Genomic DNA, 249,836 nt, shown 5'->3' on the forward strand with positions numbered 1-249,836 from the left:
GAAGGAGTATTCCCTTTTTTATATCCTTCTAGGTCTTTGTGTAAGTTATTTTTGCAGACAGCTTGTAACGAGTATATCATATCTAACACCTGTCATAACTATACAGACAACTTGAAACCTTGAGTACATATCATATCTATACAGACACCTGTAACCTTGGATGCATAATGAACGAACACTTGGCATAAGAATATGGGAGTTCTTATCAGTATTAGCATATCAGCCCCTTTAGATGGCTAGCTTGCAAGGTCAGACAGTTAAGTTTATCTTTTCTATTATTCAAGCTAAAAAACAAAGTTATTTTTACAGAATAAGAGACCGTCTAAAAATAAAAGAGTTGACTTATGGAACAAAGGACTAGCAAGAAATAGCAGAGAACTTCAAAACAGCGGTTTCAAACAGCAGTTTTCCCAAAGGAGGGATCATTACTATGCTTCAGTAGCTAGAGGAACATACCAGACAGTCTGACTGCAGAGTACATGTTCTTAACTCTCTGTCTACTTACAGCATTGAGCATCTAAAAAATAATAATAATGTTAACAACATTTAGAGCCTATCTGATTAGCCATAGGTGGGGCTCACATCTTGGCCTCATCCCAACTATATATAGACCTGAGGCAGAGAAAGAGACTACTGAACAATGGAGAAAGAATTCTTAACACCTGACTCTATCAGCATTCCTCCTGGTCTAGGCTGAATTTAAAAAGAAATCTATGCAAACATTTTTGACAAAATGATGTCTGTTTAAAAAACATACCAGTTAATTACTACATATTTCAAATATGTAATCCTGTGGAGAAATTAGAACCAAAAAAATTTAAAGCAGGAACTTGAAGAGACATTTAGACACCCATGCTCACTGCAGCTTTATTCTCAATAGCCAAGAAGTGGAAGCAGCGCAAATGTCCATGGATGGATGAATAAACAAAATGTGGTATGTACATACAATAGAAAATGATTCAGCCGTAAGAAAAGAAATGAAGTCACCTGCTAAAATATAAATGAATCTTGAAGCTTTTCCACTAAGATCATGATCAAAGATGTACCCTCTCATTACTCCTTTTCAATATCATACTGGAAGTCCTAGCCAACGCAATAACACAAGAAAAGGAAATAAAAGTTATAAAGATTGGGAAGGAAAAAATAAAACTGTGTTCATAGATGACATAATTGTCTCTGTAGAAAATCTGAAACAATTGACAAAAAATCCTCCTGGAACTAATAAGTGATTATAGCAAAGTGGTAGGATACAAGGTTAACCTGTTGCACTCGGATGTCGAGTGTGACTCAACACGGTTAGCATCGGTAGCAGGAATCGAGAAAAAAGCAAGCGAGTGCAAAGGGTTAATATACAAAAGTCAAATCACTTTCCTATATACCAGCAATGAACAAGTGAAATGTGAAATTTAGGACACATTACCATTTACAGTATCAGCCAAAAAATGAAATACTTAAATACAAGTCTAACAAAATATGCACATGTCCTATACAAAAGAAACCTACGAAGTTCAAATGAAAGATCAAAGAACAACTTAATAAATGAAGAGATATTTCACGTTAATGGATATGAAGACTCAATATTGTCAAGACATCTATTTGTCCCAAACTGTTATACAGGTTCAGTACAATGCCAATAAAAATCTAAGCAAGTTATTTTGTGTGGATCAACAAAATGATTCTAAAGTTTATATGAAGAGGCAAAAGACCCAAAATAGCTAACTCAGTATTGAAGGAAAAGAACAAAGTTGGAGGACTGGCACTGCCTGACTTCAAGACTTCCTATAAAGCTATACTAACCCATTAATGTGGTATTGGTGAACGAATAAACAACAGACCAACGAGGCAGACCAGAGAGCCCAGACGTAGACTGATATAGTCAACTCATCTTTGAAAAAGGAACAAAGATACAGTCTTTTCAACAGATGATACTGGAAAACTAGGTAACTACATTAAAAAAAAAAAAAGAATCTAAGCAAAGACTTGACTCCTTTCACAAGAATTAATTTACTCAAAATGAGTCACAGATCTAAATGTAAAATGAAAAACTATAAAACGCCTACAAAATAAGATAAGATAAAAGCTAGATGGCCTTGGGTATGGCAATGACTTTTTAGATACAAAACAAGGCATGATTCATGAAAGAAATGATTGATAAGCTGAACATAATTACAGTGAAAAACTTCTGCTCTGCAAAAGACAATGTCAAAAGAATGAGAAAACAAGTCATGGACTAGGAGATAAATATTTGCAAAAGGTATATATCTATATCTGACAAACGACTGTTTTACAAAATATACAAAGAACTCTTAAAACACAAAAAAATCAACCTGATTTTTAAAAATGGGCCAAATACCTGAACAGATACTTCACCAAAGAATATGGAAAGGCAAGTAATCATATGAAAAGATGTTCAACATCTTATGTCATTAGGAAATTACAAATTAAAACGAGATACCACTACACACCTGTTAAGGTGGCCAAAATCCACAACACTGACAATGCCAAATGCTGACAAGGATGTGGAATAACAGGAACACTCATTCATTGGTGGTGGGAATGCAAAATGGTACAGCCGCTTTGGAGGACAGTTTGGCAATTTCTTACAAAACTGAACATGCTATTACTATACAGTGTATATATTTTCCTTCACACAATTTGCCACATTAGAAACTCAAAGTCCTTTTTCTTTGTGTTACTTCTCTAAATATTTATTTTTAAAAATTTATTTTGTTAAGATGATATGTAAGCTCAAGTTCTAATCATCCCTTTGACTCATGTCTGGATGCACCCGTGTGTGTGTGTGTGTGTGTGTGTGTGTGTGTGTGTGTGTGTGTATGCAATTCATATGTTAATAAATTCTATGTGTTTTTCTCTTGTTTATCTTTTGTTAGTCTAAGAACTTAAGTAGGGTCCTAGCCAGTTTGGCTCAGTGGATAGAGCATCGGCCTGCGGACTGAAGGGTCCCGGGTTGGATTCTGGTCAAGGGCATGTACCTTGGTTGCGGACACATCCCCGGTGGGGGGCATGCAGGAGGCAGCTAATGGCTGTTTCTCTCTCATTGATGTTTCTAACTCTCTGTCCCTCTCCCTTCCTCTCTGTAAAAAATCAATAAAATATATATATATTTTTTAAAAAAACTTAAATAAAGGGGAAAAACTTTATTTTCCTTCTACTTAAGGGGATTACATGGTATTATATAAGAGGATTTGTTGAAATATAGGATTACTAGCAACAAACTACCTTGAAAATAATGTCTAAATAATAAAGAATGGTATGGAGGGAAATCATGATTTCCCTCCATACCATTCTTTATTATTATTATATATTTTAAAAATATTTTTATTGATTTTAGAGAGGGAGAGGGAAAGAAACATTAATGTGAGAGAGAAACATTGATCAGCTGCCTCCTACACACCCCCTACTAGGGATGGGCCCACAACCCGGGTATGTGCCCTGACGAGGAATTGAACCGATGACCTTTTGGTTCATGGGATGATGCTCAACCAACTGAGCCACACCAGCCAGCGATCCCTCCATACCATTGTTTCAGAAACAGGGCTCAATTAGCTATTGGACAACACACAAAATAGCCATTCAAAGCTTCTGGAAGGATCTACAACTTCAACATAGTTAATGGACAGATCCAAATAAGGGGAATGAATACATATGAACTCATTAAGTCAGCTGAGGGATGTGGCAAGAGGGAAGGCTTCAGGAATGTAGGTGTCACTACCTTGACTTCTGATAGAATAGCGCAGATTGATTAGTACTTCCTAATAATGAGCACAAAGGGGCTATAGATGACCCTCATCCAACTCCCTCAATTACTAAGGTGAAAACTAGGGTCCTGTGGAAAGATTTTTTCCCCCAAGTTCATGTGTTTTAGCCACCAGAACCCAGACGTTTTTACCTCACAATATTTTACTTTTATAAAAAAAATATTTTCTACTTTTTATTTCCCAAAGCTTTGAGACCATTTGGAGAATGCAGAGAAAGGGGAGATGTCTTTAGAAAACGAGCCAGTTGGCAACATCACATGACCAGGATCCTCATGTGGCTAGATATGACTGGGAGATGTCAATGGTGTTGTAAGGCTACTACTCAAAGTCAATCCATCTGGGCTTCATGGAGGGGGAGGGGGAGCCTTCAAGTTCCATTCAAGGCCAATGCACTGGAAGTTTTTGTTGGATAGGGCTTGTTAATTTTGGCGTTGGGCCAGTCCTTTCCCATTTCTGATCCTGTTTCCTCATTTATAAAATACACATTAAATCCCTTACCATTATGATTCTATATGAGATGTCAGAATTAGCTAAGTTGCTTAATAGCACAATGATATTAGAGAGCTGAATATGAGAAAGTAAAAGTATTACACTCAGCAAGTATTTTTAACTGATTAAAATGAAAGGTAAGGGCTTTTTTTAAAGTTTAGCTTTAAAAAAAAAAAAAGACAAACCAACTATTGTATTAGTTTGCTAGGGCTGCCAGGATAAAATACCACAGACTGGGTGGCTAACCCAACAAAAATTTCTTACAGTTCTGGAGAAGTCTAAGATTAAGGTGTCAGTAGATTTGGTTTCTTCTGAGGCCTCTCTCCTTGACTTGCAGATGACCACCTTGTCGCTATGTTCTCACGTGGTCTTTCCTCTCTGTGTGCATCCCTGGTCTCTCTTTTGTGCCCAAATTTCCCCTCTTATAAGGACATCAGTCAGATTGGTTTAGGACCCACCCTAAAAGCCTAATTTCTATTTAATCACCTTTGAAAGGTGTTATCTCAAAAAACAGTCATATGCTGAGATACTAGAAGTTAGTACCTCAACATAAAGATTTTGGGGGCAGACATTTAAGCCTGTAACAACCATCTATTCTAATGTTCTCATTTCAAAACATTGTTACCAAGTGCATACTGCTGGGGAGAAATTATTTTATTTTAGCTCACTTTTACATAATTTAAAATAGGATATATATTAGTTGAATTACATTAAACATTAGTAATATTTTCCTATAGATGACTTATACCTGGAAAGTTATGTAACAAAATGAAAAACTCCGTTTTTGTTTCATTAGTCTTCAAAATAATATTTATTAAGTAGTTTATTATGTGATTCCTATGAAAATGTATTATAGACTATCTTCCTTAAAGTAAGCATATAAAAATCTAAAATATCATTATGATTTTCATTGGTATACAACAACCCCCAATTAAAAATTTTAGAATTGACTGACCATATTTTCCATGGGAAAAAGCTTTGAAAAGAGCTAATGTTACTTTACTGCTTGACCTTGATTGGTTGCTCATAATACTTTTCCTAGAAGAAGATGGTAAATGGTTTATAGCTCAGAGGGCAAAACTTAGAAAATATAAAAAAAGAATGTCTTAGAATTTACTTAATGAAGCTTATGTTTTTGCTAACTGTTTTAATTATAATTTCAAGTCTTATAGATACAGAAATTATATTTCTTCCAGGACAGACACGCATATCCTTATAATACAATAGGGAAGAAAACAAACATTAGATTTTAACTATTGAGCCCGTTTACTTTTCTGAACTTAGACATCGACATATTTTTTTCTTCTCCTTCACAGCTTGGCTTGCATCTGACTCATTAGCTTCTCCAATTTGATTGCTAGTGCCATGTTTCCTTTAATCTTCAATTTTCCTGACATGAAGGCCATTGTTGGTTTCAGTTTCCCTAAAACGAGAAATTGAGAAAGGGAAAAGCATCCATTAGTACCCTTAGGAAATACTGCTTCAAGAACATGCATTATGAAAAGAATATTCTGGAGTTCTATAAGTCTGTGAAACAGAAATTTCTATTACAGCATTTTTAAAATCGGTATCCTGGGAATCCCAATCCATAGAGTTAGATGTTAACAATATCTTATAATATGAGATAATGAAAGACAACAATCAGTAAGATTATAGCAAAAAGCTGAAGATGCAACATTTATAAACTTGTTACAGTACTCTCAAGGATACATGGCCCGCAAATGAATTGAGGCAAACAAATATTACCTATTTTATGTTCCAATCTATTATTTTGGAACTTCTTTTAAAAAAATCTAAATGCATATAATATTCTTAAGAAATGATCATTAGCCGAAACCGGTTTGGCTCAGTGGATAGAGCGTCGGTCTGCGGACTCAAGGGTCCCGGGTTCGATTCCGGTCAAGGGCATGTGCATTGGTTGCGGGCACATCCCCAGTGGGGGATGTGCAGGAGGCAGCTGGTTGATGTTTCTCTCTCATCGATGTTTCTAGCTCTCTATCCTTCTCCCTTCCTCTCTGTGAGAAATCAATAAAATATATTTAAAAAAAAAAAAAAAGAAATGATCATTAAAAGTATAGGTATGGCCACAAGTGTATGTTAGCATGATTTTAACTACAGAAATGCCAGGATATAAAGTGTGAGCTTTAAAACATAATTATAGCCAATAACAACATATAATAAACAGAAGCTCACCAAGGGAGGAAACTTTGTTTTTATTTGCGACTCTCATTGCATGCTAGTATAGAGTCTGACACAGAGGAATTCATGAGGAAACTGAGGCTGAAAGAGGATTTGGACTTTCTGTACATCACTGCTTATATATGACTAGAGGCCCGGTGTACGAAATTCGTGCACGGGGCTGCAGGGTGGGGGGTGGTCCCTCAGCCTGGTCTTGGCCTGCAAAGATGCCAGCATCCCTCACCTGGCCTCTGGACAGAGGTTCCTCCCCTCCTTCCACACAGCCTCTGGGAAGATGCTTGTCCTGGGGCCTCCTCAGAACCCCAGCCCACAAAGCCCTGCAGCTCAGGTACTCGGGTGCTTGGGCTTTCAGGTCTGGCTTCCTCACCTGGCATGGTGTGCATCAGCTGCCATGGGAGCCTTGCCTTAGGAGTCGCCCCCTTGGATCATACTACTTGTGTGTGTGTGTGGGGGGGGGGGGGGGGCGGCCTCGGCAGCAGTGATTTGATGTCTGCAGCGTGCCTGCCGGACACCCCCCTCGCCCCCGCCGTGGCGCAATTCTGGTCCCATCTGGACTGCTGGCAGGGGGCTTCCAGTCTGCGACTGGGGCTGCTGGGATGCGACTTGGGGCTGCAGGTGGAGGACGCCGGCACCCATAGGGCTCTGTCAGCATCAGGAACTGGAAAGATCCATTTTTCTGGTTCCTCCCCTGCCACGGGGACACTGAGCTCGGGGCCCCACAGGCCTCTTCCCTCCCACGGCAAGGCAGGCCCGGGGCGTGGACTCTGGGCGCGCGGACTCTGGGCACGCGGCCCCAGAGGCCTCTTCCCTCCAGCCGCACAGCCGTGGCACGAACTCTGGGCTCATGGCCCCAGAGGCTCCTTTCCTCCTGCCGCACGGCCGGCCGGGGCGCGAACACTGAGCTCACGGCCCCACAGGCCTCTTCCTTCCCGCAGCATGGCAGGCCGGGGCGCGGACTCTGGGCTCGCGGCCCCACAGGCTCCTTCCCTCCTGCTGCACAGCTGGCCAGGGCGCAGACGCTGGGCTGGGCTCACGGCCCCACAGGCCCCTTCCCTCCCGCCACACAGCCATTGCTCAGATGCTGAGCTCGCGCCGCCAAGCTCAGTGTCCTGCTCCCAGTCCTCTGGCCAGAGACCCCTCTCCTCCCTCCAAGGCCTAGGAGCAGATGCTGGGCTCCCGTTGCTGGGGCGATGCCGCCAGCGTCTGCTATGAGCGCCGCGATTTTTCGTGGAGTGATGGCTAATTTACATATTACTCTTTTATTTTTATAGGATGATACTGCAATTCAAAGTCCTATGTGACTTATTCTCATTTATAGTTTCTGGGCTATATTATGCCAATTTATATGTAGGTCATATCTCTAGAGGGCACAATATGTATCTGGTGCATAAGTCAGCTTTCACTGGGCCATGTACAGGCTACTTGTAGAAAAAATGTGTGGGTTAATATTGTATACATATTGAGTTACTAGATACCTTTAAATTATTCTATATAGGAGTTGTAGCAAAGCATTTATAGATTGGTTATGGATAGAAAGGATCAAGTCTAATTCTTTCATTTTAATGAATAAACTGAGCTGTGCACTAGTCCAAGGAAATGTGATGCTAAAATACCTACATTCACAAATAATAGATTAAGGGATAATTTTTAATATACATGGAAGATACTGGAAGATCTTTATTCTTTGAAGGAACAGAACAAACCCTCCAAGAATTTACAAACACTAATATTCGGATACCCTTCAGCCACAAACTGGCTCCCTGCTCTTGTCACTCTACAGTGAAAGCCACCAGTCCACAAGCCCACCAGTCTACTCATACATACAGAGGTTCCAATCAGCTCTATAGAGCATTGCCCATAAAGATGAATGGACATCAAAAGGAGACAACAAAAAAAATACCCCCAAAACAAAAAACAAATAACAGCAATTTGGAGGAAACAGAGAATATAGCACAGAAGAAAACTGAAAAAAAGTAAATGAATAAGAAACAAGTAAATTCTATAATTCATGTCCTCATTGATAAGAGAAGATATAACACCAGTGTAGCAAGAACAGGAGCTGGAAGAGAAAGGGGGAAGAGGAGAAGCATAGGAAAGAGGGAGAAGAAAAGGACAGGATGAAAAGGGGTGGGGAGGGAGAGGAAAGAGAGGAACGGAGAGAAGCTAAAGAAAAAGAGGAATGGAATTGGATAGAGTGAAGAGGAAGAAGGGGGAAGTAAGAGAAGAAAGAGAAAACAAGAGTGAGCTCTTAGAAATTAAAAATTTGATAGGCAATATTAAAATACAGCCCTGCTGATGTGGCTCCATTGATTGGGCATCATCCTGTGCATTGAAAGTTGCCCATTCCATTCTAGGTCAGGGCACAGGCCCGGGTTGTGGGCTCAAACCCTGGTAGGGGGCATGCAGGAGGCAGCCAACTGATGTTTTGCGCTCTCTCTCTCTCTCTCTCTCTCTCTCTCTCTCTCTCTCTCTCTCAAAATCAATAAAATATATATTTTTAAAAATACAATAGAAAGGAGACACTTGCACATCTCTGGTCACAGAACTTACAAACACTAATGTTTGTCTTTCTATTATAACAGTCTCAAGACCCACTATTGGAAAAGCCTCTCTCTGGCCCTCGCCCCAATAATCTTTTCAAATAAAGTCTCTCCTTACTATTAAAAAGAAGTAATAGAAGAAAAAATAAAGAAAGAAATACAATTAAAAAAAAAAGAATAAGACCCTGGCTGGTTTGGCTCAGTGGATAAGAGTGGACCAAAGGGACCTAGGTTCAATTCCGGTCAAAGGCACTTACCTTGGTTGCAGGATCCTCCCCGGCCTGGGCCCTGGTTAGGGCTCCTGTGGAGGCAACCAATTGATGTGTTTCTCTTACATCGATGTTTCTCCCTGTCTTTCCCTCTCTCTTCTACTCTCCCTAAAAACCATTGGGAAAATATCCCTGGGTGAAGATTAGCAAAACAAAACAAAACAAAAGAATAAGGTGAACCAATCTCTTAAAAATAAGGTGATTAAATCAGAGAGCTAATGTTTTCTCCAAAATGTGAGAACTGAGAAAGCCAAGAGAACTATCAAAGAAATAACGTAAAATACATTCCCAAGAGGCCCATCAAATACCCAGGAAAATGGAAGAAAAAAAGACCACACCATCTTATATAATTGTGACATTTCAGAACACTACAGAGAAATAGATCATTTTGATTCTGAAGCTTTCAGAAAGGGAGGAGTAGAAATAAAAGATTAAAAAGAAGAATAGTATCAAATTCTCAATGGTAATCTAATCAGATGAAGCAATGCTTTCAAAATTCTGAGAGAAATTTAATTTCAACCCAGAAATCTCTACCCAGCCAAATAATGAATTGGTAGAATACAAGTAGTTTTAGACACTTACTAAAATTACTCTTTTGTATCCTTTCTCATGAAGCTATTGGAGAATCTGTGCCACCAAAATGAGGATGCAAACCAAGAGAGAAGGCATGGGATACAGAAATAGGAGATTTAATGCAGGAGAGAGTTAAAGAAATTTATAGGATCACAGCTGTGTAGCAGGCTATTATAATGAGTTACCTGTTCAGAATTTAACAAGAAGACAAAGGGTTCCAGGAAAAAAAGTAGACTGACAGGTAATTTGACACATTTGGCAGAGTAGAAATTCTATCAAGAGGTTGTAAGAAAAGTATAGGAGAATTTTGCTTAGTTTCTTTATCAGTATTTTAATGGGAAAAAAATAGGGCAATTATTTATGTCCAGGAAAAATAAAAGTTCTTTCTTATGGGGAAACATAATAATAATATACTATTTGACTCAGCAGCAAACTATGCCAGAATTATCATTATTTAAACAGAGTATTAATTTAAGCAAAAATTATAAAATAATTAAATTGGGAGGATAAGAGGGAGGTGAAGCAGAATCAAGGTACTATAAAAGAATTTAAATCTTACCTATCAGTCTTTAGATTAGAGAATACTATAAATATAACATTGAGAAATATGAAAACATTGAAAAATGTAGTTACATATAGAAAGGAATACCAAAAAGACCTGAAGACAAATTACCTCTCAGGAGTGGAAGGGGAAAAGGCCAAAACCACTTTTAAAATTGAGGTGATATTTGCATGACATAAAATTAACCATTTTACTTATTTTTTATAAAATTAACCATTTTAAAATGAACAATTCAGTATCATTTAAGTATACCTACAATGTTGTGTCACCACCACCTCTATCTAATCCCCAAGCACTTTATTACTCCAAAAGGAAACCCTGTACCCTTTATGCATTAACAGTTCCCCCTCCCTCTAGGCCCTGGCAACCACCAATCAGCTTTCTATGGATTTATATATTCTAGTTTTTCATATAAATGGATTCATACAATATATGATCTTTTGTGTCTGGCTTCTTTCACTTAACATGTTTTTAAGGTTCACCTAAATTGTACCATGAAACAGTACTTCATTTATTTTTATGGCTGAATATTTCATCTATATATATAAAAGCCTAAGTGACCGAAAAACCGAATGACCGAACAACCGGTTGACTGGTCGCTATGATGAGCACTGACCACCAGGGGGCAGATGCTCAATGCAGGAGCTGCCCCTTGGTGGTCAGTGCGCTTCCACAGAGGGAGCGCTGCTCAGCTGACCAACGGTTGCCAGATGCCAGGCTCACGGCTGGCGAGTGCAGCTGTGGTGGCGCAAGCCTCTCCTACCTCTGCAGCAGCGCTACTGAGTGGCCGACAGCAGCAGCAGCAGGCGCAGTGGGGCCAGGATGAGCTGGAGTGGCACTGCATCCGGACTGGGCTCCAGCTCCTCCTCGACCACTTTGCACACTACTACATCCCTCAGGGGATATCGGACTGTCAGTTTTGGCCAATCCCCTCAGGCCAGGCTGGGGATCGGGCCAAAACCAGCAGTCCAACATCCCCCAAGGGGTCCCGGATTGTGAGAGGGCGCAGGCAAGGCTGAGGGACCCCACCAGTGCACAAATTCGTGCACTAGGCCTCTAGTTTTATATAATAATTCATTTATATATAATAATTCATTTATCCATTCATCTGTTGATGGGCACATGAGTTCTTTTCACCTTTTGGCTATTGTGCAATGCTGCTATGAACATGTGTATACGTGTATTTGTTTGAGTATCTGTTTTCATTTCTTCTGAGTATATATCTAGGAGTGGAAATGCTGGATCCTATGGTAATTTTATGTTTAACTATACCCATATATATGGGTTTAATTAAACCCATACACCTATGGTCAAGTGCTCTTTAACACAGTTGCCAAGACCATTCAATGCAAACAAATGAAGGTGGACTCCTACCTTACACCATATACAAAATTAACTCAAAATGGGTCAAAGGCTAATTATAAGAGCTAAAGTTAAATATTCGTAGGTGGAAACATAAGGGTAAATTATCAAAACTTGGATTTGATAAACGATTCTTAGATCTGATAGCAGAAGCACAAGTATCAAAAGAAAGAAAACAGATAAAGTGGTCTTCATCATAATGAAAAACTTTTGTGTTTCAAAATATACCATCAAAAAAGTGAAAAGAGCCCTAGACAGTTTGGCTCAGTTTATGGAGCATCCTGGATTAGAATTGGAAGGCAAGACCTACAGGATACAGAATACACTATGATCTTTAATTTATGAAGATTAAAACAGAAGGATGAATAATAATTTATTAAATGAAAGAATCTTTAGATTAGACTGTTATAATGTTAATGCTGCTTCTAATAAATACAGAAATAAATGAACTTACCATTTGGAGTAGTGTTCTAAGAGTAGAAAAAAATTAAAAAATTACCCTAAAAATGTTTCTGGCACATGGGCAGAACAGAAAATTATGCAAAAGGTTTTCCTGGTTAGGGATGCCACAGAAAGCACGGTCCCTGGGTCACAGGAGAGGGTGACTATTTTCTACATTAATATCTGGCAAGACTTTATTTTCAATAAATAAGCTGCAGCCCACCCGGTGTGGCTCAGTGGTTGAGTGTTGACCTATGAACTAGGAATTCCTGGTTCGATTCCCGGTAGGGGCACATGCTCAGGTTGTGGGCTTAATCCCCAGTGTGGGGCATGTAGGAGGCAGCCAATCAATGATTCTCTCTGATCATTGATGTTTCTATCTCTCTCTCCCTCTCCCTTCCTCTCTGAAATCAATAAAAATATATTTAATAAATAAATAAATAAATAAACAAAACAAAACAAACAAAACAAAACAAAACAAACAAACAAACAAACAAACTGCAGCTGAGTCCTGGGGCAGTAGAAGTAACAGTAATTATTTCCCAAGATGTGCTCTTTTTTGTTTTTAAATTACAGCTGACCTTCAATATTATTTTATATTAGTTTCAGATATACAGCATAGTAGTTAGATACTTATATAATTTATTAGAGGCCTGGTGCACGAATTCGAGCACCAGTGGGGTCCCTCGGCCTGGCCTGTGGGATAGGGCTGAAACCAGCTTTCCAACATCCCCTGAGGGGTCCCGGATTGCGAGAGGGCGTAAGCCAGGCCGAGGGACCCCCACCGGTGCACGATTGGGGCTGGGGAGGGATGCAGACCCCAGCAGTAAGCTAACCTACCAGTTGGAGTGTCTGCCCCCTGGTGGTCAGTGCATGTCATAGCGACTGGTCGACCAGTCAACTGTCTGCCCCCTGGTGGTCAGTGCATGTTATAGCGAGTGGGTGAGCGGCCTTAACATATCATTAGCATATTATGCTTTGATTGGTTGAACGGCCTACCAGTTGACCAGACACTTAGCATATTAGGCTTTTATTATATAGGATGAAGTGGTCCCCTCAATAAGTCTAGTACCCACCTGGAACCATACATAGTTATTACAATACTAGAGGCCCAGTGCATGATTGAATCATGCACGTGTAGGGTCCCCTACATGCTTTTGCTTTTGATCACGGGGAGCTGGGTACCTGTCCGCTAGTGCACCAGGCCTTTCAGAAGCCTCCAGCGTGGCGGAGGCTTCTGAAAGGCCTGGTGTCTGAGCAGAAAGGCATCCAGCTGCCACGCTTTTGCTTTTGATCGCGGGGAGTTGGGTGCCTGTCTGCTGGTGCACCAGGCCTTTCAGAAGCCTCCAGCGCGGCGGAGGCTTCTGAAAGGCCTGGTGTCTGAGCGGACAGGCATCCAGCTGCCACGCTATCACTTTCGATCGCTGGTGCACCGGCGTGGCGGAGGCTTCTGAAAGGCCTGGTGCTTGAGCGAAAAGGCATCCAGCTGCCACACTTTTGCTTTTGATCGCGGGGAGCTGGGTGCCTGAGCGGACAGGCACCCAGCTCCCACGCTTTTGATGGTCCGTGGCCGCTGAGGGGGGCTACCCTGCTGTTGAGAGGCGCAGGGGGCGGGACTCCCACCCCCTGCGCCTCTCAACGGCCGCTGAGGGGGGCTGCCGCGGACACCTGGCTACCCTGCCGTTGAGAGGCGCAGCTGAGTGTCCGCGCAGGCTCCCTCAGCGGCCGCGGATCTGGCCTTGATCTGGCCGTTGAGAGTCGCAGGGGGCGGGAGTCCCGCCCCCCTCAGTGGCAGCGGATCCGTGCCTCTCAATGGCCGGATAGGCCACCCCGAGTCCCGCTCCCCCAGCCTCCCACCGCCCAATCGTGGGCGTAGCGGAGTGATGATAATTTACATTTTACTCTATTATTAGATAGGATTATTATCTTCCCTATGCTGTGTTTTACACCCCCATGACTATTTTGTAACTATGCAATTTGTATTTCTTAATCCCTCCACCTTTTTCACCCACCCCAGTCTGGCAACCAACAGTTTTTTTCTCTGTATCTATGAGTCGGTTTCTGTTTTGTTTGTTCATTTATTTTGTTCTTTAGATCCCACATATAAGTGAAATAATACAGTATTTGTCTTTCTCTGACTTATTTCACTTAGCACAGTGGTCGGCAAACCGCGGCTCACGAGCCACATGCAGCTCTTTGGCCCCTAGAGTGTGGCTCTTCCACAAAATACCACGGTCTGGGCGAGTTTATTTTGAAGAAGTGGCATTAGAATAAGCTTAAGTTTAAAAAATTTGGCTCTCAAAAGAAATTTCAATCGTTGTACTGTTGATATTTGGCTCTGTTGACTAATGAGTTTGCCGACCACTGACTTAGCATAATACTCTAGTTCCATCCATGTTGTTGCAAATGTTAAAATTTCATTCCTTCTGGCCAAGTAATATTCCATCATATATATGTAACATATCTTCTTTATCTACTCGTGATGGACACTCAGGTTGCTTTCATATCTTGATTATTGTAAATAATGCCGCAATGAACATAGGGGTGCATATATCTTTTCAAATGTGTGTTTTGGATTTCTTCTGATAAATACCCAGAAATAAAATTGCTAGGTCATAGGTAGTTCTATTTTTAATTTTTTTAGGAACCTCTGTACTGTTTTCCATAGTGGCTGCACCAATCTGCAATCCCACTAACAATGTACTTGTTGTTTGTTGATTTATTGATGAATTTATTGATAAATTGAGGAAATTGAAAACTCACCTGAAAACATTTTTACAAAATCATCAGTAGACATATTCATCACCACATCTGCCTGGTCAGATGGCTCTCCATATCCGGCATTCCCACCCTTGTTTTTAAGATCAAGAAACCATGTTCCACCATCTTCACCTACATTGAAGGTAAAGATATAGAAATAAATGCCAAAGAAGCCCTGTTCTTCTTCAACATAATAACCATTACAATTACAATAATCTTATATACTGCTGTTTCCGAGGCTAAAATCCCAAGGACTATCATTTTTAGCAAATATTTATTAAATACTTATTTTGTACCTGGCACTAGGCTAGGCTTTGAAGACTCTGCATAAGCTAGTTCTTACAAAAGAGGAATTGGATGGTGATGTGGAGCCAGGAAATCCCAACTAAAACTGAGATTTTAAAGTTAATAAGAACTAGCTAGATAAGAAACTAAAAAAAATAATAATAAAAAAAAATAGCAAGATCAGAAGATAGAAAGAGAGTGGATATTGGCATTGGGAATGGTGAGTTGCTTTGGACATTTTCAAACTGAGGCATCTTTGTGCTAGCCAAGTGAATATGTCAAATGAAGTCTTACTAGATTGGAAATATAGATATATAAGTAATCTGTTCATATGGTCATTGAAGTCTTGTGAGTGGTTGGAGTTTCCTAGTGAAAGTCTGTGGAGTGCTAAGACAGTGATCTGAAGAACATCCTTAAAGGACAAAGGAGAAGCATCTGACACAGGATACTGAGAGGGCATGATTACAGATAGAGAAGGAAAGCTCTTGTCAAAGAAGCCAAGAAAAGGGAGGATTTCCAGAAGGAAACCTTGGTCAACACCATCAAATACTCCAGAGTTGTAACAAGGTAAGAATGACAAATGCCCACTGGTGACACAAAAGCCACCAAGGACCTTAGTGAAAACAAATTCAGGGAATGAAGAAAAATGATACCACAGCAGAGTGAATCGCAGATGAAAATAAGTTTTACTTATTGTGTTTGTTTAAAATTATTGAACAGACTGAGAACGTTAAAATACATTTGGGAAGGAATAGGTGGAAGAGAGGGCACAATTAATAGCACAAAGTCCCTGAGGAAGCCAGAGGAAACGGAATCTAGATCTTTGCTACTCAAAGTGGGATCCATGGACTGAATACTGTCATCAACTATCAGAAATGCAGAATTCAGATCCCACCTCAGACCTGCCTACTGAATAAAATTCTGCATTTTAGCCTGAAACCAAGGTAATTAGCATAAATTTTAAAGTTTGAGATGCACTGATCTGGAGTTGAGCTCTATTCTTTTGGGAGGAGAAGAGAGGATGATGCCTATAATGGTTAATTTAATATCAGATGAAAGGAAGCTAAAGCAATTTATCTGTAGGCTTATATTATCTCTGTAAAAGAGGAGATGGGATTATCCACTGAAACTAGCAGTGAAGTGGTGAAGGGAGAGATGGAAGATTTGAGGAACACTGAGGTTAAAATAGTCACTGGAAAATGAGGTAGTAAGCTATCACAGAAACACAGAATTCTGAGGTGCTGCTTAGACCCCAGTAGAGGAGGGACGATGATGAATTTCTACTGATACAGATCCACTGGGTGGTGTGATTTTTTATTTTTATTTTTTGTTTCTCCAGCAGATTTAGCAGTCTAGATGCAACTGTGGGGCAGCCAGATAGTTTGATTTAGTCAGGACTAGGTTTTTGGCAGATTGTGACATAAGCACAAAAGGTCCAGAAGTTTAGGATATAGGCAAGAGAGTGATTGAATCAATGTACGTGGATTCTAAGGACAGAAAAAGAAGGAAAGCTCGGCCATTGTGGCTCAGTGGTTGAATGTCGACCTATGAACCAGTAGGTCACAGTTCAATTCCCAGTCAGGGCACATGCCCAGGTTGCGGGCTCAATCAGTCAATGATTCTCTCTCATCGTTGATGTTTCTATCTCTCTCTCTCCCTCTCCCTTCCTTTCTGAAATCAATAGAAATATATTTCAAAAAACAAAGAAAAGCAAGTAAAAACAGGAAGGTACAGATGAATTAAGATAAAATAGAGGAGAAAAAAATAAAAGAACTGATAATGTCAAAGCTTCCATACAGTAGGAATGAAGTAGCTATTCTTAAAACTTTCATTAACATGTTAGTACTATATTGAGAAGAAAAATATTGAGAGGTTTTAAAAAGCTGACTACATTCAGACTGACTTGAATCATCTCAAAAATAAAAATGGCAAGTGCCCACGGTGGATGATAAATTATTATATATCACCTGTCTTGATGATAAATTACTATATTATATCGCATGTCCTTCTAAGTAGGATTCCTCTCAATTACTTAACAGTGAAAGTATTTGTAACAAAATTTTATTTTATATATGTCCATATACACTGATATTAACTTAAAAGTACATATCAGTAGCTATTGGTTATTCTGAAATGGCTACATTCTAGGGTAAGGGTTCTCCATACAGTCAACTAGATAGGTGATTCCTGGAGGCTGATTTCTGTCCAAGGGAAATAGCCTCCTTTGTTTCCTGAAACACTCAGATAACCAGCTGTAATCCTTACCCGAGAGTTCAAACTGATAAACTGCCTGAGTGGCTTTAACAAGGTCATCACTGAGAGAGGCCTTAACAATTCTGAATGTTTCTTTCACAGCTCCAGAAGGTGGTTTTGATGGTGGCTGCAGCTCTTCTTTCAACTTTGTACCAGCACCTGCAAAATATTGTTGATGAAAATGGCTTTAAAGGCTAGGCAATATAAGGCCACACACAAAATTAATTAACAGAATAAACTTGCTACCAATTATACCTGTTTGACCAAAGTGACCTTAAATAAATTCAATGGCATCTGAAAGCATAAATCAAATTAATGAAATAACAGCCAAACACATCAATTTTTACTCTCCAAGTAAAAGGCTGATTCTCATGTTAGATTTAATAAAAGCAAACCACTACTAAAGTATACAGTGCTTATAATCAATGGACCTAAACAAACTATTGGAATTTTAGGGGATATTAATTAATCACTCCTTTATTACCCACTCTGAATTCTAAAACCAAATGAAAAAAGAACACACCAGAGTCAGAAAGATGGAGATATCAGCTGTGTACTTGGTGGAGCTGAATTGGAGATCATAGTCAGTAAAGTCAGTAGACTACAACTATGTAAGCTTTAATGGAAAGATACATTTAGAGCATCTCAATTACTTAAAAAAACAAAAACACAGCTAGCAGCCCAAAGATAGCTTCTCCTAACTTCACACTAAATAAATATAAAAATGTACAAGCTAGGCTGCGGCAGCTCAGTGGTTGAGCATCAACCTATGAACCAGCGGGTCACAGTTAGGATTCCGGTTAGGGCATATGCCCAGGTATTGCAGGCTCCATCCCAGATCGTGCAGGAGGCAGTCGATTGATGATTCTCTTTCATCACTGCTGTTTCTATCTCTCTCTCCCTCTCCCTTCCTCTCTGAAATAAAATATATATATACATATATATATAATTTTTTTTAATGTACCAAAAAAAAAAAAAAGACAAATACTAAACATCCTAGACTGACACACCATTTACTGTCAGGATCTAGGAAAAAAGATCAATAACTCTAAGGTAGATGAAGTCAGCCTCAGAAACACAGGACTATCTGTGCTTCACACCTCATAAAAGATCTCAATGGAAGAATAGCTCTGCTTATCTGAACAAAGAAGAAAGGTTCTCACATCTTTAAACCACTGGATCAGACTCTGATCTTAGACTAAAATCTATCCGTCTGTTTTATGATACTGATTTCAAGAAATCCCCACATTTCTTCTTCTTTTTAAAGTAGCTATCTTTTTTTTTAATTTTTAAAATTTACTTATTGAGTTTGAGAGGGAAAGAAAGAGTGAGAGAGAGAGAGAAACATCTATTGGTTGCCTCCCACACACGCCTCAACTGGGGATGGAACCTGAAACCTGGAGATGTGCCCTGACCAGGAATCAAACACACCACCTTTTGGTGTATGAGACTACGCTCCAACCAACTGAACCACACCGGCCAGGGTGCCCCTATATTTCAATCCAATTTCACAGCTCCCAAATACCAGAGAAGCAGACAGAAGGCGAGTCCTAGTGGTGGTTCATCCTGGGGAGAACACGCCACCCAAAACATGACTGATAAAGACGGGAAAGGGAAGAACCTTGGCATCTCAGCATGCTGAAGAGAGTAGTTTTTAAGCAGAGGAGGTAACAGAAGGTCCCATGTCAGCCCTGCACACAGCACTAGCAGAAGACAGAAATGTCCAATTCTCTATTTTGGAAAAAATATGTAAGTATCTTTATTTTCTTACATAAAATATGGTCTATATCTTACCATGTGATTCCATTTTCTTGGTAATTGTATCCGGGTATTCATCTAAGAAGAAATCTGGTAACAAAGGATGGCCTGAAAATATGACCCCAAAATAATCAGGTTACTGTAAGAACTTCAATATATTAAGATTTTAACACCTGTTTAATAAACATTATATCTGTTTTTATTTAAATGGTACAATGCAAAGACCCCCATGAGAACTGTTAAACTACCTGACCACTAAGGTAAAATACTTTCCCCTAACCCAGTTATCCTCCTTTCCTATGGCAAATTCCATCCCTAAGATCTAACCGAAGAGTCACATATTAAGCCCTTAACTGATCTCCCAGGAGCCTTTGCCCCCTTCTCATCTATCCATGAAACCTTTCTGCCTACATCCCTCCAAGGTGCTTAGGAATCATTTCCTACACTGGCCCCCTAAGATAAGTGAGTTCCTCATTAAAAAAGGACTTGTCCCTATCTTTGTCTCTGTATGTTTGCTCCCCACTCTCAGATTAAAAACAAAACAAAACTGGAGGGCAGGAATGCATTGGGTTTGTTATATCCTAACACTTACCACAGTACCTAATCATATTAAGTTCTCAACATTCTCAAATCTAAAATAGGGTTTTTAATTTAAATCAAATTTAAAATTTTGTGTATAAAGACACTATATCTTTAATACCTGAAGTGATAATTACACTATACCAGGCCCCAGAAGACCTGGATCTGATTCAGGTTCTGCCACTTACTAGCTGTTACTCCTAGACAATGGCTTAATAATCTCTTTGGACCTGTTTTTCTACTGTAAATATTAACTACTGAATACAGTGATTGCAGCATATGCCAGGCACTGTGCCAAGAACATTATATATATTATTGCATTTTGTTCTTACCAAAACCCAGTGTGGAAGGTATCATTACAGTATTTTACCAGTAAGGAAAGTGAAGCTCAGAGAAAGTGGGTGACTCACCTAAAGTGCAGCTGAACTGGGATCTGAACCTGAGTTGTCTTTTCCCAAACTCCATGTTCTTACTCACTAAACAATATTGCTTCCTTCACAGGATTACTATGAGATTAGCTAGACAATGTATATAAAAGTGCTTTGTAAAACTGTGAAGAGCTATTTAATTCGATTCAGTTCAAACTGAAGAAACAGAGATGATACAAATATAAACATTCAACCTAATGAATAATATTTAAAATATACTTTAGCACAAATAAGCTAAATATAACATACACTGAGTGGCCAGATTATTGATCTCTGAACGCATAATAATCTGGCCACTCAGTGTATATCCTATATAATAAAAGGCTAATATGCAAATTGTCCCCTCAACCAGGAGTTCGACCAGCAGGCAGGCCGGCCAACCGCCCATGTCCCCTCCCCCTGGCCAGGCTGGCCAGACCCCACCCATCCACCCATTCACAAATTCATGCACCGGGCCTCTAATACACACACACACACACACACACACAAACACACTGAGTGGCCAGATTATTATGCGTTCAGAGATCATAATAATCTGGCCACTCAGTGTATATTAAATATGTCTATTATTTAGTACATGTTAATTTTATACATAAAGTAAAATGCATTATCATTACGATCATCATCTGCAATTTCAGAGAGGAAGAATGATTTGTGAACAAGGGGAGTGCTGAGAACTTTTCACATCACACCCTTGTACATGGGACAGACTCTGCTCACTCACCTTCACCATTTACCATTAAGCTACTCTAAGATATTGCACCTCAGAGATAAACTTTTAGAAAAAGCCCATAATTTTAAAAAGTTTTTGTGAAAAAAACCACTACTATATCTTCTGTTACCGTATCCTTGAATAAAAGCTTTACTCTGTGATTTTAAGACCAACTTTAAAAATAATTTTCATATTTGGTTTCAAGATTTGGAAATGGTTAATAGTTGATGTGACCTTTTGCATCTATATATCCCTTAACTCACTTCTATTTTTCCTTTCTTCTTTAAGATGTGTTGGTATGGGGTTTTCCCTTTATTGGGAAGACACCTTTTAAAAGAGCATATTAATTTTATAATCACAAAACCACACACACAAAAGAGATGTGTATTCCTTGCAGAAAATGTGGGTAAATGCATCACTATATTTAACAATAAGCATTACCTGGTTTAATTGCATAGACATCAAAATCTTTTATTCCTTCTTCTTTTAAGATATTTTCATCAATAATAAAGTTACCAGTAAAACTTTTAGGCTTTTTTAAAATGGAATACGCAGCATCTGCAATGATGTCAACTTTTCTACATTGGCTTTCAATACCGGATCCTCCCAGCATATCCATAGCAGCCGTGTGTATGGCTGTAGAGAAAACATACGCATCCATAACTCCAAATCAAACAGTATGACTATGGAAGCAACATCAAGATAGTTAATTTCTCAGGTGATGAAAATAAGGTACAGAGAGCTTGAAGCATTTGCTAAATGTTTTATTGGCATTAACTGGATAGAAAACCTATGTTCCTTGCTCTACACAACACTGCCTTATACACTGAGTGGCCAGATTATTATGATCTCTGGACGCATAATAATCTGGCCACTCAGTGTATATCCTATATAATAAAAGGCTAATATGCAAATTGTCCCCTCGTCCAGGAGTTCGACCAGCAGGCAGGCTGGCCGGCCAACCACCCATATCCATATCCCCTCCCCCTGGCCAGGCTGGCCGGATCCCACCCATGCATGAATTCATGCACCGAGCCTCTAATACACACACACACACACACACACACACACACACACACACACACACACACTGAGTGGCCAGATTATTATGCGTTCAGAGATCATAATAATCTGGCCACTCAGTGTATAGAACTTCATCATGAGACTCACAGCAAAATTCAATTAGACTTTTCTGATCCAGAATACTTAAGAATTTGCATACTATTCTTGAGAGTTAAGAAGCCAGTAAGGTATAACAGCAAGAGCACTGAGCTGTAAGGTGAGATTTTTATGCCAACTATGCTATTTTTGGCAAGCCACTACCATCTTTGGGCCTCAGTTTGTTGTTTCTAAATATGGAGCTCCTTTCTTAAGTCTATTGTCTCTCTTTTCTCTACTAGAATATGGAGACTTTGTTTTTTATTTTTCATCACTGTATGCCCAATGCCTAAAACAATGACAAACACACCATAAGCACTTAAGTACAAGTTAACAATAAGATCCACCACATAAAATTCAGTGATGATTTTTGGAAAGGAAAATAAGCAATATCTGTAATGAAAGCTGATAAACCTTGGGTCACAAGATTCCTAAAGGTGACCCTACAATTTGAATCTAATTAAGGAATAACTGGGAAAGCTTCAGATTGATTCTTCTGGTTACAGCTTGCTCAAAACAGACAGTAACAAGAGTCTTAAAATCAATGGAAGATTTCCTTTCACATAAATATATGCAGTACGTATCAGGTTTAAAACATCAGCATTGCCTTTGAGTCCTCCTTCTCTGGGAAAAGAGCTTATCTCACTTCTTTAACACCTGCTGGCCCCTACCAAGCACACACATATATTCTTTGGTGTATTCAATGAACCAAAGATATGACTTACAAAGTGTACCACTAAGGGAAAAAAACCTCCCAATTAAACTATGATATATCATCAATTGTAAGAGCATTCTAATATCAAAGATGTAAAAATGTAAAAGCCTGGGCATCTCAGAATGAATGAAATATGGTAAAAACTGCCATGAGAACAAGTTGGAAAGTAGGTCCTTTGGAAAAAACTAGTTTTTGTTTCTAGCACCAGAGAAGCCAGTTGCCACCTTGTCACATTGGCCTCCCTGGTTAGCTGAGTTCCCAAGTCCATCTGCAATGTGGTCCAGGTGATAAGAGGACTGCAGCTGCTGTGATACTTTTATCTTCCTCTCTGTGGTCAGCACCAAGATCAGTAGCTGCATTCCCAGACTCCTCACCCCAACCCACATGAAATCTATCCCAAGTGGACCTTCTTCTTCTACCACCGTTGTTCTGACCAGTCAAGAGGTAAGAAGCAGTAGACATTTTGAATAGCAGCCCTCATACCTCCTCTCCGCCCGCCCTTCATTTCAGCAGAAATTATGAAGTGGATTTTATAAAAAGAAAAAAATTGTATTTTTAAAAGTGACCTTGTTGTGGGCCTGAGATCCTCATGCTGTGAAACTAATAGAGGCCTGCTCACTGATCTCCTCTGGATGTGTTGAATTTGGTGTGGTCAAAGATCTAGACCCAGAAGGGCTCATGCAGCTGGTGTAGAGAAGGCACACCGAGCCAGAGAGGACAAACAGCGAGTGGACCAGGACACTGCTTTGGTTATCCTATCTAATAATAGAGTAACATGTAAATTACCATCACTCCGCTACGCCCACGATTGGGCGGCGGGAGGCTGGGGGGCGGGACTCAGGGTGGCCTATCCGGCCATTGAGAGGCACGGATCCGCTGCCACTGAGGGGGGCTACCCTGCTGTTGAGAGGCGCAGGGGGCGTGACTCCCGCCCCCTGTGCCTCTCAACAGCCAGATACGCGGCCGCTGAGGGGGCCTGCCGCGGACACCCAGCTGCGCCTCTCAACGGCAGGGTAGCCAGGTGTCCGCGGCAGCCCCCCTCAGCGGCCGTGGACCATCAAAAGCGTGGGAGCTGGGTGCCTGTCTGCTCCGGCACCAGCGGACAGGCACCCAGCTCCACCGCGAAAAGCGAAAGCGTGTAGGGGACCCTACACGTGCATGATTCAATCATGCACTGGGCCTCTAATTGATAATAAATGTTACGCTATATCCATTCCATTAAGTGCAGTAAATCTCCTTTTCCTTAAAGGGCAGTAATGTTGGGATATTATTCAGCTTCTAGCAGACATAGAAAGAGAGCCACTCTATACAGTCTAGGATGAGGAATCATATTTTTTTTAATCCTCACCCAAGGATATTTTTTCCATTGATTTTTACAGAGTGTGGAAGGGAGATGGAGAGACAGAGAGAAACACTGATGTGAGAGAGACACATTGATTGGTTGCCTCCTGCATGCCCCTGACCAGGGCCAGAAGCTTGCAACTGAGATACGTGCCCTTGACCATAATCAAACCTGGGACCCTTCAGTCCCCAGGCCGACACTATCCACTGAGCCAAACTGGCTAGGGCTATTTTTTTTTTTAATAGAGACCTAAAAAGTAGCCAGCACCTTGGACACACTCTAAAATCCATTTTCATTGCCTCAATTATAAACAACTAGTGGCCCAGTGCACAAAATTGGTGCACGAGGGATGGGGGTGAGGGTGTCCCTCAGCCCGGCCTGCACCCTCTCCAATCTGGGACCCCTCGGGATAACCGGCAGTCGGACATCCCTCTCACAATCCAGAACTGCTGGCTCCTAACCACTTGCCTACCTGCCTGATTGACCCTAACTTCTTCTGCCTTCCAGCATGATTGTCCCTAACTGCTCCGCTGCTGGCTTGATTGCCCCTAACCACCTCTGCCTAGGCCCCCCATCCGGGACCCAGGACTCCCTCCTCCAGCCAACCACAGGCACCCGGGATCCGGGCTTCCCTCTCTCTGGTCAGCCATAGGTGCCCAGGCTGGCTGCAGCCACAGGGGATGGTGGGCAGGTGGCTTCGCCTGGACTGTAGCCGCAAGTGCTGGCTCCTGGGACTGCGGGGTGGGCTGCTTCTCCATCTACCAGGCTATAGCCAGCCGCAGGTGCTGGTGCCTGGTTTCTCTGTCTCCCCCAGGACGTGGAGCAGGCGAACGAGAGGCTTCTCCATCTTCCCTGGGATGCAGTGTGGGCGACTTCTCCAGCTGGCTGTGGCCTGGGATCATGGGGCAGGCGGCTTCGTCTCCCGGGCCGCACCCAGTCTCAGGTGCTGGGGCCCGGTTTCTCCGTCTCCCCCAGGACGTGGGGCCGGTGGACGTGAGGCTTCTGCTGCTGTCTGCAGCCTGGGATCAGGGGGCAGGGGACTTCTTCGTCTCCCGGGCTGCAGCCAGCCTCAGGCGCTGGGGCCTGGTTTCTGTCCCCCGCAGGACGTGGGGCCGGTGGACGTGAGGCTTCTGCTGCTGTCTGCGGCCTGGGATCAGGGGGCAGGGGACTTCTTCGTCTCCCGGGCTGCAGCCAGCCTCAGGCGCTGGGGCCGGGTTTCTCTGTCTCCCCCAGGACATGGGGCAGGCGGACGTGAGGCTTCTGCTGCTGGCTGTGGCCTGGGATCACAGGGCAGGCAGCTTCTTCGTCTCCCAGGTTACAGCCAGCCTCAGGCGCTGGCACCCGACTTCTCCGACCCCCCCAGGCCCGGAGCGGTGGGGGGTGGGGGTAGCAGGGCTGCTGCCATGGTTTCAGGTTAATTTGCATACTCACTCTGATTGGCTGGTAGTGTAGTGGAGTGACAGTAATTTGCATGTTTCTCTTTTATTAGTGTAGATGCTGTATTCTAGCTAGCTTTCCTGGCTCCTCTCTCCAATCTTACAAGCCATCCTATATTCGGATGCCAAATTATACTTCTTAAACCTCATCAACAACCATATCACTCCACTGCTCCTGTTTTCCCACTGCTTATTATATCTCTCCTGCTTCTAAGATTCTAAAGTGGTTCTCTACTGAATATAGATTAAAATTCAAGCTCCTAAACTTGGCAATCAAGACCTGGGACCTAGTTCATCCATCTTCCCCCACCACCTCATACCCACTCAACATTCCATCTGAGCATTACAGTTGCTCAAGGTCTGTGGGAAATAAAAAGCCTACACCCTATCACACAGACACCAGATCAAACTCCTTGTAGTTCCACCAACACAGTATTTTCCCATACTACAGCCTTTCTTGTTCCCTCCTGGAACGGGTTCCCTCTGCCAGGAACACCTTGCCTCGTTCTCCTTACTAACTCCAACAGATTCTTGTCTGTTTTGTCCTATAATGTATGTTAAGCAACTAGAATAGATGCTCAATCAATATATGCTGGATAAATAAAATATAAAATTTTTACAGTTAGACAAGGCCTTTTCTAACTTTGTTACCCCTGGATCCCAAAAAACTAAAGATTCGGAGGGTAGAAGCAGGGAAGGAAGAACAAAGTGCGATGGCAACCAATTCTTTCATCTTTCACAATAAATAGTAAAACTAATTGAAGGTAAGGACTGCATCACATTCATCTTAGTACCTCCTAATACCTTGTACAGAGAAGACACTTAATAAATTATATGAATAATGAGTAAATAGTACAGAGCACTGTGCCTGGAATATAAAAATGTTTGGAAGATAAATGAATAGAAAGTTACATACCAGGAGTACAAAGAGGGAAAATATTATGTTAGGACTTTTGTCATCGTGGAGACCTTCCTTTCTAACGAACTACCTGAATCTCACTATCTTTTAACTTTAGTAATAGCAATGTTTGATGTGGGAGGAGGAGATTGAGAAGAAAAGGAAGTAGAAAGAGTCACAGTAAAGTGTAAACTTTTAAAGTCTTTGACTGTGATCCACAATAAGTAACACTTTTTACTGACATGACTAAGAATGTATAATATATACACATACAACTCACTAACGTATTTTATTCATATATAACATTTATATAGGAAACAAAAGTTTATGAAATAATACTGACCCTTACTATGTGCAGTACTGTCTAATATTTTCTATTTTATTCCATTAGAAATAAAACAAAACAAAAAATTCTGGCTGCTGCTTACTAAATCAATTTCACAATCCACTAAATTGATTTTATGCCTCACTAAGTAGATTTCATGATTCACCAATGAGTCTTGACATGTAGTTTGAAAAATGTTGTAGAAGCACTTTTTTTCACGCTCACCTTATACCCCATTGCAAAGAATATTACTTTCTAGAAAATCTTAAAAGGACTGTGTCTGACACAGAAACATAAGAGATACAAAGAAACAATAAAACATGATTCTGATCCCACAATGAGCTAGTAAGTAAAGGAGTCTTGGTCAAATTACAAAAGAAAGAAATTTTTAACAATTGATTCTTGGAGTCCTTAGAATAAAGATGGCGACTAGAGAGCTGGCTGAGAAAGCTTTATTTTCCTAAGTTACATCAGCAACGTGCCCCTGTGTTCCATAAATTCTTACCCATAGCACCTTGTTTCCTCAGCTTCAACACCATGGGCCATCAGACCCCTCCCAACTGGTTGGAGCTGAGGAAATCCCTTCACCCACTGCACAGCAGATGGGAAGCAAAGATGAAAAGAAATCCTTCATCTGTTCCTAAACTAGAATTCTGGGTATATTTTACACTGCCATATGTGGCAGTTCAGTTCAAGAGTACCTGTAAGGCTACAGTACTTCATAAAAATACTAGATTAAATGTGCTTTTAACAGTCAATTCCTACTGACCTAGTCATCTACTAGGTGAAAAGGCCAAAAAAGTATTCCAGTACCCTACAGTGTTCACCCCATGGTAACTGTCCAATAGATATTTGTGGAGTGATGGAAATAAATAAAACAATGCTGTACATAAATTCTAAAGCTGCATACAAAGTCCAGCCATATGTAGGTTCTTGTCACCTCAAGGTGGTCTAGGCACTCTGTGAGCTCAGAATTCATGTGAAAGTAACAGATAAATCGGTTTTTTATAGTGGAAAAAGACAAAGGTAGTAAGAATATAAGAAACTAAAGAAATATTTGTTGGGATGTATGAGGATAAAACAACAGCATGAGAATCTGCAGAATTTAGTAAGGTATCAAACATGAGGATGGAGAAAAGGTTAGGGAAGCACAGCTGGCTTCCTGTTGGCTGTAAATGAAACTCTTCAAGTGTCCCAATGTTCAATGTTTCCAGTATAGCGATCTGCTTCAGAGTCAGTCATATAGTCCAAGTGAAAGCTGGAAAATGTCTTATATGTACAATAAAGAGTTTAACTGGTTTCCCAACAGACAGACTGAGGTTACCTTTGACAATCTACTCACTCCTACCCCACCCTGCTCACCCAAGATGCATCTCAAGAGTGTCAAGAACAATAAATGGGTAGCTCAGTTGGTTAAAGCATTGTCCCAATATACCAAAGTTATGGGTTCAATCCCCAGTCAGGGCACAGACAAGAAGCAACTAATGAATGCATAACTAAGTGGAACAACAAATCAATGTTTCTTTTGCTCTCTCTCCCCCTTCCTCTCTTTCTCTGAAATCAATAAATAATTTTTTAAAAGAACAATAAATCCAGAACTGAAATATCATTGCTGTTATGAACACATAAACAACTGTTGGACATAGAAACCGGGACTCAAAAGAACTGTTGGCCCAGAAAGAAATTCACTATAGACTGATTCATTTGCCTCTCAGCATAACTATTATTGCTTGTCTCATTTTCGGTTCCTATAAGTGTATTCCTAGTATCACATGAGCTCACTCATCTAGGGGAAAAGATGAACAACATAGACTGAAGAACAAGAACAGCATTGATCAGACTGTCAGACCTCAGAGGGAAGGTAGGGGAGGGTGGGGACAAGGGAGATAGATCAACCAAAGGACTTGTGTGCTTGCATATGAGCCTAACCAGTGATCACGGACAACAGGGGGAGGGGGGCATGCGTATGGGGGGGTTTAGGAAGGGAATGGGGGGGGGAGGTTGATGACAAATATGTGATACCTTAATAAAGTAATTTTTTAAAAAAAGAACAATAAATGAGAATTAAGAAAATATTTTTTAAGTACAATACCTGTTTTAGGCCATAATGCGTTGACTGCAATTTCACCTTTAAATTCTTCTGCCATTCCAAGCACACACATAGACATACCATACTTAGCAATGGTATAAGCTGAAAGGAACCACGAGAAGTAATAGTTAATTAATAAATAAATTAATTCCTTTCTATTACTATATTTTCCTGATACATTTTTTAGAATTCTTTAATAATATAATAAATACAAAACATAGTTTTTAAAACATAACTCTTTAAAAAAAGTTTTTATGGAGGTATCTGAACAGGGAAGAGCTTCTTTATATGTTTCCATCCTAATAATTTATTAAAAGAAAAGACACAGTAATAAACTTTAATTTCCCTTAATATTATTGGAGTAAGTAACATTACTGTTTCTTAATCTGTTTTTTTTTTTGTAAAGAATGAAAGTGTTCATTTAAAGGGAAACTACTGCTAGTAAAATAATAACAACTAAAGGCTACAAACTTGTTTATTAACCTTGTCAATGAAAATAGAACTTCTTTTAGTTTGCTTTGTGAAATAAGGACTAAGTCTCTGATACAACTATTTTAAAGGAGGTACTTACACATAAATCTTGTTATTTAACACACCTTGAATCATTAGTTTGCTGTGGAAGGTAAAGTATTTCATGGATATTTTTAACTAACTTTATTGAAGAACTAGAGGCCTGATGCACAAAATTTGTGCAAGGGGCTTGGCCCCTGCCTGCCACAGCAGCCGCCTCTGCGGCTTCGTCCAGAAGATCATCCGGAAGGACATCTGGTCGAATTAGCATATTATGCTTTTATTATTATAGATAAGTTACATTCAATAAAACACAGTCATTGGGACTTGAGGGAGCTTTCTGGGATGATGGAAATGCATATCTTAATTTGGATGTTGGCTTTACAGGTGTATACATTTGTCAAAACTCATCAAACTGAACCATTAAGATCTGCGCATTTTAATGAATATATTTTATACCTAAATTCTATAATTACAGACAAAAGTTTAAGAATCTACTTTCCAAAATGCTACTGATTCTGCATAGAAAATGTAATGCTGAATGTATATGTAAATTGTGATTACATAATAGATGCACTGATTTAATGCAAAACAAATAAACAAACCATCCCCTCATCCTACCACCTACCACAGTGCTGTTTGAACCACAGTGGATTTAGGTTCAGTGGTGGGCTGAGATTGAGGATATGAGCAATTTTACTCTTTTTCAAATGAGGAATACATGCTTTAGACCTGAAAGCGAAAGAAAACACAAGCCAAATGAATAATTTTCTAACAACCATCCCACTTTTAAAAGTTTTATTTTAATCTACTTCTACAGAGAAACTGAATTTGTTCAGTAATCTATAGAGTACTTTTTAAAATATATATATATATATATATATATATATATATATATATATATATTATTGATTTTTTACAGAGAGGAAAAGAGAGGGAAAGAGTTAGAAACATTGATGAGAGATAAACATCAATCAGCTGCCTCCTGCAAACCCCCTACTGGGGATGTGCCCGCAACCAAGGTACATGCCCTTGACCAGACTCGAACCTGGGACCCTTGAGTCCACAGGTCGACGCTCTATCCACTGAGCCAAACCGGTTAGGGCTATAGAGCACTTTTGTTGTTTATTTTTACTCTTCTAGAATGAACATGGGAAAAGCAACTAATTTTTCAACCTTGAAACTTTGCTTAATGGCCTGACAAAATAATCTACTTGATGATGATAATAAAATCCTTGGGCACATTAGCCTTAAATCCAACTGAGGTTATCCTCAACTACATCCTTCAAAATTCTCCCTCCCCAACACACACTTCTCCCTCCCCAACACACACACACACACACACACACACACACACACACACACACACTTTTCAGTAACAGTCAATGTAATTGTCAGCAAGCACAGCTTGTACTGTGCAAAGAACATGGGTATTCCAGTCAGACACACCTCGGTTCAAATCCTCCTTCTGCCCCTTCCTTGTGTGATCCTGGGGAAAATATATAGCATTCTACTTCTCAGTTTTCTCATTGGTAAATGTTGGTAATGCCTGCTACCATCTAGGGTTGACCAAGGGATTAAAATGAGATGATATATATGAGATATTTAAAACAGTACATATGCTAAACCCATGAAATAAACTACTGCTATTATTACTATTATATAGGTTGACTTATTTCATCTTTAGTAGATGTGATATTCCTACTATGCTGGAATTGTAATTTAATAACATAACTCCCAATATATTTCCAAAGTTAATTTGCACCAGTATGCAATGCAATATGCCTTTGGGAGCAATATTAAGTTTTCGGGTTTTTTAAATACTGTTTATAAAGGTAGGCAATTTATTTTACAGGAACTCAAGTCCAATATTTTAAAAATTTTCATTATTAAGCTATAACATGTTAAATATTGTAGCTTAATAATTTTATAGCTTTTCATTTTATTTCACATTCAATAACTTCTAGAACTTTGAACTTGTCCACTCTTCTTTCAAGTCAGTTTTCTTACTACAATACTAGAGGACCGATGCACAAAATTTGTGCAAGGGGCTCAGCCCTCGCAGCCTCGGGGGCTTGCCTCAGCCCTTGCAGCCCTGGCTTCATCCAGAAGAGCTTGGCTGTTTGGCTGTCTGGTCTAATTAGCATATTACGCTTTTATTATTATAGATTCTTGGAACCATCATCAATGTCTTTTCAAGTTTATAAACCAATTACAATCAATATCACTAATGGATTTTTATATATATTATTCCTTTCCAAAGGTGCTTCACTTTTATGGGGGTGAGGTGGGGAGGGGCAACCAATATTAGAGCTGACAGTGATTAAAACAGTGAACTGCACCTCAAAACATCAATAGGAAACAAACTAAACCTAATCCAGGCATAAGACCATATTTCACATTCAAAGGAATGTAGTTTAGGCCATCATTTTCATTTTTAGAAAATGACCTCAGAATAGATAAGGGTCCAAATTGTTCTTGCCAAATGGGTTTCCAAAGACATAATTTCACAAGGAATGAACAATGAGAACCATGCATTTGTGTTTACATAAGTCATAATGTCAACTAAAAAAGCCAAGCCTTTGACCCATTCTTTGTTTGGGAACTGAACTGGGAATTCTCTCTTAAGTGGCAAAGAGAGTCAATTTCCTCAACAATACACTAGCCACACAATCTTGCCATACAGTAGATGATCATGTTTGTATTCAACATGAGTAAAGCACTGATCTGTCTGTGTTTCAAATCATAGAGGTGTATTTAGTACTTAGACTTCATGACATAGTCCATTTTTACTTTTTAGCAAGACACTTTTGTGTCTTTGTATCTAGTGAACAATACAATGAACAAACTTAATTTCTGCACCTCTGTGGAACATTTCTACAGTAAGTAAGTTTTTTTAAAATATATATTTTTATTGATTTCAGAGAGGAAGGGAGAGGGAGAGAGAGATAGAAACATCAATGATGAGAGAGAATCATCAATTGGCTGCCTCTTGCATGCCCCACACTGGGGATCAAGCCCTGGGCATGTGCCCTGACCGGGACTCGAAACATGACCTCCTCTGGTTCACAGGTCTACGCTCAATCACTGAACCACACCAGCTGGGCATCATTGATGTTTTTCTCTCTCTCTTCCTCTCTGAAATCAATAAAAATATATTTGAAAATAAATAAATAAATAATGTGATTCATAATGAGCTTCCTGTTATTTATATAACTAAAACCCAAGTGTTTTTCAAAGGAAGGAGAGACTCTTGCTGGCTTGAGTAATTAGAAGACTTGGTATGCACATATATGGTGTTCCCATAAAATATATTCACACACTTTGAATAATTATAAAGGCAGTGTTTATTAAAATATATTTCATTTTCAAAATTAAGCTAACAGCTACTAAAGTGTGTATATATATTTGGGGGATACCCTGTATGTCTTTCTTCATACAAATGTTTGAAAATACATGAGCTATACTTTAGTATTTATTAGATTTACAGAAAAAAAAAAAGGATCTCTGAATAAAACAATTTATTTAAAATACTATCTACTAACTTAGAGCACTTTTAGGCCTTTTGACTGGATTTTAAACTGTATTGCCAATCTGTTTCAAATCTGTTTACTACTATCTTTTGAGAAAACATTACAACATTTTCCCCAACAATTCTTTTTTTTTTCTTTCTAAACAAAGTATTTTTGTAAATTGAGATGAGTTGTTTTTTTTAAACATATTTTTATTGATTTCAGAGAGGAAGGGAGAGGTAGAGAGAGAGAGAAACATCAATGATGAGAAAGAATCATTGATTGGCCGAAACCGGTTTGGCTCAGTGGATAGAGCGTCGGCCTACGGACTGAAAGGTCCCAGGTTCGATTCCGGTCAAGGGCATGTACCTTGGTTGCGGGCACATCCCCAGTTGGGGGTGTGCAAGAGGCAGCTGATCGATGTTTCTCTCTCATCGATGTTTCTAACGCTCTATCCCTCTCTCTTCCTCTCTGTAAAAAATCAATAAAATATATTTTTAAAAAAATAAAAAAAGAATCATTGATTGGCTGCCTTCTGCACACCCCCTATTGGGGATCAAGCCCACAACCCAAGCATGTGCCCTTGACCGGAATCGAACCGAGGACCCTTCAGTCCGCAGGCTGACGCTCTATCCACTGAGCCAAATCGGCTAGGGCTCTCCCTGACAATTCTTTAACTTACGTAAGGTAGGTGCCTCTGGTGTTGACATTCATCATCAAATCCACTCTCTTCGTAGGTGTTTCCAATGTGTTGGTCAAGCTAATAGCACTGGCATTATTCACCAAGACATCAATTCCTGTTTTCAAATAATCAACTTCCTATTAATGAAATTTAAACTTAATAACAAAAAGAAATAAAAACATTTACTCTGTGTAGTTGAACCTAAGTTGGTTCACAAATACTTCTTTTAGATAAACTGACTAATCAATACACCAATATAAAACTAAGTAGCTGTGTCAAAATACCCAAATGATTTTCTCTAGCACAATGGAGACAGACCATCACCAGAGCTCCATGTGAAACTACAAGGAGGCTTAGTCCTTGGTGGTTTGTAGCTTCCATTTTTATCTGTCCTCTTATGTCCTGGGCATCCCTCCTTGCCTCCAAGAACTTAAGATTAACGTGTTTAAAATTTTCCCTCTTCTCTAGCATCTTTCCAAAGGCTGTCCTCCTTCCAAGCACACAGATCTCCCTCCCTTCTAAGGCCCTTTCTGGTCCTGGGGACTGGGACCAGAGTTTGGGTTCCAGGCAAATCATCCAAGATCAAGTGTGTTTTGGTAACTCATTTATAAAATAAAATGAATCTAGAATAATGATTATTGCTGCACCTTGTATCCAGTCTTCCATGCCCAGCCACTGCATATGTAACATATGGTTATAGTAATTGAAGAGAGGCAAGAGGATGGAATGGGATCTAAGGAACTACGTTTGGTTAGATGTATGTTATTGTCAAGATCCTAACCTTATATTGGATGGTAAATGTGTTATATTATCAAAATAATTCTTGCCAAATAAAAAAAAACCCTCATTAGAAGGTTTTAAGCTACATTTCTATATAAACAATACTCATTTTTGGTTATACTCCAAAGACTCAAAAATTTTTTTAATTGAAGTTATAGTTACACCTATACTTTATCAATATTCAGTAATTATATCAGAATTACGGCACTACCTCCAAATTTCTCAACTGCTTTCTCCACTGCATTACTGATTTGCTGTTCGTCTCTCACATCAACAATACATGGCAAGGCCTTTCCTCCAGCGGCTTCAACTATGAAGAATAAAGAAACAAAAAGAGCATTAAAGCATGTAAATATTAAACCTTTCATCCTGATATGAGTCAAAAGAAATAAGTACCCCATTTTCAGAAGATCAATATAAATAACTATGTCTTATAACCACTACAGTAGGACAGATTGTCTAACCCATATCCAGCCTCAAACTAGATAGACTAGTTCCATTAAAAAACAAAGAGGAATTTTAAAATTCTATTAAAAAGCTAAAAAAGGAAGGTAATCTTAAAAAACTATTATGAGCCCTGGCCAGTTTGGCTCAATGGTTGAGCATCAGCCTGAGGACTAAATGGTCGTGGGCTCAATTCCCAGTCAAGGCACCAAGGGCATGTACCTCAGCTGTGAGTCTGATCCCCATCTCTGGTCGGGGCTCATGCGGGAGGCAACCAGTCGATGTGTCTCTCACAATGTTTCTCTTTCTCTCCCTCCCTTCCACTCTCTCTCTAGGGATCAATGGAGAAAATATCCTTGAGTGAGGATTTAAAAAAAAAAAAACCATTATGAAAATTTTCAAAAAATATAAAGAACAGTATAATAAACTACCATGGATCTATCACCTATCTATCTATATAAAAGCCTAAGTGACCGTCCAACCATCCGACCAGTAGCTATGACACACACTGACCACCAAGGGGCAGACACTCAACGCAGGAGCTGCTGAGCTGTGGGGACTTGGCAGCTGTGGTTCTCAGGTGATGCACCTGGAACCAGAGAGGAGGGAGCCCCATTCCAGAGTGTGTCACCCGAGAACTGTCATCTCGCAATCCGGGACCCCTTGGGGGATGCCGGAGAGCCAGTTTCAGCCTGATCCCCACAGGCCAGGCTGAGGGACCCCACCGGTGCACGAACCCGTGCACTGCGCCTCTAGTCTTCAATGATTGTTAATATTTAGCCAGTACAATTTATCTACATCCAAACTCATTTTGTTTTTTGCTGGTGTATTTTTTTTTTTTCTCCTCACTCAAAGATATTTTTCCATTGATTTTTAGGGAGGGTGGGAGAGAGAGGGAAAGACATAGAGAAACATCAATGTGAGAGAAACACATTAATTGGTTGCCTTCTGCACATGCCCTGACCAGGGCCTAGGCCAGGGAGGAGCCTGCAACTGAGGTACGTGCCCTTGACCTTGATTGAACCCGGGAACTTTCAGGTCCATAGGCCGACACTTTATGCACTGAGCCAAACCAGCTAGGGCTGCTGGTATATTTTAAAACAAATCCCAGACATCACTTCATTCATCAATATTTGATACGTATTCTCTTAACATAACCACAGTGCTATTAAAATAACTAACAAAACCAACAACCTCAGGTGAAGTTGAATTTTTAAGCTCTCCCTCCTGGCACTGTGCCTGGCACAATGCCTTGAATATAAGCACTCGGTAATTATTTGTGGACTGAAAGTGTCATAATAATGACCTGAAAATGGTGCAGAAAATAAATAACATGGAGAGTTTTTTCAAAGTGTTCACATCATCCACCTCTCAAATTCTCTGTTTCCACTCTCCCATTCTCCACTCAGATCCAAGAACAACTGCCCTCATGAGACACAATTTTTAGTGGGAGTCTCTCATATCACTCAAAGTGTTAGAGGAGAAAAACAGTTCCCAACCACTGCTCTAAGGTGACAAAATACTTTTAAGCAGATAAACTTATTTTTAGGGTAGCTTTCAAAGAGCTATAATTAAATGCTCCAGTAAATTATCTATATATTGCAACCATGATGAGGATATTTCATGAAATGGCACTGTCACACTCACTTTCTTCAGCAGCAGTATAGATTGTGCCTGGAAGTTTGGGGTGTGCTTGAGTGGTCTTCGCAGCAATAACAATATTTGCTCCGTCCTTTGCTGCTTTCAATGCAATAGCTTTGCCAATACCACGGCTTGCACCTGTGATAAAAACTGTACATCCTGCCAGCTTCCTACAACAGAACAAATGTGACTTTATTAGAAACCTCAATGCTTTATTTACTTACCAGTATGAAGAACGTATATCCTCTCTAATAAAATGGTAATATGCAAATTAACCATCACTCCGCTACATAAGCCACACCCACCAGCCAAAGCCACGCCCACCAGCCAATCAGGGCGAGTATGCAAATTAACCCCAATCCAAGATGGCTACAGCCACAGAGAGCAAGGTTTCCCAGGTAACAGAGCAAGCCAAGCTTTCCATAGCTGTTGCAGGCCTAAGCCTCCACTCAAGCTACAAAGTTTCAGTTATAGAAGGTAAACAAATTGAAACAAATGGCGGCAGAATGGAGCTTGAGAGAGCAGGCCAGGGTTGCCGGCGGCAACAGGGGAAGCAAAGCTTTCCGCACACCCTGGCCGGGCCCACCCGCTTAAGGCTACAAAGTTTCAATTGTAGAAGGTGAATTAACTGCCACAGAAATGGCTGCCGCCCCGGAGGGAGCAGCAGGCTTGGCTCCGCTCCAGGCTACAAAGTTTCAATTGTAGAAGGAAAATAAATTCCAGATACCAGGGTCTCCGCTTGGGTAGCCAGGGGGCGTGACCGGCCTGCAAACCACCACAGGCCCCTCGCTCAGGCCGCCACACGCCCCAAGGGAACCCCACCCTGATCTAGGACACCCTTCAGGGCAAACCAGCTGGCCCACACCTGTGCACCAGGCCTCTATCCTATCTAATAAAAGAGTAATATACAGATTGATCATCACTGCAACACACAATATAGCTGCCCCCATGTGGTAAAAGATCCTGCCCTCATGTGGACACAAGATGGCCAGCAGGAGAGGGCAGTTAGGAGGCACCCGGCCTGAAAGGGAGGGCAGTTGGAGGTGATCAACCCTGCAGGAGAGGGCAGTTAGGGGTGACCAGGCGGCAGAGGAGAGAAGCTGGGGGCAAACAGGCTGGCAGGGGAGCAGTTAAGCATCAACCAGGCTGGCAGCGGAGTGGTTAGGGGGTGATCAGGCTGGCAGGCAGAAGCGGTTAGGCGCAATCAGGAAGGCAGGCAGGCAAGCAGTTGGGAGCCAGCAGTCCTGGACTGTGAGAGGGATGTCCGACTGCCCGTTTAGGCCCGATCCTGTTGGGATCGGGCCTAAACGGGCAGTCGGACATCCCTCCAGGAGTCCCAGATTGGAGAGGGTACAGGCTGGGCTGAGGGACAACCCCCTGCCGTGCACGAATTTCGTGCACCGGGCTTCTAGTATATATATATATATATATATATATATATTAGTAGCCCATTTGCAGGAAGAATCATGCAAGCAGCCGCTGCGGCCAATGCCACCGCCACCGCCGTTGCAGCCGCCGCCATTGCGGCCGCCGCGCCTGCACCCTCGGGCCTCTGCCGCCCACCCTGCTCAGCCCTGCTCCGCCCTGCTCCGCCCCGCTCTACCCCTCCCGGGCTTTCCCTCTGGCAGCCACCTTGCTTTCCGCTTTTCCTCCCTCTTCCTTCTAAGTTGTCTTCAGTCTTCACTCCTCCCTCCCTCAGCATACGCAAATTAACCGCCATCTTTGTTGGGTAATTTGCATACTCGCCCTGATTGGCTGGTGGGCGTGGCTTGGGCTGGTGGGCATGGCTTGGGCATAGCAAAGGTGCAGTCAATTTGCATATTACTATTTTATTAGGTAGGATATATATATATATATATATATATATATATATATATATATATATATATATATATCCTATAAAATAAAAGGCTAATATGCAAATTGACCCTAATGGCAGAATGACTGGAAACAACTGGTCGCTATGATGTGCACTGACCACCAGGGGGCAGAAGCTTAATGCAGGAGCTGCCCCCTCGTGGTCAGTGCGCTCCCACAGGGGAGGCTCCACTCAGCCACAAGCCGGGCTAACAGCAGTGGCAGGATCCTCTTCCACCTCCTCAGCAGCACTAAGGATGTCCGACTGCAGCTTAGGCCCGCTGAGGGCTCCCAGGCTGTCAGAGGGATGTCTGACTGCCAGGTTAGGCCCGTTTCCCCAGGGAGCAGCCTAAGCCGCCAGGTGGACATCCCCCAAGGGGTCCGGATTGCAAGAGGGTGCAGGCTGGGCTGAGGAACCCCCCCCCCTCCGCCGCCCGAGTGCACGAATTTTCGTGCACCAGGCCTCTAGTATATATATATATATATTTATAATGTTTCCTCCTCTGTGAAACTTTCTCTAAACCCTCCTCCCTCGCCATCTGATTAGCTAATAACTACTGTACTCGCATTGCACAGCAATTTATAAATTATTTATTACAACTTTAGTTGGCCAGTCTTGCAGTGATTTGGCAAACAAAATCTGCTCAAATGAAAAATAAGTCTTAAAGAGAAACAACGAGTTAAAAAAATACATAAATATGTATTTTTCTCCCACAGAGAAGTGTTAACAAAGCTTATAAATGAGTGGTGGGGTTATGAATAAATTTTATTATATTCTTTGGGATTTTTCATATTGCCTACATACCACTTAAAAGAAATGACCTAAAAGCAAATAATTGTTCAATGGATGCCCATCTTTGTTCATAATAGCCAGAATGGAAACACTGTAAATGTCCATCAACAAATGAATGGATAAATAAAATATGGTATATCCATACAGTGGAATATATTCAGCAATAAAAATGAATGAGGTACTGATCCAAGCTGTAACATGGAAGAACTTTGAAAATATTATGCTAACTGAAAAAAAGCCAGTTATGAAGGACCATGTGTTGGGTGATTCCATTTATATGACACTAGAGGCCCAGTGCACAAAATTGTGCACTCAGGGGACGGGGAGGAAGGGGTGGCCTCAGCCTGCCCTGCGCCCTCTTGCAGCCCGGGAGCCCTTGGGTGATGACAGACTGACGGCTTAAGCCCGCTCCCCCGCTCATCCTTAGTGCTGCCACGGAGGCGGGAGAGGCTCCACCACCGCCGCTGCACTCGCCAGCTGTGAGCCTGGCTCGGGGCTTCTGGTTGAGTGGTGCTCCCCCTGTGGGAGCGCACTGACCACCAGGGGGCAGCTCCTGCATTGAGCATCTGCCCCCTGGTGGTTAGTGCGTGTCATAGCGACCAGTCGTTCCACCATTTGGTCAATTTGCATATTAGCCTTTTATTATATAGGATATCCAGAATCGACAAATCTACAGAGAAACAAAAATTAGTGGTTGCCTAGAGCTGGGGGGTGGGGAAGTTGGGGATTGATAGCTGAGAGGTGTGGGTTTTCTTTTAGGGGTGATAAAAAAGATTTTAAAATTGATTGTGGTGATGGCTACACAACTCGGTGAATATACTAAGTCATCAAATTGTGTATTTTTAAAAAATACTTTTATTGATTTCAGAGAGGAAGGGAGAGGAGAGAAACAGCAATGATGAGAGAGAATCATTGATTGTCTGCCTCCTGCATTCCCCACACTGGGGATCAAGCCAGCAAGCCTGACGTGCCCTGACCAGGAATCAAATCATGACCTCCTGATTCATGGGTCAATGCTCAACCATTGAGTCACACTGGCTGGGCTGAATTGTATATTTTAAGTGAGTGAATTGTGTGGTATGTGAATTACATCTCAATAAAGCTGTTAAACATACAAACTTAGAAAACTGGCAAAGAGCTCAAGGTATTGATCAAAAGATTCTCTAATCCAAATGTACTGAGGAAAGTTATCTGAGCCTATTCACTTTTTACATTCATCCACCCTAACTTTAAACATTGTACTTACTCAGTTATTAGGTGAGAAGAAAAATAAAGTCAGATAACAGGGAAGGAAACCCACTTTCTCATTTACTTTCTAAAGGTAAATAAGGATTTTTAAGAAAAATAAAGAGAGGACAGCAAAAGCGACAACAATGACAAAGAAAAGGGGACAGTAACCAGAGAGAGGAGTAATATATAAGCAGGCATGTTAACAAAAGAACATAAGGATCTTGCCAAGATCTGGAGGAGTGACCAGAGATGGTGTGAGAAGGGTTTAACCAGGAAGGGGAGTGGAGCAGTGAGGAAGAAACAGAGAGGTGGCAAACTATTTTTAGTGAAGTATAGAAACATACAAAAAAGCATATAAACCAAAGTATATAGTTTAAAGAACAAAATAAAATGAATACCAAGAAACAAAAACAGAACATTACTAATACCCCAGAAACTGCCTGTCTATTCCTAACTCTATCCTTCTCCTTCCTCCCCCACCTATTAAAATAGTAACAACTATTTTACTTTTTACATTTTAAAAGAACAGTTGACATACAATATTATATTAGTTTCAGGTGTACAATATAATGATTTGACATTTATATAGCTTACTAGAGGCCCAGTGCATGAAAATTCATGCACTGGACGGGAGGGTCCCTCAGCCTGGCCTGCCCCCTCTCACAGTCTGGGAGACCTCAGGGGTAGGAGGCGACCCGGCAATCAGGGGAAGGCAACGCCCCCATCACACCTCTGCTGCTGCCACTGCCAGCAGCGCAAGCCTCAGCCAGCCCTGGTTACCTGAGCCTCGGGTGGCTCTGGGCAGCTGGGCAGCCGACATCCGAGGCTTGCCTGCACCTCGGGCCGGCCCTGGGCAGCTGGGGGGCTGAGGGGACTGGGGGACTCTGGAGGCAGGACCTTCCTGGTGGTGGGCCCAGCCGTGGGGACTGGGCGCCACCATCTTGTGGCTGGGGGCACTGCCATCTTTGAGGGCGTGGCAGTCAATTAGCATATTCCCTCCTTATTGGCTCTGGGTGCCACCATCTTTGTGAGGGTGTGACAGTGATTAGCATATTCCCTCTTTATTAGATAGGATGACCATGGTAAGTCTGGTAACCATCTGTCATCATATAAAGTAATATTATTGACTACATCCCCTATGCTGTACATTATATCCCTATGATTTACTTACAAGTTTGTACTTTTTAATCCCCTTCATCTTTTTTGCCCATTCCCCCATACTCCTCCTCTCTGGCAACCTCAGTTTGTTCTATGTATCTATAAGTCTGTTTCTTTTTTGTTGTGTTTGTTTCTTGCATTCCACATATAAATTAAATCAGGCAGCATTTTTCTTTCTCTGGGTTACTGCACTTAGCACACTTAGCATAATACTCCCTAGGCCCAGCCATGCTGTCACAAATGTTAAGATTTCATTATTTTTAAAAATATATATTTTATTAATTTTTTTTACAGAGAGGAAGGGAGAGGGATAGAGAGTTAGAAACACTGATGAGAGAGAAACATCAATCAGCTGCCTCCTGCACACCTCCTACTGGGGATGTGCCCGCAACCAAGTACATGGCCTTGACCAGAATTGAACCTGAGACCTTTCAGTCCACAGGCTGACGCTCTATCCACTGAGCCAAACCGGTTAGGGCAAGATTTCATTATTTTTGTGGCTGAATAATATTCCATTGTATATTTTCTTTATCTATTTATCTTTTGATGGACACCTAGGGTGTTTCCATATCTTACCTATTGTAAAAAATGCTGCAATAAACACAGGGGTGCATATATCTTTTTAAATTAGTGTTTTCATTTTCTTTGAATATATACCCAGAAGTGGTATTGCTGGATCCTATGGTAATTCTATTTTCAATTTTTTGAGGAACCTCCATACTGTTTTTCATAGAGACTGCACCAACTTACAACCCCACCAACAGTGCACAAGGGTTCTCTTTTCTCTACATGCCTGCCAATACTTGGTATATGTTGCTTTTTGGATAACAGCCATTCTGACAGGTGTGAGATGATATTTCATTGTGGTTTTGATTTGCATTTCCATTTGCATGTCTTCTTTGAAGAAATATTTATTCAGTTTCTCTGCCCATTTTTTAATTGAGTTTTTGGTGTGTGTTTTTTTATGTTTGTTGAGTTGTATGAGTTCTTTATATTTTGGATATTAACCCCTTATCGAGTATATCATTTGCAAATATCTTCTCCCATTTGGTAGGATACCTTTTTGGTTTTTTTTATTGGTTTCAAAGCAAAAATAAACAAATGGGACATCAAATTAAAAAGGTTTTGCACACAAAGTAACAACTACTTTAAATATTACTCATTCCCATAAGGCCGGTGTGGATCAGTGGTTGAGCATTGACCTATGAACCAGGAGGTCATGGTTCAATTCTCGGTCAGGGCACATGCCTGGGTTGTGGGCTCAATCTCCAGTAGGAGGCGTGCAGGAGGCAGATGATCAATGATTCTCTGTCATCATTGATGTTTCTATCTCTCCCTCCCTCTCCCTTCCTTTCTCTAAAAATAATAAAATATAATTTAAAAAATAAATATTACTCATTTCCTTGGTTTCTTTATTATTCCCAATACCCTACATATCCACGTCTAAGCCAGGGCCAAATCTGTCCATTCATCTGTTAGTGTTTTTACTGATGAACATTTATGCTCAATTTGATTCTAGAGAACACTTAATTTGAACTCCAATTAGGTGAAATAGTACCTCTCTGTTATGGATTGAATTATATCTATCAAAAGGATATGTTCAAGTTCTAACCTCCAATATGTCAGAATGTGACCTTATTTGGAAAGAGTTATTACAGATGTAATTATTATACATGCAGATGTAATCAGATTAGATGAGATCATATTAAAATAGGGTAGTCCCTTCATCCAATATGACTGGTGCCTTTTTAAAAAAATCCTCACCTGAGGATATTTTTTTAGAGACAGTGAAAGGGACAGAGGGTGGAGGGAGGCAGGAAGAGAGAGGGAGAGAGAGAGAGAGAGACATATTGATTGCCTCCCACATGTGCCTCAACTGGGGCTGGGGACTGAGCCTGCAACCCAGGTATGTGCCCTTGACTGGAAATCAAATTCATGACCCTTCTATGTGCGGACCGACATTGTAACCACTTAGCCACACCAGCCATGGCATGACTGGTATCTTTAAAAGAGGAAGGAAAATTATGCGGACAGACACAGGAAGAGTATCATGTGATTACAGCTGCAAGCTAAGAATGCCAAGGATTGCCAGCAGCTAGGAAGAGGCAAGGAAGGGTTCTATCCAAAATTTCAGAGGATTTAGGGCCCTGCTGATTATTTGATTTCAGACTTCTGGCCTCCAGAATTGTGAATTCATTTCTATTTTAAGCCACTCAGAGTACTTTGTGGTACTTTGTTATGGCAGTCCTATGAACCTACTACACTCTCTCCTTCTCTCCAAAAAGTTTCATTCCTCTTATTAGTAGAATCTGTATTACCAAAAAAAAAAAAAGTACTCAATTATTTTGAATTTTACCAATAAAAATATTATGGAAATTGTTTTTCTTGTGATATATATACATTTTATACCCCCTCCCATGCATGAATTTCGTGTACCGGGCCTCTAGTTACTAAATAATAGAGACCGTTTGAGAAAGGATCTGCAGGGTGAGGCCATTTAGGACATTTCAGCCTCAGCCAAGGACCCAGCTAAATGCAGCCTTATGAATGATCTCAACTTGTAGTATGGAGAGCAGAAACCACTCAACCCAAAGATCTATGAATAATAATAAATCATTGGTTTATCTTTTAAATGTGCTCTTTAATCTACCCAGAATTTTTGTATACAAATTGAGGTAGGGATCCAATTATACTTCTTCCCATATGAATAACCAACTGCCAAAGTCTGAAAAGCCCATCTTTCCTACAGATATTTGATGCCAGCCTTGTTCAAGCCTGAGTCTCCTACTCTAGCCAGTTTGGGTAAGTGGATAGAGCATCTGCCCTTGGACTGAAGGGTCCTGGGTTTGATTCCAGTCAAGGGCATGTACCTCAGTTGGGGTTGCAGGCTCGATCTGGGCACTGGTCAGGGCAAGTGTGAGACGCAAGGAACTAATGTGTCTCTCTCACATAGATGTTTCTTTCTCTCCCCCTCCCTTCCACTCTCTCTAAAAATAAGTCAATGGAAAAATATCCTCACATGAGGCTTAACAACAACAACAAAATAAAGATCGAGTCTCCAGAAATAAATAGATCTCTTTCTAGGTGTTCTTTTATGTTCCACTGGCCTACAAAAATTGCAGTGTCTTCACTATAATAGCTTTATCAGTCCTGATAACTGATAATGCTAATACTTCCAATTTGTTGTTCTTCAAGAGTTTCTTGGCTATACTTGAACCTTCGGCTTTTTCACATATATTTCAGAATCAGCTTAGCTAACTGCATAAATAAAATCAGTTGGAATTTTGATAGAAATTATACTAAGTCTATAATTAAATTTGGAAAGAACAGACATCTTTATGATACTCAGTGCTCCAATCCATGAACATGGTATCACGCTCTATCTATTTAAGACTTCTTTAGTATCTTTCAATAAGTTGCATCATTTTCTACAAAAAGGTATTACAAATCTTCCGTTGGCTTTATTCCCAGGTACATCATTGTTTTTAACTTTTTATTTGTAAATAATTTACAAGAAAAATTGCAAGAATAAGAACAGTACAAAGAATACACATATATCCTTTGCCCAGATTCATATATTATTAACATTTTGCCCTACGGCTTTAGCATTTATGCTCATTCTCTCTTTCCCTTTCTCTTTCCGTGTATCCTTTTTTTTTTTAACTAGTTAAATGCAAGTTGAATATGTCATGGCCTATTATTTTATATAACCACTGTAGAGTTATCAACTTCAGTAAATATTACACTGATACAATAACTACTTTTATCTAATATACTGCCAATATTTAATTTTGTCAATTGATGCAATAATATCCTTTTTTAAAAAATATATTTTTTTATTGATTTCAGAAAGAGGAAGGGAGAGGGAGAGAGATAGAAACATCAATGATGATGAGAATCATCGATCAGCTGCCTCCTGCAGCCCTCTACTGGGTATCAAGCCCACAACCCAGGCAGGCATGTGCCCTGATCAGGAATCGAACCGTGACCTCCTGGTTCATAGGTCGACATTCAGCCACTGAGCCATGCTGGTCGGACCAATAATTCCCTTTAGAGCAGTGGTCACAAACCTTTTGGACCTCAAGGACCACTGTTTGGCAACCGCTGCTTTAGAGTAACTTTTGCCCTCCAGTACATAATCCAGTTTAAGATCAGATAGTGCATTTAGATGTCATATCTCTTTAGTCTTCTTTAAACTAGAACGTTTTTGCAACCTCTCTTGTGTTTTATGATATTGACTTTTTGAAGAATACAGTGCCACTTATTTTTAAAAATAAATGCTGCCCTAACCAGTTGGGCTCAGTGGATAGAGCGTCGGCCTGTGGACTCAAGGCTTCCAGGTTCGATTCCAGTCAAGGGCATGTACCTTGGTTGCGGGCACATCCCCGGTAGGGGGTGTGCAGGAGGCAGCTGATGGATGTTTCTCTCTCATCGATGTTTCTAATTCTCTATCCCTCTCCCTTCCTCTCTGTAAAAAATCAATAAAATATATTTTAAAAAATAAAAATAAACACTTCTTATGAAAAGAAGGAAGAAAGGAAGGACCCCAAATTCCTCACTACATAGTTGGCTAAAACTTACTAATGTGGAGATAACCTATACTAAAATTTACCAAAATTCTCTGGTACCTGAAAATCAGAATAAAGGTGATAAATTTTTAAACTATTTTATTATGTTTTTAAAACATATTTTTATTGATTTGAGAGAGGAAGGGGGAGGGAGAGAGAGAAACATCAATGATGAGAGAGAAGCATCAATTGGCTGCTCCCTGCATGCCTCACACTGGAGATCGAGCCTGCAACCTGGGCATGTGCTATGTCTGGGAATCGAACCCTGACCTCCTGGTTTATAGGTCGAGACTCAACCACTTAGCCACACCGGCCAGGCTATTTTAAAAAATAAAATCACTTTAAAAAACTATACAAGCTATTTTAAAGTTCGTTTGGAAAAATAAGCATTCAAGAATAACCAGGAAAATTCTTAAAAAAGAATCCAAATGAAGCAGGAGCTGGCCTTCCCAATATTAAAACGTTTTAGAAAACTAGAGTATTTAAAATAGCTTGGTACTGGTAATTGAAAAGACAGACCAAGTAATAGAATCCAAAAGTCAAGAATCAACCCCTCTACATACAAGAATTTAATATATGATAGATGTGGGATTTCTAACAGGAAGGAAAAGATCACTAGTCAGTCAACGGTGCTGGAACAACTATAAAGCCAACCAACTGAACCAAAATGAAGTGGGTTTCCTAATTCAATTCCTATGCCAAAATAGTATGTAAAACAGTATTTCATCTCAAAAGGTTGAAAAAACCTGAGATTCAAAGAAAATCCCAAAACAAAAATACTAGGTGAATACTTACCAATGAAAAAAATCTTTTTTAAACGATGTTTTTATTGATTTGAGAGACAGAGAAGGGAGAGAGAGAAAGAAGGGAGAGAAGAAGAGAGAAACATTGATAAGAAGAGAAACATCAATTGGCTGCCTCCTGCACAAGCCCCACTGGGGACCAAGCCCCATCCTGGGCGTGTGCCCTTACCAGAATTGAACGGGCAACCTCTCGGGTGTATGGGACAATACTCAACCAACGGAGCCACACTGGCCAGGGCCCAATTTTTAAAAATCTTGGCCCTGGCAGGTTTTGCTTAGTGGTAAGAGTGAGGACCGAAGGGTCTCGGGTTCGATTCCTGGTCAAGGGCACACCTCAGTTGCCGTTTTGGGGCGTGTGTGGGAGGCAACCAGTTGATGTGTCTCTCTCACATAGATGTTTCTCTCTGTCTCTCTTTCTCTCTTACTCCACCTCCTCCCTCCCTTCCACTCTTGCTCTAAAGATCAATGGGAAAAATATCCTTGGGTGGGGATTAAAAAAATAAAAATACAAATCTTGGTTTAAGATGGCCTTATAGGTTTGCACAAAAACACAAACACCTTAAAAGAAAAGACTGATAACTATGACACAATAAAAACACATTCTACATGATAAAATTACATAATCAAAGTCAAGATAAAGTTTAAAAACTGAAAAAAAAAACAATTTTTTTTAAAAATAGAGCTCTCAGAGATCAATCAAAAACTTTATTGTGTAAGCCAGGCAAAGAAAAAGATACAAAGATGGCTTTAAATCAGAATTTCTCAATTTCTGTACTATTTTGAACTAGATAATTCTTTGTTATAGGGGGTTACCTTGCCCATTATAGGGTATTTACCAGCTTCCTGGACTCCAACTATTAGATACCAGCCTCTTAATTGTGGCAATCAAAAATGTTCCCAGCCCTGGCCAGTGTGGCTCCGTTGGTTGGGCATTGTCCCTTGCACCTGGAGGTAACCGGATTGGTTCCTGATCAGGGTACATGCCCAGGTTGTGGGCTCAATCCCCAGGGAGGGGGACATACAGGAGGCAGCCAATCAGTATTTCTTTCTCTCCCTTCTTCTCTCTCTAAAATAAACAAACAAACAAACAAACAAATAAATGTTCCCAGATATTTTCAAACATCCTATGGGGTCAAAAGTGCTCTTTTGAGGACCACTGCTTTAAACATACCAAAGATCCTCATGATTCAAATTTTTACTATAATGAGGTTCCATTTTTCCCTCTAGATTTTTATGATCAAAACAAACATTTTTATTATCAAGCTGTTTGCCAGTGTGTTGGATTAGGAAATCTCATTCATCCTTTTGGGCGTGCAACCTTTTGAGAGGGCTGTTAGTATTAGCTATCAAAATTTAAAGTGCATATATTTTTTGATCCAGCAACCTCACTTCCAGGAACTTCTCATGTGGATATACTCAAATATGTGCAAAGAGGTGAATATGTGGATAATCATTGTAGCAAAGATGGTGTAACAAAAAACTAGAAATGATCCGATGATATCCAATGATGGATCTGGTTAAATCAATTATGGTACATCAATAGAATACTATGTAACCATGAAAAGGAGAAAAGAGTCTGGCTGGTGTGGCTCAGTGGTTGAGCATCGGCCTATAAACCAGATCATGGTTTGATTCCCAATCAGGACACATGCCCAGGTTGTGGGCTCAGTCCCCAGTGGGGGGCGTGCAGGAGGCAACCAATTGATGATTCCCTCTCATCATTGATATTTCTATCTCTCTCTCCTCCATTCTTCTCTCTAAAATCAATAAAAATATACTAAAAAAAAAAGGAAAGAAGAGTTATATGTATTGAAAATGTGTGTCCTTAGACATATAGGTACAGAGAGAGTTTGCTACCATTAAAAGTGGTGTATGCAATGCAATCTACAGAGGATGTATTATAGAACAGTACACTTGAAACTTATATAATCTTATTAGCCAATGTCAACCCAATAAATTTAATAATTTTAAAAAATGTGGTGTGTGTGTGTTTAGGGTGATATACAAAATCCTATCCTAGCCTATATAATAAAAGGGTAATATGCAAATCGACCAAACGACGGAACAACCGGTCGCTATGACGTGCACTGACCACCAGGGTGTAGATGTTCAAAGCAGGAGCTGCCCAGCCAGAAGCTGGGCTGACGGCTGGTGAGCACAATGGTGGTGGTGGGAGCTTCTCCCACCTCCACGGCAGCACTAAGGATGTCCAACTGCCAGCTTAGGCACGGGGAGCGGGCCTGAGCTGTCAGTGAGACATCCCCCGAGGGTTCCCTGACCGGAAAGGGTGCAGGCCGGGCTGAGGGACCGCCCCCTCCAGTGCACGAATGCTGTGCACCAGGACTCTAGTATATTTATAAATGCACAGAATATTTTTGGAAAAATACCAGAGAGTAACAGAATTGTTAGTTAGGGATGACAAAAACTCACTTTTGAGCTGTTTAAATCTTTTGGCCATGTGTTTGCATGTTTCAAGCAAATTACATAATGCCCATGCTACTTAGCTCAATATACCCATACTTTATAGAAACAAAGCAGAACGGTGGGTTGCCAGGAGCTGGGGAAGGAGGGAAGTTGTTTAAATGGGTATTGAGTTTTCTAAGTTGAAAAAGTTCCAAAGATTGGTTGCACAACCATGTGAATATTCTTTCTGCATATGATGTTGTTAATCCTCACCCGAGATATTTTTCCATTGATTTTTAGAGAGTGGAAGGGAGTAGAGACAGAGAGAAAGCAGCAGATGGATTGCCTCCTCTAGGAGCTCCTACAAGGCCATGGGTTCCAACTTGCAACCCAGTACAAGCCCTTAACTGAAATAGAAAATGGGATACTTGAGTCCACGGTGGGACGATCAATCCACTGAGCTAAACCGGCTAGGGCTGAATATACTTACTACTGAACTATACACTTAAAAATGGTTAAGATGGCAATTTTTATTGTGTATTTTACCACAATTAAAAGTATTTTAAAGCGAAAAAAATCCCGTCAAAAATATCTATAAGATTAGTTTTATTAGTTACTCACTTGAAAGTCACTTTTTAAATAGTCCATTATTTTATTTTTCCAGAATTGAGCGTTCTGCCCAAGAGAACAACGCATTAGGTGCACGAGTGTTCCAGTGACCTTTCACCTAGAACTTTCATGCCTTCAGCTATGGCTCAAGCCAAGATGGGGCCGGCCCTACGGGCGGCGGGGCAGCCCACTCAGGGCCCTTTACCTGCGGAAGAAGATTATATATGGCTGCCACCCTGAAGTATACAACTTTGGGTTACTTTTCATGCGTTATAGCAATTCTAGGAACACTGCGTCCAGCGCGATCCAGCATTCCGGAGCGCGACGGGCAGCTTCCTAAGCCCTCCCACCGCCGCCGCCGCCGCCGCCGGGCCCCTCGGGCCATCCACTCAGGCGCACTCCGCGCGGCCCGGCCTTTCCCCGCGGCTCCCCGGTCCCCTTACCCGGTATTGGGTAACATGACTTTCGCAGTTCGGAATCGGGGGCGACAGCAACGGCAGCGAGTGTACAGTGACAGGCTGTCCTTTCCTCCGCATTTAGTCCCGCCCCAGACCCCGCCCCGAGGCCCCGCCCCGAGGTCTGCGAGGACGGGGTGCTGGAAGCCGGACGTTGCTGAGTGCGCGTGCGCACGCGGGGGCCCTCCCCGGCGCTCGGCGCTAGTTACTACTTCCCCTTACCCGACCGTGGAAACCGGCTCTCTGCGCAAGCGCCGTGGGAGACAACTCTGCCCCGCCCCTCTCGCGGGCTCTACAGTGACAATCGGTCTCCCGCCCGCGCGTAGAATACTGGGCGCGTCACCTGCTGCGTGCGCCTTTGCACGGCCCATTAAGAATTCCAGGTCACAGGGCTGCGTTCCGTTGTCAGCGGGGTCTCCGTTTGAGTCGTGCTTTAGGACCTGGACTCTGCCCTGGGAATGCTTTGACTCTCGGACTTATCTCCTGCCACGCGCAAACCTGGGCGTCTGTCCGGCTGCACGCCCTCCCTCGGAGGCTGCCCTCAGGAACGATTTTCCTCGCAGATACTTTAGGTCCGAAGCCCAGCGAGTGTCGCATTTCCACTCCCACGGAATCTGGACTAAAGCCGGTCTGACCTCGCGGGGCTGTAGATGGCACTGGTGAGGGGGAGCTTCTGGATCCGAGCTCTTTGCAATAGTCACACCAAAGAATTCAGTTAACTCTGATTTTTTTACTCTTAGCCGATATCTCAACGAGGCAATCTCCAAACTCAGTGACGGAATAAGGCTAATTCCGTGATCCAATATTGCTTTTGGTAGTACATCTTGGGCATGACTCAGCTACCCTAATGAACTAAAGACTGGCATATATTTAGGTAGACATGAAGACATTGCTTTGTATTGTGAAGTGGTAGAACAGGATGATAAAGTTCTTTCTGGGACTAGTTAGAGAAACCAGCTTGGCGACTCCTAAAGAGCTCTATTTACTCATGTATGCCACTTGCCAGTCCCCTATAGACATTTGAATTTACGATCCATGATATGATGTTTAGATACTCGGGAGGAATTTTCTTATTCAACTGATATTAGCTCCTGCTATGGGCTGGTCACTGGAGCTACAGGCAGGGCAAAAAAGACAAAGGTCTCTGTCTATGAGGGAGGAATGAGGAGTAGCCAATGTGTACTTTAGACTATCCTATATCCTATATAATAAAAGCCTAATATGCAAATTGACCAAACAGTGGAACAACTGGTGAACAACCGGTCGCTATGATGCTCATTGACCACCAGGGGGCAGATGCTCAATGCAGGAGCTGCCCACAGGCCCCAGGCCAGTCAAGGTGGGTGTGAGTGGCCCCCCCATCACTCCATCGATCACCCCACAGAGGGAGGCGACCAGAGGCCAAGGTGAGTGCCAGCGGGGGAGCCCCCCCCCCATCACCCGCCGGTCTCCCCACAGATCGGCCCTGATCGCCGGCCAGGCCTAGGGAACCCTACCCGTGCATGAATTTCATGCACCAGGCCTATAGTTGTAAATATGAAGTGTTTTAGAAAGATTATTGATAGAGACTGTCATTAAAAAAAAAAAACTATACTCAAGAAAGTGAAAGGCAACTATAGAATGGAGAAAATATTTTCAAATCAAATATCTGATAAAGTCTAGTATCCAGAATATATAAAGAACTCTTAACTCAGCAACAAAAAGATGAACCCAATTGAAAAATGAACAAAGGATCTGAGTAGACCTTTCTCCAAAGAAGTCATACAAATGGCCAGCAAGTACATTAAAAGATGCTCAACATCATTAATTATTAGGGAAATTCAAATCAAATCCAAAATGAGATTTCACTTTACCGACTAGGATGGTTATAATAGAAAAAAAAAAAAAAAAGGAAGTAAGTGTTGGCCAGGATGTAGAGAAATTGGAACCTCCTTACATGGCTGATAGGGATGTAAAATGGCATAGCCACTTTGGAAAACAGCTTTGCAATTCCTCAAAAGTTAAACATCTGTTACCAGCTACTGGATATTCACATGCAATTACATTTTTAAATGCACACCCGAGAAATGAAAACATTCAGAATAACCACCAGATGGCACTGTTAAATATTCAAAATAAAATACCACAAAATGTTAATTTATTAACAAAATTGTGATCAATTATAACCTGATTTGGATTAAGGCAAAAATAGCATGAGGTTCTCTGTAGGACTCCCATAAAGGGGAAATAAAAAGAGGTATACATTTGAAATTCCTTAAAACTGCATCATTAAAATAGTACGATACTCTAATTCATTTTTATATTATTTAAATTATCATAAAATAGTCAAGCTTGTCTTCACTTTATGACTTATAAAGTCTATTAAGTTTAATTCTCCAATATTAAAAAGTAATTCTCAGATATATAGGAAATTGAAAAAGCCAACTTAAATTGAAATATCAAAAGATAAAACACTGAAAACTTTAATATTAAATTATCAAAAAAGGACTCTTGTAGAAGAAAAAGGACTCTTCTAACCCTGGCTCCTTGTATAAAAATATACTTTTAAGTGTATAATGAAGTAACATTCACATTTGTTGACCATAACCCGCATAAGGAAATAAATTTTATCCAGACCCAAAATCCAGTTTTCTATTCTATTTTAATCTATTATATCTTATCCTGTTCTTTTAAAATTGATCATAACCTAGTAAATTATTTTGATGACTCATTAATGGATCATAACCTACCCTTTGGAAAGTATTGCTTTAGCCCAGCTGGCTTGGCTCAGTAGTTGAGCATCCACCTATGAACCAGGAGGGGGCATGCAGGAGGCAGCCAATCAGTGATTCTCATCATTGATGTTTCTCTCCTTTCTGAAATCAATAAAATTATATTTCAAACAAAGAAACATTGCTTTAGTGTGTTGTAATTTTTGAACTTGCCTTTTAAGATATCCTAGGTCTCTCCAGTCAAATACAAATTACTAATTAATGGTCAGAGGCCAACAGGATGTGACTAAGAGCAGGTGGAGGCTTTCAACGGCTTTGAATGTCAGGGATCTCAAAACTTTCCATTTCTTTCATCCACAAAACAGCACACCTAGTTCAGAAGCTTAAATGGGGAAATCCTCAGGATTTTGAGGGTATGGCAGTTGTTTCTGATAATGAACCAAATCTTTCTCATAGGACTCCTAGCTTTGCCTTTTGTTGCTCAATGAATTATTGCCAATAATTATTTAATAACTATTGGATATTAACCTCACTGCTGTATTTTAATCTCTATATATATCTGGTAATACATGATTCCAACAATCTAGACAAAGTGGAAGTTTCTAATACTACCCTTCAGAGGTAATCATTGTTAACAGTTTGGCATATATCCTTTAAGATTTTAACATTTTTATATAGATTTTGATCATTTTTAAAGTATAGGGGAGATATCTATAATAATAAAAGCATAATATGCTAATTAGACCAGACGTCCTTCTGGACAACCTTTCAGATGAAGCCAGGGCTGCAAGGGAAGTCCAGCTCCTGCGTGCCAGAGGGAAGAGGGTGCCGGCAACCTGGGGAAGGAAGGCCTACTCCTGCACGAATTTCGTGCATCAGGTCTCTAGTCTATATAATAAAAGCCTAAGGAACCTGTACAGCAGAACGACCAGAACGACTGGTTGCTATGATGTGCACTGACCACCAGGGGGCAGACGCTCAATGCAGGAGCTGCCCTCTGGTCATCGATGCACTCCCACAGGGGGAGTGCCGCTCAGCCAGAAGCCGGGCTCATGGCTGGCAAGCGCAGCAGCAGTGGCAGGAGCCTCTCCTGCTTCCGTGGCAGCACTAAGGAGCAGCGAGCCAAGTGGTAAGGAGCAAGGGGTCCCGGACTGCGAGAGGGCGCAGGCCGGGCTGGAGGAACTAGTATACTATGTTGTTTTGGAACTGCTTTTGTTTTACTCAATGCTTCATAGACATCTTCCCAAGTTTACACCTATAAGTTTATCTTAATAATAGGTGCATAATTTTCTTTTATAGTAATGTACTCCATATTAATTTTACCATTGTCATTTTTGATGGACATTAAAGATATTTTAAAATTATCTTTATGATAAACAACATTGCAATAAAAGTCTTTGTGCATGTATCACTCTTCACTAACCATATTACATTTCCTTAGAATTTCCTGGTTTGCTCAGTAGATATACACATTTAATACCCTTCAGCTAAAGATTGTGCTAATAATTTACACCAAGATTTCTCAACCTTGCCATTATTGACCTTTTGGGTTGGATAATCCTTTGTTGTAGGAGTCTACAGTGTACTGTAATGTGTTTAGTAGCATTCCTGGCCTGTATCCACTATATGCTATTATTTTATTTATTAATTTATCTTGTTAATCCTCATCCGAGGATATTTTTTCGTTGATTTTTAGGGAGAGTGGAAGAGAGAGGGAACGACAGATAGAAACATTGATGTGAGAGAAACACATGGATGGTTGCCTCCTGCACGTGCCCTGACCAGGGCTGGGGCTGGGGAGGAGCCTGCAACCAAGGTATGTGCCCTTGACTGGAACTGAACCCTTTGGTCTGCAGGTCGACACTCTATCCACCGACCCAAACCATCTAGGGCTCCACTATATGATATTATTCCCCTCTCCTAGTTTTCTTTGTTCAATGTGGTAAAATATACATAAAATTTACCATTTTAACTATTTGTAAGGGTATATTTCAGTAGCACTGAGTACATTCACATTGTTGTGTAACCAACGCTAACATCCATCTCCATGCCTTCCAGTTTTAACAACTAAAAATGTCTCCAAAAATATTAAATGTTCCCTGGAGGGCAAAATTGTCCTGGTTGTTTACACCATCACAGAGTTGAATGAGAAAGCCAAAATGTCAATATCATTAGAAGGAGGAGGAGGAGGAGGAGGAGGAGGAGGAGGAGGAGGAGGAGGAGGAGGAGGAGGAGAGAAAGAAAGAAAGAAAGAAAGAAAGAAAGAAAGAAAGAAAGAAAGAAAGAAAGAAAGAAAGAAAGAAGGAAGGAAGGAAGGAAGGAAGGAAGGAAGGAAGGAAGGAAGGAAGGAAGGAAGGAAGGAAGGAAGGAAGGAAGAGAAAGAAAGGAAGGAAGGAAGGAAGGAAGGAAGGAAGGAAGGAAGGAAGGAAGGAAGGAAGGAAGGAAGGAAGGCGAAGGATCTGCAATAGATTAAAGAAGACTTAAAAGACATTACAACTAAATGCAACACATGATCTTGTACTGGATCCTGTATAGAAAAAAAATTGCTATGTTAACACAACCAATTGGAATATGTACTAAATTAAAATATTGTGTCAATGATAAATTTCCTGAATTTGATAACTGTAATGTGGTTATGTAAAAGAATGTCTGGGTTCTTAGTATGAATATTAAGGGGTAAAAGGAAGTGAATATGTACCAACCCTCAAAAGTGTGTGTGTATGTGTGTGTATATAGAGGAAGAGAGGGTGCTAAAACAGGTGATTTGGGATAAAGATACACGAATTCTTTAATTATTACAATTCTTCTGTAAACTTGAATTCAAACTAAAAAGTTTTGTTGTAAGTGAATGAGAATGCTTATTGCTGAGACTATTGTCTGCTCATGCTTTTCAACTCTGGTTCCCTGCTAGTTTTGTTCATCAATGCTTCAGAAAAGGTAACCATAACTACTGCTCCGGATAACATATTAATTAGTCTAGGTCAGTGGATTTCAAACTTCAGTGTATACCAGAATCATCTGAAGAGCTTTGCAAAAAATGCATTAATGGGCCCGACCTCTGGAGTTCCTGATTCACTAGGTCCTGGACAATAGAGTTGAAGAATTTGTATTTCCAACAAGTTTCCAGGTATTGTGAACGCTGTTGGTTGGGGCACAAAAATGTGTTGGCCAGAAGTGCCCAGCCTTGCTTGCAAATTGGAATCACTTAGGGATCTTTAAAAAATTCTAATGCCTGGATCTTACTATCAGGCATTCTAATTAAATAGGAAGTAAACTCTCAGGTAGTTCTAATACTCAGCCAAGATTGAGAATCACTGATCTTGGTCAATGTAATTTCATTCCCCTTGTCAATGCCTTGTTCAGAGTGGGCATATTATCCAGTGTGACAAATGCTGGGGAAAGTTTTCTTACTTTTAAGAAAGACCTTCTAGATGTTATTTCTGGATATGATGCTTGGAACTGCTGCATCTATTCTGCGACCAGAAGAGGAAGTAGCTTTCCCCTTTCCTATAGCTCCTTCAAAGGTAAACTTTCTCCTATAATATACATGAAGGAAAGGTTGGGGGTGGGGGAAGTTGTCTCAGAACCCTCCTGCTAGTTTCCTAATACACTCACTGCTCCAAGGCACACTGTGGGTTTTCCTCACTTTGAGGCTGGCCATCTCTTAGAATTCCGGGAAACATTTCCCTCAGTAGACAAACCAATCCCTTGCATGAGGGCTCGCAGTGGACTGGGTGTGTGGATCATGCCACGTTTCCCTTTTTTGCTCTGTTGGTTTATTTACTACACCATTCCCACACAACTCTTTGCCAATGAGTTGAGTTGAGGCTTACAAAAGTGAATTAGTATACATCACTGATTTTTAATCATTGTGCTGCAAGAACTTTTAAAACATACAATACCTGACTATTTAGTTAGGGGCACTAACCTCTTTTCCCTTAGATTGTCAAATAAAAAAATGACAATAGTCAACACAACTATAGCTGCCCGGTGTGAACTAATCAAAATTATACCTCTTTTGGTTGTTGGGTGGACAAAAATATATTTTTGTTGTGCCGCAGAATTTTAATTATTAGTTTATGTGTGCCATGGGATGAAAAAGGTTGAAAATCGCTGCTATAGATATAAAAAATTAACTTTATATGACAACTGCTATGTGAGAGACTACTATTTGCCTACCCATTACACATTCTTCACTTCTTACCAACGTCTATTATTAGAGGTGGCACTATGCCCAGGAAAAACACTGCATCTCCCAGCCTTTCTTGCAACTAGGAGTGACCATGTGACCAAGTTATGGCTCTTGAGACATAAGTGGAAGATTCTGGACTTCTAGGGAAGCTTCTTTAAAAAAGCTTCTAACCATTTTGTGAGCTTAAGAATGAAAGCCATTCAACAACAATATTGTCATATGCTCACATAATGGAACAAAAAGAGATTGGCATCTTTGATGAACATGAAATGTCATAACAACCCTGAAACCACTACCTCTAGAATTTTGCATGAGAAATAAAATTTCACCTAATTTAACCCTTTGCACTCGCTTGCTTTTTTCTCGATTCCTTTATTCTAATGCTAACCGTGTTGAGTCACACTCGACATCCGAGTGCAAAAGGTTAAGGCACTATTATTTTTAGTTTTCTGTTATATGTATCACAATCTAACTCTTAATGATCCTCAAGGCAAAAGTATAAAAAATTATATAAACCATTGCAGGGGTCGCTCCTGAACACACCCAAATCCCTACTTTGCTCTGGCTTCATATCTGCTTTCATGCCTGAGAGCATGAATTTTGTTCAAATTTCCTTCTTTAAAATGCTTTTTAATATCTCAACCCCTTTCAGGAGATCCCATGCCCCACTCACACATCTATTGGTTGCCTCCTGCACGAGTTCCAACCGGGGCCCAAGCCGGGGAGGAGCCTGCAATGAAGGTAAGTGCCCTTGATTCAAATCGAACCTGGGACGCTTTGGTCCGCAGGCCCGATGCTCCATTCACTGAGCCAAATCGCTAAGGGTGAATTATTCATTCTATTTAGACTATGACTTTAGCAACACAGTCCAAGGTGGGTGTGGTTTCTAAGCCCAGTTCCCTTGGAGATATTTCCACCTAATTCTTCCTGGGGTCCTCACTTAATAGTAACTATTATGTCAAATACACCCACATCGCCCAAAGTCGGGCATTAATTCTGAGACACAGTACTCCACTTAGAGTACATGAACTCTTTCCATGCTGAGAAAGAAACATTTGACTCTTCTATCATCAATATAGCTTCACCTCTGCTCACTATAAAAATAGCATTTTAGCCCTAGCTGGTTTGGCTCAGTGGATAGAGCATTGGCCTGTGGACTGAAGGATCCCGGGTTCGATTCCAGTCAAGGGCATATGCTGGGTGTGAGCTCGATCCTCAGTAGGGGGCGTACAGAAGACCAGCCAATCAATGATTCTCTCTCATTGATGTTTCTATCTCTCTCTGTTCCTTTCCCTTCCCTTCTGAAATCAATAAAAATATATTTAAATAAATAAATAAATAAATAAATAAATAAAATACAAAAATAAAAAATAAAAGTAGCATTTTATTTTGCAGGACAATGTCAGTCCTCTTTTATCTTCTAGCTTTCAAACTGTTCCTACTACCAGGCATTTAAAAAAAAAGAATTTAAAAAAGGGCATTCAAAGTTAGCTTAAGAATCAGGTCCATGATTGAGCCATCTCTTAATGGCCACTACTTTGCTATACAAAGATCAAGCTTTGGAAATACCCCATGTCTTTACTCTGTGCCAACTTATTCTTGAAGGTGTCATCCTCCTACTAACCTTTCCTAAATTAAATTTTATTGTTGAAAGTATTACAGATGTCCCCTTTTTTCCCCACTAAATTAAATTTTTGATTAAGGCTTCAGACTCCCACTGCTCCCGTTGGAGACGCTACATGAAGACTTAGGATCCTCTGACACAGTAATCCTCTACCTCCATGAGTGGGGGTAGGATTGGGGAGGAGATGTGCTTTTCTAGTTACATTAATAACATATTCTCATAGAGAAATGTTCCAGATTGTTCTTTAGTTTTGTTTTTCTGTGACTGACCTTTTGCTTATTTGCCTGTTCAAGGTTAGATATTTGCCTTCCCTGTGGGCTCCTCAGTTACGGTAAACATTTTTTAGAACCATATTCGGGAGGGATAACAACTCTACCCAGTTGTCTGGCATCCCCGGAACCTTTCCACTGACTTTGTAGACTATGATCTGCTTTTTGCATAAGGCTATTGTTTCAATGAAGGACAAATAAGGAAAAAGAAAATAAATATACTCTAACCAATATATTTGGTTCCTTGTTAAGTACTTATGTCAAAAAATTTAGAGGGAAGGTTTGAATTAATGATCACAGTGAAGGCCTTGTTCTAATTGTAAAAAAAAATTATAAAAATTAAAAAATATATATTTTTAAAAAATCCCCACTTAGAGAAATGAGTTACAATCTCTTCCAATCTAGTTTTTAAATGCTGTAGAGGAATAGTGCTATAGCTACAGAATTTTCTGGGGAAAGATTAATTCATTGAAGTTTCATTTAGAAAAATAACAGAATATATAAAGACCCAGGAAACAGTTAACCCATTATCTTTTCTAAAAAGAAAATATTGAGGATGTAATTTTGCCTACTGAAAGATGAATTTTAAAAACAATATTGTCAATGAGAACTCCCCTAAACCAGTGGTGAGTAAACCGCGGCTCTTTGGCCCCTTGAGTGTTCTAATGCCACTTCTTCAAAATAGACTCACCCAGGCCGAAAACCGACTTCTGCGCATGGGCCACAAAGTTTCAATCACACTTCGTGCGCACCTGCACGTGGTATTTTGTGCAAGAGCCACACTCAGGGGCCAAAGAGCCGCATGTGGCTCGCGACATATTTATAAAATTTAATGTGATAGTTACAATTTTTGATAGAAAATTTACATAATGTGAAACTAATATTCTGACAAAATTGACAATAAAGGTAAAGGAGAGAGTCATCAGAGTTGGTGTGAGGGCTAATTTTTTATTTCTCAGAGTGGAGTCAATAAATACCTTGTACATTTTTGCTCCTGAAGTTGATGATTTATGTATGTTATTTAACACTTAAAGATAATTATTAGTGGAACCAACACTAGATCTTCTAATTTATCAGAGAAAGTTGTTATAATGCTGATACTAAACTTTAAAAAGTAGAAAGGAGCTCTGTTGAGCTATAAAAAAAGGAAAAGTTTTAAAGGAGGAAAAGGGGCAAAAGAAGGAAATTATTAGTAAAAGAAGCATTGTCTCAGGCTGGGTCACTCTCCTAAGGGGAATGGAAAGATTTTATCTGGTAAATAGAGGCCCAGTGCACGAAATTCGTGCAGGGGTAGGGCCCCTAGGCCTGGCCAGTGATCAAAGCCGATTGGTGCCTTCCGGCTGCCGGCCGTGGCCTTCCTTCGTTCCGCGCCACCCCCTAGTGGTCAATGCACGTCACAGCGAGCGATCAAACTCCCGGTCTCCCGGTCAAACTCGCCAGGGGACACTTTGCATGTTAGCTTTTTATATATATAGATTACCTCACCAGTGCTGACTAGGTAATTCCAGGTTAACTGCTTAAAGGTTAAATTCCTAGGAGTGGTTGAAACTGCAGTTAGATTAGGATTAAGTCTTGGTTTGCTAATGTGGGGCTTAGCACAAGTGAGTCCATTTTAGGCCTGCTGTCTCTTTTTTAACACTGGAAATAGAAGAAAAGTTTCCCTTTGGTGTTAGTATGCCTTTTACACCCATACTTGGTAATCTCCCTTTTTATAAAAAGGAGAAATAGGTCTCTGGCCCAGAGTCTTCAAGAGATAATAGTATCTGGTTAGAATTTAATATTGCTTACATTGTATTTAGTGACAGCTCTTATGGCAAATGATACTGGTTTTCCATTTATGATAGTGGTATAAAATTTCCTTTTAAAATAATTGCTCTGGCCAGGCAGCTCGGTTAATTAGAGCATTGTCCTGATATGCCAAGTTTTCAGTTTTGACCTCTAGTCAGGGCAAATACAAGATTCAACCAATGAATACATAAATAAGTGGAACAACAAATCGATGTTTCTCTCTAAAATCAATTTTAAAAAGTGAAAGTGATGTTATAAAAAATATTTGAAGACTCGGGGGAGCCGCGAAGGGCAGGGGTCTGGAGGCACGCGCGCAAGTGTGCGCAGAGAGGACTGACTGCTGAGGTTGCCACTGGCTTTCCCTAGCGGGAGGGAGTCGGAAAGTCCCGACTGCACTGAACCCCAGTTCCGACTGCACTGAACCCCAGTTCTGGGCGAGCCCCTGGGGACCCAGGCTCTTACAGGGGGAATCTGGATCGTCAGGTGGAAACTCAGGGGAGCCGCAAAAGGCAGAGGTCTGGAGGCGTGCGTGCAAGTGCGTGCAGAGAGGACTGACTGCTGAGTGTGCCGCTGGTTTTCTCTAGCTGGAGGGAACCGGAAGCTCCCGACTGCGCTGAACTCCTGTTCCGGGCGAGTTTCTGGGAATCCAGATTCATCAGGGGAGAAACTGGACTGTCTGGCAGCGGGCGAAACTCAAGGGCAGTTTTCTCTCAGAGGTGCTTGCAGCGATTACCAAGGGACACTGAGACCCAGGGGCCTCATAGGGCAGGGATGACGGGAAGCCAAGACTGTCTGCTCAGCCCTGAGACTCCGCCCCATCCAAGCTGAGCACAGAGGCTTTTGCAATTTTGCAAGTCTTGTCTCATAAGGCTGTCTCCAGCACAAAAGTTCTCCCGGCATAGACACAGCTGATCCTAACAGCCAACTGGCCTGGAGGTGAATTCCTCCCCGTGATACCAACAACAATCAAGACTTAACTACAACAAGACTATACACACAGTCCACAAAGGGGTGTATCAAGAGTGTCCAACTCAGGTAACTGGGGAGGCCAACCCACTGGGCCATATAGGACACTTAGCACACAAAGCTACCCTACCAACTCAGGGAAACAGCAAAAATGCAGAGACAAAGAAACAGATCACAAACAAAAGAAATGGAGAAAAACAAATGACTGGATATAGAGTTCAAAACCACAGTTATAAGGTTTTTCAAGAATTTCCTAGAAAAGGCCAATAAATTTAGTGAGACCCTTGAGGATATGAAAAAGGACCAACTAGAAATTAAACATACACTACTGAAATAAAAAATATTATACAGAGACCCAACAGCAGAGTAGAGGAATGCAAGAATCAAGTCAAAGATGTGAAATACAAAGAAGCAAAAAACACTCAACCGGAAAAGCAAAAAGAAAAAATCCAAAAATTTGAAGATAGTGTAAGGAGCCTCTGGGACAACTTCAAGCGTACCAACATCAGAATTATGGGGGTGCCAGAGGAGAGAAAGAGCAAGATACTGAAAACCTATTTGAAGAAATAATGACTGAAAACTTCCCCCACCTGGTGAAAGAAATAGACTTACAAGTCCAGGAAGCGCACAGAACCCCAAACAAAAGGAATCCAAAGAGGACCACACCAAGACACATCATAATTAAAATGCCAAGGCAGGCAAAAGACAAAGAGAGAATATTAAAAAAAGCAAGAGAAAAATAGTTAATTACCTACAAGGGAGCACCCATATGATTGTCAGCTGATTTCTCAACAGAAACTATGCAGGCCAGACAGGAGTGGCAAGAAATATTCAAAGTGATGAATAGCAAGAACCTACAACCAAGATTACTCTACCCAGCAAAGTTATCATTTAGAATTGAAGGTCAGGTAAAGAGCTTCACAGATAAGAAAAAGCTAAAGGAGTTCATCACCACCAAACCAGTATTATATGAAATGCTGAAAGGTATTCTTTAAGAAGAGTAAGAAGAAGGAAAGAGTAAAGATAAAAATTATGAACAATAAATACATATCTTATCAACAAGTGAATCTAAAAATCAAGTGAATAAAAAATCTGATGAACAGAATAAACTGGTGAATATAATAGAATCAGGGGCATAGAAAGGGAGTGGACTGATAATTCTCAGGGGGAAAGGGGTTTGGGGGGTGCAGAAAGAGACTGGACAAAAATCGTGAATGAGGACAGTGGGGGGGCAAAGGGTGGGGTGGGAACCGAGTGGAGGGGAGCTATGGGGGGAAAGGAGAAACAATTGTAATAATCTGAACAATAAAGATTTATTAAATTAAAAAAATATATATCAGCCATCTAAAAAAAAGAGTACAGATGATACATGGATAGAACAAGAATCATGGAAATGGTACTGGGATGACCCAAATTGAAGAAACTGCTCCAGGCAAGTGGGCCTGTGAATACATTCATGGCAATCTGAGGGTTTTCTGCAAGAATGTTTCAATTTTTCACATTTGTGTTTATAATGTTACATAATTATATTCTAGATCATGTGGATAACTATCTTACAATAAAGTGAGGCCTACCTTTGTATATACATTTGCTTCCTCACACATTAGTGTCACTTTGTCATGGGCTAATGAGAAAAAAAAGAGAGCTTGATAGGTAAATGATGCATTTGATTCACATAGAAGGCAAGTGATAAAACATTCTAAGAAATGCAGGTATAGAGAAAGTTTTTAATACAATTGAGTTATTGTCCCCACTATAATGAAGTTATATCCATGCAGATATTCAGCTAATATACAAAGGTTGGCCCTACTAATTATAGACAACATCTATTTTGAATGGTTGGTCTTGATTTAGTACCAGTTATTAAAAATGTTGAGTATCACCTGTATCATTGGTCAAAGAACCTTTGCTGTAGGAGTCAGCACTATATTCATGTTGTGAGCAAGGATTTTTTGTTTTAGCCAGATAATTTTACCTTTTAAAATTAACTGTTAATTTAGATTTCTATTGATTTAAAAATTTTACCTTTATAACAAGGAGACAGAACTGAAACTCACATCACCCTGCTTTGCCCCAGAGGATGGCTGGTTAGCCAGAGATGGGTAAGATTCCTCAGGGAAGGAACAACCTAAGACAGGCACAGTCGTAGAGGGGCCATCAGGAAAGAACTTGGGGGTCAACAGAGGTGGGACACAGACCCTCACCCCCCTAACTTTTCAGGGGCCTGGACCCTCACCCCTTCTGAAGGAAGTCTCCTTCCCCCATGGCTGCTTAACTTCCCATGCCCAGCTCAAATCAGGACCCGGGTAACAGACAGAGACTTGGCCGACAGCAGCTGCCCTCTGACTGCAACAAGAATTGTTTGAGTTGTCTTGAACCCATGGTGTGGGGAAGTGGGTTTTTGATATCTAAATCCAGCCTACCACCAGGAATGCTCAGGACCTACTCAGGAAGGCAAAGAATCCTTTCCACTAATATTTACAGGGTAAAATAAGATTGTTGTTAGAGTAATAAATTTGACAGTAAAATAGTAGTCAAGTTTTCAGGCTAATTTAAATTAGCTCATTGAAACAAGCAAATATTCTAGAAAAATTAATAGTACTGGAAAAAAAGCAGTTCCTAAAGTGTTAACTAAAATTTTTATTGGTAGTTCATCTCATGATAAAATTGCATATGTAATGAACCTAAAGCAGTTATATTATAGTGCAAAAAATTAAAAATTTAAAGCTATCAAGACTACATTTAAAAATTTTCAAAAGCCTCCTAATATTTAAATTAAAAAAAGGGGGGGGATAGTAGAATATCATGTAAGGAAAAATATCCTGTAAGTAAATTACATCTAGAAAACTTGTACTTTAGGAAATTAATTGTAATGCTAACAGCAAGACACCCATGAAAAACACACATGGTGTCAAAACAAGCCAGAGGAAAATCATCTGGGCAAAAAATGAAAAAGGATCCCAAGTCACATTTGTAGAAAATATTCCTTTATTAACTTTTGGTCAAGAATATGTTTGTATATTTTCAGAAAACAACTCTGAGACCATGTGGATTCTGGCAACAGAGAGGAATCGACAGGACTACTCCAGCCATGAAGACAGAAGAGAAGCAGTCCAGAGATGGAAGACGCTGACGTCACCTTGCCAAACTAGCAGTCAGCAGCTGTGCGTCACTGCAGGTTGCCCATGACCAAACCAGAGAGGGTCGGACCTGCATTACCACCATTTGTCCACCATCCAGAACTGAAATATCATTGCTGACATGTGCACATAAGGAACTGTTTGACATTGAAATTGGGTCTCAAAAGAACTGTTGGCCAAGAAAGAAACTCACTGCAGACTGATTCATTTGCCTTTCAGCATAACCATTATTGCTTGTCTCATTTTCGGTTCTTATAAGTGTATTTCTAGTAGCACATGATCTCACTCATCTAGGGGAAATGATGAACAACATAGACTGATGAACAAGAACAGACCCAGAAACAAGGAGGCATGGATCAGACTGTCAGGCCTCAGAGGGAGGGTAAGGGAGGGTGGGGATATAGGGGAGAGATCAACCAAAGGTCTTGTGTGCATGCTTATGAGCCTAACCAGTGGTTAAGGACAACAGGGGGGAAGAGGCATGCATGGGGAGGGGTGTGGGATGGGAATGGGGGGATGAGGACAAATATGTGATACCTTAATCAATAAAGAAATTAAAAAAAATTTACCTTTAAGTTAAAAATCTATTTTAGTTTATTGTTTATAAAATCTAGTCTTGTTTCTAAATATTTAACTGCCATTATAAAAAATCTATTTAAGTCAATGCTGAAGAGTATCTTCTTTTTATTGAAAGTTGAAGTGTAGAGGTTACATGGGGTATATTCTTTTTTTTTTTTTTTTTAATCCTCATCCTAGGGTATGTTTAGAGAGAGAGAAACATAGATGTGAAAGAGAAACATCGATGGGTTGCCTCCCTTAAGTGCCCCAACTGAGATGGAATCCGCAACCTAGGTATTTGCTCTGACCAGGAATTGAACCCACAACCTTTTAGTATATGGGATGACGCTCCAGCCAACCCAGCCACCTGGCCAGGGCTGGGTGTATTCTTTAAAAACACACACACAAAACTATAGTTAAAATCTGTAGGAGTAGGGCTACAGCTTAAGTTTGTTTTGTGTGTTTTTTAAAAATATATTTTTATTGATTTCACAGAGGAAGGGAGAGCAAGACAGATAGAAACATCAATGATGAGAGAGAATCATGGATCAGCTGCCTCCTGCACGCCCCACACTGGGACGGAGCCACAACCCCCGCATGTGCCCTGACCAGGAATTGAACTGTGACCTCCTGGTTCATAGGTCGACGCTCAACCACTTGAATAGCTTGAGTTTTTATTCTATATAAGTTTCAACATGTGCATTTCAACATATGTAATTTTACCTAAAAAAAAGTAGAAAACAAAAATGAGTAGAGTGGTAGAGAAGGGTAAAGTTATAGATGAAACAAGAATGTCAAAATATTGATGTAGACAGTCCTGAAGTTAAGACTATCAGAAAACAAGTGAGAAGAAAGAAATTGTTGTACATACTAAGGTTGCCATGAGAAAAAGTAAAAACAAACAAACAAAACAACAAGAATGTGTAGGGGCAAAGCAAAAATTCTGTTATCAGTTCTCAAGAAGTAGATGGCCTAAAGATAAATCTGGAAAAGTACATTCTGTGGGCTTAGGTGGCGAAAGAAAAAAAAGAAAAGAAAAGAAAAGAAAAGAAAAGAAAAGAAAAGAAAAGAAAAGAAAAGAAAAGAAAAGAAAAGAAAAGAAAAGAAAAGAAAAGAAAAGAAAAGAAAAGAAAAGAAAAGAAAAGAAAAGAAAAGAAAAGAAAAGAAAAGAAAAGAAAAGAAAAGAAAAGAAAAGAAAAGAAAAGAAAAGAAAAGAAAAGAAAAGAAAGAAAAGAAAAGAAAAGAAAAGAAAAGAAAAGAAAAGAAAAGAAAAGAAAAGAAAAGAAAAGAAAAGAAAAGAAAAGAAAAGAAAAGAAAGAAAAGAAAAGAAAGAGCTAATGGGAATATATTCTACCTTGGATTTAGCAATAAACATATACTAAGGGTCCAACTCTTAGTGCAGGGGCTGCAAAAAGTGACCGATTCTGTTATTTTTACATTGCTTTTTTGTCTCAAGAAGTCCTAACTGTAAATATAAATAGGGTAATGTTAGTTAAATATTAACTACCACTGCATACTGGAATACCTTAAGGTAAATGTTCAAAGGTTGTATTTTGTCCAAACATCATAAATGTGGGGGGTATCTTTTATCAGATAAAGGTGTTTCAGAGGAATTTCTTAAGACAAATTAGAATAAAAACACAAGGAAGGCAAAATGTTAGACAATTTATAAACTAAATTATTATGGCTGTCTTATATTTCTTTTTTAAAAAATATGTTTTTATTGATTTTAGAGAGGAAGGGAGTTGGGGAGAGATAGAAATATCAATGATGAGAGAGAATCATTGATCGGCTGTCTCCTGCACGCCCCATACTGGGAGTCGATGGAGCCTGAAACTTGGGCATGTGCCTTGACCGGGAATTGAACCAGGGGCCTCTTGGTTCCTGGATCGATGCTCAACTGCTGAGCTACACCCACTGGCCAGGCTGTCTTACATTTAAAAATTATAGAGCAATTAGCAATACAGAATGCTACCTTTTTCACCATTAAGAAACCAGTAGTATACAGAACATAAAGCTTTCATGCCACGTCAGGTCATGTGAGTGATATTTGATCATTCAGAAACTCAGAAACTTTTACTGAGGACATGGTTTTTCCATGCCTTCTGAATTCTGGGAATAGCCAGGATTCTAAAAGTAGTCTTAGAAGACCTAAATTCCATTCTTCCCCCCGTTTTTGAATCAGACGGACTCACAAACCTATGGAGCTCAGTCCATGAGAAGTCTTGAATTTATGACCAAGAATTAGGGGAGAGAAAGGTTTCACCTTTTTGTTTTCTTTGTGAACTGTTTTCTTGTATCTAGCCTTCTATTGTTAAAATTACGTGCTAAGTGGTTAGGAAATGTCGTACAGTTTTGTTCATTTTAGTCAGGTACATTGTCTTTACATTGGAGACTTTTCAGAGTTATTGTTGTTGTTGTTTTTTCAGAGTTATTGTTAATAATAAGGACAATGAATTACAGACAGACTCACATTTATTTTTTTACTTTTATTTTTGTTAATCCTCATTCGAGGATATTTTTCCATAGATTCTTCAAGAGAGTGGAAGGGAGGGGGAGAGACAGAGAGAAAGAGAGAAACATCAATGTGAGGCACATCAATTGATTGCCTCCTGCTCGTGCCCCAAGCAGGCTGGGGATTGAGCCTGCAACCAAGGTATGTCCTTGACAGGAATTGAACATGGGACCATTCAGTCAGTGGGTGGACACTTGATCCACTGAGCCAAACCAGCTAGGGCAACATTTATTTTTTAATATTGAAATTTGTTAGCTATCTTAAGGAGTAGAGCTAAGAGAAAGACAAATTTTGTTTTTTAAGTATAGTGTAAATTGACACAGCCTTTTGGGAATCATTTTGGCAATATTTATCATATTTGAAAATGCTTATACTCTGATCTGCAATTCTACTTCTAGGAATCTATTTTTCAAATATAATCATATGCATGCAAAGATGTTCATACATATGTGATATTCTTTGCAATATTGTTAGTTGTTTTAAATAATTAGAAGCAATGAAAATTTTCACTGTTTTGTAAAATGTTAAATCATGGTACATGAAACTATGAAATACCATGCAAGATTAAAAAAGAATGAAGTGGATGAAAAATACTGATGTGAAAAAAAAAAATCTCCAAAATTATCAAGTGAAAAGAGCAAATGAAAAATGGTGAGGGTTTGGAATGATGAATAGAGAATTGTTATATGGTTATCATGGGCAAGGGGTGGCCTGTGAAGAAAAATAGTTATAACTTTTTAATATTTAATACTTGGAATTTTTCAAAATGAGCATGGATAATTATATATATACACTAGAGGCCCGGATCGTGCAGGGGGGGGGGGGGGGAGGGGGGGGGAGGAGGAGACGGGTCCCCTCAGCACAGCCTGCATCCCTCTCACAATCCTGGACCGCTGGCTCCTAATTGCTCACCTGCCTGCCTGCCTGGTCACCCCTAAATGCCCCCCGCTACCGGCCAGGTCGCCCCCAACTGCCCCCCCCCCGCTGGCCTGGTCACCCCTTACTGCCCCCCCTGCCAGCCAGGTCGCCCCCAACTGACTCCCTCTGCTGGCCTAGTTGCCCCCAACTGCCCCCCCACTGGCCTAGTCATCCCTCACTGTACCCCCCCTCCAGCCTAATTGCCCCCAACTGCCCCCCCCCTGCCGGCCTGGTCGTCCTATGCAACCTGCATGTTCAGTCGTTTGGTCGTCCCTCACTAACCCCCCTGCTGTCCTGGTCGTAGGCAGCCATCTTGTGAGGGTGTGAGGATCAATTTGCACATTACCTCTTTATTATATAGGATTAAATATATTATTATTGCCTTTAGAGAGAGGAGAAGAGAGAAATATTGATGTGAGAGATAAACATCACTCAGTTGCCCCCTACAGGGATGAAGTCGGAGACCTGGGCATATGCCCTGACCTGAATGGAATCTGGGATATTTTTGTGTACAGGAGGATGCTCAAACAACTGAGCCACACCAACCAGGGTTCTCATCATGTTTCTTGTGTAATCAACAGACAACAACAGCAACACTGTATCAGCTACTTATCTTGCTGATATTTTTAATATCCATCTGGCAATTTACAAGCTGCAACTTAATATTTGGATTTAACATACAAAACAAAATATATTTGACCTTTTGGAATGAGGGACTGAGATCAGATACAGTACTTTAAAGGTACCTGAGATATTTGAAAATTGTTTTTGGCCAATGAGTAAATAAATAAACTGAACCACAGAATCCATTCAACCATGAAGGCTGGAACCTGATTTTCTGGGTACCCCTGCAGTGCTTGACACATAGTAAATAATAAATATTGGCTGAATGATGGGTAGACAGCTTAAATCTTTTTAGTAGCACCCACTTATTTAAAAGCATACCTGTGCGACACTTCTCTCTCATCTTTATAGCTCAATCTGTATTTCTATCTCCCTTCTTCTCTCTCTAAAATCAATTTTAAAAATTTAAATAAATAAATAAAAGCATACCTGTTACTTGAGCTCCTTGTCACTTGCTTTTCAAATGAGGAAGCAGAGAGGGAGCAAGCCCTTCTTTCCGCTTAGGAGGCTAGGAATTCGGTCCAGGACAGAGTTTAGTGGCTCACGTTTTGGTGACCTGTGACTTGAAAACATCATTCAATTTCAGAACTAGATAAAATATAAGAGGGAAAGTTATATATATAATATATTACATAAAATTACATATAATATACATAAAATTATAGATACACATAATTTTGCTCAAACTAGAGGAAAAGGCTCTAGTGGCTCTGAATATGGGCAGATCACCGTATTCGTGTCTAAACCTTTATCTGCAAAACGGAAATCACTCTCGCATAGATTTTTGTTGCTTGTTTTTTTTTACATGGAGAAAAAAGGAAAACTTTTATAAAATGCTGGCATTAGGGTGGTCATTCCATATTGTGCAATGAGTGTTTCCGATAAATTAAATCTCAGACTGTGGGGTCGAAAAGCCCCCGGAGACTAAAACTACAAAAAAAAAATCAAATGTTCCCCAATTCGGTGGTCCCTTCAAACTCATTCACCTTAAGTCGCAACCACACCTAGCGGCCCGGTGCGGGTCCCACAGTCGACTCCCAGCGGGCAACCGGCGGGTCCCCGCACTGGCTTGAGCCCCCGCTGGGGTCCCCAGCCCGGGCTTCCTCGAACTGCAGCGCCCGGGACTCCGAGGACCACAGCCCACGCCTGGCCTCCGTGCTTTGGCCAGGGCCGACCCACCGACAGTCTCGCCCACCCGGGACAATTACACCGCGGCTCGGAGGTTCTCGCGGGACAGCCTCACCTACGCTCCGGAGTCGGGTTCCAAGGTTTCCCCAGCCGGTAGAGGGAGGTAGCCAAGCCAGACGGCCGAACGCGGAGAAGCCGGCGGGAGGGCGGGGTGGCAAGCGGGAGGCACAAGGCGCGCGCTCCCGCGGACACGGGAGGGAGACGGCGGGCGGGGCGCACGCGCGCGCCGGGACCAGGGGCGGGGGGCGGGGTCTTCGGAAGCCCGCAGGCAGAGGGCGCCCTGGAGCCGGGCTGGAGGCCGGCAGGGGGCGTGGCCAGGGGAGGGCGTCAACGCCAGGGGGGCGGGGCGGGGCGAGGCGGGGACGCGCTTGCGGGGTGGGGAAGGCGGGGGCGCGGCGGTGGCGGGAGCGTCCCTGGTTTCCGCCCCTGTTTCCCACTCTCCTTCCACCTCCGACCGCCGGGGCTGTGGACAGGCTCCGCTGGCCCGTCCCCCGGAGCCGCCCTGCTGCTGCCGCTTCCTCCCTCCGCTCGCGGTGAGCCCGGCAGTCTCCGCACGGTGCGCGCCCCCCGTCTGGGCCATGGATGGGTAAGTGCTCCGCGGCGGTGCGGCGGTCGTGCGGGGCTGCGCTTGTCCCGCTTCCTTTCGGCTCCGGTCCGGACGCGCCGAGGCCGGAGAGCTGGGTGCGGCACCGGCGGTCGGAGGAGCGGCCCCGGCCGAGCCCGACGGCCGGGCTTCCGGGCGCCTCCTAGGGGAGCTCGAATTGCGGAGGGGCGGTCCGCCGCAGCCTCGCCTTCCCCCTGGGGGGCGCCCCCGTAATATCCGCCCCTCACACCGGGAAGTGGAGGAAAGCCCGGGGGGGAGCCGCCGGGGCTTGGGGGCCGGCCTCCGCGCCCGAGGGTCGGGGAGCCCTGCCCGGCCTCTCGACACTTCCTCTCGGAAAATGGTGCGCGGCGCTGGGGGAGGCGGAGGCGGCGCTCGGGGCGGGCGCCCTCCCGCTTGGGGAGTTGCTGTTTACCGGCGAGGTGGGGCGAGCGCTGGAGCTTCCCCTGGCGGGGAGGCGAGTGGCCGCGGGGAGGCGGACGGCGAGTGCACGCGTCGGTACACGTCTGGGCGGCGACCCGGTCCCGAAGCCAGGGCCCCTCGCGGGGGGTTCGGCCTGCCGGGGAGCCGGCCGAGGTCCCCGGACTCGTGCTGTGAGCTGTGTTAACGATTGCTGTACACCAGGCGTTTGGAGAACCACGGACGCCGCCTCCCACCCCACCCCCGAGAAACTTCGTGAATTCCCTGCCATGTATGCAAAATATTGTCTGAGTGCAATTTCCGGGGAGCCTTCAAACGCTAAGTGAATGAGGTCTGTGGTCAAAGTAAAAAGATGTAGAATTACCGATGTAAATGTTTCTCCTGGGGATTCAGTGATATGGGGTGGGACCTGACAGATATTTTAATATTTTAAGGAAACAACTGGATTAGGATCTTGGTGAATGGAAGGTCGTAGTACGTGTACAGCAAGAATTTTTAAAAATTTTCCAGCTCGATCAGCACCTGCAGATCACTTATGTAGGCATTCGAAGCTTTGTTTGGACGTTGACGTGCTTGTGATGATACGATTGCTGTAAACCCCTCGGTTGTAGACTATGTAGAACTTGTTTGAAACAGTAAAAGCCGTGTACATGTGGCCATATATATAGTCGATGATGGTTGTCATGCTGTGTAAAGACGGTGGGATCTTACAATAATTTTTGCCTTCATTAGATTTCATTTATCCTAGTTTCCTAATATTAAGTCTAAATGATATGTTGGGTTAACTCATTTGAATGCATATTGTACACTGTACAGACATTAGACAAAGTTCAGTTTTACATTTCATTTATGGTTGGATGTCCTTTCAAGTATTTTTTTATTTGATTGAAACTTTATTGTTTAATTGAAGCTTCTCTGGGAGATTTGTTGAAAATTCATTTCACATCACCTTATTCAATTACACTTTGTATGTGGGCAAAATTGTGCTATTTTGTGTAATTATGCCACTGGTTTTAGTTAGGAAGGCTGTGAAATTAGTATTTCATTATGTATAGTGAATTGTAAAAACGGTTTGACTTGAGATATGAAAGTAGGTTAGCTTTTTGTATTGGAAAATTTAAAATAGAGGACTGTTGGGTTATGCATTTTGGCTGTTAAATTCTTGGACAACATGAAGTGCAAGCTTACTATTTTGGACAGTGTTTTAAGTTCTGTTCACTCTATATGTGGTTTTAGAGCTAAGAATGAGTTTAATGATTTAAATAAGGGCAATAAGGTACTGAAAGGTAAGTTCATTTGGGAGATCAAGTAGGTGCATGATTTACTTTGTAACAGGACCAATACCATAGTATATTACATAGTCTTTTTTTCTTTATGCACAAACATCAGTTATTTATCACATTTAAAATTTAGACAAATGAATTTCAAGTTTCAAAAGTCTATAAGGAAAAATAAGTCTACATGGTTATTGTTTAAAACTATTGAATTTGCATCATTAAACAGTCCAGAGTCATAAATTTGTTTACTTTTATTAAGTAATGATGATATTATGGGCTATTAACAACATATAGAACTTACAGTTTTCTTTTAAGGGATATGTAGACAAACTTACGTGAAGACAGTTTCTTTGGAGTTAGAAGAGATGGATTTTTGTTCAGCAGAACTTTATAGGGGTTTTTACACCTTGGTGTTAAGGAATGTGGTTTTGACACAGTGAATTTTGGCTTTCAGGAGGGTAATTACATTTCTACATTTTCCCACAGCCTGAAAAAGATCCTTTTTTCATTATTTTGAGTAGTTAGAAAACAACAAACCACCAGTCAACATCTTTCTAGTTCCTCCTCAAATCCCACTGTCTTGTGTGTGTGTCTACGTGTGTGTGTTCATTTCCTCTTGAGGTAATTTATATTTAAAGTTTTTTTCTAGTTAACTTTTATTTAAATATACAATTTATTTTAAGTTAAATTAACTTACTATTCTTAAAATTTTATATTTGTTTCAGATGTATATCATAGTGGTTAGACAATTATATAATTTACAAAGTGATCCTCCAACACAGATTTGATGTGGTAGATTTTATTTAAAAGCCAGTCTTTGAAAAATTTGGTATCTGAAATTTGATGTGTTCTGAGAGACTATCTTAGCTGAATTTTGGTGAGCTCTTTGGGTGGTATATGCAAATTTGCAAAATAGCTACTATTTCTGTAAGTCCACTCACTGGTTTTGTTTCATTTAAAATTTTAGGCTGGTCATTTATACCAGTGATTTAAGAGAATGAACTTGGGTGATTTTAAGTTTTGGTTTGGATTTATTAAAAAGAGGTAAATGGATAAACATAATCATTTTATAAAGCACAACTATACTCTCCTACATACTAAAAGAGAATTTGATTTATTAGTTGTTTCTTCCATTTCTGTTGAAGCTTTGCTTTTACATCATGCCTTTGCTAGGCGGTCCCATCACTTTTCTTTGTATTAACATTTCACAACTCATCGCATTCTTATTTTTGTTATTTTTATTATAATGCCTTTTCTTTTTTTTTTTTCTTTAATCTTATTATCTGTCTTTTAAAAACTTGTTCTCTAACTTTGTTTTCCATTTTCTCTTTTACTTTTTCCATACAGTGTTGTTACAGATCTTATAGCAGTCGGTTTAAAGGTAGGAATCTTTTACTATCCTTTAATAAGCATTTTTAAATTTTAGTTTTGGCATTTTTTTTCCCAATGGTGAAATCATCTCACCTATTCATAAAATGATATGTTTTACTGTGTGATAATAATCTCTTATTTTCACGTAGCTCCATACTAAGTGCTCTTATAGCTATTTTTGGAATTTACATATTTATTAAGAGAGGCCACAATATTATCTTGTGTATCTAAAATGTGAAAAAAAGTTTAGCCCAAAGTTTCACTTGAACCATCATAGTGGGTGTTTATTTTGTTTTGTTTTAGCAGTTAAATATAACCTAGGTTCAGATTTATTTTGCTGTCGTGTCCTTTTTTATATCTTCTCTTGGGTATGCTTATAAGTAATACAATTATAACAGCAGCTGAAGTTTCTTCAATTTATACTATGTGCCAGCTGCTTTACATGTATTTTCACTAATTATTATAACCGTTCTTCAAGGTAGGTATTAATATTCCCATTTTAGAGATGAAAAAATAGGTTCAGAAAATTTGTATTCAAGGCATAGTGCACCAGAGTTTAAATGCATGTCCTCCTGGCTCCAGAGCCTGGCTCTCACCTCCCCCCCCCCGCCCCCCGCCCCCCATTATATCAGCTGCCAATAATGAGGATTGAGGATTCTGTCTTAAAGGTGAAGAGCATGAGAGCTGGATAATTAATATTTCACAGTAACGCTTCTTCTAAGTTATAAGTCATTTTAGTTTTATCAAAGTCTTCCCATTTATTTGATTCTCAAGTATAAATCAAGTAAGCAGTGTTCAACAACATGAGGCTTTTACAATATAAATGGGCGTTTTAAGGTAACCTTTAGCAGTTTGGTGTTTGGTATAGCTGAGAACTTGGTTCTAGAATCCACTTACAGTTCAGATCAGTGTAGAAAATAGAAAGAATTCATAGTTTTATTATATGTATTTTATATAACATTGTTACACTACTTTTTACGATCAACTCTCTCTAGCAGTTTCCACACTCCCCCCATTTGCATTTATTGGGTCTGTTGGTGGCATTTATATTCTTAAAACCTTAAAAAATAAGCGTAAGTACAGCATACAGCATTTGAGATTAACAGTAGTATGTCCAAGATTACATAATTTGGAACTATTGCTTATATTATCTTTCGAAGTTGGTGGAGTTACTTTCTTTGGCAGATTTTGAACATATTTTATAACTTGAAAATAAGTGGAGGAGCCTCTCTTGGGGGGATGTTTCCCCCAGCCCCCCTTGTTTTTTTCTGATATACTTAGTCATTTTCTCCTTTGGGGATGATAGAGATTAGAAACTGCAGGAAGGAATATTTAAAGTGAATGTTGTTTTGGTCTTATCAGAAATGTAACTTACGATTCTAGAGTTTGGTAAAAAATGAATACATGAGGCTATTTAAAAACTTAATCATTTTGGATTGAGGAATTATGCTTGAAGGATTGTTATGCCTATTTTCTTGTGGAAAAAAATATATTTTGATGATAACTAGAAGAAAAATTTGAATGTTAGGCACAGGAACTGGATTTGAATACATGATTTGGATTTCTGACTACCTTTTTTGCAGCAAGCACTTTAAAAACAAAGATCAGATCCTACTCTGAAGAAAAGATAAGTTGATTAATTGATTCACTAGGCAGTCTATGCTTTTGTAGCCTTAATACTATAAAATAGGTTCAGAAAATTGGTGTTTAAGGCATGGTGCTTTGAATACAAGAGATTTCATATATAGAGAGATTTCTCATAAGATGTCCTGCTTCCTTGGTTCCCATCTAAGAAAGTTTAGTTACCAAGTAATAGGCCAATAAGACTCATATTTTATCTAGGTTACTAGAGGCCCGGTACACAAAATTAGTGCACTGGGGGGGGGTGTCCCCTCAGCCCAGCCTGTGCCCTCTTGCAGGCCAGAAGCCCTCAGGGAGTGCCCGACTGCCATGAGGTGGGAGAGGCTCCCGCCACTGCCTCTGCACTTGCCAGCTGTGAGCCCAGCTCAGGGCTTCTGGCTGAGTGGCGCTCTCCCTGTGGGAGCGCACTGACCACCAGGGGGCAGCACCTGCATTGAGCATCTTCCCCCTGGTGGTCGGTGCGCATCATAGCAACCAGTTGTTCTGTTCAATCTGCATATTAACCTTTTATTATATAGGACTAGAAGCCCGGTGCACGAAATTCGTGCACGACGGGGGGTTGTCCCTCAGCCCAGCCTGTACCCTCTCCAATCTGGGACTCCTGGAGGGATGTCCGACTGCCCGTTTAGGCCCGATCCTGGTGGGATCGGGCCTAAACGGGCAATCGGACATCCCTCTCACAATCCAGGACTGCTGGCTCCCAACTGCTTGCCTGCCTGCCTTCCTGATTGCCCCTAACCGCTTCTGTCTGCCAGCCAGATCACCCCCTAACCACTCCGCTTCCAGCCTGGTTGATGCTTAACTGCTCCCCTGCCAGCCTGTTTGCCCCCAACTTCCCTCCTCTGCCAGCCTGGTCACCCCTAACTGCCCTCTCCTGCAGGGTTGATCACCTCCAACTGCCCTCCCTTGTAAGCCTGGTCCCTCACAACTGCCCTCCCTTGCAGGCCGGGTGCCTCCCAACTGCCCTCTCCTGCTGGCCATCTTGTAGTGGCCATCTTGTATCCACATGGGGGCAGGATTTTTGACCACATGGGGGCAGCTATAATGTGTGTTGCAGTGATGATCAATCTGTATATTACTCTTTTATTAGATAGGATAGAGGCCTGGTACACGGGTGGGGGCCAGCTGGTTTGCCCTGAAGGGTGTCACAGATAAGGGTGGGGGTTCCCTTGGGGTGTGGGGCGGCCTGAGCGAGGGGCCTGTGGTGGTTTGCAGGCTGGCCACGCCCCCTGGCAACCCAAGGGGAGGCCCTGGTATCTGGAATTTATTTTCCTTCTACAATTGAAACTTTGTAGCCTGGAGCGGAGCCAAGCCTGGGGCTCCGGCAGCCATTTCTGTGGCAGTTAATTCACCTTCTACAATTGAAACTTTGTAGCCTTAAGTGGGTGAGCCCGGCCAGGGTGTGCGGAAAGCTTTGCTTCCCCTGTTGCCGCCGGCAACCCTGGCCTGCTCTCTCAAGCTCCATTCTGCCGCCATTTGTTTGAATTTGTTTACCTTCTATAATTGAAACTTTGTAGCTTGAGTGGAGGCTTAGGCCTGCAACGGCTATGGAAAGCTTGGCTTCCTCTGTTACCTGGGAAACCTTGCTCTCTGTGGCTGTAGCCATCTTGGATTGGGGTTAATTTGCATACTGGCCCTGATTGGCTGGTGGGCGTGGCTTGGTTGGTGGGCGTGGCCTATGTAGCAGAGTGATGGTTAATTTGCATATTACCATTTTATTAGAGAGGATTATTAATAGGATATAAACCAAAATTAGTGAATTTAAATAGATCTTTAAAATGTCAGTTATTTATCTTCCTCTATTTGCTGTCTGAATATAATGACTAAACAAACAGTTTTAGCTAGTGCCAAGAGAGGATTCCATATGTTGTTTCATAGGGGTCAAGAGTTTGGGATCCTTGCTCATACTTGATATTGCCAGTCTTTACATTAGCCATTCTAGTGGGTTTAACTAGAATTTGCGTTGACCTTTCGTGCTTGTACCCTTTCATGTGATCATTAACCATTCACTTATCATTTTTCTGTGAATGTTAAGTCTTTTGCCTATTCTTTTCAAGTAGGTTTCTTGTAGATAACATATAGGTAGGTCTTTTTTAAGTCACTCTGACAATCTCTTTTAGTTGGTATATGTAGATCATGCTTCAGGGTATGATTAATTTAGTTGGATTAATATTTACCTTTTACATAACTGTTTCTATTTATTGACTTGTTTTTATTTTCTTCCTTTTATTAATTTTTTTGCCTTCTGGTTTTTATTGAGTATTTTATATGATTTTTTATCCTCTCTTAGCTTATTAATTATACTTCCTTTAAGCATTGTTTAGTGGTGGTGCTTTACATTTTAGTGGTTGCAATATACATTTATAACTCATTTAAGTCCACTTTCAAGAAATAACACTATATTGCTTTGTGTGTAGTGTAGGTACAATACTTTAGAGTATTTCCAATGTCTTCTTCTTATCCTTTATGATATTGTTATTTGTCATTTCACTTAATCATATGCAATAATCACCTAATACATTGTTAATATTATTGCATTAAATGAAGTTATCTTTTAGATTATTTAGGAATAAGTATAAAATAATTTATTTTACTTTCATTTATTTCTTCTCCAACAGTCTTTCTTTCCTCATGTAGATCCAAGTTTTTTATTTATATACTTTTGCTTCTCTCCAAAGAATTTTTTAAAACGTGTCTTGCAGAATCTACTGACAATAAATTCTCTTGGTTTTTTGTCTGAGAAAGGCTTTATTCCTCCTTTACTTTTTTTTTTCATTTTAATTACTTTATTGATTGAGGTATTACATATTTGTCCTCATCCCCCATTACCTTCCCACAACCCCCCCTCCGCCGCCCCACTCATGCCCCCACCCCCCTGTTGTCTGTGTCCATTGGTTAGGCTTATATGCATGCATACAAGTCCTTTGGTTGATCTCTTCCCCTTACCCCCACCCTCCCCTACCTTCCCTCTGAGGTTTGACAGTCTAATAGATGCTTCCCTGTCTCTGGATCTGCTTTTGTTTGAAGGATACTTTTTATATAGATTCTAGGTTGGTGGGTGTTTTTGTTTTGTTCTCCCTTAAGATTAACTTGAAATATTTCACTCCACTTTCTTCCTGCTTGTATGGTTTCTGATGAGAGAGAAACATTTATAATTCTTATCTATATTCCTCTATAGATATGGTGGTTTTTCCCCCCAAGACTTTTCTCTTTGTTTTTAGTTTCCTGAAATTTGAATATGCTTTAAATAAATTTAAAATTTATTGGGGTGACATTGGTTAATAGGATCATATATGTTTCAAGTTTACATCTCAATACAAGATCTGTATATTGCACTCTGTGCCCACCACCGAAAGTTAACCTTTGGGTGGTGGGCACACAAAAATGTATCCCATTTTTCTTCACTAATGTAACTGGTATTTTATTGTCAATATGTAAAATACATTGCATATTGACTTTGTAACTTATGATATAGCTATGTCATTGGTTTTCTTTTTTTTTAAAATACATTTTATTGATTTTTTACAGAGAGGAAGAGAGAGGGATAGAGAGTTAGAAACATCGATGATATCAATCTGAATGAGTTATTTTATTTCTTGCCTTAATGTACTATTTAGGACCTCCAGTATAATGCTGATAGAGATGATAACATCCTTAATCTCATTCCTGCTTTGAAGGGAAAGTAGTCTTTGTTAGTTGTACATTTTTCTTAGATGCCTTTTTTCAGGTTCAGAAAATTCTTTTCTATATCTCATTTGTTATTTTTGGGTATCATGAATGGATGTTGAATTTGGATCTTTCAAGATTTGTATATTTTAGTTAAGTTGTTATGGGCATAAAGTTGTTCACAATATTTCCTTATTTTTAATTTCCCTTTGATCTGGAATGATTCTATATTTTTAGTCCTGACATTGGTAATGTGTGTAGTTCCCTCCCCCCGCCCCCCCCACCCATTGGTTCTAGCTAGAGGCTTTTCAGTATTACTGATCTCTTTAAAAGCCAATTTTTGGTTTTACTTCTGTATTGGTTGATTCTTCTATTTAATCAGTTTCACTCTTTATTATTTCCTTCCTATTTATGTTGGGTTTAATTTGTTTTTCTTTTTTTTCTTTTTTAAAAATATATATTTTATTGATTTTTTTACAGAGAGGGAGGGAGAGGGATAGAGAGTTAGAAACATCAATGAGAGAGAAACATCTATCGGCTGCCTCCTGCACATCCCCCATTGGGGATGTGCCCGCAACCAAGGTACATGCCCTTGACTGGAATCGAACCTGGGACCCCTCAGTCCGACGCTCTATCCACTGAGCTAAACCGGTCAGGGCATTAATTTGTTTTTCTTGACTTGAATTTTTGTTGTTGTTGTTTTGTTTTACAGCCTAAAACAACATTTATTATTGTTAAGATTTAGCTAATGTTTTCTGTGAGTCAGGAATATGGGCCTGCCATCGGTGGGTCCTCTGGCTCTGGGGCTAAGGCTGCTATCAAGGTATTAGTAGATGTTGCTGTCATCTTCTGGGGACGAAATCTACTTCCAAGCTCACTCAGATGGTTATGGCAGAATTATTTACTAAGTGAAATGATTAATTATGAAGGTAATTTATGAAGATAGAATTTTTAGACATGCATAGCCCTAGAACGTTTACTTTCTGTTTACCATCATTTAGGTAGTTGTTTTAAGGATGTACTAAGAACAAGACAGACAGAACTATAATACCTAAATAAAAAAAAGTGGGGGGAAAAAAAAAGACAGACAGAACTTCAAGAAAAAAAAAATTGAGCCAATCCCAGAATAATAATGAAAAGATGACTCAACAGCTGTTCTGAAGGCCTAGAAAGCATTCTAGATTGACATAGGAGGAAAGAGGGTTTTAGGAAGGAGATCTTGGGAAGAAAAATAGGGACTAGATAGAATGAATGGTGTCATGAAGATTTTGGGTAAAATTTGATGTCATAATAAAGGACAATAGTGTGAGGAAAGTAACGGCCGTTAGAAATCTCATGGAAAGCAAAACTGAAAAAAGAAAATCATGGTCTAACTAGGAACGAAATTAGAATGTGTCACGATGTTAAGGAATCATTGATATAGTACAGCCCTGGCCAGGGTGGCTCTGTTTGTTGAGCCTCATCTCATTCACCCAAAAGGTCACTCGTTGGTTTGATTTTATATCCAGGCATAAGCCCAGGTGACAGGTTCAGTCCCCAATTGGGGTGTGTGCAAGAGGCAACTGATTAGTGTTTCCCTCTCCCTCTCTAAAAATCAATATAAACATTAAATAAAAGAAATTGAAAGAATTCATTTGATCTTGATTCTAGGAACAATCTTTTTCAAGTGGGCCTAAGGCTGTGACAGACCATAGAGTAAAAAATGAAGTATGTCGGGGTTGCATTTCCTTACATAGTGATAACAATGTAAATGTTTATTAGTTTTCCACTTTGAGTCAACCTTTGGACAGGACACAAATGGACAAAGCCCAGAATACTGTTGTTGCAGGGCAGAATGTAATAACCATAAAAAAATAAAATCACAGAGGGAGGAGAGACAAAAGCAGAGAACAGATTACTAGCACTAATAGCTTTGTCGTTCAAAATGGAGAATCAAGAAATAATTTTATATTGACAAAATAAGCAATAAACTGTAAGTATAGTATTTAAAGTTCAAAGGTCTATAATAAATAAAAGCATAATATGCAAATTGACCGAACAGCAGAACGATTGTCCCACGACCTTCTGGATGACCATGCTGTGACATGCACTGGTGCCAGGCAAGCCAAGGCGGGTGCGATGCGATTGGTCAGGGGGCCCTGCCATCACCCCATGATTGCCTCTGCGAGGTGATCCATGCGGGGGCTCTGTGATCGATTGCCCCAAAGAGGGAGGCCCAGGCCACCCTCTGCGTGGTGATCGATCGTGGAACCCTGGCCAGCTGGTCAGGGCCTCCCTCTACTGGGTGATTGATCGCGGAGTTCCCCCAATTGATTGCCCCAAAGAGGGAGGCCCAGGCTACCTAGCCTGCAGCACTGCGGCGGGTGGCCAGGGACTCCTGGCTGGTGGCCACGGAGGGAGGCCCAGGCCACCTGGCTGGTGGTGCTGTGGCAGGTGGGTGGGGCCTCCCTCTGCTGGGTGATCAGTCTGGGGCCCCACAATCAATTGCCCCACAGAGGGAGGCCCAGGCCACCGGCCAGTGACACTGGCCGGTGTGCAGGGCCACCAATGATTGCCCCTCAGAGGGAGGCCCAGGCCAGCCAAGCAATTGCACTCCAAGCCTGTCATCCCTCTGTGGGTGACCGGTGATGGGGGGAGTGGGGCGAGGGGGTAGCACCACACAGATGGCAAGCAGTGACAGCGGCAGGGGTAGGGCCAGCTGCCAGCAGCCTGGGGAAGGAAAGCCCTGATAGGCCCTGATCCCCAGCCAGGCCTAGGGACCCTACCCGAGAGGGTGCAGGCTGGGCTGAGGACAACCCCCCCCACACCATGAATTTCATGCACCAGGACTCTAGTACTTACAGAAGAATTAAAATTACTAGCACATATTTCAAACAGAGAGGACAGAAAAAAGGAAGTGTAAGATAAGTTTTAAAGTTTTCACACTAGAGATTAGTTTATTTTTAAAGTTGATAACCCAGAAGTAGTGTTATACGCATATATTTGGGTTATGGAGATAACCATTGGATAATTAAGATTGTGTAAAGATTTGGATATGAGTGGAGAGACTTGCTTTTATCATATAAACTCCTTTGTAACATTTGATGTGTTATAGTATGTGTATTTGATAAAAATAAAAATTAAATTAATAAGTAAGTTAAAAGAACAGAAGTAATTCAACAAAAAGTAAGTTTAACTGTGTGTATATAGAGAACTTTTGTTTCTAGTGTTATTCCCCACAGGTAGCAATTTTAATCAGTTTTTTTGCTTACCTTTACTTTTTTGTTTACCTGTCTAGTACCTTTTTAAGGCAAATGTACATATTTTTTCTTCCAATTCTAATACAAAAGGCAGCATATTTATACTGGTCTACATTTGGATTTTTTTCACTAACACATAAGGAATCTTCCTCAAAATCCCCCCATTCTAATTTTTAACAGCTGCAAAATATTTTGTGGTTAACAAAGTTATTTATTAGTTCCTCTATTGATGGGCTCTTAAATTAATTTCCAGTATTCTAATAAAGTTTCTTATGAATGATTGTGTTCATCTGTCATTTTACATATATGTTGGTGTATTTGGGAAGTAGAGTCCCAGCATGGGATTGCTATATCAAAGATTAAAGGTGTTTCTAGGTAAACAATGACAGATATACCTCCACTAGGTTAGTACTATTTTGCGCAGCACAGTTTTTGTCAAGATTGTCCTGTTGAACTTTTGTTTTTCTTCCAGGCTTATTGGTGAGAAATGCTATCTCATTTTAGTTGCTTTTTTTTTTTTATGGGTGATATAGAGCATATTTTTATATCTTTAAAGGATATTTTTAATTTCTTGTCTTTGGGATGTAGGTTCTTATTTTTTATTTTTCTGTTGGCTGTCTTTTTCTTTTCAGCTTTTAGAAGCTTTTTATAAATTAGGGAGGGAAAGTTTGCCTCTATAATGAATTGCAGATATTTTCCCCAGTATGTCATTTGACTTGCTTATGAAATGTTCTGCCATGTAGGTGTTTGATTTTTGGATAATTGAGTTTAGTAGTAGTAGTATAGCTCTAGATGTAGAGTCATATGCTCTCCCATTCAAGGTTATGAAGGAACTCACTGATGTTTTCTTAATACTTGTATGATTATTTTTCGCATATAGATCTTTTGTTTTTAATCTTTATTGTTGAAAGTATTACATAGGTCCCTTTTTCTCCCACTGGCCCCTTATTGCCCGCTGCTATCTTCCACCCCCCCACCCCCCCGCCCCCTAGCCCCCCCCTTCCACCACCCTATTGTCTTGTATCCATGGGTTATGCATATATGCATACAAGTTCTTTGGTTTTTCTGTTCCCACCCACCCCCGCCTTCCCTCTAAGATTTCAGTCTCATTTAGATCTTGATTTATTTGGGTTTTATCCTAGTGTGTGGTGTGAGAAATGGAGTCAACTGTATATTTTTCCAAATGGCTACCCAGTTGTCCAAATAACAGTTAATTATAAAGTTTATTTTCTCCACTTGTTAATTGATGATATACTCTGGTACTTTAGCTGTTGCTAATGTAGCATCATGACCTTGGGTATAAAACTGGTTATTCTGTCAGTTCACCTGAGATAGAACACTAGACAGAGAAGGGAAACTTCCTTTTAAATAATAATCTATGTTAAGTCCTTTATGTATATCGTTGCCTGGAATCCTCACAACAACACTATGAGAAGATGTTTGTATTTTTCCCATTTCAGATGTGGAAACTGCGAGACAAAGATAGCAAGTGACTTATCCATCACATAGTAAGAAATAGAGCCACGATTTAAATCCTGAAGGTGTGACTCCTTAAGCTGTGCCATTTAACCTTGCAACACTGTGTCCTATCTCTGATCTTATGGAGGCAGCAGGGAGCCTCCAGTGTTTCACTCTTTCGAATTCTTTGCTAATACAGCAGCACCAGCAACAGCATGGCTGTGGAAATGGAATCTTAACTAAAGAAGTGTGTCTAGGTTCCAATCTTACCAGAGAGCTGCAAAAAAATAAATAAGTAAGTAAATAAAGACTAGCTTAGCCATTTGAGCTTGGCAAGTGCAGAAAATAGTTAATGTATCAGGCTGGAGACTCTCCTTAGAAAAACTGCTTTTAACTTTGCAAGGTTGGCCCTTGGTTGGAATACAGTTTCTTACAATGATAAGTAAGAGTGGCTCATTGTGCCTAGACTGTGTAAATAGTGTGGTTTATACTTTCTTTCTAGGAGTCTGGAAATTTGGTACATGCTTGGCAGGGAGTGTCTATGTGACCAGCCCCCAATAAAAACCCTGGGCAGTGAGTCTCCAATGACCTTTTCTAGTAGATACCATTTCCACATGTGTTATCACAAGTCATTGCTGGAGGAATTAAGTGTATCCCATGTTCACTGGGAGAGAACTCTTAGAAGCTTATACCTGGTTTCCTCTGACTTCCCCCATATGCCTTTCTCTTTTTACTGATTTAGCTTTGTATCCTTCCACTGTAATAAGTCTTAGAACACAACTATATGCTAGGTTCCGAGAGTGCTTTTTAGAATATTATTGAACCTGGTGGTGGTCTTTAGACTAATTCTAGTCACTGACACTAACATGTTTGTTAGGATTTGGGCAGTCGGGGATGTGTCTGTGCATGTGAAGCGGTGGAGAGAGGGAGAGAATGAATGAATGTATACAGAATATGAGAGCTCTATAACTTTGGGAGGTTAGGAGCCACAGTAGCTGGGACTAACAGGAGAGGAGAGTTTTCTTCTTTACATGCAGAGGAAATACTGGCAGATTAACTGGTTTCTACTCAGTCACTATTGCAGATCGGAACTTCATTCAGCAGCTATACTGCTAGTGATGACATGTTGGAGCAATAGCATCAACAGCCAAGGAGCAGTAGTAGCTGAAGAGAATCAACCTTTTAGACTAAGTTAGCACTCCTGAGATTTCAGAATTTGTCATTCAAGAAAGGGCTTTTGCTTAAGAAAATAAGACATTCTTTCTTGGGTGAAAGAAGAAATAGCCAAATAAATAATTAGTCATAGGTTTCAACACCTTTCTCAGTTATTCATAGAATAAGTAGACAGAACATCAACATTCTGTTCACCAGCTCCCCTCCAGATTTTAAAAAAAGGGGTGGGGCGGATTTTATCCATATCCTGCTAGGTATCAGTATACAAGAAGTTATTTTAAAAGGAAACTGAATATCTATAATAATAAAAGCGTAATATGCTAATTAGACTGGACATCCTTTCGGATGTCCTTCTGGATGACCTTCTGAACGAAGCTGGGGCTGCGAGGGAAGCCTGGGTCCCAGGTGCCTGCCAGCAGCTGGAGGAAAGCCCAGGTTCTGGGTGCCTGCCGGTGGCCGGAGGGAAGCCCGGGTCCCTGGTGCCAGAGGGAATCCGGTGCTGGCAGCCAGGGGAAGGAAGGCCTACTCTTGCATGATTTTCGTGCATCGGGCCTCTGGTCTATTATAACATTAGGCCAATTTTGTAGGATATCTAATCTAATTCCCTAGGTCAAGCAGGTAATAAGTGATGGGGCTAGATTGAAATAAATGTTTGTTTCCAAAGCCTATGCTCTATTTTTTTGCACCCTGGTTTATTCCCTTAGCTTTATAGTTATTTTTTTTTAAAATTTTTATTGATTTCAGAGAGTAGGGGGAGGGAGAGAGAGATAGAAACATCAATGATGAGAGAATCATTGACTTGTTGCCTCCTGCCCTGCAATCTGGGAATGTACCCTGATGGGGAATTGAACCGCAACCTCCTGGTTCATATGTCAATGCTTCACCAGTGAGGCATGCTGGTTGGGCTATAGTTATTTATTTTTTAAGCAAAAGAACCCTTTGAACATTGATTACATGGAAAACATTGTAGTAGGTTCTGTAGAGGAGGATATAAAGGTGAATAATTAGGAGACCATAATCAACAAGTGTATATAGTATGGTGAAACTGTGTAGTATCATTTTTATTTCTGTTTATGGAAAAACATAGTTAACAGCAGGATGAACATGTTTTCTGTTCTGGAAGTGTTCACAAAGGTTCACTAGACTATCTGCTAGAATTATAAAGGGGGCAAACTATCTTGGTTTAAATTTCAGTATTTAAGATACTTTTCTTTTAAAAAATGATAGTTATAGGATCATGGAAAACGAGGCCCAGTGCATGAGATTCATGCACTCGGGAGGGTTCCTCAGCCCGACCTGCACCCTCTAGCAGTCCAGGAGCCCTAGGGGGATGTCCGACTGACGGCTTAGGCCTGTTCCCCGTAGGAGTGGGCCTAAGCCGTCAGTCGGACATCCTTAGTGCTATGTCGGAGGCAGGAGAGGCTCCCACCACTGCCACTGTGCTCGCCAGCTGTGAGTCCGGCTTCTGGCTAAGCAGTGCTTCCCCTGTAGGAGCGCACTGACCACCAGGGGGCAGCTCCTGTGTTGAGTGTCTGCCCCCTGGTCGTCAGTACACATCATAGCGACCGGTCATTCCACCATTCGGTCTATTTGCATATTAGCCTTTTATTATATAGGATTGTGAAGTATTGCCCTAGCTGGTTTTGCTCAGTGGCTAGAGCGTCGGCCTGTGGACTGAAGGGTCCCTGGTTCGATTCCAGTCAAAGGCACATGCCCGGGTTGCAGGCTTGACCCCTGGTAGGGGGCATGCAGGAGGTAGCTGATCAGTGATTCTCTCTCATCATTGATATTTCTCTCTCTCTGTCCCTCTACCTTCCTCTCTGAACTCAATAAAAATCTATTTGGAAAAAAAATTGTGAAGTATTTTTGATAATCTCTTTTTTATACTTACAGTATCTTGATAGACTAAGACAAATGATCGTATTCTTGAGTTTTATGTCCATTTTAGGTATGATCTGAAATTTAACCATGAGTTAATGGTTTATTTTCAGAATCTTTCTTACATGTTATTTTAGTGGCTATTTCTCAGTTGTGTGGATTGCCTTTTATCATATTAATAATCTCACTTTAATGTTAAATAAAACCACTTCCCATCAAATTTGATAATGAAACGCTTTATTTGTGCTGCTTAATTACAGTATTCCTTTGCTTTGTTGGCCCTGTATATTTAATTATTCTTCAGCAGGAGAGAGCTTCAATAATTGATACTTTAGGCAGTGAAGCTGATTGGTGTGTTGATTTAGTCAGAGAGCTAACATGTCCACAGAACAACTGCTGTACTTGTGTAAATTTACGACATGTTTCTAAGGAGACTGTTGACCTAGCATTGTTCATGCACTTTCCCTCTCACCCCCACCCCCATGATGTCTTCATTATTTGGCTTGTTAAAGCCTTTTATATAATGGTAATTTGTTGACCTGTGGTACAGGTTTTTTTTCTCTCTCTTTTTAGCAATTTCCTTCTCTTGGTCATCTACAGTCACTCATCCAACAAGATTTTCATTTTTTTTTTTTTAATGCTTTCATTCTGCTTATCTTCCATCTCTTAAACCATGATCTCTTACAGCAGACTTAGGAGAGAGGTACTTAACTTTACCTAGGTCTGCATTGCTCTTCCTGTACTATAATGGAAAATTATCTTTCAGACACTTTTTGCTTATCTATGAAGGGATGCCTTCTGGACCACCATTGTATAGAAGGACAGTGAGAGGTGATAGTGTAAGATAGGGATGAGCTCTGAGAATGAACTTTGGTATTTGACAGCTTGATCAATCTTTTCTGCTCTTGAGGGTTGAACATAGGTGATGGTAATGACTGTTCTAGGTTAGCAAGAAATCTCTCAAGGAATCCTCTGGCTCAGAATCATCTATCCCATCATAGTTGTGTGTGTGTGTGTGTGTGTGTGTGTGTGTGTGTGTTTACTTTTATTTTGAAAAAATAAGAGTTTCAGAGCAAGTTGTAAAGATACTATATAGGGAAGTATTGTGTACTCTTCACCCTTTCCCCCAATTAAAATGGTTACATCCTAATATATAAAAACCCAGGGTCCATAACGTGCAAAACGACGGAAGGCTCGACCGACTGGAAGTCAGTCCTGGAGTCAATGCTGGATTGCCGTGGTGACCCAGCACTGACGGCCGCCGGTGCGGGCACGGCGACCCAGCACTGACTGCCGAGGGGGCTGCGGATCAGGCCCGGAGAGAGGCCCGGAGAGAGGCCCGAAGAGAGGCCCGAAGAGAGAGGCAGGGTCTGATCCGCAGTCTCCATGGCAGCTGTTGATCAGCCGTTGCCTCTCTCTTTCTCTCCGTGCTTCGTCAGCAGCCACACCTCTTTTTCTCTCCGGGCTTCCGCGGGGGCTGCTAATCAGCCCCACCCCTCTGATCAGGCCCGGAGATAGGCCCGGAGATGCTGACTGGCATAGAAACTGACCAATCAGAACCAAATTGGCTGACAGAGGAGGGCAGTTGGGGGTGATCAGGCAGGCAGAGGCAGTTAGGGGCGATCAGGCCAGCAGAGGAGAGCAGTTGGGGGTGAGATCAGGCTGGCAGGGGAGGGCAATTGGGGACAAGATTAGGCCGGCAGGAGAGGGCAGTTAGGGGTGATCAGGCAGGCAGAGGCAGTTAGGGGCGATAAGGCCGGCAGGGGAGAGTAGTTGGGGGCAACCAGGCTGGCATGGGAGGGCAGTTGGAGGCGAGATCAGGCTGGCACGGGAGGGCAGTTGGGGGCGAGATCAGGCCAGCAAGGGAAGAGCAGTTAGGGGTGATCAGGCAGGCAGAGGCAGTTGGGAGCAAGATCAGGCTGGCGGGGGAGAGCAGTTGGGAGCTAGATCAGGCTGGCAGGGGAGGGCAGTTAGGGGCAAGCAGGCAGGCAGAGAGGTTAGGGACAATCAGGCAGATAGGCAGAGAGGTTAGGGCAATCAGGCAGGCAGGCAGAGGCAGTTAGGGGCAATCAGGCAGGCAGGCAGGTGAGCGGGTAGGAGCCAGTGGTCCCAGATTGTGAGAGGGATCCCCCCTGTGGGATCGGGCCTAAACTGGCAGTCGGACATCCCCCAAGGGGTCCCCGATTGGAGAGGGTACAGGCTGGGCTGAGGGAACCCCCCGCCATGCACGAATTTCATGCACCGGGCCACTAGTCTTAATTATAATACACTATCAAAACAATCATATTGACATTGATTCAGTGCCTTTGCATAATTCTGTTTCATCTCATTGCTTGTGTAGATTCATGTAACTGTCACCACAATTAAGATATAGAACTAATTCATTACCACAAATATCTCCCTAATGGTACCCTTTTATAATCATATACCCATTCTCCCCACAACCATCTCTGCCCTCTGGCAACCATTGGTCTGTTTATTATCTATAATTTATCATTTTGAGAATGTTATATAAATGCAGTCATAGAACATGTTTTTGTTTTGAGCATATGATCTTTTGATATTGATATGTACGATTAGGTTTTGTTTTTGTTTTTTTAAATTTCAGTTGCAGTTTACATTTAATATTATTTTGTATTAGTTTCAGGTGTACAGCATACTGTAGTTTAGTTTTTTTTAAAAACCATGAAACTGTTTCCAGTGTTATTTTCCATTCCTATCAGTAATACATGAGAGATCCAGTTTCTTGCACATCCTTACCTACATTTGATAGTCATTTTTAATTTTAATTGATTAAGTATGTGGTGATATGGTGCTATCATGATCTTAATTTTCATTTGAAGTGATCTTTTTGTGGTTTTAATTTGCATATCCTTTAATGACTAATGATGCTGAGCATCTTTTAATATGCTTATCGGCCATTTGTACATCTTGTTTTGGAGAAATATCTGTTCAAATCGTTGCCTTTTTAAAAATTGGGTTGTCTTAATTATTGAGTTTCAAGAATTTATATGTTCTGAATACTAGTCCCTTGTAAGTTACAAGATTTGCAAATATCTTCTCTAATTCTCTGGCTTATCTTTTAATTTTCTTGATGGTATCCTTTGCAGTACAATAGATTTTATTTTTTATGAAGTATAATTTATCTGTTTATCTTTTTTTCCTTTGTCACTTGTGCTTTTGGTGTTAAAAAACCATTTCTGCAACCCAAATCCATGAACATTTACCCCTCTGTGTCTACTTCTGAGAGTTTTATAGTTTTACATTTAGGTATAAACTCTTTTGAGTTAATTTTGTATATGGTGTGAGGAAGGTGTACAACTTCCATCTTTTGCATTTAGATATATAGTTTAGATGTATAATTTAGTTTTGACTATATTTTTGAACTCTGTTTAAATGCAATAATAGCATGCATTCCTTTTTTAAAAAATATATTTTTAATCATTTCAGGGAGGGAGAAAGAGAGAGAGAGAGAGAGAGAGAGAGAGAGAAACATCAGTGATGAGAGCGAATCATTGATTGGCTGCCTCCTGCATGCCCCCCACTGGGGATCGAGCCTGCAACTTGGGCATGTGCCCTGACCTCCTGGTTCATACATAGGTCGATGCTCAATCACTGAGCCATGCCGGCTGGGCATTCTTTTGTGACTTTTTATGTTTGTTAGATGCATTTATGTTATTGTGTAGAGCAACAGTAGTTCATTCTAATTGCTATAAATTGTTGAATACATTTACAAAAATTTATTCACCTATTTTATACTTAATGCCATTAGGTTGTTTCCAGTTGGCTAGTAGAAATAATGCTGCTGAGAACATTGTCAGATGTTTAGGTGCACGTAAGCAGGCAATCTCTTGTGTATATCCATAGGAGTACAATAAATGCATAGGGATCCTAGGATATTCATATAATAAAATTTAGTAGATTGGATCATTTTTCCAAAGTTGTCCCAGTTTACACTCCCGCTAGCAATATGCAATAGTTCTGTCGCTTTACATTTTTATCAACACTTGATATTTCAGTCTTTTAATATCCTAGTATTTCATTGTGGTTTAAACTTGCATTTCCCTGATGACCAAAGAGGTTAGGCATTTTTTTGGTATACGTTTTTGGATGGTATTAGTCATTTCAATGTGGCTGAGAAAAATACATTTATTTACTTACCATGTTGGTGGTCCTTACGTAGCTATACATGTTTTTGTTCTAGGAATCATGCTGAAAGAGCAGCCCCTGTTTAGGATATATTCTTGTTTCAGAGGGAAAGGGGAAAAACTAGTAGAAAACTACTAATATCTTTAGAAGATTCTGTTTGGATTTAGTGTAGGTTATGTACATTCATATTCCATAGGCCAAGGCATATCTTAAAACCATACTCAGTGTCAGTAGACCAGGGAGGTGTCCTCCTTTCGCAGGAGGCATTAAAAGTCATATGGCTATGGTTGGGGATGAATAGTTTTTTCACAGAAAAAGCAGAGGGCACAAATACTCTGGAATAGTAATAAAGTCTACCATCTTATTTCTGAGGTGCTTGTTCAATTTTCTTGTCATGTTCTGTTATTCTTGACTGTTTCTTATTAATTCCTTGTGGGGAGTTTTTCCTCCTTTTTTCTTTTTCTTAGTAAGTTGTGGATATAAATCTTTTGTTGGTTATATATAGTGAAGATATTTATTCTCTATGACTTGCCTTTTTAATCTGCTAATGATGTCTTTTGTTAAATAAAATTTTTTAAAGTTGAGATGTATTTGACATTTTAGTTTCAGATTAGGTATACAATATAATGATTCAATATTTGTATATTATTGTAAATGAAATTCTGAATTTCATTGTTGTCTAGTTTACTGATATTTTCCTTTATAATTGTGTTTTTGTTTCTTGTTTAATAAATCTTTCCCTACTCTAATATTATGAAGATAGCTATTTTCATTATTTTTTAGAGTCTTTATTATTTTGCTTTTTACACTTCAATTTGTAAACCACCTAGAATTACTGTTTAGTTGACATTTTAACATACTCCTTTAAGTCTAGAAAAGAGCTAAAATGATCTCTAAGTGGTTTCTAAGATCAAATTAACTCAATTTACATATAGAAACATTGATACTAAATTCACATATGTATAGAAGGTATATCTGTTTCCTAATATAAAAACATGTTAGGCATGTTTAAAATTTTTACTACATTTAAAACTGCAAAAATTCACCTTTTCATATCTGTAGGTAGTCAGTAAACATCTATCTTTGGCTACCAATATCACTATTTCTCCGATGTTATCAGGAATACCTATGCTTTAAGTGAGGCTATAATTTCCATCTTTCTGAAATTTAAGAGTTTCAGTTTTATTTCATCTTACAAGCTTACTTAATTTCTTTCTCTTGACCCAAGCTGTCTCTATAAACTTCTGGTGAAAGAACCAAAGGGAATAATTTCTAGATGTGTAGTACAGAAATTGTTTAAATAATTGTATTTCTATTAAACAAACACATTAGTAGTTTGCCTTTCTTCAGCAAAGACTGAAGTTGTTCCTTGCAGAAGAGGTACCTACATCTAAACATTAAATATCTGTTGTGGCACTATTGCTACTCTAATATTTGTAGGATAGTTTGGGGATTAAGTTTTATCATCTAATAGACCAAAATATTTGTTATTAAAAATTGACCAAGTTAAGCAAATAGTAATATTTTAAATAGGTTAATTTTAACACTGTGCACACTATTTCTGTTGTTGTTAATCCTGACCTAAGGATATTTTTCCATTGATTTTTAGAGAGAAGGGAAGGGAGGTGGAAAGAGAGAGAAACATCAATGTGAGAGAAACACATCGATTGGTTGCCACCTACAGCTGAGGTACATGCCCTTGACCGAAATCAAACCCTGGACCTTTCAGTCTGTGGACCAACGTTCTGTCCACTGAGCGAAACTGGCTAGGGCTGTGCATAGTATTTATTATCGTTCTTAAATGGAAACTTAAATCTTGGTAATAGAACTTAGGGTTATAATGAAAAGTCTGTCTGAATTTTCCTTTGGCATTGACCATTTAGGTTTGGAATTGGTCAAAACTCTGACCTGAAAAATAGAGTATTTATTTAGATAGAAGTTTAAGAAATAGTACACATTAAAGATAATTTTAAAGATTAATGGATGGAAAAAATAAGCAGTGAATAAAAGGACTTGGCCAATATAGAAAGAAATTACATCTTCATGTTCAATCTAAAAAAGAAGGTATCGAAAAACCAGAATTCATAGGGAGTACTGCACAAAATATTTGCATGCACATATATTACAAAAACTTAACATACTTAATATACTAAATATGCTTAATGTACTAAGTGTAATTAAAAATATACTACAGAAGCAGTGTCAGGATGCAAATCCTAAATATGGTTTCTGGTACTTCAAATGTAGCATGTCAGAGGATTGGGTTTAATCAAAAAAGGTTCAGGATTATGCCTCCAGTTATGTGATGGCCATTCTGTTTTTTAATAACTGTCATGTAGATATTCAGTAATTTTTCTTTTCTATAAAGTTCACTTCCAACCTTTAGTTTTTGTGATTCTTGAGTACTTCCCCTTAAATGCCTTGATATTCTGGTGAAGTAATATACTGACTTTTATGTTTTTAGTAGTAAATATGGATCGTTATTTGAGATTTGTTTTATTAACAGAATATTACTCTTGCTTTTCAGCGGGGATCTGATGAGCTTCTTTCTTCTGGCATCATTAACGGACCTTTTACCATGAACAATTCTAGTCCTTCTATAGGTGTGTATGGTGAGTTTTCTTTCTTTCTCTTTTTTTCGAAATCTGAAATGTTTTTTTCTCCATGGGTTTCCTCCCCAATTTTTTACAGTGTTCTTATTTTGCTCATTTTATAAACATGTTGAAGTAGTACTTTCTATATATATAAAAGACTAATATGCAAAGTACCCCCTTGGGAGTTCGACCAGGAGACCAGGAGTTTGATCGTTCGCTATGATGTGCACTGAAAACCAGGGGGCGGCACAGAACAAAGGAAGGCCCCAATCGGCCCTGGTTGCCGGCCAGGTCTAGGGACCCTACCCGTCCACAAATTTCGTGCACTGAGCCTCTACTTTATGTATAACAAAAACTAAAATTTATTGCAGTAAAGTTCATACACATGAAATTAAGAGTTATAGTTCTTGTAAATATTAAGGATTAATTTGGGTTTAATTTGATAATTCCTTTTTAGTTTGATGTTCTGTGTGCTACACAGTTGTGATAAAACTATCAATAAGTTGGTGGCCCTTCACAATTGAGTAAAAGAACTAGGTTCAAACTCTTGTAGTATTGAATAATGATGGATTTAGAATAGAAGTGTTAAAATTTTAATATGACAACATGATTTTTAAATATTGAAACATACCTTGTGGGGAGGGGAGGGGAGGGGAGGGGAGGGGAGGGGAGGGGAGGGGAGGAACTGGGAAGGGGGGTGAAGGGAAGAAAAATGGGAGATATCTATAATATTATCAATAAAAAATATATATATTTTTTTAAAAATTGAAACATAATTCACATCCCTTAAGATACCACTTGATTTAAAAATATTTTTGAAATTTGGAGACTGGAGACTGTAAAACAAGTTGGGAAAGTGTAACACTAGAGGGAGAGTGAGCCATTAAGAGGCTGTTTATACAGTAGCAGTAACAGTTGTAACGGAGAGAATTAGAGAACTTACAGAAGGGGAAATTGATAGTTATTGGTGATTACTGTTGGTGATTACTGTTTGAATAAGAGATTCCATTGATGATTTCCAGGTTTTGGACTTGGAAAATTGAATAGATGGTGATGCCACTCTTTATATTAGAAAATGTAGGAAGAACAGAATTGGACAACATAGCAGGTTCTGATTTTTATATATTGAGTTTGAGTTTGAGTTTCTCTGGAACATCCAGATGGAAGTGTCAGGTAGATAGTGGGTTCTTCTGGTCTCAGCATTGTGAGAGACATTTGGAAGTGAATATCATACACATTGGCAGCTGAAGCCATGAGAATGGAGTCTCAGAAAAGGTGAGATTTTTATCTAGATGTTTTTGGAGTTATAGGGAGTTAGGGAATGAGTGGACCTCAATTTCCAGACCCTGAGATACATGGGATTTGGGAAAGTGAACAGCCTTTATGTGAGGACACACTGAGAACGGTGGACCAGGTTTACTTAAGGCAAAAGATGAAAAAATTGAATGAAGAAATTAAAAATGAATGGAAATTGGTCAGCCATGATACATTGCTCTGGAGGAAGCACGTCAAACTCGTAATGCTTGCTCTAGAGCAGTGGTCGGCAAACTACGGCTTGTGAGCCACATGCGGCTCTTTGGCCCCTTGAGTTTTTAGCAAAGGCCAGCTTAGGAGTACCCTAATTAAGTTAATAACAATGTACCTACCTATGTAGTTTAAGTTTAAAAAATTTGGCTCTCAAAAGAAATTTTAATTGTTGTACTGTTGATATTTGGCTCTGTTGACGAATGAGTTTGCCGACCACTACTCTAGAGGACTAAATGGAAAGATTTTGTAGCAAGAGCAACAGCATAGGATTTGTTCATGTACAAGTATGGACCACGTAATACGGGCATGAGACTAAAGCAGCTTTCTCAAACTTGAGCTGGCATCCGAATCACCTCGAGGGCTAGTTCAATAAAGCCTGATTGCTGAGTTCATCCTAGAATTTCTAATTCGTTACATCAAGGATGGGTCCTGATAATTTGAATTTCTGCAAGTTCCCAGGTAAAGGTGATACTGCCATTTGAGGAACCATACTCTGAGAACTACTGGATAAAGGAAAAGCTAGAATATGAAGTTCTTAAACTGTTTTGATCTGGTGGGCTTTAAAAAATATTCTGCCCTTACTCCCCAGAGTTATAGTATATAGAAGGTAGGGCCCTTATATTTGTTCTTATTTTAAAAATTGAGGTCAGGTCGTTTGTTTGGTCTTGGTTGATTGATTACTTAGGAAAAGAAAGAAGTAGGAGATCTGACTTTAGCAGGCGGCAGCAGTTTTTGTTTTTATATTTTGAATTTCTTTTTGTATCCCATTTCCTAAGTTCATTGTTTCTTTTCCTGAAGCGCATCCTCTTTAGTAGCTGTTTCAGCAAAGCTCTGTAAATGGTAACCTCTGACACTGACTAAAAATGTCCACTTCACTATTGCTATTGAATGATAGCTATTTAGAATTCCAAGTTGATAGTTATTTTCTCTCAGCACTTTGAATGTACTATTTTACTCTTTTGGCTTCTGTTGTTGAAAAGTCAATTGTCAGTCTATGTTATTACTTTGAAGATAGTATTCTCTGTAGTTATTCTTAATATTTTCTCTTTATTTTTGTTCTGTGGTTTCACTATGCCTAGGTATGCATCACAGGTTCTCAACCCTGGATGCTCAATAAAATAGCTTAAGAAGCTTTGAAGAAAATACAGATGCCTTGACTTACCCCACACCAATTCTAAAATCTCTGTGGGGGCAGGGGATAGAGTGGGTCTAGATACTGTTTTTTATTTGTTTTTAAAGCTTCTTAGGTGATGTATATATAGTGTGTGAAGCTGGAGTTGAGGACCATTGCTGGAGACTAATTGCCTCCTGGATTTCCGTTTTATGAAATGGTAAAGAAATCCTTCAGACTTGAGGAAAATGATACCAGGTGGAAACTTGTGTCTAAAGCGGTAATTATGTGGACACATGACTTTCTCTCCCCCCCCCCCCTTTTTTTAAGTTAATTTAAAAGATAATTGAGGGAGGATTCTGGGAAGATGGCATAATAAGAAGCATCAGGAATCTTAACTGCCTACCTAGACAACAATTGCACTGCCTGAATCTGTAACTAATTTGAAACCCTTGAGTCTGTTGAAGGCTTGCAAGTTTCAGGGGAGACTTGGAAGGTAAATTACGGTTAATTTTCAGATCTTAGCACAGTAGCTGCTACCTGTCCCCCACCCGCAGTCACATGGAGGCAGCTGTACCCCTGTTTCAGGAGTAGCTTACTACAGCTTGTGGGAGCTAGGATGGTCAAAAAAAGACCTTTAACTTTTGGGGATCTGTGCTCTGATAGGTCATTGCTTCATCTGATCACACACTTGCAAACAAAGAGGCAGGCAACCATTGTTCTTGCCTCTCCTGCTTTGTTGCAAGCCAGGCCCTACTCCCCCCAAGTGACTACCATGAGATTTAAAGGACCAGTGCTCTTCTCCTTCCCTCACTTCATTTTCCTGTTTATTTCCTTTTGGGGACCAAACATTAAAAAAAACAACTGTATCTACAGGGAACATTAGAAAGTGGTCATACAGGAAAAGGCTCTGGTGAAACCTGAAAAGACCTTAGTTTACACAGCAGGCTCATTGTTGGCCCAGAGACAGCCTATAATAATAATAAAAAAAGAAAGACAATAAATAAAAATAATCCAGAACCCGGAAAGCCTCGTGGAAGGGGAAGAATCTGATTTCCAGAGTTATCACATTCCCAAATTTGATGAAAAACGTGAATATAAATATCCAAGAAGTTTAATGAGCTCCAGGTAATATTAACTCAGTGAGACCCACACTGAGACACATTATAATCAGACTTTCAAAAGACAAAGAATCTTGAAAGCAGCAAGAAAGAATCAACTCGTCACATACAAGGGATCCTCAGTAAGAATAAGAGCAGATTTCTCATGAGCTTTGGAGGCCATGAGGCAGTGAGCCAATGTATTCAAAGTGTTAAAATAATAAAACTGTCAACCTGTCAAAGAATCCTATATTTGGCATAACTGTCAGTCAAAAGTGTTCTTTGTTTTTTATGTTTGTGTTTTAGTTTAAATAAATTTTTTTCTGCTACCAAAAGAAAAAATTATAGATTAATATCCCTCATGAATGTGGACACAAACATATTCAGCAAGATAGTAAGTCTAATAAAAGCCTAATATGCTAAGTGTCCGGTTGTCCATTTGGCAGTTCAACCAATCAAAGCATAATATGCTAATGATATGCTAAGGCCACTCAACTGCTCGCTGTGACGTGCACTGACCACCAAGGGGCAGACAGTTGACTGGTTGACCAGTCACTGTGACGTGCACTGACCACCAGGGGTCAGCCACTCAATTCAGGAGCTGCCAGAAGCTGGGCTTACGGCTGGCAAGCGCAGTGGTGGTGGCGGGAGCCTCTTCCGCCTCCGCAACAGCACTAAGGATGTCCAACTGATGGCTTCGGGGAGGGGCCTAAGCTGTCAGTTGGACATACCCCCAGGGCTCCTGGACTGAGAGAGGGTGCAGGCTGGGCTGAGGGAGCCCCCCCCCCCCCCGCCAAGTGCATGAATTCCATGCACCGGGCCTCTAGTATACATATGAAAAAAAAGAGGGGAGATAATATATCATGATCAAGGAGGGTTTATATCTGGAGAAGGCATTTTAAAAAATTCAGTTTCCATTTATGATAACAAAAGCATTAGCTAACGAGGAGTAGAAGGGAACATTTTCAACCTGGTAAAGGTATGAAACTACAACAAACATTATACTTAGTGGTGTAAGACAGTGCTTTCCCTCTGAAATTAGGAATGATGCAAGGATGTCCAATACAAGGTCAACATACCAAAATTATATTTCTGCATACTATCAATGATTAATTGGTACATAATTTTAAACTGTTACTTACAAGTCCATTAAAAATTATGAAGTACGTAGGGCTAAATGCATCAAAATATGTGCATGACCATTCCACTAAATACCATAGAACGTTGCTGAGAGAAAGTAAAGAAGGCTTAAATAAATGCAGAGATATGATGTATGGTTTGGATGACTCAATTATTAAGATGAGAACTCTTCTTAATAAGTACCTGATTTCAAGAATTCCTGTAAAGCTATAGTAATCAAGACAGTGTAGTAATGGCACCCTATGGCTTAATTGAGGAGCTGGGGATTTTGGAAGGAGGACTGACTACAAGGGGCACTAGGGACCTTGTGGGGATGGTGAAATTGTCCTATGTCTTGATGATTATGTTCATATGGGTATATATATGCGAGAAGTTGTCAAACTGTGTAAAATGTGGGTAGATTTTATTTTATCTAAAGCATACCCTAATGAAGTTGAATTTTTAAAAAAATCCATATTTACAGGGTAGTTTGCCTCATACCTAGTAGATTCCTACGATTTTGAGATGGCAATATATAATTTTAAAAAAGTTTCTTCCACTTATCTCTTTGGAACATGACTAGTAGGCATTCAGTAGTATTCAGTATATTGTTCACTAAAATATAAGATTGATATAAGCTAAGTATTTTGAATATTTTCATAATAAAAATTTTTGAAAGTGTGATATATCCTTTTATATAAAAAATGAGAGGCCAAGTGCAGCAATTCGTGCATGGGTGGGGTCCAGCCGCCCTGCCCCAATCAGGGCCTATCTGGCCAGGCCAGCCAGGGGGAGGGGCTGTGGGCGGTTGGTGGGCTGGGCTGCTCCTGATCAGGGTTAGGGGGCCAGCTGGCCCCGTCCCCTGGTCGAACTCCCAGTAGAGGGGACAATTTGTATATTAGTCTTTTATTATATAGGATAATTCTTCAAAGTTATGTGTTCAGTGTAGTAGGATTTCCTCATTTCCTATTGACTTTTATTGAATTATGGCTGTATAGTTGCTATTATATATTTTCCACTTTCAGATTATTATACTTATCAAATATTTAGATACAGCCATTTTTGGGTAATCTAGATGAGTAGTTCTTAGATTTTTTGATTTCATAAAGTAACTTGCCCAGACAGGATATCTGGGCATAGCCTTTTCTCATAATATAGCTATAGTACTTTTATAATAATATAGAACAATTAACAACCTAAAGTGGTGATTTATAATTGCACATTTTTAAAAATAAAAATGTGTTACCACGGGTCTTTATTTGATAGTGTAGCACAAGCTCAAATAGTTGTAGTATTCATCTTTTTTCTCACACATAGTTTTACAGAGATTATGTATACCTCTTAATGTTCTTCCATTTATTTTGGAATAGTCTGGGTAAACTGATAAAAACCTCTTGCTTTTAGAATGTTTTTTCTAGTATTTAACAATATTTTCTGGTTAAGAAAACACAAGGTGGTGGTGTTTTAGTCTAGCCTTTTAGATCTATAGGGAGAGTGCAAAAGGCACCCTGGCTTTTACTCCTACCCAGGATGTGATGTTTGATATTCTTACCTAGTGACAAAATTATAATCCACATAAATTTTCACACACCTTGAACATTTATAATGTAAATTTGCTTGCTTATTTCTAGGAATGATAAGACAAATGCATTGAGATTTAGCCCTAGTTCTGTGGCTCAGTATACACCAAAAGGTGGCAGGTTCGATTTCCTGTAAGGACACAAACTAGGTTGTGAGTTTGACCCTGGTTGTAGTGCATACGGGAGGCAACTGATGGATGTTTCTCCCTTCCTCTCTAAGGAAAAAAACACACAACTTGATTAAAAAGCCACACATATATCCTTTGGTGAAGATTTTTAAAAGGTTACATTTAAATTTTAGTTTGAATAATGCATTTTTCACCTGTTAGACATTTACAAAAATAAATCATCTCTGAACCTCCATCTCTTCATGTGTTAAAATTAATAAGATTTAACTAAGTATATTTCTCTATGTCAACTCAAATAGCAGTGTAAATGAAAACAGTGTGAAAACTAGAAATGAATGGACAGAGTCTTTAGAGCAGGAAAATGACATGATACACTATTTTAGTTAGATTGATAATGTAGGGTCTGAGACTGGGCACGAGGGGAGTGAGACTAGAGAAGTAGAAGGGAACAAGATCGAAGGTGAGGTTGGTGACATTGAGAGTGGAGATGAAAAATGTAATTAGTCATTTTGGAGGGAAAATTTGTTTCATGGTGATTGATGAGAAAGAAGAGGGAAAAGAAAGAATCTCTTGCCTACCAGATTATCAATATCTGACTGCCAATTATTTTTCACAATCTGGCCTAAGCAGTTGCTATACACAGACAAGAATTGTAAGGACTTCTAAGAATTGCTAGTCTTTTGGCTCTGTGTAGAATGCTGCCTGCATTCATGAACATAGAGAATTTGGGAGAAAATGCTGGTTTGGTTAATAAGTCAACTTATTCACCTGTAAGCAAGTAGAGTTCCATGCCACAGATATGGGTATAAAATATTACCATAATTTTTATGTGATACTCATGAAATTTATTTATTTAGGAGCACAGACATCTGATTGTAAAGTTCCATTAGTATTTGGGAAAATGGTCATTTTAGGCCTTTTGAAAGATGATATTTTCTTCCTAATAGTGCTAAGTATGGTATTTAGTATTTAAGAAAAAACACAGAAAATTGTAGTGAAACGTTTGGCTTTCAGATAATTTGCATTCAGTTTTATACAGTGCTATATTTGGGGGCGGGGGGGACATTTCTGGATCTTACGTACATAAATTTGAGTATTTGTTACAGACTTGTCAGTCTAGTTATTGTCAATGTTAAAATAGTAGGATTTAAATGAAATTTGTCTGTGAACTGGGATAATTTCTTTATTTTACAGCAGTGGTTTTCAAACTTTAAGGTTGCATCAGAATCATCTGGAGAACTTGTTAAAGCACAGGTTGCTGGGTCCTGCCTGTAGTAGATCTAGGGTAGAGCTGAAAATTTGCATTTTTAGCAAGGTGATCATGCCTATGTTAAGAACTGTTATATAATAAGGACTAAGATTATCCTCAGAAACCACAATTTAGCCTAAAAAAAAAAAAACTTTAAAAAATATATAACCTCTAAGAAATAGACTTAATTTTCATAAACATATAACTCAAATCCAAGTCCCTGTAGGGTGTAATAAATATAAAATTTTTGTTATAGTGTTCCCTAAAAGCTATTGTTCTTACTTATTTAGCAACAGAACAAATTAGAAAAATATATTTTAAAATACTGTAAGAACATTATAAATGTTCTCTATTCACAACAAATAGTTGACTATTTAGAGGTATTTCGTGTTTCTAAATATGTAGTTAACTTACCCAGTAATTTCCTTGAGGTTAAATATGCTTACATTTTTAATGATTTTAATACCTGTGTGAAAAACCCAAAAACCTCTTCACTAAAAGATTAATGGTCCTTCTCTCCTCTTACCCCATCTATCCCATTACCCCCAAAATTTCAAAACCTGAAACTCTTGGAGGATTAGTATTGTCACAATACATGTGATTAATATAGTCTGTCAACCCAAATTAGTTTCAGTAATTTTTTTAAAATCTTATTTTTTTAGCTAATGGGAATGACAACAAGAAATTTAAAGGAGATAGACCTCCCTGTTCGCCTTCCCGTGTTCTCCATCTTCGCAAAATTCCAAGTGATGTCACCGAAGCAGAGGTCATATCATTAGGTCTACCATTTGGCAAAGTGACTAATCTTTTGATGTTGAAAGGAAAAAGCCAGGTATGTAATATTTAAAGATTGACCCATCGTTATATCTCTGGGTATTAGTGTTAAAGATGATTTTTATATTTTTGAACTTTTCTAAATTGTATTTTCTAAATTTCATCCTATTTACATAAAGTAGTTTTTAAATTATAATTTTGTGTGTGTGACAAGAAACAACAAACAAAAATGTTAACATTGACTGTTTTTTTCCCCTTAATAAAAAAATTATATTTTTAATTACAAAATGGCTTATGAAAATATCCTGATTACCAAAAGACCCCAACAGAAAAAGAGAGAAGATATAAATTATACCTCATTTGGCAAATTACATATAAGATTTCCAAAATCTGTATAGAAATATTTATACTATTTTAGTTATAGAATTAATAGGTAGCTTCTTTGATAATTTCAGAAGTTAATAGGTTTTTCTTAAGATGAATATGCTTTTTGTGGTGATCATGACAAAAATATAATACATGTCATATTGATTGAATAATTGCATGCTTTCTTGTTCCATGTCAGACGGCACTGGGATGAATTTTTTAGTTCTCTCCTAGTTTTCTTTTACATTGAACATTGTTGCAAAGAGGACAACAAATTGAGCTAGGCCCTAGATATTGTGTAGTACATTGGGATATGTCCCTATGTTTCTTACACTTCTCATGAATAAGTTTTAGAAGCACATTTTATTTATTTGTTTGTTTTTAAATATATTTTATTGATTTTTTTACAGAGAGGAAGGGAGAGGGATAGAGTTAGAAACATCAATGAGAGAGAAACATCCATCAGCTGCCTCCTACACACTCCCTACTGGGGATGTGCCTGCAACCAAGGTACATGCCCTTGACCAGAATCGAACCTGGGACCCTTGAGTCCGCAAGCCAACGCTCTATCCACTTAGCCAAACCAGTTAGGGCTAAGAAGCACATTTTAAATGTATTTATAAATAAAGGGTCCCAGGTTCGATTCCGGTCAAGGGCATGTACCTTGGTTGCGGGCACATCCCCGGTGGGGGGCGTGCAGGAGGCGGCTGATCGATGTTTCTAACTCTCTATCTCTCTCCCTTCCTCTCTGTGAAAAATCAATAAAATATATTTAAAAAAATAAATAAATAAATGTATTTATAAATAAGTAACTTGATTAGCAGTAGACTTGCTGGAGGCTGGATGATGATGTCTAAATTATGCCCATACCTTTAGTAAGCTATAAACTAACATGCCTGTTTAATTCGGATGAGATTATTAAGATCTGTAGAAGTTAAATAAGGTGGTAGTCCTTGTTTTGTCTACATACTTATCTTAGATCTCTTGGAGATAGTACATGTACTTAGATCTTTATTTTAACAGTTGCCTTTGTTGAGAATACTAGGTTTGCATGGTTTGAAAAGAGCCAACATGGCCATGTCTAATGGTTGTGAGATGTCTAACAGCCATGTATCATGTATATTATCATATTTCAGTAGTATATCCTATATATTATGTCAAATGGCTGCGAGAGGCAGCAGGCAACACCATACTTTTCCTCTGTCACTAATGTTGGTACTGGGGTTAGTAGTGCTAATTGACTTATGTTGATTGCTTGTCTTTTGTTTATAAATACTATTTGAAAAATATCTTGTCGGTGGTATACTTTAACAGGAGATTCAGATGTGAGTCACTAGAACTACTTTTAGGCGTAATCTTTCCCATGGTACTTGGAAGTAGAGTGTTGAGGGCATAATGGGGATTATTTTCCCCAGTCTTTCTGTGGGTAGTAACTTGATTTTCTTTCCACCCATATTATGAAAATTGATCCTTTTGACTGGATACTTTAGAAAAACAAATAAAACCTTTACTGGACAACCATGTGGAAAAATTATTTTTAAATATGAATTCTTAGGTTTTATATGCTTTCAGGAAAAACTTCTTATGACAAGAATCATGTTCTATTCCAAATACATTGTTTAGTTTTTCCTTTGTGTGACTGATGTTAAACATTGGGTTAATTCTTAATATGTAGTAAAGAGTTGGTAGAAAAAGACCTTCTCCCCATATAGTGAATATTATTAAAATACTACAGTTGTACAATTTTTTTTGTGTGGAAAAGATGATTACAAACAAGATAGGAGATACTGCCATAGCTATTTTTACCTTGATAATTTTTATCATTTTTTTAGAAATACTAGAAAAAGTATATTAGTGATACAACTGGATAGTGGATTTAAAATGTATTGTGGATTTTTATACCTTTTAGATGGTATAAATGACTCAAAGTCTATTTTATTTCTTGAAGATGGAGGAATTTTATTTGTTTATTGTGGATCAGTTAATTAATGGTATTTGATCCACTGTTGTGTGGCTAGCATTACTATTTAATAGAATGTTTTTAGTTCATTTACTTAATTCAGTTGTAACATTTGATTAATTCAGTTAAGCATCATATTTAACATTTATTAAGTTAATAGCCTGGAATATTTGCCAAATGGAAACACTTGCCAACTAAGTAACAAAGTTAAATCTATAGATACTTGCCATTTTCTGTGTTCAATAAATTTTGTTGTTAAATACGTATTTTATAAATAAATTATAACTGTTTTATACATAATTTGAATTGCTAATTAAATGCTTTATTGTAAAAAATGAATTGAGTTGTCTAACTAGAAATTTGCGTTGATTTAAAATGCATTTTAAGTTTAAGATGTTCGTAAGGTGGTTCTGAGGGTTCAGAGTGATTAGTATATGTCTATATTTTATCTTCCTAATGAACCATTAAGATAGGTGGCAATACCTGCCACCTTAAGCTTTATAAGTATCCTATTTCTGTCATACAAGTTACAGGGGTCCTGATAGCCAGAAGAAGCCATATATAGAATAAGATATAAATACCAAGGTGTGCCTTCCATCTTAACTCATCCTATGTTACACTGCAAGTATTTGTTAGTACAATGATTACAGATAAAAAAAAATTGTGCTTGAATGACTTGACTTATTATGGGAAGTCCTTCTATTTCCCTAATTTGAACAGTTGAGCCTATGCACCTGAATGCTCTGTTTAATTGTATTCATAAACTGTTTAATAAAAGGGTAAAGAAGAATAGATTGTCATGCCCCATCTCTGAGAATGTTTTAGGAAAGAACTGTTAAATCTCAACTCCTGAAAGCATCCATTCATAGTGGTGATGTGCACATTAAAAATATATATTGATTTCAGAAAGGAAGAGAGAGGGAGAGAACAGTAGAAACTTCAACGATGAGAGTGAATCATTGATCACCTGCCTCCTGCATGCCCCCTACTGGGGAATGAGCCACCCTGGGCATGTTCCCTGACCAGGAATCAAACCATGACCTCCTGGTACAGAGGCCAATGTTCAACCACTGAGCCACACTCACCAGGCCACACATTTACTTTTACCTTTTTAATTACTTCTAGATTTAGGAGAAACAAAAATAAGAGAAAAGCAAAAAAACTACATAAATCATCTAATCAACTGTTAATTTCTCAATCCCAAATCCTTTTCAGAACTTAGCTTTTCAAATATGTTCCCAATTTATATCAGCAATACACATTGAATCAAAAGTCTTTTCATTCTCTTCATCACATTAAAGCAAAAAAATCTTTCCATCCCCTTCTTTCATGAGAATAAATATACAATTACTATATATATATGCACAGATATATATATATATATATGAGTTATTTATTTACTTTTGTTTTTTGGCCTGGTCCTTGCCTTGGGGTGAGTGGCTTGGGTTGATACAAAGTGGGACTGCATATGTGTGAGGGGCAGAGATGGATTGGTAACCACAGGATACCTAGTCTGTGTGTAGGACACTAGTTACCCAGAGATAACTAACGAACATTTTGCTAAAACATTTTGGTGTGTGCCCCTTCTTTATTCAGATGTATTATTGTCTATGTATATAATTTTATTTAGGTTGACAATGCATGAGTTTAGAGCAAGCTAGAATGACAAAATAGTTCTTAGCTATCTTTCAAAAGCCATGAGCTTTCACTTTATCTTCTTGTGTTCATTGCAGGCTTTCTTAGAAATGGCTTCTGAGGAAGCTGCTATTACTATGGTGAATTATTACACTCCTGTTACTCCTCACCTTCGAAGCCAGCCTATCTTTATTCAGTATTCCAATCACAGAGAACTTAAGACTGACAATCTACCTAATCAAGCTGTAAGTATTAACGGCATTTTTAAAAATAGCTATAAGCACATATGGTATAATAGCTTAAGATTAATTTTCTGTTTCAGAGGAAAAACAAAAACGTGTTTTTTTTAATCCATCTTAGCATGATTTATTAGTAAAGATTATGTATGTAAATTTCTTACCCGAAAGCTTAAACATAAGAAAGTGAAGCCATGTTTGAAGTTTAAAGTTACAGTGTTAAAAATGGCAGATATTTAGTTTTCTCATGAAACTGTTTTCACGAGAGAAAAAAGGAAAAAATTAAATTGTTATGTATCTCTTAAAGTCTCATATCTAATGGAATTTTAGAAGTCAATCCTTTTACAGAATATATAACAAAGGCATTGAGAAGTTGAGTGATGTTTCTATTGTGATGTTATGTAACTGAATTTAAGATGTTAATAAGAATTTGTATAGATACGTTTAGTAAATGATTTATGACTTCAAGATGAATGTGCATTGTAGAATATCAACATTTTCCAGTTTTTATTTTGTTGTAGTTAATGTTGAATCTTTTGTGTCTCTCCAGGTTGATTTTTAAGTAATTAAAATAGTAATTTCAAGATTTTTTATTATGTTAAGTGCATAATGTTTGGCCCCTATGCTCTTGCTCTAGGCAAAAAGAACTCCTCCAGCTCTTGATTCTTTGTTGAAAGTTATTTATAATGTAAGCTGTTGTGTTTAAATTATAGTTTTCCACATTATTAAAAACTGACATTTCCTGTATACAATCCTTAATTTGTTCTAAGAGATACTAATCTATATATATATAAAAGCCTAAGCGACCGTTATGACCAAATGACCAGAACGACCGGTCGCTATGATGTGCACTGACCACCAGGGGGCAGACGCTCGATGCAGGAGCTGCCCCCTGATGGTCAGTGCGCTCCCACAGCCAACCTCCCCCAGCTGGCCAACCTCCCACGGTCCCTCCCCTGGGCAGGCCCCGGGCTGGGATGGGGAACCAGGGGTGCGTGGCTGCAGACACGGCCCCTTTCCCAGGGGGGCCGAGGGCCGGCTCCCTCCTTGGGGCCAGCAGCCAACCTCCCATGCCCCGTTCCTCCCCCAGGCCAGCAGGCCCCGATCAGCCCACTACCCACCTGCTGCAGTGGCGGCGTGGCGGCAAGGGAAGGAGGAGCGGGGGAGGCAGGGAACCACGCGGTGGCGGGGTGCCGACATCTGTTCCTTCTGCACCCGGCCCGGCGACCGTCGCCTCCTCTCCTAACCCAGCCAGGGCCTTTGGGACCTGATCGGCCTGGCCCTGATTGGCCCTGATCGCCGGCGAGGCCTAGGGACCCCACCCATGCATGAATTGTGTGCACTGGGCCTCTAGTGTCATATAATAAACTATATAAGCTTAATAGTAAATTAAATATTAGATATTTTTAAATAGTGTAGACTTTTTAAAATGAAAAATTGCCTTATAAATTATAAATAAGATACATGGTCATAGTAAGACATTAAAAGAACATAGAAAAGTTTTTTTTTAAAAAAAGCAATTTAGTTACTCAGAGATAACTAGCATTTTTCTAACATATTTGTGTGTGCCCCATCTTTATTCAGGTATGTTATTGTCTCTGTATGTAATTTTACAAAAATGGGACTCTAATGTTTTGAAAGCTATTATTTTCTATAATATGTCAGACATTCTTTCATGGGAACAATTATAGAATTGCTTTATAATTTTTTAAATGACTGCATAGTATTCCTTTCTATAGGACAACTATAATTTATTCTGCTCTTTTTCCCCCAAATGTGTTTTTATTGATTTTTACAGAGAGAGGAAGGGAAGGGAAAGGGAGAGAGAGAAACATCAATTGATCGGCTGCTTTCTGCATGCCCCTACTGGGGATCGAGCCCTCAACCCGGAGAGTGTCCTGAACAGGAATTGCTTCCTGGGTCTACCATTGAGCCCTACTGACTGGGCTATCCAATTTCTTTATTACAGACATTGAGATTGTTTCTAATTTTATGCTTTTACAAATAATACTATAGTAACATTCTTACAATATATATCTTAGCACACTTGCAACATTATCTTATTAGTTTGCATTTCTGGCAACGAAATTGCTGGGACTGAGCATATGCATATTTTATATTTTGATATATGTTGTATTATTGCTTTCTGTAAAGATTATGTCCCCACTTTGGATGTGACTGATAATGTATGAGCAATTTTCTTGTCTTTGTTAATATGATAGATGAGAAATTATATCTTATTGTTTACTGATTTTTATTTGGTTACTCATAAAGTATTTATAGCAATTTCTGTTAATGTGGGTTTCCAAAACCCCCATTTTAAAAATTGTGGTAAAATGTAGATAATATAAAATTTACCATTTTAACCATTTTAAAGTATGCAGTTTAGTGGATAGTAAGTACATTCACATCTTGCAACCTATCACCAACATCCATCTCCAGAAGATGTTCATCTTCCCAAACTGAAACTCTGCACATTAAACACTAACTCCCATTTCCCTCTCCCCTTACACCCTGGCAACTGCCGTTTTACTCTCTGTCTCTTATAAGTTTTGTCTGCTTTAGTAATAATAGTTTTTTAAATATTTTCATACAACAGTCCTATCTCTTAAGATTGTATTAAAGTTTCTGATTTTGATACCTTACTCATAAAGACCTAGCTAAGCAAAATTTTAAAAAATTTCCTACTTTTACATTTTAGTTGTTTGTATTTTAATATGTAAATCTTTATTTTATTAAATATTTTTGGAGTGGGGAGTAAGGGTTAGGTTTTAATCTTTATTTTACTCCCAGTGACCAGTTTCACCTTTGTTATTTAACTTAATATATTTTATATCTCCAAATACAGTAGAATTATTTTGGTAACTTATACCCCCAAAGACACAATTGGAATTGAATTTATTTTATAGATTAATTTAAAGGTAATTAGCGTATTTCTATTGCTCACTGATCCTTTAAAGAGGAAATTATATTTTGTTTCCTGGCTTTGAGTAGATCTTTTAATTTTCCTTTATATAAGTTTTCTCATTAGTGTGATTCCTAAATATATTAGTATGTCTTGAAGAAGAAATAAACAATTTAATAAGACTCTTAAAGATGGATTATTCTAAAGGGAAACAGTGAGAAATCTCCGTTGCTTGGCAACCAAAGCCAGCCCAAATGACCTAGTTTATTCTTCGATAGCCTTGATTTCTTCCCAATACCCTTTCTATTTTGCTACTTTTGTGCAGTTTTTATGCTTTGATATTTCATAAAGTACAATAATTTTTCTTTTATTCAAAGTTCTACACCAAAGCTAAATTCAAAATTCAAGGTACCTGTTTGCATATATAAAATGTATTAGATAACTTTTATTTTGACAGTTCTGGGAAGCTGATAAATTAACTGTTTCATTCTCTTTTGTTCTCTGAATCAAGATATCCCAAAACATGCACATAACTTCTTTTCCAGCTTATGAACATACTTGCCAAAGGGTCAGGTGAATATCAAGTATTTTTGTCCCTTGACTTAAATTAAAATTATAGCTAAAAAATTTATCATATTTTAAGGTACAGCATTTGAGAAATGGTTGTGTAATAGCAGTCAATTATTGTATAGACAGTTTTTCTTTACCTTGTGTGTGGAAGTTTATAAATCCACAAAGAGATGACCATGGGAAGATTTTTCTCTAAAAAGTCATCAAACTGAACACTTAAAACCTCTGTTGTTGTTTTTTAAATCTCTGCATTTTTATGTATACTCATTTCCATCTCAGTTTTAGAAATGCCTTCACAGAATCTAGGCATGTTTAAATTTTACATGAACTACATTTCTCTCCCATGCCTCAATAAAAATTTGTTGGTTTCATACTGCTGCTATTTCCTTTATTTATAGTTAGTGTAACCATTCCAGAGGGTTTGTTGCGGAACATTTAAATAGGATCTCTTATAATAGGAATTCTGTGTCATAATTTTTTATCATCAGATTCACAGAATCGCTTCATATTAAGAAGACATTTCTCATTTTCCCCCTGACTTTTCAGTAGTTGTCAGTAAAGAGTATGCCTCAGTTTTGTTTTTTTTTACTTAAATGTTTGTGTGGTGGTATCTTTTTTCAGGTGTTATTTTCTTAGATATTTGTTGTCAAAAGCATTTCTTGCATGCCTACTACTCAGAGACCTTTGCACTCAGTGCTCAATAATACAGTATATATTGAAAACTCCAGAATGATTAGGACAATTTATACCATGGTTTTTTATATTTCTCCACTATGATAATATCAAGTAAAGTCAGTGAGGTTAAGTTTACTTTTGTTTATACAGGCTTAATTTTGATAAGATTTAATCATCTTAATCTAAGAAGAAAAGGAACCATTATTCCACTTAGAACCTCACTGTGATGATATCTTCCTAGACAAATTAAAAAAAAAATTTAGTTCTTCAGTTACACTAGGCACATTTCAAGTGCTCATTAACCATATGTGGCTAGTGGCTATCATATTGGACAGTGTAGATCAGGCGTCCTCAAACTATGGCCCGCGGGCCACATGTGGGTGTTTTTGCCGTTGGTTTTTTTACTTCAAAATAAGATATGTGCAGTGTGCATAAGAATTTGTTCATAGTTTTTTTTTTAAACTATAGTCCGGCCCTCCAATGGTCTGAGGGACAGTGAACTGGCCCCCTGTTTAAAAAGTTTGAGGACCCCTGGTGTAGATAGTGAACATTTTCATCATCACAGGAAATTCTGTTGGATAGCACTGTATTTTATCTTTCATGTCTCTACTTTTGTATGTGTGTGTGTATGATACAATTATAGTAACTGCTTTAATCCCTTGTGTGCTAATTCTAGCCCTGTGTCAGTTCTGGGTCTTTTTGATTGATTGACACCACCACCACCCCCTTTAATTACTAGAGGCCCGGTGCACGAAATTCGTGCACGGGTGTGTGTGTGTGTCCCTCAGCCCAGCCTGAACCCTCTCCAATCTGGGATTCCTCTCACAATCCAGGACTGCTGGCTCCCAACCGCTCTCCTGCCTGATTGCCCCGACCGCTTCTGCCTGCCAGCCTGATCACCCCCTAACCACTCCCCTGTCAGCCTGATCGACACCTAACTGTTCCCCTGCCGGCCTGATTGCCCCTAACTGCCCTCCCCTGCAGGCCTTGTTCTCCCCAACTGCCCTCCCCTGCAGGCCTGGTCACCCCAACTGCCCTCCCCTGCAGGCCTGGTTCCCCCCAACTGCCCTCTCCTGCAGGGCTGGTCCCCCCGCAACTGCCCTCCCCTGCAGGCCTGGGTCCCCCCAACTGCCCTCCCCTGCAGGCCTGATTGCCCCAATTGCCCTCCCTTGCAGGCCTGGTTCCTCCCAACTGCCCTCCCTTGCTGGCCTGATCGCCCACAACTGCCCTTCCCTGCTGGCCATCTTGTGGCGGCCATCTTGTGTGTTGGAGTGACAGTCAATTTGCATATTACCTCTTTATTATATAGGATGGGCTCAAAATGGTGGAGGTCTGAATCAGTTTTCAAAGTTGAAAGAAGTAGAACCCTGTTTTCCAATAAAATCTTACTGCAGAGCCCAGTGTAAATAGATGGCATAAACCGCCATGTTGAAATGGGATTGTGGTACTCAGTGTCCACATGTAATTGCTTTTCCAAGAGCATAGTTTTGAAAACCAATGTCATAAAATATTCGAATAATAATTTATATATTATTCTCAAAGATGATGATGCTTTGGAAATTGAATGTTTGACAGTTGTTTTAACTGATACATAAAAATTTGTATATGGCATAAAAATGCTATTAAAAGGTATAAATAAAAGGCTTATACAGTCATGTGCCACTTAATGGCAGGGATATGTTGTGAGAAATGCTCATTAGGTGATTTTGTCATTGTGCTAATATTATAGGGTACACTTACACAAACCTGGATGGTATAGCCTATTACACACATAGACTATATGGTAAAGCCAGTCGTTCCTAAGTTACAAGCCTGTTTAGCATATTAATGTACTGAATACTATAAGTAATGGTAATACAGTGGTAAGTATTTGTGCATGTACTAGTAAACATAACTAAAAATAGAAAAGATACATTAAAAATACTATATAAAAGCTCTAGCTGGTTTTGCTTAGTGGTTAGAGTGTTTCTCCAGTGGACCAAAGGGTCACAGGTTTGATTCCTGGTCAGGGGCATGTATCTGGGTTACAGGTTTGAGCCCCGGCTCCAGTTGGGGCACATGTGGAAGGCAACCAGTTGATGTCTTTCTCACATCAATGTCTCTCTTTATCTCCCCTTCCACTCTCTCTAGGAATCAATGGGGGAAATATCCTCAGGTGAGGATTAACACACACAAAAAAAACTAAGTAAATAAATAAAATCCTATATAATAAGGGGTAATATGCAAATTGACTGTCACACCCTCACAAGATGGCTTCCTACAACCATGCCTACAGCGGGGTTAGTGAGGGACGACCAAATGACTGAACAGCAGGCTGCGTGGGGCAACCAGGTTGGCAGGGGGGGCAGTTAGGGGCGATCAGGCCGGTGGGGGGGGGGCAGTTAAGGGCAACCAGGCAGGCAGGCAGGTGAGCGATTAGGAGCCAGCAGTCCAGGATTGTGATAGGGGTCCCAGATTGGAGAGGGTGCAGAGGCTGGGCTGAGGGGACCTCCTCTCCCCCCCCCCCCCCCCCCCAAACACACACACACGAATTTCGTGCACCGGGCCGCTAGTATACTATATAAAAGGTTAAAAAAATGCTACACCTGTTTAGGGCACTTATCATGAATGGAACTCACAGGACTGGAAGTTGTTCTGGATGAGTGAGGGAGTGGTGAGTGAATGTGAAGTCCTAGGCCATTATTGTATGCCACTGTAGGCTTTATAACACTATACACTTAGGCTACACTAAATTCATAAAGTAACATAAAGTACAAGAGAACATGCTGCAGTAAACATGAGGTATGTGAGACTGTTGCCAGCATTATATGGCATACTGGGTTTTTTTGTTTGTTTTTTAAAATATATTTTATTGATTTTTTACAGAGAGGAAGAGAGAGGGATAGAGAGTCAGAAACATCAACCAGCTGCCTCCTGCACAACCCCCACTGGGGATGTGCCCGCAACCAAGGCACATGCCCTTGACCGGAATCGAACCCGGGACCTCTCAGTCCGCAGGCCGACGCTCTATCCACTGAGCCAAACCGGTCAGGGCAATATGGCATACTGTTTTTATAGCAAGCTTCTTTTTAAATAAGTAGAGTACCCTCTAAAATAATAAAAATTGTAATACATAGATAAACCAGTAACATAGTCTTTTATTATCATTACCCAGTATTATATACTGGTACTTAATTGCATGTGCTATAGTTTTATACTACTGACAGCACAGTATATTTGTTTAGCATCTCCACAGACACAAGAGTAACATGTTGTGCTACGACATTATGACATTCAAGATGTCACTAGGCAATAGGAATTTTTCAGCTTCATTAACCTTTTGCACTTGGATGTCGAGTGTGACTCGACACGGTTAGCATTAGAATAAAGGAATCGAGAAAACAAGCGAGTGCAAAGGGTTAAAATCTTATGTAACCACCATCACATATGCAATATTTGTTTAATGTTGTTATGCAGAGCAAAATAGAAGTCCAACTATTAAGCATACAGAAAGTAAAAGATGGCCAATTTTCAAAAAGGTACTCATTTTAAATTTTAATGTTATTTATCACTAGAGGCCCGTTGCACGAAGAGATTCGTGCAATAGGCCTTCCTTCCTTTGGCTTCCAGCACTGGTTTTCCTCCGGCACCCGGGACTCAGGCCTTTGCTCTGGCTGGAGTCTGCTGCCTTTGCTGCAGACTCTGGCCAGAGTCTGCCTTCTTTGTCTTCGCTGCAGAATCCGGCCAGAGTCTGCCTTCTTTGTCTTCGCTGCAGACTCAGGCCAGAGTCTGCCATCTTCGTCTTCGCTGCACAGCCGGAGTGCCGCTCCTGTAGATCCCCTCACCCCTGCCTCCCTCTCATAGCAGGCGTCCTGCCCCGCCCAGCCACTCCGCACCTGGAGCAGCTGGGCGGCCGCCATCTTTGTCCTTTAATTTGCATATTCCCTCCTGATTGGCTGGTGGGTGTAGTGGAGGTACAGTTAATTTACATGTTTGTCTATTATTAGGTAAGATAGCAAAATGTTGGAAAGCTACTTACCTCACAAAGTGATAGTATAGTAAATAGTAAACATTAAAATCATGAAAACAAAACAGAAGTGCTAATATTACTTATTTTTAATTCTTACCTGAGGATATGTTTTTATTGCTTTTTTTTAGGGAGAGAGAGAGAGAGAGAGAGAGAGAGAGAGAGAAATCTTAATGTGGAAGAAACATCGATAGGTTACCTCCCATATGTGCCCAACCAGGGATTGAATCCACAACCTGTTGGTGTATAGGATGTTGCTCCAACCAACTGAACCAGCTGGCCAGGGCAAGAAATGTTAATTTAAAACAACATACAACGTACTGTGAACTTTAAAATTTCAAGTAACACTGTGAAAATGAAAGTAGCTGGGGGTTTTCATTTGGTTACACAAACATTTTATCTTAAGCAGTAATAAGTATGGAACAAAAGATTGATGAAAACTTGGATTAAATTTCAATAATCAGTAACTGCCTTTTTTCTTTCAATTTTCCCTTCACCTACTTCATTTTTTAAAATAATGATTTTAAAATTTGAGACAATAACAAAATTAGAAAAGTGTTGAACTTTTGATTTCTTGAGGCATTTGGAAATAAATTGCTAATCTGGTCTGTCTTCATTGTCTAACACTTTTATCATGTTTTGCCTACAAACGGGTATCTACACAACCAGAATTCAATCGTTAAAATTAGGAAATTAGTCTCCTTTAATCTGAAACAGTTCCTCAGTTTTTCTTTGACTGTCATGATCTTGATACTTGAAAATTAACGGGCAATTTATCTTTTAGGATGTCCCTCAAGTTGAGTTTGTCTGATGTTTCCTTGTGATTAGATTTAGTGTATATTATATATCTTTGATAGGAATATCACAGAAGTTATGTTCTTTTTTCCTCATTGCTTCGTATCAGGTGGGACATAATTTAAATTTGCTGCATTACTGATGATGTGCTCTTTGATCACTTGATTAGACTGGTATTTATTTACCTGACTTCTCCATTGTAAAGTTAGTATTTACAGAGGTGGGGGGAGGAGAGTATTTGGAAAAAGGTATTTTAAGGCAATGTACTAGTAAATATATTCTTCCTTATCACCTGTCAGTTTACATCAGTATGGACTAATGGTTTCCTGTTTTATGTGATGAGCTATTATTTGTTATAATCAATATTATTTCATTTTCTATGTCCTTTTGGCATCTCTCTATAATTTGTATGTATATATTTTTTTCTTTTTAATTAATTTATTTTTTTATTGATTTCAGAGAGGAAAGGTGAGAGAGATAGAAACATCAATGATGAGCGAAAATCATTGATTGGCTGCCTCCTGCACACCCCAACTGGGGATCAAGCCCACAACCCAGGCATGTGCCCTGACCGGGAATAAAAAAACAACAACACACCAAACAATAAAAACAAAAAGCCATGCATTCATTTTTTTGCTTTCCTTGCTCCACATTGGGAACTTGACTTGGTTTCTTTTAGTGGAGCATGATATTTAGAAACTTATCTGCCTATATCTGCTAGGGCTCTAACATCCCATGCCAGGTTGTCTCTCCATTGTTACCTTCTTTTGCCATTGAGGCCTTCATAAACCTCTTGTTCACCATACTCAGACTGTCTTTACCACGTTGGCTACTCACCCCATGTGGACCCCTGCCTGGCTCTCCTTGGGCTCTGACATTCCTGGCCAGTTTACTCTCTTCTGGATGCCTTTCTTACCTTTTTCAGGTTCTGATATCCCCCAGTGAGCCACCCCCACATAGAGAAACCTTCCTTACCTTGTTTGGGCTCAGGTTCCCCTTGCTAGGCAACCCTACCACATGATGCTCTCCTAATATTGCTCAGGTTCTGATGCTACGTGCCAGGATGCCTTCCTATAGGGATGCCCTCCTTACCTCACTGAACCACAGCTCCTTTCCTCCTCCATATTTACATTTATTATATGCCACCCTAAGGCTTTAGAATTTAATTGTTCAGGAAGAGATAAGGCTATTTGAATGGTTTTTAAGTGGTCTTTAATAGTAATATTATTTTCACATTGTCTTTTTTTTCCTGTTGTCATTTAAATATTTTGAATAAAAGTCATTCAAATATGTTACTTTAAATTAACTAATTTTTTAGGATTCATATATTGCTTTTATGTAATTAAAGTTCTCATTTTGGATTATTTTATAGCGAGCCCAAGCTGCACTGCAGGCTGTCAGTGCTGTCCAGTCGGGAAGTCTGGCCCTTCCCGGAGCTCCCCCCAATGAAGGCACAATGCTACCTGGGCAGAGCCCTGTGCTCCGGATAATTATTGAAAACCTCTTTTACCCTGTTACTCTGGAAGTTCTTCATCAGGTAAGGAGGCGCCTTCTTAAGAAAGCAGAGTCAAATGTGACCTCTGTAACTTTAGATGTTTTATATCTTTAGTTTTTTGGGTTGCTGATTTTGTTTGATGTATTTCTTTAAATTTTTAAAAAATTTACCCTGTTTCATGCAAGAAGTAATATCAATTAGAGATAATTTTGATACCCCCTGTTTTCTAACTTAAATACTTGATTTTAAAAGATGTGTAAGACATTCTTTTTTTTTTATATATCTAAACATAAAAATGAATAAAGTATAGAATCTATAAAAAGCACTGGTAGTAGTTATTCCTGAGAAAGTAAGATTGGTCTAGAAAATAACTAATTTATTCCTGTTGACTCTTTACATTTGAGTATTTTTCTTTTAAAAATTCTGAAAGGAAGGTATACAACAACTCTTTACATTTAACATGGAAGTATCGTGTTAGTGCTGACTGATGCCCAATGTAGCTTTCATTGACTACCCAGTAATATGCCTAACCTGTCTTGATAAAAGACATTCTACCATATTTTGGCCTACTATGCATATATAGAATTTAAAGATTGGGAGGTCACCTTGTTGTGTAATTTTATAGTGAATAAAACTAAAACTCAGATAATTGATGCATTGTAGAGAGTAATTGAAGAGCCAATTAGAACTCAAGCCTCCTAATGTGAAGTCCAGAGTATTTTGCATACTTAGTATATTTTTAATACTCCATATGTACATACCTTCAGAATTTAACATGTAGTTATTTGGTAATCTGTATACATAAATATTTGGCATCTAGTCCAACAACTTCAGTTAGTTTTGTCCCTTTTAGCTGCATATTGATTTCATTATACTTGTCAATCCATGTATTAAAATACTAAAACATATTATTTGCTTATTTTCATATTTATATCTCAATATATATTACCAGTATAGAACCAGGTCAGTCCAGGATTATTTAACTGCTTTTCTGATCTTTGTATTTGTACTAAAAGTGAAGAGTCATAGAGGTATGTATGTGCATGTGTATTTACGAATTGAAATGCTCTTATTCTCTTCTCACATTTTACAAATAAGGAAACAGAGGCCTTCTTTAGAAGTTACGCTAGGTTTCCACAGTCACTGTGCTAACTGGTGATAGAGCTTGGATACGTTCCTAATGCAGTTCCTGTGCCATGCATATAAATATCAAAGCATACCATTTATTAGGCCCACTGTGATCCCTGTGATAGTTTTCTGAGTACCATTTTCTTAAATATGCATTTGTAAAGCATGTCCTAGGGAGGGCTTTAACAGAGGTATCCATAGCCACTTTTGTTCCCTGAAAGGGTTCAGGAATTGCTCAGGTGATTGCTTTTTTTGTTCTGTTGGATTTTCTTCTCTTCTGTTTATCCCACAAAATGGTACTGAGCACGCTGTGATCCATCAGCAGTGTGTGTTTGTTTTTGGTACTGTAACACTGTAGCTACTGCTAATGTACACTGTGTTACAAAGGATATTCTTGGTCCTGTGGCTCAACATTGCCATCTGTCACGGTGAGTTTAGCCAGGGTCATGTGGTTCAGTCCTGTCGTTCCATTTATCATCTTCATGACAGCAGTAACAAACCTTGTTTCTCTCCCAAAAGATCATGGGGTCCTTCCAGTGAAGAGTGGTAATTCTGAGAATCCTCAGTAGTAACTTTCGAGGTCGGACTCTCAGCCTGCAGATATAGCACTCCCTTGTTTCATGCTCCTTCCCATTGTTGTTGAAATCAAACCAAACTCTTTACCGAGCCCTTAAGGCCCCCACATGCAGACCTCTCCCCATCTCTGTAACCCCATTTGAACACTTCTCTGCTTATTTAGCACCCTGACTTTTTTGGTCCATTGATCTTCTCCCCTCCCCTCCAGCTTATTCCTGTCTTAGTCCATTTCTATTTTCTATTATTTAAGCTTGGAACACTCTTCACTGAGATAGTCACTGAACTGGATTTTACATAATTGGGTTTTCACCTTATTCACCTCCTCAGAGAGTCTTTCTCTAATTACATTAACTAAGCCCTCTCCGTCTGGTATCCTGTCTCATTAACCAACCAAAGTGTAGTGTAGCCTAAGGATTAAGGATACAGGGTTTGGAGCTGGTTTTAATCCTGGCTCTACCACTTACTACCTCTGTAATTCTGGGCAAGTAACTTAACTCATCTATGCCTTTTACTTATTTACTAGTATATAATGGAGATGAATTAAGATGGTTTCTCATACCTTCATTGTGAGGTTTATATGAGTTAATGCACTTAAAGCACTTAGAACAGTGCCTGCTACATATTAAGTGCTCAAGAAATTTTATCTGTAATTATCAAATGCTACTAAATTTCACTATAAAGAAGTGATCCTTGCTTTTGCAGTCTTGTGGGTAAGATGTAATTTTATAAGTAATCGCATAAAATGCAATGAATATTGAGATGGGATCATACATGGAAGTGTGGAGTTGCTTGCACCTGTTATATTAGAGGATTGTTTTATATTCTTTGCTGAAGAGTTGGCATTAGCTAAACTCTCTAACATCGGTAGAAGCTTGTGGTTGTTCCTTTAGCTCATAGTAAAGGGATTAAGATGGGAATGGTGCTATTTCAGATGATGGACGTTAAGAGAGATGTTACCAATATGACATTTGAGCAGAAGCTTGAAGGATGTTAGGGTGTAAGTTGTGTGTACGTGGTAGGATGATGGTCCTGTCAGAAAAAGCAGCAAGTGCAAAGTCTTGAACATGAAGGTGTGCTTAATGTGTTCAAATATCAGAAATAAGGCTATGTCAGTGGAATATAATAAAGTAGGAACGTAGTAACTTAAGAGGGTCAGAGAAGCAGTTAGGAGCTAGATTATGTAAATAAACCCTTTATTATCTTACATGTAAGTAAGATGGAAAGCCATTGGAGGATTTGGGGGCACATTTATGTTTTAACAGAATCAGTCTCATTGCTGTTATAAGACTATAGACAATAATACAGTGAAGGCCTGGGGATGGGGTGGGAGCTGGGTGAAAGGGGTCAATGAAAAAAAAAAAAGGGACATATGTAATACTTTCAACAGTAAAGATAAAAAAAAAAGATTAAGCTGTAGGCGTAAGGGAAGGCTCTTGTCATAATCATGTAAGAGAGGGTGGAGACTGGGATAAGGACGTGGGCACTGGAAGTAGTGATTATGGATATATTTGGAAGGATTTGCTGATGGGTTGAGTAGGTGTAGGTTTTAAAGAGAATATCAAGAATGTCTTTCAGATTTTATCTGTGAAATGGTAAAATAGAGCTATCTTATACTAAAATAGTAAAGACTGAGGGGAATAAAGATTTGGGGCAGGGGTGGAAGGTAGGGCAGGAATCAAGAGTATGTTTTGGACATGTTAAGTTTGATAGATCTATTAAACACTGAAGCAGGAGATGTTGAATAGACATTTGGCAAATAAACCTACATTGGCATAAGAACTCTGGGCTGGAGATTTGGTAATCATCAGCATATGGGTGGTAATTTAAGGCCATTGGATTGTATGGCATCACCTAGGACAATGGTCGGCAAACTGCGGCTCACAAGCCACATGCGGTTCTTTGGCCCCTTGAGTTTTTAGCAAAGGCCAGCTTAGGAGTACCCTAATTAAGTTAATAACAATGTACCTACCTATATAGTTTAAGTTAAAAAAATTTGGCTCTCAAAAGAAATTTCAATCGTTGTACTGTTGATATTTGGCTCTGTTGACTAATGAGTTTGCCGACCAATGACCTAGGATAAAGGACTGATCTTTTTGAATTGCAGAATAAAGATAAATAACTTGCAAAATCAATTATTACGGCATTAAATAAAAAATTAATACTAGTAATATAAAATTTTGGTTCTTAAGTCTTACTATTTTGTTGGCTACAAAAACTATTACAAACAAGTTGTGTTCGCTGTGCCTGATATTTTTTAAAGTTCTAAGATGAATATACATTTTACAAGTGAATACTAGTGAACATTTTTAGTTTCTGGCAAGTTTTACCTATATAAATATCATCCTAAAGATTAATTTTACCAGAATTTTAGCTTCAGTATTTCTTTAGTCCCATTTTAAAGTCCAAAAGAATACAACGTACAGGAGACATCAAGAGTTGAGTCTATGCGTTTATATTTATGACATCAAAATAAATATATTACCTTATAATCAATACTAGAGGCCCAGTGCACAAAATTCGTGCACGGGGGTGTGTGTCCCTCAGCCCAGCCTGCAACCTTTCCAATCTGGGACATCCCTCTCCCAATCCAAGACTGCTGGCTCCCAACTGCTCGCCTGCCTGCCTGCCTTTCTGATTGCCCCTAACCGCTTCTGCCTGCCAGCCTGATCACCACCCCCTAGTCACTCCCCTGCCAGCCTGATTGATGCCTAACTGCTCCCCTGCCAGGCTGATTGCCCCTAACTGCCCTCCCCTGCTGGCCTGGTCACCCCTAACTGCCCTCCCCTGCCGACCCAGTCACCCCTAACTGTTCTCCCCTGCCAGCCTCATAGCCCCTAACTGCTCTCCCCTGCTGGTCTGGTCCCCACCCCAACTGCCCTCCTCTGCCGGCCGGGTCTCCCCCCAACTGCCCTCCCCTGCAGGTCTGGTCGCCCCCAACTGCCCTCCCTTGCAGGCCTGGTCCCTCCCAACTGCCTTTCCCTGCTGGCCTTTTTGTGGCAGCCATCTTATGTCCACATGGGGGCAGCCATCTTGTGTGTTGGAGTGACAGTCAATTTGCATATTACCCTTTTATTAGATAGGCTATTAGGGAAATAAAGTCAGAGACCTTATAATCACTATATTAGGGAAATAAAGCCAGAAACCTTATAATCAATAAAAATAAATCTGAATATATTGAACTTCCCTGAATGTTAATTTTTGAAACCAAATCGTTTAAAATTTAGTATTTTGGTAATTATGAAATAATGTTAAAAATCACACTTTAGACATTCCTAGATTCTTAGATATTGGTGCTCATTTAATTTACTTTATTCAAAAGTACCAGATTGATTTTTGTAGCTATTCGCTCAGTACGTAAATACAATCCAAGGGACTCTAGAAAGCTATCTATAGTTAACCAGTTAAGTCAATTTATATCCTCTTACTATTTTCAGATAAAAATCACATACCTGTCAGTGAGGATACCTGTACATTAGGTTCTTATCCAAGTTAAATGAAAGAATGAATCTAATTAGCATATTATGCTTTTATTATTATAGATTTAAAATTCTATTGCTACTCATTTATTTGGTGAAAAAAACACATAGTTGACACACTTATACAGATTGATGTGCGTGGTGTGTGTGTGCACGCAACTTCACAGTATTACCAAGGATGAAAATTAAGAGAATATAAGTAAGACCTTTTACCAAGAATGCTTATACCTATATCTACCTATATCTTAAAGAAAGATACAAAATAAAATTCAAACTGAGAAGGTAAATTTGATGTTCTTTTATGAATTTCAAGAGTATTATCTAGGTTGGTGGATGGGGGTCAGTGAGGTTTAAAAAGGGGAACATCTGTAATACTTTCAACAATAGAGATCAATTCAAAATATAATAAAGTAATGACATTTAGGGGGGGTCTGGGGAGCACAGAATATTAACTAAGACACAGGTTGTACTGAGAAGATACCTGTGACAGGACCAAAATTTTCATTAAAAGAAAAAAAGCAAAATAATTTCCTAATGTTTTACAAAACACAATTAAATGAGGAATTAAAGTACCAAAGTTCTAAACCCTGAAATATGACCATAATGAAATTAACTACAGTTTTTTAAAAGTTTCTAATTTCAATAAAGAGCTCTCAGACTATCTAATTTTAAGGAATGGCATTTTCTGGTGAGCCCCTTCTAAGACATTGGTTTCAAAAATCTTGAATGATGTTATTTCCTATAAGAAGTGTTTGACTCTAAGCTAATGATATGTTAAGAATGTCTTGTCACAAATGACCATTTGGACTTTAGAATACTTTATTTTAGGGGTGGTAAAATAAACATAAATAAATTTTACCATTTTAAGACATTTTTCATCTTTCCATACTACAATTCCTGTATCCATCCTATGTAATAAAAGGCTAATATGCAAATCGACAGAACAGTGGAACAACCGCTTGCTATGGCATGCACTGACCACCAGGGGGCAGACGCTCAACACTGGAGCTGCCCCCTGGTGGTCAGTGCATTCCCACAGGGGCTCAGAGCGCTGCTCAGCCAGAAGCTGGGCTCATGGCTGGCAAGTGCAGCGGCAGTGGTGGGAGCCTCTCCTGCCTCCACAGCACCACTAAGGATGTCCGACTGCTGGCTTAGGCCCGCTCTTTGAGTTCCTGCCTTTAAACTTTTTGGGTAACTTCCCAGAAGTGGAATTGTTGGTTCATATGGTAATTCTGTTTTTAAGTTTTTGGGTTTTTTTGAAGAACCATCATAAATATTTTCCATAGTGCACAGGGTTCCATATCTCCACATCATCTCCAACACTCAGTATTTTCCATTTCTTTGTTTGTTTTGCTAATAGCTATCATATTGGGTTTGAAGTGGTATCTCATAGTTTTATTTGCATTGCTCTAATGATTAGTGATGCTAAGAATTTTTTCATGTTTTTATTGGCTATACAGTCATTTTTTTCTTTTTTTTAGAAATGCCCATTCACGGTTTTTGTTCATTTTTAAATTGGGTTTTTGTTGTTGAATTGTAGTTTTTTATTTATATTCTGGATATTAACCCCTTATCAGATATATGATTTGTAAATATTGTCTTTCATTTTGTGGGTTGCCTTTTCACTCTGTTCATAGTATTTTTAATGTACTAACGTTTTTAATTGTGATGTAGTCGAATTTATCTATTTTTTCTTATGTTGCCTCTGCTTTAGAATATTCTTTCTGATAATTAGAAAGCAGAGCCATTTGCCCTATTAACAATACTCAAGACATAATATTTGATAATAGGAAATTTTTACCAGCTTAGGGAATACTTACGTTTTTATTCTTAGAAGCAGAAGACAAGTTTCTGGGTCATTAAGATCCACATTTAAAATGGGATGTCAGAGGAAAACAAAATGCATTGTAGTAACCCTGGCCATGAACCTTTGTTTTGGTGAAGTAGAAGAGTATTGTAAGACCATTGATAACCAGAGATCTGTTAGGAAACCTTCCCCGCACTCTTGTTTATTCACTCTTCTCCAATACCACTTAAGAGGGGCCTTCCTTGACCACTCTTGGATGTCTCCAACTTTAATTCTCGTTTTCTCTCATCTTTTTTTTTTTAAATTCATAACCTTTTTTACAACTGGACATTGTTATTTATTTGCTTAGTTAACATATGTCTTTTGTCATAAGGGCAGAGACTCTTGTCTCTGTTTTGTTCACTGCTGACTTTCAGTGCTTAGAACAGTACTCTGTGAGTCTTTGAATTAATAGAGCAGTCTCTATTGAACATCTTGTAGTTTGTTTGTCTCTAAAATCTCAAAAAGTTAGAGGCTGATTCTCAGAGTGAAATAATTGATCAATGTGACTCTTTCACTTCCATACATATACTTTTCACCCCATTATCTTATAATATTAATTAATTTCTATTGTAGACTACCGTTTTAGTATTGTGCCATTTATGACATACTATAAAGTAGGTTAAATATTTGAGTGCCTATTGGGTTAGGCACTGTTATAAGCCATGCATGGGTGTTGAAACTTTAACATCTTAGGTTTGATTTAAGTTATTTTGGTACCAACAATTTTAACAGAGGAAATTATTTTCATTTAAAAATGGTATTCATGAATCAAGCTGTATTTATAAAGATGTTAGTTTAATTTTTTCCTTAGATTTAACCTAATGTGAACTTTTTTTCAGATATTTTCTAAATTTGGCACAGTCTTGAAAATTATCACCTTTACAAAGAATAATCAGTTTCAAGCCTTGCTTCAGTATGCTGACCCATTGAATGCACAGTATGCCAAAATGGTAATTATTAACTTTTTTTCATTTTTCAGTAGTTAATCAGTCACTTCAGTGATACCAAAGGAAGCCTTCATGTCTTCTCTCTTGCTCCCATTTACTATGTGTTTTTTAATTGTAGTAAGATAAACATAATATAAAAATTATCATTTTCAAATATACTGTTTCATATGCTCTTTTTTTATAACAAGCTAAAAATTACTTTGTTCATATGAAATGGTTTCAAAGCACCTATTATATCTCAAGACCTCTGGGACTCATTTCTGTTTGTCATATTTGAAGTCTAACATTGAGCACAGTGCTCCTGATATAATCTAACTAATAAAGTAAAATTATCTTTGCCCTTGTGCCTTCATTTATTCTATCAAATTCTCCAAAGATTGATTTCACTATTTTTACAACCATACTCCTTGTTGAATCTTATGAGCTCTGAATTGGTGAATACATTAAATCTTAAGAAACCTGTGTCAACTTAAAGTCTTTTTTTTTTTTTTTAAGTTCATGAGTGCTTGATTGTTGACAAGATATAACATTTTACAGTTTGGTTATATTTGACCCATCTCCTATTGAGATCTATCTCTAACCAGAATTCTTACATCAGTGTCTGAATTGTTTCTGAATTCTTTTCAAAGATAGGGATAAAATTAGTTGTACTATTGTGTACCACACAGTGTCTACCTCTTGATTAGGAATATAGCCTTTATATTTATTGTACTCTCTACCTCCACATATATGTAATTTTGTGCCTTTATGGTAGCATACTCATCAATAAACTATTATTATGAAGGGGGAGGGATTACTGATTTATAGGCTTGTTCCAGAACTGACTTCAAATTTCCCTCAGCTTATTATTTATTTATTTTTATTTATTTACTTATTTTGTTAATCCTCACCCAGGGATATTTTTTCCCATTGATTTTTATTTTATTTATTTTTAATATATATTTTTATTGATTTCAGAGAGGAAGGGAGAGGGAGAGAGAGATAGAAACATCAGTGATGAGAGAGAATCATTGACTGGCTGCCTCCTGCACACACGCTACTGGGGATCGAGCCCACAACCCAGGCATGTGCCCTTGACCAGAATCAAACCTAGGCCCCTTCAGTCTGCAGGCCGACGCTCTATCCACTGAGTAAAACCGGCTAGGGCCCATTGATTTTTAGTGGAGTGGAAGGGAGGGGGAGAGACAGAGAGAGAGAAGCATCTCTGTGAGAGAGACACACCCATTGGTTGCCTTGCTCCTTGCCTGGGGCCAGGGGTCTAGCCTGCAACTGAGGTACATATCCTTAACCTGGAATGGAACCCGAGACCCTTCAGTCCTTGGGTGGATGCTCTAACCTCTGAGCCAAACCATCTAGGGCCCTCAGCTCATTACTCAAAGTTCTAAAAAATAAATTTATAAGAGAAGAAAAAATGGTAGATAATATTTCATGTATTGCTTTTCTAGTAAGTACCATTTAGAAAGGCTTTATTTCATCTTAACCTGTATAAACTATACTAAACTATACTCATTCTTTAAAAAGAATTAAAATGAAGTGTAAAAATATCTGTAAACATTTTTGTGGACAAAATAATCATAACAACAGCTAATACAATGTACAGTAATGCATAATAGTTTTCCAAGCCTTTACATTCTCCTCTCTAATTTGATCTTTACCAGAGACAAGATAGGGATTATTATCCTTATTTTACAGATGAAAAAAACTACAGTTAGACATTTTCTTTTTCTCTCTTAGGTGCACATAGTGACAGAGGTAAAAGTAAATAAAGGTCTTTGGCTTCTAATCCAGTGCTCTCTGCTTTATACCTGATAGCCATTCTGTGTCAAAGTAGAGACTACTTGATTTATCAGTGTTGTTGTCTTGCAAAACATCAGTCCCTTTCTTACATGCTTTAGGCACTGGATGGCCAGAATATCTATAATGCATGCTGCACTCTGCATATTGACTTCTCCAAGCTTACCAGCCTTAATGTGAAATATAATAATGACAAAAGCAGAGACTTCACTCGCTTAGACCTTCCTACTGGTGATGGCCATCCATCCCTTGAATCCCCTATGGCTGCTGCTTTTGGTGAGTAGTTCTGTTTTGGGTCACAAAGCAAGTTTTCTGAAATTACACATTTCATTTATTAATCCATGTTATGTCAGTTAGCCTTTTTCTTCTTAGGTGTTCTAAAGGATAGCAAGGATCATAGAACAAAATTCTCCCAGGTGTTCTAAAGGATAGCAAGGATCATAGAACAAAATTTGTCCTTAAATTAAATTTTAATATTTGTAGATTCTATTAGTTGGCAAAATAAGTAAATATCTGACATTGAGAATTACAGATTTATTTTCTAACATTAATATTATTCATTATCAGCCACATAGTAATTTGCTTCAAATTAATAGTCTTTTACATATTAACATTATTTTAAATATGTTGGTTTATAGCCAACAGAATATTGGCTTAAGTGCTCCTGAGAGAAATCCTTTTTTAAGTAGTGATATATTAAAACAAGGATCTAAATTAGTGGTATGTTTTTCCTTTATTCAAACAAGAGTATTTATTTTATTTTGTTTTTTAAACATCAGAACTTCCATCTTTACCTTAAGTTTGTGGGAAGTTGCATTTTTACATTAATAAAAGTAGTCTTCTGAATTGTCTCTGTAAATGTTGCTCTGAAGGGCTTCCTTCTTTTATTTAAAACTAGTTCTCAATACATTTATACATACTTTTTAAATAAAACTTTATGTTAAGGAAAAAGCAGTAGATGGCCCAGTTGGATATATCACTAGGTTAATGTGTGCTACTTTTTGGTTTTGCAACTCTTGAAAGTGTGATTTATATTTAGATAAAGTAATAATTGTATTACCCTTTGTGATTCATTATTTTCCCAAATGACACCATAAAATATTGTTTATTGAGACCTTAAGTGATATTTAGTCTCTCTTCATTTCACAGACGAGAAAAAAACAAACAATCCTTAGCCAAATGGTTGTCTAAAATTCTCAAGAAAATACTTTGTAACTTTATTTTTCAAGTATAAAAGCGTTTTGTTCTTTATAACTGAAAAAGTCGAGTGAACTGTTAAGTTCACGTTCCTAAAGTTGTTAAAGGTTCTGTTTTGGTCTGACCAATTTTTGTGTTTTATTTGTTACCAGCCTTTACTTACATGTCTGATTCTGTAGAGCCTAAGGTCTTTGTAATTACTGTTTCAAAAACACATGATAGAAATTGAGGCTGTCATTCAAGTTTGCCAAAATTGGCTGTCAAATGCAGAACTACACTTACTCCAATAACTGAATATATACTGTTGGTATAATTAATGTTCTGCATTGTGTAAAGAGGACATTTAAAAAATACAGTTAAGAATTTTGGTTTCTGAATATAAAGTGTCAGAATGTTAACATCCTTTTTCATTGTGTTAATAAATTAATTCATAGTTGTTGCAAAGTGATGCCTATATCCTAAGATAAGTGATTCATCAGAGAACAATGCTTTTTTATGTATGTGTGAAAGTTTACTATTCTCTTTTTTCTCTTGGCTTCTGAAACACCACACTCTTGACCTTTTTCCTACCTCAGTGTGTTCTTTCTCTTTTTTAAAGGTTGACATTTAAAATTTCTAGGGTTACGTTTTAAGCACTTTGTCCCAGTTTTTAGTGATACATACAGGATGGTGCAAAGGTGGGTTTACAGTTGCTCATATGGAAAATAATTCAATAATTAATAAATAGTAATACAAGAATAAACTCTGTTTTGTGTACTCACAACTCTAAACCTACTTTTGCCCCACCCTGTATTATATCAATAGAAAAGCTTATGAAACATGTAAATATATTTTAATACCTATGTAATTGTTACCTAGGTTAAAAAAACAAATATTTATACATACCGAAGAAGTACTTTTTGTACCCTTCTCATTAATTGTGCTCCCACTCTAAAGATAATCAGTCTCAAATTTGATGATAATCATTCTTTTGCTTTTTAGCTTTTTATTTTTACTTGGTTGTTGTTTTTACCATTTATTATGCAGCCCTAAGTGCTAATTTAAAAAACGTTTTTTCCTATCTTTAAAACCTACATAAATGGAATTATGCTATTTGTTTTTGTGTGTGACTTGTGAGACATTCATATTTATATATGTGACTGTTGCTTATTCATTCTCAATACTGTCAGTGTATAGATCCCCATTGTGTGAATATACCACAGTTGTGTTTATCCATTCTATTGTGGATAGACATGTGGGTTATTTTAGTTTGAGGCCATTATGACCAGTGCTGCTCCTGATTAAGAAGGTTGAACATATTTTTATTTGTTTATTGGTCATTCTCCCTTATGAATTTGTCTATCTCTTTTGCCTAATTTTGTGTTTGGTTTATTGCTTTTTCTTGTTTATTTGTAGGATTTTTTTTTTTAATCTCTCAAAACACTTTTTTTGTTATATGTGTTAGTAATATGCATTTCTTTCATTTTTGGCTTCATAGTATTTTTATGTAGTCAGATTTATTTGCCATTTTCTTTATGTTTGTGTTTTTTGTATGTTAAGAAATCTTTTTGTTGCCCTGACATCCTAAAGCTATATATATACTTCTACTCTAAAATTTATAGTATTTTAGTAACTTTGTTTTGAAATAATTTAAGTTGCAAGAATAGTACAAAGAATTGCCTTATATCATTCATCCAGATTCCTCAATTATTAACATCATGCCACATGTACTTTATCATCTCTCTGAGTGTGTGAGTGTGTGTAAGTAGGTAGGTTAAGTTTTTTATCCCCCTGAGTCACTGGAGCGTAAGTTGCAGGCATGATGCCCCTTTACTTCTAAATACTCATTGTGTATTTTCTAAGAACAAGGTCATTCTTACCTAAATACAATTATCAAAACCAGGAAATTAACATTCATACACTACTATTATCTAATCCATAAACCTTTTAAAATTTTGACAGTTGTGAAAACAATGTTCTTTTATAAGAGATTTTTTTCTGGTAAAGATCCAAACCAGTATCAGGCCTAATTTATTTGTCATATCTTTTTAGAGTCCTTTAATTTGGAACACTTCTTTATTCTTTGTCTTGCATGACCTTTTCATTTTTTAAGAGTTCAAGTCAGGTATTGTGTAGAATGTCTCTCAATATGAGTTTGTGGGGTTTTTTTGCTGAAATAATGTGTCTTTCTCAATTTATTATGTCAAGAGACACACGATGCCAGTTTTTTCTATTCTTGGTGATAGTAACTTTGGTCATATGGGGGAGGAAGAAACTTCCCTTTTCCCTCAAGATCCTTCCAGCTGGTCTAATAATCAAATGTACGTGAGGCAAATTAGCAAGAAAAAAATAGCCAGATGTAAGTACATACGTACACAGGGGAGCCCCACATTTGTGAGAGAGTGAGAGACCCCACATACATGAGAGGTTCAAAGACAGAAAGAGGAAATGAGGTATATATGAACAAATGAGGCAATATGACATTCTGCATTGGGGCTTCAGAAGGGAGGAAGGTCATCACAGGGCGATAAGAGCGGATATGAATTCAGTAACAAGTAGTTTGCCCCGCCATATAGATCATAAAATGTTATTTCTGATGATAATTCTTATTATATGCAAGGCCTCTAATTTAAATTTTTCTAGGGAGTTCAATGGTGGCAGAAGTTTCTCTTGAGTCTGCAGGGTCTCTGTTGCCTTGATCTCAAAATAATCTGCATACCATAGAGGCATGTCTTGAGGTGACTCATTCTAAACCCCTACAAGCACTTATTAAAGTGGTTTCTGACAGGTTATTTTGGGTTTTGTTATTATAAATAACAATGATAAACTGATTTCAATGCTGTCTATTAATTTATCTGGCATTAATTGCTATTTTGGTTCTACATTTTCCAAATGCAAAATATCTATTCTTAATCATTCAAATCTTAGACCTTTTCCTTAAAGGTTTGTATAATCTTTTCATAAAGATACTAACCTATTGCTTAACAGGTTACTTTGCTAAAATGTTTTTTGTTTCTGCTTATTTGAGGAGCACAGATTTATGGAAACTTAATAAATAATTCTTTTTTCAAATTTTAACAGATAATCCTTATTAATCATTATATCCTACTGGGAAACAATTATTTAAAATTTGACCCTGGTGATTGGTTGCCAGTTCTTGTATTTATCACTATTTTATGTCTGTGATAGTTATCTCAAAATTTTCCTCATTTTTCTAAAACCTACTGCTGATCTGACTTATACCCCTCTCAGTAGACACCTGTACTGGTCACTTTGTTGTGTTTAAAGAGAATCTCTCTTATCCCCCCAAATCTCTGGATTTACAGCAATTAACATTTATTTCTCTCATAGCATCAACACTTAGGCAGCTGTGAATCTGCTTTTGCAACCTTCATTCATATACCTTTGTGATCCAGCGCTTGGGCTGAAGATGTCACTCCATTGGAGACATGCATTCTTATGGCAGAAAGCAAAAATAAGAGAGCTGATTTACACTATCATGCCTCTTAAAACTTCTGTACAGAGGCAGCATGTCTGTCTGTGTGTTCCTATGACATGATCATATGCTGTGGGAATTGCATAGAAATGCACGCTCCTCCCACAGGAGTCACTGCAAGTCACATAAAAGGGGCAAGTGAATATTTGACAACAGTAATAAAATGTACCATATTTCTTCTTATGTTTAACTTTGTATTGTACATTTTTATAATTACTCATATCCATATTGAAGTTCATTTGTTGTCTTTCTTTATGCCTTGACTATAGTTATTCTGTTGTAAAAATGAGTCATTTTACCTATGATCTTCGGTTGACTGGAATGTAAGTTTAGCAAGGACAGAGATTCTTGTCTGCTTTGTTTAGTACTTCCTTAGCGCTATATAGGCTTGGCTCATAATATGCTTCCCTTCTAATTACATCAGTTATCCTGTCATTTATTTTGTGTTTCCAGTTCTCTCTGCTTAGCTCTACCTCTGAAGTTTCCATGACTATATTTTCTTGAATTATTTAATAAATCACAGACCCTGCAGACTTAATTAATTTATTTATAATATATTCAACTAATTCTGTTAAATCTCTTTCATGAGGAGAATAAACTTACATAAGCTTTTAACTCCTCTGGAAAATACAGCCTATATTCTTCTTCTATAAATATATTCATCCCCCTATTATTAAAAAACAAAACCATCCCTTTGACTCTTACAATCTAACTTTTCTCTGCTGCTCTAAAATACTGTTTTTTATCTTTCACATTTCTCATTCTTTTGAACCTCTGTTGAACCTCTTCTCCAAAATAACTTTGATTCTCTAGATCCTGAAGAACTAGAATTATTTTTTTTTCCTATTTCTAAGGCTGTTTTTTTTTTTTCTCTTAGAATGCTCCTCTTCTTTCCTCTACTATTTTAAGTATACCAATATTTGATATTCCCAGGTTTTGTTTTTAGCTCTTTTAGTTTCTTGTCGCGTGCCCTTTCCAGTGGTGCTCTCTTTCATTCGGCTTCATTTATTTGTACATAGATGATTTATAAATCTCTGTCTTACCATTGTTATTCTGAGTTTGCCCCCTCGTTTCCACTCTTGGGCATTTCCATTTGAAGGTCTTTACCTCCTCCTTGACATGTCCAAAACCAAATTGTTTTCCTATTAATACTGACTCCTCTATTGGAACTAAGTCCTGTTTTTGTTGATGATGCATAGTCACCAGGTTTCTGAGAGGAAAGGAAGAGTACCAGCATTAGTTTAGCATCTAGTGCACACTAACCACTGTGCTTTTCAATGCGTAATGCCTAGCTGCTCAAGTTTTACCCCCTGAGAAACCTACTCCAAAAAATCACAGTGAGTCCTCTGTGATCTCTTCTTCTTAGACCACTTGTAGTGCGTTTGTACGTAAACCACTAGATCCTCAGCATGTGAATCTCCTCTAATTATGTGTTTAGTTTGTTTGTAAACCTCTCAGAGGCAAGGATTTTTATTTCATATTTCCTTTTTATCAATGCAGTGCCCCATAGGTATACAACCTAATAAGTATTTAATGACTTTTACATAGAAACAATCCTTTAAATAAGGGCAAGAATTTCAACCTAAATAACAAACTAATAACTCAAAACTAAATACCAGCTACGCTGTACTCTACACCTTGAACTCAGGTGGAAGGGGTTAGCCTCTGAAAGTGGCAGAGACTGTACATTAGAGATCACCTATTGAATAAATTTTTACTTCACAACAGAATTCTTTATCAGTAATATGCCCTTACAGCCATTTTATATTGCTTTGATAACCATATTTATAGAAGGTAATATATTTATTTTAGCTTCTCTTTTCCATTAGGTGCACCAGGTATAATTTCCTCACCATATGCAGGGGCTGCTGGATTTGCTCCAGCCATTGGATTTCCTCAAGCTACAGGTGATTTTTTTCAAAGTTCAGTTTGAAATGATTTTTTCTGATGTTCTGTATTTTTGATAGAGTGGAAGGGAACAGGGGGAGGAGGGTATCAAAGGAGGGGGAAGAGGGTGTCAAAGGGGAGGGAGAGGGAGAGAAACATTGATAGGTTGCCTTCTGCACACGCCCTGACACATTTTCGTCTTTATTTTTGCTTTTGTCTTAATTAATTTATTTATCAAGTGTTGTAATCTTCAGATAACTAAAATACGAAATGCTCTTGATGTTTTAAAAAGGTCTGTCAGTCCCAGGTATTCCTGGAGCTCTTGGTCCTCTCGCACTCACCTCCTCTGCTGTCACTGGAAGAATGGCCATTCCTGGGGCTGGTGGTATACCAGGAAATTCTGTTCTGCTTGTCACCAATCTCAATCCTGATGTGAGTCGGAAAGCATTGTAACATAGTCTTTCAGAAGGAGGTCTGTAGTAGCTTCTGATCTAGAGTTGTATTCAAATAAAAAATTTTAAATTTATTTTAAGAATTTTTATTAAAATTCATCACTAGTATATATAGAAATATATAAAATAAATGCTTTAAACAAAGTCAACTGTTATTATTACAAGTAAACTTATTTTAAATTTTTACTTATATTAGTCAGACACCTGTATTTTGTATTATCCTTTTTCAGCTTATCACACCACATGGGCTGTTTATCCTATTTGGTAAGTTTCTTTTTTTTCTATTTTTAATATTATCTATGATATGAATTGAATACATTTCATCATTCAGTAGTATTTATTGACTGTCTCTATGTGCCAAGTAGTGTTTGACACTGAGGGTAGAGTATTAGTAAGTAATTACAATAAAATTTCATTTAAAAAGGGAATGTATAGCTGGGAGTCCTAACTTAGCTGAGGGAATCAGAGATGGTATGCCAAGAGAAATTATAGTTAAAACTGACTTGTGAAAAATCAGTAAGCATTAACCAGGCAGAAAAAGGAGGGCAAATATCTTTCACAGGCATTAGCAGTGAGAGAGCTTCTGGAGCTGGGAAGTGAAGGAAGTCCAATGGAGAGTATAAGGGACAGACATGTTGAAGCTGTACATGTGGGTGGGACAACATCATGAAGAGCTTGTAAGCTAAATTATGGAGCTTGGTTTTTTAACCTAAGAACCGTGGGAATTGAATAGTTTTAAGCAGGAGAGAGGCATTATGAGCTACAGGTTTTACCAATTTCCAAACTTTCTAATAGTGTTTTTCTCAGTTAAAAAAATCTAGCACAGCCCTAGCCAGTTTGCCTCAGTGGATAGAGCCTCGGCCTGAGGAGTGAAGGGTTTCAGGTTCGATTCCCGTCAAGGGAACATGCCCGGGTTGCAGGCTCAGTTCCCAGTGAGGGGGGCATGAAGGAGGAGCTGATCAATGATTCTCTCTCATCACTGATGTTTCTATCTCTCTCTTTCTCTCCCTCTTCCTTCCTCTCTGAAATCAATAAAAATACATTTTTTAAAAAATTTAGCACATACTCCTAATTTATATATGATTAATTATTCATACACTTCATCCGTATTCACTGTATTCATTATGTATAGTTTAATATGTACAAATATATGAGCAATTACATAAGCAGTATTTAACCCTTTGCACTCGCTTGCTTTTTTCGATTCCTTTATTCTACTGCTAACCGTGTCGAGTCACACTTGACATCCGAGTGCAAAGGGTTAATATCTTAAAGATTTTTATTAATGATGAAACTTTCATAAAAACCATTAACATTTAGTGAGCAATCTTAGCTAATAAAAGTAATATGCAAATTAACCATTACTCTGCTACACCCACCAGCCACGCCCACCAGCCAATCAGGAGAGATTATGCAAATTAACCCAACCAAGATGGCTGAGGCCACGGAGAGAGCAGGAGGCTTGGCTCCACTCAAGGCTACAAAGTTTCAATTATAGAAGATAAATAAATCCCAACAAAAATGGCTGTGGCCATGGAGCAAGCAGGAGGCTTGGCTCTGCTCAAGGCTACAAAGTTTCAATTATAGAAGATAAATAAATCCCAGATCCCAGGGTCTCCGCTTGGGTCGCCGGGGGACGTGGCCTGCCTGCAAACCACCAGAGGCCCCTCGCCCAGGCCACCCCACACCCCAAGGGAACCCCCACCCTGATCCGGGACACCCTTCAGGGAAAACCAGCCAGCCCCCACCCGTGCACCAGGCCTCTATCCTATCTAATAAAAGAATAATATGCAAATTGATCATCACTCCAACACACAAGATGGCTGCCCCTATGTGGTCAAAGATCCTGCCCCCATGTGGACACAAGATGGCCTCCACAACATGGCCAGCAGGGGAGGGAAGTTGGGAGGGACCAGGTCTGCAAGGGAGGGCAGTTGTGGACGATCAAGCCTGCAGGGGAGGGCATTTGGGGGGAACCAGGCCTGCAGGGGAGGGCAGTTAGGGGCAATCAGACTGGCAGGGGAGTGGTTAGGGGCAATCAGGAAGGCAGGCAGGCAAGCAGATGGGAGCCAGCCGTCCTGGATTGTGAGAGGGATCCCATATTGGAGAGGGTGCAGGCTGGGTTGAGGGACACACACCCCGTGCATGAATTTTGTGCACCGGGCCTCTAGTATGATATAATATGCTTCATTATTTTCAGCAATCTTTATTATTTTCATTCAGTATTCTAAGGTCTGATTCTAAATTCACTTTATTTTAGTACTTGATCTTAATGGTTGTCAAACTGAAAAAGAAACCTCATAAATATAAGCGGTATAAATGGTGGTGTTTCATTGTTGCTACACCTAATTAATTATGATACTAATTTTTTCAGTTTAATTCACTAATTTTTGTTGTACTTTGAAAAATTAAATTTTTCCTCTTGTTAAATTAGTTGATCTTGAAACTATTGCATGAGAATATTTTTAACAAATGGAGTTAAAACTCACTTCATTTAGAAGAATTTTTAATACGATAAAAATTTGTTTTAAATTTTTTGAGTGGATAATAGGTGTTTTAAGCTGTGTTTTTGAGGTGTCATTTATAGGTACACAACAATACGGAATTGTGCAGCCATTATTATCAAAGCCAAGTTTTAGAACATTTTGATCATCCCACAGAGATCTTCCATGCTCGTTTGCAATAAAAGTTTTTATTGCCGAAACCGGTTTGGCTCAATGGATAGAGCGTCGGTCTGCAGACTGAAAGGTCCCAGGTTCGATTCCGGTCAAGGGCATGTACATTGGCTGCGGGCACATCCCTGGTAGGGGGTGTGCAGGAGGCAGCTGGTCGATGATTCTCTCTCATCGATGTTTCTAGCTCTCTATCCCTCTCCCTTCCTCTCTGTAAAAAATCAATAAAATATATATTTTTTTAAAAAGTTTTTATTGATGACACATTTCTGTTAGTTTTCAGTAATGAAATATTGTATTATTGGTAAATTTTTATATCTCTTTAATAGTCCAAGCACATTTCTTTCTAAAAGTAGTTAATTTCTCATTTAAAAAAATAACACCCTCAGCTTGAAGAACAAATTGTGTGTGGGGGTTTGTTTTTAAAAAAATAATGTCTATTTCAGCCACTTGTCATTTCTGAAAAGAACAGAAAATTTGGAATACTTGCCTTTTTGTTTTAAACTTTAAAAGTACCATTCATTGCTAAGTTCAGTTGCTCTTAGGTGCTTGCCCACAAGATAATCAGCACTCCTTTGTGTGCCTTGAAAATTTTCATCACATTACAAAGTATGGTAATGATGCAACTACTTAAGGGTCTTATTTTTTTAACATTGGTGATACCTATTAGCACATAAACTGCAGTATATTTTAATATGCGGAATGACAAAAAGGAGAGAATGCCCTTATATTATAGAAACTTCTGCCTATAATTTTATATATATATGTTAAAAATTAGTAAAATGTAGTGTTTCACATTGGTTTTATATATAAACAAACCAGTGTTTAAAAAAGTTTAATTACTTTCCTCCCACACCCCAATGAATCATTTTGCCTGTCCTTTGGGCTATGGGGAACACCAGTGTAGAAAACTTGGATGTAAAAGATCAATTAGGAGGCTGTTGTGATGATAGCTTTGATGGTAATGAGGATGGGAGGAAGTAGGCACATGTGAGAGATATTTAGGCCATAAAATCAATCAATGCTGAAGATGGATTGGCTGTAAGAATCTAAGGAAAGGCCTGGCCGGCATGGGTCAGTGGTTGAGCATCAACCTATGAACCAGGAGACCACGGTTCAATTCCCGGTCAGGGCACACACCCCGGTTGTGGGCTTGGGGCACAGGCCCCGGTTGTGGGCTTAATCCCTAGTGTGGGGCATGCAAGAGGCAGCCGATCAATGATTCTCTCTCATCATTGATGTTTCTCTCTCTCTCTCCCCCTCTCCCTCCCTCCCTCCCTCCCTCCCTCTTCCTTCCTCTCTGAAATCAATAAAAATATATTTATAAAAAAAAAGAATTTAAGAAAAGGAAGTCAAAAACTGAATCCCAAGTGTCTGACTAGAGCAAGTATTTGGATGATGATAATAACTATGAACAGAGTTTGTGAACACTGAAGTAGGAAGAGGAAAGGGGAGATCCAGAACATAGAAGGGATACAAATTTGGGAGCATGTGTATGGAATAGCTCAGGGAATATATACAGGGTCGGGCATAAGTAGGTTTATAGTTGTTCATATGAAAAATAATACAGTAACTAATAATAATACAAGAATAAACTGTGTTTCATGTACTCAAAACTGTGAACCTACTTTTGCCCCACCCTGTATAATATGGGAAAAGAAACCTTTAAATGTATTAGTAAATACAACACAGACATTAAAAATTGTTTTGTTTTGTCTTTCTAATTAGGAGTATATGGTGATGTACATCGAGTGAAGATTATGTTTAATAAGAAAGAAAATGCTTTGGTTCAGATGGCAGATGCAAATCAAGCTCAGCTAGGTACTGATGATTAATAGTGATAACAGTGGTGACCACCCCTTTTTATGTGACTTTTCCTATAAAATGAGCAAACTTATAGCTAGTAGGAATATACTTTACCAAAAAGTACTTCTTTGTGGTACTATCTTCATTATTTGGACCTGCTTATATTTTATAAAGATTAAAAATATTTATTACTCTTTGAAGTTTGTTTTCTACTTGTTGCTATTTAGAACTTTGATTCTAGGCTTTTTCTCTAAGTTTAAATTATTAAACATCACTTGCTTTGTTTAATTTTATTATATTTGATTATTTATTTGCTTTTGTTCCTAATTAAGTTTTCTAGAACTGTTGCATGGCATAAAAGTTTGGGCAAACTTCATAATGATGGTACATGACAGTGTCATTCTATGGCCTCTTTATTCATTACTGTATAAAATGTTACTACTCGGAACTTTTGTAAAAAAATACTTTGCTTGAGATTAAACTAATTTATTCAATAACAGTTTCCTGAACACTTGTTATGTTCCAGGCACTCTGGAACTTCCTAGGAAGATAGTTGTTTTTTTGTTTGACTGCTTTTCTTTTGTTATTGTAAAATAAATCATCTAATACATTTCTATATGTAAGAGTTTTAAAATTTAAAACCATTCTAACCCACAAACTGACAATATAATTGTAAATGACTAAATAAAAAGATTTTATGATAATTTAGACAAATTTTATAAAGGCTCTATCTTAATACCCAAACTTTCCTTATTTTCTTCCTATGCACCAGCAATGAACCATCTGAACGGTCAGAGACTTTATGGAAAAGTGCTCCGTGCTACACTGTCCAAACATCAGGCAGTTCAGCTTCCTCGAGAGGGACAAGAAGACCAAGGTCTGACTAAGGATTTTAGTAATAGTCCTTTGCATCGCTTTAAAAAGCCTGGCTCTAAAAACTTCCAGAATATTTTTCCACCGTCAGCCACTCTGCATCTTTCCAACATCCCGTATGTACCTAATTAGTTATTATCCTACTGTTGGTTAATAATTAATGTAATTATTATTATAAACAATATGTTTTAGGAGAGGTAAAACTCTGAAATTAGCCCTAGCTGGTTTAGCTCAGTAGATAGAACATCAGCCTGGGGACTGAAGGGTCCCAGGTTCGATTCCGGTCAAGGGCACATGCCCAGGTTGTGGGCTCGGTCCCCAGTGGGGGGCGTGCAGGAAGCAGCTGATCAATGATTCTCTGTCATCATTGATGTTTCTCTCTCTCTCTCTCTTTCTCTTTCTCTCTCTCTCTCTCTCTTTCTCTCTCTCTTTCCCTTCCTCTCTGAAATCAATAAAAATATTTTTTTAAAAATTCTGAAATTATTCTAATGCAGTAGTTGTCCTACTAATTTCTTGTGAGAGGATTCACTTATTATTATGTCTTAAGAAGGTTATATCTTCAATCATACACTGCAAAAGTAAAGGATAACAGTGCTTAAAATTTTTTTTGCAAGTAGAAAATTAGTAACTAGTTACTTTTCAGTTATAAAAGGACATACAAATAAGTTCATGCAGAAATATTTCATTAGCACATATTTGTTTCTTCCTTTGCATAGCTATAAAGACTTAAGTAACCACCATAGCAAAGTTAAATAATTTATGTTGTTCTTTTTTTTTTTTTAATCCTCCCAAGGGTATGTTTAGAGACAGGAAAAGAGAGACAAACAGACAGAAAGTCAGAGAGACATTGGTCAGTTGCTCTGGTACCTGTACTGAGGGGTTAGAACTCAAAATTTAGGTATGTACTTTGACTGGGAATTGAACCCCAACCAACTGAACCCCCCAACCAGGGCAAATAATTTATGTATTTAAGAATTTGAAGAAGAATTTTTAATTTTTTTATCTATAAGCCGCAAAGCCATATATAATTATTAATTGTTATTAATTATTATTTTTGTGTGTGACCACTCTATATTAACTGGCATTGTAGCAGACTTGTTCTTTTAAAAAAAAAATACATTTTTATTGATTTCAGAGTGAAAGGGAGAGGGAGAGAGAGATAGAAACATCAATGATGAGAGAGAATTATTGGTCAGGGCACATGTCCGAGTTGCCGGCTCGATCTCCGGGGGGGGGGGGGGGGGCGTACAGGAAGCAACCAATCAATGATTCTCTCTTATCATTGATGTTTCTATCTCTCCCTCTTCCTTCTGCTCTGAAATCATATCCTGATTTTAAAAACAACAACAAACAAACCTGTTTTGTTTGTTTAAATGATAGCAACTCCTGTTCTAATTCTTGAATACAAAGATGGCCGTTTTGTGTAATTTAATCAAATACATGAAGGGGGATAAGCTTTGGAAAGAGAGAGGTAAAAGCTGTGGGAAATGGTTATGTGTGTGTGTGTGTGTGTGTGGAAATTTAAAGACTGAGGGAATGAAGAATGGTGATATTTTGGACTGTTATTAAGAATGAGAATAGGAGATGAATAAGTATAGAAAATAATTACTCAAAATAGTATTGAATACTCAGGCTCCAAAGCTAGTCTCCAGTTAGCCTACTTAGAGAAACCTTGAATCTGAATTGGGCAGGGCTCAAACCTCATGCCCACTAGGAAGCTAGCGGAGCCACTTAAGAAAAAAAATATCTAGATTTGTGGATCTAGAAATTTAGCAGCTCATCACTATAAAGTCTGTAGAGTGGCAACATATTTAGATACTGAGGCAGGCTCCTGTCGTTGTTACCTTTGCCGTTACCTTCAAGCTGGTCTCAAGTTGCAGTATCAGAGGACATGTGGGTGGAAAGAGGGAAAGGACATTAATATTTTTTGAACCATCTACCAAGTTCTGGGCACTATGATGGTGTTTTACGTGTATTACTTCATTTAATCTCCACATTAAACTTTTAAAAAATTGTGATAAAACATATATAACATAAAACTTAACCACTTTAACCATTTTTAAGTGTGAAGGTCAGTGTACATTCACATTAAATACATTTATATTGCCCTGACCAATTTGGATCAGTGGATAGAGCGTTGGCCTGCGGACTGAAGGGTCCCAGGTTCGATTCTGGTCAAGGGCATGTACTTGGTTGCGGGCACATACCCAGTAGGGGGTGTGCAGGAGGCAGCTGATCGATGTTTCTCTCTCATTGATGTTTCTAACTCTCTATCCCTCTCCCTTCCTCTCTGTAAAAAAATCAATAAAATATATATTAAAAATAAATAAATAAATACATTTATATTATGTAACCATCACCTTTATCCATCTGTGGATCTTTGTCATGGTCCCAAATTGAAACTCTATATCTATTAAACAATAGCCCCATTTTCCTCTACCACCCAGTGCCTAGTAAGCACTACAGTATTTCTCCCCGCCCCCCCCTTATTTGCAGGGGTTATGTTTCAAGACCCCCAGTGAATGCCTGAAACTGTGGATAGTACCAAACCCTATGTATAGTATATTTTTTCTGTACATACATAATACCTATGATAAAGTTTAATTTATAAATTAGGCATAGTAGGAGATTAACAACAATAACATAAAAAATAACATAATTATAACAAAATACTGTAATAAAAGTTATGTGAATGTAGTCTCTTATTAAGTCAAGAACTTTCACCTTTTCCCTTAAAAGAAGCACTTTATGGCTTCTCTTTGGCATATCTGAATTGCCAGCATCACTACTTTTGCAATTTGGGGCCATTAATAAGTAAAACAAGGGTGACTTGAACACAAGCACTGGAATACTGTGATCAGTGATCTGAACACCGAGAGGGGGGACTAGTGACTAACAGGCCTGTACCGTATACTGTTTGGAAACACTGGACGAAGGGATGATTCATGTCTTAGGCACAGTGGAGCAGGATGGCAGATTTCATCACACCACTCAGAATGGCACCCAATTTAAAACTTATGAATTGTTTATTTCTGGGATTTTCCATTTAATGTTTTTAAACTGCTGGTAGCTGAAACTGTAGAAAGTGAAACTGTGAGTAAGGGAGGACTACTGTATTCTACTTTTTGTCTATCAATTTATCCATAAATAACCTTTGAAATAAGGTCATGGGTTTCATTTTATCCATGAAACTGAGAGGCTCGGGTTAAGTAACTTACTCCAAGTGACATACCAAGTGAATAAGACATAGAATGTGAAGACAGACCTGTCTCCCTGCAGAGCCAGTTATTTTTCTGCTATACCAGCCTTGCTGGCAGTTGTGAAGTGAGTCTACTTTTAGTCAGTTGACTCTGGAGTGATAGGCCACTCACTGTATTGGTCATCTGCTTCGTAACAGATCACCCCAAAACGGAACACAATAATAAACGTTCATTATCTTATACTGTAGCTGTGAGTCAAGAATCCAGAAGTTGCTTATCTGGATGGTTTTGGCTGAGAGTCTATCATAGGGTTGCATCTGAAGATTTAACTGGGGCTAGAGGACCGACTTCCAAAGTGGCTCATTCGTGTGCCTAGTTATTGACAGGAGACCCTCAGTTGCTTTTCACAAGGACCTCTCCATGTGGCTGCTTTAGTGTCCTCATGAAATAGCAGCTGGTTTCCTCCAAAGCTAATGATTCAACAGAAGGTGAGGTGGGAACTGCAGTTACATGTGTAATTTCTACAGTACCTTTAAAGGTTACAGAGGGCATCCCTATTCAGTGTGGCAAGGGTATATTTGAGGGCGTGAATTCTAAGAAGTGAGAGTAACTGGGGGCCACCCAAGAGCCTGGCTATTACACATATTCATAATTACCCTGAAAGCAGTTTAAAATGTAGAACGCTGGCCAGCTGGAGTGGCTCGGTGGAGTGTTGTCTGGTGCACTGAAAGGTTGCCAGTTCGATTTCCAGTCAGGGCACCTCTGGGGTGCAGATTTGATCCCCATTTGGCAGCCCATCTCTCTCTCACCTCCCCCACACACAACACCCCCCAAGCATGTCCTCGGGTGTGAATTAAAAAAAATAAAGTGCAGAATTCTGGACTACAGTTGATAAGTCAGAACTAGCTTTGGAAGTACTAGAGTTAATTACTGAAGTCTGTGGTATGAGTACTAATTCCTTTGGAAGAATAAATACAGAGGTGGGCAAAAGTAGGTTTATAGTTATAATACAAATAAATAATACAATAGTTAATAAATAATAAAACAAGAATAAACTTTCTAGCCCTTTGTACGCCATAAGCATCTAAAGTCGCAAGGATGGATTCCGTTTTGGACGTGTGGCAGTTAACTGGCTGCTACTCACAACTGTAAACCTACTTTTGCCCACCCCTGTATAGAAAGATTTTCTTGGTCTTCATGTATTTGTCCACATTGTTGCAAAAGATTTGAGACAAAATTCTGTTGTCTGAGGACATGAATGTGGTATGTGTCAACCTCGAACATCTTCGGGGCAGTTCCAAATCATGTTTTCATTGCGTGGCTTTAGTCTCTATGAAATGTGAGCTACTCTGGAGATTTAACGATTGCAAGTTAATCTTTGCGTCATTTGAGAATTAGGGCGCTGAGATATTTGATTGACTCTGATGTTTTCACAGACCTTCCGTTACAATGGATGATCTGAAGAACCTTTTCACAGAAGCTGGATGTTCAGTGAAGGCTTTTAAATTCTTTCAGTAAGTCCTTGCTTTTAAGAAACACATTAACCTTATTTAATATGGTGTGCAAATGTTAGGGTCATTTCAAGAAGTCTTCTAGGGTTGGAGAGAAAGTTTATAGACAAAATTAATTCTATACCCTTTTTATATTTTTTATCCCATTTTTAGGAAAGATCGCAAAATGGCCCTTATCCAGTTGGGATCTGTGGAAGAAGCGATCCAGGCCCTCATTGAGCTTCATAACCATGACCTTGGAGAAAATCACCACCTCAGAGTTTCCTTCTCAAAATCTACAATCTGATTTTCTGTGAATTTTTCTTCTAAGACTGGACCATAATAGCAGTAAAATGTTCAGACATAGACTGAAGCAACTCAAGACCAATTCTGCCTCTTTTACAAAAATGATTTTTTTCTGAGTTTGCTGTTTAAGTATATTCAAAAAATTAAGGAATGTTTTTCCCCCTGCCAATCTGTGATCAAAGGGGTGTTTTTCCTTTATATCATAGTTTCTATGAAAATAATCTTCAGGAAAAAAAATTTTTTTCCAGTAATTTAATTCCCCATATTAAATTGGATTTCAAAAGGACAGACTCTTTTAGTTTGGGACCAGATCAGCCTTATACATTTCTAAACTCCTTTGTACTTTAAAAAATTAAATATAACAACTTTTAAAATTACTTGATATAAGTAATTTCAATTTCTTACAACCAAGTTTTTAACTTAATGATTCAGAATTTGTTCATGTATAAATTACATCAATTATTTGGCATATATTGATGGTTATACATAAACAAACTGGTTTGTGTTGAAAGCAGATTTATAAACTTTATGGTTTTCTTTCAGTTCCCCCGCCCCCCCCACTGGTAAGACACTCCTATGAATATTGCATATCTTTAATTTTTTAAGAGTATTTGGAGAAATGAAGCATCTCAACTATCCCAAGAAAATTAAGTGGAATCCAACCAGGATCAATTAAAGTGTCAGAATAATCAGTAATTTTCTTAGGAAAAATCATGTTTTAAATTTCAAAATGATACATTTGCTGAGTAATATGATCTTAGAAAACTAAAAAAAAAAATTCTACTTATAAACTACTTTTTTATAATTGTTTTCAGAAAAAAAGTTTACAGTCTTAAGGAAAATATTCAGGTCTATCATATGGTTTGACAGATTTTTAAAAGTTATTTTTGGTAAGGTCTTCTTTTAGAAAAAAATTAATCTCAAGGGTTTTTTGTACCACTATAATCTGTAATACTTATTCAGAATTACTGTGTATTTACTTAATTTCTAATTATGTGCCTTATTATGTGCTTATGATACAATAGGTTAGAGTTTTATCTATGTATCTTGAAAGCTATATTGTGGGCTTGGTGGGTGTTTGCCTTTTTTTCCCTGTTTTGGTAAGGATTCTAAAGGTTTTTTTCATTGCTATTTTAAGTGATTTTCAATAAGTAATCATTTTTATCCAAATTTATGGTGCTTTGGTGCAGAGATGGAGTGGGGAAGGGTAAATGGTTTGGATTATAATTCAGTATCCACCTGTAGGCCTCTTCACATTGTGACCAATAGCAGTCATTGCCGTTACAGCATACTGATTTGGAGCTATGAAATCAATCTCAGTTTCTAGATCTTGTCAAATCTTTATCATTCATTAGATTTTGTCTCAGGATTACTTGATTTCTGTCAGTACTCAAGCAGAACTTGCTTTTCTTTGTTAATGTAGCTTCATTACTGAGTGCCCACATATGTGGAGTATGGCAGAGTGGGTTCCTTCTCATTCTCAGTCCCATTCCCTTTTTTGGTTGAATGTAAGAGTGCATTTTAATGTGGCTTCAGTGATTGTATAATGTAAAATTGTTTCTTTTTAATGAGAAACTTTGCTTTTGTTAATTACTCCTTCAATGCTTGATCAGATTTTTTAAAAGCGGGATTTGTCAAAGGGGACATTTTTGACCACTTTTACACTTCTCAGATTCTCAGAGTGGCTCATCTCACCTTTAAGAGGAATATCTCAATCTCTTTGTTATATTCCAGCCATTTATTTGAACACAGGAAGGGTTCTACAAAAGAAATTTTACAAAAAATTGGAGACACAGGAGATGTTATAGGTTGTTAAAAAGCAGAATTCACTCAACACTGAGCAACAGAAGGTAGGTAGAATTGGAAGGAGAACACTAAATTGAGACCGTTTGGGTGCATCAATTTAGCATTGGCTGAATAGATAGGTATAATCACTTATCAGATTTTTTATTTTTTTCACTTATGAGATGTATTTTTAGCTAAACACTGAGCAAAGGGGAAGGGGAAAATGTCTTTGAGACATCTCCCAAAATTTACTTCCTTTTTCCCTCCATATAGGCACTATTAAAGTTTTCAGTGACATGTTAAATTGGATTCTTTCATTTGCTTTGAGTTAAGAATTTCTGTGTAGTTTAAAGTCATGATTCTCATAATATTCAGCGTGTAAGTGTAGCAAAAGTGTAGCAGAAGGGAGATCATAAGGGTGTTGAATGTAATTTTGAAATAGAGCATGGCCTTTAAATCTGAGAGAACGTTTGAATCCTTTTCAGGGATTTGTGTATGGGTGTGTATGGGTGTGTGTATGTGTGTATATATATATACACACACACACACACACACATACTCTTCTGATGTTGTACATACATATACACATTACATACCTTTTAATTTATTGACAGAAAATCAAATTAAGATTTGGAAAAGTGAGATATTCTTATTTAAAGTAGTGTGTTTGAAACCATCGATTTGTGTCTAAAATTAGCTGTAGCACATGGATGTTATCCATACTGGGCTATTTGCTGTTTGACTTCTAGAAGTCTACAGTGTTTGTGTTGGCATAGTTTATGTAAAAAGATTTTAAAATGTCAGGGTAGTGGAAAAATTAGATCTTTGTATTTTTGTTTTTGGCATGCATTTATTAGATATCTTCTAAGTCATGTTTTCACTGTTCAGCTGACATAATATTCTATTTTTAAGCTTATTTACTTTATTTTAAGGAGTATGTCTTATCACTTTTGGAAGTATCTTCACTTTTACACAAAATATATATATTCAGGACTCTAAAAAAAAATAGCAGTACATGTTTAACAGTAGCAATTTATGCCAAAAAGTTTTTCTTTGAGATTTAAGTAAGTTGCAGAGCAGTAAAATGTGTTTTGTGTGAAATACAAATAGAAAAATGACCCAGTAATTTAATTGATAACTTACCAATTAAGAATATCAGCATTTTACCCAATAGCTCCTACAGAATGCCATAAATCCTTTCAGACTAAATATTGTGATCTTTATTTGTAGTAGTAATATTTCTGATATTTTTTTGGTCAAAAGATGTAGATATCACCATTTTTAGAGACGTATTTCTTTCTGCTTGCCTAATTCCTTATGGTAGCAGAGCAGTGCCTTCTTTGGCTCTGCCTACAATAGTAATCAGGTTCTGCCTCAGTTGGTTAGAAGTAACTCTCATGAATGCCTCTGTTCAGTTTCATGTAAACGTTTCAAAACTTCCATGTCCTTAGGCAGGGAAGTTTATATATACATTGAGTAAATTATCATGTAATTTCTCTTCTGTTCCCACTAAATATTATAGGATAAAAGATAACAAGCTCAAAAGTATGTGCCCCCCATCCCCAATGAGTCACTTAAAAAACCTGAAGTTTGCCAAACTATTAGCCTATCTCTTAGAAAGCTTAATGTGTACTGCTATTTTTAAAACCAAAAAGACAGCATGACTATGCGTAAAAGCATTTTTCTTAGCCTTTCCTTTGTCTTGATCTGTTGTTAACAAGAATACTGCCAGACTTAAAATATTCTACTATTGTCCTCAAAGAAATACAGTTTAGATCACACAAAACTTTTCCTTTAAAGACAATATAACTCAGCTGTCTTTTAAAAGAGCTGTGTTGTTATCTAACTATTTGCAGTCTTTTTTCAGAGCAAATTCTAACAGTTGTGAATTGTTTAAAAAAAATAGAAAATTACTAAAATATTAGTTTTAGGGGTTTTATAGAGGGAGAAAAACTAAATGGGACCAAAGTTTATGTGCCTTCTTCAGTAGTCTTAATTGACCTTTTCTTCCTATTCAAGACTGAGGTAGTATCAGTATTCTGGTTTTCAGGAAGTATGTACTATATAGTTTTAAAAGAATGTTATCCCACAGACTATTCATACAAGCGAAGAATTGTAACTGTGTAAATGAAGCCTCAGTTACACTTTTGCCTTTGTTGCATAATATTTATTATATAGCATTGTGCAGGTTCAAGAACAGAACTGCTCGCTCTAGATCTTTGTGGTAGTCATCTTAGTTTCTGTAACCTGAGGCCTGTGTTCCAGAGAACAGGGATATTTGTCTGGTCCAGTGACCTTGGTGATACTAGTCACAATTGAAAGCTGCTTATGGCAAGCTCGATTCAGCACTGTAAACAGATTTTTGTTCTTGTGTTATTTTCAATTTTTGAATCTATATAGTAGTTGTAATAACAAATATTTAAATAGCTATTTTTGATGTCAGACTCTGGCCTTTTTCCCCCTTTCCATTGTTACCCGGGTATTTAAGAAATTCATCCCACATCCAGAAAGTACTCATTGTAAAGATCGCTGACCAAGCAAAGTTTTGCATCAAAATGTCACCTCATTGCTCTGACCAAAGACTGACTTCTGGTTGTAACTCCTTTCTATTAAGCATTTTCCCCAAGCTCCTTCCTGAAAGAAGACCCAGCGCAGAGCGGCCTTTACTTTCTATCTCCTATTGGTGAATAGACTACTTGATATTACTTAGAGAAAATGGGAGTTTAAATGTGAACAGAGTGGGTTAGGATGACAAGGGTTTGATGGGCATTTTCAGTACTGTACTTAAGAAAAAAAAATAGCACAGCTAGGAGCCTATGACATTGTCTCGTGTTTTGCGTGGTCTGTTCATAAGATTCCCTTTTTCAGTTTATAAGAATGTTCATCTAACAGAAGAAGATGCTGTAAATATTTGTAACAACATTTTTTTTAACCAGGCCAAAAAAGAAAAAAAAGGGGGGTTTGGGGAACAAGTTAACATATAAAGTGGTTTTATATAAAACATCGATTATCTTGTATATTTTGATAAGCAGCAGTACCAGCTTCATTTGTAACAGTTTGTGGCATTGGGAAAAAAGGATTCTGTTATTGTTGACGTGAACTATGTTATAAATGCAAAGAGAAGATAAAATATTAAAAAAAACATATTTTCTAAATGTGTTGTGCATGGTTAATTCAAGCTTCTGTACACTACAGTTTATTCCATTCTCGTTCAGTTTGTATGTTTGCCAACTATTACTTGATATCTCTAATCTCTTTTCCTAACAAGTATAGCATTGTAGCATGCCTTTTAATAAATGTCATGACATCTGTACGCTCTTAAAGTTTTTTCTGTGTTCTTGTCTGTACTTTGGGTTTCCCCTTGTCTTACCTGTAATTCTAATGATGTTACATTCTTTAAAAATTTTCATAGCCATCCATCTAAACTTGTCATATTTAGAGAATAGCAAGCACATATCTATATAACTTCAAAAACTGAAAAACCTTAAGTCTGCTAACCACCTTTTAAAATTAAGGAACAATGCCCTAGCCAGTTTGGCTCAGTAGATAGTGCGTTGGCCTGCGGGATCAAAGGGTCCCAGGTTCGATTCCAGTCAAGGGCACGTACCTCTGTTGCAGGCTCCTTCCTGGCCCAGGCCCTGGTCGGGGCTCTCGTGCAGGAGGCAACCAATCAATGTGTTTCTCACATTGATGTTTCTCTCTGTGTTTCCCTCTTCCACTCTCTCTCAAAAAAAGGCAGTGGAAAAATATCCTCGGGTGAGGATAAAAAATAAATAAAATTAAGGAACAATTCTCATTTGAGGAGCAAACTGCTTTTCTAATTGCCCTGTAGTGCAACATTCTCTATGGCTTCCCCCTTTAGTAAGGTGCACGTTGGCACACTTGCATGAGTTTCTCTCCATCTCTCCTTCTCTCTCTCTCTCTCTCACACACACACGTTTTTATGTGCAATGTCAAATAAAGAGTTGGAACACTTTTTCTAGTCTAGTTCAGTTTTTGGCTTCCCTATGGGATTAGTATCCATAAATTTTGAGACAGGAGTGTGATCTCAAACCATGTTAGTGTCCTTTTTAATTAAAGAATAACACGGTTAGTTATCAGCTGCCTACATATTGCTTGTCCTTAGATAAATGTTTTATGTCTGGGTTCTTTAAAGAAATATTGGATTGTAGGAGTCTAGAATCTTTTGGAAGAAAATTTATTTTTAATGGGTTGGAAAATTAGGTAAACCTTAGTGATCTTTGCTGGCTCACCTGTAAGCTCTATTATCTCCATAAATGTAACTAGATCAAAAAAATTTTTAAAGCATAAGACGTTTTTATCAGGAAAAGATAAAGTGACCCTATGGCCAAGTGAGGTTTTATAAACTCGATGAATGCTATTTACACAGCACATTGCTTATAACCATCACTTAAGAATCATGCATTTTTTAGGATAAATGGGTCTAAACTCACCTAGTTCAGTTTCCACTTTTTACAGGTAAGTGGCACAGAGAAGGAGGTGACTTGCCCAAGGCCACGTGCCAGTTCATTGCCAAGTCTGGACTAGAAACCAGATCTCCTTGAGATTATCCACTACACTCCATCACACCCAGGTATTGTGCTGTAAGGGTTACGACCTTAAAGGTCTGTACATGGAATTGGGAGGTTTATACTACCATAACCAATCGAAAGACTGCATAAGTGTTGGTGGTGGTGTTTCTAATGAAGGGTAAAAATGCCTACCTACTTCTGATCATTTTAAATGAAAATGTAATTTCAAGTTGTACATTTGAGAAAACTGACTTTAAAAAGTTACTATTTGTCTGATTTTGCTAGGGCTGATGTAACAAAATATTCCAGACTAGGCAGTTTAAATACCGGAATTTATTAACAGTTCTAGAGACTAGAAGTTTAAAATCAAGGTGCCAACAGGGTTGGTTTCTTCTGAGGCCTCTTTCCTTGGCTTATGAGATGGCCCTCTTCTCCCGGTGTCTGCACATGGCCTTTTCTTCTCTTTGTATCTGTGTCCTAATAAGATACACCACTCATATTGGATTAGGGCCCACCCATCTGACCTCACTTTATCATAATTACCTCTTTAAAGACACTATCCCCAAATATAGTCACATTCTGAGATACAGGAGTTTCGGACTTCAATAAGAATTTGGGGGGGGGGGGGGACACGATTTAGCCCATAACACTAATAGAAATTATTCACTCAGCTCCCCTAGTACTGATTGTACCAGCAATTGAGCTAGGTGCTGGGAAAGATATAAAGAGTTAAGAATATGTTGACTTACCTCTTAGAAATATGTTATATAGTGGAAATGTCAATCTAAATCCATAAATCAAATAGTCTTGAACTCTTGCCTTTGATAGGAAGCCCCCAAAATGTTATCACGAGGTCTCTAGGCAATTCGAGTCAGAATATACTAGTATATGGCTAGCGCTATCATACAGCTAATTAATGTAGGAATACACAGTGTTCAATAATTTTCTACTCCACTCTTAGAAATAAGCTATTTCAACAATGATCACTTCTAAGACATATTCCATAACTTGGAACAGTGCAGGAATAATCAAGAAGACACCATCAAGCGAGCTGTACCCAATTTTTAATGCTCAACATTTGTTGATAAGTGAACTGGGGTGCTGGGTCAGGAATATTTAAGTGTTAAATCCACTGTGCTTACAATTTGTATGATGGTTCCTACATCAATGATTTTTTTCCTGTTGTCCTATTTCAACTTATAATGAAAATTTGTCACTGTGTGTTTCTATCAAAACAATTTATGCTGAACTGATAGGATTCTAATAACAATTTTGTCGGAATCACTGCATTCATAAACTATTGGGTTTGGATGCAGACCTTCCAACTTTGCTAGTATAAAGAAAGTATAGTTAACCAGGAAAAGTTAATGATACTAATGTTTCATGAAGATTTGTATATTTTCTTTTATTCCTATATTCCAAAGATATAGTCAGGGTAATGGGGAAAATTCAATGGTTCTGTTGGAATAAATTGCCCTTGGATTAAATAAACTATGCCCCAGGTTAATTATCTGCTAAATCCTTGATCCTAGAGAATACATATATCAGATTCTGACCTGTTAATTATCTTTAACCAAATGAAAACTGGTATTAATATTAGACAAAGTACATTTTTAGACAACAGGTACTGGTAGAGATAAAGAGATTTTATAATGATATTTATATAGTAAAATACTTTATAATTATGCAAGTGAAGACAATAAAGCTACATGGAAGAATCTCACAGATGTGATGTGATACGATTCTAATAACAATTTTGTCGGAATCGCATTCATAAGACAAAGGAAGCTAAACACAAAAGTATACATAATGTATAATTCTATTTGCATCAAATTCAAAAATAGGATAGTGGTTACCTTGGGGCAGGAAGTAGTAGTTTGAGGGTATGAGGATAGGTTTTTACTGTGTGGTTAATGTTTTATTTCTTAACCTTTGTACCAGTTACCCAGGACTGTTTACTTTCTGGTAATTCATTGAGCTTGTACATTAAGAATTTGTGCATTTATCTGTGTGCTCTACTTCATTTATGTTTCATTTTGAAAACTGGTTGTAATTGAACGAGGTGCAATAATTCTTTTTTTCATTTTTATTAAATGTTTTGGGGTGACATTGGTTAACAAAATTATACAAGTTTCTGGTGCACAATTGTACAGCACATCATCTGTACACTGAATTGTGTGTTCACTATCCCAAGTCAAGTCTCCTTTTATCATCGTTTATCTCCCCTATACCCTCCCCCATCTCCCCCACTACCCCTCCCCCTGGCAGTCACCACACTGTTGTCCACGCTTGGCAAATCAGATGATTATTCTACTTAGTCCTTGTTACAAAGTACTGAAGATACCATGGACTGAGCTTCACCGTGAAACTCTGACACATGTATGTGGTATTGCATTTCTCTGACCACAGCATACCTACAGGGAGCATGTTTCCCTAGCAAAACAAAACAAAACAAAAACTATTTTCCAGTAAATTCTATATTTTTAAACAGTTTTAAATCCAACTAAATTAAAAAAATAATCCTATATAATAAAGAGCTAATATGCTAATTAGACTGGACAGCAGAATGACCTTCCGGAACAACCAGTGGGCGGGGCCGTGGGGCCATGAGGCAGCCAGGCTGTGAGGGCCAAGCCCCTTGCACGAATTTCGTGCATTGGGCCTCTAGTTTATTAATATAGGTGACCCTTGAACAACATTGGTTTTAACTGTGCGGATCCACTTACGTGTGGATGCAGATTCAATCAGCTGCAAATTGGGAACAGTGTTTTTGATCTGCGGTTGGTAATCCATGGATATGGAGAGCCAACTACTCATTGTTGTACGCCATTTGTTTACATAGGGGCTTGAGCATCCAAGATTGTGTTATCTGCAAGGGGTCCTGGAGCCAATCCCCTCCTCTACTCCATCCTCCCCCCCCCCCCCCCCCCCCAGACACCAAGGGATGACTGCAGATAAGCTTTGGGGGAATAAAAGCTATACTCTGGTTTTTGTGCAGAAGGTTGGTGCCCCTAACCCTGCATTGTTCAAGGGTCAAATGTACATACTCGTTTTGTGTTTGCAGCTATCAGCCTCATCTGGTGGGCTATTTGATATCTGATCCCTTATATATTTTCATCAAGAAAAGCCAGAAAGCCTGGCTAGTATGGCTTAGTGGTTGAGCGTCAAACTATGAATCAGGAAGTCACGGTTCGATTCCCGGCCAGGGCACATGGCTATGTCCCCAGTGAGGGGTGTGCAGGAGGCAGCTGATCAATGATTCTCTGTCATTGATGTTTCTATCTCCCTTCCTCTCTCTCTGAAATCAATAAAAACATATTTAAAAAGAAAAGCCAGAAAGACCTACTTAGATCTCTAGCATCTTAAGAGGAGACTTTTAAACAAAAGGCATAGTGAAACTTCTTGTCATTAAGATTCTTAAACATATACTAATTAGTATAGTGTAATGAATTTCCAGGTACCCAATACCCAACTGCAACGAGGGGCCAATCTTGTTTAATCTGTTCTTCCTCTGTTCCCTGGATTATTTAGAAACAAATCCTAGTCATAAATTCATCTACAAACATTTCAGTATGTTTAAGTTCATAACTGCAATTGTTGATAAAGCCTTTTCATATATAGCTTCCCTTTGCATCTTCCCCCGCCACCCCTTGCAGAAACTGAGCTATTTGCTCTGTAAAAATTCCCAACAGCCTGGATGTCACTGATTATGCCTCCATGATGTTATTTATTTAATGTTTTCCCCACCTCAAATTTTAAGAACCCTTTATAGATGGCATTAGGCACTTACATTATGTATCTTTTCTTGTGATGGTAGTAGCCATTGATGATCATTGTTTAGATCAGTGGTTCTCAACCTTTTTAATGCTGCGACCCTTTAATACAGTTCCTCATGTTGTGGTGACCCCCAACCATAAAATTATTTTCGTTGCTACTTCATAACTGTAATTTTGCTACTGTTATGAATCATAATGTAAATATCTGTTTTCCGATAGTCTTAGGCGACCCTGCTAGCGGTTCTCAACCTGCTGTAGAGCCATGTATTATTTGGATTACTTATATAATAAGAGAAACGTTTTTATTGAACTTGTTGAGGTGACATTGGTTAGTAAAGTTATATAGGTTTCAAATATACAATTCTATAATTCATCTGTATGTTGTATTGTGTGTTTACCACCCCAACTCAAGTCTCCTTCCATCGCTATTGATTCCGTTACCCTCTTCCACCTCCTCCACCCCTTTTCCCTCTGGTAATCACCATACTGTTGTCTGTGTCTATGAGGGTTTTTTCCTTTGCTTAATGTCTTTACCTTGTTCACCCACCCCTTTTCCCCCGACAGCTGTCAGGCTTCTTCTCTGTACCCATGAGTCTTGCTGTTTTGTTTGTTAGCTTATTGTGTGCACTAGATTCCACGTATTAGTGAAATCATGTGGCACTTGTCTTTCTCTGACTGGCTCACTATTTGGTTACTCCGAGGTACAGGCATGTGCTCTAACTGGGAGAACCATGACCTGGTTCATCAGGCGACACTTAATCACCGAGCCACACTGGCTGGGCTGCGTAGTATCTTTTAAGATTCTGCTTCTAGTTTTATTTTTTCAAAAGATATTTACTGTATTTATTTAAAGATATAGTTTTTTTTAGAGCTACAGAATAACCTATTAGCTTTTGTGCTTGGTGAATGACAACTTTAGACTAATCTAAAGTCTCACAAATAAAGGCCTAAAGACTAGAGATCCCGGGGTTCTAATGAATACGTTCTAATGTTCACTGAGCAGCGGTCTTTCCTTAGGAAATAAAGCACTCGTGCAGAGACCAGCATACAGTACGTTATCTGTTAAAGAAATGAAGATTTGCCATTTCCTTGCAGCTGGTAGGAGCTTCTGGTGGAACCAGGCCCGGTTGTTTGACTCGGTCGTCCCCCTCCTCCACCCTGGGAGTAAAACTGCTGAGACATTAAAGATAGAACCCTGTTGCTTCCAGTGACTGTGGGCAGCAAACTGGTTATTACAGAGCAACTCCTGGTCTAAACCAAGCTGCAAGCTGATCCGAGAAATACCCAGAAAGCTGAGTGAGTACTCACAGAAGTAAATAGAGGCTCTGTCTTAACCTACAAAAACAACCTACTTTCTGCTGTACTTTAGGGCTTTGGGAATTTGGTGACCAATTCCAATGGCACTGCTATCTTATATTTATTTTTTTAAATATATTTTCATTGATTTCAGAGGGGAAGGGAGAGGGAGAGAGAGGTAGAAACATCAATGATAAGAGAGAACCATTTGATCGGCTGCGTCCTGCAAGCCCCCTACTGGGGATCAAGCCCGCAAACCGGGCAATGTGCCCCGAGCAGAAATCAAACTATGACCTCCTGGTTCATAGGTCAACACTCAACCACTGAGCCATGCCGGCCTGGCCGGGCCCATTGGCACAGCTATCTTTTAGAGTGTATTCGAGATCTCTACCCTTCCTGAAACTATTGCCTCTGACCTATACATTTTGAGAGTAACTTCTTCCATGATGTCCCCAAAAGCATAGATTTCCCGGATATGGTCAATCCCAAAGAAGCCAAAATATTCCTTTGTACAATGTATTAGTTTGCTAGAACTGCATAGCAAAGGACCACCAGCTGGGTGGCTTACACAGCAGAAATTTATATCCTCCAAGTTCTGGAAGCTGAATGTCCAAAATCAAGGTGTTGGCAGGTTTGGTTTGTGTTTTCTTCTCCCCTTGACTTGTAGATAGAGGCCTTCTGTCTCCTCACAGTCGTGTGTGTGTGTGTGTGTGTGTGTCCTAATCTCCTCTTCTTCTTTTTTTTTTTAATATATCTTTATTGATTTCAGAGAGGAAGGGAGAGGGAAAGATAGAAACATCAGTGATGAGAGAGAATAATTGATTGGCTGCCTCCTGCACGTCCCCTACTGGGGATCAAGCCCGCAACCCAGGCACGTGCCCTTGACCAGAATCAAACCTGAGACCCTTCAGTCCGCAGGCTGACGCTCTGTCCACTGAGCCAAACCAGTTAGGGCTCCTAACCTCTTCTTATAAGGACACCAGACACCAGTCATGTGGATTGGGGCCCACCCATCTGGCCTCATTTTACCTTGATTACCTTTTTTTAAAAAATATTTTTTAATTGATTTCAGAGAGGAAGGGAGAGAGAGAGAGAGAGAGAGAGAGAAATATCATCAATGATGAAAGAGAATCATTGATCGGTTGCCTCCTGTACGCCCCCTACTGGGGATCGAGCCCGTAACCCCAGACATGTGCCCTTGGCCGGAATCGAACCTGGGACCCTTCAGTCTGCAGGCCGACGCTCTATCCACTGAGCCAAACCGGCAAAGGCTTGATTACCTTTTTAAAGGTCCTCTTCCATATACAGAAAGTGAGTTATCCCTCCCACTAAAGCAGGAATGTGAATTAAATAGGGTGTTGCCAGCATGATGGAGCCTCTATGCCCAGACAGCTCTTCTTCATCTCTTTACCAGCGTCTTCATTCTCAGCACTATTATTTTTCCATCTAAAGCAGTTTTTCTTAACCCTTCTTGACTCTCCTTTAATAAACTTACAAACCTCATTGTCCCCCTTTGTGAGGGCCCGGAGAAGATTTCTAATAATGTAAACAGTCGTGGCTGAAAACAAAGCAATGGCAATTTTTGTGAACAAATGTATTTTCATCTTTTAAAAATCCATGGTTTTCGCCTTCTTCAGGCATTATCCGTGTGACACTGAGTATACTTGTTGCCACAGTGAGCCGTGTGTCTTATGCCGTGTGCATGGCACAGCAGTTTCAAAGTCAGGGCTGCCACTGATCAGCTTACGAGCCGGAGGTGCAGACAGATCAGCTTGACAGTGGACATCGATGAATGATAGGGCTGCGTACAAAATCGGGTCTCTTCTTCGACTCACGGGGAACTGCTCCCTCCCTAAATTCTCCAGTGTGCTTTTCTCTAGAAAAATGTTTCCTTATGCAACTGACTCAAAATTGTGTCACTTCAACCCTTTTTGAGGCTTTTTTTTTTTTTTCCTGGCAAAGACTGAATATCAGGAAGGAAGAAGTTTCCCCCCAGAGTTTCACAGCGGAAATTGGGGTCTCCCCCCGTGACATAGGAAAAGTTAGCCTGAATTCATCCTGCAGCTGGACTAGACTGGAATTGGTTTTTCTTGGAAACCAATCTCAAGATCCGTCCTTTAGAGCATCATCAAGATGAGCAAATGGAATGACATTGTAATATCGGCGTGAAGGATCTAGAAATGGATTTTTGTTACAGATGCTTAAAGAAGCAAATAAGGTTGGTATTTGCGCCAAGTGAATGTCTCTTTGGCCACCCACAAACTTCAGGATGGAACTGAAGGAACTTGTACAAATTTGGTATCAGTGTTCAGATATTCACAAAAATGGGCAAATAAACCCGGTTTCCTAGCCAGGCCCTAATCGACTTGGCGGCCTGCACTTCTCAACCTGCCAGGGACTCTAAACTTAGTGCAGCCACACGGACTATGTCTCCTTTTCCCCTCCTTCCCTCCGGGGTTCAGGTTCTCAGCCCCTCCAGAGATCTCACTCTGTCCACCAGCCATTATCTCTCTTGTCCGTCCTCTCCTGCTGCTTCCGCCTTGTCTGTTCTACTGCGTTTTCCTATCAGCCTTTTAAACATGCCCAAGTCTCTCCAATCTTAAAACAAGGAATACAATCCCCAAGGCTTCTTTGCCTACCTTTCTATTTATCTTCCCCGCTCACAGCCAAACTGCCAAACAGAATTTGTCTCTGCTGCCTCATCTTCTACACTCTTCAAAGAACTCAAAATCAGCCCTAGCTGGTTTGCTCAGTGGATAGAGCATCAGCCTTCGGACTGAAAGGTCCTGGGTTTGATTCCCAGTCAGGGCACATGTCCGGGTTGCTGGCTTGATCCCCAGTGTGGGGCATACAGGAGGCAGCCAATCAATGCTCCTCTCTCATCATTGATGTTTCTATCTCTCCTACCTTCCTTTCTGAAATCAATAAAAAGATATAAGAATAAAATAAAAGAACTCAAAATCAGAACTTACTTTTCAACAAAAACCTGCACTCCCCTTAAGACAAAGAACACTTGCTTTGTGTTTGCAGTGGGAACGGTGGCACAGATGGTGCCAAGCATGCAACACAAATAACACTCTGGCGAATGTGTGCTGAGTGCCACGTTGGTTCGGCAGCTTGTTCTGGATACTTTCTTGTCCCATGTTCTCCACAAGCCCATCAGCCCGGCATGTCACGCTTGAATCTCTGTACCTTGTATTAGGAAAATGAGGTTTTAAAATAAAAAAAAATACAGATGTTCTATGCTTCCCCCCATTCTGAGGTTCGATATGTGCCCTTCCCACCTTCGGTTGGGAACCACTGGTCTAGAGGAAACACTTCGGGACGTGGTCATTCCTTCTTTCTCCTAAGTGGACTGGGGACCCAGACGCTCTGCATCAGGGCAAGACTTTGGGGAAGTACAGTCGATTAGAAGGCAAACGCAGCCTTGCGATGAGGGCCGGTGCTGCCAGGCGACCTTTTCTCTCCCCGTGGAAATGCCATTGTCCTGTTTCCCTTTGGATTTGTGACTAAGAATGAGTGTCAGCACCCACAGTCTCTTGCTCTTCTGATTACCAGCCAGTACGTAAATAACACAGCTACATGGAATTGAATTTCCCGAGATTGCAGGCCTATTGAAAGGGAGGCTATCCTGTATTTAAGGAATAGCAGACATAAAACCTGGAGCGTTGGCATCCTTGGGGAGACCAAGGCGAATTTGTCTTGTGGCTTTTTGTTTTTGTTTTCATCACCATGTATCCCCTCTAGGCCCTCTTCTACCCCCTCTCCCTTGCAATCACCACAGTGTTGTCCATGTCCATATGTTTTCTCTCCCCCCCCTTTTTTTTATCTTCTTTGCTCAATCACAGCACCACCCCCACCACCCCCCCTCCAGAGCTATCTGCCTGCTCTCTATGAGTCTCTATTTTGCTTGGTAGTTAAGGCAAATTTGAAGCTAATTCCTGGCTCTAAACTTGGTTAGAGAGAGAAAGAGAAATGAATAAGCGTTTATAAAGCATTGTAAGGGGGGGGGGGGGGGGTTTCTGAAAATACCAGAGGAGCACAGCAGAAGGAAGGAGCCAGAGTGAAGTCTAGGCAGGTCTTGGATGACGTAAGAGGAGAGTCTAGGTGATGCTGTGGCAACAGATAAACCCTAACTATCCACAGCTTCCAACAAGGAATAAAATTTCATGTCTATGGGTGGGGCAACTACCTCGCATCTTTTAGTTGTATCATCTGAAACACATGGCCTCCAAGCCTCCTCAGCAGGGAAAGAGCAATGATTCTTAAATGTCCCTGTTATTAAACGCCTCGTCTGAGATGTGACACATGGGGCATATTATGCAATGTAATTGCATGATTAGTTATAGTGAAACAGCAGTTGTTGTGCATCTGAAATTCAAATTTAATAGGGCATCTGTAATTTTATTCACCAAATCTGGCAACAGTTAAGGAGAGCTTATCTGACATCCTGTGAGCGGTTGCCACCGCCAACAGCCGAGACGGATGGGACCTGAGGTTTCGAGCTGCACGGCCACAGGCACTTGCTGGCATGTGGGTCCCACCGGGCGGGCCGAGCAGAGCCCAGGCAGGGGCCGGAGGCCACAGCTGCTGGAGGGAACGCAGGGCAGCTGGGGCGGCCAGGAGAGCCGTCTCTGGCGGACAGTCCCTCGGGAGCTCTTCCCAAGGCCAGAGCCTCCCCACGCCTTGGCCTTCACATGGCCTTCTGGGGCCAAAGCCAGGCCCACTGGCCCGTTCCAGAAGAGGACAGGAGTCCTTCCCGGCACTGCGTCTGCCCAGCTGTCCTCGTGGCCACCCGGCCTGAAGCAGGGCACGGGGACCATCTCTCCAGCCCTCACCCTGGCAGGACATTGGCCCATTTCAGGGCACACGCTGGCAGGCCTGCCCCCGTATTTGCAGAGCCTGGGACAAGAGTAAACATACCTCCTATATAAAAAAAAAAAAAAATACACCTTCCTAAATACAAAAATAAAAACTATGTGAAGAGCTCTGAGTTTTATATGGCTGAAAGTTGACAGGCTACTAAAGGTGAATGAATTTAATTATTATGCACGTGTCTGGTGGTGGGCCAGATTTGATTGTGCATGATTAAAAATAAAATGTCATTGTGTCCACAGGGCACAACACTTGAACATATTTTATCAAAAACAGTAAATCAAAAACCAAAAATTTAATTATGTAGGTACATTTTCAAGATGTCTTCTAAAATATTCAAAACCCTCCGCTGAAATTATGAGTAGAATGCACATTATACTTAGTTAACATTAACATTTTAAGTCAAAATCATTTCAACAAAGCTGACTTCTAATTGAATTTTGTCAAGAGTAAATCTTATTGAATATTTTAATAAAAATAAATCTGTTCACAATTTTAGCCGTGAGGACTCATTCTTTTGCCAACATCAAGAACTGGTATTCTGCCGAAACCGGTTTGGCTCAGTGGATAGAGCGTCGGCCTGCGGACTCAAGGGTCCCAGGTTCGATTCCGGTCAAGGGCATGTACCTTGGTTGTGGGCACATCCCCAGTGGGGGGTGTGCAAGAGGCAGCTGATCGATGTTTCTCTCTCATCAATGTTTCTAACTCTCTATCCCCTCTCTTCCTCTCTGTAAAAAAATCAATAAAATATATTTTTTTAAAAAAAGAACTGGTATTCTGCTTCCTCTGCATTCGATCTAGACCTATGTATTCACAAATTCAAGAGTCACATGAATTGTTAATGTTGTCGATGTTCCTCAGCTGTCGTAATGATTGCAAAAACCATTCAAGTTGTAAAAACCTAGAGCTACGAGTTAGATAGAACATGAAGAAAAACAGAAAGTGGACACACTGCACTGCTGGGAAATGTACTTCATCGTCCAAGAATCTGCTGCATTCGTACTATCACAGAGAAGGGATTTCATCAACCAACCCGTCTTCTCTCTGTTTATGGGCTTTCACTTCTCAGGCCTCCCTACGTTTTGAAGCACCCACCTCTGCTGGGAGCAGTGACACAATGAGACACTTGCCGGGCATTTGGAAGCAGCCACCTCTCATTTCAAGAATATGGGTCAGACACGCCTCCTGAGCCTGGATGGGGTTAACCCTGGCAGTAGCTGTAGAGTGACAGGTTGCTATGCCAATGCTAAGGATATAATTCTGAGTGACAGGGCACTTGTGTGGTTTTTAATTGTTGAATTTTTATGTTTATGCCGTCTTTTCTTCTTTACAGTGTTTCTGTATTAGAACATTCCACTTTCCCAGCCAATGCTGGAGAGGGGCGGTTCCCGGTGCTCAGTGGCCCAGCCATCTATCTCCCTGCCCCTGGCAGCCCGTCACGGCCAAGCAGCTACTGCTGGGCCTGCAGATGGTGGTTGTGCTACTTTGTGCACAAATAAAATTTATTTTTAAGAATATATTTGTAGCCCTGGCCTTTGTGGCTCAGTTGGTTGGGCGTCATCTTGTGCACTGAAAGGCTGTGGGTTCGATTCCAGTCAGGGCACATGCCTAGGTTGCAGGCTGAATCCCTGATAGGGGTTGTACAGGAGGCAGCCTATCAATGTCTCACTCTCACATTGATGTTTCTCTCTCTCTCCCTCCCTTCCTTTCTCCCTTAAACACACACACACACACACACACACAAAACAATTAAAAATATTTTTTTATTATTAAAAAGAAAAAAGAATACTCTAATATGCAGGGCCCCCTGAAAAGTGGGGTTCGGGGAAGGGGCTCCTCTTGCTACAATTAAAGAGCATTCTGTCTTAGAGACATTTCCTGGGCACAAGCAGGATTTTCCTTTTAACTTCATTTCTGACTTTCTTCTCTGAGTGCCCTCCGCAAATTAAACACCTCCGTCCGTTAGCAAATTAATGTATGCACCATTTTTATTTTTTTTCAGAGAGAAGACCTTTTCTAGCTATCTTGTGTTCCCTGTTGGGTCCCCATTTTCACCTTTTGAAAACCTATCCATCTTTTAGGCTCTAGCTTGAAGGCCTCTTCCTTAATGATAACTGTCCTTATCGTGGCAGCTGGAAGGCCCTTTTCTGAGGCCTCCTTGGCCTCTGTTTAAGCCAGACAGAAATGCTTCTGAAAAACCAGGTTTATCTAGATGCATAGTCCTGCCTACATCTCTGCAGAGGCTACCATGTACTGTGTGGTATACGGAAGCCATGGAGTCTCCTTGCCCGGTACTTACTTCCCGTTTCAGACCACCCTAGAGGGGTCCTGGGAGCTAGCCCAAGGTGACTTCAAGCTCATTGTTCCTGGGGCGGGGGCGGGGGGGGAGGGGGCGGGGAGGGTGTAGAGGAGGAGAGTTGCTATCCAGAAAGCCACTTATAGTGCATTCTGGAGTCATCATATTCTAAAAGACCAGCGGGCACATGCAGTAGACTGCATTAACAGTGTAAAATGTAGTGGGTATGCATTAAGGTCCTACGCTTGAGTTAGACCAAAGTTGAGTATATTGCAAGGGTTTACTATCAAGACCTGCAGGAAAAGATCCACTTGATCCTACACTGGTCAGACTGTTTCCAGAGTATTGTGTTTCGTTTGGAGTATAAATAAGTTCTTCGGAAAAAAGAAGTCTGAAACAACAGCACAAAAAGGAGTCACCCAGAATGATGAGAGAGACTCAGAGCCTCGTCCAAGAATGCCACGTGGAGAGCAGGTCCAGCCCAAATGAGGTGGGATTTGTGCAAAGGCATGCCAGTTACACTGAGGAGGGAGGGACTCTGCACAGCCAGCGTGTGCACCAGCTATCGCCACAGCTGCTGGTCTGGCTGCCTCGCACCCTTTACCCTTCTGAGAAAACAGTACCCTGTCTTTCCTTCAGGAACCTCTCCTCCCCAGCTCAGTCCCTGGATTTTGGGTGAGGCTGACCCCACACTGAAGGTGGGCCCTGTGGCTCTAGGCTAGCGATGTTCAACCTTTTTCATCGCATGGCCCACATAAACTAAGTACGAAACTCTGCAGCACACCAAAAGACACACTTTTTGCTGATCTGACAAAAAAAATGTCTAATTTTGATTCATTCACACTGGACGGCTATTGTTATTTTGGCTGCTGTCATTTTTTTAATTTGACAATCTAAGGGGAAAGAGGTCAGTGCCCCTGACTAAAGAGTCAAGTATTGCATGTTTTAAAAGTTCTTGCCCTAGTCCCTAGTCGGTAGCTCAGTTGGTTAGAGGATCGTCCTGGAATGCCAAGGTTGTGGGTTCGATTCCCAGTCAGGGCATAAACAAGAAGCAACCAATGAATGCATGAATAAGTGGAACAACAAATCGATGTTTCTCTTTCTCTCTCTCTCTCAAATCAACTTTTAAAAAAATCCTGCAGCAAACCAGTGTGCCTGCCACAGCACAGGCTATTATGGATTCGAGTGCAGTGGTTTAGCAGTGGGCATTTGTCCCCAGGGACAAATAGGCTCGAGGCTTTTGTGTCACTCTTGGGGAAGAGAAGCTTTCTCTGTCCTCTGAGTTTGAAGCTGAGAGGACACTGCAGCCTCTCTTCTCACCGTGAGGAAGTCAGACGGGAGCGAGCAGAGCTAAGAGAAGAAGCTGGAACTCGCGCGCACTCTTTGTCTTAGGTCACGTCACACCGTAAGTTGCATCTGTTGTGGAACCTTCTCGTTTATAGGAGCCAATACATTCCAGTTTTGCTTTCAACATTTTGGATCATTTTAAGTCACTTAGAACCCAAAGTCTCCTAAGTAGTACACAGCAGGGTTATGAAGGAGAGGGATTTTGAGAGCAGCTGGTGAGTTGGTAAGATGGAGAGCTAGTCTGTCTGGCAGGGGCAAGTGGCTTGTTTTAGGTGACGTGTGACAATCTGTGTTTTATGAGCATCTAAGGTTTGTGGCCTGTCAGTCTGGTATTGTGGCTAACATTGGTAAATTGTATTTAAGAAGTAGCTACCGCCCAGTCAGTGTATCTCAATGGTTGAGCGTAGACCCAAGAACCAAGAGGTCACAGGCTCAGTTCCCAGTCAGGGCACATGTCCAGGTTTCAGGCCCCATCCTTAGTAGGGGACGTGTAGGAAGCAGCCATTGGACGATGTCTCTCTCTCTCTCTCTCTCTCTCTCTCTCAACAATGTTTCTGTCTCTCTATCTCTCTCCCTTCTTCTCTCTCTAAAATCAATAAAAACATTTTTTTTAAAAAAAGTAGCTATGATGATGGGAAAGAATACTTTGATTTAAAAATTACCTGTGAGTGCTGAAGGTTTATTCTACAAACCTGCCAGAGAAAATCAAAGCATAAGAAAGCTTTTGAACTGGCTAATAATACGTGCGTGCTCCCTTTTCTATTACCCTTTGGCTCAGAGTCAAAGTCTCTCATATTCATTTTAAAACAACTGCGTGAGCAAGTCAGGACACTGTGGCGCATCATCAGAGTCCCGGAGGCAGTGTGGGAGACAGTCATCTGGGGCCATAGCATCTGGTAGCCACCAAGCCCTTAAATGAACAGGAAATAAGACAAGTAGGGAGATGACTAATCTGAAGCTTTTCTACATCAGCTTGCTCCAAGGATGTGCAGCTGAACTGAATATTAACACCCACTGGTAACCTAGGATTGACAGTGACTGACTCCGTTCCTTTCTTCCTTCCCCAAATAGGCGGAACACTTACTAGGTACCTGGAGTTTTGCCAGGTCTTAGTGATGGGTTGGTTAATGTGGCACTGACCATGACCTTGAGCAACTAACAGTCTAATGGGAAAGACAGACCAGTAAGCGCTAAAAGGGACATGTGGGGGGACTTTGGAAGGAGAAAGGTACACTTAATGTTTATGTACTTCACTGTATGTAAATTATACCTCGATTTTTCAAAATGGGAAGAAAAAAAAGAATCACTTGAAGGCAGTACTGGAAATTCAGGCAGGGTGTTCTTTTCAGAGCACTGAAATAGAGATGATCTGTGGGAGATACAAAGCAAATGTGATCAGATTTCATGAAAGAGCTTAAGCACCTACAACCCCACAAAAGCAGAGAGTATCTCCAAAAAAAAGTGAACTTTCTAACTAGAACTCCAGAATAACCTCAAGTTCAGAGACAGCAGAAACAGGGAGAAGGTACTGGTATGATAGTGAACTGGTAATTAGTTCATGAGGGGCAAACTTGTTCTCTGCACACATGTTCTGCTTTAGAAGTGGCTAGCTATGAATTTCCCCCCAACTGAAAATTTTAAGTAAGGCTTGCTGCTTACCAATTAAATGAGAATCATGATACAAGAAGCTCCCAGGGAAGGCATTGAAGTGGAGAAAGTAGCCACTACCCAGTTCCCCCCTCCCAGCCCCAAAGTGATTGGAGCTAGGACCAGTGTCACCAAATTTACTCCTAAGAAAATAGGGATTTTCATCTGGGCTGAGGACATGTATCCAAACTACAAATTCTAAACATACAGGACTTCCATGTAAAAAAATAAGAACAGGCAGTCAACAATCATGAAACACCCAAGGAAAACCAGCAGAAGACTCATCAAATTCTATAAATAAATGATCAACCTCCTGATGAGCAGGAGAGGAAAGAACTTTGAAATGCAATAGTTGGCATACTCAGAGGAATTCAAGAATTTATCACATCTACAGAAATAAAAAGCATACTATAAAAGAAACAGAATTCTTGGAAATTAAAAGCATGATTGCCCAACAGATGGAAGAGCAGAGTGGGTACAGATCACATTAGTGAACAGGAAGATCAAGTTAGGGTAGTCTTCCCACATCCAGTGAATAAAGGCAAAGAAGGGAATAAGATAAGTATTGAATCAGGAAGACTAGAGGCAAATTTTTAGGATCTGCCACTCATAAGTTCCAGAAGTAATAAATGGAAAGAATTGAGAGAATGAGATTATCAAAGAGCCAAAAGGGAAAAACGTCTCTGCTGAAGAAAAGCTCAAATCTGCAAACTGAAAGGGACCAATGAGTGCTGGGCAAGAATAATGACAAACTATATTCTCATGAAATTTCTGAATTCCAAGGAGAAAGAGAAAATCCCCAAAGCTTGGTGTGGGAAGCACGGGACACACATCACTGGAAAGGAATTTATAACCAAATGAGCCTGTGATCCGCATCTGTAACACTAGTGCTGGACCACAACATCCAGAAGGAAAATTATTTTGGACCCAGAAATCTAGACTCCATTAATCTATCCTTTAATTATTTTAAATTTAGAATTCTATCCTTAATTAATCTATAACTAAATTATGAGAGCAAATTCAAGATATATTTGGACATGCAAAATTTGGAAGTTTATCATCCAGACATACTTTCTGAAAGAGATAGTCAACGATGTACCAGAAAAAGATGAAGAAAGAAGAAGAGGGGAAAGAGGAGAATACACACACACACACACACACACACACACACACACACACACACACACAAAACCACCAGCAGCAAGCAAAGAAACCAATACAACCTATAGCTAAGTTCCATTGTAAAATAACTGAATAAAGTATATTTTGAAGATTGCATGGTTTGCCAAGGTCAATAATATGGGTCTTCGCTGTCAGCTAGTATTTACCAAGGAAAGTCTAGGTCAATCAGCCTTCACAGCTGTTGTGGGATTCCTCAGCAATTGTGTTGGTCATTGCTGGGTGTGCCCCATTTCTCCTCGGGCCTGTGGGTGGCTGCAAGGGTCCTTGAGTTGTTTGTGGGTCCGGAAATGGGCTGTCAGCAAGGCTTCCTTTTACAGTTTGTGGAACAAACAGACCAACAGCTGAGGTTTCCTCAAGTGAGTCAAGCGTGTGTGTGTGTGACAAATTGGGTGACAGAGCCTTAGTCTCACTTGGTGTTCCCACCTCCTGAGGTAAGGGGGCGGACTGGTGAGTGCTATGCCAGCTGCTCCCTGAACCTGAGTCTGTTGGAGTGTCTGAAATGTGCTCCCAAATCCGAATCTGTTCTTCCAGCTTCTGCTGGTAGGAGCAGAGGGTGTCTGTGAGAAAGTGGGGAGGGCTAGGGGTCCCTCCTGCTCTACTGAGCTGCCACTTCCCATCCACGTCTGTTTTACTTAGCGGAGAACACTGGTGTTTTGGGTGGGCTAGATGTTGATAGCACTGTTCGTAGCACAGCCATGTGCAGGGGCCAAGAATGTATCTGCTACCCAAGTTCTGCAAGCGAACTCCAGGCAGGGCGTTTGGTTTGTGCCTTTGGGAGAGGCATGTTAGAAAAGGCTGAGGAATCCTCCTGTTTCTCACATCAGGGAGTCACGGAGCATCTAAGAGTGAGAAGCGTACCTTCACCTGACCGAGAGGCGGTCTTCAGTGGGGCCTTCTCTGTGGAGACGGGTCCTCAGGTCAGTGTGGACAAATCGGCTCGAGAGGAAGACTCCATTGTGGGAGGGTCAACGTGGCCCTTTCATGTCAACCAGGGGACAGATGTGTGAGCATGGAGTGGGATATTACACAGAGAGACTCACGTTTGTCTATCAAACCCACAGTTTTTCAACCAACATGACTCAAAGGCTTCAAACAGTTTTTTCCCCCGACTTTAAAACATTTTTTATTATTTTTTCAAGGGTTTCAAACATTGACATCATTCCTCTTAATGCAAACTTCAAGCCATGCGTTCACTACCAGAGCATTATCAAACTCATTACAATGAGATATGCAAGCCATTCCTGAAACACCCACATATAAGCAATTTGTTTACAATTGGTAAGCCTGCTCGTAGTATTCTCCAGCCGTCCTCTGGGAAAAGCTGTCCATCATTTCTGGTCAGGAGTGCAATGACCTGCTAGGGATTTTGCCAGGAAAGTTCCAGGGCATTTGGTATCCAGATCTCTCGTTCCCTTTTTCTTCTTCCGGCCTTATGTCCACGTGGGAACCCACCGGGCAAACCCCACACTTTACATTGTAAGCAGACACAGAAGGGCAGCCTGGGGGGAAAGCCTGGAGATACCAGGCTAGTGTTTACCTTCCTTTTGCCTGTCCTCTCCCTCCCCACCCCCGGTTGCCTCACAGCCCACCAAGGACTCTCTTAGAATCTCATCCACTTAGTCTCAGGGGTTGGGGGATGGGGCTTTCCAAGGGAACTTTCCTTGTAATTCTGATTGGCCAGGATCCAACATTGAGTTGGAAAGTCCTATATATTAGTGCCAGTGTGGTAAAATATAAATAAAAATTGGCACCTAACTTTTTTTTTTTGTCATTGATTATTTTTTTTTTATTTTTTTTACCATTTAACTATTTTTAAGTGTACAGTTTAGTGGCATTAAGTAAATTCACATTATTTTGTAGCCATCAACACTATCCATCCACAGAATTTTTTTCATCTGGCAAAACTGAAACTCTTGCCCTAACTGGTCTGGCTCAGTGGATAGAGTGTCGGCCTGCAGACTGAAGGGTCCCAGGTTCGATTCTGGTCAAGGGCATGTACCTTGGTTTCGGGCACATCCCCAGTAGGGGGTGTGCAGGAGGCAGCTGATCAATGTTTCTCTCTCATCGATGTTTCTAACTCTCTATCCTTCTCCCTTCCTCCCTGTTAAAAATAAATAAAGAAATATATATATATATATATATATATATATATATATATATATATATATTAAAAAAAACTGAAACTCTCTACTCATTTCCCTCTCTCCCCAGGCCCTGGTAACCACCCCTCTACTTTCTGTCTATGAATTTGACTACTCTAAATACCCCAAATGAGTATAATTATATATATATATATATATATATATATATATATATATATATATATATTCACTAAGGAATGATAAAGTAAATTAGCTAATAGATGCAAAATTGATTAACTGGTATATAGGACAAAATCTAATTATTAGGTTCATCTTATTTTTACCTGGCAGAAATCATTTATATCTCTATTTGAAAAGATGAATTTGCATGGCTATGGACAAGAATCTTTTGCATTATCATCAACTTTCCGCATGTTAACTTCTACCCCTACAGAGTTATCAAATAGCCTCATCCACAGAAAGCCCATCAAAGGCACACAGCCCTATAGAATCAGCTAATCTCCAGAAAGGCTTCTAGACAACACCCAGCACCCCACTGAAAAGACATGCAAATAATCTCATTTGTCCACGGCCTATTCTAAGTTTTGGACAATTTTTCCGAACATCACCAATTAATACACACACTCACAAATACATTCAAATTTATTTACTCTGCAGGAGGGCATGGCAGAAGAGATATAGGTTGGCTTACAAATTTATTAAATGAAAGTAATTTTTTTGTTGTTGAAATAAATTACATGATTTCAAGTTCATGGAGAACTGAGTTTAACAAAAAATGTGTCTAAATAACAGGGGACAGGCTACCATACCCGCACTGTCCGTCTCTTACTCCTCCAAGCAGGCTCTTATCTTCGCTGAACAAAAAGAAATAATGAATAAGAAAGCCTGCTACAAAGGAGGCCAGGAAGTTTATTTTTAACTACCTCTTTTTAAGGCTGCACAACAAGTTTAGCCCTTATATGGGTGTGTTCACGGGTGGTTAGATTTAGATCAGGCTCATGGTAGAGAGAGAAAGCAAGTGAGGATATGGGTGAAGTAGTGGGGTGTACAATTCTATAATACACCATCTACATATTGTATTTTGTGTTCACCACTCCATCCGTCACCATTGCTCTTGGAGAGACCCACAGACATCACAAGTTCAAAGCCTTCAAAATGGAACTTATTTCTTCTCCCCCTGTGGCCTCTCCCCACCCCAACTCCCAACAATGCCTTTTGGATCTGTCTCAGTGACTCCCACCACCATCAACGCAGGTGCCCAAACCAGAAATCGAGGTGACATCTGCTATTCCTCTTTCCTTCTCCTCCACTCTACTGCTCGTAAAATCCAGTGCACCCCACTCACTACCACTCTCAATTGCCACTCCTCTCCATACGTGGCCAGTGCCTGCTCCTGGACATGCCCTCTCCTGCCTGGATTCCTGCGGCCCAGCCAGGCTGGACTCCCTGCCTCCCCATCCCCAATCCCCACCCTGCAGAGCAGACTCTGGGAGACTTTCCTGAAGAAGTCACTCCGCTTAAAATCGAGTTACAGCTTCTTGGCAACCCCCTTCACTTGGCTTATGAGGTCTTCTTTATTTGCATCATGATGCCTCTCTCCAAGCATCTAGAAGAACATTCTGTCGCCATCTCGGCCTATGCCTTTCTCACCGGCTTACTTTCCGCTCCCACGTTTCTCTCACCCTCAGGGGTTTAGCTGACTTCCTGGAGCAAAAGGATCCCCTGCCAGCCCCTCTCCCACCCCAACTCTGTCGCCCTTTAAGGCCTTGCCACCTGGTCGGCGCTGCTGTCGCCGCTAAGCCGCCTGGGCCAGCGGCTTCTCGCCCTTTGTTGTGCGTTTGCACAACAAACTCTTGCCCTTGAGCTCCAGCCACTCACCCGGGTCTCCCACTTCCCACAAGATTCCTGCTCCTTCCGGCCCTCAAACCCCCTTTGCCATCCCGGGGTGCCTCCCTGAGCCCCCGACCGGCTTGGAGGCCACGTCCGATCCCCACGCTCAGGGCGCGATGGCCGTTCCCTCCGGCACAGGCGGGACCCTCCGCTCAGCTGGGTCGCTCTCTGCCGGGTGGCTGCTCCCACTTTGGGAACCTACGCGCCCCGAGGGCCGGCCCCTGTCTCTGCCCCGGTGTGTGCCCCGGGCCACCGCGCGCCGGGCAGGTGCACGAAGGCGAGAAGGAGCGAGTGAATGAATGAGCGTCTGCGGAGGGCGCGGGCCGGGCCCCTGCCGCCGCCGCCCCAGGACCCCGCGGCGCTCTCCGCTCCGCCGCGCCGCGCCGGAAGCGGCCGGGCCGGCCCCCTCCCCGCGGCGCCCGCCGCCTTATCTCGGCGCCTCGGGCCCCAGGAGGAGACGCGGGCGCCTGGAGGGACGCGGCGGCGGCGGCGGCATGGGCCCAGGGCCCCGGGGCGCGGGCCACCCGCCTCGCCGCCTGCTGTCGCTGCTGCTGCTGCTGCTGCTCGGCCTGGCCCGCGGCGCGACCGGAGCGCGGGGCGCCGACGGTGAGTGCGGACGGGCGCGGGCGCCGCTCGGAGCCCCCGGGGCGCCGGCTGGGCCTCCACGAGGCTGGGCGCGCCCGAGGCGCGCTTCCCCGCCCCTGGGCCGGACCCGCGCAGGCTCGGGCGCAGGGCGCAGGTGGGGCTGCCCTGGCCGTTGGGGATCGGGAAGGCGGGGCTCAAAGAAGCAGGAGGGGCTCCCCGCCCGGGCCTTCCCGCCCCGTCCCGGAGCCGCTGGAGAGACCTGTTCGGAGCCGGCCTGGCCCGCGCCCCCGAGGGACTGAGGGGCGCTGGGGGCTGGGCGGTGGCGGCGCCCCAGGGTGAGCCGCCCGGCCTGGGAGGGCGTTCCGGCTTCGCTGTCACGCTGCTGGCTCTGCAGTAGCTTTTGCACAACAAATCCTGGAAGCAATTTTCTTTCTACCTTTTAATTTTTTCACCTTGATGATGAGGTAGGGTGCTCATATGGTGAGAATAAAGTATAAAGTTTACAGGAAGAAAGTATTCATGAATTCATTCAACAGAAGGCCTTTGTTTCCCTGTAGACAGAGCGTGTGATGAGGGCTTTATGCTGGACCTCAACGAGTTCATCTCCTGCAGGTGACAGACAAACAAATAGTCCATTTCCAGGCAAATGGAATAGTTCACCCTCCACCAGCACCTTCAAACGCAGTGAGGAGTTCAGACCTGTAGGGGAGGGGGCATTTACCCAAACAACTGTACGAGAAGGCAGATGCCACAGGTGCTTGGAGAAGGTGGGGGTGGTCAGAGGAGGGAGGGATTACTTCCTGCTGAGGAATCGTGGCGTCCTGGGTGAGGTGACCCGTTAACCAGGCCTTCAAGGATTGGTGATATTTGGGTAAGGGAAGATGAGAGAAAGGCATCCCAGCTCATGGCAGAGGGCACAGTGAGCACTCCGCAAATATGTGCAGAAAGATGAATTCCAGACGGAGGGGCAGGGACAGGAAGCAAAAGCAGGGGCCTGCAGTTCCGAGTGGTTTGTAGGAGATGGCTGGGAAGTGGGGTGGAAAGGCAGATTGGATTGAGCCAGAAGGCAGAGTGCCTTAACCGGCAGGCCACGGCATTTCGACCCAGTTACTTCTGGGCAGTGGGCAGCCATTGGAAGTCATTGCAGGTGTCTGGACAGAGCGATCTAAAAAGTGGCTCTAAGGAAACCCTCTAGCTTCCTTAATGAAACCAAACACTGATCCTGACGTGGAAGGAAAAAGGGGGGTGCTTTGCAGCTCAGACTCTTGTCCCTTCCAAATTTTCTTTATTTGGGACTTTTACCATCACTGGTGGCTATTTCTCTTGGTGGCTCAACCTTCTGAAGTGGCCATTTTTGTACATCAGGTGCTCTGGTAGGCTTGCTAACTTCCTTCCCTAACATGGTCTCCCGTGGCAGTGTGCATAAAAGCTTGTAGACCCTTGGAGCCTATTTCAGAATAATCTCTCTTTTTTGGGGTATAATTTTTAATTGAATTTATTGGAGTGACATTAGTTAAAATTAGGTGTCAGGTGTACAGTTCTATAATACATCATCTACATATTGTATTGTGTGTTCACCACTCCAGCCATCACCATTTACCTCTCCTTTACCCTCTTCTACGTCCTCCCGTTTCCCCCCTCCTCCTGTTAGAATCTTTGTATTAAGACTCTCCAGACTAGCAAACTGTCCAATGTAGTCTCATCGAATTGTTGGGCTAAGATGGTTGAACAAAATAACTTTCTCAGGTCATCCATTTGCAAGTACTTAAAGGCTGTGGGATGAATTTTGGGAAATAGAAGTCAGGGTTGCCTGACTGAACCTTCTCTCCTTATGTAGGCATTCTCCCTTCATTTACAACCTTGGGGAATCTGATTTTATTAAGAGCAGGTTTCTTTATAATGGACAAAGTGGGGAATGACGGGAGCCATAGAGCCATTGAGGAAGTTGTTGCAGTGGCTGGCCTAGAAATTCTAAGGACTGGCTTCCCGGTGTGACAGCAGAAGAGGACTGAATGTGGATGGTAAGGGGGAAGTGGATCCAGAAGGACTTACTAACAGACATGAAGGTACAAGGGAACAGAAGATGAAAGATGACAGTAAGGGGTGGGGACTGGGTGATTTGGATCTATGGTTCTCTAGGAAGAGCAAAAAGATTTGGGAAGAAAGATGACTAGTTGTTTTATTATATATGTATTTTTAAAAATATATTTGAAGCCGAAACCGGTTTGGCTCAGTGGATAGAGCGTCGGCCTGCGGACTCAAGGGTCCCAGGTTCGATTCCGGTCAAGGGCATGTACCTTGGTTGCGGGCACATCCCCAGTAGGGGGTGTGCAGGAGGCAGCTGATCGATGTTTCTCTCTCATCGATGTTTCTAACTCTCTATCCCTCTCTCTTCCTCTCAGTAAAAACTCAATAAAAAATAAAATAAAATAAAAATAATATATTTGAAGAGAGAAGGATAGAGAGTTAGAAACATCGGTGAGAGAGAAACATCTATCAGCTGCCTCCTGCACACCCCCTACTGGGGATGTGCTGGAAACCAAGGTACATGCCCTTGACCAGAATCGAACCTGGGACTCTTTAGTCCACAGGCTGACGCTCTATCCACTGAGCCAAACTGGTTAGGGCTGTATTTTTTAATATGACAGTTTATTATCTCACTTAAGTTTGGAAGCTGTGTAGTTCCTGGCTTGATTAAGTTAAACGATTAATGCCCTCATCAGGTTCCTCCAGTTTTCATGTCTGGCTGACTAGTTGTTTTAGATAACCTGGATTGGAGGTGATGTTAGGGCTCTCGGATTAAATCAGTAGGGAGTTAAGACTGACAGGAGATGTCTGCAAATGATGTAGACTTGATGGTCACTTGGAGCCTGTGGTTAATAAGACTTAGAGGACCAAGGACAGATTTTGGGGGGAGATCAAATGTAGGTGGTAGATGACCGTAGAGGAGAAAGAGCAGCAGCTACAGAGGTAGGAGGAAGACTGGGTTAGCAGAGCATCAGGGAAACCAGGGGAGGAAATTCCAAGGAGGTGGAGATGGAGAAGAAGAAGGCTTTGGATTTGGTGACTCAGGTCCGAGGTGAGCCAGCTCCAGCAGAGCCGTGAGGGTGCGAGTCAGATACAAAGGGCTCTCGAGCAGTGCTTTCAACCCGTGTGCCACAGACTTTTTAAAACATGCAATACCTGACTATTTAGTCAGGGCCACTGACCTCTTTTCCCTTAAATTGTCCAATAAAAAAAAAAATGACAACGGCCAACACAACAGTAGCCATCTGGTGGGAGTGAATCAAAATGACGCCTAATTTTTTGGGGTCAGATTGGCCAAAAATATATTTTTTGGTGTGCTGCAGAATTTTAGTAATTAGTTTATCTGTGCCATAAGATGAAAAAGGTTGAAAATCCTGCTGTAGAGGGTACAGAGACTTTGCTGCAGAGTGAATGCTCTTTAAAGAAGGGAAGGAAACGGAAGGTAGCATTTAGTGGGGCTGGCCAGGTCAGTTCAACAATGTTTTTGGTGGGGGTTGAAGGCCAGGTCAGCTCAACAATGTTTTTGGTGGGGGTTGAAGGCGGTAAAGCGGACCCAGAACATTTTAGACTCAGGGGCATTCTTTAGTAGACAGGAAGAAAATAAAGATGCGAAAATAAATGAGATATTCTCTGGAGCAGGTCAGTAGGCAACGTGGGTCTACAAGTGAGAAAGCTTAGTTTCAGGAAGGGGACCGAAGGAGGAGAATGGAGAACCGCTCGTCCCTCCCCCCACAGCTGTCTCCTCCGTGAGTCTATTCCTATTTCCAAACCAGCCCCGCTGTCCTGACTCCCGGGAAGCCCCCTGGCGTTCTGTGGTCCCTTTCGCAGTACCAGCAACACCATGCCCATGCCTCCGTACCGTATTTGTATGGGGCACACACTATTCACATACACATTTCTGTGGTCCTCTCTGTACACTTACACCGGGGTCATTGTTAACTGGGCTGAGAGCTCCTTGTGAGTAGGGACTGTGGCTTGTGTTAGGAACCTGGTATGGAAATAACTGAAGACCACCCAAATAAGAAAAGGCACGGCGATTTAGTCAGAGCTTACTATATATAGCAAGAGAATCTGCCGCCATCACCTTTGTCAGAGACTCAAAGGCAGGCCGGGGAGTGTAAAGCTTTCTAGTGGAACAAAGGGGAGGTCTTCAGGTGTGCCCTCGTTGGATGCTGACAGGGGGAAGCTGGAGGCAGCTTATTGCTGAGACAGGCTGGTCAGCCAGAATAGGGAAGCGGAGACAGGTGGTTAAACAGCAGTTTGCATCCGTCTAGTAAATCCCACCTTCCCTAACTTAAGGACACTTAAGAGTAAATGGTTTGCACTTCTCCCCAACCACAGGGTAAATAGCTTAAGTCACCCTGCTCAGGGAGGGAGAGAGCAGAAATCCAGTTATTGCCATTTGTCAGTCCCACCCAATGAAGTTAAGAGAATAAATCTCATTTCGGCACATCAGCATAAAACTGATGAATGTTCTATTGAGATCCTCCCCTAAAACTTCCCGTCAACGCCCAGCCTTTAAAACCCTCAAAACCAAGGTCCCAGCACATGCTCTCCCTCCCACATCTCCTAAACACTAAAGGGCCCCATGAGGCTTGCAACCAGGGCAGCAACGGATGGGGCCGTTTGTCACAAGCAAGCCCCCTGACCCTGTCACAAGGCCCCCTTTTTCTCTGACTTCTTCGTCTGACTTCTCATTTCCCCGCCTAGTCCCTCCTGTGATCCTAGCCCTTCCTTGATTCACTGTCCCCAGCTTTAATAAACACCCTCTAAAACCCACCTGGACTTGTGAAAATTTCCCTGCACAAAATCAAGAATCCACACGCTACCTGCTGGCCCCCAGGCAGACCAGCTGAGGGCCAGGTCCCCTTTCCAGTAACACTACCAACAGGAGTCCTTATATGATTGGTTAGGGAGCATATTTGGCGTTCCCTGATTAGTCCTAAGTGGAAATGCTGGGGCGGGGGGGAGCAAAAATTAGGGAAGTTGGCTGTTACTAAGTCCTGGCCATTTGGGACTGATTGCTAAAGAGGCCGTGGTTTAACTTCCTGGGCTGATTGCTATAGATTGTGGGTCAGAGTTCTGTTTTTATAGATGGCTTGGCCGTTGTCCATTTGTGTGTTCCGTCTCTCGCTGAATTACATTTAATAGTTATTAAAGATGTTTTGGCGAGAAGATCAGCGAAAAGAGACGGAGGGAGCCAGTCAGATGGCCTGTGTGAGCAAAGTGTGAGAGCATAGCTGGTGGAGCAGGAGGGTGTTGGTTGGTGGGTGGGTGGGGTGTCAAGCCTGAGGGGAATAGAGAGGTTAGGCATGGGTGGAACCAGTCAGTCCTGTTTCTTAACCTTTTTTCTGGCATTGCTCTGAGTGTGGGAGTGGCTGGGGGACTTGTTGGCTCAGGCCTGGCTGGGGTTTGGAAGGCCAGAGGAGGATGGGCAGAGGCCTTGAAAATCTTGGGGAAGCAATAGTGGAGAGAGTTGGGGAAGATGTTCTGTAAAAAGTGCACCTGACTTTACTACTCATGTATTTCATCGGCTTGGCCTTCCCTCTGTTATCATGAATCACAGCAGCATATTCACTCTTTAGAGGGGGGAAGCAGAGGAAAGAGTTGTTTTGGAGTGACTTACAGTTGCTCCAAGTAAGGGAGCAGGATTAGAGCCCAGGAAGATCGCCACCATGGCCTGTCATCCACCTCCAGCGACTTGGTTCTGGGCAGTCTTCTGGTCAAATTCTAAAATGGGCTCCTGAGGTCTCTGCAGCCTGAGGTAGCAAGTGGCCTGTTGGCCTCAGCTCTGCAGGGACAGTGACTGAATTGCCAGATTAAAAAAAAAAAAAAAGTATTTAGCCCAGCAGGTTTGGCTCAGTGGTTGAGCGTTGACCTATGAACCAGGAGATCACAGTTTGATTCCCCATCAGGGCACATGCCTGGGCTGTGGACTCGATCCCCAGTGAGGGGTGTACAGGAGGCAGCCAATCAATGATTCTCTCTCATCATTGATGTTTCTCTCATTCTCTCTCCCTTCCTCTCTGAAATCAATAAAAGTATATACTTTTTAAAAAAGTATATAGCCTGCTCAAGAATGAGATAGCCTGGTGACACCAGGACAGGGACCTGAAATGTGGCCTAAATATAGGGCTCCTCAAAACTCAGAAGCATTGAAATGGGGCACTTAATAGGGGTTGGTTCCTGGTCTGGAGGTCAGGGGTGGGGCCCTGTTACTGTACTAAAGAGGTCTGTTTGCTTTCGTGCATCAAAGCCCAGTCAAACTCAAACAGTAATTTGCAGCCAAGAGAGTAAGGGTTTATTAGTTGAGGAAATGGCACTAAGCCTGGAGTCACAGGTAAGCTAGTGCTCAAAGACCTGGCTCCCTGATGACTTCCGGGGGATGGGTTATGTAGGGGAGAAATCATTACTCATGGCGGGTAAAGGAGTTGGGGTCCTGGGCTCTCCTGATTGGTTGGGGCCAGTGTAGTTAGTAGTTAGTTTTCATTGTGTCAGGTCTTGATGTCAGCCATGGCATTGTTCTGTCTGGTCTCATGAAGATGTGGTCTGCCTTCATGGGGCCGGGGGCTGAAGCACAACTGAAGTCAAGATGTTATCTTTAGCTTCAAGGAAACTGTTTCTGCGGTTAACAGACCTGAGGCTTCCTTATGGAGACATTTTGACACTGACCTGAATCTGATGTCCTAAGGGATTAATGGTTGAGGAGAGGAGTGGACGGACAAAGAGGAGAAAGGGTCATGTTAAACAAGTTTCTGCTCCCTCAGAGCCCCACTGCAAGTTGTCCTTGGTCAAAGGGGAAAGGTCACAGAAAGGAAGCTGAGGGCCCTCTAGCCATTTTATGGGAGGAAAGGTTATGGGTTCTTGTAGGCAACGTCAGTCATGGGTTGGGTTGAGAAGGGAAATGCCACCTGGTTCACATTGCCCTGCAAGTATTCCATTGCTTGGAAGAGTAGAGTGCTCTCTGTTTTGGAGGATTTTAAAGCAGAGGCTATGCTTTTACTTGTTTCTGTTAGGGATGCTGGAGAGGAGAGTATATGAGGTTCCTTGGGTTCCTTCGCTTTCTGGAATCTGATGCAGTCTCTGAAGAGCAATGCCATTTTACGCCATGTTGTAGGAGATGGGAGATGCTTTCTCTAACTGAGTTTGGTGCCTCCTTTGCTTATTTCCTCCGGTCATTTCATTGGTTTCCACATGTCTCCATAAGTTGGAGATTCGGGATCTCAGGAGGTGGTGCTGTGCATTTGTTGGTCTACCTGTGAATGGCTGGGGATTAGATGAAGATTTGAATGCAAACACTCCATTTGTGCTTTTAAACTGCCTCCTTCCCTTTGTATTGTCAAAGTCCACCTGCTGTTATTTCAGAAGTACCTTTAAATTCTTGCTTGGTATTGAAATCGGGAGCAGGGGAGCTTGCTTAGGCTGGCAGCCACCATTCTGGCCAGGTGTGGGTTTACTTGGTGTTCGGTGGAGAGGAGGGAGGGGTGAGCAGCGCAGAAAACCCGAGGAAGCTGAACTTCCAACTTCTGAGTCAGGTGTTACCCAGGAGATTGGGGGGATGTGGGGAAGGCAGGGCGTTATTTAAAATAAGATGTTATGGTTCCTAGAATATCAGCCCCATGAACAGGTAGGCATCTGTTCACACAAAAAGGTTGCTTTTTTGGGGTTTTTGCATCAATGCAGTTATTTATCACTCTCTTCATTAGTAAAATTGGCTAGCTGTCATTTATTCATTAACAAAGAGTTGTTGAGTGGTTGTTATAATAGTGTTAACATCTTCTATTTGCTTTTCATGTATTAACTCATTTGCTCTAATTCTCACAACAACCAGGTCTGTTATTATCCTTATCTTACAGATTTATAGGAAACTGAGGCACAGGGATTATTAAGGATTCCACGACTAGCAAGTGGCAGCATTAGTACTGTAGCCCAGCTAATCTCTCTCTTAACCCTGCTCTTAATGACTATGACCAATACCAGGCACTGCATCTTGTGTGACTTGTTTCTGACAATAATAACAATATCTACAGAAAGCGACATAAATCTTTATGTAAATGACCTCAGTCTAGTGCTTTAGAGCTCATATAGCATTTATATTTCTCATTTAATCCTCACAACACGATCTCCATCTCAGACTAAACTGGAGGACTGACAGTGTGCGGTCACTAGGGAGCAAGAGAGAAGATGCCAACCGAGGTGCCAGCCTCTCTTTGTTGGATGTGGCTAAAACTGGCTTGGTCCCTGCCTCGTGGAGCAGTGAAGTGAATCAGGTTATAGCAAACTCGTAGTGCTCTTTCTGTCGGCCTGGAGAGTTCCTCTTCCTGGGGTTCTTCTCTCTGTCACATGGCTCCAGTGCTATGCTTTGCATCAGTTGAGACTTGGTGAAAGACTTCTTCAGTATTACTTTTACCTTCCCCAGGATTCTCACCCACATCCTGAGGTTGAGCTAGACTTGCAGCACAACTCCTAGTGTGGTCCACCTGGGAGCTTGTCGGAAATGCACATTCTCAGACCCCACCCCACCCTTACTGAATCCGAATCTCTGGGGATTGATTCTGTTTTAATGAGCTCTCCAGGCAGGGTGACCCACTGTCTTGATTTGTACCGAACTGAGGGGTTTCCCAGGACTTTTAGTATTAAAACCAAGACAGTTTCATCACCCTAATTCCAGGTGATTCTTTAAAAAAAAATTTTTTTTTTTTATTTAGAGAGGAATGCAGAGGGAGAGAGAGATAGAAAGAAACACTAATGATGATAGAGAATCATCGATCGATCAGCTGCCTCCTGCACGCCCCACACCGGAGATCTAGCCCACAATCCAGGCATGTGCTCTGACCAGGAATCGAACCGTGACCTTCCGATTCATAGGTTGACACTCAACCACTGAGCCACGATGGCTGGGGTTGCCCTTTTCTTTAGGACAAGTCCCCCTCCCTCCCCCCCCCCCCCCCCCCGCCCAAAAAAAGGTACTTGGTCCTTCAAGCATTTGAACTCAGAAGGCCACCATACAAGGCTGTGCAGACTATGCTAATTGTGGCCAAGAAGTCCCTGGTAACCTAGCATACAGTTTGCCTTTTTTGCCAGTATGGGGAACAAACATTTATTGAGCCAAACAAACCAGGTCCTGTCCTTGGAGTTACACTTATGCTAAATTATTCTGAGTGGGTCTTTAAAGCAGGCATCCTGAGGATGAAGTGTCAGAACATTAGAGGGAAAGGACTTCAGGGGCCATTTAACCCAACTACTCAAATGGGAGCTTGGGAGAAATGCAATATATAGGGCCCCACCCCAGACCAACTGAATCAGAGCCTGCAGTTTAACAAGATCCGCAGGTAATTTGAATGCATTTTAAAATCTGAGAAGCCCCAAGCCCTTGTTTTACAGATGAAGAAACTGAGACTCGGGGAGATTAAGTGATTTGCTAAAGGTCACACATGAATTGGACTCAGGATCCAGTTCCAACTCAAGTCCAGCGCTTTCCTCTATACCTGGCTGCCTTCCTACAGGGCCATATTTTGTTTGTCTGGTTCTATCTATTGAATGAACTTGAACTTAATTGAATTTATTTAAAAATACTTTAGATTCTGTCCTTCACTAATTCAGATGGGACTGCCTTTAATTTATCTGAATTGGTGGTACTTATTTGTTTCTTAATTTCTTGTGTGTGTTTATTCGGTTCACTCCACAGTTATACGAAGCAATCGTTTTCCACATGATAGAAGTTTCTGGCCCTGCTGGCGCGACTCAGTGGTTAGAGCATCAACCTATACAACGGAGGGTCATGGGTTCGATTTCCGGTTAAGGGCACATATCTGGGTTGCAGGTTCGATCCCTGCTCTGGTGAGGGCGCATGTAGGAGGCAACCAATCAACGTGTCTCTCACGTTGATGTTTCTCTCTCTCTCCCATTCTCTAAAACTCAATGGAAAAAATATTCTCAGGTGAGGATTAACAAATGGAACTGGATGTATATAAATGCTGCCATCTTTATAATGACAAGCATACTATATAAGAAAAAAATCAAACATTTTCCCACTATTTTGGTTGGTTTTATTAGGTGGTGTTTATATCTATTATTGTACTGTACACACACACTGGGGAGAATGTTGGTCATTTTTTGGTAGATCACAACTGGGACCGTGGACTTGACCCAGCATCCATTTTATTTATTTATTTATTTATTTTTAAATATTTTTATTGATTTCAGAGAGGAAGGGAGAGGGAGAGAGAGATAGAAATATCAATGACGAGAGAGAATCATTGATTGGCTGCCTCCTGCATACCCCCACAGTGGAGACAAAGCCCGCAACCTGGGCATGTGCCCTTGACCAGAATCGAACCCGGGACCTTTCAGTCCGCAGGCCAGTGCTCCATCCACTGAGCCAAACCAGCCAGGTCAGGATCCACTATTTTAAAAGTACTTCCAGAATTTTGGTTGCATGTGATGATGAATTGATGGTGTCCCTATGGAACTGTTTTAAAATATTATGTGTCAAAATGTCCAATGTTTACATATATTTAACCCATAGTGACGTGCATTTAGGTAGGAGGCTCATTCTCACTTTGGCTTTGTCTGTTATCCCTGTTTTCAGGAGCTTTTCTGGTCCATTTTCTCCTCGTTGTAAAACTCCATCCGATGCCCGGGTTAGTGAGAGGAATCTGGGTATCTAGCTACTCCTTAGACATATTTTCACGCACTTCCTTGAACTTTCAGGCCTCTCCCTTTTGAGGTACTCAGTGACCCTGATTCCTGAGTTTTTCGGGAGTGGCTTTTAGTTCTTCCTCTCTCAGGCAATTCCCATAAGTCCACTTCTTCCATCTTTTGAAATATTGTTAACATCCTCCGTCTGCTATCATCTTTCCTCCTAGGGTCCACACCTTCCTAGTCCTTGTTGTCATTTCGTGGGGGTGGGGTTGAGAGTGTATTAAATCTGTGGTATTGAACTGGAAGTCTTTCATTTGTAATTTTAAAAAATGTTTTATGGGCCAGGGGGTGTGGCTCAGTAGTTGAGTGTCAACCTATGAACCAGGAGGTCATGGTTCATTCGATTCCCAGTTGGAGCATGTGCCCAGGTTGTGGGCTTGGGGGCATGATTCCCAGTAGGAGCATGCCCGAGGCAGCTGATCAATAATTCTCATCGTTGATGTTTCTTTCTCTCTCCCTCCCTCTCCCTTCCTCTCTCTGAAATCAATAAAAACATATTTTAAAGAAATGTTTATGTATTTTTGTTATAAGCTCTTCCTGATTCCTAAGTTTGTGCACGCTCTTTTTTACTCCCTCCCCAGTCTTACTTGAGTTTTGACTACTTTATTGGTCTTTATGATGCACTGACTTTGGGGAAAGATTTTTTTTTTAATGAATTTGAATATGTTTTCTAATTTTTAACATCTTTTTTATTTTCACTAAATCCTAACCATCCCCCCATAAACCTCTATTTTGTTTTTTTCATCTTTTTTAAGCTTCCTGCATTAAAATTCTGGGGTGTGTGTTTTCCCTGGCTATCTGCTTTGCTTTCTCTCTTTTAAAGCATAAAGACATGTAAAACTCAAATTTTCTAGAGTAGACAACTTTTTATATCTGGTAGTAAACATTTCAATTTTTATATCCTCTTTGTCCCAAGAATTATTTGGGAGAGTGTTCTGTAGTTGCCAGTACGTTTTCTTATGGGGACACTAGTCTTAAGTTTTATTTTGTAGTTTTATGACATTATTACCTGGTAGTCAGATAGTAGGACTTCTGCAATTTCTACTTTTTACAAATTTGTTGTATTTTTCTTTATGGTCTGGGTCTGATAAATTTTTTTTTTTAAATTCCATGGTTAACTTGGTATTAGTAATAAGTAGTGGTTTGTCTCGTTTCCGTGTTACCTTTTGTTTAAAAAGCAAGCAAGCATGGTTAAGAGTATTGAGAAATCTCCCTGTCTCAGTTGGTTTCCTGCCTGGAGCGGCCCGAGGGCTAAGTCTTTATTACCAGGGGAGTAATGGGGCCAAGACTGAGATGAAATTCCATGCGAAAGGTTCTCCTTACCGGGCCACTCCTGAAATTACAGACACTGATTGTGCAACACGATAGCTCAGCAGCTTCGGGTAGAAATTCTTGTTTTATCTTGGGCCATATATCACCATCTGATAGATTTGGATGTTTCAGGAGTTTTAGCCCCAAACCTTTTTGCTGCTTATCTAAGTAACTGGGATCTGGTCATCCTGCTGGGACCCTGCTGTTATCTCACTGGACTGTAAGCACATTCACTTTTTCCCCAAAGGAAAATGGATAGGGTAATAGAGAAGTTTTTCTACCCTCCATTTGCTTTTTGAAGTATAGCAAGTAGGATTATAGGTTCCTCCCTTCAGTTGGTCAATGCAAAGAGAATGTTTACACTGTATAAATAAAGACATATGGGCAAATGACGTAGTCATTTCATAATTCCAAGCTGGGAAGACAGCTGGAACAGAGTATAATGACAAGTTAACGTGGTTGATGGGAGAATATACAGGTGTTAGGGAAACACAAAGGAAGATACATTCAATTTTCTTTAAGAATGAGGGAATGGGGAAGATGTCAGGGAGAATATGATGTTGAAGTTGGGTCTTGAAATAGGAATAGGTGCTAGGCTGGACAGAAATGGAGGGATAGGCATTTTTTTTTTTTGTATATATGTGTACAAGTGATGAGAAAGAATCATTGATCGGCTGCCTCTTACATGCCCCACACTGGGGATCGAGCCCGCAACCCCGAATGTGCCCCGAACTCCTAGTTTATAGGTCGATGCTCAACCACTGAGCCACGCCAGCTGGGTGGGATAGGTATTCTAATAGAAGTATGAGTGGATAGCATGTATGGGAAAGACGAGTTGGTCTTCTCCCCAGAGAATACCGTGAATGGTTTGGGTTTGGGAAGGGTGAAGCTGGAGGAGCTAGCCTAGAATCAGGCCAATAAGAGCCTTGATAGCCAGGTAGGGGAATTTGCACTTTACTCTGTGGGCAATGAGTAGTCAATGTAGGTTTTTAAAGAAGGGGACAGTTCCTTTTTAATTTTGGTATTTAAATTTTGGTTCTCCATCATAAATGTTTACTACCCAAAATATGATTAGTCGAGAGTAGGTAATTGAATTTTTGTTTTTCTGAAGTATACAATTTATGATTCAGGTTTAGACATCTGTGCCACGTGCCACGAACATGCCACCTGCAAGGAAAGAGAAGGGAAGAAGATGTGTATTTGCAAATACGGATTTGTGGGCAATGGGAGGACTCAGTGTATTGGTAAGTTCTGAATCCTGTGGTAAGTTGAAAAGTTGAAGGAACCAAGAAACAAGGTTCTTTAGTGTTAAAGAGTTGATGTCCTTGGGAAGAAAACATTGTTATTTTTTTTTCACTGTTTTTAGTACAAGAAGTTTTTGTCAATTATAATAACTCTTTGTTTTAGTGTTTGGATATATCCTGTCTCTAGGGTTTCCAAGGAAGTATCCCTCATGTTAGAGGTCAATGAACTTGAATTTCTGGAAACTCTCTGGCCTACTACAAATTTTAAATGTGTTTCAGGTCTTGAATTTAACTTAGCAACTTAAGTCAATATTGAGTTTCCTTAATTTCTCTGGTTGTTTTGATATAAAACTACTTATATTAGTATCATGAGAAAAAAACAAAACACAATTGCCTATTAGACTTTTTGGCTAATTGATGAAATACTGTTGCTTTGAGTCTTATGTCGAGCAGAATCCATCCTCCATATTGTGTGTGGTTATGACCTTTTGGAGTCTTGGGTGACTTAAAAGAAACGTAAAGACCTTTAAGCTAGAAGCATTTGAGATTATTTTTTTGCCTCACGGTATCTACCATGCCACGACAGTGAGACAACATCCAGGTTCAAGTCCAATTCAGAGAGGGAGCGTTTCACAGCAACTTACAATAGCGAGTGCTACTAGAGTCACAGTTTCCTCCCAGCAATCTTGTTACATGCAGTAAAAACATTAATCATTTTGCCTTGAGGTTGTGGACTGGCAGTGTACACAACTTTGTTGTGTTATCTTTGTATTTTTTCTCTCCCTAAAGTTCAAAAAGTCATGTTCGACTGCCCAGAGACGAGCTTTCACAATCACATTGCTTATTTTTTTGAACCTATTGTCTATGGGTGCGTTCAGGCTCCAAAGGCATGGCCGAGCGGTGTTAACCAGAGGCCGGTGACTGGCCCTTTACTGCAAGGTTGCCGACTCCCGGGCCTGAGGACAGACGGGCGGGAGGGTTACTTTCATTTTGCATTGGTGTAAAATTATTGAATTCAAAGTACTCAGGGCAGCTGCTGTGGACTCATCAAGCGTCCCACACTCCAGCTCCGCCTCACTGGGCAACGAACATCCTTCCCACGGGCCACTGACCATTCGCAGGAGCTGCTCCTGCCACACTAGTAGCCCTGCTCCAGGACGAGGCTGGCGTGGTCATACCTTTGTGTTTCCCGGTAACTCCGAAGTAACCATTTCCCACTTAGTCACTGCACATAAAATTGTCCCCCTTTGGCTTTCATGAAAAAAGCAAGAAGAATGGCTCAGCTGGGAACCTGGGATTCTGCTGGATATATTTCCCCAGGACTAAGACAAGATCTTTTAAAGTGTAAAAAAGTTCAAAAAAAAGAACCCCCTCCTCCCAATCTTCAAATAAGACAGATTTCAGGATGGGGATGTTGGCTTTCTCTCGTGGTTTCCTACACACCTGGCAAGTGGCTCCGAGGGGCCCACGTCCTATAGTCTGAGAAGCACAGTGCCGGGGAAAGAGGCTGGGGAATACGTCCCAGAACAGTGGTCGGCAAACTCATTAGCCAACAGAGCCAAATACCCACAGTACAACGGGGGAAATTTCTTTTGAGAGCCAAATTTTTTAAACTTAAACTTCTCCTAACGCCACTTCTTCAAAATAGACTCGCCCAGGCCGTGGTATTTTGTGGAAGAGCCACACTCAAGGGGCCAAAGAGCCGCATGTGGCTCGCGAGCCGCAGTTTGCCGACCACGGTCCCAGAATATTGATTCCCGAGTCCGCCGCACAGGACAGTGGGGTGTTGAACATGGCATGGACTGATGGCCTTTCCTGGCTGTTGTCTCAATGTATCAACAGATAAAAACGAGTGCCAGTTTGGGGCCGCTGTGGTCTGTGGGAACCACACGTCTTGCCACAACACGCTCGGAGGCTTTTATTGCATCTGCCTACAAGGATATCGAGCCACAAACAACAACAAGACATTCATTCCCAACGACGGCACCTTTTGCACAGGTATTCAGAAGGGGGCTGTGGCGATGGCAACTGGGTGGTGGCAGGACAGTGTCCAGGATGCAGCGGAGGGAGAGGGCAGGGCCAGGACTGGTGTGATTTATGGAGGGACTTTCCTGTAAGAAAATTTGTTTTTGTTTTGTTAATCCTCACCCAAGGATATTTTTTTTTTCCATTGATTTTTAGAGAGAGTAGAAGGGAGGGAGGAATAAGGAGAAAGACATCGATGGGTTGCTTCCCGCACGTGGCCCAACTGGGGCCAGGGATTGAACCTGCAGCCCAGGTACATGACCTTGACTGGGAATCAAACCTGAGACCCTTCAATGTGCAGGCTGACCACTGAGCAATACCAGCCAGGGCATATGAGTGAGATTTGGACGTGGCCTGAGTATTAGTTAGTATTAGAGAATTATTGTTAATTTTATTAGATAGGATAACAGTGGCATTTAGGATAATGTTCTTATTTGGGGAGACGCATGCTGAAGTATCTGGGGTATTATTATAAAGTACCTAGTGTTATTAGATCTGTAAGGTACCTTAAATGTAAATAATTGTTCATTCTTGGGGGTGTGGGTCTATGGGAATTCAGTGTAATGTTCCTTTTACTTTTATTTTATTTATTTTTTATTTTTTATTTTATTGTTTTTTATTGAGGTATTATATGTGTACATATCTTACCATCCCCCCCCACCCCACACCCATACATGCCCTCACCCCCCAGAGTTTTGCGTCCATTGTTTATGCTTATATGCATGCATACAAGTCCTTTTACTTTTTAAAATATATTTTTATTGATTTCATAGAGGAAGGGAGATGGAGAGAGCAATAGAAACATCAGTGATGAGAGAGAATCATTGATTGGCTGCCTCCTGCACACCCCACACTGGGGATCAAGACTGCAACCCAGGCGTGTGCCTTGACTGGGAATCGAACCGTGACTTCTTGGTTCATAGGTTGATGCTCAACCACTGAGCCATGCCTCCAGGCAGTAATGTTCCTTTTCTTGTTCTGTGTGTTTGAACATTTTCATAATAAATAACAAGGAGGGGCCCTCAGAGATGGTGTGTCACCTGCAGGTTCCTATAACCCCAGATGGGCTGTTTATTCTTGGGGTGACTCTGGCATGCACCAGCTTGTGCACATTGTCCCCTAAGGTCCCAGGGGGTGGGCACCGTGATGCTGGCTCCCGGGAGGTCAGAGCGCTGCTCCTATTAGAGCTGTGGATGCACCTCCCACAGGAATAAGTGAGGAGTGTAACTTTTGGAACCTCAGGAGCTTAGAGGGTCAGATTTCAGGGCATATGTTGGTCGAATACAATGGAGTGGGCAAAACCCTCTTAATTTTCAGTGGCCCCTGTATTATCTGACCTCTACTTACATCCTGCCATGATAGTGTAGCTCTTCGGTTTTCTTAGAAAATCTCTGAATAGTAATGAAGAGAAAAGGCAGGAAGAGACTGCTGATTCTAAGATGGGTTTGTACAGACCTAATGACTGCTTAATAGCTTTATTATTTAAAGGTTTCCAGGGAAAAGAAAGGGAGAGGAGAACATGGCTTCTTACTCACCAAGAACCACAGGTTCTGATGCTCTGATTCAGTCTCCCTCTTGCCCTCTACCAAGGTACAGATCCCTACAAGGGTCCATTTGATCTGTTCTTGACACAAATGAGCACATTCCTTCAGAAAAGACATCTGATAATATCCTGTTGTTTTAGGTAGCAAATTCCCTGCCACACGATTGCAGAAGCCCAGTGTTGCAGGATTAAACTAGGTGGGGTTAGAAAAACAGGTACCAATTGCCTTAGCCGATTTGGCTCAGTGGATAGAGCATTGGCCTGCAGACTGAAAGGTCCCGGGTTCAATTCCGGTGAAGGGCACATGCCCGGGTTGTGGGCTCGATTCCCAGTGTGGGGCGTGCTGGAGGCAGCCGATCGGTGGTTCTCTCTCATCATTGATGTTTTTATCTCTCTCTCCCTCTCCCTTTCTCTCTGAAATCAGTGGAGGGGGGAAAAAGAGGCAGCAATTAAAAACAATAAAGTGCCAATTTAAAACAACCTTACAAGGTGATGAAGATCTGGCGTTCAGTTCATTCGATACGCATTTCTCATGCTCTTCTGTGTGCTAAGGCGATGCTAGTGGGAGGAGATGCAGGCAGCTAATTTCAGGGTAAAGTATCAATGATAGGTAAGCAAAGGGTGCTCACTGGAAGCCATAATCCACAGGGGCACTTACCTTGGAAGTGGGAAAGGGAATGGGGAACTTACTGGAGGACAATGACACCTGAAATTATGTTTTCAAGGTTGTGGAATTTGCCAGGAAAATTTTTTTTTTTTAAAAAATATGTTTTATTGATTTTAGAGAGAAAGGAAGGGAGAGGGAGAGAGAGAGAGAGAGAAACATGAGTGAGATACATTAATGGAGCCCACAGCCCTGCCTGACCGGAAATTGAACCGGTGACCTTTCGGTGCATGGTTGATGCTCAACCACTGAGCCACACAAACTGGGCACCAGGAAAAACTTTTATAACTACATCACTATAGATCTCAAGGAAATATTCTACTTTTAAAAAGTAGAAAAAAGAAGAAACATTCATGCAAGGGTTAAATAGTTGTCAGCCTAATAAGAACCAATCCTCCTGGAATAATAAATCTGATCTGGGCCCTGCTTCTATTTATTCTACTTCTTGTAATTATTTAGTGACCTTTCCTTTAAAAAAATTGAGACATAATTCACATACCATAAAATTCACTCTTTTGAAGTATACAGATCAGTGGTTTTTAGTATATTCACAAAGTTGTGCAACAATCACCACTGTTAAATTTTATAACATCATCTCCCCTCAAAGAAGCCCATGTCCATTGGCAATCATTCATTCACATGACCTTTCCTCTTGAGGTCTCCATTTATCGCTTGGCATAAGCTAATGGATTACTTCTCTTGATGATACTGAGTGTCTTTCAGAATCACAGTTGCCACAGGCTGTGGATATTAGCTGGGGCAGAGGCTTAGCAAGTTTTGGGGTATCAGCAGTTAGCCAGCGTTTGCCTGGAACCACAGGATGTGAGTCATAGCTCTTGCATTAGGAGGAATCCTGTGACCAGATGTTTCTCATACTTTGCAGAGTTCAGGTCAAATTCAGGAGCTGGTTGCAGGTAGCCCCTGTGGATGTCACCAAGGATGGATGACGAATGAGTGCACGGGTTCTAGTTCAGGGGTCCTAGTTGTGGAGAACATGCAGATGTTCTGACCCTCAGGGCTGCCCCCTGAATGACTCCTGGGGATCATGGAACCTTTGCCATGTGCCACACCCTGGAGGAAGAAGCTCTGGGGCACTTCAGGGTAAGGGTGCTTTGACTTGGGTGGGACGAGGATAAGTAGAGAGAAGTGAGACTGCTGTGGAAATAAGGCCTGGGGCTGGCATCTCCCAGCCATCGGGGCCTTGGGAAAGAACATGGGGTATCTGTATCCTGAGGCTTGAGCAAGAAGCAAGAATGAAGTGTGGGGAATGTTAACCTGCAAGCGAGAACTCAGGGATGCCCCCCCCTCACTCCCAAAGAGGGGGCAATGGTGCTAACTTAGTCAAGGCCTCTGACGTTTTGAGGTGCAGCTTTGGTGTAACTATCTTTTGATCTAAAATTCACGACCTGAACACTTAAGGCCAGTGCATTTATTGTATGTAAATTCTAAATCTCTTAAGAAATAATAGAGGTAGATATACAACACCTTTTAAATTAATTGCACAGAATTTATTATATGGCTGTACTATGCTACTTCACTGATTTTCCCCTCCTCTACTGGGGTTGTTGGGTTTTTTCTATTGTGAGAAATGCTCTAATGTTCATCCGTGTACTTACATCCTTACAAATAATTATCTCCTTATTATACATTCTGAAAGATGGTTTCTGTGTCAAAGGTACACATTTTACATTTCGATACATAGTGCCAGACCGCCTTCCAGAACGTTCATAGCAGTATGCTCTCTGACGGCTACTCACTTCATGAAGGTGTTCCAATTCTTCATATCCTCGCCAACACTGGACAATATTAGTAAATGGTGTGCATTTAACGGTCCTGATTTTAAATGGGTGTGTGTTTTCCTCTTAACGTGGCTTCCTACGTAAGATACAGGCTTCCTAGCTGAATTTGGCATTTGAGCAGGGAAGGTGGCAGGAAAGAAAATAAATACATTTACTTTCCAAGTTGTGAGGGAATAATTTTTGTCTCGTCTTACTTCGTGGAGTTAGGAGGATCGAGTTCTTAGGTGTCGATATGGAGAAAAGTTGGCTTTGAGACCATTTCCATGAACCTGAAAGTTGTGGAATGCAATTTTCTCGTTGGGTCCATTCTAAGTCATCATATTTCAAAGGCTGCTCAAGACAAGGGCTTGTGCTGGAGGGGCAGTCACAGGCTCGCTTCTTCTTAAACTTTTGCCTCTTTGGCCCTCTTGTTCCGGCTAAGGGCCCTCCAGGTGGATTTTCTGCTCTGTCTTGGAGCAGTCAAGTTCAGTGGAACAAGCCATGTGGCCACTCCCCAGACCCCTCTAGCATTGCTCATGCATGGTCATGCTCAGGCCCAGGTATGAAGGAGTGGCATGTGCCCCAGGCAGATCTGAGTCAGTAGAGAGGCAAGGCTCATTCGTGTATTAACTAACATGTCTTGAGGACCTACGGGCTGCCAGGTACTGTGCTAAGTGCTTTCCACACGTTTTATTTAATCTCCACAAAAAACCTACTATAATTAGCTTCATTTTGCAGAAGTGGTTTAGGAAGGTTAAGGAACAGACATTAGTACATCTCGTAAGTAGCATGAGGAGTTCTCAAACCTGGGTCTTTCTGACTTTCAAACCCATGCTATTAGTTGAAAGGGCTAAATATAGAACTCCAGGGCCCTGGGACCAGGTCAGAGTGTCCTGTTCAGTTTTGCTACTTTCTAGCAAGAAATTGTTCTGCTGCGGATAAAGTTAAATAATCCAATATGTAGAATAGGAACGAGGGAATTTCCCCCATTGATTAGTTAAGTATGTTAATAAGGTTGCTTAGAACTCTTTTCCTTCACAAGCAAACATGTATAGCCTTGGAGACCCCATGGAATTTACCAGTATGTGGAGAAGTTGTTCTGATAAGCTTAACTGGTTCATCCAGCCAAGATTCTAGAATGGGTTAGAAAAGGGATGGTTTGTGAGCATAAGAGGTAACGGGATTAAAAGTCAAAATCATGCATACTCATCTCAGTGATACATAGTGGATATATCTAGGCTTCATTAAAGCACTTGATGATATCTTTGACAGTGTCTCTGCACGGGGAATTATTGATTGGATGGTCATATACAATTAGATTGTAATGGGAGAGACAGTGTTGCATAGTGGTTAAGAATATGGTCTCTGGCCCTAGCTGGTTTGGCTCAGTGGATAATCGGCCTGTGGACTGAAGGGTCCTGGGTTCGATTCTGGTCACGGGCACATGCCTGGGTTGAGAGCTCGATCCCCAGTGGGGGTCATGCAGGAGGCAGCCAATCAATGATTCTCTCTCATCATTGATGCTTCTTTCTCTCTCTCCCTCTCCCTTCTTCTCTGAAATCAATAAAAATATATATTTTAAAAAAATGGTCTCTGGAGCCAGATACCTGGCTTCTTGCTACTTACCTTCCGGACTTAAGTCCAATTATTCAACTTCAGGTGCTTCATCTGTAAAATGGGGGTAACAATAGCATCTGCCTCACCAGGTTATTTTGAAGAGTAAATAAGATGGAAATAATCAGTAATAAATAATGAGAGTTTAGAACAATGCCTGGTATGTGTAAGATGACATGCAGGAATAGTTATTAACAATCATAATGATTATTTTTTAATATGTCTTTATTGACTTCAGAGAGAAGAAGGAAGAGGGAGAGAGAGAGAGAGAGAAACATCAGTGATGAGAGAGAACCATCGATCGACTGACTCCTGCATGCTCCCTTCTGGGGATCAAGCTCACAACCCGGGCATGTGCCCTGACTGGGAATCAAACCATGACCTCCTGGTTCATGGGTCAATGCTCAACCACTGAGCCACACCAGCTGGGCATAATGATTATTGTTATGAGGTTGTTGAATGACTGTATACAAAGCAAACTAATTAATGACTGTCGTGACTTATATTCAGCACTGATCAGTACCTAGGAACTCCAAGTCTTTTCCATACCACTGCTGCTTAGCCACATTTTTGCCCTGTAGTTATTTATAGTGTTTATTTTTAGAACTCTACTTTTGAGGAGTCTGGAGCAGATGGGCAGGCTGGAAAATGATTTCTGTGACAAAGCCATACATACACACTACAAATTCCTCAATGGGATAAAAAAAAACCTTGATAAGCTAAAATGATGGATCAAATCTAGAAACATGTTGTATTCTGCAGTGTTGAAATCATCTCTAAAATTTGTCTTAGATAGAGATTGAACTTACGTTATTTATTTTAAAAAAATATGTTCTTATTGATTTTAGAGAGAGAAAAGAAGGGAGTGGGAAAGAGAAAGCAACATTGATGTGAGAGAGACACATCGATCCATTGCCTCCCGTATGCACCTCATCTGGGGACCAAACCTAAACATGGCATATGCCCTAACTGGGCATCAAACCGGCGACCTTTTGGTGCACGGATGACACCCAACCAACTGAGGCCAGGGCTATTTTATGGTATTTTTATTTTAAGAATCCTTTCTTAACAATTGCCAAAAGTATCATGATTTTGTTATCAACAGTTGTTGAACCCTAAGTTTTACTCGTTTCATTTCTCAGCACTCCTTGTTGTGTTTTATTATGTATTTCTCTTTCTTGACACTGTGTATTCTGATGTTTTTCGCTGGCTCCAATATTTTCTCAAAATCTTTTCCAGGAAAGAAATGTCAGTGCTATGATACCTGGTATCACTCATGGTCTGAAAGGTCATTCCTTTGTTTAAATATAGCATGATGTTCTGCTCCATTTTCCTTAGAACTCTGTAAACATTACTCCTTTGCTATCTAGCATTTAGTGTTTCAGACAGGAAGTACTAGGTCAGATGGGTTCTCTTTCCCTCATATATTACTGTTCCTTTCCCTCAGGGGGTTATACATTCTTCCCTTATTCTATGAAATTCAGAATTACTTTCATTTTTTTAACATTCAAACTTGCTCATTGTAAAAGCTATTTGGATTTGAATACATAAACTGAGGGTTTTTAAAAATATTAATTCTTATACATTTACTCCATTCTCTTCTGCAATTCCTCTTAAATGAATACTGATGGTTGCCAAGTGGAATGGGGGGTGGGGTGGGGAGATGGTAAAAAGGAATACAGAATAGTATAAAAAGTATAATCTAAGAAAAAATTAAACTTATATTAAGTATTTTGGATTCATCTTCATATTTTTTTTGTTCTATACTCTGTCTCACATAATTTATTTTTCTATGTGTTTTTGGAGAATTCCTCAAGTTGGAATTTGCACATTTATTTTTCAGCATTGACTGAGCTATTATTCAATGCCTCCATTGATTGAGTGTTTATTTTTGGCATTCATATTTTGTTTTTAATTTTCAGAACCTCATTGTGTTTTTATTGACACAGTTTCTTCTTAATCTTGTTTGGACTTCTGCATCTCTTAATTATCTATTACTACATTAATTCCAGTCTCCTGACTCCCAAATTTAGTGGCTTTAAAACAGCAATTTATTATTTCTCACAATTCCATGGCTAGGTAGTTTCATCATGTGTGTAGATACATTCAGCTGGTGGCTGGCCTGGGCTGGTAGGTAAGAGAAGGCCTCTCACAGTCTAGGGCCTTCGTGCTGATGGTCAGTTCTCCTCTATGTGGCCCTCTCTTCATATGGTGTCTCATCCTAGGGCCTCTCTGAGTGGGCTCTCTCCCAAGTAGAATAGCCTGGATTTCCTAACAGCACGGCCACTGGACTCTAAGGGAGAGAAAGAGAAGCTGCCAGGTGTCTTCAGAGTTAGGTCCAGAGCAGGCACAGGGTTACGTCTGCCCTGTCCTATTGGCCGCAGCAAGTCCCAAGGCCAGCCCCAGGGAGCCACACACTCTTGATGGGAGGAGTGGCGTGCGAGAAAGGGAGAAGAAGAATTGTTGCCAGCCATCTTTGAAGACAGTCTCCCACAAAGCGTTCCCTGAAGTCGGAAGCACGAAATGTGTAGGTTGATCAGCATTGGTAGTTTTTCCCTGAAATCGATATAATTTTATTAACCAGTGTCACCCCAGTAAATTCAATAATAATAATAAAAAACCTTGGTAGCTTGAATGGGCTCCTTCAGCAATTGAGTGAATGACTGGTTCCCCAACAATGACCAATGAGTGATGAGGTATTCATTGGTCTGAGACCCAAGAACAAACAAAGAAAAAAGGAGGATATAGTGAATTTCAGTCAAATCCCAAACAAATTTAAAAGGATTTTGAGATTATTTTCTTCCTTCTTTGATGAAATTATGCCGTTCATAGTTTTTCTTGGAAAAAATGTACTTCTGTCAAAATAGAATATTGGCTGCCCTATACTCGTATCAGTCCTCCCGAAATGACGGGTCTCTGAAATCCCAGACTTCCCCCAGTCGTGCTGCGCCCTGTCCGCTGCCCCCCTGATGGTTCTTGCACAGGTCCTGGGAAACGTGCCGCCTCCTTTAAGGCACTTTGTTTCTCCGAGTAAAATTGATATATGTGGCTCTGAGGGAATTCCTTAAGTCTGTAGTTTTGTTCTCTAAGCCAGATCAGGGTGGGGCCAGGGGCTGCTGATGGGCAGAGAGGAATCTTTTTCAGACTCTGGATTACTGTGTGTTTTTCTTACCCCTGTACTTGCTACTTCCCATAATCCTTAGTCAGGGGGAGTCTGCCAAGAAGCCCGGCTTACCTTTCTCGAAGCCCGTTTTAAGGTCCCGTTATCTTGGTAAAATTAGTGAGATCCTTCTGAAGTATCCCCTTGCTATCTTAGTATCCTATGTTCATTTTTGAAAGCATTTTTTTCACTCTTGTCTAAATTATTCTGTATTTGGAGTTCTTTAGATATTTTTAGTATGAGGTTGAGGCCATTCTTATTTTATAGTAACTGAATTTTTAAATCCTCACCTGAGGATATGTTTTTATTGATTTGAGAGAGAGGAAGGAAGAGAGAGAAAGAGAGAAACACCTATGTGAGAAACATTGATTGGTTGCCTCCCCTACTTGCCCTGACCGGGAATCAAACACACCACCTTTTGATGTACAGGAGGATGCTCCAACCAACTGAGCCACCCAGCCAGGGCTGAATTTTATTAACATACTCTTATTTTGTTCATTTGATTTGGTGTCAGAAAGTTGGTGATGGCTGTTGGTTTTTCTAAATCCCCAGAACAAGGTCACAAGTACTTCTGAGCACCTCTTAGTGAAGGATATCTGAGAAGACCCCTTAAAAAAGTAAAATAAAATTCATGATACTGTTGCACACAAATGCACCATTTGTAAGCGTAGACTGAGAATGTGAAAAATGGTTGTCACAATGTCATCCCTCCTCCCTCATTTTTTCTTTTTTCTGTTTTTCTCTCTCTCTTCTATTTGGGATGGGTCTCAAGACATAGATGAGTGTGAGGTGTCCGGCCTGTGTGGGCAGGGAGGACGGTGTGTGAACACTCATGGGAGCTTTGAATGCTACTGTATGGATGGATACTTGCCAGAGAGTGGCCCCGAGCCTTTCCACCCGACCAGAGATGCCACGTCATGCACAGGTGGGTTTCTGCTGGAGAACGCGAGATCGGAAAGGGAGTTCCCGTTGGTGGTGATTTTCTGCAGCCCTCACCTCTGTCTGTGGGTCTCTGTTGGGGAAGTAGGTGGAGATTATTAGTTCCTTTGCACATTTATACAACCTACGAGATAAGCAAATAACAACCTAATCAAGATAGAAGGGGCTATGTTAAAAAGCTAAAAATTAGTAAACTTTGGGGATTTTTAGCAGTTAATCGATATTTTGATGGTATCCATTAGGTTAGCTTGTAAAATGTTAGGCTGATCTGGTAAGGACCAGCATCTCAAAAGTGACCCTGAAAATGATAAAGGCATACATGTCTTAAGGTGTTTTGCAATCTAAAATTTTCACTTCACTGGACTAGAATTCTCTTTAGTTAGTATGAGTTAGTGAAGGTTGATTGCCGAATTCATTCAGCTTTGTGCAAGTATAGATGCTATTACCTATGGCAGGTCAGAAGATTGAAGAGAGATAATCATTGGAAACATGCGCAAAAGTCATGTGGAAATGAACCAGCCTATTTAACACGTGGCTGGGGTCCGTGTGTGTAGGGAGGGGGAATGGGGTAGCGGTAGAGATTATGAATTTTGAAAATTCACATAGTAATGCATTTGACATTAATTTATTTGCAGAAATAGACTGTGGCACTCCTCCTGAGGTCCCAGAGGCCTTTATTATAGGAAATTATACCTCTGGGCCTGGCAGCCAGGTTCATTATGCTTGCAAAGAAGGGTTTTTCAGTGGCCCGGAAGATATAGTTTCAAGCTGCACAGCCTTGGGCACATGGGAGTCCCCCAAATTAAATTGCCAAGGTGAGTTTTCAAAAGGTTCAGGTTCACGGCTTATACCATATTGAGATTTTCATAGTTCTCTCTTAAATTTCTCCTTGGGGTGGTGAATGAATTGAATAAACCCAATAATTCCTTTTTTCCCCTAATAGGTTTTCAGTTAATTCTCTTGGGTTTTCCAGGAATAGTATCCTCTATCATCTGCAAACAATGATAATACCATCTTTTATTTTTCAACTTTTAAAAAAGTTATGTTTTTCTCTTGATTGGTCACTTGGCTAGTGTTTTCAGAACAAAAATTTAAATATTTGTGTTGACTTTGAATATTCTTGTCTTATTCCTGACTTTCATGAGTGGTTTTAGTGTTTCATCATTCACTGATGCTCTTGGCTTTTGATGTTATGTATATCTTTGTTGTTGTTGTTAATCTTCACCCAAGGATATTTTTTTCCATTGATTTTTAGAGGGAGTAGAAGGGAAGGGGAGAGACAGAGAAAGAGACACATGGATTGGTTGCCTCCCACGCACCCTCCCACGCTCCTGACCAGGGTGGGGAATTGAGCCTGCAACCTAGGTATGTGCCCTTGACCAGAATTGAACCCGAGATCCTTCAGTCCGTGGGCCAATGCTCTATCCACTGAGCCAGACTGGCTAGGACTATGTACACTGAGTGGCCAGATTATTATGATCTCTGAACGCATAATAATCTGGCCACTCATTGTGTGAGTGTGTGAGTGTGTGTGTGTGTGTGTGTGTGTGTGTGTGTGTGTGTGTGTGTGTGTGTGTATTAGAGGCCTGGTGCATGAATTCATGCATTGGTGAGGTCCGGCCAGCCTGGCCAGGGGGAGGGGACATGGGCGGTTGGCTGGCCTGCCTGCTGGTCAAACTCCTGGTCGAGGGGACAATTTGCATATTAGCCTTTTATTATATAGGATATACACTGAGTGGCCAGATTATTATGCGTTCAGAGATCATAATAATCTGGCCACTCAGTATATACCTACTTATGTTCTTATGTATAATAAAATAACACGGTGTGCCTGGTTACTGTTCTAAGCACTTTATCTACATATTGACTCATTCAGTCCTTCCAGTATCCCCATGAGTATGTACTATTATCACATTTTTACAGATGAGAAAACAGGCATGCAGAAGTTAATTTGTTCAAGGTCATACAAAAACAGGTAAAATTTGAACCCAGGAATCGGAGTTTCAGAGGTTGTGTTTTTAATCACACTGGTAATACTACTCCAGTTTTTATGATGATGTTAACTTTTGATTTGTTTTCTACTTTTGTTTTTTTCTCCATCTATTACCATATTTACTAGTTTTTGGCTATATATACATAAAATTAAGGAAGCATTCATTTGTTTCTATTTTACTAGGATTTTTAAAAATAAAAAGTGAGTTATTTTTTACGTCTTTTAGGCATGTATTAAGGTGATCATATATTTTTTTCTCTCTTTTTTTTTTGTTCTTCTTTTTTTTTTTTAAATATATATTTTATTGATTTTTTACAGAGAGGAAGAGAGAGGGATAGAGAGTTAGAAACATCGATGAGAGAGAAACATCGATCAGCTGCCTCTTGCACACCCCCTACTGGGGATGTGCCCGCAACCAAGGTACATGCCCTTGACCGGAATCGAACCTGGGACCCTTGAGTCCGCAGGCCGACGCTCTATCCACTGAGCCAAACCGGTTTCGGCTATTTTTTTCTCTTTTAACCATTCATATTGTGGGTTATATTATTAGATTTATTGATAATGATCAATACTAACTGCTAGAATGTATTCTTCTGGGTTTTTGGTGTTTTATTTTTTAATTTTTTCCCCCATTGGGTGTTTTATTTTTTTAATGTAGATTATCGTTGCTAAATTTTACTTAGAATTTGTGCAATAATATTCATAAATGAGATTGATCTATTTTCTTTTCTTTGCCATCTTTATGGGTTTGTTATCAGTGTTACTTTGAATTTAAACAAAACAGGTAAAAGAATTTCTCTCTTTTTCTTTCCTCTGGAATACTATAAACAGAATTTTAAAAGATTTGGGAGATTCCACCTGGAAACTACCTGGATGTGGCACTTTTGGAGAGTAGCCAAAATGTTTTTTAAAAATTAAAAAATTCTATACTTTAATGGTCTATTTAAGTCTTTTTATAATTTTTGGTATCCATTTTGGTAATTTACATATTCCTAGAAAATCACCTATTTCACCCACATTTTCAAATTTATTTGTAGAGAGAAGTATAAAGCATTCACACTTTTAATTTTTCTATATTGTATTTGTTTATAGTAGTGAAATATTGGAAACACTCCCAAATATCTATCAATAGGAGACTGGTTAAATAAATTAAGGCTTATACATAAAATGGAATATTTTATAGCCAATAAAAATTATGTTGGAAAAAAACATTTATTGACATAGGTTAAGTATTAATAGTATATTGCTAAGTTGCAAATTATATGAATAATATAATCTGATTTTTGAAATAGTTCATATATGCTTATGAAAAAGTTTAGAAGGCTAAGGCTATACATCAAAATATTAACAGTGGTGCCCTGGCCAGTTTTGCTCAGTGGAGCAGACTGAAGGGTTGTGGGTTTGATTACCGGTCAAGGGCACATACCTCGATCCCTGGCCTGGGTTGGGTGCAAATGGGAGGCAGCCAATTGATGTGTTTCTGTCATATCAATTTCTCTCTCTCCATCTCTCTTCCCTCCTCTCCATTCGCTCAAAAAAAATAAATAAATAAAAATCAATGGATGAGGATTTTAAAAAATGCTAACAGTGGTAATTTGCACTGGGGGTGTGTAGGTCCTGGATGATTTTTATATCTTATGTACTTTCTGTATTGAAATATATAACAAATATATAACAAAGCCCAGTTTTCATTGAATTTATTGCATAACTAAGTGACCTCAGTGATGTGCTTGGCTGAGTTAATCCTTTTGCTACTCTGATTTGTGATTTCAGGCTCTAAACACATTTTAATAGTTAATTATCATCCTGGGGGGTAAGAAATTCTAAAAGTATATTTTAGCTTTAACATCTTTCAATAAATCAATAAAACGCAGAACTTAGATTAAAATGTGTCATAATGCATATCAAAGAACTCCCTAAGGATTTATACAGGAAACCCCAACTAAAACAATTTGTATTATACTTTGGAAATTAGATTTCCATCTGGATTATTGGACTGAGAATACAGAAGGTTAGAGCGTGCTTGTTATATTCCTCTGAGAACTGTTATTTAGAAGATCTTCACTTCTTTCCCTCCTCTAATAACTGCTCTCTGCCTGCTGACACCCTCCTCCGCCTCCCCCATGTCACCACATGGCTGAGGCTTTTCAGAGCGGTGTCTGCCCCTCTCTATGCACACCCCTTCTTACTTACCCTCCAGTCTGCGTGGGGCCTCCAGAATCTGGGCCATGTGCCAGCCAGCACTGTATTTTTAGCTCAGAGTTATAAAGCCACGGGAGTTGGGAATTCCACTAAGAGCACAAGCAGACTGTGAACTTGGATGCTGCGGAGGAGCAGGTACTTGTGAAGGGAGCAGCTGTGATTACAGATGGCAGCGTTTGTGGCCCAGAACAGGCTTTCCCGACAGAGAAGGTACAGTTGGTGAACCTGTTGTTCATGTTCTTCCAGTTTCTGTGTCCTCGGTGGCTGTGCTGCCTTGGCAGGGGGGGCCTGTGACATGGGTTCCCCATCCCACCGGGTTCCCCATCCCACCGGGCCTCAGAGCTGGAAGTGAGCATGACAGGTCCCTGTGGTCCCCTCTTCTTTAAAAAAAAAAAAAAAAAAATATATATATATATATATATATATATATATATATATATATATATTATTTTTTTTAATTTTATTTTATTGTTTAAAGTATTATAAATGGTATATTTTTATTGATTTCAAAGAGGAAGGGAGAGGGAGAGAGAGATGGAAACATCAATGATGAGAGAGAATCATCGATTGGCTGCCTCCTGAGTGCCCCCTACTGGGGATTGAGCCTGCAACCCTGGCATGTGCCCTAACTGGGAATCGAACTGTGACCTCCTGGTTCATAGGTTGACACTCAACCACTGAGCCACTCCGGCTGGGCTGTGGTCTCATCTTCTGACGTAGGTAGGACTTGATGGAAATATGTGGCTGAGAAGATAGTATTTCTACCTTGCATTCCCTACATTTTGTTATTGTTACTACTTCTTTAATTTTCAGAAAAGATGCAAGTTATGAGTAGCAGCTTAAAGAATGTAGGTTTCTAAAAAATCAACCAAGCCAGGAGCAAGGTGAGGGAATCACTTGGACCATGTTATCATCAACAACAAAATGGAGTCTGGTTCTCCTGTTATATACGATAGATCCTGTGACTGAGGAAGTCTGGAGTCGGGAGGAGAGAAGACAGCTTCGCCACTGTGCTATCCAGGTGCACACCTAGATTTCTGTGAGGAGGACAAGCAAAGACGAAGCGCGTTCCAATGGGGACTTGGGTGGCTCCATGGAGGTGGGGGTGTTGGTGCTCTTCCCTGTGAGGTGTTTGCTTCCTGTGTAAGAGTCCATTGAGGAAGGGTGGTTTGCAGTCTGGGCACACCGTGGGAGGGTTCTGGGGACATCTGTCATCCAGATGTGCCCCCTATCTGACGGGCCACATCTTCCTTTCGAGCTGGGGATTCTTACTGAACAGTCCTTTTAAGAATGCACTTTGAGGCTTGCCCACTCCAGCCCATTCCCCAGGAATGCATCTCTTGAAACATAAATTGAATTATCCTCTCTCCTCGCTTAAAACTCTTCTAAAAACATGTGAATGGCCACTTTATTTAGAATAAAATCCAAGCTCTTATTCATGGCCTCGGAAGTCAACAGGGGTTTGGCCTCTTGTCTTTTCTGCAGGTTACATCTCCCATCACCTTTCCCAGCCAACATGCCAGACTCTGACTAGCTTCAGGGCCTTTGCACATGCTTTTCCTCTACTTGACATACCAACCTCCTTACATTTCTTAATTATAGTAAAACTAGTAGCCCGTTTGCACGACGATTCGTGCAATAGACCTTCATTCACCTGGCTGCCTGCACCAGTTTTCTGCCGGCACCGGGGACCCAGGCCTTGGCTGTGGCCACCGCCTTCTGCCTTCTTTCAGGGTTGGGGCTTGGCCCCAGGCGGTGGCCTTGGGCTCGGCCGCACCCAGCGTCCCTGCTATAGAACGCAGGAGCCGACCCCAGTGGTTTCCTGCGATCCGTGCAGGCTCCCCGCTGGTGCCCAAGGCCGGGAAAGCCTCGGGCGGCTTTCCCGGCCTTGGGCTCGGCTGCACCCAGCATCCCTGCTACCGATTGCAGGAGCCGACCCCCAGTGGTTTCCTGCGATCCGTGCAGGCTCCCCGCTGGTGCTCAAGGCCGGGAAAGCCTCCGCCCGAGGCTTTCCCGGCCTTGGGCTCCGCCACACCCCAACGTCCCTACAACGGTTTGCTGGTGGGCGTGGTTGGTGGGCATGGCTTGGTTGGTGGGCGTGGCTTGGGCATAGCGAAGGTGCGGTCATTTTGCATATTTGTCTATTATAAGGTAAGATATGTGTAATATAAAACTTGAACCATTTGTAAATGTACAGTTCAGTGGCATTAAATACATTCATCATGTCGTACAGCCATTTTCAGAATGTTTTCATTATCCTAAACAGAAACTCTGTGCCCGTTAAATAATAACTTACGATTCCTGTCTCCCTCTAGCCCCTGGTAACTTCTGTCGTACCTTCTGGCTCTGTGAATTTGTATTCTAGGTACCTGATGTATGTGGACTTATACAATATTTATCTTTTTGGCTGATTTGACATAACATAATGTTTTCAAGGTGCATCCATTTTGTAGCATGTGTCAGAACTTGAATCCTTTTAAAGGCTGAATACGATTCTATGGTATGTATAGACTACCTTTTGTTTATTCATTCATCTGTTGACAAGGTCTCCCTGCTCTTGGCATTCTTCTCATCTTTCAATTTTTAGCTTTAGATGTCATCTCTGATATTATTTTCTTTCTTAGTACACAACGTGGTTTATATCAGTCTCCCCTACTGGACTGTAGATCTGGGAGCGCAGCGACCACGTAGTCTTCTTCAGCAGGCTCTGTCCTGCACCTGGCACAGTGCCTGGCATACCTGAGGCTTGTGGACGCATCCTGTATTTCTGTGATGTCAGTGGTTACTTCTCCACTTTTGTTTCTGATTTTATTTATTTGGGTCCTCTCTGTTTCTTGATGAGTCTGGCTAACAGTTCAGTTTTGTTTATCCTTTCGAAGAACCAGCTTTTGGTTTCATTGCTTTTTTTGTATTTTTTTTTAGTCTCTGTGTTATTTATTTCTGCTCTAATCTTTATTATTTCCTTCCTTCTACTTACTCTGGGCTTTTCTTGTTGTTCTCTTTCTAGTTCTCTAAGTTGTAGGGTTAAATAATTTATTGTTGATTTTTCTTGTTTTTTGAGGTATGCCCGTAGTGCTATGAACTTCCCTCTCAAGACTGCTTTTGCTGTGTTCCAGAGATTTTGGGTTGTTGTGTGTTCATTTTCATTTGTTTCCAGGAAGTTTTTGATTTCTTTCTTGATCTCATTAGTAACCTATTCATTGTCTAATAACATGCTATTTAGCCTCCAGGTGTTTTAATGTTTTTGGGTGTTTTTACTGTAGTTGATTTCTAATTTCATTTCACTGTGATCTGAGAAGATGCTTGATATGATTTCAATCTTCTTGAACTTGTAGAGACTTGTTTTGTGTCCTAACATGTGGTCTATCTTTGTGAATGATCCATGTGCACTTGAGAAGAATGTATACTCTGCTGTTTTGGGGTGAAATGTTCTATAAATGTCAATTAAATCTTTCTGATCCAGTGTGTCCTTTAGAGTCACTGTTTCCTTGTTTGTGGATGCATCCTGAATCCCCCTCAAAAGGTGGCTCAGACAAAGGCAGACATTGTGGTATTGACTCTTGCACAGCTGCCCCAGTTTATCCTGTGACAGTTCAATTCCTGTCAAGGGCACGAACCTCAGTTGAAGGCTTGATCCCTGGCCCCAGTTGGGGCACGGATTGGGGCATGTGCGGGAGGCAACCAATTGATGTGTCTCTCTCATCAGTGTTTCTCTTTCTCTGTCTTCATCCCCCTCCTTTCCACTCTGTCTACAAATCAATGGAAAAATATTCTTGGGTGAGGATTAACAAATATAAAATAAATTTCAAGATCTTTCTGAAACTTCCTATCATAAAGTGGGAAGGTTAACAATTCTTCAGCTTTCACTGCCTAATAGATTGGTTTGTGACTCAAATAGTCTATTTACAACTGGAACGTTAAAATGAAGAATTTTAATGATTTTAAAAAAAGAAGATTCATATGCAGCTCACAGTATCAAACCCCATTGTTGCAGTTTCTGAAGGGTTTAGATTCTAGCTATTTCCATACTAGATACTATTTGTTGACAATAAATGTTATGTGTAATGGAAATTTTTCTTTTGTTTTTCTCCACATGAGCTTTCTCTATTGAAGGAAATGTCGAGGCTAAATTCGTGGAAGACTTTAGAATACACAGTACATCAAAAAATATTTTTTCTTTCACTGCCTAAGGCAAATGGACTCTTTTGGTGCTAATGAGCTCATTAGCTTAGTCTCAGCAGTTAATAAGCTACTCTTGAGAATCTGCTTTGTGGCATACTGAAACCCTCCCATTTTCCTTTGATGGTTATGATAACATTTGCTAAGTTCAAGTTGCTACAGATTGAGACATTAAATTTCAGCCCCCAACATCGATGATATGTGTAATTTAGTGCCCAAGTGATCCTGGAATGAGGGTCAAACTATATTTGGCCAAATATGGAACATGCCATAAAATGCATGACACTGTTTCATAAAGTTACACTTTGACCCATTCTTTAGCATATTTTTTACATATAAATATCACTGAGATTCATGTTCACAATATTAACCTTTTGCACTCGGATGTCGAGTGTGACTTGACACGGTTAGCATCGGTAGCAGCTCGAGAAAAAAGCAAGTGAGTGCAAAGGGTTAATTATTCACATGAATACAGGGATATTGAAAAATATTGGATATAGACACAGCCCACAAAGAGCTGACCATTAAGAGGAGAAGAGAAAATTTTTACAAATGAAATAAGTGAAGAAAGTATAGGTAGAAGTGCTGAATTGTCGGGGATGAATATAGATCCTCGTGGAATCGGCCTAGACTCTTACAACCTACCACATTATACTAATTTCCAGATGTTACATAAAGCTTCTGATTTGAGAAGGTTAGAGACTTCCTTCTATTATTGCTGAGCAAAGAAGACAACTGACTTTAATTGGATTTTCTTCAGTTTTCATCCTTGTTTCTGTTCCTTTGCCAAAGCTTTTCATCTAGCAGTTTATTTGTCAGGGATGGTTGTGTGTGTTTTTCAGTCAAAATCAGTATGTGGAATAGGTCTATCATTCATTTCCCCAGCAGTTGGCAAAATGCCTGCCTCAATTTATAGACCTTATTGGTCTCTTTTTCCTCTTCTTTCTCAGCTTAGTCTTTATTGGTCTCTAAAACAGTCTTGGATAAAGCCTTTTATTACTACGTGTGCTCTGTCACCAGCTACCTTATTGCGCTGACTGTATGATAAGCAGCAGGCACTGTGGGTGATGTTGGTGATACAGTGAGTCGTTGATTAGATGCCAGATTTCCTTCTGGAATATTTTCTCAGGTAGAGTAGTAAAGCTAGCCATGTGGGTAAACATTTTCACCTTCGAGATATGAAATAAAGTTACAATATAAATGTGATCCTTGAGACTGGCACAGCACATTCCCCCCTCCCCCACCCCAGGGAGACCAGTTTTGAAGTCAATCATTTGAATAAAATCACAGATAATAGGATAGTAAGGAAATATTCCCAGCCATGTTCATAATTAGTGGACTGTATTCCTGATGCAGTTCCAAACATTACTTAATGATATAATTAGCCAGACAAACGTGTGCTTTAATGAACACATATGCAGCACAAGATTTGTGCTGCTTATTATTTTCTTTCCTTTGGATAGAAACTGTTTTTATTATTATTTTATTGTTATTCGTTTTTGTTAATCCTCATCCAAGGATATTTTTTCCATTGATTTTAGAGAGAGTGGAAAGGGGCTGGGGGAGAGAGAGAAGCATCTATGTGAGAGAGAGACACATCAATTGGTTGCCTCCTGCACATGACTGGGGCCAAGGATTGAACCTGCAACCCAGGTATGTGCCCTTAACTGGAAATTGAACCTGTGACCCTTCCGTGCATAGGCTGATGCTCTAATCACTGAACCACAACTGCCAGGGCTCCTTGTGAGGGTGAGAGCTCTGTGGGGTTTTCATGTAGAACTATATTTTCATTACCTATTTCAGCCTCATTGGATTGATTTTTTATTATTTCTTAACTAGAGGCCCGGTGCACGAAATTCGTGCACTGGGGGATGGGGTGTCCCTCAGCCCAGCCTGCACCCTCTCCAATCTGGGACCCTAGAGGGACATCCCTCTCACAATCCAGGACTGCTGGCTCCTAACCCCTCACCTGCCTTCCTGCCTGATTGCCCCTAACCGCTCCCCTGCTGGTCTGATTGCCCCCAATTGCCCTCCCCTGCCAGCCTGATGGCCCCCAACTGCCCTCCCCTGCCGGGCTGGTCACCCCCAACTGCCCTCTCCTGCAGGCCTGATTGCCCCCAACTGTCCTCTCCTGCCAGCCCGATCGCCCCCAACTGCCCTCCCCTGCAGGCTGTTCGCCCCCAACTGCCCTCCCCTGCTGGCCTGATTGCCCACAACTGCCCTCCCCTGCCGGCCATCTTGTGGTGGCCATCTTGTGGTGGCCATCTTGTGACGATGTGGGGGTGGCCATCTTGTGATGACGTGGGGGTGGCCATCTTGTAATGACGTGAGGGCGCAAGGGCCACCTAGGCTTTTATTAGTATAGATAGGACCCACCTACTTTCTCAGGCACCTTTTGGTCTGAGTAGAAGTGGCAGTGTCAAGATTGAGAAGCCAGGGGTGCCCTGAAAGAATGCTTTTAAAAAAATAATATATTTTTATTGATTTCAGAGAGGAAGGGAGAGGGAGAGGGAGAGAGATATAAACATCAATGATGAGAGAGAATCATGGATTGGCTGCCTCCTGCAAGTCCCCCACTGGGGATTGAGCCCACAACCTGGGCTTGTGCCCTTGACCGGAATCGAACCTGGGACCTTTCAGTTCACAGGCTGATGCTCTATCCACTGAGGCAAACTGGCTAGGGCTTACCTATGGAGGGTTCTCTCTTTTCCACGTCCAGTGCGGCTAGAGAGCATCCGGTTTCTGAGTAGGGGCTGCTGGGGATTGAGAAAATTAAAGAAAGAGACAGACACAGAGATTGAAAGAAAAGCTGGGGCCAGGAGGGACCACTGCCCTCTTCTGATGGAGAGACAGGGACCCAGAGCCAATACAGCATGTTTATTTTACACCCCAAATACCAGGAAGTTTTACTAAAGGACAAGGAAAGGGGAATATGTGCATTCTTGTAGCTTCTTTGTAAATTGTCACTTTTGGGTGGGGCCTAGTCATATTCATTCCTGGTGCTTGGTTGGATTTATGTAATAAAACCCACTCCCTGGCATCTGGGCAGAGATGAAGGTTAAGCTGACAGCACTTCTGCCTTTTGGCAGAATGTGTTTCCAGCATGTGGCTTTGCCTACCGCCCTGGATTCAGCTGATAATTTAAAGAAATGCCCGTGTGCCTTCCCAGGCGCTCTCTACACCAGTGATGGCGAACCTATGATACGCGTGTCAGCACTGACACGTGTAGCCATTTTTGATGACATGCGGCCGCTGAGGCGGCCGCATGCCGAGGATAAAACATTTGCTGCTCCTGAGGATGAAACATTTGCGAAATAATGTTTTTCCTCAAAGTGACACACTACCCGAGTTATGCTCAGTTTTTTGGCGAAGTTTGACACACCAAGCTCAAAAGGTTGCCCGTCACTGCTCTACACTTACCTTCTGCACTCTTACCCCTTTAATATCTGTGCTTCTCCCTTAATCCAACTATCTGTCACTGAGTTCCCTCCCAAATATCTCCAATGTGCTGTTTAGAATTCCAGCTTTGAGGCCAATAAACCTGCTTAAACCTATACCCTCAATCTCTTCACTGATGCTCCATCTATTTCCTGCTGTAACTGAACCCTGGCTTAAACTAGAAGATGTTTTAGATGTCAACAATGACTGGGCAGTCTTATGAAACATTAACCACCTGTTCTGTTGGTTGCTCATTTACACACAAATATACTCATGTCTTGGAATGTTTTGGGCCCGTAAGTGTCTAAAGGCTTGATGCTGGGAAAACATGATAAGGGCCAAGAGGTCTTGTGTTTGGTAAACATCTATGAAAAGGAGCCAAATCTCTGTGAGCAGACATGGGACTTGGGAGGTAGATAGGGTTGGAGGATGTATGAAATGACCACCTCATTCTGGTGCCATAACTGCTGCTGATTTGATTGCAATCTGCACTGACCAGAGACTAACTCTTTTTAAAAAATCTCAGAGCCGGGTGACTGGACAGGTGGGTTGAGCTGTTGTATTAAGGGTTTTGAGATAACTCCCATGACAAAAGGTGAGAGAGGCCTCCCTCAAGGAAATAACTCGGGGGTTCTGCACCCATATGAGATGAAGAAGAGTGCAGTTCCATTAAATCCACCCATTCCGTGTCGGAAGCTCATTCGAGAGAAGCCACCTAATTCTAAGGCTGAGAATAGTTGATGAGGAGTTGGAAACAGATCAGATAGTTTTCTCTATTTTGAATGCTTCATCTCAATGAATGGACTTGTGTTTTAAAAACCTAGATATTAGGAGTGCTTAATTTACTTGGCTTTCTACAGATAGGGAGAAAATGAAAAATCAGAATGAACGCCAAATGTCATTTTTTTTTCCTTTCTGTATTTAGGTATAAGTAGGACTATTGGTTACCTTTGTAATTATTATGACCATTTTATTTTGTATTTTATGTTTATTATGCTTTCTTGAATAAAAGTGTATCTATGCGCTCCCCACTACAACATGAGAAATGTAGCATGTTTTATTTCTTCCCTTCACCCCCCCTGCTCAGATTTTGTTCAAAGAATTTGGAATTTCATTTCCAAATTATTGTGTGTGTTTTTTTTTACATTGTTAGTTTTGAATTTTTTTTTTTCAGAAAAGATACAGATGGATTTTTTTTTCTCATTGTAGAATATCTAAAAATGACTTTCTTTTACTCTTACGTTAAGTAGCACTTGGCTGGGTCTAAACTGGTAAAGTCCTTTTCCTGTAAATACTTCCCCCATTAATTTGCTTTAAAAAGTTCAGAGATTTTATATATATATATATGTGTGTGTGTGTGTGTGTGTGTATATATATATTTTATATATATATATATATATATATATATATATATATATATATATCATGTAATATTCATTTGGCAACAAAACTCCTACAATTGCACTATTGTCTAACCAGGAGCTAATGATTTGAAGGTGCATGGTAAAAGGTACCAGAAAGTCTTGATATTTAAAAGAACCCTGAGATGGATTATTTCATTGACCAAGGAAGTCTTTATAATATAAATAATCTTATAATTGGAATTTTTTTAATGTATGTAGTTTGTAAATTTCTGTACTTCTGAACAATCTTACTTTGTATACCTGCAGTTGGACTAGTGTTTTCTCTTTTCCCAGGAGTGGCCTCTGTCGTTGCTAAGTGTTTGTTTCCACAATGTGAATTATGGGGGTAGAACTCGGGGTCACGACCAGTGCTGTGCTACCTCCCCTTGCAGAGATCAGCTGCGGCCACCCTCCGGAAGTGCAGCATGCGTCCCTGGTGGGGAATCACAGCTCCAGCCTGGGCGGGGTGGCTCACTACGCCTGTCAAGAGGGCTTCGAGAGCCGTGGAGGAGAGATCACTTCCGTTTGCACAGAGAAAGGCACCTGGAGAGAAAGCACTTCGACGTGCACAGGTATAGATTTTATTCCCCGGGGGTCCTGTTTGCTAGAAGCGAAGGGCCAGCGGGAGCAAGGGACCTAACGCTGTTCAATTGTTCGATGGCTGCCTCACTCTGTGTACTGCGTGCGCCTGGCTATGCCCTTTACCTGGGTGGGCACCTGGCTTTAAGTTTGTCAGCTAAATCCTGGAAATTTAGAGGGTGGATTGGGATAGAACATTGTACGCTGCCATCTTTCGAAGCTCCTGTTAAATCACAGTGACTCCTGTCTCCTCGGCTTGGCTGGCTGAGGAATTTTTCTCTCTGAACCATTTTCTCACTTAGCCCATGTTGACAGCTTTTCAGAGAAAAGGTGATGTAATGAAAAATAGGTGTTTAATGTTTATTTTTATTGGTGGTAAAATACATACAACATAAAATTTACCATCTTACCCATTTTTTTTAAGTATTTTCACATTGTTGTGCAACTTATCTCCAGAACTTTTTCATCTTCCAAAACGGAAACTCTGTACCCATTAAGCAATAACTCCCCACTGCCCTTCCCCACAGACCCTGGCACCACCATTCTACTTCCTGTTTCTATGAGTTTGACTAATTTAATTACCTCATATAAGCGAGACCATGTAACATTTGTCCTTCTGTGACTGGCTTATTTCACTTAGCATAATGTCCTCCAGGTTCATCCATGTTGTCAGAAGGGGCGAGATTGCCTTCTTTTTTGAAAGCGGAATAATATTCCACTTGTGTATCTGTTATGTTGTATTTATCCATTCATTCACTGATGGACAACTTGTGTTGCTTCCACCTCTTGGCTATTATGAATAATGCTGCTATGCACATAGGTGTGCAAATACCTCTTTGAGATCCTTCTTTCGATTCTTTTGGATATATACCTCCAAATAGAATTCCTGGTGAATAGGAGTTTTGAGACTTCAGTTCAGATTCTAGCAGTGCCACATATTAAGCTGTGTGCCATCTGGTAAGGCATCATTTGCTCTAACCCTGAGTTTCCTCACCTCTAAAAGTGGGAAAATAAAGTCTGCTCTCCCTGCTTCGAAGCGTTATTGAGAGGGAAGCAAAGGAGATTATCTGTGGGGAGCAGTTTGAAAAGTTTAAAGCACAGTGCAGGTGTCAGGTCTTTACTGAAATCATTCGCCTTGCCTAAAGAGGATCTCCTGAATGAGAAATGTGCACTTCCACATGCTTTATTTCACATCTGTGCCTCCAAGAAGCAAGGTGGGAAAAGGCAGTGATTCTTACCATTTGTGATGGTTGGTCTGGGGTGTGACAAATGACTGAATGACTCTGGGAATGTATTTCTAAATGTTGACTTTCTTGGCTCCAAAGGCAAAGCTCTGAAGAGTGGAAATCTCAAGATAGTTTTCATCTGGTCTCTGGTTTGACTTGCAGCAGAATTATGATAGAACTAGAGGCCCAGTGCATGATTGAATCATGCATGTGTAGGGTCCCCTACATGCTTTTGATCACGGGGGAGCTGGGTGCCTGTCCGCTGGTGCACCAGGCCATTCAGAAGCCTCCGGTGCGGCGGAGGCTTCTGAAAGGCCTGGTGCCTGAGCGGACAGGCACCCAGCTCCCCTGCTTTTGATGGTCCGCGGTGGGACGTGAGCTCGCTGCCCCAGAGGCCCCTTCTGTGCCGCAGCACAGCCATGGCGCAGACGCTGAGCTTGAGCTGCCGCTGGCGACGCGAGCTCAGCATTTCGCCGGCCCAATCGGCTACCCCGGCCACCCCGAGTCCCGCCCCCCTGCGCCTCCTGGCCAATCGCGGGCATAGCGAAGGTACGGTCAATTTGCATATTTGTCTATTATTAGGTAGGATGTCCTGAGTCTTGCCCATCAAAGTTTTCCGTAGGAAAGTCTAGCCAGAGAAAGCAAAGCGTGAACTGCTGGTGATTATTTGTCCACAGAGCAATAGTTCATAACCAGTTTGGGGACACAAATTTGATGAAATCTATCAATTCAATAGTTATCTATGTAGCATACACTATGTATGTGGTACTTTGCCAGATGCTGCCTCTTTGGAATTTAAAGGGCACTTGGGTCAACAGGCTTTTATCCAAAGAGATGCACACACACACACACACACACACACACACACACATACAATGTTTTACAAATTCAAGGTGTTCGTGGACCTCTAGAAGCCCTGGTGTAGATGGAGAACTCAGCTCCACCGCTGACGCCCTGTCTGTGGCATGCAGTTCCCACACTCAGTCATCTCTACCACAAACACAGGAGGATGTAGGCTGGAGACTGCAACCATAGAAACAACAAAGGGCGGTCATGGATAATAACCCAGAGATCTCTGGAGAGGGCTCCCTCACTTGCCCAACCTGCACAGAAAAGCAGACAAGCCTGTAGCTAACAACAAGGACTCCAGGTTTCCAGTCTTAATGGTCATTCCAGCCGATGACAGCATTTTGAACAGCACCTCTAAGAGTTATTTGGAGAAAGTGAGGCAGCTGCCTCCTGAGATGCAGAATTCAACATCCGGGGACGCATTCCTAGCCCAGAGCTATCTACGGAGTCCCTTGGTAAGAGAGCGGGGCATGGCTTCTGGACCCAGCCATTTGCTTTATTGCTCAAGCTGCTCTGTCTCCACCACTCAGAATTCACGGGGGGGAGGGGGGGTACGAAGATTAGTCACTGCATGAAAAACCAGTGGGTCTGCATGGGGCATAGTAAGCTATTAATTAGCGGATGCTTGTAGGCACTTTGAAGAACAAACATGTTATGTAACTGCTAATTTTAATTACATCCTCAGCCTGCCACCTTTCACAGAGTCTGTGGCTCCAGCTGCAGCTGTTTCCATGGGGTTATTCAAGCTCCGATTTAAGGAGAGAAAAGGCATTCTCCCTGAGAGCTGTTATCTTTCTGTGAGGAGGCCTCTAGCTCTCAATCAAGATGGGCAACTAAATTCATTTTCCGCAGATAAAGGGGGCCATTTGCATGCTGATCAATTCATAGTGCCCTGCACTTGATCACGGGGTGGGTAGGTGGGGAGGTAGTGAGAGGAGCTGGTTACCCTGGCTCTTGCTCAGCTGCCCTCTTTCTTTTTCCTTTTCCTTGTTTTTCACCCATTTCCTTATACCTTCCCTTCCGTCCCAGCTCCCTCTGTATATTTGGTGTTTGCCATCCTCAGTCTTCACTTTTTTAAAAAAATATTTTTTTTATTAATTTCAGAGAGGAAGGGAGAGGGAGAGAGAGATAGAAACATCAGTGATGAAAGAGAATCATCTATTGGCTGCCTCCTGCATGCCCCCCACTGGGGATCGAGCCTGCAACCCCGGCATGTGCCCTGACCAGGAATTGAACCATAACCTCCTGGGTCATAGGTTGATGCTCAAACACTGAGCCACTTTTGGGTTTTCCCCCCATCTTTTCTACCTAACCTCTGACTGCCCTCTTCCTCTGTTCTCTGTTTTCATTCCATTTCCCCCTCTTTTTATACTGAATGTTTCGTTCCAAATTGGGGGGAAGAATCTATCTTCATTTTACCCCGGTTGTTTTTAGTTTAAAATCTTTTTGGAGCTCTCTTTCTCTGGATCAGTAGCATGCATCTGTCCATGTTTCTAATGGAGTGTGAACCCGAGCAAGGTGGTGGACTTTTTTTTTTTTAAAGGCTGGTTTGGACTGGAAACTCCAGACAGCTGAGAATTAGGTAACTGCTCTAGTGTCTGGAAAAACCCCAGGTGGAAGCTTGATGTTCAGTGAGTTGGTTTCCCTCAAGATCAAAGAGGTTGATTCATTCTTGATAAGCCCGTCCTGCCTTTCATTCTGCACAGGTCATTTGGCTTTTTATGTTTAGAATGTGGGTTAATAATTATAAGGTTGATGCTCACTCCTTCCAGGCTCTCAGAGGGGTAATAATATCTCTATTGGAACACAGACTGTTTATCTGCTGAGATCCTTTCTGAGCCCCCCAGCCCGACTCTGGCAGCCACTCCCAACTGCCTCCGGGCCTCCTGGTAGCCTCTGCTCCTTGTTTTGCTTTGTTTTTTTGCCCACCTTCCTCTTCAACTCAATGATGCTCACTTGCAGTTCTACATGTTTCTGATGGAAAAGAATAGTCATCCAGGATAAATGGGCTCATTTATATAAATAGCCACAGTGCTGGGGTTTGTTTGAATATGTGCATAACGTTTGGACCATCAAGCATTCTAGCCATCATTGACTGCATACCCACTTACCCACCCTGACCTCGGCTAGAGGCCTCACTGCTTGAGTTCATTTTGTCCTCAGAAAAACCCTGTGAGATGAAGTATGTTATTTCCATTTCGTAGATGAGGAATCTGAGACTCATGAAAGTTAAACAGCTCCCACAGGATCATTCAGCAAATGGCAGAGTTAGGATTTGAACTCGGGTCCATTCGCCTTGAAAGCCCATGATCTCCCTCCTATGCCAGAGTTTTCCAAGCTTGAATGTTTTGTATGCCACCCTGACAGTGTTTGCTATAACAAAAGTATTATTGGTTTCATAGTTTTCTTAAAACAATTTATATTTAAAACTTAAATTTATCATTTAAATTTGCTGATCAAGGACATTTTGCAATATATTTGATATCGTGAGTGTGTTATTTTTTCTAGTACACACAAAAATTAATACAGAGCAATAACTGATTTAAGTACAACCAAAAATCATCCTAAAGTATATAAATGCATTTTAGGAAATCACTACTCTAAGCCATGTTAGTTCTACTTATTTTCTGATTCTAAAGATTAAAAAAAGAAGAAGGAAAGAAACATAGCAGAACTCTCATCATTTAATTTATTCAAATATGCACTTATTCAAAGTAGTCACCTTGGAAGCCATATCCTCATTTGGATGATGCTGCCATGAACAAAATCTGTTTTATAATCCATTTGGGAATTGCCTTTGGAGTAGTGTGTGAGTAATATTAGGATATCAGTCATCTTACTTTTTAAAAAACATGTTTTTATTGATTTCAGAGAAAGGAAGGGAGAGGAAGAGAGGAATAGAAACATCAATGAGAGAGAGAATCATTGATCCGCTGCCTCCTGCACACCCTCCACTGGGGATGGAGCCCACAACCCGGGCATGTGCCCTGACCAGGAACAAAATCATGACCTCCTGGTTCATGGGTTGATGCTCAACCACTGAGCCACACTGGCGGGCTAATTTTTATTTTTTTAAATATAGACAAGATTATGTCATCTACTGGTAGAGATAGTTTTACTTATCTGCAGGGGGTTTGATTTTATTTATTTTTTTTTTTTTTACTTTTATTATTATTATTTTTTAATTTCTTTATTGATTAAGGTGTCACATATTTGTCCTCATCCCCCCATTCCCATCCCACACCCCTCCCCATGGATGCCCCAACCCCCTGTTGAACTTAACCATTGGTTAGGCTCATATGCATGCACACAAGACCTTTGGTTGATCTCTCCCCCCTCCCCCCACCCTCCCCTATCCTCCCTCTGAGGCCCGATAGTCCGATCGATGCCTCCTTGTTTCTGGTTCTGTTCTTGTTCATCAGTCTATGTTGTTCATCATTTCCCCTAGATGAGCGAAATCATGTGTCACTAGAGATATACTTATAAGAATTGAATGTGCGACGAGCAATAATAGTTATGCTGACAGGCAAATGAATCAGTCTGTAGTGAGTTTCTTTCTGGACCAACAGTTCTTTTGAGACCCAATATCAATGTCCACCAGTTCCTTATGAGTACATGTCGGCACTGACCCCTCAGCTCTGGATGGTGGACAAATGGTGGTAATGCAGGTCCGACTCCCTCTTGTTTGGTCTCGGCCGGACCCAGGGGCACGGCTTCACCCGGATCCAGGGGCCCACGGCCTCACCCGGACCCGGGACCCAGCCTCACCCGGATCCAGGGGCACACGGCCTCGCCCAGACCCAGGATTCAGCTTCACCCGGACCCAGGGGCGCATGGCCTCACCCGGACCCAGGGGCGCGTGGCCTCTCCCGGGCCCGGGATCCAGCCTCACCCGGATCCAGGGGCACACGGCCTCGCCCGGACCCGGGAGGGGGTTTGATTTTAAATAGGTAAAAAGCTATGCCCTCTTTCCATCTGAACAACTTCCTAGGTAGTAACTGGGGCCATTGGAAACTGTGTGACCTCAGGGAACCAAGACCCTGATATGGTTTCCCACGTTGCCAAATTCATTACATGAAATGCATGCAGAATATTGAAAAGAAGCAGAACAACTCAAAGGAATCGGTGGCTTCCTGATAGGTCAGGATTAAATAGCGTCGGTTCAAGGAGTCCCAGAAGTATCCAGGGACCTTGTGAGAATTCATTGAGTTTACCCCAACCTGCTCCTTAGGGACGGTCCTGAGTGGTGATGCGTGTCATTTCCCTCTGGAAATAAGCGTGCTCCATCAGCCGGAGGCATGAGGAGCCAGAACCAGATCTTACCTGTGCAGCTGCAGGGGAGAGGCCGGGCGCAGCTCTGGGCCTCTTTCCACCCCACACGAGTAGAATGCCAGTGGCAGCCAGTGGCCTGTCGCATCGACCACAGGCTGAAATTCTTACCCATACTCACCCAAGCAGGAATCTTTCCTTTTCCTCCAAGTCAGGTCATGGGCCAAGATCATTCATGATGAAGATAAATGGGGTGATAGGCCTAGGGTAGCTTGACTTGCCTGATTCGGTTTCTGAATCAGAGCATGAATGGTGAGCAGCAGATATTAGCCGGACAGATAAACGAAGTCATGCCCTCCAACATGGTCGCTGTTAGGATTTTTCCAAAATCCACTGATGCGTTTTGTGAGCGGACTATCTCTTTTTCTGTTTTAGAGATAATTACAGAAATTAGCGATGTATCAGTGTTTAATGACACCTGTGTGAGGTGGCAGATAAGCCCGGGAAGAATGAACTCCAGGATTGTATATGTGGTAAGCAAAGCGATCGCCTTTTTCCTTCCAGGGCAGGAATGGGAATCCAGGGGAACACCAGGTGCTGGACTTGCTTCCAGAAGAACCTCTCAATCTAATTGCTCTCCAATCCCATCATCCATTAAAAAAGGGAACAGTTTTTGTTTTTTTTAAGGTATCTGGATTATTTTGCTTTACATTTTGTGTTTAATGTATTTGTCATTGGACAGGGTGTATGTGTGGGGATGCATTTATATTTGGTATCAAAGCTTGTTTCCAAGCACTCGTACGTCCCTCCCCCAGTGTCAGCCTGGAAGTGGCTGCTGACTCTGTGACAGGTTGCAGGGAGCGGGTCTCAGGTTGTGACTCTGTTGATTGTTGGTCATCTGTGTGGGGGGTAGCACTTAGACTCAGGACTCCTCATTTTATATCATCACTTCTTAGGGCCTGTTGGTTACTGGGCTGATCAGACTTCATCATCAGATACCTGAGAGCAGAGGTTTACCTGATTTCACGCGCCGCCCCCCCTCGCCCCTCTCACACACACACACACACACACACACACACACACACACACACCCCGTCCCGCTGGCCAGGGGAGCAGTGCAGTGTAAAGCAAACAGTAGGAGAAAAGGATCCAGTACCATCAAATCTCTCTTGGTCGTTTTAACTGGAGTCATGGTGGGTTCTCTTGTCTTTGCCCCTCGCAAAGGTACACGTGAAAGGACACCGGGCAGACCCGATAGAATCAGTTCATGAGGAGACAGTCAACCTGACCGCAGACAGCAGGACCCCACACGTGTGCCTAGACCTGTACCAAGGCACCAACTACACCGTGACCATCTCCACTGCCCCTCCCAGACGCTCCGTGCCAGCCATCATTGGGTTCCAGACAGCAGGTAGGTAGAAGTGAAGTCTCATTTCCTCCCAGAAAATGCGAAGCACAGGATGTAGGGGAAATATGCTTCAGAATCAACTGGGCAGGAGAGTTCAGAGTTGCTTTCTGAGATCCGTAGCCAGGAGAAGGTCCAGCAGGAGGGATTCCTATACTAGTGATGCCAGGCGCAATGTATTGTGTCTCAGCTGGGCGTCTGGTTGAAGTGGGAGGTGATAAGGCATTTACAAGAAGACAACATGAGGTGATGATGCAGTCATTTCTCAATTACCCACGGCAATAGAGGTGGCCACATGGCTCTTTGGAAATGACAAAAATAATTTCCAACTCTTGTCTATGAGAGGAGCCAAGGACACTGACCCAGTGGCTTTACATCTTAAATGGGAACTGACCCCAGGACTGATTGGGGCTGGGTAATCACGTTGACCGTAGGCAGGTGGATAGGGGTATGCACTCCCAGGGTACAGGATGGTAAGTGTTGGATGAAAAGAGAAATTGGCAGGAAAAAGCTTCGAGAAGTAGCTTCTTTTTCCCCCATTGACCCCTGCCCCCACCGGTCGAACTCCCAGTGGAGGGAACAATTTGCATATTAGGCTTTTATTATATAGGATTGTAACAGTTATAAGTTTTTAAAAAAGAATTCTAGTTATAGGGTATTAGGACTAATCAAATACTTTGTAAGCAAACCTGGAGAAGTCATTGGGGTCATTTTTTATTTGGGGGGAGTTGAGTTAGTTTTCACTTAAGAAAATGTATGTCAGCCTTCAGTTATTGCTGCCACTAGGAACAGGAAGTGATAGAGATTTGGTAGAAATAATAAAAAAGACTGCCAATCTTAACAATATAAAGCCAACTACGAAATTATACAAATTAGATCCCTGGGTACTTGTACTAGTACAGTGGTCGGCAAACTGCAGCTCATGAGCCACATGTGGATCTTTGGCCCCTTGAGTGTGGCTCTTCCACAAAATACCACGTGCGGGCATGCACGTACAGTGCGATGGAAACTTCGTGGCCCATGCACAGGAGTCGGTTTTCGGCTCTCAAAAGAAATTTCAATCGTTGTACTGTTGATATTTGGCTCTGTTGACTAATGAGTTTGCCGACCACTGTACTAGTATATGACTAAAACAAAATTTCTTTCTAAGTCAATAACATGTAAGGAAATATATTATAAAATTAGTATGGTAACTAGAGAAGCTTGTACAAAATTAATAATAAACTGCTATGGATTTATTAGGAATATTTTTTTAATAAAAGAGCATCCCAGGACTTCAAACTCATTTTTCATTGTTTGGTCAGAGTGGCAGTTTGCTGTTCAGGGTCAGCTGTTTTAACTAATATCTCATTACGTCTTCAAGTTAATCTCCACTGGGAAAGCATGTTGTTTGGGATCAGACAGACCTGGTTTTGCATCTTAACCCTGCCTTGAAGAGTGGGGTGACCATGGCTGACATGTTTAATGTCTCCAGCCCGCTTTCCTCTGTCTTAAATTTTAAGTGGAGTTGGATTAAATTTGCAAATTAATCTAATGAGAATTGGATTAATTAGATTGAGTTGCCTCAGTGGGAAACAGGTACATTTCCACATTTACTCAATATATACTTAGGTTTTGTCTTCCCTGTTAGTTATGCACTTTTGTAGAGATTTATCATTTTTTCCCTTCTAGATCCTGTATATTTAACTATTGATTTCATTTTCAGGATTATGCTAATTCTCTTCAAATGAATGGGGAAGTTGTCCATATTTTTTATGCTCTGGAAAAGTTTATATAATTCTTGAATTATTCCCTTTCTTTAAAGTTGGACACATTTGCTCATAAGATTATTTAAGTCTTACCCCTTTTGGGATATAATTCTTTGGTAACTTTGTCAGTTTCTTCTATGATTATTTGTGGTTTGTTTGTTTCTTACATTTTCTTGAGTCAATTTTTATAATTTGTTTTCCTTAAAAAGGGTCCCTTTTGTTGAGCTTTAAAATATATTGGCCAGATGTCATTTGGAACATATATTTACAACTCCTCTAGGACTACAGGTCGTATAACCCCAGGTTATTCTTATTCCTAATTTTGTTGTTTTCTCTTTTTATTTTAATTTTATTTTTTAAAATATATTTTATTGATTTTTTTACAGAGAGGAAGGGAGAGGGACAGAGAGTTAGAAACATTGATGAGAGAGAAACATCGATCAGCTGCCTCTCGCACATTCCCTACTGGGTATGTGCCCGCAACCAAGATACATGCTCTTGACCAGAATCGAACCTGGGACCCTTGAGTCCACAGGCCGGCACTTTATCCACTGAGCCAAGCTAGTTAGGGCTGTTTTCTCTTTTTAAAAAATTAATTAGTTTAGCTTGAATTGTCTGTTTTACTACTGTTCCCCCCACCCCACCCCCGCCCCAAATAAACTTATGGTTTTTTTTCATTGTTTTTTCTTTTTTCTACCTCATTAATTTCTCCCTTATTTTAATTACTTTATTCTTTCTGCTTCTCTTAAGTTGGTTATATTGTTCTATCCCCAAATTCTTGAATTGAATGCATAATTCAACTTATTTCCATTCTTTCCTGTTTGATAATAAAAGTCTCTAATGCTTCTTTCTCCTTCCTAATTTGAGCTTGGGCAGAATTCCTAAGGTATGGATGAATACCTGTTCTCTTTATTCTTACTTTTATGGCATGATATAATCGCTATTGTGATTTTCCCTTTGATATAAGAATTATTTATGAGTGTGTTAATGTATGTTCTCTTTATCCTTACTGTCAAAGCGCTATATAATTGCCATTTTGATTTCCCCATTGATTGAAGGATTAATTATGTGTTATGCAAGTGGTATTTTTAAAGACATTTGCACTTCATTGTTATTTCTAGTTTAATTACATTTTGGTATTCTTTGGGTGGATTTATTGACATTTTGAGGGGGCTAACTCTTGGCTAATTTTTGTAATTTTGGCCAATTTTTGTAATTTTGTGGTTGGTGGTGGGTAGTAGAGTGTTTACTTGTAGGTAGAGTAGACCTAGGTTTCAATGAACTCTATTAATAAGATTTTCCAGGTCTTCTGTTTGTTTGTCTTTAATTTTTGTTGTTGTTGCTTGCTTGGATTGCCATTTTTCTCAATTTCTCTTAGAAATTCTAATTTTTTTGTTTCACACCTTTTGATATCATGATATTTATGTTCATGACTGATATCTTTATTGTAGAGTCTAACTTTTACTAGTAACAAATGGCTCACTTTATCCTGTTTAATATTGTTTGCCTTGAATTATACTTTGATTAGTAATATTGTTTTTCTTGATTTCTTCGTGCTTGGTTTGCATGATACGCCTTCACCCACTTTTGTTCCCCTTAAAAGCTACGTGGATAACATTGTTAGAGATGTATGCTAGGAGGCTGCATATGTTGAGAAACCTTTTTGAGAAAAGTGTTATTTTTTGTAGTTAAGCAATTTACATTAGCGTTGTTTGTGATAAAATTTCCCTTTCTTCTGTCATCTTATTTATTTTACTCTTTTTAATGCTACTTTGTTATGTCCATTGTTTTCTTTTTGCTGCTCGGGGTTTCTTTTTGAATGATTCATACAATATAGATTTTGCTTTAATTCTACAATACATATTGAAAAACAAAAATAAGCCTATTTGAATATGTATTCCTCTGATTACTAGCATTAAGATGGAAATAATGTTAACTTCTCCTTGAATAAGATGTGGAAATTTGTATTCTTTATTTCCTTTTATTTCTTCCCCTCTAGCTTCCCTTATGTTATTGTTTAAACACGGCATTTTATTGCCAGCTCATTTCTAATTACTTTTAACATGTATTACATCTTCAAAGAGTTCAATTCTATATTGATTTATAACAATTATTTAAACAGGTATATGTTTCAACAGTCTCAATGTTTACTGCATTCTAATGTTTTATACCAAAGTTCCTCCATTTTTCTCTATTTTATCTCTCTGCACAGTGATTTCTATCTTCTCCTCCCTGAGGAATGGGATACTTTCTGAGCCCATGATTTTCGGAGAATGTCTTTTTATTGTCTTCACAAGTGAATGAGAGCTTGACTGAAGATAAAATTCTTGAGCCATAATCTTTGTTGTCAGAATCCTGGAGGCATTTCACATTGGCTTTGGGAATTTAAAGTTTTGAAAGAGGAGTTTGAAGAAGGTTGTGACTTTAAAAATCTTATGTAGATACTCTGATTTTTCCGCCTGGATATCAGAGAGGTTTCCTTCCTCCCTCCCTCCCTCCCTCCCTCCCTCCCTCCCTCCCTCCCTCCCTTCCTTCCTTCCTTTTTAAATCCTTATTGATGAAAGTATTATAGATATCCTCCTTTTTCCCCCATTGACCCCTTATAGCCCGCACCCCGCCCCACCCCAGGCCTTCACCACACTATTGTCTGTGTCCATGGTTTATGCATATATGCATACAAGCTCTTTGGATGATCTCTTCCCACCCACCCACCCTGGTCTTTCCTCTGAGATTTGACAATCTGTTCCATGCTCCTGTGTCTCTTGATCTATTTTGTTCATCAGGATTTTTGTTTGTTTGTTTGTTTGTTTTTTTTCATTAGATTCCACATATGACATAGAGGCTTTCTTTATGTGTGAAATTCACGACGTTAATCACTTATTCATACACATGGGAAGTGTTTATTGACCACCTACTACATGTTTGCTATTGTTTTAGGCATTGGGAGTTCAATAGTAAATGAGACAGAAATCCCTTCTCTCATGAAACTTCAGCCGTGGCTGATATGAATGTTATTCTCTTTTAAACTAAGTTTTCTTCATACCCTGTGAGTTCTTTGGATCTTCAGAATTTGGTTTATCTACACATTAGGAACATTTTCTTTCATTAAAACTCTGATTATGCCATTTTTAGTTTGTTTTATTTGTCCTTTTGGCTCTTCAGGTACTCCGGTGTGGAATTGCTTGTCTGTCTGCATTGGTCTTTCGTTTTCTCTTGTGTTATGTCCACGTCTTTTTCCTCTGTCTTCTGAGGATGGGGCACGTGCGTTCTCTGTATGCATTCATGCATATGTGCGTTGACGTTTCTGATCTCTATCATTTCTAATGCACTTTATATTCTGTTGTTGCACTTTTCTTTTGTTTCTTTACCTCATCCAGTTTTCTTGTTATTTCTGCCTCTCTTAACCAATGTCCCCTCTGTTAGTGCATTTTCTTATTATCTCATCCTTTATCTGTTTGAACCCATCTTCAAAATTTTTTTACTGAAAGTATATAACACATGTTGCCTAACTTTGCTATTATTTTGCTCAGCATTTCCCCCCTGCCCCTAAAGTATGTTCAGTCTTTGCCTTCTAAACACAATCGCCCTCTTGTTCTTTGTAGGATCATTTTATGGGCTTCACCCCCTTCTGGATTACTGATTCTTGGAAGATAAAAGTTTTATTTGGGTGTGACATTTTTTTTTGATAAAACAGATGCTATTGCCCTGGCCGGTGTGGCTCAGTTGGTTAGGCGTCGTCCCTTGCACTGAAGGGTTGCAGGTTTGATTACTCAGTGGGGCACATGCCTGGGTTGTGAGATTGATCCTCGGTAGCGGGTGTTCAGGAGGCAGCGGACCGATTTTTCATGCTTGCCTCAATGTTTCTCTTGATCTCTTTCTCTCCCTCCCTCTCCCTTCCTTCTTCTTTATAAACACACACACACACACACACACATATATGTATATATATATGTTTATTTATATGTTATACCTTTGATCTTACTTTTTATTGGATAATATTAGTATGCTTATCTCATAATGAAGGATCTCATCTTGAAGGATTTACTGTAAGTTGGATGATCTAGTGTCCTTTGGGGAGCAGCCATGAGAAAACCCACTGCTCTGAGCTTTATTTCTGAGCACTTTGCTGTTCTGATAGGTATTGTTGTCACTCTTGAGCCAGCTCAGCATTGCCTGGCTTCATTATGATCTTACAGCCTACGAAGGCAGGAAAGAACCAAGTCTCTCCTTTTGCCAGCCCAGGCTGATGGACCCTCCAGGTTCTAGGCCTCCCCTTAGAAGGTCTCCAGTGTGCTAAAGAGGGACTATTATTATCAATAGTAGTGATAGTAGTACATATACTTTTTACCCTGCCTGCCTATCAGATTGCTTGATGAATTAAAAAAAAAAAAAAAAAGGATGTTCAACCTTTACTTTAGATCTGCTATGTCTGGGGGGTTCTGATGTGCAGTTAGGATTGGGAACCCTTGGGATAAATGGCTGCAGATGGGGAATTCGTTACTTTATTGTCCTGTGGCTGGTCTAGCTTCCAGCTCCCACCTCTGTGGACACCGGTCCTCCTCCAGTTCCATCCTTTGAGGCTTTGAGACCATGTCCTTTGCTTGGAAGGCATATTGCATGGTATCTCTCGGTGTCTTTCTTTCTCTCCCGCTCCCTTCCACACTGTGCTAAGCTGAACTGTCTTCATGTTTCTGCCTTTCGTACGGCAACCCACCCTTCTTCCCAACCCAGATGCAAATTCTGACCCATTTTCACAATTCTCAGTCACTTCTTTCTGGATTGTGGTGGGAAGTGGGAACCAGATGCCTTTATTCTCGTTGCCATCGTCCCCTGAATTCAGGTGACAATGGCTGTAAGTGGGAAAGTCATATGGAGACGGGAACTATGCAGACGGCAGTTTTGCTTTATGTTCTGTTTGTGTACATAGACCACGTGTGACATTTCTTAACATACATTTGATGCGCCTCAAAGTCATTTGCATACATGTGACAGTTTTTATTTCTGATGTCCTTAGGAAACCTGTAACATAAAAGTTGTGAAGATGAAGGAGAACACGTGATAGGCCTTCAGATTCTCTCTCATAACCGTATTTCCACATTTTCAGTTAAAGCCAAGAATATTTTCTCCCAGCTAATTGCCTTGTGCTGCAAATGCCCGTGACGGTTACAATTCTGTGGACAGTTCTGATTTTGAGTAGAATAATTTGCTGTAATCATCATTACTTCTTAGGTAGCAGAGACTCCTGTGGGAGAAATATACATAAAAGGTGTTTATAAAAAGCTTCCCTCTGATAGACATTCAAATTTTTTCTCACTTGCAGAAAACACGCAGGCTTGTGTGGTAGGAAATTTGCTTTTCCTTGAAAATTAGCTGTGGTACTCCCAGACTCTTTGTGAGTTCTTTATTCATTACTAACCTCTTCTTTTGATTACATTAAGAAAATGGAGCATTGGTGGAATGAATTAGACTACAGGAGGCATGAAATTACTTTTTTGTGTATAGTGGGTGAAATTAGTCTGCTTCTGATTATTTTACTGCCCTAGGACTCATATGAGCAGGTCTCCTGAAATACTGTCTGCTGTGAGAACAAACATCTCACTAGTCACCTACTTTCTGGTCATCTTCTAGGTTGGAAACACTCCGAGAGCTCTATTCCGTGACCTTTGCCTTTATTCACCTTTTTCCTATTCTCAGATTTTTCTGGCTATTTATATGCTTAAAACATGGCATTTTACTTATGGACTATCCAAGTGATAGGATTAACTTTCTAAAAATACCACAGCTTTATTAGTTTATAGCAATTTTTTTAAATGCTTTTTTTTTCTTTTTTCATTTGGTACTCTCAATAGCCTATGATGTAAGAGAAGCAAACTGGATGACTTGATTTCACAAATTAGGAAACAGGTTCAGAGGGGCTAAGTGGGTTAGCTAAGGTCATGCAGTTAAGAAGTTGTAGAGCCAGGACTTGAAGCCAAATGCAATGATCTTGCTGTTAAACACCCTATTGGCTCTACTAAGATGTTCGAATTTCAGTTGTAATTAGCCACGATATGTTTTGCTAAGATGATGCAACCTTTCCATATGTTCTCTCTTATTTTTTAGAAGATGATCTCTTAGAAGATGATGGAATTTTCAACGTCTCACTATTTAATGAAGCTTGTTTGAAATTGAACAGGCATTCTAGGAAAGTTGGATCAGAACAAATGTACCAAGTAAGATCTCTTATGTTATTTATTAAAGAATTGGGTCACTTAAAAGTTTGGGTGCTCTCGAAGTGAGGATTCAAAGTTTGAAACCACTCATGAAATGCACTTCTAGACAGTTTGATTTTTGTTTCTAGTGATGGATATGAGAGATGTGAGATGGATACAAGTGAGGGACTAAATTGAAGGAAGACCTTATTTGGTGACTTGCTATCATTTTCTTTGTCTGGTATTTTACATGTATTATAATTTAGTGCATTTAATAATTGCAGCTTATTTTGCTATTAAGTTCACACTTGGATGTGGGTTTTTAAGAAACTTATTGCATGGCTATTGGTCCTCATTTAACTTGACTTTTTATACATCACAAATCTCAAGTAAAATTATGAATAAGCTCAGGCAGGAACTGAGATTTGTTATTTTTGTGCCATATTTTCGGTGCCTAGCAAATCGTCTGGCAACGAGTAGACTAAGTATTAAATTAAAATTAATTAATTAATCATTTACCAAAAGCATATCATGTATTGGGGCCTGGAAATTCAAACTAATTATACAATTAAACAGGCCATTACAATATGTTATAATGAGTGATTTTATAAAAAGTAAGTAAATGAATAGGATATTGTGTATGTGTGTGTGGCCAGGTACAGTTTTTTTTGAAAGCAAGAAGTAAAGACGGTGTTGAATCAAGGAGAATGAGCAAGAATTAACCAGATAAAAGAGGTGGGTGAGGGTGAAGAAGGGCACACTGGGCAAGTAAAGTAGCAAATTGAGTAATAGAGAATGTGACTTTCTTGGGGAACAGAGAAAGTAAGGGGAAGTGGGAAGAGGTGAGGCAAAAATCTAAGCAGTGGCCAGATCATGAAAAGCCCTGTATTGTGTACTTTTACGTTTTGATCTTATTTTGATGTCCGTGTGGAGGCACTGCAGGATTTTATGCAGGTGAGTGAAATATTCAATATTTCATGTTAGAGAGAACACTGGGCCTAGAAACATATTCAGGTACCCAAATGATTTTTTAAAAAATATATTTTATTGATTTTCTACAGAGAGGAAGAGAGAGGGATAGAGAGCCAGAAACATCGATGAGAGAGAAACATCGATCAGCTGCCTCCTGCACACCCCCCACCGGGGATGTGCCCGCAACTAAGGTACATGCCTTGACCGGAATCGAACCCGGGACCCTTGAGTCCGCAGGCCGACGCTCTATCCACTGAGCCAAACCGGCTTCGGCCCAAATAATTTAATATATGATAAAAAATGATCTTTCAAACGAGTACAGCAATTAATGGTTCTGAGACGATTGGTTAGCTACGTGGTTAAGAAAATACCACATAGTTAAAAAGAAGTTGTACACACCCTAAGACCCAGCAATTCTACTTTTTAGTATATACCTTAGAGACATTTTTGACTTGCACTTAAGGGATATGTAATTGGATTTTCATTACATCATTGCTTACAATAATAAAGTATTGAAAATAACTTAAATGTTCATCAGTTGGAAAATAGATAATGGTGATGTTTGGTTGAATCATATGAAATTACTGCTATTCAGCCATTTTATAATACAGTCATAAAACTGAATATTATATAGGTGCTAAAAATGAATGGAGTAGATCAAAATAATTCACATGGATAAGTCTCAAAAACAAAATATTGAGTGAACAACCCATACTGTATATGTATGGTATGAACACAGACACACTCAGGCAAAAATCAGCTTCTTTAAGATAGAGCATCTACGCATGACAATAACTAAAAGGGTTGTAAATTCAGAACTTTTTTGAAGATGACAGTTGAGAATCATATGCTTTCAGCGCTATTAGAACAAGCAGCTGGACCCTGGGCAGCCAAAAATTACAAATTTCCACTCTGCCATCCTAGTTCCTTACTTTTATATCTTTTGTTTCTTTTTTGTTGTTGTTAATCCTCACCTGAAGATATTTTTCCATTGATTTTTAGAGAGAGTGGAAGGGAGAGGGGGAGACAGAGAGAGACAAACATCAATATGAGAGAGATACATTGATTGGTTGCCTCTTGCACGTGCCCCAACCAGGGCTGGGGATCGATCCTACAACCGAAGTACCCTTGACTGGAATAGATCACGTGACCACTGAGCAAAACCGGCTAGAGCTTGGTAGAAAATTATAAGTGAGGAAATTTGGGGGGATTTCTTGAGAGAGATCATCTCTAGTGGGAGAGAGCAGTGCAGATGATTAGGGTGTTGTGAGATGTTGGTGGAGCAACTCTGATGATGACACAGTCTGGGATGTGGCTGTGGATCTGAGTCACTAAAGTTCAGTGAAAGAACTTCATAGCATTGAGCTCAAGGTATTCTGAGGCCAGGTTTTGATGACTTATGGATAAAAACATTTGAATTACACAAGAGAATGCTGGGAATTGGGGAGAGAGGACTCTCCCATGAGTCCTGTGACAGAGTGTTAGGTGACTATGGAAGAATGACAGTGATGCGGAAGGATAGGGGGTGGGCTAGCCAATGACGTGAGCATCAAAGGAAACACTAACCACATGAACACCCAGCTAAAGAAACACTGACCGTTCAAGGGCTGATCACATTACATTACTTCCGGGGCCCTCACATGTATTTGCCCTTATAAGTCCCTATGTTATACCTGCAACTTGAGTTTGGTAATGGATGGGGTATGATTTCTTTCTTCTTCTTCTTCTTTTTTTTTTTTTACCAGAGCTCAACTAGAAAAGAATAAGTGAAGTAACATTGCACAGTTGCTTTGAATGCATAATTTGGAGCAGTTCTCATAAGTTTAAAAACTGTTCCTTGAGGCTTATCTATGGATTCCTTAGGAATGAAAAGAATTTAAAATAATTTTGCCCAGCAGCTTCAGGGCAATCTCCTTCCCTGGGTAGGCATTAAGGGGTCATCTTAGAATAGCCTGACATCTTGCTCATCTGAGATGAAGTTGTGCATGCTAAGCTTAGTCTGTGGCTGTTTGAGGGGGAAGTTGCATAGACTAGGTAGGGCAGCTTTGTAAAGTCCTTCCCCAGGTTAGCTTGCTATTACATTAAACATACTTCTAACTGGGTCAGCACAAATAGAAGAAAACTTCTTGCTTTATATTTATTTTGCTTCTAGTCTAGATATCTGTAAGCCAACAGAAAAGGTAATGCAACACTTTCTTTTAATCTCATGACAGTTTAAAATTCTGGGTCGAAGGTGGTATCTGAGTGATTTTTATCACACAACATCATTTAACTTCACCACGGGGGAACGAGCTTCGGTAGTGTGTTTAGACCTGTACCCGGCAACTGATTACACGGTGAATATCACCCTGCTGGGATCGCCCGAGCAGCACTCAGTGCAAATAATGATAACAACTGCACCTGCAGGTAGGTTTGCATGCCTTTCTGTTCTGTACCTCAGGACCACGGGCGAAATATGTAAATTGTACGATGTGGGGACCATAAAGAATGCTAGTCTGGGAGTCAAGAGATTTGGTTTCCAGTCCTAATAAACTACCAACTTTGTCTGGGGATCAGGGTGCCTGAAACTTACCACCTCTCCCCTTCCACACAGGGGTTCTGGCTCATAGAGGGTACAGACCAGGAATGGACTGTTGAACTCAGCGCTCCCCAGTAGTGATGGATTGAGCACTCTGTGAAGCCTCCTGTCTCTCACCCCAAACTTGAGGCAGCGGAGCCCAAAGGGTAGTCAGTATAGACAGCTAGAACTAACTTCCAGGGGATCAGAAATGTGAGCTGCACTTCGTCAGCACTGGCAGGACAGAGAGGCCTCCTGAGCAAACCATGTGTGAGCGCGGTAACCGCCATAGAGAACAGTGGCCTAATGAAGGTCAGGTTCCTTAGAAAGGCCCCGGGGCCTTGTGAGGATGCCACGGAGAGGCCAGCTCTGTCAACTCCACAGCTCCCCCTAGTGGGAAGGGACACAGAAGTCTCTATAAGGTCTTTTGTTCTTACATCTACTGGGGTTTCCCAGACAAATTTATGGCCAACCAGGTGGAGAGGCTGCCCGCTTTGAAGGTAAACAGTAGGAGAGGGTCCTGCTCCTGCCTTCCTGAGGTCTCCCCCTCATACTCACTGCAGCTCTTAGCGGGAAGAAATTAATCAAAGAACTTATATGCATATATGCATAATCCATGGGCAGAGATAATAGTGCCATGAAGGCCTGGGGTGGGGTGGAACCTGGTGGAGTGGGGCAATGGCGCCGGGGGGGTGGCGGGGGGGGGAGGCGGCATTTGTAATACTCTCAACAAGAAAGATTTTTTAAAAGGAAAAAAAAAACAAAAAAAAAACCCAGCCATCATGGCTCAGTAGTTGAGTATGGACCTATGAACCAGGAAGTCATGGGTTCTCCCGGCCAGATCATATACACAGGTTGTGGGCTCTATCCCCAGTGTGGGGTGTGCAGGAGGCAGTCAATCAATGATTCTCGCTCATCATTGATGTGTCTATCTCTTGCTCCTTATCCTTCCTCTCTGAAATAAAAAAGATTGCTTGGCCGGATATAAATATATTTAATATATAAATTAATTAAAAAGGGGAAACAAAGAATGATGATGATATCCACATTCCACCCAAGAGGTCCTGACTTAATATGCGTTGAGAAAGCCACTGTCACACACAGCATTCTACGAATGTGCCCAATAATAAGGAAAGCAGCGTCCTTGACCACAGCTCAGGTGTTCACTGTGAATTAAAATCAAAAGAAGGGGGGATAGAGCACTCTTTGCTCTATTCCCTGGTAGAAAACCCCAAGGGTGGTGTATGATGCAGGTTTCGAATAGCATGCATCATTTGAGCTCTATGGTGACCTTATAAAATACCCCCCATGGCTGATTCCTGTTTACAGAATTGAACTCCAAACAAAAGATAGTCAAAGGCCACAATTAATTTAACGTTGTTTCTCATATTTTCCCACAAAATGATAAATATTAGAACTGTTCTGTGTTGGAGGAGTTATGTCTGAAGTCTGCCTACTTGTCTTACAAACCATTAGCCTGAGAAATGCATACTTGCAGATGGTCAAGCCAGAAATTGGCTTGGGATATCCAGTCATTTACAATGTGTCCAAAACAGGAAAAGTAATTAAAAAAAAAAAAGATAGTGATATTGTAGATCCAGCTAGGTAGGACCATACTCATGGGGTAAATAAAGAATTCACTTACATATTGTCTGTGACTGCTTTTGTGCTACGAAGGCAGAGTTGAGTGGTTGTGACAGAGCTGATGGCCCAGAAAGCCTGAAATATTTCCTAACTGACTGTACAAAAAAAGTTGCTGACTCCTGCTCTGAGTCATTAATGTTTGCTTTCATATTTATTATATCCTTTCTTACGCTTTTCTTTCTTTTTTGGCTTTATAAAGATGGTCACATTTTATCTTCACTGTGAATAGTGGCTTTTTGTATTAAAAAGTGTCCTTCTTTGTCTTACTTAATGCTCTTTGTGTTGAATTCTGCCTAAATCAGGATTACAACCCATAGTTTCTTATGGTTTCCATTTCTTTGTTCCACTTTATCTTTAGCTTTTCTGAATCACTTTATTTTAGGTGTCCCTCAGGCATACAGAATATAATATAGTTGGATCTTACATTGTGAGACAAATTGAAAACACTTTTTAATAAAATATTTTAAATAAGTTAAATCAATTTACAGTTATTGATATGTTCAGACTCAACTCTGTCCTATTATTTCATTTTACCATATGTATTATGTTGTATTTTCTGTATTTCTTTATGTGATGTTTTCTTTGCTAGTTTATCTATCAATCTATTTATCTATTTATTTGTAAGAAGGTTTACATACATATTTTCTGATGGCTACCTTTGTACCTTCTTAAAGTGCTCTGTCTCCTGTTTTCTTATATAACTTTTCACCATTTGTCACTTTTTAATGGTATGCTTAACCTTCCATTTATTGACCATGTAACAGTCAAATTGGTCTATTCTATTTTCCTTTATTTTCTATCTCTCCTCCTCCCAATTTTTAGGTGCTTTATTTTTACTTTATCAGAACACATACCATTTATATCTTTCTTCTACTTTGTCCCACCTTTATTTTTGTATGAAGTCTACAATTTAATATATCAAATAGTCACTATCAGTCTTTCTCCTGCAGTTCCCCTAGTTACCTCTTGGATGAAACTCATCATCTAGTAGGCTCCTCAACAGTTCAGTGTTCCCTGAGTTCTTGCTTATTTAAAACTTCTCTGTAGCCTTGACACTTGAAAGATTGCTTGGCCGAATATAAAAATCTTGCTTCACTGTTTCTTGATTTGAGTTTCCTTAAAATTCAGTGCTATTATTACCTTGCTTTTTATTTAGAATTTGAGAAGTCTGATGCAGCCTAATTTTTTTGCCTTTGGACCTTATTTATTTCTTTGAGTGGAGATGCTGAGGATTTTTCTTTGTCTTTAAAGTCTAATAGTTTTACGTGGCTTGATTGTTCTGGGTGAGATTTCTCAGGTATCTGGTGGGCCCTTTCAGTATTTATATTTCTAATTTTTGTAAAGTTATCCTGGATTATAGTTTTAAATGTTAACTGTTTCAATGTTTTTCTTCTTTAGAGACTTTAATTATACATATGTTGGATCTTTGTCTATATTCCATTTCAACTGCCTATTAAATGTTTTTACTTCTTTTTAATCTCATTTTAATTCTTTCTGTAAGTTGTTTTTTTAGAGAGAGGAAAGGGGGGTGGGGAGAGAGGGATGGAACCCACAACCTGGGTATATGCCCTGATCGGGAATCGAATCTGCCACCCCTTGGTGCACAGGACCACGCTCCAACCAACCGAGCCACACCAGCCCGGTGCTATTTGAAATGTTTTGATTAAAGTTTCTCCTTAATGCCGATTAATTCCTTAGACATAATTGGTAATTAAGAGGATTAATAAGATTTCTAGGTTAAGAGTGCCCTCTTCTGTCATTGAGTGAAGTGCAGTTTCTTTAGAGGATATTTTTGGGGTTTTTTGGTGAGGGTGGGGATGAATTGTGTATTCTATTCAAGGATTCTCTTTTGCCTTGCGGAATCTTGCATTTCCCTCTGAGTTCTTTTTCCCCATCACCACGTAGTCTCCTAAGGACACCAAGTCCTTCCTTTTAATTCTCTCCTTTCCCAGAAGCATTACCTTTCTCATATCTGGAGTCTCATAGACTTGTGAGACTGAATGAGTTATGGAGAACCAGCACAATTCCTAATACACAATAAGCATCTACCAAATGTTAATTATTGCTTACATTTACCTTATGACATTTGTTATGCACTCTCTTGTATTTTTGTTATACTGATAGAGTTAACTCTTCTCCTAGATGAAATACATATTAAGGGCAGAAACTATGTCTTATTCAGAGCACCTCTGTTCCATTGGGTTAATATGATATGAGGTACTTAGTCTTTCCCTTATTGCTGATTGTTTACATTTAAACGACTAGAAATGCTGTGCTTGCCACTATCCTGGACACTAGGAGCACAACGATGAATGAGGAGCTCTCAGTTCAATGGGGTGATAGACAAGGATCAACAGTAAGACAATGCATAAAATGTAATTGAGGCCTGGTCAGTAGCTCAGTGGTTAGAGCATTGGCCCATGCACCTAAGGGTCTTGGGTTTGATTTCCTGTCAAAGGCATGTACTTGGGTTGCAGGTTTGATCCCTGGCCCCAATCGGGGTGGGGGTGGGAGGCAACCAGTCGATGTGTCTCTCTCACATAGATGTTTCTCTCTCTCTCCCCCTCCTAATCTCTATCTCCCACTTTCTCTATAAATCAATGCAAAAAAAAAAATAAATCTTCAGGTGAGGATTAACAATCAAAAAAACAAAATGTAATTGAGGTATTTGCAAGGTACTAAGGGAGTACAGAGGCAGCAACGATTCATTTTGCCCAGAGTTGCTCTCCTGCATTCCTGTGAACAGGAGGAATTGCAGGCCCACCACTACTGTACCATTACGTGAGCATACCCAACACCATGTGGGAGTCTAATGTTAGCTTATCTCTATGGATAACTATTTCCCAACTCAATTTATATTCCACTGATTTGAAATTTCACTGTTTATAAATTCCCATGCATAGATACATTGATTTCTGGGTTCTATTCTGTTCCATCGATCGATTTATTTATTTATTTTTAAATATATTTTTTATTCATGTCAGAGAGGAAGGGAGAGGGAGAGAGAGAGAAACATCAATGATGAGAGAGAATTATTGATCGGCTTCCTCCTACACGCCCTCTCCTGTGAATTGAGCCTGGGCATGAGCCTTAACTGGGAATCAAACTGTGACCTCTTGGTTCATAGGTTGATGTTCAAACCACTTGGCCACACTGGCCAGGGTTGCTCTATTTATTTCACTTATACCTTTGGTAGTTATAAACTGTTTAATTACTGTAGCATTCTTAATGGGGGTGATATCACCTTCAGGGGGCAAAATTCACCCCAGGAGGGCAAAAATTGGTTATAGAGGGGCCAAAAAAATATTATTCTTTTTATATATGAAGCGTAGTATACACACAGTATCTAAGAAACACAATTTTCTGTGGTGTTAGCCCCTGACACTACAGAAATGCTGTTTAAAAAAGACTGTTTATGGCCCTAGCTGCTTTGGCTCAGTGGATAGAGGATCAGCCTACAGACTGAAGGGTCCCAGGTTTTGATTACGGCCAAGAGCGCATACTTGCGAGCTCAATCCCCAGTAGGGGGCATACAGGGGGCAGCCAGTCAGTGATTCTCATCATTGACATTTCTCTCCCTCTCCCTTCCTCTCTGAAATCAATAAAAATATATTTAAAAAAATAAAAAAGTCTGCTTATGGGACTATAATGAAAAAAGGTTGAGAAGCACTGTTACACCTTTATAATAGGTACTGATACCTGTCCTCTTTCAATATCTTTTCCCTTTGCTAGTCTCATGAATTTTCCCAAAGGAATTTAGCAGTAACTGCTTTCTGTTGAATGTGTGTGCCCAACTGATTCCTGCATCTGGGACTTTGACCTTGGAGCCCTTGGTGTGACCCTTCTGTCTCCATTCTTGGTGGCTCATTCACTCACATCCTTCAGGTCTCTACTTATGTATCACATCCACAGAGGGCCTTCCCTGGACATTCTAGCTATCCTACTATGATGCTTTTCTTCATAGTCTTTACTAGCCCACAAGATTATATTTTTATTTATTTGTAACTGTTTATTTTCTGCCTTTCTAACTGGAATGAATTCCATGAGGTGCAGGGACTTTGTTCACCACTTTTTCCTTAGCCCCTAAAGCATGCCTGGCATGGTAAGAACTTTCTAAATAGTCATTGAATGAATGTGTAAACTTACCACATTTCCAGGAGGGCCATCGGAATCACCATTGGAAGTACATTCCATTTAGATTCATTGGTAGAGAATTGATTTCTTTTCACCTGCGAGTCTTCCTGTTCACAGATGTGTCATTTCTCTCTTTATTGTTTTCCTCTTTGTCCTTCAGAAAAAGAAGTTAAAAAAATCTTCCTGCAACTCTTGGATATTTCTAGTTAGATTTATTTTCAGGTATTGGAAGTTTGTTTATGGTGGTTTTTTTGTTTTTGTTTTAAATATTTAAAACAAATATCTATCTATTAAATATATTTTTATTGATTTCAGAGAGGAAGGGAAAAGAAGAGAGAGATAGAAACATCAATGATGGGAAGGAATCATCGATTGGCTGCCTCCTGCATGCACCCTACTGGGGATTGAGCCCACAAACCAGCCACGTCCCCTTGACTGGAATCGAACCAGGAGCTCTTCAGTCCACAGGCCGACGCTCTATCCACTGAGCCAAACCGGCTAGGGCTTTATTTATTTATTTGAGAGAGAGTGAGAAAGAGAGCTTGAATCTGACTGGGGGATCAAACCCATAACCTTAGTATATTGGGATGACGCTCTAACCAACTGAACTAGGGATGTTCATGGTGTCTTCTCTTGTGAATAGGGATCTTTTAATTTTTCTATTGTCTTTTATTTGGTGTTTTACTTTCTGATTGCTGGTATAAGTTACTGCAAATTTGGGGGCTTAAAACAATACAAACTACTGTCTTATGGAAAGGGGAAAATCCACTTCTTTGCCCTTTCCAGTTTCCGGAGCCTGTCTACATTCCTGGTGGAATCCTCCATCTTTGAAGCTCATCAGTTTAACCTCTGCTTTTGTCCACAAATCTTTTTCTAACCCAGATTTTCTTTTTAAAAATATATTTTTTTATTGATTTCAGAGAAGAAGGGAGAGGGTGAAAGAGATAGAAACATTAATGATGAGAGAATCATTGATTGGCTGTCTCTTGCATGCCCCCTACTGGGGATTGAGCCTGAAACCTGGGCATGTGCCCTGACCTGGATTTGAACTGGAGACCTTCTGGTGCACAGGACTGTGCTCAACCAACTGAGCCACACCAACCAGTTACTCTGATTTTCTTGTCTTCCTCTTATCAGGACCCTTGTCACTACATTGGGCTCATGTGACTAATCCAGGAAAATCTCCCAATTTTAATCACATTTACAAAGGCCTTTTGCCGGGTGATATAGCATGCTCACAGATTCCAGGGACCAGGATGTGGACATCTTTGGGGGGCCGTTATTCAGCCTACCATACTTGTTCTTGCAGCTATATAGAAAACTATTAGTTTTTCTACGTTCTTGTGGTTGTGCGCACTTTGCCAAACTCCTATTATTTGTTTTTCTGTTTTCAAGCCATTTTATATTTGTTTTTCACTTGATTCTCTTAGATTTACTGGCAGTTGCGTCATTTGTTCTCTTTCTTACTGGTATTTATAGCTATTTTTTTTCTTGCCTCTTTCTGATTGTCTAGAATCTTCTGACTAAGCTAACTAATAGCTATGAGACCATGCATCCTTGTATTGTTCTTAACTTTACTAGAAATTGCTTCATTGTTTTACTGAGTATGTTTTATAAGCATGTTGGCTTCTAATAAACACTTAAATTAAGGAGTTTCTATCAAATTAAATCTTAGTTTACTAAGATTTTTAGTTAGGAATGTATTAATCCCAATTATTAAATGTATTAATCATTGTAATTATAAAAATAACCATATGTTATTTTCTCTTTTAATCTATTAATAGCTTTCCCAATAATGATCATCTCTGTATTCCCAGAATAAATCTCTCTTGTTGATCATAGTGTGTTGTACTTTGAATTTACTGCCTATTCGCTAACGTTTTATTTTGGAATTTTGTATTTATAGTAATAAGTGAGTTTGGTATAGTGTGTTCAGTGATTGGTTGTGCCATCCTTGTACCGTTTGGGTGTGTGATTATCTAATAGTGAATGAACTGGGAAACTTTCCACCTTTTTGTATAGTCTGGAACTGATTAAATAGTAGTGGAGTTATTTCATTTTTGTATGTTTCATCAGTGTGAGGTTCCTTGGGCCACTACTACTTATCTCTAAAACCACCTTCTATATCCAGAAGTGAGGTATGTTACCCTGAATTATCTATACCTTCTTACTTACTCTGCCTTACAACATTTAGAGGATAGCATGTGACCTGTGGGACAGGTTTTCTCTGGGCAAAGCCACCCGATCCATAAAGAACCCTCACGTTGACCAACTTGGCTTCATTCGTAGGAACCTGTCGGGCCAGGGGCTTACACATAAAGGCTTGGCTCCCATGAGACTTCTTTTTCAGATGCTTTGGGAGTTGTCTTTATCACTTCTTAATTATCACAGTGTTCCTATGAAACTTCTTAGCAAGTCTGCTCTCTTTCTCTCTCTCTCTCTCTCTCTCTCTCTTTTTTTTTTTTTTTTTCCAGTTTAGGGCCAGGGATAATTACTGAAGGCGGTAGACATCTGATATTGGAGTTTTGAAAAGTAGTCTTTATTTTAAAAAGCTGGGGGTGGACGTTGCTTCTTTGTTACACTGTACTAGATCTGAACTAACTTTGGACTGATTACCATGAAGCAGAGCAGAGGCCAACAAGTACTTTGATCATAAGAGATGAGGAAGCCCAACCAATAGAAGCCCAACCCCTCCCCCCTTTCCATCATGAAAAGTCTGACTGCTTAAGATAGGGATGTTCAGTCCCTCACAGAGCGATTCTCAGTTCTGGGCTGAAATGTTGCCCTCAACTCAGAAATGCAAACTGATGCTTATTTGTGTAAGTGATGTTGTCCAAGGCAGGTACAATGAGTTGCTGTTTTAACTTAAGTAAACCAAGGGAGTTTGCAGAATAATTAGATATTTAAATAGTTTTTTAAAAAGTATTGTATTTTAAAAATATATATGTTTTGATTTGATTTGATTGATTTCAGAGTGAGGAAGGGAGAGGGGGAGAGAGAGAGAATCATTGATCGGCTGCTTCCTGCACGCCCTCTACTGGGGATCGAGCCCACAACCCTGGGTATGTGCCCTGACTGGGAATGAACCATGACCTCCTGATTCATAGGTTGATGCTCAACCACTGAGTCATAGCAGACGGGCAGATTTAAATAATTTTTAAGAGGGATCCTTCTCATTGTGCATCTTGTAATCCTACATCTTTCATTAGGGCTGATTTCACATAAATATAAAAGTGTGTTACTACTACTCATTTGTAAATTAAAATACTGCTGAAATCATTCTATGTAAAATGCTTATCCTTGGAAAATGAAAAGGTAGTATTTTTGTACAGGAGGTCCATTGATTTCTCATTCTTTTCTCCCTGCAGTTAAACAGACCATCAGCAACGCTTCAATATTTAATGAAACCTGCTTGAGATGGAGAAACATGAAGATAGCTGGTAGAAAGGAAATGTATTTAGTGAGTTACTGAAAGTTACTCTATTGATGGGTGTTTGTGTTGTGTGGGAGGTTTAAAAAATATCAATGCACCTAAAATTCTGCTTGCGTAGCTGCCATTGTGAATAGGAGAATTATAGTGACAATTACAACCAGAAGCAATAAAATGGGCACTTCTGCTGCATTTTTGACAAGAGTGACCTTGGGGACTGGTGAGAAAGCCCGGAGAGGTGTTTTGGGTGTGAGCACATAGCCTGGAGCAGAGTTGATGTGCAGGCAGGATCCAGGAGGAATCCAAAGGCTTTTGCATGTGTGTGTCTCTCCACACCAGGGTCCCTGACAAGGGTGTGAATGTGTTGCCTAGAGAGTCCAGGGGAACTTTTGAAGCTAGATGTGGTTGTCGGTAAGAAAGTGAAAGATCGGGGTGAGCTGTTATTAAAAGGAATTAAGTAGAGAGAAGCATGAGTGAGTATTGGTGCAGAAAAGTATAGGGAATGTCAGAAAGGGGTGGCAGAGGAGAAAAATCCTTCCCAGGTTTCACCAGACCATCTAAGAGTATCCCAATTCACGTCCTGCTTTGGAGAAGCCCTACTTCAGATTTTTGTTGTTGTTAATCCTCACCCGAGGATATTTTTTCCATTGATTTTTTTAGAGAGTGGAAGGAAGGGAGAGAGGGAGGGAGGGAGGAGGAAGGGAGGGAGAGAGAGAGAGAGAGAGAGAGAGACATCGATGTGAGAGAGGAGACACACCAACTGGTTGCCTCCCTCATGCGCCCTGACCTGGGCCTGGAATTGAACCTGCATCCCAGGGTGCCCTCGACTAGGACTCAATCCCGAGACCCTCAGGTCCTTGGGCCGATGGTTCTAACTGCTGAGCCACGTCAGCCAGGGCCTTACGTCAGATTGTTAGTTGTCTTTCTAGGGAAATGTTCTTTGGCTTTGCTTCTAAAATCTTGCCAATAGACTTCCACGTTGAACTATGTATCGTGGATGTGAGAACAAGAAAGAGAAAGTTGCCAGTGTTTGGCCCTCGACCTTTTGTGCATTTTGTTATAAAAAATATACTTATCACACTGATAATATTGCAACTACAATATTTGTGGTATGACAACTCTAATCTTTACTTATTATTGCATTTCACGTTTTGAAGGAACTTTAGAGTCAAGAGCAAGAGAGTTCATGAGAAAGGTAAAGATCTAGCCCTTCAAGCTCGTGATTCACCTGTGAACTTCTCTGTGTTCTAGCTCCGCATTCAGGGCCAGAGATGGTATCAGAAGGAGTTTGCCCAGGAAATCACCTTTAACATCACTACCAGCAGCCAGGCTCCTGAGCTGTGCTTGGACCTGCGTCCGGGTACCAACTACAGTGTCAGCATTTGCGCTTGGTCTTCTGTCCTTCCCGTGGTCATCTCCCTAACAACCCAGATAACAGGTACATCTCACATAAAGGTATTTGGATGCTCAAAGTCACCACGGAGCTGTGGCTAGGCCTGGATAAAGAGGAACAGTATTCCTTTTTATCATTATGTGATGAACTTTAAGAAAGAGAGGAAGAAGGACATGGAATTGGAGAGGGGTGCTAAGGGGCCTGTAACAGTGACTGTTTTATTTCTTACAAAGATATCTGAAACAAAATGTTACCATTGGTTAAATTTTGGGTAGTGTGTACCCGAGTGTTGGTTAAATGCCTTCTGTATTTGTGCTTCTGTATTTGGCCACCAGGGAGCACTGGTGAGCTGCTTAAGTTCATTGAGACCACAACAGCATATTTTCCAACTCTACCCTACTTTAAAGAATTTGCAATTTAAAAAAAAAGTGTAAAAATTCAAGCTGTTAAGATCTCATGAAAGGGGGGGGGGGGAGGGAAGACCCCAATCCCTTTTATAAAAGAGGAAAAAAGGGAACCTTATATGTTGATGTGAAGAGGTACGCCTGCCTAAGATGTGGCTTTATTTTAGTAAAATTGTGAACTTTTGAATTTTACCAGAAATGTTAGGCAAGGAATTTGGGTCTGGAAAATGCAAAGCAGCTGATTTCCCAGAAGAAAAGTGAATGAATTTTCCTTCTGAGTGTCTTACCTTAAACAAAATCTTGCTGATGGGAATAGAATGAAAACTAGCGCTCTAGATACGCTGCAGGGCTGCTGACTTCAGCAGAGGTCTGAAGTTCTAGGAATGCGGAAGGACAGCGGCGAGTGTCACAGTGAAAGAGGGTGAGAGGGGCAGGTGAGGTGGAAATCCGTTCGGTGGCTTTTAGAAAACGTGAATGGGAAAGTGTCTTTATATCAGAAGAATATAGATATTTTTGTGTAGAGGCACATGTGGTTGTTGAAGCTGTGGCTTTGTTTCAGAAGCATCATGGACTTTTGAACTTGACCAGAAATGTCAGGCAAGGAAGGGGATTGGCCCTGGAAAATGCAGCAGCTGATTTCCCAGAAGAAAAGTGAATAGAATTTCCCTTCTGAGTGTCTTACATTCAACTATATCTTACTGATGGGAACTCCTCAGAACCCAGAACCAGGGTTTCTTTGGGGCGGAGAAGTGGGGGAGGGGCATGCTGCAACTTAACAGTTTAATTCAGCCGACATTTATTGATTGGTTATGTACAAAGGCCCAGGCTAAGTGCTGACGGAGATATAGAGATGGGGGGGGGGGGGGGGAAATTGTTCCTTCTTGCTGGGAGCCAAGTCTCATAAACTTTATCGATGGAGAGATGCAGCTAGCCTTGTGATATCTGATGACTTATTGTGTAAGCTACCAGTTCTCCTATTGCCATCAATTTCAATTGATCCTACCTTGAGTGGGCAGCATGATCTCTTAAGGATGAGGAAAGAATGACTGTGGTGTCTTTATTTATGCATATTTATTTATGTGTATTAATTCCTTGCATTTACTTGAAGTTTACATAGTATAATGCTGGAACTTTGGTTTGGTTTTGGTACAAATAAATTTTTCTCCCTTTTTTGGTTCTTTTCGTTCATTTTGGTGGGTTTTAGAGAGGAATTTTAACACATTTGCCCTTACATTACCTCTTTCCTCTATGGATTTTAATAGTTTGCCTACATGAATGAAATTGATCTTTTGTTCCACCTATCACAACCCCCAGGTTATTTACATTTCAATTTTCTTTTCAATATTCTTTTTGACATTTAGACATTTTAAAATGTTCATGTGATCAAATTCCATCGAGTCCTTTGTGGTTTCTGCCTCTGGTCATGCCAAGAAAAGCCTTCCCTACTCTGAAATCAGGTTAATTCTTGTTTTCTAGGGCTTCTTACTATCTTTGCTTTTCACGGTTAAACTTAGATCCGTTTGGAGTTGGTTTGGATGTATGGTGTAAGGCTAAATTTACATGGTAGTATCCCCCCAAGTGATAAGCCAGTTTCCTGTCACCTCTGGGAAGACTATTCATGTCACACATTTATTTATTTTCATTCATTTATTTGGGTCTCTTTACTTATTATCTTTTTTATTTAAAAAAATTTTTTTTCCAATTATTTGGGTCTCTTTCAAGACTGTCCTAGCTCCTTCCATTCCTTTGCCTGCCCGGTGCTTAAACCTTACTATTTCAACTACTGTAATTTTAGAATATATTTAATAATTTCCAGGTCAAGTTCTCCTTCATTGCTGTCCTCCACACTCTTTAAAGCTTTCTCACAGGGCAGCCCCAGATTTTCCTTTGCTTCTAGGAGGGGCTGGATGTTGTCAACACCTGGGAACGGCTGTGAGGGTCGCCTTCTGGGTCCGCGCACGTTACACACCCAGAGGAAAGAACTGCGCTCTGCAGACACCACCCATTTCTTGCCTGGAACCTGATCGGGTTTAAATCAGCCTGAGGCTCACGGAGAGGAGAACAGATCTGCCAGGCACAGCAGTTGGGGGGATGGGAAGCAGGACCTTGGGAAATACGGCTAGAGTTAACGTTATTTCACCGCGAAAGGTGGCTGAGTAAGCGCGCGTGATGAAGTTCAGGATCATACCTTAGGGAGGAGAAGCAGACTGTTGAAATCTCAGATGGGAAGGCCTAGCCAGGCCGAGCAGAAAGCACCTGGTGATTGAACCAACCTGCTGGTGGTGGCACATTTAGAACTGAAGACCAAGCACCGGCGGGCGGCCCTGGGCCGAGCCTCGGAGGGCTTCCTGCTCGGCTGTGGGTGCGCCTTCGCAGAGCTGAGCGAGCACTTTGTTCTGCTGTTACCCAGGGCGGTGAGAAAGGGAGGAACGGAGTGGTTTTAAAAGGCTAGGAGAACTAGAGTTTTTCATCTCGGAGAAGATCAAACAGAGGAATCACTTAAAAGAGCCCCTGGAGGGTTCTCACATAGAAGAGTTCATCTCCCTCTGGGCTGAAAACAGGAAATGTGTGACAGAAACCACTTCACTTTACCCAGACACCGAAACAACTCAAACAGAAGGGCATCTCAGTGGTGGCGGGAGGGCTGGGGGCAGACAGCCTCCACCTGGAAGGGGCACGTTCCCGCGGGGCCTGGGCCGGGGCTTTGCAAACTGCCGGCCCCTCTTCAGGACCTTACCCGGAACCTAGCTGGTCTCTCTCGGGAGTGTCAGTACGGACTCTCTGTCTGGACGCCTCTTAGAAGCATCCTAGACCTTCAGCCCCTTCGTGTGAGGCCCTGATTGGAAGCAGGGGCTGTTTCAGGTCGCCTCCTGGGGTCCCTGGCAAATCCACAGGTTTCATGCATAATCCTTGTGACCATACCTGGTGACACTGGAAGAAATTCCAGAGTTAGTGCCGTGTGAAAAAGCTACAGGGGACTCTCACTCTTCCACGTGGTCCTAGAGGCCTGGGTTGCCCAGTGGTTCCCTCTGAGCCCATCTTTTCTCAGATGCACGGGTACTGTCCCCCGAATAAGTGTAGCCTCTCCTACTGATGACTGACTCCATGCCACCGCCACAGTGTGCTCCTGAGCGCTGGACCTGTATTTCTACACTTGATCCTAGCCAAGAGGCCGGGAGGCAGTCAGACGTGTGTTTCCAACTGGCCGCGGGACAGTTCCACAGGCACGTGGGACTTCACAGGGCCAGCAGTGAGCTGCTTCTGAACTTTCCCCTGGGACCTTAATGAAGGTCGTCACCACTGACTCAGAGGCCAAAACCCAAGCCCAGATTCCTTCCCCTTCCTTCTCTTCCACCACTTCCTGTTCCATCTCTCCCCATCTGGCCCTCCTCTTCAGTCTCCGTGCCACCACTGGCCTCACACCCCAGCACTGCTCACCTAGATTTTAGATGGCCTGTACACATGCTCTTGTCCAAGTCATTTCCCAATGAGCCGTCTACATTGTACTTCTAAAATATGCATCTGCTAAGAATCTTTTTTTAAAAAAAATTTCAGAGAGGAAGGGAGAAGAAGAGAGAGATAGAGACATCAATGATGAGAGAGAATCACTGATTGGCTGCCTCCTGCACACCCCACACTGGGGATGGAGTCCACAACCCAGGCATGTGCCTTGACTGGGAATCGAACCGTGACCTCCAGGTTCATAGGTCGACGCTCAACTACGGAGCCACGCCGGCGTCTGCTAAGAATCTTTAAATGACTTCTTATTTTTAGGACCTTAGCTCTGACCTTCACCCACACCTCTTACTTTATGGTCTGCCTCTATCCAGTTGGACTCATCCTCCGCTCCTGCAGATAGTTGTTTCTGTGTGCCATAAGCTCCCTCCTCCCCTTGCCCAGGCGTATGACTTTCTCATAGCTCTAAACCTCTTGTGATTACAAAACTGTCTCTACTATTTTCAATAGAGCTTTAAAAACTGTCTAGGAAGGTCTACGTTTTTATTTATTAAAATTTGGAGTGAGAATTTCTACCTCAAAGCTATATTCTAATTGGATAAATAGAGTCTATTTTGGCCTCCTCGTCCTTGGTTTCATTGTGGCAGGGTTTAGGGCTAGAAGGGGGTGGGGGCACTCATATTTTATTCCTTCTGTTTCTCTCTTCCTCCCTCTGTCTGTAAATCTCATTTACTCGATAGCATTGTTGAGAAGATTAAACGAGATGAGGCATGTACAGGACACATCTAGTGCATTGGGTTAGTGACCAATACATCCCACAAGGCAGAATGGCAGCTGGTACATGAATGCAGCTTCTGGTTAAATGCTGGAACACCCGTGTCAGACAATTAGTATATTCTCCTCCCAGTGGAAAGTCCGTTTGGGGAGTTTGATTGCCGGGGAGAGCGAAATAAAGACAGAGAACTGTGTGATTATAAAGGATCTAGAAGTCTAATGTGCTGGTCTTCTCCACCAAATAGGGACCTGCCCACCCAGTGAACTATAATGCCCAGAGTATCCACCCTCTGCCAGTGCTGGGGTATCACTTCTTACTTTATTCTGGTAAAATGTGTGTAACATAAAATGTACCACTGTAACCATTTTCCAGTACACAATTTATTGGCACTAAGTACATTTACAATGTTATCACCATTACCTGTTTCTAAAATGTTTTTATCACCCCGAACAGAAACTCTGTTGACCGATAAGCAGCAACTTCACATTCCCTGACCCAGCCTCCCCAGTCCTTGGCAACTTCTAACCTACTTCCCTGTGTCTGTGGATTCGCGCTGTTATCGCTGTTTCACAGAAGTGGAATCATACAATATTTGTCCTTTTGTGCCGGGCTTATTTCACTTAGGGTAATGTTTTCAAGATCCATCCATGTTGTAGCATGTATCCGAATAGGCTCATCACTTCTTCCGTGTAGCCTTTCCTTTTGATGGCCCCATGAGGACCACTTTCTTCCTGCTTCTACTTATTCTGATGGTACTCTTTTCTTCTTTTCAACATGTTTTCAGAGCCTCCCCTCCCGGAAGTGGATTTTTTCACAGTGCACGGAGGGCCTCTTCCGCGCCTGAAGCTGAGGAAGGCCAAGGAAAACAACGGGCCAATCAGGTCAGTAGCAGCCCTTTTCCGGGGCCGCCCGGGAATCCTCGCGGAGTGCTTTGGAGTCTCTGGGGGGCAGCACTTTGAACAGTTGGGTACAGACTGGACTCTTAATTTCAACCAGTCCCCTTCCCAACAAATACAGAGACTTCCCAAGGACCAGAGACCAGCATTTAGGCAGCGTAGGCCAAGAAATTAAGTCCATTTCTTTGATCATTGGACAAGCAATGGTTGGGAGTCTGGGACATGTCAGGCATTAACCTTTGCACTCACATCTCCATGTGTATCTGTTAGTGGCGGTGGATCAGGAGCATCATTACATTTACCAAAACCAGAACATATTTTCCTTCGTTTAAGGATGGGTGGCTTCTGAAAAGGTCATTTGGATAATTCTTTTAATTCACTCATGTATTGAGTTATGGGCGAAATACCACATAGTTAATGACTGCTTCTGGAATCCCAGATAGTAGTAGGATGGAATTAATTTGCCTCGGTTGGACGACTACATTGTGTTCAATTAAGCATTTTATTTACAAAGGTCATGATAGGGTCACGAAAGCAAAATTATCCCCTTTTTAAGAGAGGAGGATAGAGGTTTGCCTGGAGGGATGAGCAACTACCTCACAGGCATAAATCAAGGAGATAACAATACTTGCCATGCTTGACCTAACCGACATTGCTTTATCTCTCTTGACCCGTCAGTCCCATCTAAGCATGAGATACTATAAAAAAGAACATCTGGGGACACTTGTGTGTCCATTTATAATGAAACTTAGGCTTCTTCTGTCTTTCTATTAGTTTACGTAAGTTCAGTAAATGCTCAAAGGTCTTTCCAGGGATGGATATTGCCTAAATTATTCTGTTTCTTGATCCCTGACAAGTGACTGGGATGCACTGTAATTCTGTTGTTATAAAGGCAACAGAGGTTGTGACATCACTACCTGAGAGCGTTTGCCAGAGAAAATGTGATATTTGGAACAAATAACGATGCCAGGCAAAAAGAAAAGCCAAATGACAGTCTACCCTTCTGGCTTGTGGCCTTCAAAACAGGAAGTGGCGATCTGTGAGTCATTCCAAGGAGGGTGGTGATGAGAAAGAGGGGAAAAGTTCTTCCGAACAGTCCTGTTCCAAACAGCCACAGCTGCTCCCCTGGTATCACCAGGGCTCATTACCAGCAGGCCAGTGGGGTGGTGTCCTCCGCCTGACTGCTGTGTCTGATCTGAGCGGGGGGTAGCCGCTTTGCCAGTGTGTGAGGCAGGCCTGGGTCTGCTTTGTGCGTTATGGTAAAGGGCAGTGGCTTGGGGCACATGGCGGAGCAGGGGCTCTGGGACCGAGGCTTTCTTCCTTCGCTTGGTGACCTGGGCAGATGCTGCGGCCTGTTCCTGGGCTCTCTCAGTGGTGGTGTCTCCCACACTTGCCAGATTACAGGAGTCACCTGGATGGCGTTAGCAGCAAGGCAAATTCTCAGAGTCAACGCCTGGAGATTTTTTTAATCCTCACCCAAGGATATTTTTTTCCATTGATCTTTAGAGAGAGAGTGGGAGGGAGGACGGAGGTGGGGGAGGGGAACAGAGAAGCGGGGGAGGGGGGGACATCGATGTGAGAGAGACACATCGACTGGTTGCTTCCTATATGCACCCCAATCAGGACTGGGGACCAAACCTGCAACTGAAGTAATGTGCCCTTGACTAGGAATTGAACCCGAGACCCTTTGGCCCGCTGGCCAACGCTCTGCCCACTGAGCAAAAGGCCAGGGAAACTCCTGGAGACTTTGATCCAGTAGTTCTGGCTTGGGGCTAGAAATTTGTTAATTATCAAGCAGCTCGGGTGATTATGATCATGCTAACTGAGAAGACTGCTTTCTGCCACATGAATACTGTAGCGCCTTCAATGGACAATGCACAGTCAAATAGTTCAGGTGAACCTTGGCTTTGCCCTTGAACAGCACCACCTATGTAGAGAGAAGAGAGGGATTTGAAGATAGGCTTATGGGCAGGATGGAGCCGCTGCAACTTTTACTTTCTTCCCTGCAGCCATGATTCACTGGGAAACCTTCAAGTCCCCAGGAAAGTGTGTGTGACAGGTGCTTCCTTGTAGGCAGTGAGTGCTGAGTAAATGTTTACTGGTGATGACAGTGACAACTCATTGCCCTGCAGGCTTTAGCTTGTCCCTTTCGTAGAAAACACTTTGCCCGAAAGTAAACCAACACTTTGTGGAAATCAGGGCCCTGCGGACACCTCTGATGTTTGGAATGGAGACTTTCCAAACCAGCACCTGCTGTGGGGGAGGGCTCCCTCTCCTCAGCCTGGTGACTCATGGGCCTTTAGCAAGCAGGAGATGGGGCATTATGAATGTGGAACAGGAAGTGTGCATTTATGGGTAAAACAGAATTATGTGGCCTAATGACTTTTGGAAATTACCCTAATCATATCTGATGCATGTTTTTTCTCTCTTTACTGAAATTTTAACTCAGGAAACATTAGTGGGGCGTCCATCACAGCCAAAGACCGGGGTAAGGAGTTGCAAATTTATAAGAGTAAATCATCCAAATCCCTGCCCTCCAGCCTGACCGAGAAAGCAGATGTTCAAACAATTACCGTACCAGAGTCAGGTGATAGGTACTGAGGAGAGGGCAATGAAAAGGAAGGCGTGATTCATTCTCAGTGAAATTTTATTCTTAGACTTCCTTTCACCGACAGGTTTTCTATTTGGGGGGATAAACAAGAATACACATGACAAAATGACACCTGATTGCTAACGTGTTTCTGTGTCCACAGTCAGGGAACGGTTTCACAATGCACATGTGACATGTTGCCAGTCTGGCTGTTTCAGGATGTTGTCAGATGAGATGAACCCAAGGTGACTGTGCACTCCCTTCTTCTCATTGATTTCACATGAACTTTGCCATCAGCCTGTGAGCTGCAGGGAATGTAAATCACATGAGTCCCATGTTCGGTTACCATGTGATTTCCTGGAGCCTTTTTGCAGACTTAGTACATTAACTCTTGTGGGCAGCCAGCCTCCACGTGACGACTAAACCCTTCCCATAGCTGGGCTTTATTTGCCCACGTGAAAAATCACTGATCAGATCAACTTTGTGGCTTGTATGCCCAGGGCAGCGATGTGTACAGCTAAAGATGCCCTTGGTGTCCATCGGTAGCCAGAACATGAAGACATCCCTCGCCCAGCGTCATCTGGCAATAATGCTGTAGGTTAACCCTGGAGTTCCTTTGACTGTTGGAGCAGTCAGACTAAATCTCACGTGGGCAAGGACTTTTTTTTTCTGTCCAGAGTTGCAGCTCCAGTGCTCAGAAAAGTGCTTATCTCATTGCAAGTGCTTAACAACTATGAATGGATGAATGAATGAATGAATGAATGACTCCCTAAGCAAGAGTCTGATAGACATTTTCTTTTTCCTTCCAGTTCCTACCAGGTGTTAGTGGTTCCCCTGGCCCTCCAGAGCACATTTTCTTGCGATTCTGAAGGGGCGACCTCATTCTTTAGCAATGCTTCTGATACCGATGGCTATGTGGCTGCAGAACTACTGGCTAGTCATGTTCCAGATGATGCCATGGAGATATCTGTTGGAGACAGGCTGTATTACGGGAAATATTATAATGCACCCTTGAAAATAGGGAATGATTATTGCATTATATTACGAATCACAAGCGAATGGAAT

The 249,836-nt window shown here is 40.6% G+C and overlaps 3 protein-coding genes across 8 annotated transcripts in view; 2 read left to right on the top strand and 1 right to left on the bottom strand.

Annotated features, from left to right (window-relative positions):
• Positions 1-4,904: 4,904 nt before the first annotated feature.
• On the bottom strand, positions 4,905-50,523 carry HSDL2 (hydroxysteroid dehydrogenase like 2). The gene is made up of 11 exons (XM_079791058.1): positions 50,386-50,523; positions 36,528-36,691; positions 34,648-34,746; positions 33,657-33,771; positions 30,091-30,194; positions 28,956-29,054; positions 21,431-21,625; positions 19,307-19,378; positions 17,525-17,671; positions 14,978-15,106; positions 4,905-5,691 (listed from the first exon to the last, which is right to left on the bottom strand). Exons 1-11 carry the CDS (start codon positions 50,400-50,402, stop codon positions 5,579-5,581), a joined length of 1,254 nt encoding a protein of 417 aa, XP_079647184.1. The 5' UTR covers positions 50,403-50,523; the 3' UTR covers positions 4,905-5,578.
• Positions 50,524-71,340: 20,817 nt separating this feature from the next.
• On the top strand, positions 71,341-147,087 carry PTBP3 (polypyrimidine tract binding protein 3). Of its 6 annotated transcripts, none has more exons than XM_079791051.1 (15): positions 71,365-71,476; positions 74,536-74,569; positions 94,291-94,375; positions 102,834-103,003; positions 107,005-107,151; positions 117,466-117,630; positions 125,457-125,567; positions 127,460-127,634; positions 133,860-133,937; positions 134,210-134,349; positions 134,600-134,633; positions 138,770-138,862; positions 139,620-139,836; positions 144,357-144,434; positions 144,585-147,087. In XM_079791051.1, the coding sequence occupies exons 1-15, from the start codon at positions 71,469-71,471 to the stop codon at positions 144,715-144,717; spliced, it is 1,668 nt and encodes a 555-aa protein (XP_079647177.1). In that variant the 5' UTR covers positions 71,365-71,468; the 3' UTR covers positions 144,718-147,087. The 6 variants fall into 6 exon arrangements, with proteins under 6 accessions (XP_079647179.1, XP_079647181.1, XP_079647177.1 ...); XM_079791052.1 differs by having other exon boundaries at positions 94,291-94,366; XM_079791053.1 differs by lacking the exon at positions 74,536-74,569 and having other exon boundaries at positions 71,341-71,476.
• A 23,934-nt stretch (positions 147,088-171,021) lies between these two features.
• The window catches only part of SUSD1 (sushi domain containing 1), an 86,305-nt gene continuing 7,490 nt past the window's right edge, over positions 171,022-249,836 (top strand). The window contains exons 1-14 of the mRNA XM_079791099.1: positions 171,022-172,050; positions 185,202-185,315; positions 187,158-187,313; positions 196,872-197,024; positions 197,674-197,853; positions 210,646-210,825; positions 217,612-217,709; positions 218,401-218,587; positions 226,432-226,541; positions 229,706-229,898; positions 239,196-239,287; positions 240,509-240,695; positions 246,070-246,166; positions 249,581-249,836. The exon at positions 249,581-249,836 is cut by the window's right edge and continues 23 nt beyond it. Coding sequence (XP_079647225.1) covers positions 171,744-172,050; positions 185,202-185,315; positions 187,158-187,313; positions 196,872-197,024; positions 197,674-197,853; positions 210,646-210,825; positions 217,612-217,709; positions 218,401-218,587; positions 226,432-226,541; positions 229,706-229,898; positions 239,196-239,287; positions 240,509-240,695; positions 246,070-246,166; positions 249,581-249,836 — 2,310 coding nt within the window. The 5' untranslated portion in view covers positions 171,022-171,743. The remainder of the gene's footprint in view (positions 172,051-185,201; positions 185,316-187,157; positions 187,314-196,871; positions 197,025-197,673; positions 197,854-210,645; positions 210,826-217,611; positions 217,710-218,400; positions 218,588-226,431; positions 226,542-229,705; positions 229,899-239,195; positions 239,288-240,508; positions 240,696-246,069; positions 246,167-249,580) is intronic.

This window comes from Cnephaeus nilssonii (genome assembly GCF_951640355.1).
Source record: "Cnephaeus nilssonii genome assembly, chromosome: 14".
Taxonomy (NCBI): domain Eukaryota; kingdom Metazoa; phylum Chordata; class Mammalia; order Chiroptera; family Vespertilionidae; genus Cnephaeus; species Cnephaeus nilssonii.

Excerpts from the sequence above, each read along its gene's own strand:
- PTBP3 (XM_079791051.1), top strand. Across the intron at positions 107,152-117,465 it reads ACAATCTACCTAATCAAGCT|CGAGCCCAAGCTGCACTGCA; the intron begins GTAAGTATTAAC and ends ATTATTTTATAG. Across the intron at positions 139,837-144,356 it reads CTGCATCTTTCCAACATCCC|ACCTTCCGTTACAATGGATG; the intron begins GTATGTACCTAA and ends ATGTTTTCACAG.
- HSDL2 (XM_079791058.1), bottom strand. Across the intron at positions 21,626-28,955 it reads CGCATTATGGCCTAAAACAG|CCATACACACGGCTGCTATG; the intron begins GTATTGTACTTA and ends TTTTCTCTACAG. Across the intron at positions 5,692-14,977 it reads TTTTGTAAAAATGTTTTCAG|GGAAACTGAAACCAACAATG; the intron begins GTGAGTTTTCAA and ends TTCTCGTTTTAG.